Here is a 288,358-nt window from a genome sequence, read left to right as displayed (position 1 = left end):
ACATTTCATTGAAATGCCATGGAAGATTAACAAATTAATTATGTATAAGCTGACCTCTTATATCCTTGGGCTCTCACTGCTATCTCATTCTCTCTCAATGCCACTCTGATACAAATTTAATTGGAAACACAGTTCCTTGTGCCGGTTTGAATTTGGGTTTTGCTGTCTTGCACAGGGAAGATTACCTCTAAAAGCAGGAAACATGCATTCTCTTCAATAGTTTTTCCTCTGCTTCAAATATGAAACCTAATTCTAAGGAATATGGAATGCAGAAACTGCTGAACTCCATATTGGCTTTAGGATTAAACAGAATTTCTTTGCAGATTCCTCAAAAACAAAACAACAGTGTTCTGTAAACAGCATTGATTAAGTACATTACCTGCAAGAAACGTTTCAGAGAAGAGCAGATACAATAAATACATATCATCTGCTCTACTAGTCCACTACACCTCCAGTATAAAGCTTTCATGTATGTTTTCCTTTAATGTTTTAGGGACCATTTAAAAATGAATTGGATGTTGCAGCAAGAGAAAAGCATCAGTAAGCAAAGCTCTGCATTTTCACCCCTGAAATTCTCTCTTGCCTTTGCTTTTCATTGATTAATTTTATTAATTTATTCTCTTTGCTTCTAATGACTTACTATTCATAACACCATCGTTAAAATATTATTTGCACAGAAGCATAAACAGTGTCAAGAACAGGCTGCACAAGAAACAGCGTGAAAAAATAGCAGAAACTTTTTGAAACCATTATGTCCTTGAACTCTTTACTGCTTATGTGTTTTTCCTTCATGCTGCTGGAGGTGTCCTGAGGCCATGCTTGTCAGAACTCTGTGGGGAGCCACAAGCAGCCACATTGAGTAGCTGCAGACAGGAGCACGAAGTGAGCCTGTTCCTTCTCTTTCTTAACGTTGTACCACACTGGGTGAGTGCTGTAGGAAGGAGCATGTCTGTTGTATAATGAAGGAATGTACCCATGAATTGAATAGAGATGATTGGAAGTCACAGTGGTGAGGGGCAATAATTGCTGTTTTATCCAGAGATTTGCAGCATTACTGGTGGTTTACCACACACTGAGTCTGGGGTCTAACTTCATTCTCCAAGGAAACCCTTCTGTGCTGTCGGTTGCACATACGTTCTCCTTTTCCCTTGTGTTAGATTTTCTGTCAGTTTAGAAATAAAGTTAGCTGGTGTAAGGCAGCAGATACCTTTATCCTGCAGGCTTAACCTGACCTTTAGAGATTAAATTAACACACTTTCATCAGTAATAGCATTTTTTCTCTCTTTAAATTCCTTGGACCTGCCTGGTCCCACAATATTATTGATGCTTTTCTGAAACAATTATGTAAATTGTTATGTAAATTTTTTACTCTATTGTAAGCCATAAGGCAATAACTGTGGGGAATAACAGCACAGATGCTTGAACATTGTGAATCCAGTGCTTTAGACTCTGCATTTTGGAGGGAGATGTGAAGGGAGATAGAGGTGCTGTGGAGCATGCTAGAGAAATGCTGGAGGAAGGAGATAGGGTTGTGTGGTAGGGAGGAGGGGTGGGTGCTGTACAGCACAGCCCCTCTGGGAATGGACCCTGGAGCTTGCACGGTGGCTGCTGCTATGGGGTAGAGTCCTGAAGTAGATGAGACATTCTGCACTTTGTTATAGAGTCTGTTGATGATTATAGTGCCAGCAGAAGATCAAAACTCAGTAAAAAGGTCTCTTACTGACAGGTTGAGACTGCTGATAAAAAAGTTAGTATTTTCCTTCTAAATTCTAGAAATGCAGACTTGTAAACTTTGGTGAGGTGAAAATTAGTTTCCAAACCTTCAGCTTCAGTGTTTTCACAGTTTATTTTGCAGTAATGTTTTTCTTATCTGCTCAGCTGCAAGTGAATGTGCATGTTAGGGAATAAGAGATTGAAAGATTTCAGCAATGCGAGTATTTAGAAACTGATAAATCAGGCCACTTTGAAACTTCAAAGAAAACTGTACTAGAGTGACATTTTGTAACAAGGCATATTGCCAGTGCCTCATTTGTAAAATTTATTAATAACTGCCACCACTTCAGAGCAGTCAAATCTTATTAACAAGCTTATCCTAAATAAATGGGGGTGCCACAGAGCTGTACAGTTAGTGCTGATGGATGTGGTCATAGTCACTGACATTGACATATAAGGCTATAGGGCTCTTTGCTGAGAGGAGTTGGAAGCATAGTGGGTAAAACCAGCATTTTCCCTATTTTTCCTTTCCCTCTGTAGGTGTTTCTATATTCCTTGCCCATTTTTTTATTATGTCTTATACTTCTCTGCATTACAAAACGGTTATACATGATGACAGTGTATGTTTGTGTTAGTTTAGAATGCCTATATTCTAAATTAATTAGAAGAAAATATTAGTTATAGCCTGCTCAATATATTTCTACTTTATGGGTTAAGCAGGCATCTGCTCTTCCTATAGCAGTGTAGCATCTTTTTCTTCATTTATTTTCGTAGCAAATGTAGTCTGTGATTTTCCTGCAATCTAAGCTTTTCTAATGTAAAATTTTTTGGTACTTGCCTTTGAAAAAAATGGTACACACTGAGTTTATGTTAGTGTCTGGGAAGAGCAGAGATTGCCAAAGGATCCTCTCTAACACAGAGGGGAACACGTCATGGTCAGCCTGTGTGAATTCCCTGGGTTCAAGCAGAAAAAGAGCTTTACTCCTGTGGGAAAATAACATTTCCCTCCTTTCTAACTTCAGGAAGAGGCTGTTTAGATGAGCTGACTTTGCAGGGCAAAAGAGCAAACTCAGGCCTTGAGAATCAGTGGGTGCTGCTAGCTTCTCACTTTAGTTTGAATTCTGGACCTTCTTGTTCACTATGTCAAAAGAAAGGAATGGGCTTTTTGCATTTTTTCATATTTCTTAGCTTTCGTGACCTTGTTGAGTGTGAAGTGTTTCATTTTTACACTCTATGGGCTTGTATTACTTAGTGCCTACTTAGTTACTACTGAAGTTTTGGACTGTGAAGGCTCTATCTTGGTGGTATGTGTCTTTCTGAGCATCTAAGACACTGATTTCATTCTGAGCTGGTTTCTTGGCATCTGAATCCTAATTATTTACAGAACAAAGAGCTTCTTTGCACCCTAGATGAATAATAATAGAAACTGCTGTAGTATGGTAAGTAAAAACCCTGTTTGGATCAATACAAAAAAGGCTTCCAATGAAAAATTTTATGGATACTGAGATAAAATTTAGAACCAGGTGCTTCTTTAATCTCTGTGTATTTGTAATACAGATGTCTCAAAAGATCATCTCTGAGTAATTTAATACCCTGAAAAAATATTCTGCTGCTTCCTTACTGCTTGTTTCATTTTATCTTTCTTGCAGTGCTCTTGTTTGATAAGTAAAATACTAAGCCTTTACTAACCTTATGCTCATCACTTGTTTTTTCTTGTGTTGTACGTTGGCAAGATTGTAACTGTTGTGACTCTTCTTGGTTTTTTTCCAATTTCAACATCTCCTTTTTCTCCTTCAACATCTCCATTTACAAACATAAAAATATTTACATAGAAATATATGGTAAAGACACTGAAAAGGCAAAGAAGTAGCAATTTTTTATTTCAGCTTTTTCATACATATCCAACTGAAAGATTGTTTAAAACATGGAGTGTCCTGAACTCTCTCACAATTTAAAATGAGATAATTTCATATTCCTTTTGCTTGACAATTGCTAGATGAGATCTGGAACAAGCACAGCTTTGATTTCACCTTCAGACACAAATTTTGTGTCGAAGCACAGTGGATACATTTTTAGCTCTTCACCTCAGCACTTCCTATGACTAATCCCTGTAGTATTATCTTTTCTTCCCAGTTTTTTGTTTCCTTACCTGCCTTGATAATTATTGGCCATTTTTCTGTTTCTCAGCTGGGCTGTCTCATGCTGTGCTTTTTAACAGTGTGCATTGAATGGCAGCTTTCTCTAATGTCTTGGTGCTTTTTCTAGTCATTGTTTTTAAAATTGTACTTATTTTGGCCAAAAAAATCACAAACCTGAAACCAACCAAAAGCTTAAATAGACAAATCTAGACAAAATTATAACGTGTAGCAAATTGTCTATTGCTTTTTGGGGGGAAAAGTTCTCCTACCAGAACACTTGGTAGCCACTTGCCAGTTAAAACCAGTTAGTTTTCAGTCACCCCCAGTGATAATCATATGGAGGGAGTGCATGCAGATTATGGATTCTTAGACCCATAGAACGGTGTGGGTTGGAAGGGTCCTTAAAGATCTGTGGGCAGAAACACCTGCCACTAGACCAGGCTGCTCCAAGGCCCATCCAGCCTGGCTTTGACCATTTCCAGGAATGGGACATCCACAGCATGTCTGGGCAACCTGTGCCTATGCCTCACCACCCACACAGGGAAGAATTTCTTTCTGATGTCTAATCTAAACCTACTCCCGCTCAGTTTAAAGAAAATCCCCTTTGTCCTAGCACTGCATATCCTTGCAGATGTTTAGAATTTTCTGCTTGTCCAAGTAGCATGACCTCAGATAATCCTGCTGTGAGGCAGTAAGGGAACACATCCCTGTGAGCTCATTGCTCACCTGACAGTGAGCTTTATTGCAGGCAAATCTGGCTGAATAATGCTGTTTCTTTCCCCAGGCTAATATGTCAAGGTGTAGAACTGGCTTATTTTGTTACAAACACAACAGGCATTGTCATTGTGTTCCGATTGTGAATTTTCATTTTTTCATCTGATTATATATTTCTCCATGTTTTTGCAGTCTTCAAGAAAAAAAGAAGTTTAGTAAAAGGTGAACTATGTTAAAACATGAATGATAAATACTTTTTCTTATTTCTCAGGGCTCACTCCTGTTACTAGAGTGGTCTGCTCACTTAAGAACCTTGTACAATCACAGCTTTGTGCTTTTAGAGAAGTGATGGTTAGTGAGGAAGATGAGTTGTTAAATGCCCTAAAAGAGGTAAGTAATTTAGGGTGATAACCAACAGAGTTACAAGGGCAAATGTGTCGGCTTATGCTACAATATTTCTGACAAATGTGTTTCCCACTTGTGTTATAGCTAACCTTGTTTATAGGTGGTTGTGTTGTTTCTCATTTATTTTACAGTATTGCAACAATGGAGTTGATATATTTTAAAATAATTTTTGTAAATGAGCTTCTATAGTTGCAAATATTGAAATTATATAGAATTGAGGAGACCAGTCATAGTAAACAGTGCTACATTTAGTTGCTTTTTATGAAGAATCTTATTTAAGTGAAATGTTTATTTAGACTTCTGGTTCAACTAAAGTTTGAATCTTAGAAAAGCAAAGCTGCTTTTGGTATTCTAACTAGAAATTTGCCTAACAATTGGCAATCCAAGGCAATTGGTTCCTTTGGTAGGATTCCCTCACTCTGGAACAAGCAAGATCAGGTCATCCTCTCACCCCTAAGAATTATCCATATAAGTCCAAGTTGAGAAGTTGTGGCAAGTAAAGAAAATTGTATTCCTTGTTACTTGTGGCAGAAAGTGAGTCTTGGAAGAAATTGGGAGAGGCAGATTAGAATGCTCTTGAATGTGGGAAGATAATAGAAAATCCTTTGGTGATACAGAGAAGAATATGCATAAATCTAAACTTATAGGAGAGTAAGAGTGCTTGAGGTTAGAAGGAGCCTATTAGGGAGAAGGTCCATACCAACATGTATTGCACCAATGTAACTGAGCTGACATAGCACACTGCAGGTCAGATATATTTTGGGGAGTACCATATTTTAGTTAAGCTCCAAATGTCTACTTCTTTGCATTTCTTTTTCATTGCAGGTAGTTTAGATATTTACAGGTGAATATAACCACTGTGTTATATTCTGTCTCATCTTTTTTCTGTACTTCTGTACCATCAATCCAATTGTCTTTTTTATCCTGTCTTTATTTCTATCAGGTGAGCAGATCTTGTCCTGCAATGATTTCCTTTCCTTCATCTCTTAATTTGCTTAGAGAGTTGATAGTTCCTCAGAAAGAGATCTTGTCAGAACCTTAAAATCCTTGTCTGTTTACAGTAAATGAAAAATTCTGTAATAATTGAATTAAAAATATGCATAACATATATGCACATATTGTTAACCTCTATTGAGTCCCCAGCAGGAGTATTCACAAGAAAGGTGAAAATAGAAGCATTTCAATAGCTTTTACTTATGGCCATATCTTTCCAGTAGATATTAGGCTATTTCAAATGTAGTGTTTTCAAAATTCTATGGCACGTTTACCATCAGGCAGTAGAAATAGATTGTTCCCTAGAGAACTGGCAGTGACAACCTCCAAATCATTTGTTCTTGTTCAAACAGTGTGTTATGAAGAAGGGATTGTGGGAGATGATATGAATCATAGTCCATCTCCTCAACATAAAAAGAATTTCAATTACTCTGGGAAAATATTGAGTCAGCTACATGTTGTGAGAGGTGCTCTGGTTTTGCACTCTGCAGCTAGAGCCATTGACTGCAGCAAATCACTGACCAGTTTAAACATCTACAAATCAATGTCAGAGCCTATAATTCATTGCAGTGTCCTAAAAGGGAGCTGGAAATTTGTTCTGAAAGGTGTTTTCTCCTCCAAGGTAGCATGGGGGTAATACTAATGCAGGGAATTACTGGGTCAGACTGACAGTCGTGCCTGCAAGGGTCACCTGGGTTTCTAAGGACTAGATGCCTTGTTCATAAGAAACTCTGAATCATATTTTCATGCCTTTAGGAAATGTAGGTCAAAAGCCTAATCCATGGTACAAGGCCATGGACTTCAGCTGGATTTATACTGAGAATGAGTTTGCTTCCCACAAACTTTCTGGCTATGTAACTATTTTAATGGAATGAATCATGCTTTATACATGTTTAATAATCATTGTAGGAGGGTGTCAACATGTGTACCAACTTTTTTATTAATTTTCAGGGAAATTTGCCAATACTTCATCTTCCTCAGGAGGCAATTTGATTTTTTCCCAATATGTGGTGCTAAACAAGAGGATGTTTCAACCAGAATGCTGCAATGAAAATGTTCCTAACAAAAATGTGATAAATTTAAAAGAAAAGGATGGATTTATGGCAGCAAGTCTAATGATGTTGGCTAAGTTTAGCTCAGGTAGTTGCTATGATTTTAACAAAGGTATCATAAATGAGGAGCTTAAAGTGTAGGGTGAGAACTTGTCATACTATTCTGAGTTATCACTTAGGTAAGTTTTAATGTTGCTAAATGATCTTTAGACACAGAAGATCAAAATTACAGTGTTTTAAAATAACTTTTAGTTCTTTTCTGTGAAGGTGTCAGTTTGCAAATAACATTGTGCTTAGTTTTTTATATTTTAGTTCTCATTAGTAGGTGAGAAAGAAGGTAAGTATTATGATTATGTCACTTTCTGTGTGAGAAAAACTATGGTTTTCTTTATGTGACTCATCAGCAGAATAGAGGCAAAAATACAATTCTGTTAAGTTGCCTCTAGTACACAATCTAACAAACCACTTTTAAATTAAGTTCTTTAGGTTATTAACATGATTCAATTCAATTATGAAATTCTTTTTAATATTCAGTAAGAAACCTGCAGGCTATCCTTCAGAAGCACTGATGAAACAGCTGCTAGAACACATAAAGACCTTTTATATTGCTTGATGTAAAGGTTCAGCACTCTTCATGATCTCCTCTCATATTCCATGCTGTAAGAAATGAAGTCAGCTGCTTTGTGATTTGCAGATGATTCATTTAACTACTTCAACACTATTTTAAGTGTTTCTCTCTTGCTTCATAGAGTCTTCATTTGGATTGGTGGCTGTGGTATAAACTCCAGTGGAAAATTCAGCCATATAAATACAAGCATGGTCTGAGTGTAATTGGATCTGCTTTAAACCGGGTAAAAATTAGACCAGAAAAACTATCTGGTCATAATTTTGATTAATTAACTTTTAGTTTAAATTTACTGGAGGCAGTTTCTGATCTCAGTTGTGCTTATTTTAGGCTACTCTGGCCTTTATTATGTAGCTCACATTTCTCATCAGTGTGAGGAAGGAAACTTGTTCATAGAATGGTGTGGTTTATATTTATCTTCATCCTTATCACTTGCATTTCTTTCTTCAATGAATACAAAGTGTACTTTTCCATTTAATGTGTTGGATTGAAGTCTGATTTTTGTAATTTTTTTTTTTGGTTTGGAAGTCAGCACTACTGTTAACAACCAATGAACCAGAAAGCCTATAAGCTTAGGAAGCAAATAAATGAAAGTGAGTGTAAGTCTCTTGTGATGTTCTTCAATGCCAGTGTATAAGGAAGTCAATGACTGATGCTTTGCCATCTAATCAATAAATCACATTTGCAGAAGTTATAGCAGTTTCAAAAGAAATGTTTTACTGACTTTTCTGAGTGTACAAATAAGGGGTGGAAATAAAACTTACAGACCAATGAGGTCACAATTCCTTTGTGTACAACACAGGGAAAACTGAATGTGGACTAATGCCTTCTGTTTTGGGCAGCAGTGAAGCAGCAACAAGAAGATGAAAATAATTAATGGGAAAGCAAAAGTATGTAAAGTTGCACTATATATATATATATATATATATGTACTTTAAAACTGTGTAAGAGCTATGTATGTGGCTAAGATACTATTTGCTTAAAGATAATAAAGACATTCTAGCTAACATTTTAAGTGAGAAAATGATGTTAGGAAGGGTGCAGGCAGCAGAAGGCATTGGCACAAGTCAGCAGCAGCACTGATGTTACAGGAGGCCATGTATATCCATTAGACATGTGAAACTTTGCCATAAAGCAGGGAGTTAACTGCAGGTTGCTCTGACTGCCTCCTGCTGCAGAAAGTGACAGTGCAATTCAGACTGACCCAAAATAGTTGTCAAGGGAGAATAATGACCATTAATGAATGATACCCAGACTCCTGAGTTTGACTGATGTTCTGAGCAGGACAGAGAAGTTTCTTAGAGCTGGAAGTCTGGATTCTGGTGGCAAGCCATGCTGTGCCTGTGAAAGGCATTGTATCTATTATATAGCTGTGTTCTTCAGGAGCCAATTAACTTGGTCAGAACTGTCAGGGAATGAGAAAAAGAGCTGCCATAAGTTATGGGGAAAATATGAGATTTTCACAGATTAGATAGCATTTATCTGAGGGAAGGAGTTAAAGCCATTGTAAGGCACTTGTGGTGCAGGTGAAGTTGCTTGCATAAATCAAGCTTCAAAAGAATTGCAGAGACATTCAGCTCTCTACTGTCTGGCTGGCCCCAATTCCAGGTGTATGGACAGTTTATTTGCTTGAGAGCATGACTACAAAGTTTTTTGTTTATATATCTTGGCCCAGATATGGGCTGCAACTTGTGCAGTAGGGCTGTACATGAGAGGGGGATAAATGGTGTCCAAGTTAAAAATAAGTCTATACATCTCTACATTATTTGCATACAGTCCAAACTGACACTAAAATCAAATATACTTGTTAAATTTCGAGCATCCCAAATTGACCAAAGCCACTCAGATTTCAAAATCAGTTGAAAAAGGATCAGACAGAATTGTGTGTAGTGTCATTGTTTTTCTTTTAAATGTGTAAGGATAAACTGTTTTTTTTCCTAGATTTAGGAATTATGTGCAATCAGTGTGTTAGCAGATGTAACTAGACTTCACCTTGAGCAATGGAGTCAGTTATGAATGGCTGCATTCCTTCCTTTCGTGTATCCGATCACAGTGCAGTGGCGTAAGAAGTGGAGTCAAGAGCTGTCAGCAACATTTTCACTTGCTCAGTTTACTGCAGTGTGATGCTGAACTAGGAATAATATTTCCTCTGTTTATATACTCTTAAGACTTCCACTTTCTTCAGTCATGGAGCAGTAGCTGTGAAGTCTATGTATAATGTAGAAGTTTTATGCAGAGAAATACAAAAAGGAAAAATTACTTTTTGGTCCTAATACTGATGCTGAACAAATAGGACAATTTTTGAGTGCTTATGATTTTTCTCATGTCACTGGAAGTTGGGAGATAGATTGACTAGATATTAATTGGTTACAGTTGAACCTGGAATAAAATAGTTCTAAGTTCTATGAAAACATGCTTTTAGATACCTTGCTCTGGAATTACTTTGACTAAAGGAACCTCTTAGCCATCAGTGCTAAATTATCTTTGATCTGAGGGTCTAGTGTGGTTAATGATTGCTTACAGAGGCCAGCTAATTACTATGGACCTTTTAGTTCTTTCTAGCAAGTAGACAGTTCTCCTTTTGCTCTCTCTTGTAGCATAGGTTGATTGCTCACACATGGTTCAGTCATCAGATGGAGTTTTATAATGACTTTTAGTTAATATCTGTATAGCAGGACAAGTGTTATGTCTATGGTAAGTATTCCATGAATAGTATCACATCACTGATACCTGCTTTTTAGCTGGGTCAGTCACTACAGCACATAGACAAAAACAGCCACTACAGTTGAATTATTCTGTTTTTCTCTGAGACAGCAGCTGTGGTGCATGTTTGAATTGTCATACCTCACTCACTTGGCTATGGAAGGTGATGGATAGGTGCGCTACAGTTATAAACAGAGGAAGGAAAGACTTGCCAGCTCTAGAGGTTTTTTATAGTGTCCCTGGTAAGAGTCATGGATGTTTACAAGGCTCTAAAGCAACCACTGGCCAGTACTAGCTTCATACACAGGATTCTTTCCAGGGACTTGAAAGTGGCAGGCTCTCTGAATTAAATTGAAAATAAGAATCTGAACTGTAACCCTGTTTTTTTCATCTCTTTCTTTTAAAAAATAAAGAATTTTTTTAAAAAAGGGAATTTCTAAATATTGCTCTTTTTACTGGGCATATTCCTTATGGATATAAAAGTATGGTTTTCTAGCTGACCAAACCATAATATTAATTTTAAAAAACCCTTACTGGAAGGAGAGTAGAGGAGAAAATGCAATGTTCAAAATGGTATACACTCAGGTTAATTGCTTGTAGAAACATTTGTCAAGATTTTATATTCTGGTCTCAAAATTTTATAAGGGATAAATGTAGCAAGTTAGTAGAAAAATACTAGATCCATAAATCATTTACATTTTTATTTTAGTAAATCCATCTGGGAAAAACAGATTCGTGCTAATATATTTAGAAAGCAAGCTGAATTAAAAATACCATCTTCAGAGTACAACTGAAAATACTGTGCTAAATGCAGATCATTATTACAGAACAGACGGTTGCATAAACAGAAATTGTGAGTTTATGTGGTTGAGATATTATGTATTAAACTCCCACTTTTTAAAATATAGTTTTAATCTTATGCCACCTTGCCTTTCCACCAGCAGAGCTGAAGTCAAGCTTGGTGGCTCTGGTGGTGTCAAGTTATGCCAGCAGAAGTTTTGCTTTGACTAGAAAGTTGGGCAATGTTTATATACTGAAGTTACTTTGAGATGATTTACTGTGTGCTTATTAATGTGATGATAAAAGCCAACATGCAAATGTTGTTAATCTATGGGCAGTTATTGAATGATAAAGAAATAAGGCCAGGAATAAGTACTGATTGCTTTTGTTCAAAGTTGTATTTTTCTAATTTTTTTTAATGTAACACTTGTAATTTCTGTTTAGAGGAGATTGTAAGTACACCATATGTGTGTTAGCTTTTCCAGATATTTTTTTTAATAGTATGTAAAAAGTCGCATCTTGAAGAAACATTAAGAATAGTAAATCCAGCAGACAGAGCATTTGATACAGCAAATGCAAACATACATGGCTGGGAGGGGAAAGTAGAACCCTTGATCTGGAAAAAGAGTCCAAATTTGGACTCTTAAGACAGGAAAGGGCCATAAAGTTGTAATTTAGGTGAGAAATTTTAATTCAAGAAACCATTTTTCAGGTAAATGAAAGAGGTATTACAATTTGATATTTTTCTATGTAAATAGTGACTTTAATACAACTGGTGCAAATTTAATTAAATGTGCTTTTGAATAAAATTGTAGACACAGTTTATTAATAAAAATTCATATTATGATAATTTGTATCTGCTAGGTATTGCCTATTTACCATGCATATATTAAGCAACTTGAACAATACTTAATTTCAGTGTTTAAATGATGACAGCCTGTTATGGGAATTAAAGGGTACACCTAGCAATTTTAATCTTGTTCCAGCAAGATGTATGGAAGCATTTGTGGTACTTATATTGTGTTGCTAGTGATTTTCAGAGTTCCTTTGTTCATCTAAACAATACAGTAAATGAAGGGTGATGATGGGTTATGATTCATTGTAATTTAAGAAGTTACTGTTTCTCTGGTCTCTGAATTTCTTTGCTTTGTGGCACTTGTGTTGAGGGTTTTTTCCCCCACTGCTTCTCAGCTCCTGTGGGATGTCAGTGTTATAACTTTAGGAAAGTTCTAGTACTTCCTCACACTTGGCTTCAACAACTCTGGTATGAAACATTTTCGTTGCAGGTTTTCTCTGAATTATTGTCAAAGTAGAAAAAGATACACTGTGTCATTAAGTTGAAATCTGAAAAATATTTGGTTCCTTAAGATTACCTTGACTAGCATAAATTCTACTCTAAGAGCAGAATTTATGCTAGTCAAACAGTTACTTTATAGTAAATGAACCATGATGAATAATTACATTTGCTGTGAATCTCCTGGTGTAAGGTGTATTCAGCAAGGCAAAAAAAAAAAACCCAAACCCAAGAAAACCCTCGCAAAAAACCCAACCCACTCAATAAAATTGAAAGAAGGAATTAAGCAATTTATTATGAGGCTAACAATACTGGTTGGTTGAAACAGTGCTTGCAGGTACTTGAAGTCTTTCAGGATTTTGCTGAACATAGCCAAAATTAAAGAAATGTGTGAACCTAAATAATATCTTAGGCCCAGCTGTGTCGGGAGCATAAGGGAATTGTCAGTTATACTTGAGATTTGTTAGACCCTAGTACAACTGCACTGAAGAGTGAGCTTCAATTGGTTGTATACTAAAAGGCTGGAGTGACAAAGATGCATTCAAAGATGGATTTTTTTAAAAATTGCAGTGTAAATTCTTCCTGAAAAAAAGAAAAACTCTCACCTCAGTATCTAAATCACTTGGAAAATTCTTAAAATTCAAACTTTCCTGTTCTAATACGCTGGACAATTATTGAAAGTTGTGTTTTGTGAGAGTCCTTACATCTCAAGTTGTTTTATTTAATTGGTCGAAAAAGTAATATTGACTGAGCACTCATTCAGTGCCTTAACAATTTCTAAAGCCCTTAGAATTGCTTAAGTTTAGTCAGAAATATAAAGGATTTATAAACTTTTGGTGCACTTCCTGTGGGTTATACATGCAGCAATTTATAAGTGCCATGGGGACTTCAAACTTGCCTGTGCAATTTTAAATTTTTTAAATTATTACTGTTTACTGTTGTCTGGCTGTTTACAATATTTTGGATTCTCATTTATTTATTCCTTCTGCAACAACTTAGTGTAGGTATTAAATGGTGTGTTTTAGTAGGAGTAGATAAAAGCACACCACAGCCTCTACTATAACTTGAAAACTTTAGCATGTCTGCAGCATTCTCACAATGACATCCCATAAGGGGAGAAATAACCTTTCCCATCTAAATTAAGGAGGAATTGAATAGATCCAGTAGTCTCAAGAGTACAGGCTCTGTGTATGTGTATGTATAATCCTTTGATTACAATACATGTATGAAAGCTAAATGCAACTTTAGGTCATTGATTATTTTACCTTTGGGCTGTATTGGCTATTTACTACCTTAGTGGTGGTTCTCATGAGAGATTTTTTTCCTTTTGCTGTCTGAGCAGTGCTTGAAATTTTGAATATACTAAATGAAAAATTAAGATGATGCATTAATATGCTAACAGTAGAGAAGCATCTACACCAGCACAAAACATAGATCACAGCTGGAAAAAGACTTGAGGTTTTGTGGGTATTTTCCATGTTTCTTCATGCTAAAAGAAAAAACTTTTTTAGTTTAAGCTTAGTCCCATATATATGACATGCCCCAGAGTTGTTGCCTGAGACCTTTGTAAGATTAATCACTATAAGATGAAATCTTGAGATGCTTCTGACAACCTGTACTATGACAGAGGCAATTTGAAGACAGCATCTTTACAAATGTACCATAAATCTTAATGGGTCACATGCTGCAGGAAGGAAAAGAAGGGCTTAATATAAGAAGTAATTTTAACAGAATGGTTAACCTTTATTAGGTGCATGTAAGAGTAAAGAATTCAAGTTAGTGAGAGTCGATGGAAAATATTTTCTTATCTCTGTGGATACTAGCTTTAAGATTTGTCTGTGAGAGTTAAACTGATAAATAATGTGAGGGGATAGACTGTAAGAAAATAAAGAGAGTGCAGAAGGTAATCTCACCCCTGAGGAGTTGCAGCTGTACTAATTACCAAAGATTAGGAACAGGCCTGCCCTTAACAGGCCTCAGCTGTGTCCAATGAGGATGAGTGCTGTAAAAGAGTGGATTAGCTGGTTGAGATGAGAGTTGGGGTTTGTTGGCTGTGCTGTGAAAAAGGAGTTAATGCTGTGAGGAGATGCCTATGAGAAATCACCAAGAAGGTATGGACTTTTGCAATAAGATGACAGCAAAATAATGTAAAAATAAATGTAAGTGTATCCTTTTCCTGGTTTTAAGACTGTTTGTAATTGAGCAGTATTCTGTTCAAATCAAAATTGTGAATTGTTCAATTTAGTGTTATTTTATTTTGTGCTTTGCATATCTGTGGCTTGAATTTCACTTGAAATTACTGGCAAATATGGCTCAGTGAAGACATTGAAGATGTCTTTATTATCTACTTCTGGAAAGGTCTGGAGATATTTTGAGACACCAGTAATCCTAAATTCCTGCATTAAGATAATTCTGTTGTCTACACCTTTAAGACCATCAGAAATTACAGTAGTTGAAAGTAGTGTGTAGAACTGGGCTCTTTTAAGAGCTCCAAATGAAGTTAAGGCCTTGATACTTGCTAATTTGGTTTTTTGTGGTGGAAAACATGATAGTTTCTCTACATCGATCTAAAGCATCTGACATTATCAGTGGATGAGTAAATGGTTGTGTGTCAGCTTTTGTCAAAAATTAATGGACAGACACATTCACACAAGAGCTTAAAGATCCTGCTCTCTCTTGTTCCAGATGAACATAGTCCATTACAGATAAAAATCCCATAATTGCTTAGTAGAAATAGATCTGTATATTTCTGGAATTTGACTCAAAACACCATCAGCTGAACTTCTCTTTTTAAATCCTTTCCAGTAGAAATAATTTACAGGTTTTATTTAGAAGGAAATGGGCCATGGCTCTGTTTGTATCTGCAGTCTGCATTACTTTTGTTCCCTTGTAAATGAAGGCTGACAGAGCTTAGCCAAAATGGTAAATGCTGGCCAATACTGTTGAGACTAACAGTATAAATTAGGGCTTGAGAGCTCTCAGCATCCACAAGGCTTGTAATTAACCACTCAGCAGCCTGCTACCACCACTTACTCTCTTTTTACGTACCGCTAGTGACAAAGTTAATTGCCATGGCTCTTATATTGGAGCATGTGCACAGGAGCCCTTCCCAGTGTGGAGCTGCCCAGGGTGTTGCAGGCTCTGTTACTGGGGTAGGTGCTGGTAGCCCCTGATGACCAGCAGAGGGGAGGCACTGCCACACCACGGCGTGAGCAAATGCAGAAGTGGGCAGGGTTTGTCTCAGCTTTCAGCCCACACTGCTGGGACAGACACAATGGGGGTAAGGCATTTTTCCAACAGGCAAAGTGACTGCTGGGAGGAAGGAAATGGTTTGATGACAAAGTAAAAGGAGAATGGAATGAAGTGGTAGAGCAGCAGTGAATTGAATGTACTGCAGAGAAAAGGAGTTCAGAAGAACCACTTACTAAACATGGGGAGACAGACCTAAGGCATAATCCTAGAGACTCTTGGAGTGTCTGCTGCTGTTTGCTCCTTCTGCATCTGTTATTTTCAAAATTTTCAATTTTTTTCAAAATTTTTATCTTTACTTCCCCAGCAGGAAGAACTTCTAATGTCCCTGAAGTGAATGAATGTTTTTTCCTTCCTCTTTTGGCTTTTTGCTATTCAGAATTTTTCATACTCAAACTGAGTTAATGATAAATTACCAGATGAAATTTTACTCTGCATTTTACCAGTATCAATCAGATGTTACTGACTTCAGCTTGTCTTCCTATTTTTTTTTTTTTCCTGTGTGAATGTACCCAGACCAAATTTTCTAAACAAAGTTTAGCCCCGTTCCTAAGAGCAGAGCTTTGAATTTCTTTCTGGGGATACAATAAATTGCTGTGTTTGTGCTACCAGTTACAGTATGGCTAAAACTACAGCAGATGGACCTCCAAATGAGATGTCAAAAAGTGATGTGATGTGATTTTAATAACAGAAAATAGCAGAACATGAAAAACAATGTACGATCTTATTTTAACTGCCACAGTCTGGAATTCAGTGAAACACCACTGAATAATTTCATGGGCACCAGCTACGGTGGTAATTTTATTTTTACTTTCTAATATATAGTGAATCTTTTAAGTACATCACATGGCAATGGAAAATTTTGCAAGAGGACAAAAATAATAGTGTTCAGGTAACAATCAATATATGGCATTATGTGTTGTGATTTTCTATAAATTCATGATCCACTTCTGAGAAAAAGTTGCAGTTCACATGAGGGAACTGTGAAATGGTTCACCAGAGGGATGGGGAATGTACACTGACCCATTGTGAAAGCTCAGTAAAAGTTGTGTGTATAGTTTGACAGGAAAGGGGCAACACATGGACAGAACACTGAGCATTCAGCTGGTGTAGTCTGGCACAAACACAGAGCTACTACTAGACAGGCACTAGACCAAACTAGAGGACAGGCATTTTATCATCTTTATATCATTGTTTACCCACTTTCTTTCCTCTTTCTGAAAGGCAGATAAGTAGCAAAGGAGTGATACACTGTCCTGTGGAGGAGTTAAATGCAGCAGATGCACAGCATAGTGTCAACCATTGTCTAGACGGGCTAGAAAGTCAAGGGAAGTAATTTAATTTTTGTCCTGCATAAACCCAATCTTTGCCTGTTTCATATTAGTCACTGGGTATCTCAAAAGGTAACAGGAATGTCAGATGAGTTAACCTTCATTGCTCAGATGATGTACCAAGTTTCAGGAGCAAAAATTGGCCTCTTTTCTGCTCCATTAGCTCCACTGGTATCACAAGGGCAGAGTAATTATTTACTCAGCTCAGTGGGAAAGATCAGCTGTACTCCATTTAGCCCTTCCTCTACTTCATATCTGTAAGCAATGGGAACCTATCATTAGGGATAATTTAACATTATAAATATACTAGACAGGCATGAGACTGCCCAGAGATTAACAATGTAGTATCTAGTAATTTTTCCTGGATACAGTTTTTTTTTCCAGACTGAGACTGGCTCTTTCATTGTGCTCTTTTCTATTGATTTTCACAGTAGCTTCGTTGCTTGATTTAACTCCTGGCAGTCAGGTGAATTAATATCAAGCTGATAACTTGTGTAACATATGCCATCTATAGAAGCAATGCATAACTGCTTAATTCTTCACAGAAGATGCCTGTGATACTCTTGGATGAAAGAAATTTGAGAGATATGTACACGTGCTGTTTTTTAATGAATGGTATTCAGAAATATAATACAGTTGTAATTTTGCACTGTACTGTTTTTGCATTAAATGAGTTTTTATGAAATTCTGTTATTAAACTAAGCACATTCTTGACAGCACTTCAATACTGCAGTCTAATTAATACTTGCAGAAGGTGCTTTTATAAAGAAGTATTTAAATGCAAATGCAGTTCTTCAGACAAATGTCCTTTCTTGTGTTTGGACAATGAAACAAAGCAGTGCTTGTTACTGATTCAGTGCAAGGCTGTCATTTTGCACAGTTCAGTCTGCACTACAAAAATCTAAAGAACAAAAGCAAATAAGTAATTTTATTATTATGGAAGGGACCAAGCCTAGCACTGTAACCTGCAGTGTCTGTAATGTATAATGGGGTATAGCTGTGTCACATGTAGTATTTAACTCAGTAGAAAACAAGCACTATGATAAGACTCGTGATGTAAATACATTGACCTATTTTCACTTCTGTTGCTGTTCACTGCATATTGATTTTTGCTAACTGATCCTGTTTATATTACTGCGTCTTATATTCATATATTGCCTTCATTCCTTGGATATGCAAGTGATAAAACATAAATTCTTGTATATTTCAGTAAACTGTAATGCAAATTTTGTGGATGTTATACAATGCTTCATTTCTGCTTTTAGAGAGTCACTGATAATTTAGGTTTCATACTTAGCTCTCCATTAAATATAAACTGTTAATGGAACCTTTTAGGGTTTATAAAATGTATCTGGAGCCTATTCATGCATTACTTTTTCAGGGTGGGCATTTGCTTGAGTGGGTTTAGGGAAATCATTTTTGCCATGAGAACAGTTAAGCAATGAAGCGGTTTGCTCAGGGAAGCTCTGTAGTCTCCATGCTTGGAGATTTTCAAGACCAGACAGGATAAAGCCCTGATCAACCTGCTTTGGTCTAATATCTGGTCATATGTCATTTCTAGCATTAATGTGTGGAAATTAAAATTCCAAAGATCTTGCTTAGAAAAAGCCTGGTCTATTAAATATCAAACTGTGCTGTATTGATATCCATTGACTATAATTTCTTGAGACTGGGATAACATTTTAAAATGGTTTGATGCCTATGATTACAAAATTACTTGGGTCATCTGGGTGCACAGAGATGAGCAGTAAGTGGGAAATCAACACGAAGTGATTGCAAAATGCCATTGCTACTTCATCATGTAATACTTGTGTTCCCATAGTAAAGTAACTCATGCCCAATGGTGGTAACTTGACTACAGACTATGACAATGATTTACATGTCTAGACAGGAGAGCCACTGTTCAGCTGAATTACAAGCATATAAATTACATGCATGGATGTCTGTGAGGTGTGATTATGGATAATTTGCTGGAGAAGCACAACGTATGGTTGTATCATGGTACTCATGATCAAGCTGTATAATTTCTGCATGCGCTATCTGGTGTCCCACAGCCAGTGGGCTTCATCTCTGCCAGTGTGTATTCCAGCTGCTGTGACATCCCTCAACCTAGATCTCTGTGTTGTAATTTCTCTTTGCCATAGGCCAGGAGGATCTTCCCCCTTGGCAAGTTTTTGTATCTGTCAAGATATATCATTAGATGCTATTCCAGAAGTAAATCCAAAAAACAAGCATAAGATGACTAGAGCGTGCAACTTTAAATCTGTCATACTCTGCTCTTTTTTATTCTTAAATCCCCAGAATTTTTGTTTTGTGAAAATCTGTCTCATAAGTTGTATGAAGCACAGGTAACAAAGATTAAAAACTGTGAGGCATTGTCATGTTAGTGCTTTTGACTTGGTTCCTTATTTGTCCCAGGGCATTCATGTCTTTCTTTCAGGAAACCAATGCCCATTCTCCTGGCAAACATTGCCTTTGATATGAAAACCACTCTTTGTGCTTTCCCTTGTTCCCTGTAACAATGCTTTTCTCCTGACATAGGGTTTTAAAGAATGTTTTATGTGCATGTTGAAATTCTTTTTTCCCCTTGGTGTATTTACCTGGGCAGAAAACATTTTCCTTCTGAGAATACCCTTAAGTCAAAGTTAACTAGAATATTGTAATGTAGATTGTAATAATATATTTCTATTTCATTTGTATGCAGTCTTATCAGCTGAATTTTTCCTCAGTTAGGAAAGGAAACCTGTTACTAAGTGATTCTATTTATTGTTCTTTGTACCATTACCCATCTTTTATGTTTCCATCTTCCTGAGGAAATGTAATATTACATTCTTAGCATTCTGTGTTTGCTGAGTCCTTTTTTTTAATCATATGCTCTCCAGTTTGTTAATGCTAAAACCCAACCTGTGTCCATGTGTGTTTACCTAATTCCCAATAAAAGGGTATCTTTAAGGTTTGATCAAATGCTTGCCAGAGAACCACAGAGTAACAAACAAATATTTCTTGTCTTGTAATTGACAGACCCCTCTGTCTGTAAGTCTGTCATTTTTAGTTTTCTATTCATGCACCTAAACTCATATTCACTTTATTCAGGTACTTATGTTTGGGAGCAAAAAATGCTGAAAGCTTTCTTGAAATAGAAAATTTTAAGAGAATCAGCAATGTTGAAGAGCATTCATAAGTTTGAGAGGAATGTCCATAGAATTTGTTCTTTGAGCTCACAATCCAAGTAATTTTATTCAGTTCCAGTACTTGTTTTACAAATGTTCTTAAAACCAGTGTTTGAGATTCTCAGGGGAAAGACAAGCTATTTATTTAATTTGTCAGGTCTGGCATAAATCATAACCCTGTTGCACTTGATGTTGTACAAACAGAGTTAATAAATGATCCTTGCCCCAGGTGCTTACGAATTAAGTCTAAGACATAAGATGGTGTGTAGGTATGACAAATAGAAGAGTAAAGAAACCCAATAAATAATGCCAGTTAGGAAGACAGATTACTCCCTGGCATGTCAGCATCAAGGGTTTTGTAGACATTCCACAAAGGCAGGTTTTCTTAAAGGATTTAAAGGGCAGGGAGAGAAGAGTAGCTTTACAGTATTTATAGGAAAATTATTGTGATGATGAGAGGGAATATGGAAGAAAACCTGGAGATGGCTTGTATGGAAGATAAATAGGCAAATTAGCTTGTTACACAATGTTAGGGCATAACATTTCACTTCTGACTGAGGGTGAGATGCAGCTTGCTTTGTTAGCATTTTCCTCTAGGTTTAGGACAAAAAAGTTAGTAGCTGAAGGTGTTAAGTATGATTGGAATTGCTAAGGGAGATTCCAAAGACTGTTACGTCCTTATTTGACTGACAACCCTGAAGGCTCCGTATTAAAACACTCTGGATTTCCCTTCAAATATTTCCGTTCAAATTGCATGAGCCAAGAATGGTCTCTTGTGAGTTTCCTAGTTCTGATATCAACATGAGTTTGGGTAATTACTTTTATGAGTAAACAGATATGTGTGTGTGTATATATATATATATATAATGTGTATGTATATCTATATCTTTAGAGGAACATATATAAAGAGAAGACACTGAGTATCCCATAACAATATAATAAATGACTTCCTCATACCAATAATAAAAAGCAAACTGGCAGAGCATCTGAAAATGCAGAAGTAAAAATAGTTTTAGTACATCATTTAGAGGAAATTATCCATTGAGAAGTCTGGTCGATTGCCAGTGCTTCAGCCTTCATACCCAAATGCATGGGAAGAATAGAGAGGCAATTAATGAAAGGATTTTTTTTTTTTAAGATAAATTTTTAATGGTTCTACAGCAACTGTAATTATTTAAGAACAGCACTTATTCCAGGCAGATATTTGAATATATGGGTAGTTTGTGCGAGCCCTCACCTTTTGTACTGTAGAATGAACAAAAAGAAAAACAAACCACATTTTTTTACCAAGTAACCAAAAGCAGCAAGATCTTTTAGCTCTGAGGAAATAATATTATGAAAGCTATATAAGGCAACAGGATTAAAAGAACTAACTGACTGAAATCATCCTGATTCAGCAAAGCTGGCTGAAGCTTACATGCTTTATGTTAAGCAATCTTTCTATCACAGTGTGATCAGACTGAGCTAAATGTGCATAATCCTTCAGCACTTTGCAGTCACCATAATCTATAAGGAAGAAGGGAAATGCTGAGGAGTGTCTGTGGAAAAGAGAAGAAGCTACAGTGTACTATTGCATCAGTATACAGCAATCTCTGACAGTTCAACAGGTCAGAAAAGGTCGATTATCTCAAGAAAGAGAAAAAAAATTCCTTATTAAAATTGCAACATCGCATGACACTGCTCTGAAGAGGTAGCATGGGTATATCTGAATACTGTTGGTTTCTGTTACTTAACATAGGTCCAGTGTAGCTGCTATTTTCAGTCACAGTAACAGCATCATTCTTTATAAACATGGATGAATACATGATGGAAATTACAGTTTGTCTCATCCTATGGAAGAGGAAAATTTTCTTCTGATAGTTGAGAAGGGCTTCCTTGAAAGTCCATTATGGGTGGGCTTTTTGTGTATGTGGTGGTCTTTCTGGCGTTGTTTCGTTGGTTTTCTCTTTTTAAAAAATTATTTATTTTCTTTCTATTGAAACAAACTGCATAAGCTATAGTAATTATTCGTTCACTACTGTGGTTCTGTGATAACCATACAGTGTAATAATCAGACCAATTTTTTTGTGTAATTGTAAGTGACAGATGTCTGAGGCTCACAATCATTTTAGCCTGACATTTGCAACGATTGCAGTGGTATTGATGGAGGAAGATTAAGGAGCTCTCAGATGCCAAACCTCATTATTTCAACTTTATGTAGAGCTGTCAACTTCTAATAATTCCACAGGGATTTAGCCTTTACAGTGTAAAAAAGGCATGCAAAAGGTTTTCATAACAATCTTAAAACTGTTATGGACCATCGAAATGTAAATAATCATAGTTTAATGAATATCTAATTACTATCTTTTATAACGTAGTAATTTTAAAATTATCTCCTGTCTTCTAAGGGGCATAGTGGTCAGCAGTAATATCCCTTAAATAACTCCTAAAACTGTTTTTTTCATGGCATCTTAGAATTGTGATTCATGAGAGTGCATAGTCTAGTCCAATGAAAATACATCTAATGTGCAATAAAATGGATTGGATAGTTTTTCTTTTCATCTGACATCTTCATGTCAACAATCTGCAGTCTGGTCTTTCAAGTCTTTTCAAAGGGAGATAATTCATAAAGAGCTTCTGTGCTTTATTTTTAAGACACTTTCATGAAAAATGAGTCATACCCAGTAGGTTGCTGAACTCTTTTGTGGTATTGTAGGATACTGTAAAATGAAATGATTCCATGGAGAATTGATTTTAGTCTATACCATCTTTTGGAGAGTTTGAATATCTACCTGTAAAATGCTATTTTTTAAATCTTAATGTGCGTAGGAAGCAGTTAATTCAGGCTTAAAATCTCACATGAAAGAAACATATTCTTTGTATTAGACCTAGCTATTTCTCTTTAATAACTTTTTTTTCCTGACTCCCTCTGCAAAGGCAGATACTGGATTGTGCCTTGAAAATGACCTGTCCTATCTGCTGGCAGACCTCTTAACACAAAGATTTTTTCATACTGAAGATTCTATTCCTTTAGTAGTTTAAAGTTTGACAATAAGTCTACATGAAACTTAGCACTTTGACCAGCACAGTTTTTTCATCTTTGTGGATGAAAGAAGCTGATGTTTTTAGAGATAATGAATGGGCACTGAAAATGTATCCAGAGACAAAGTAGGCTCTTATGGAATACCAGTGTGTTCCACTCAGCTGTATTTATTAGCTAAAACTTAGGTTGACTGTATTCCATTTTTCTAATTGGATTCAGAGGTGTTCCTTTGATTCCACATTTGTAACAACAAATTACAGCATTCTAACAGAGGAAGTGAAAAATAAGGCAGGTTCAGAGTGAGAGGCTGCAGTGTTTCTGTTTGACTGAAATGGACCAAGGTTTAACTGCTGGGATAATGTGTTTGTTCAGGAATAGCAACAATCCAGTAGGATTTGCAGTCTGCTTAGAGCTCTTCTGGAGGAAAAGTGCCCATAAAATGTAAGCAGACTTTTGTTCACTTTCTCAAAGTTGTTTTTGGTTTTCAGCCACAACTGGTAATGATTTCATAGTCTGATAAAGATGCTGAAATATAATTTGCATTTATCCATTGATTTGCTGAAACATACTCCTACTCCTGACAGTCTCCCATAATGTCTTTGGCTGTCTCAGCATGGAAGTATTGCCTTTTCATGACCAGGTTGTCCTTTCCTTGTTGCAATTAGGCATGGACTTGAGACCACTGTAAGAGCCCTTTTGAACTCCACCTTCTGAACTGATCCTTTCCAAGGATTATCCAAACCTTTCAAGGCAGGTGCTGGAATATACCCAGTGAGTTTTAACACTAGTTTACTTTTGAATGAAACTGTTGGACTCAGTGATAAAGTAGATGCCCACTTTGTGAGCAGGAAACCTCCATAGGAAACAATAAAGTAATGGAATATCTTGAGATGGAAGAGATTCCTAAGGATAATTGCATCCAACTCCTTACTACCTCAAAATAAACCATAGGATTTAGAGTATCATTGAGATGCTTTGGTTTCTGACAGGCTTGGGGCTATGACACTTCCCGAGGGAGCTTGTTTCACTGACCCATCACCCTCTTGGGGGTAATTTCTATTAGACTATATAAAAATTATATTATTAAAGAAGATGCTTGTTTTTTCAGTATAGCCAAAAGCCTGAGATTGGTAGATAATAGCACTTCTAACCTATCACTTCTGGATTTTGAGAAAAATGTAGAGGCAGAAATCCAAGCCCATTCAAAACATAGGTCTGTTTCATCTTCAGAATGCCTCAGGATTGTGAGTAAAGCATTATATCAGTAAATGTGAAAGAATCTTTTGTGAGATACAAGACTCAAAAAGAGAAATAAAAATAGCAGAAACAAATAGAAATGGATTTATAAGTAAGGCAAAACTGAAGAAAAACTATAAAGCCCTTTGCCCAAATCCTGAGCCCTGTTCATTTTCTTATTCTCATTTACATTGTGTAATTCCACTGAAAATTTATCTACAAGAGAATAAAAGAATGCAAAGTATATTGAGGTACAGACAGCAAAATGATATGAGGACAATTTTGTGCAATTGAAAATGAAGAATTAATCTCTCTCTCTACCTAGTGGTTTTGAGAAACTGTTCTTTGGCCAGAAGAGTTAGAACTCTGCTTTAGTCAGAAGTGCAGTGGGCATGCTTGAGGGAGGGAGGTACTTAGCATCACTGACGTGGAAGTGCATATGAAGTTTTGATCTGGCAAAGGTGTTAATCAGATCCCAGGCTGCAGTACTTGCTTATTGCATGTTTTTTTGTCTAATTTTTAGTAACTATCAGGTTTTTTATCTGTTAGTGGTTAGGACATGATAGCATTTGGTGTATTCCTCCTTGACAGCTCAAAGACCATCAAGAATTTGGCTGTTGGTTTGACTTCTGTGTTTGCTGTGAATGATTGCTGTGTATCTTATGCTCACTCTTTTTTCCCACTTCAATTTGTAGTTAGCTAGTTTGCCTGGAGCCCAGTAATTTGTTGCTATGACTGTTGGATGCTATCCCATGCTTGTGTCTTTAATGAGCTCAATGGTTTGTTTTGAGCTTCTGCATCTGGTAAAGATAATAAGGATGACATCTCTGTTAGTCACAGCCCTGCCTGCAGTGAAGGGCACACTGAGTTTTGGGCTTAAAATAGATTTTTCTTCTATAGTCTGTGTGCTCAAGCCTACAATAATTACTGAACAAAATGTTCTTAGACATTTGCCTGAATAGCATCAATCAATGGCACTGTTTATGAAAGAGAAAGCTATTTTTGAGACATAAAGAGGCTATGCATATAAGCTGGCATTTGCTTTCCTGTAGTTCCAAAATGTAGACCTGACATTCTGTTTCCATTGTCATTTAATCAATAGCTACGCTTTGATCAGACAGCTCAAAGTCTGTTTGTGCTCCTTACCTACAAAACAACAGATTGGGAGGGCCACTCTCATTTGTTCTGAAACAATACACCATTAGCTCTTCATCACTGCAATAGCCACACTGGGGTGGTTTTAAGGAAAACTCTGTGTTCATCTGTGCAACAGGAAACTGACAGAAAGGGGGATAAAATCCAGGGAGAGTCTTCACATAGTGAGTGATATGAAGAGGTGGGGTTTGTTTATCCAGAGAATAGGGATAGTCTTGGTTTATTAAAATGGGATTTCTCTCTTCTGTGGAAATTCTCCAAGACTAATTTAGCCTCTTGTTCTGTGAGTTGTTTTCTCCAGGAATCCTCCTTGTAGCAGGTACAGCCTTTAACTGCATAGCTTCTATGGAGATTCATGTCTGAGCCTCTTCCTTAGAAAGATGCACATTAAGAATGTATCTTATGGGGCCAGCTGTTGCAGCTACTGGTAGTCACAGTGGGAATTGGCAGAATATTTCTTTGGAAATACTGTAAATTGGTCTAAAATGCTATAGAAGATGTAGTATCTGGTGTCTGGCAGTTCTCCATAGATTAGCACGTCATAAAGTCCCGTGGTCACGTGAACAGGGCAGATGAGTAATTAGAGCACAGTCACACAAATGTTGCTTTGGAGTGACAGGTTGGGGCTGGCAGCTGATCTGAAAGAACTGCCACGGGGCACACTCTCAGTCAGCTGCAAATGCAATTAGCATTAGCTGAGTACTGCGACTTGTCCAGGCGTGTAAGCCATTACTTAACAAAATATTGTTTCTGATGTGCAAGTTATTAAAGAAAGACAAGGGAGTAGCTATATTTTAGCCATAGGGTACAATTAGCTTTTTGGGAAATAGCAGAGTTCGGAGGAAGCAGCAGTGCTACCCCTGAAACATGTTATTCATTGTAATTGTTTCATAAGGAGTCCAGTTCTTTGATAAAACACAATCAGGACAGCATAAAAAGTATTTATAAGTTGGGTAAGAATGAAAAAAGAAGAAACATAACATATCCAGACCTTTCCTACTCACATGATGACCACTGAAGCCCACGTGGGTTTGAAGAAAGGAAGAAAGTTTAATGATTTCTTCTGTCAGGTGAAAGAAGTCACCAAAGCCTCATGGCTGTGTTGAACAAATTACTGCCAGTGGCTTACAAAGGCATCAAAGTTAGTAGATTGCCCTAGACCTTATGCATTTGATTTTTTTCTTTCCCCTTAAAAATCAAAGCAAAAATAATTGTGTAAAGATCAACAAAGGAGAAAATGTGCAATTAGTTTTACAATCTGTAGAACCTGGATCTCCACGTGGATTTACAGTGGATTTTTTTAAAAATTGGTAGAAGGAGCAGTGATCTTTTATATACCAGCGATTTCTGAAGCAACTTGCACCACGGACATGAATTGTGAAAAATTATACAAGTAAGTATTTCAAGAAATCCAGTATTAACATTTAAAATCAAATATGTAAATTTAAAATACTTAGAAGTTGGTCTAATTTTGAAAAAGTGTATTCATAGTTGTTTTGGTTTGGTACTGCTGAGGTAAGATAAGTAGCCTGTAAGCAGTTATTGGAATAGAAAACCAAATCAGTGTCCTACTGACAGGAATTAACAAGGAATAATTTCATTGCCTCATTTTAAAGAATGCAATCTTGTCTAGTAACTTCAAAGGCCAATTATTTGGAAGTGAGTTTTTAACGTGGAAAATGACCTTCATCTTTCAGTATCTTTCTGAATTGGGGTCTAATGACAGTAGAATGGTTTCTCAGCTCAAGGTGCAATTTCAGTGTCAAATACTGTTCACTTCTAAATGTAAAACTGCCTCTATGTGCCATTTTCACTAACATTACTGCTAACACATCTGAGATGTGCACAAGGTCTAGGCCATGTGTATTCACTAGGCTTTTATATCTGGATCACATTCAGAGGGAGAGAGACACATCTGTGAATCTGGCCATTTTTTGCTGCTAAATGCTGTGTAGAAATGTTGGCAGTATTAGACTTCTGAGCTATTGTGGAGAAGGCTAGAAATGAAAATCATGGCATTTCATGGTACAGAGATATGACACAAAGTGAATAAGTTCAATTTCATCCTTTCTAAAGTCAAACATAATTTAAAAAAATATTTCAAGGGAAATAGTGTGAATTCTTCTGTTATGTTTTGGGTGCAAAATCTAAGCTGTTATGAGATGCAGGAATAAAGTAGCTTCTTGCTCTATAGTGCTATTTTTTATTACATTTGATTTGACTTAAAATGTGAAAATTATTAGGATAAGCCCCACTTCTCATTTGACATTTAGTTTGGAATCCTAAAATCCTAAATCCTTATGAGGAGCCTTTAGGATCCAAACCCAGCTTTCACAAATCAAACTTCTTTAGTCCATGTTGAGTGCATCCATCAAAGAGGCAGCTTGAAACTGGCATGACTTGGAAGAAGTAGATCTTTTCAGGATGAAGGGTGTGACTGTGACAAGCATATGATTAACAGGACGTTTTTTTCCCAACGGGCTGCTTTACCTGAAACTTTTTTACCTACGTAGAACTCTGCAGGGTTCTATTTCCTGTAGCAGAAAGAGTTTCACCATATAAAAAATATGATACAAGCACATTTTTGAAGAAGAGGATTGTGGTGAGTAAAGCACTTATGATATTTATTTGAAATAATATAATTTTTTAAAAAAATGATGCTGCTCTTAATATGTGGTGAGTGCCTGTGTTCAGTTGCATCACTTTGATCAGTCTCATCCCATTTCGTGTGTTTGCATGTTGCCTCTCTCTGTTCCTTTGGGAATTCTCAGGTAAGGAACCTTCACTCTAAGAGTGGAAATCAATATGAGATCAGAAGATTAATACCATTAAATTATTGCTACCCATATTAAAGCCACACAGAAACAGTAAATACCTCAAATCTTGCTTCTTGCTCAAAATATTAAATGTATAGTTAAACAGGACCTTTAGATTGTAGATTCTCCTTGGCCTGTTTCATGATTTCTAGCTTTGCTACTTCAGGTGTTAAGATGGGAATATACAGAGATGTGGGATTTAATACCACCAGGAGAGAAAGATTTTTCATGCCAGGCATTTTGTTGGGTAATGGGCTGCTGAATAGGATCCTGCTTTCCAAGAATTTTAAAGATTATGGGCAGTCTTCATGAACACACTGTCCATTGTTCTCTTAACTTCTGCACCACAACTGATACATGTGATTTCAATCTGTGTGTGTAATTACTGCAATAGCAGTCAGGGCTGCATCCAAGAAGAAAAGCATCTGTACAGTTTTCAGATCTGAGCAACTCATGCTTATTTTCCTTTCCTAACCCAAAATCTTGTAGGGCTTGAAGGGGAAGTTAAGTTTGATAAATAAATCTGCAGTTGGAGACGACCTGTTAAGTCTCTGCACAGACTATATTCATTTAATTCTAAAGAGTGATGACCCTCTAGAATGTTGAAATGTCTCAGTCTTTCCTTATTTATTTGGGCAAGAAGACATAGGGAATATATAAGAAATATCTTTTTCTTATCCAATACATTTTTCCTTAGAGCAGTTTCAAGGCTATTTCTCTTAAAAAAGGAGAGGTAAATCTCTACAAATATTTGTGCTCTGAAAGACACATCTTTACAGATGTGTAAAAATACTTTACATTAAACAATATAATTAATGTCAATATATGAAGGTCTTATAATTCTATAAAGAATGTAATATTTCAGAGTGAAACTTGGCAGCTCCTCTAGTGTTTCCATAGAAATCAATGGGATGAAATAGGAAGAAGCAATTGTAGGTTTGCATTGCTATGTATTTCCAAGATGTATAGATATATATTTTTTATATATATATATATATTTTTTTTTAAGTGGGTTTTTAAGTGGGTTTTTTTTTTTAAGTGGGTTTATTAATCAAAGTTCTGACTGAAGTTCTGCTATCAACCATGACTGAATTTACAGCAGGTCTAAGGCTGACATGTCAGGATACCTGGAGAGACAATGCATGGATTTAATATCATTTGCCAGTGGGAATTCCTGGGGCTCCAAGTAATAAAGTCTTCTGCATTAATGTGCAGTGAAGTGAGTGTAGCATTAATCTTCATAGAAAAGTTCAGTTCTCATGAGAATGTGGAAGGATAATATAAACCAGGGTAATAGGAAATAGGAGCCAGGTAACATGGGGTTACTTCTATGTAATTTCAATCTGATTAAAGAAGGTTAGAATTTTCTCTCTGCAATTTGTCAGAAGCATGGCAGGATGGCAGATATGAACCATCTCAATACTGTGAGCATGTGTATGTGACTCATATGTTTTACTTGAGTTTGCAATTTTAAGATCCAATTAATAGAGTTATTTCTGAAGTTACTGTATCATCATCATTTATGCTATTGCACCTGAGAATCTGGATATTATAAATGCCCTGTTTTTCAGATGCTGCATTTCTGCTATGAGAAATGTGCCTTAGTCTGAATCTTAATTCATGATTTACCAGCTGAGAATAAATTATTTTCCGTATTAGCAATATTTACTAATGTAGCCAGAATTTGATTGTGTATGGGGAAAGGCATAGAAAGCTGGGCGACTTCAAATGGGCTGACTTGGTAGTACAGAAATGTACAAATGAAAATGCACCACTGTGCTTTTTTTCCTTTATAAACATAAAAATCTTTGTATTTGCAAAGGTAGTTAATTGTCGCTCCTTTAATGAAAAGAAACATGACTTTGTAACTTTCTCCTTTCTTGCTATTGGTGTGATTAGAATCCCATCAATTGATTTTAAGCATGACTTCAGGATCAGAGGGATGTGGGCTAAGAAGAAGCAGAGCTCGTGAGAGTCATTGAACTTGATGTTGCAGTGGAGGGGATGTGTGGGAGAGAAAGTCTCCTGAAGTGCAGGAGGGGATTTGATAAAGAGGTCAGAGTTAGCAGGAAGATAGACTGGTGATCTTCTAGGAGAGCTGTGCCCTGCATTCTTTATGAAATGTTGTGCAGGAGCAGCAAGGGCTTTTTTTCAGATGTGTCAGAAAAGGATTTCTGTCCCTATGGCTAATCCACGTGACAGCCTCAGCCCGCACTTTCTGTTAAGGTCAGCTCCCCACATACTTGGACAAAGCAATACTCCAGGGATGCAGCAGGAGTAAGATGACAGGGGATGCTAAAGTTCACGTGTATTCACTGAATTGTACCTAAAGCAGCATGCCCTTACCATGCCTCGTGTCTGCCCTGCAGCTCAGCTGCTGTCACTGGCCACATCAGCCATTTCAATCTACTTGCACTGCTGAAACCTAGGCACAAGTTTCCACACCCAAGTTTTCTTATATGTCCTTTGTCCCTTGAGAATTAATTGCTGGATCAAAGCCATTAATTTTTGTATCTGAGGAGACGGGATTAGGGTTGTGATTTTCTTTGTCCAGCAGAAATCTCAATGACATCAAGGGAATAGGCCTACACAATATCTCAGTTTACAAAGGAGAAAGCACTGCATTTCTGATACAATGTAATACTGAGGTTTAATTTATGGACGTTTATGTAAAACTTTGATACATATGTATCACTCTGCAAGAAATACAGTGCAGCCTCCTTGATGGATCTCTTATTGCTCACAGGAGCAACCCAGACTCTTGCCAAAGATCCTAAAATCACTAAAGCCAGTCAGCTGCATGCAGTTTTGGTGGGAGAATATTTTAATTATCCCAGATGGCAGTGAACAAATACAAGTTTTAGATAGGTCCAAGTTATAATAGAGACATACCTATTTTAGTGTTACTAAGTTCCTTTAAGTGACCACCTCTTGGTTTTTTCCCAGGCATGTAAAATTTTATGAATATTTATTTTCCAATCTACCTGATCAGTAGTATCTGCTCCAAAAAATTATTAGCCTTCCTTATTTTCCCCAGCATGGGACACAAATGGCTCTTATACATAATAAGATACATTGAACAGTGTGACAATTAAAGCCTTTGTACCTTTTTGTGCTTGAAGCTTGTAGTCCACAGACACTCACAGATCATGGAGACTTAAACTCAGTGTCATGGTGGGGACAATGTTGCAACCAACTTTACAACCAATAGGTTGTAGGAGCTTATGTCTTCCAGATGCCTTCAGAGAGTGAGAGAGGCTTTGCTTAGCCTTACAGACAGTTTTTTCACATACACAGTTAATGGACATAAAGAAATCTTAGGCTACTGCAATTTTCAAATATCTGCACTGAAGTGAAATGGTCAGCACAAGCTCACTGAGTTCTCTATACAGCCTGTGGCTCTTTCTGCTATCTGAACCCTAAGACAAATGGTACAGTATCCACTGCTGAGTTCCTCTCAGGGCTTTCCTGCTGGTGTGTGCTCACGTAGCGAGGGAGCAAGGGGACAGCTTTGATGTGCTCATGAGAATGATGGCCAGGCTTTTGCTTTATGTGGGGACACAGCTTCTGATATTCAAAGATCTCTATCTTTGAATCACCATCTTTGATCACCATCTTTGCAATGACTCAGGACACAGTCGGGCGGGGTTCCACTGGCAGTGCCAGCAATGGAAAGCATATTCAGGGAAACCTGAGACAGAAGCATCAGTACCTGGGTCGGTTATTGCCTTTCAGAATGCAGAGTCGCCACCTCTTGCTAAAAAATAGTAGTATCTTAAGAAATGCAAGTCATCTGATTGAGCCCATAAGAAAAAAACCTACAAACCCTGCTGCTTCAGTGATATATATATATTCTATATATGTGTAGACATGTATAAGTAGGTCTTAACTAAGAATCACAATAATATCAGAAGTATATTCAAACCTGAAATTTTACTTCTCTGTTCTTTGGAAAATACTGTGTTACACAAATGGACTGCAAGGGTTGATTTTTAAATACCTGCAGTGCAGACTGTGAAAATTTAATAATTACACCTAATTAGTTCTCTGGATAACAAAGGGCCATGGTTCATGCCGTGTTATGCTGTGAGGTTGTGGGTGTTTAAAGTGACAGGAAACAGCTAGACTGACCTGCAAATTAGTTATGAAATGAACTTAAAGAGACCTGTCTTTAGGACATCAGAATTATGTAAGGATGAGTTTTTCATTTAAGTCTGAACCTTTTATAACTTCTGTCTTCAGTTTTCTGGAACTTCATTTTAATGTACAATATTAATTAATAAAAATTACTTTTAAAATTAGTATTTCAAAGACCATCGCGTTAAAATAAATTCTGAAAATACAAGAGTTCCAGAAGGAGTCCATAGGAAATTCAAAAGGGATTTTCCTGTATTACAGATGATGGGCTTCTCATTGTTTAGTTATTTATAGCTGATACAGAAGTGATAAATTGACTTTAAAATTGCAGTGATTAATATGTGATAAGGTATAGAAACCAAGTTAATAGGAAAGTATAATGAAATATGAATTCTGCCTTTCTTAGGTAAGTGCAGAATTCAGACCTGCATCTTCTCTTGGGCCAGGCAAGTAACTGATACCTCACAGAGGAAGAGTGTTCTCTTACAGGATGAGTGCTCTTTGTGGGTTTCTGTGTGCTCTGCACAGCAGTGAGTTTCTAGAGTGCAGTTTGTAAACTACAGTGTGGGGGTTTTTTTACTGATACAATTTTTTCTTAGTAGTGAAGTGCTAAGCCTCCCCCTTTTTTACTGCTTTTATTCAAAGTTACTTCTTTCTCTACTGAAACCTTTTATTTAATTTTTAGATTGATTTTCCCCACAATTTTTCTGGGTCATTACATCTTTCATGTAATATCAAAATTCAATCTTATATTTAGTGAATCAAATAAAAATCATTGCTAGAAGCAAATGATCATGCAGAGATATTAATTGTTTGAGCTAATAACACTTTTTATCCACAAGGCCCTGATTTAATGCTACAGTAACAGAAAAACCATTCAAAGCTCTTGAAAACACTCAAAGAACTTCTATATGTCAACTTGAGAATACTCTTGCCTAGAGGTTCTAATGCACAGACATTAGAAATAGGGTTTGTGGTTTTTGTCCTTTTTTCATTTTCGAAAGAGTGTGAAAGAGGAACTGTTACCTGACTAAATGCAGGCTGGGGCTGGGAATTGTAGTTATGGCGAGAAAAAGATCCTACATTAAAATGCAGATAAAAAGGAAAGTAAAGTAATTGATGATAATTTAATTAAATATAAGTTATAGACTATGCTGTTGAACTATGAAAAGGTAATGTACATATGAACAGAATTGAATTAATTTTTGTCCAGTTCTAGGGTTTCACTGAATTTTCTTTGAAAGGTCTGAGATATTTCCTGAAATAGGAAAACACTTTGGTGAAACACCAATTAAGTGTATTCAAATGCTTCTGGAAATTTAGAAAGCATTCACAGTTTATGTGCTCACATAGGACAACATCTACAGGAGAAAATAAAGATGCCTTATTGTTTTATTGTCGCTGAGCATGCAGTATTTTTGGCTGTCTTTGAAGCAGAATTTAATACTGGGTATATGGTGAGCAAAAGCTTCAGTTATCATTCAGAATCCCTTTGATGTGTGGAGAACCTGAGAAGATGGTGGAGAAATAAGGGAAAATTTAAGACTCAGTCATGCTTTCAGAAAGCTAATTGTAAGTAGAAGTGGTAAAAGTCTGGTGAGAGTCACTCTGAAGTCAGGGTGATTGAGTATGGTATAAAGCATTGATTGAAAAATGCATTTAACACATGCTTTAGTAGTTTGTGCAGTTGTGCCTAACTCTGCAGCTTTGCTGGGAGAGTATAACTAGAGAAGATTAAAAGAATTCTGGGAACAGAACCCAGCACTAAAGTTTTCCTAAGTTTGAAAATGGGTTTCGTTGCTTTATCATGAATCATTAGTTTCCATCAAGACAGACTTGCATGCAAGGTAATAGAAAAGCTGGAAATAATTTTGGGATAAGGAGAGAATTAATTTTTTAAAAATATATTTAATAATCTTTCTTTTTTATTTTAACCTCTTGCCATTTTGTAGTTATAATTAAGGGAAATCCATATTGTGATTATAACTGCTTTTTGTCTTCTATTGAATTTTGTTTTAGGCACAGCAAAGCTGCTGGATGAAAGTGTCATAGCCATAAAATAGAAGAGTGAGTTAGCAAATGGAGAGGTTATTTTCCAAAAGAAAAATAGAAATGGGGAGAAACTATGTTGATGACTCCTATCTTTCCTTGCAGCTAGGTCTTGCAGTACATTCATACTGTTTGATTAACATCATTCATACATTAGCAATTCCCCTCTTTATTATTGGTTAGAAATTTTTTCTGCTTCACTGGGGGCATGTTAATACAAATAAAAATATTGCAGCTTCTGCAGATGAAGATTCTTGCCTTTTTTACTGTAAAAATAGGAAGAGTCTATAATGTTAAATATTTTTAAAAGGCTGTGTTAACTCCTTGTTTCAAAGTTTTACAGAGCCTCATAGAAAATGCATGTTCATGTAGATGACCTCAGTGCATCTATCTATAAGGTAGTTAGGCACAGCTTGTACTAAAATACTTATTTAGAAAACTAGATTGATTTGCTATTTAAAAGGGGAATGATCTTCTGGTTTTTATTTTAGTCTCACTCTGCAGCACATATGAGATGATTCTGGAAAAAAGTTGCTTTTGTTATCTGTGCAATGAAGGTGGCTCAGCATTCCTTTACATCTCTCATGGGGTGTAACATGGTTAAATTCAGTAGTGGCTTTATCAGTAAGGACAAGGGCTGTGTGATGGCAAAGTGGCGCTGTGCCTGTGCAGCCCTGAAGCCAGATGGCAGCTGGTTCCTCTTCTCAAGTACATGCTGGTTTCTTAACCACTTACATTTGCTTCAGTGCCATCTAGACCAGCTCGTGATTTATGGAAATGTTCTGATCCATTCCTGATTCCATCCCTGGGGTTGCCTGCAGACCCCTTGTGAGTTAAATGTTCAGAGTCTGAGTGCTGCTGAATCCTGATGAGATGAATCTTCACACTGTAATTATTTCTTTGCCCCAACGTGTAGCAAGAACAAATCTTGATCTCTTTGATGGCAGAAAATATTTGTTTATGGAAAGTTATTTATTACTTATTGTTTTTATATTCAGTATAATTGACATGAAGGACTTTGTGTATGTAATTACATTCCCCTGAGATTATTCAGGCTAATGGTTTATAGGTAATTTAGGCATTAGATTTGTAGCTTAAACAAGAAATAATTTCATGTGATCTGCATAGCGTAGCAGTTTTAGGCAAATACAGTATTTAAAATTCTTTGCATGAATTATTTTGTTTTACATTTTCTTTTGTCATTTTAATGTCAATCCTATTTATGGATGTTATTCTACAATAGATACTAGTGTATTTAAATATTTTATGGATGTTATTATTATCCTGACGTGGAATGACTAATATATGTGTCTTTGAAAAAGAATTTTCTACAGTATCTTCCAGTCATTGGTGTTTCTTTTTTATAAATTATAAATCAGAAAATAGCTATATATTTATTGTTTGTGAGAGAATGCAGATAGTGATTGTACTTTATCAGTTTATTTTTTGTTAATCATGCTGAGCTTAAACTTCCTATTTATTGACCTAAGTAGGTGAAATAAATAAGTGCATTTAAGAATTAGGTTATTCTTGCAATACAATTGCAATATATTAAGTATTTAACTTTTAGCAGCTGTACACCTCTCTGAGCTTCTGTCATGCCTTATTAGTCAAAGCAAATTTCTCTTCAGATGCCCCTTTTTGGACAGTAGTTGTTTTTTGAAGTAAAATAGATTGTGCTTGATATCACAAGTGTCATTTTATGTGTCTGTGATGTTGTCAAAGAGAATAATCTGTAATCTATAATGTTGACATGATAAAATTGCAACAATGCCTAGTTTAATAGCATAGTTACCTAACATTGTTGCAACAAGTGCAGCGATGCACCATGACAGGGTCTGATTAAAAACATTGATCAATCCCATTTCTCACTTCCTGCTGTAAACAATCGTGGGAATTTACTGAAACACCTCACGTTTCTTATTTCTGATTTTTCTAGAGGAAGACTGTGCCATGAAAAAATTGGTCATTGTAACTGTGCTTACAAAAATTACTGTGAAATTTATTAGAATTGATAGATGAGGACAAGAAAAGATCCTTTTCTATGTATTTTTGCTCTTCTTATATCACTTCCAATACAAAAGTACTTAGAAAAACAATCTCTTTGATTAACACAATTTTCATAATCCATGGCCTTTTTCTTCTATATTAGGAAAAAGAACATATACATTTAAAAAAGTTGCTTAAAATTTATCTAAGATACTGTGTTTGTAACAGAAAAGTTCCTCTTTTTTATTGATTCCACTTTTTCCTTGTTCTGTCCGCTCCCTATTTCCTGCCTAAGGGGTTAATTCTGTTGCCCATGTCTGCACATGAATCAGACCAAGCTCTACTTTGTTCTGAAGTCAGTTGTGCAGAGTGATGTTCAGATAACTCCAGGTAATTACATGGAATATTTTAACAATGCACAGTGTAGTAATTAATTTTTACAAAGCAATGCATTAAATATTGTTGGATAGTTGCTGATGCTGCAATATTTTGGGAGAAAATTGATTTGTTTATTGATGTCCCTTTCACCTGTGCATTGCTCTTACTTTATACGCCTTCATCCTTTGCTAGTGTATGTATAAACAGTCCTGGTTTAAGCTGATGCATTCATTCTGAGGCCAAAAGAGAAGCTGAGGGAAATTCAGTGACAGGAGAGGGATTGAATTGAAAGCTTCTGAGCCCTATCCATGACCTATTATGCTTTCTTTTAATTTCCTAAAATGTTTCAAATAGGATAGGGAACCATATAATTTTAGAAGCTTGGATCTCATAATATATTTAATATGTTTTCTGTGATAGCTTTTTTTCCTCAAGATTGCTCTTTGTATTTCTTTATGTGCTATCCCAGGATAGGCACAGAGTGATTTTGCCTTGAAACAGGAGGTTGGTCACAAGTCTTGATGCTCAATGGATGTAGGGGGGCAAGAGACACTATGGCTGATGAGGAACACTGCTTTTATATGAAGGAAAACACTGTAGTGCCAACAGAGCTGTCTGGGAGCCCTGTATGGGCCCTGCCATGGCACACAGTGACTCTGGTGTTGAGCTCAGTGACTAAAGCAGCTCTGTTGCCCTGGATTTTCAGGGGCAATTCAGATATCCTGCCTCTGCCTGTGTTATCTCTGTAGAGCAGTTTTTTGGTCTATGACAATAGTGCATTTCACCCTTAGATAGCTATTGAGATGCTTTCTTGTACTCTGAGGTTTAAACTGGAGCGGGGCATTGTAGCTTGAGAAATTATTCATTATTGTTGCTAATAGGTTCAGCGAAATACTTGATAAGAGGTTTGCTCCAAAGAGTATCTCTGTGGCTGCTGCTTCTGTCTTTTAAGTAGAAGAAGCCATGCCACTGAGTAAAAGAGAACCTTTTGTAAAAAGATAAAAAAGCTGGTGATGTCTGTGTTAACTGCTGTGCTTGGTCAGGTTAAATTTATAATTATCAATTAATTGGTTCTCCATAAGGCCAGCTGACAAGTGACTGCAAAGTTCGAGGAGTGAAAGTGTGCTTATATGAATTGATTAGAAACAAAGACATTAATGCATTTGTTACTCTTAGTAATTACTCTTACTCTGACCTCTAAAACCAATATTCCTGTGGAAGAGAAATGAATCTTTTTTTTTTTTTTTGCCTTGCTGTTTGTATAACAGCATCAGCATACACACTTCCTGATTAAAGACCTGTTTTTTTCAGACACACTGATGACAAGAAAAAAAAGCTTTTCTTGTTGTCTTTAGGAGGAATAGGAAAAACAATGCTACTGTATGATCATCCAGCTGAAATACTGTCATCCAAGGACTCCAGAGTTTAGTTATATGAACTTCCCATATCCATTTTGTATTAGTTTTGTGAAGAAATACACTGTTTTGCTGAAGTTCTTCTTGCTTCCATGAAGCAGAATTTGACACACAGGTTTAGGGATTGCATGGAGTGCAGCAAATTAAATAAATTTCTATTTATTGTCCAAGTGCCATTTCTGAAAGCAAAGCTGTATTGCAGGGCGGTTGAGCAGTCACTTTCTCCCCCACTGTGCTGCTCAGCATTACACTTTGCACCTTCTTCTGCCACCTTCCAGGGCAAACTTTGCAGATGCTGCTCTGTTTGGTGCTTCTTTTTTTTTTTTTTTTTTTTTTTGAAGAATACCAGGACTGATGCTGCTGAGAGCACTGTAAAACACAGCAAGGGAGCTGGTATGTCATGAGTCGTGTTACTACTTGGAGCTGGTAGCTTCTGAACTGCTCTTTCCTCTGCTTTTTCTCAGAGAGAAAAATTAATTAACCCCATGAAAGATGTGCTAATTTCCTCCTGGTATTTTAAGGAATCTTAGAGCTCAAGCTTGTTTCATTCCTTTTGGAATTCTGGTTGAGCATATGGAAGCTCTCTTGTAAAACTTGTGGTATCCTATGTTCTTGTTTAGTATTAATTTATTTAGGATTATGAGTTTTTTGTTGTCTTAATGCAGTTTAAAAAAGAAAATCAGAAAATCAGCTGACTAACAAAAAGGAGGACTTTACACCCATATGAATATTAAAAGTAATAGTCACTGTTAAAAGTGATCCATGGTACTTCAAAAAGCTTTTCCTCTCCCTTATATTGAAATGACCCTTATAAATGCTAACACTAAAAATGGCTAGAAGATTAAAAATATGCCTCATCCTGAAACAAAAGCAAGCATAGATGTGATCTGCAGAGCCTTTAGTACTGGATGACCCCAGATGCTATGAACTGCATCTGTAGTAGGAAGGGTGTCTGTACCTCTCATTGCTGAGACAGCAAAGGGTTTATGTTTAGATTTGAGTAAGGGCTCACTATATTGTACCACAGAGATCTTTCTCTTCTGGCACTCATTCCGATTGCTGTTTCTTCTGTGGTCCTCCAGCATCTCAATTGCATTTATTCTATGATTGAGATGGGACATATAAAAGGCTTGGTTGAATTGAATTTTGAATTGGTTTTGAATTTTGTTTGGTGTTTTCTCTGCATAGCTTCATTTTACTTTGTTTTGCATTCCCATAGTTACCACTGTTAGAAGTAGGGTGGGGAAAGGAAAGCATGTTTCTGACAAGGCCGTTGGCCTTGTTTTTATTTGATGGCACTATAGCTAAAATCAGATCTGTCACTGATGTCAGCACTTTACTTAAAGCTGCCTGGGTTTCTTCACCACTGTTTTCATCCTCAGAATTGTAAATCAATACCCTTTGATCTAAACATAAAAGCCTGGGAAGCTTATATTGAGGATGTCTTCCCTTGTGCCTCGCTTCATTCAGTTCAGCTGCTAAATCTGGTCTAAGGAAATCAAAAGCGATACTGAATTGATATTTAATAGCTCTTCTCAAGACTGACAGAAAGTAATTTCTCAGAAAGTTTGAAACAAAATTTGCATTGTACTGGCCTATTATTAGCATTCCACTTAGCATATGCAAGTAGCTTTTTGAAAGCAGCACATAATATCTGAACTAGGAATTCTAAATGCTTCTGCCTTAAGTAAATTGAATTTTCTGAGGAATAATAAAAAATATTCAAAGGAATATGGAAGAGAAAGAATTACTGTTGAGGAATTCTGAGGAACAAATGTGTTTTGTCAGCTGTACCAGTTTTGACCGTATGGAGTAAACTGCAACTAGACTAAAACGCAGTTGCCTCCAATTTTTGCGAAAATCAACTTTTAAGCATTTCAGTGTCTTGTTAGTTCACTTCTACAGACTAGTACTCAATGGTGTGTCTCTTTTAGTTGCTATTGCACAGCAAGAATTAGTGGTTTTTTTCCAAGCTTCCAGGAATCCTAATGTCTACTAATCAGCTGTTACAAATGTGTGCTTTCTTTTAGTTGATTCTGTAAGGCAGTAATGAGATTTATATTCAGAATTTTGCAACGTATTGGAAAATTAGAATGTATAGGAAACATTACATTACTGTTTTGCTGGAGTATAAACTACTTCTGACATCTGATGACCTTTTCATTTTCCCATGAGTGAAGTGGAACTCTTAAGGTGATTTTTCTGATTGTCAGATATATTTTATAATTATTTGTAATATTTATGCTTTTTGCTGGAACAGCCTTGGTTCTGTTGGAAGAAATTACTGCCTAAGTTCAACAAGGAGCCATAGTCCTGCTTACAACACAGAAATCTAGCGCTGCCAGTGATGCTCTGACAGTGGATATGAGAGTGGGAATCACTAGAGCTGAAGTGTTCAATGAGGTAAAGAGAGCAATGCAAATCTCAAGAGCTTCTGAAATACAGAATATGCAAGGACAATTTTGAGAGTGTGTTTTACATTGCTGCTTCCTCTCACACCATATACCAAACATCTCTTTTCCTCTCTTTAGCTTTTAAAAATCAATTCGATGTGACTGCCTCCAGTTTGAAATTAGCATGATTTAATCTGGTAAGGGAAAAATCTTTCTCCATGGAAAAGGCCCAAATGGGAAATCTAATGATAGCATATTCCCCAAGGAAAGCTGCCACCTTAGACAGTGTCTCTGTAGGAGGGAAAATGAGCAGCTGCAATATTGTGTGTATAAAATGTGTGTGTGTGCATGTGTATGGTGACATGACACAATGCTTTGTGACAGCTCATTTTATTTTGGGTTCTTCACATGACAGATGATATGATTTCTGTAATTATTCTTAGGTATAAGACCCAAAGTCAGTTCTGTTAATACTTGGACTGTTTGGCATAAAATACCATAAAATTTAGGTATCTCATTTAAACATCCCTCTGGGAAAAAAGATCTGGAAATCAGAAGTGATTGAGTGGATGAGCTCCAACTGTATTGCTCCTAGGCCCAGTAAAAAGGAAAGTACAGGGGGCTGATTTTCATTTCAAGTGTTTCATTTGAGGTTCAGTTTCATCCCAAGACTTACATAACAAGACTAGCTTTTCTTGTACTTGAATTAGCTCTTGTTTTACTTCTAAGTTAAATTGAGATCATTGCAGTTTTATGCCAAGGAATAGGAAAAGTTTAAATATATTCTTGCTTTAGAAAAAAAATGTACATTATCTATAACCAGTGATAAAATACTCCTTGCCATTGCAAGCCTTTATCACTACTTAGGATTAGAAATAGATCAATTATATAATTTGACATACTGCTAAGGAAATTATTGTACATGTATCTATGCCTTATTTTAAAATAATTCATAGGTTTTTAATTTAATATGAATGTAGAATATTTTAAAAATACATACTACAATTAGTAAACTAAGTAAGCAAAGTGTATGTAGTCTCCTAAAGCTTGAAGGGGATTTGTCGCATCTGTATTTGTTGTGTAGCAATAATACAATTCTTATTATTAATTTAGAGAAAATATTATTGAACTTTGGTGAAAATTATTTTCTCTTTCTGAGCATTCAGTGTGACTTGGTCATACATTTTTAGGTTTCCAGCTGGGCTGGTTTGCTTTCATTCAGGATTAAATTCAGTTGCTGTATTTCCAGGATTACTGAAAGGTTGAACCTACTTCAATGATATATAGAATCTGCAGAATAACAGTTTTGCAGCTTATATGCTTACAGAGAGGGAATATGTTCAGAAAAATTCACTTAAATCATCTATCAAAGGTGCCAGTGCACCTAGTGGCTTTATTTCTCAGGAAAGCAAAGAGAGATGGAAGGGCATGAGGGGAGCTTTTATTGATTGCTTTCTGGGAAAATTATTCTACGAGTTACTTTTGCAAAGAATGTAATTTGCCTGGGGTATAGCAGGAATAGTATGAAAAGCTCTGGGAGAAATAGTTCCCTGGTTGATTTTTTTCAGTGTGAAACGATGATGTTCTCTCAGAAACAGAGCTAAATCAGCTCCACAAATATCACAAGAGATGGGTAGGACTTCATGTGCTTGATAATGCTACAAGTAACTTTTGAAAGGTCTACTGCAAAGAAAAAATGGAAATTGGGAAGAGGAGAGATTTTTACTTCTCATTGAACTGTTCATGTAATAAAGAAGAAAGCAAATAATTAATTGTGGGATGTATTGCCCTGACTGACTTACAAGGCTACTTTCTTTCCCATTTCTATGATGAAAGCTTTGAAAATATACTAGTGCAGGCTATGATACTTTAGACCTGTACTGTAATGTTTACTGTTTTAAGATCTGAAGCCAAAAGCATTATCATCCTGAAAATTGAAACTGGGACAACTCAATCAGTTTTTCCACATCAAATTCTATATATATACAGCAGTCAATCTATGATTCAGATATAGGCTTATCTCCCACAGGTGAAAGAAGCTTAAAATAATAAAGAAAAGAAAAAGAAGAAATTCTCAGTTTAGAAATTGTTATTTTATGAATTTGTCTAATATTTACCATTTTGCAGTATTAGAGGAATCTGATAAGTGAATTGAAGTTGAACTTGAAATTTATAGAAATGTTTGTGGAAAACTGGTCTTTTATAATTAGGGATGGAAAGCAGTATTTAAGAAGAAAAAACACACAAAAATAAAAAGAACTTGGTGTCCCTGCATGTGACAGGTGGAAGGTCTGAAGTCTGAGGAAATTTGTTATCACTCAGTTACTATCAGTCCTCATTGCTCACTGTCACACTGCAGAAAAACAGGTAATTTTTTGTGAGTTGCAGTCTTACTGTACAGCCACACATTTCACATCATTTGATGTGAAATTTGATTTGATTCTGACATCATTTCACATTGGCATTAATGTACAATATTTGTAAAACAATCTTGTTGCTGGAAAACATTGCTTCAGTAGTCAAAGTGATGGAGTCATGTTCTGAATTTAATTTTGATGTGCTGTGTTGTTTCTTAGAGCATTGCAGTGTACATATTTTTGTGTTCAAAAATCAGGAATATATTTGCAAGAGGTGAATTGTTTGTCTTCCTCCAGCCTAAGAAGAGACTAATATAATTTGAAGTTCACAAAGACAGCCATCAACAAACCAGCAGAATTATAGATGAAGAACTGTTCTGTGGTGAGTAAACTGAAGCTTTCATACTTTGGGCTTCTTGACTGAAGATTATGTGGCACCTACTTTCAAATAAATAGAAATGACAAAGTATCAGTAATTAATTGAAACCTCAGGGAATTGCTCTTACAAAAATAGTACTAAAAATGAAATATATATTACGGTTTCACTATTGTAGCTAAAGTATTCTGTTCTACTGCAGACCATTATTTTTCTTCCGGTTTGATCAATATTCTCACATTTTACTATCAGTTTTTGACATCTAATACTATATATTGTAGTTTCCTCCAATAATTCCTGTAGCTGATGCCATGAAGCACTTTTCATTGCTAAAAATATCTCCTAATCCTTGACAAGCTTGTGTCTGAACATCCCATTGGTGCTGTAGTTGCAGTTAAGTACTGCGGAGTGGCGCTTTAGGCATTGACTGTGTAGGGACCTCACTGTTTTCATCTGTTCTGGTCACAGGCAGCTAAAAGATAAAGCCATTTTTGCCAAATTGGATCAGTTCTCGCTGGAGACTGTACTGTTGCTACAGGCATGAGGATGCTCCTTGGTGCAGCCCCTGGCCAAACAGCTGAGAGGGAATTGCAGCAGGCAGAACAGGATCCTTCCCACAGGGCTGAGCCCTTGGTGACAGCTGGTAATGCAAAGCACTTCCTGAGCTGAGTGCAGGGGTTCTAACACTGCTCCTTTGCTGTCCTCATATGCACAGTCACCACTTTTCTGGAAGGCAAAGCCCAAGTATCTGTAAGTGATTGTGAAAATACTGAGCTTCTTTCCTGTGAATTTACTCTTTTTGGAGGGCTGACTCTGCAGAGGAATAAATAAAAAGGAAGCTAAAATGTCAGAACTTTTTTTCAAAATGGTCTCTTAGACTGTTCTGCTGAGCCCTTGAGGAGTGACACAGCTGGAATAAATGGAAATAATCTGAAAATTATTTGGCATGCAAATATCACATTTTATAGCTGAGAAGTTATTTTAAGGATCTCTTTCTAGTTGCAGAGAAAAAAAGCCCCACAAATTCCAGTGAGATTGCCATGCTTAAATCCTTCTGAACCTGTGTACTAGTCAGTAGCAAGAAAATGATGGCTGGAAAAACTGTTGCCGAAGTGAAGACATTTTCCTAATTCTCCTTCAAAAGGAAGCAAGGTTGAATCTGCAGTGGTTTTCTATAACATACAGAACTTGTCTTAATGGATTAGCCACACTCTCTTGTGTGGCTTTTCTCCCTTGTAACTGTGCAGGAAAATGTGTTTGCTATGCAGAAGCATTGAGTGATTACCTCCTCCCCGAGGGAAAAACAAAAAGACTTTACATCAAAGTAGATTTTGCTCCTTAGTAGTTGTAATGAAGCACAGGGAGCTTGCCAGTAAAAATTATGTATGTGTCTATACATATGCATATGTATATATAACATGCATGTCTTTGTTGTTTTGTGTGTGTAATATTTTTATTTGCTATATGTATATGTTTAGTAAATGCATGTGTATTTATATGTATGTATAGCTATATATGCACATATGTGAAAGAGAAATCACAAAGTGATCTTTAAGCTCTGTGGAAGAAATAGAAGATAGTGCTATGACTTCCAAGATGTGTCTCATGGGAAGGATCACTTGAATGACACTTGTTGGTTGGTAATGACTCTTTTTGATGTTTGCTCACTTCTTCAAGCAAAGGTAAGACTGCTGTTAGAGCTATTACATTCTGTACATCTATTACTTTCCTTCCTCTGCTCTTTATTTTCTGCCCAAGGTTTGTTGCCCTATCCAAAAAGCCTTTAGCTGGTACTTTCTGAATGCATTTGCACTCAGTTCAAAGGGTTTTCTGTTTCTCTGGCAATGGTGCCTAAAATGAAGAGATCCAACACACCTTGTGATTGAGCACACTGCCAGCATAACAGATGGATGTGATTGCTGGCAGCCAGGAAGCCTTATGAAATATCAGTGTCAAATGGTTAGAGACAGCATTTCTAAATCAAAAATATATGTTAGGTGCTCTGGGTTTATGCACATGGTGGAGCATAGTCTTATGGGGTTGACTGGGTTATTTTAAATTTTTAACTATAATTCTTCAGTGTACACTCTGAGTCTTAGTTGCATAACTTCCAGCTTTTCTATTTCTGTATCTTCAAGAGTTATATTTATTTTGCCCTAAAAAAATTGTGTTAGGAATAAGTTCAAAGGACTAATGCCTGTGCTGGCTTCTTGGATCATGTTGTATATGATGTGACGTGATATCAGTGTTATGTCATATATCTTGCACACATCTAGACCACGTGGAATTCATTGCAGAGGTTAATTTACTTTTCTTTTTTAATATCCCATATTGCTGCCTTTTCACGTTGTATTCTTTTATTTTAGCTAGTTTAATTATTCTGAGGTAGTGTGACATTTTTGAGGTATAACTAACCTACTGCTCTTTTCCCCTCCTTTTTCTGTTCCACATAGAGAGAAAATATTTACAGGTAGAAAACAGGGACAGTTAGGTATTTAGGGGATCCCACTGGATGCTTGTCTGTATCCCTTAGTTCATAATTACCTTGGAAGTGAACCAATTAAATAATGTTAAACCATACTGATTTTTATTAGGATTTTGTGACCCTAAGTCAAGTAAGTGCTTTAAGACATCTGACCTAAATAATAAACAGTAGAATTCCTTTTCTGAAAATTATTATCTTTTTGAGTATGAAATGCATACTCAAAATACTTGGTATCCTCTGATTTGTTATACTGCTCAGCGTAATCCCATAAAACCAAGTTCCTGCCTTATTTGTTAATATGTTAACTTGTATTACTGTAAATCTAATTGTAAGAGAGCTTTCTGTATCAGAAGGTGAGGGGTGTGTTGGTATGTGGGAACTTGTGGTGTGCAATTTATTGTCACATAGTGCTCATATCCAGATAAATGAAAGAGGGAATATTTTCATCAAGAAATAGAAACAAGGTGTTCTGAAAAGAAGATTCAAAGCTTATGAAATCACTGTAATGTGATAAATTAGCACATTAAATCTAATCACATAAATCAATGTTAAGCTAAACACAGATGGTTCTACTTTGTATTTAAAAATTAATGCCTGAGGATATTTTTTTAAAACTGAGATAGTTTCTGAAATGAAACTATCAGTATTATCCTCTGAAATCCAAAGCACTATTAAAGAGATAGGCAAGCCAGTAGATAGCAGGCTGAAGAGTCATTGAAAACAGACAAGCCAGTAGATAGCAGGCTGAAGAGTCATTGAAAACAGACAGTTCCATATTCTTATCATAAATGTGCTGAAATTACAATAGAGAATGTCATGAGGAATTTAATGGAATTTCCTTCATCTTAAGGTTAAGAAGGTTTCCGAGTTTGCATTTATTCTGGTTCTCAAGTATAGTTAGGATGCCTAGAGATGAGAAATCACAAGTGCTTAAGACTACATGAATATAAAGTACAAAGAGAGATAGAATAATTTATAATGCAGTGTTGATGTTTCTGATTTTAGAACACCATCATGTCAACCCCATTTTTTTTCTCCATCACATTAAAAAGGAAAGACATCTATTACCCCACAAGAGAGTTTTACTTTAATTCAGGTTTCATATTATACTTTGCTTATTCTGCAGATACCTAGATATTTTCATACCAGATATGATAATTGAATTATATACTGGGTGAAAGTGTAGTCAGCATTTTAAAAAGTAATGAATTTTATAGTCATCCAAAGTGGCAGATTCAAAGATGACATAGTAGAAAAAACTTCACCAATATCCATGTGGTCATGTATATTTGTAAGATTCTTGCCTATTCTGTAAATTAAGTCCAAATCTAGGATGTTTTTATATTAGACTTGAACCATAAAACCCCCACATAATTTTTAGTCATGTGCTTGTTACTATAGGCTTAACCTGTCCCTCTTCTTCAAATATATAGAGAATTAGAGTTTGATGTGGGAACAGGAGAGATCACCTCAAACTGAGAAAGTGGTGGCAGTACGTATCCGTGTACTCATCTGCACCCTAAGGCTCCTGGGGAGTGCCATTACTGGGAAGGAAATTCATTCTCTGTGTTTCCAGGGCTGACTCCCACTAATAAGCACTGGCACTTGCACTGAGAACTGTGATAAGGTATTGAATAGTTCCAAAAGCAAGGCCAGCCTATGACTGCAACCTTCAGGAGAAGTGTGCCTGCTGATGCAATTGTAAGAATCTTCCAGAAAGTCAGGGAAAGGCTTTCAGACTTTTTCCTTGGCAAATGCCTTCAAAGGAGTTTTTGCAGTGAAAAATCTCTAATGCATTTCAGCTCTCACTCTTTTCAGTGCTGGCCAGTGTACACACTATTTTCAGATGTACTGTGACAGCATGTTCTCCCTCTCTTACTGAAATAATTTTATTTGATTTCTAGAAAAGCAGCAGAACAGAGCAGGTTGAAATGGTGCTCTTTTTGGAAGTGGCAGAGCAGTATGTCAGAGTTCTGTAGGATGCTGTCTCTCAAATGAAAGTAAAAGAGAGTTTAATTTTTCCCATCTTCCATAATAAAACACAGTTTGCTTAAGTTAGAAAATAATTTAGATTAGTTTATGAATTTTCTACACTGCTTTTGGGGGATGGGTCAAAATGTTCTAATTCTAGTTGAAAGGTTGAAGCTGCATCAGCAGAGATTAAAATGCTGAGATGCATCTTTTAATTCACTGACAGATGAAGTGAAGTAAGGAAGTGTGGTGCAAAGCAGTGCATGGGATATGGAAGTAATTCAGAGTGAGCCATAGATTCCAAAGGTGCTGCCAGGCTCAGCAAAGGACTGATGCTGACAGGTAGCCCCAGCGCTTAGGATGGTGGCTGAGTGAGACACAGTAAAGGGAAGAAGAGATTCAGGCTATTTCTGCAGTTCCAAAAGTGCTAGTAAAGGCTAATTTTTATTATTAGAGGGTCTGGAGTAGATTTAATGTGTAAACATTGTATATATATATATAAAAACCATAACACATGAACTGCAAATACAGATGAGCTATAATAAGGTGTCATTTCAGAGAGAGGCTATTAACACTGATCTAAGACCTGAAGCTGGCATGTTCCAATTGAAAACAGCTTTTTTGGTTGAGGTGGGGAAGTATCACTATACTGTGGGTAAGTGATTAGAGCTGGGATTTTGTTAAGGTTCAGGTAGCAGGGTCATCGAGTTGGAGAAAAGTTTACCTGAAAATGCCTTGGTATTGATGGTGATGGGGACTTGTACAGGGGAAGGATGACATGTCCAGCTTGCCCAGCTTGATCAGCTGCTGATGAGGCAGGTTCTGGGTGGTGGGCACTGAGAGGCCACAAACTATTTCACTTCCTTTGGCAGCCATTCATCAAGGTGATGAATAGCTGTCTTGTACAGGGCTATGTATTCTTTGTCAAGTCAAAGATGATTGCTCAGACATACTCACCGAGCATAGCAGCTGTTTTGACAGTTACAGGAATTAAACACTTTCAGTTGTGATTCCCTACAGTAACATTAAATTAACCCTTTTTTTAATCAGTAGGTTTGTAAGAAGAAAATAAGGCAAAAGGCTGTAGAGCTGAGTGCTGCTACAAAAAGGAGATTGTGAAAATAAAGAAAATTTAAAGGAACCAGAGGAGATCGGAATCAGAGATGACTGGGTTTATGCCTTCCTATTTGAAAACATTTGCTTTTTAGGGCTCAAATTTTGTAAATCATATTAGCACCTGCTTAACTGTTAACACCTTAATAGCCCCTTTGATTTAAGTCTATTTACATGTGTGTAGTTAGAGATGTATGTGAATCTGCAAAAAGCAAATTAAAGCTAGGCAAGTGGTCATACATTTATACTCTTTCAGCCAGTTATACTCTAATGCTGTATGTTGAAATCCAAATGAAATAACACACAGAACACCATGGTGGTGATAAGCATTCTAATTCTTAAGTTTCCCACTGGGATTTAAATTAGAATCTGATTTGCAGGCATCAAGGCTATATTCTGAAGGCAAGTCAAGTCTTGCTGTAATTGCATTGTTTCTGATTTGTTTCCTAAACCACCTTTGTGCTTATTTTAGGAAATAAAGCTTTTGTTGGATGGGAAGTGATCTGAAATATTACAAAATATCTTCTGTATCTGTAAGCATTTAGGACAAAGAAAAACTAACTGTTTTGAAAAAACACAAGTACTGCAGGAGTAGAAATGTAATGTATAGATTGGACAGGGCTTTTTCATTGGAAAGCCTATTACGTATTTAGATGAATTTTCCTGTAATTTACTAACAACTTTTACACACTACTATTTCAATGATTACTATATGCCTTTTTTTTTTTCAGCAAAGGCTGTATCTTCCCTTGTAGTCACTGCTGCACTTCCAGCTTCCATCAATGGGAACTCTGCCCTGTGTTCCAAATCTACTCTGCTTTAGCATTTACCAAAAGCTTGGCAGTGGTTCAGCAGGAGAGATCACTGCTTGGCTCTCTAGTATAATCACATCTCTTTTTGTCATTCTGTGGTCTCTTTCTCTTGGCCTTTCTCATTTCCATTGAGACTTATTCCAAAAATAGACAGTCACTGGGATGTGGGGTGTTGTAAAAATTCACTTTTAGATGCAGTGAGAAGCACATCATCTCCTTGAGCAGAGAAAGATGAACTCATGCCTTGCAGGGAGGTACCAGATCACCAGTAGCTGTGTGTCTAAGAACTGGTTGGAGACACTGCCCAGAGTGGGAAACTTCACAGTGCTTCATGAGGCTCTGAACTCTCTATGGCACTCCAAGAGCTAATGCAGTTCAGAGCACTCAATCCCTGCCTGTTCGTGGTCTCCATCTCCTCTCCTCTTCTGATTACCAGAGAAGAGAACTCTGTACATCAAGGTCAGACTGAAGTCATGTCCTTCACACTGGGAGCAGCCCCCAGTGTGCATCTGCAGATCACTTTCTAAATGTTCCTGTCTTTGGTAAGAGTTACAACTCACTTTTCACCCTCTTGGGATTGATAGAAAACCTGAATTTTGTTCCCAAGGGAACCAAATTTTCCAGTCTAGATGTGGTAACTATGGTACTTCAGTAACTAACTGTGATATGAAAAGTCCAAGTCAATTTCTCAGTTTTGACCAAAGATGTTCATCTTCCTGGCATGTGGTTCATGAGGCTGCCTTAACCATTATGATGGAGTAGAGAAAAAGGAGCAAGAGAGAGGGTGAGGAATTGTTTAAATATGTTGAAATTTTTCCCCAGATAATGATACATACCTCGTACTGGTACAGTGAAAAATTAGAGAAACCAAACCCAGGAAATTAACATTTTAGAAATGTTTCTAAGCATGTCTAATCCTTTCAGATCCATTGGAACAGCATTATAAAAATGAATTTGAACTAGCAACAGCTTATGAAAATTAATTCAAACTAGGAACAGCTTATGAAAATTAATTCAAGCTAGGCATATATGTGAAAAGCTGCTGAGCAATGCTACTGAAGCTGAATTGCATTCAGGTATTCAGGTCTTTGGAGACCTGTACAGTGAGCAGCTGATGTTTCTTTCTGGTATGAGTAACTTCAGTGTTAAATAAAACTCTCGGAGAGGTTTAAGGATAGTTTGGGAACTGGGCTCTGAGTTTTCACGCAGTTATTTCTGTGGTTGTTTTTCTCGAACCTTGCCCTGTATTTTTCCATGCGTCCTCTTCTAATGCAGTGTGTCCTGTGACTCAAATTTGGAAGACTATCCAAATAAAATAATAATTAATGAAAATGTTATAGCATTATCAGTAAGGTCAGTAAGGATCCACACTATTCTGGATAGTATTGTAGAGTAATTTTCACTGTAGTTTTATTCATAACACTGTGAAATCTATGGGAGTTCTGTTTTTAGCTTCATTGGGTGGTAAACCTCAGCCTATGACCCTCTACCTCAGCTGTGGTAAAGATATCTGAATCCAAATAATTCCTGCAGCTGCAGTTATGTATTGAGCGTTTTTCTGTCATTACTTCTGACTTATTGCATCTTTATTTGAAAGAGAAATGGAGACGTTTTAAATCATACTGTTAAGCTAATTAAAAATAATTCAGAGTTGTACTACCACATTGATTTTGAACAAGAAAACAAAGTATGCTGGTTAGTACTGAATAACTGGTAAAAAAGAGTCAATAACACGTACCTCCCCACTCATTTTTAATGCTTAGGGCTAAGCCTTAGATTGTAGCTTTTCTCTTGAAGATCTCCTGGAGAATGTTTGCTGAGGAAATTAAATGCTCGCCTTCTCCTAAGGGCCTTCCTCTTTTATCTTATGGGGAAGAGTTTGGGGACCACCTTATGCCTATATCCTTCACTTGTGAAATATTCTATCACAACTGGACTGGTCAGAACTGATGTCCAGGTTAAGTTAGACCAATTAAACAGCAAAATGAATCTGTCAGATTATACTTTCCTTTAATTTGTGTAATTTCATTGTGTGGGATTAACACTGATGATTCTCCTTTATAGTGTTTCTTTATGGTAAAATGAAATCTTTCTAAGCGCATCCAAAAGAACTGTCTGTATGTTCCAGTCTAATTAAAACAACAGTTGTCCAAAGTAGGAAATATTCTTATTGAAGACCAAACTATTTTACCACTTTTTAAGAATGCTTCTCTGAAACACTGAGTGCAGCAGGGTATATATACTTGAAACCTTTGAATTCTCAATGTGGTTCATGATATATTATATATGTCATAGGTTGGTAATATGGCAATATTTCCTCAGCCTACTGTTTAGATGCTTCCATTGAGTGATGTGAATTGATGTCTAATTCCAACTCTTGATAACATTGTTCAGTCATTATTTAGTGCTGTGAAACGTGGTGAACAAGCTGATTTATGTGAAGGAGAGGCCTGTGGGATTAAGTATGTTTTGAGCAGAACTTAAGCCTTATGCTGGACTGCAGCATATGAGTGGATGTCATATTGAATGAATGTAATAATTACTAAAAAAGAAACCTTTTTCATGCTACAAAGTCTTTAATCAAATCTCACTAGTCTGGAATTTATTAAGATTCTGGAGGCTAGGGAGCTTTTTCACAAGATTAAGAGGACGAATATTTTATAACATGTATTGAAAAAAAACCTCTTAGTTTGGAGAGCTGCAATAATTACAGGCATTTGGTTTTATACAGATCAGGAAAGGCCTTTAGAATTGTGTTGGTATATACCAATTTTTTGACAATTCAATCTCTAGTTTTTAAGTTTAATGCTGTTATTAGAAAATAAATTCTATTATTCTTATTGCAAGTGTGTAACAATGTGTGACACTTTGAAGTGAAGTCATATCCATGTGATCATCTGGGACAGAACAGGTGGGGATCAGGGAATGGCACAAGCTCTGAGAGAGGGAGAGGGAGTAGCAAGCTTCCTGTGAGCCTGCCTGCAGCAGCCAGAACACAGCTGCAATGTGCTACATGCATCATCTTCCTTCTTATCACTTCCTCTGGGCTTTCTTATCTTCTAGAGCACCTGTGCTTTAAGCACAGACTCCTGCAAGTCTGTTTGCCTCCGTGTACTGATTCAGGGCACCTCCCAACAGCTGTTTGTTTGTCATTAGGATGAATCCCCATGGCAGTGACTGGGAGCCAGATAAAGACTGGAAGCCTGGAAGGTGAAGCTGACATTGGCTTAAGTTCTCTCCATTTTTACATAGCAAACTACAGCAAATAAAGGAAGTCTTTAAAGCACCCCTGCAGCCATTTTCATCTCTGTGACCATATGAGATGCACAGTATCTGTGTCCTGACCAGTGACCAGACTGCATATCTGGGGATGCACTCAGTGCTCCTCACTGAGAGTTCAGTGTGGCCTCGAGGGAATGAATTGAGAAAGTCACAGCTTCAGTTCTCACTAGTTTAATGAGGGTAGTGATAGACTTTGAAAGAGATCACTTGATTGATTTCTTGGCAAGCAGCCATTGCAGAATTCCTCATTAGGATGTCTTTTTTCAGTCTCTCCTAAATTATGGTGACCAAACAGCCCAAACCTGACCAGGACTGAGAAGAAAAGAAATCAGCTTACAAAATTTTTTGTTTACGGCAGGGTAAAGTGAGAAATTTAGAATATACACTTGATTTTAACTAGGTAAAGTTAGTTCTTATTCCTACATTGCTTAGGTCTGTGATTTTTGTTGTTGCATGTCCAGTACAGCAAATGTAAGGATATATTTTTTTCTTTTAAAAAGGTGATGAGGGGATGAAATTTGGTAAAGTTACAAAATATGGGATAAAATATGACCCAAAAAACCCTCTTAAATTATGCTTTTCTCTCTTCCTCCCCATTTTACATAAAATATATCTTAGAAGAAATGATGTGTACCTGGATAATTTTAGTTATTTGCATTCCCCTGAATACTTCATATTCCATACAGCACTGCAACCTAAGAGTTGAAAATGCTATCCGTGGTGCAGGAAGTCATCCACTAGCCTATTAAAAACATAAACTGTGGAAAAATTGTTCCTGTGAAAATTGGAACATCTCAGCTATTTGGAAATTTGCAACATGTGCAAATATTACTCTAAGTCTCCCTGCTTGCCTGGGGGCAATTTGTTGAAGTTGCTCATAGTTGATTGTCTGGTTTGTTCAAGTGGGTTGTCTCTCATCTAGTGGTGATGCAAAACTGCTAGCACCAGATTTATAATATGAATGATTACAGAAAAATATTGTAAACATGTATTTTCCACTGCATTTACCCACTACTTAGTGGGAAGAAACGGAATCCTGAGATAAAGTAATTCTAAAAATTTAGGCAAATAATTTCTAATGTTAAACTTTATTGGACTGCTGTTCCTGTCCACAGGCTGAGTGGCTACCAAAGTGTATAAAGGTCATGCAAGCAGAATTCAATCATCAGTGCATCTCTGTCTTATACTCTTATCTAAGGATACATTCCTCCCTCATTTACCCATTGTTAAAAACAAAATGCCTGGCTGAATGCATCTGTGGTTTTCACAGGTACTGCCTTCTAACAGTAAGTGGCAAATGCCTGTTGGCTCCATTACAACTTCAGTCCCACATACTTAATGAATATTCATTAAAAGAGCATGATTATTCATGGCAAGTAAGCATAGAAAAGAGGTAAACAATATAAAATCAAAACACACAGGTGAAATTTCAGTGCTGTTGCCAACACAACTACCATGGAAACTTTGTTACTGTATTTTAAAAATATTCATCATTGTTTTCTTTTCAGTTAAAATAGTCTTGTTCTAAAGGCACAGTCTTTTAGGAGATATGAAGCATTTGGCTGGGAGACCATTTGGGAGTGAGGGAGAAGAGTTGAAGGTTATGTGTAGTGAACTTTTAGAATTCTTTTTCACTAGAAACAATTCCCAGTGAAGTAAAGACATTTCAGTGGAGTATGGGTTTTTCATTTGTTTTTGTTTCTTTTTTTGTTTTTAAATTCTCTTGGTGGTTCTCTTGTATAAGGTACCATTTAACTGATGTTTGATTTCATATAAAGAGTAGCAAAAATATCAGAACAAGAATGTCACCATGTGTATTTCCAGAAAGGACAGAGTAGAAAAATGTAGAGGTATTGTGTATTTAAAGAATTAAATTGCATGCTGTTTTTCTGGTGTATCTTTCTAAACTGGTTACATTTCTAGCTTTGAATTCCCCCAAAGGACAAATTCCTGTGGAATTTCTCTTTTGCTCTGTAACCCCTCACAAGACAGTAGATGTATGGGTCAGAGATAATTGTTTTTCAATTTCCGATTCATGGCTCACATTAACTGGCTCTTCAAATGCCCTTGTTTATAGAAGAACAAGAGTCCTTATTAGGTAAACATCATTTGAGAAAAGGTCCAAAAATTTTGTTGTATTTTTGAGCTTTTTGTTACTCTCCTCTTTGAGTCCCCTGCTGTTCTTTTATGCCTGCCTGATAAAATATGACAGTTACTATTAGTATTTCAGCAGGTGCTGTGGCTGCTACCTCAACAGCTAAAAATGTACCAATCTCTGAAGTGTTTGAAAGCTGTGCTGAAATGCAATTAATGCTGCAGAGCTCTGTTGTATTTTTATCATCACAGATTAAAGTCAGTGGGAAAAGAAACTATTAGGAAAAAGAACTTCAGATGTTTCAAAGGAGGAGGGCCCAGCTCTCCTGTGGCTTTGACCCCATTTTGATTACAGGTGGCCAGCAGACACCAGGAAAGCTGAGACAGTCCATCAGCTCTGTTCTGTAGAATTGAGGCTGACGTTATAGCATTTAATTCCCCTACTGCTAAAAAAGAGAAAATTCTCTGAATTGAAGTTACGCTTTTAGCCTTAGCTGTATGTTAAATTTGTTCAGGATTAGCAAGTTGGTTGAATAGGACTCTATATTAATTGTTTGGGTTTTGGGAATGTGGGGCATTTCAGTAACAACTCAGTTAAGTGGAAACCCAGGTCTTTCTTTCCTCCCACTTGTAAACTTTGAGAAGCTTTTATTCTGTTTTATGAGCAGAAAGGGTGTTAATACATGCCTTGTGCTGCTCATCTGTACCCTAATATACCTCAGCAGAGAGGTGGCCAGTGGTTGCAATAAACAGATAATTGGACAAGATTTGGATTGGGGGAGGAAGGATGGGTGCAGTGTGGGGTGTTGGTGTTTGTTGTTTTTTTCCTTTAATCAACTCTTAAGAAACATACAGAATTAAAGGCCAGCTTTTTCTAACTAATCCTTCCCATGATCCATTTGAAATTGAACTGCTTGAAGTGTTCTTGTGTTTTATAAAAAAATCAGTGTGGGCATGTTTTGAAGCCTACTCTTTTTTTTTTTCCTTATCTGTGTTAATCTTTGTACATTCACCAACTCCTAATATGTGATATGCTAATATGTAGCTAATTCTAAATGGATATTCATATCTCTTCCTAGTAGAATAAACAAGACAATTCAATTTTGGTTTTGTCAGTCTCTTATATAACCTCAACCATTTGTTCTACTGTTCTGAAGTACTTATTTTTCTCTGTGACATTCAAGAAGAAAAGATAGGTTTTTCCATGCTTCACTGCACAGCTCTTAGGTTTATCTTCATATTTTTGATGGACAGTTACTATATTTTATTGATCCATACTTCACGGTTGCCATTAAGCATATCTGGACCCAGAATACTTTGTCCTCTAAAACAGAAAGTTTAGTTTTAAAAGTTATTTTTCCAGTCCATTTACAGAAGTGGAGTTTTTTAATATAAGTATGTTCTTTTTTTATTTTTAGTGAAAAGTAAACCAGTGCATGCTACACTATTGTTTTTCTTCAGTAGAGAAATAGGCTGTCACAAGAGAGTAGTTAAATAGTATTTTTCTGGCTGACTATGGTTGCAAGAAAAATTGAGATATTCAGCAAATCTTGCAGTGGTGATAACTTAAATTTTGGTTCTGATCAAAACATCTAAATACTGGCATTATTACAAATTTTCACACTCAGAAGAGCTAATCATGCTACCCTCTGTAACTGAGCACATACTGGGCGCTGACTGTGCATAACTGTGCCAAAGTGTAATTAGAACCCCAACTGAGCTGCAGAACTGCAGGAATTTCTCTTTCAAGTGGGAAAGGTATTCCATTTCTTCAGTGATTTTCCCACAAGCCACAGCACTTAAAGGGTTTTCTTAATTTGCTACTACATCACAACTGCTTTGTTTTAGAAGAGCTTAGGAACAATCTTTTAAACAACCTGAGTGCAAAATCCATCTCTTTTACTCTTCTATATATTCACCTCTACAGATTGCTGGGGTTTTTTGTTTGTTCAGAGTATTTGCAAGACATCATATCAGCATTTCTTGCTTCCTTTTCAAAATGTGAGCCTTAATGACTGTAATTTATTTGCAATTGCAATCCTAAGCTATTGCCATGGTTTAAGCTGAAGGCTGTGACAATGTAGGTTGTTCCCTCTTCAGAAATCTCCTTCCTTTGCACTGTTCTTCTGGAATGAGATAAAGTAAAGCAATATATCTTATTTCATGTCAATCACCACCACTCCATTCTTGAAATAAATTGCTCTTGTTAACCTTAGGTTCATTTCCTTCTCTTCCTGGCTTGTCTTTTTAAATGTTCATTCTCAAGTGTAGCTAAAAAAATAAATGAAACAGAGTGAAGTAAAGATGGAGAGAGATACTATAACTTCGTGGTGATTCCTGATGCAGTTTTCATCATGCTAATAGTAATTATTCATGTTGAATCACGTGATGTATAGTTACCTTCATCCTCACTATTAATAAAGGGCTCTGTTTTGCAGGTCATTCTGAACAATTAAAATTTTTTTTTTTTGAAATTGAAATAAAGATAAATCAATATTCTAATATTCTCTGAAGATAATAATTTGTGTGAAACAAAGTCAGTAGGTACAAGTTTTATGGTTTTCTGTAAGTGGATTTAAAGGCAAAATTAATATTCATCTCTATTAAAATCTCAAATGAACAAATTAGTATAAAACTGCTGTTCTTCTAAAATGGAAGTAAGTATATGTCTATTTTTTGTAAGGGGTTAGTAGTCATTTTAATACTGAAAGGCACTCCAATTTAGTAGGAAAATTCAGTCGAACATTGTTAAAACAGCACTGTGAGCTCATCATATGTAATAAACAATTCCTCACACAGTTCCTGGTAGTGTGGGTATTTCTGTTCTGTATCATGACAGTGGTTTAAAGGAGCACATCAGGATTGATGCTTCACCTCCCTCTGAAATGACAAAGCCAAACAATTAATACAAACAATTAACCAAAAGTCTAGCAAACTGTCTCTGTGGCTGGTACAGATGTTAAAGAGAATCCCACCAACAATTTTTTTCATAGATACTTAGAAATAGTTACAAGGGTTTTGTCTGAGATTTATCTGGATGCCATTACTATCAATTATATAGAAATAAATACATGATAAAAATTTCATTATGAAATAATTGTCTCTGTATATGTGCTTTTTACAAATCATATCTGCCATGACAAATGGTGTAAACACATGTGCTTTGGTGAATGCTGTGGAAGAGTACAGACTATTGTTTTCGATATGGGGAGGTTTGTGAAGAGTTGTCATCACCCTTAACTGGCCAAGAGGATTCCAAGAGGAGAGAAAAGTTTATTCCTCACCACTAGTGTTTAGTAGTTATTCATATGTCTTGAGGAATGACAGCTACAAGAAGAAACACCACAGGACAGTAATAGAAGGGTCTGCCTTTCTAAGCTGCTGGATATTGATGGCACTGAAGTCACTGGGGAAATATCCTGAAATTTTCTTTGGGAGTAGAACTTACCTGGTTTGAAAAGTTTGGAGTAAAGGCATCAAAATAGGGGGTGTTTTTGAGGGCAATGCTTGTGACAGAGCGGTTAAGAGAGCTCCACCTCCCATGGACTCTGTCTGATGGGGAGCACTCAGCAAGGGAGATGCTGCAGGGGTTATGGAGGCTGCAGCTGCATGGACACTAAAAGGCTACTTAATTCCAGATAAGTCTCATCTAAGGTCTTGGACTATGCCTAGCCCTGTACTTGTGCCATATAAAAAACAAATAAGTGCCTTTCATCACAGCCTTTTGATTTGCCTGCCTGTCTTTTAGTTTTCTCTGTATTCCTGTATTTCCCCTGCCCCTGCAAAGCTTTTTTGCTTACATTGTTCAATCACTACATCCAATATTAAAGATACAGCCTGAGATAAATAAAGTCATCCATGCTGTTTGTGTTAGATTGGCATCAATAGCCAGCTGAAGAATATTATTCTGAGAACTTTGTTGCCATCAGTTGATGAAGCTGCTGTAGGCAGCAGGGCCTTGATGGGTTAAATTGCTTTATGTGAGGAGGCTTTTTGATTCAGGAGCCAGAAAAAATCACCCCAATTTTAAGTCCAGCGAAAAGGAGAAAAATCTCTGTTTTGGGGAAATAGAAAAGGACAAGAACAGAAAGAAAAGAGCAGAAAGAAGAAAGAAAATTGAATAGTCGGTGCCTGTATATTGCCAGTATTTTAAACAGCAAGTGAATATTATGGAAATTGTGCTAACTTTCACATCATCTGATGAGATGATTTAGGTTTATTCAGACCACAGTGAAGAAATTGAAAAATTAAGATGACAAATTAAAATGGGTTGGTTGTTCTTTAATGAAAGAAGTATGCTTAGATCAAAGTGAAAACTGAAAAGGGAAGCTAAAAGGTTAGCCATACATTAATATTTCAACATTCCTTGAGATTACTTTCATCATAGTAATTTTAAAATAAGTGCTTTAGTCTGTGTCTTCATCACTTAATCTATGTCGAGTCTTTAAGTTGTGAGACAGGTTGGGAAATAGGCAAAAGATGCATTCTGGTCAGCTTGGCCTTTCTGCTACCTGCAGGAGGCAGTTTATGAAAAATTCCAGGGCTTCAGAAAGGGCTCCTGGACTTCCAGGGGACACTGCTAGTCAGAGAAGGTGAAGCTGAGGGGGTTAGCTAAGGAAGATACTGGTATTCTGCCTAGCAGTGATCCCTGGAAAGGAAAATGAGGGGAAGGGAGCAGCAGAAAAACTTAAGAACAGAGAGCAGCCTCAGGACTAACTATAATTAATCTTTTTTTATTTGTGATATCATAGTGGTGGTATGATGCATACAACAAAATAAATTAACAGTGTTTGTATGATAACAAATTTTGGAAATCCAACTGTACCTTGGAGTCTTGGGGAAAGCTGCATGTTTACACATGACAGTGGCACTGTGTGTGTGTACACAGTGCATGATATAATGTATAGACCTTTTATATATAAATATCAGGTGGCACTTTAAAATATGTTCATAATGTGTTAAAATGTATCCATAACAAAAAATAGTACTTTTTATTGCTATAATTAGTGGTTATTGGATATTAAGTATTGATTCTTACTTTCCTACTTTTTATTGGTTTAGTGCACGAACCAATAATTTTCACACAAGCAGATAGCTTTCTGAATTCCACACTCTTAGTTATCATTTACTGTTTCTGAACTGCAAATGCATGAACACAAATTTGAGTTTGAACAAGTTTGACCTACTGAAAAGGAATATACAGAAAAAATCTATGAAAATAATCAGCATTTGTATCTGTGCTTCCATGTCCAGATGTCAATTTTGGTTCAATAAACAGTTGTCCATACATTAGGCAGCTGGCCATAGCAGTCCCTGCAGTTTAAAAGGTGTAGTGAATCTGTTTTCCCATCATTAAACTTACCTTGAGCACACAGGTAAGACTGAAGCTGGGGGGTTTTGTGAATTTGTTCTTTTCATTTGATTTGGTGTGTTTGTTGGGTTTTTTTTGCTCGAGTTAGTAAGGGGTTTTTGACAGTTGTTACATTGGAAATCACATGATCATTTCCAACTCTAAAATTGAAATGGGAATAGCAAGAGCCAGGCAGACAAGATTTACAAATATCTAGCCAGGGGAAAAGCTTTCACATCCAGCTTTGGGAGAATTCAGTGCAAATCTTTGTTTTTTTGCAAACACTGTTTTAATTTTGGCCATGATTATTTGTATGCTTGCATTTTATGTTCCAGTAAGAATGGTTCTCATCAGTTTAGGATGCTGTTGTTTCCTCGGGGTTGTTTGAATGATCATGTTTTAAATTTATTTTTTTTATGTGAGGTAATTGTAATTGATTAGATCACTATGTTTTCAGCAGGTGTGTTGTACTTCTACAGATACACTCACTGCTAGCATGGAAGGCTGCAGGCTTGGAAAAAATGCATAAGGCAGAAATACTTAAGCTTGAAGTATTATTAAATGAGATGGCAGTCATATTTGTGGAGCGCTAGCAGGGAGATCTTGACAATGATTTATGAACTTTCACATAATTGTCATTGCTGTGAAATCCTTTTTCCCTCTATTCAATGCAGCACTTTTATTTCTTTCACCCCACCTAGGATTCCTCCTCTGAACATGGTTTAGTGAGTTATTGTGTATTGTGGTTCAATAAGAAAAATGGCATGCTAAAGAAGAAAGAAAAACAATTCAAAAAAAGACACCCAAGGCATTTGAAAACCAAATTATTTTAAGCAAAATTGTTTCCACTTTTGCAATAAGAAGGAGCAAGAGTAACTTGGAAAGAAATGCTCTGCTTATGTTTGTGTGTGAAGACCATAATAATAAATATAATTTTGTATATAGTTGATGATCAAGAAGATCATCATGACTTCTTAATTGTCTGGCTTTAGAATAAGGTATTGCAGATCCCAAGGCTTGTATTAGTTTCTTTTCTCCCTTTTTACTAGGTTAGATATTTTTGTGCTGGTTTTATGTAGATATTTTGCTTTGAATTATGAGATAATATCATGTTAACAGTAGGTCAAAGAAAAGATCATAAGCTACTCCATTTGCCAGTAGAAATATAGCCTTTGTGTTTTCTCCTTTTTGCCTGATGGCATAACACAAAATCTCAGTTGCCCTTCCTGATTATTTAACATTGTTTTATACCATTATCCTAGCCCTCCCAACTGGGATAACTTATGTGGAACCACTTAATTCTTATCGTCTTGGCAGTGTACAGCATTTGAGTGTGCAGGCTCCTCCTTCAGCACCTCTGCAGTTGAAGCAGCAGGTGTGCAGCACATGCACTTCCTGCTGCTCCAGAGAGCTCCTGCTGTGAGGTGATCTGGGTGAGCATCCATAGCTCTGCCTCACCCATCACTGCTGTGACACAGAACTGAGATGGGCAGGTTTTCTTAGCTCTCCCTTGCTTTTATGCTATGATTAATTTCTAGTGGCTTTTAACCTTGTTCTTAGCTCCTGTAAATTTATTTTGTCCTAAATATACTGAACTAGGTAATACATAATCTATTCAAGTCAATGTACTAAATCCTGGAAAGAAATCTTTCAAGGACTCCATAAACAATTCAGAAGTTGTTTTTTTTTAATGTATAATCTACCTTTCCATTTAATACCTAGCCTATTTCAAATAGTTAATACTTTCCAGTTACTTTGTTTTTGAGAGCTCTAGCACTGTAGAGCTCTGTATTTCTTTTTCAGCTTTGGCTGAAATTTTGCCAAAGGATTACAATCTTTTGCACTGAATACTGTGCAGTCATTACAGAAGCATTCCCAGGTGCTTGAGTATGCAATACACACAAGGTCCTGGTGGGATTTGTAAATTATTGCTGTAGAACAACTGTGAGATGCAGGACAAATGGTAGAAAAAGAAAGGCTATGATCAGGATAATTGAAAGAAATGGGTGCTGTGGATATCTTAATACTACTTTCTGCCACACCTCCTGTATTTATAATCTCTCTAAATGCCTTGCAGGTCCCATGAGGGAGTGTGTGTGCAAGTATCTACCTTGCCACTACTGTCCATTACTGTTGGCATCCCTGCAAGGCAGATAAAATGTGTTTAATTAAGGTTCTGATCCTCAGCCATTGCAGCCCAGGTATGCCAGGTGGTATGTGCCAGATGGCACAGCCCTGATGAGGGGAGGCTTCCAAATACCCAGCTCTGAAAGGTGAGGGAAACATCAGTGACAGTGTTAGAATGATCCAGTGCCCCTGAGCACGTACAACCAATAAATACTGTTTGTTAAAGGATGCTTTGGTTTGGATCTTATTAGAGGCTTTGTAAAAGCCAATTTGTTTTCCTCATAGTGAAATCTCCTGTATGGTATAAATAAGAAGCCATACAGCTTCAAGGATACAACTAGCCTTACTGCCTTCATAACATGGAAATTACACACAGGTACAATTACCTCAATCATTTAGGACTTTTGATTGTTTAACCACCAATGAGACATTTCCAACATTTATGTAGCATTGCTAGGCTATGTGGAATGTTAGTACAGATGAAGACAAGATAGCAGGGTTCCCAAAGAGGACTAATAGATCATTAGACTCTTTACAAAGTAATAATTGCTTTAAGTGGTAAGCCTAAAAGCTTAATTGTCCTAGGATGTTCTGATCAATATTGACAAAACCAACTGTTTCTTCAGGTTGATTAATGCCACAGCTGAGATTGTTGGTGCAAAATTGAAACAAATATTATTCCATCTAAAAACAAGAGAAAGATGGAAAAAGTGAGAATTCCTGAAAATATTTTTTCCCTTAAGTTTAGGGGAAAATACAGTTAATTCTCATTGCAATCAAATTCTTATCAGCTTTAAAAATTGGTAAGCAACAAGAAAGATGATAGACTGAGTGGATAGCTATTTAAAAATTTGAAGGGAAGAGGGAAAGTGAATTGAAGAGATGTGGATGTTTGTATCCAAACAAACTTTACTACTGTGTCTGGGGGATTTGATGCCATGTCTTTTTATTTTATGTCATTGAGTAGCTTTGCTGCAGAAGTGAGCTCTTCACCTGAGCAGTCTCTTTGGTACTTGCTGAGCTGTTGCTGAGGTTTCAACATCTGACATTTTCAGCATGGAGCCCCTGGTAGAAGAACAAGACCATAGCTGTGTAAATTCTTCCAGTAATTGTTAGTATGACCTGCTTATCCATCATTTTTTCCTGCCATTTCATTTGGAAGTCACAGTCCCTTTTTGTTCTTAAGTTCCAATTTAATTATTTTATAATGTCAGCACTAAATGCATGCCCAGTCAACCCTAAAAGCATAACATAATACTAATAATTAAAAATTAAACTGCTTTTCTGTTTTGGCTTCTCAAATTCCTGCAGACACTAGAAGTTTCAAACTACATTCATTATGCTTATGGTAATTGCAGCAGAGTTGCACATTTTTATGATGTTGTTTGAGGTCTCTCAGTGTTGAAACTCCCTTACTTAAGCTTTCCCAGATGACTTAAATGATGTTGGATTAGAATATCAGTGTTGTCTCTTTTCTTCTTTAGGACTGATCAGAAATAATTTGGTTATGATAGAGAGTGATTTTGGTCATTATTACTTGACTCCCAAAACATTTTCCCACAAAGACATTGACAATCTTTTTGCAATGTGAATCAGGTGATGTTATCTTTATGAATTCACCTTTCATTTTCATTCTTGTGGAGTTCACTGTACACCTTTAGAGATATCTTTAGTGCAATTGTTAGTATAGTGGACTAGATTGCAGTGAGAAGAGGTCAGTTCAACATCTGTCTTTCCTATTTTGCCTACACAGTAATGCACACATTCTGCTACTTTAGAAATCTCTGGGGCATAATATAAACTGAGATTTAATGACTTGGAACGTGCTGTTTCAACTGATACTCTGACAAGTTCCTAGCCTGCTGTAGCTTATGCAAAATTGCTGTTTTTTATTTCAGACTGCATGATATCACCAAAACGTTTTTAATCACAAACTTCAAGGTAAAACTAGTGGATACAGCAATTTCTTGACTGAGAGACCCACCAGACTTTAACCTGTCCCACTAAAGTGTGTGTCAGTGTTATTAATTTCTGCTTTCAGCTTCTCCTAGGCTTCACTAGTTTTCTGGGAGGCATATCTCTTTCTATGACACTTATCAAGGCTTTACGATAACAAATGTGTGACATGCATCAGGAAAAGTGATTGATTTTTTAACTGAAGTCATTAAGCATGCCCTATACTCTGACAAGTTACAAGGAGCAGGCAGTGAGAAGTTGCCAAGAATGTCAGTACATCAGAGCTGGATCTTGGTTGTCTAAGTCTGATCACAGATATGCCCATGTGAACTGTAGGAAATTGCTTGTACTGAGCTCTGGATGTTGTGGCTTTTTCTCTCACTAAGTGTGTGCTTCTTTGTTAATGCAGTTCAGCTGAGTTCTACAGTAGCAGAGGGTAAACTACTTTTAGTTAATGTGATTTTTTTAAAAAATCAGTCTCACTTTTCAGTAAAAGCAGGGCATAGGCTATATGTAGGATTCTTAAACATTCTGAGCTTACTTTGTTCCGTGCATTCTGGAACATATTTAAATCAGTGAAAAGTTCTACTTAAAAAGGGATTTTGCAGTCATTTTAGTAGAGAAGATTCTGGGTTTGGGGCTTTTTTACAATCACTGAAAGTTAAAGTAACAGTTAAAAATGAATAAACATTAAATAAACATTGTTAAAGCATTGTGTCTGACTTTATACATTGAGCTAATTACTATGTCAATTAAAAATTGATTTATTTAGTTTTTTTAATTGCAGGGCACTTTAGCATATTTGTCTTTTCCTAGTAATTTGCTAGTCAGATAACTTTACATTTCAGTACAAGTGGATTACTGTAGAAATACAAACCCATGTTCCCCCTCAGAGCACTTTTCTGTGGAAAGTAAATGTTGGTTTCTATTCTGGAAGGTCTGTGACTGCAAAAACCATTCATGGATTTGAATTTCTCACGTGACCCAAACTAAGACTGCCTGGAAAATGGGGCAGCATCTGTAGGTGCCTTGCACAGCCTGTCTTTGGAAACTTGAGTTAAAATTGATCTCTCCATGCTTGATGTTCTTTGACAAAACCAGGAGGCCAGGAATTATGAGTATATGAGTTATAGAATGTTTTCTTTTTAAATTATAAAACTCAAGGCCAGATTAATTCTCTTCTCCTTGTCCTTGTTTGTTGAGGCAATTTTTTGGTCATTCATACTCTAACAAAGAGGACCAAACATTCTGATTTACAATAGTGTGGGTTGCAGTTCTGTAATTAATGTAAAAACGGTAACCTTGTTTTGTAGGCTCAGCGTATATGGGATTATAATACAATCATTTATGTTTGTGTGTCTGATCAAATCATTCTTTTAATCTGCTTCTTCATCCTGGTAAGAAGCTGATGTGAGATTTTTAATGTTATTTATTATAACAAATAGTTGAAAATTGAAATATAATTTGAGTTTGTTCTGCTTGTAATCCATTCTGGAACATGTAACAAGAGTTTTAACACTTACTGATGGCTCTGGTCTCGCTGAGCTCACAGAGACTGCTACTAATATGAGAATGAGTAATGGCAGTAGGAGAAAATAGATTACTCTTCAATTGTAGTATTTTGGAACTTACCTCCAGTGCCCAAATGTACGGTCCCACAGTTTTATTTTTTCCTAAGTTTTATGAAAGATCCAGTATATTAATAACATATTATTCCAATATGCTTGGTTTCTTAGGAAAATGAAATTATTTTCCTTATGTTCTACAATGCTACATTAAAAAACCCAGATTTCAAGAGTTTTTCAAAGACTTGGAAAAAAAATGTATTGCCATAAAAAATGATGTAACTATTGATGGTGTGAACAAGTGATGGCAGGAAAACACCCTCCCATAAGTCACTGTTAAATAGACTGTGTAGGTTCTGTTATCTCACTTAACCTATAAGCTCACGGTAAGTAGTATCTGTTTCAGTGAATATGCCCCTTTTTATTGTATTTTACATTCCAGAGAGGTTTTAGCAAGGTTGATGTTGAGGAAATATTTCTGCCAGGTAGTAAGGCAGGTTAAGCCTTTTTTCTGGTTTAAAAAAAAAAAAAAAAGAGAGATTTGTTGCCATTCTGGTCAAACTGATCTTTAAATTACCCTAGATCCAGATAAGCACTTACTGCAATGAGTTTTGAAATGCAATCCCAAAGGACTGAAAATGTGCAAGTTTTGCCTCTGATTTTGACTGTAACCATGAAAAATGCAAGACAGTGCAAAACCTAGGCATTGCAAAATTCTAAACAATTTCTGTTTCCTGTGTACTAAGGCTGTAATTGTGTCCTGGCAGCTCTTGTGTGACCTTTCCCAAAATGCCAGCCATTTTTGTTTTGGAACAGGTTAACAGCCATGGTGAGCCTCCAGACACAGTGATTTTCCAGAGCAGCTGAACCTTTCTCTGTGAATACCTGCCCCTGCTCCCCAGGGCAGGGCTCTACAATTCTGCACCACCTCCACCGCCACATCCTGTCCCAAGACTTTCTGACCATACTCATATGCCTTGAATTAGTCTCACTTTCTGGAGCTGTTCTCTGATAACCCAGCTTCCAAATAAAAAGGTCTGTGGGAGACTTATTCCATTTTGCTCCTTCTGGTAATCCAAATAAAATTACCTTCCAAATTGGATGGTTACAGAATCATCCTGGAAATCTCCTTGGGCTACATATTACCCCAAACATGCTGATAAATTTTAAAATGTACTTTGGTGTTTTTCCAGTTTTTGGTTTTTCACTGACCTGGAAATTCTATGTATATGTTCTATTTCTTGCAGTTTTTCTTTGACACAAAAAGCATTGACATTTCCAGACTGTTTATCATGAAAATGCAGTATGAATATTGTCCTTGATGTCCTTTCTGGCTGATCCAAGCTTGTTTCTTCTGCAGATTATCTAATTTTCTTGCAGCTGTGAAACATACACTAAACTGCTCATTCAGTGAAAAAGCCAGAGAATTGCATTTCCTTGTCAGGTTGCATTGTTTCAATCTGTGCAGCACATAAAAAACAATTTTCCTTCATTCCTTTAACCCTTGCTGAGTCAAGTTCATCATGATGTTTTGGATGTAGCTCATCTTCAGGAATTAATTAACTTCTTTTTCCATTGGCAAGGGAAGATACTTATGCAAACCTCACTGACTGGTCAGGTGATGGTGTTGAACTTCTGCACTTCGTAGGATCTCTAAGATTGCACAGTAGGTTTCTATTTTCCACGCCTTTATTAATTTCCATTTCCATTCCAGCAGACTGTCTGGTTTTCCTCACTGACAGTATGATGGTGGTGTAGGATTGGGGAGCCTGGTATTTGAGGAAAGGCTTTCCAAGAGGAAGGATTAGAGTTTTTTTCACTTTACAATCTGAGCTACTTACGAATAGTCTGGAGTTGTAGCATCACTTTTTATGGCGTTCAAAGGCTTATGGGATGGTTTGGTTTGGAAAAGTCCCTTAAGATCATGGATTCCAACCATTAACCTAGTGCTACCAAGTTCACCAGGACTTTGCCGCATTTCTGCACAATCTCTCCATTAGAAATCTCCATTAATCTTTACAGATGGCTCAGAGTAGCTGGCTTATGCACACTGTGAATGTGGGAGATGCTCTTGAATAGTTGAATTCTTATTAAGCAGAAGAAGATTTTCAGTAGTTTGAGATAAATATTTTAATTTTGTGTAGAAGCTACACTCTCTGGTGGAGACCTAAAATGTCAAATTTATGCCTCAGATGAATTATTAAATCTGTACTCCTAGCATCTGAAAAGTTGCAGTTTCAAGGGAAATAGGGAAAATATAAATAAGCAAGTAAACAAAACACTCAAAATACCTTTTAAAACAAAAATTACCCCAAATTGTTTTCATTTCTTTTCCCTACTCCCTACAGGGCTCTTCTGACTGCCACAAGTCAAGTTACTTCTGTTTTCTCTATATGTTAAAAGACAGAAAAGCTTTTGTTCTGAAAACAAACCACATAACCAAGAATTACATGTTTTGCTTTTACTTGTTTGCTTGCTTTTTTAACCTTCTAGTGCAAAAAGCCTGAGGTTTCCTCAAATCAGCAAGTAGAGGGCTCAGTGTCTCAAAGACTCTGGAGTTTTCAAATTACCAGGTGCATCTCTGCAAGAAATCCTTATGCATACAGGGCTGTATTTAAGATGATCCTGTCATTTAAATCAAGATTACACAAGGAAAATCAGAGAATTATTTAAGCATCTGTTAAACTGTTTCTAAGTCCTTTGGTTTTTGTGGTATTTTATGTTCTGATAAATGTCAAATTGGGAAAGAATTCACTCTACAGAGTAGAAAGAGATTCCCATGATTGAGTGCATTACCAAAAGTGTGATAAAGTTGTTGATATGTAGAGCAAACAATCATCAATGACATTCTCTTCTTGAGGGACTAATTCTGATTAGCCATCATTTGCAACTGCTGGGCCTCCACCATATTGGTTATTTTATTCATATGCTATGAATAACCAGGAGTGCTCAGAGTGGAACTGAAATTCCAGTTTGCTCTGCAAAAATATTAGAGCAGAGGATTGAAAATTACAAATGGGGTGATTGGAAAATTTCAGGAGTAGAGAAAACATTTTACCTTAAGTATGTATTATTAAAATACTCCTCTGATTATGGTCAGATTTAATTGCAGGATTGTGTGTTGAAAATCCAGGGCCTGGAAATCATATAATTATTTAAAACACAACTCTTAGCCAAAATGATATTATTTACTATACATTCTGGAATATTGAGATGAACCCAGACAAAGGAACAGGGAAAAGCAGTTATATTGCCTTCTTATCTGAAATACACACATTATTGAGTAATTAAATTAATCATTATCAATGCTATAGGGTTTATTTACCATCAGCATTTTTAGTTTCCCTCTCCTTTGTTACCCATTAAGTTTTTTGGGGCTTTTTTGAGATTAAGTAGCTAATGATGATTAATGACAATCATCCTGCTGATTTTTAGATGCCTATCTGAATCTGAAGTGTTGGTTCTCCCAAAATCAGAGTGCAATGCTGAATACAAAAGGTAAAAATTCAAGCTCAGTTTTCCTAGTAGAGAGAGTAATGACTTCTTTAATGTCATATAAATATATCCCCATATTACTCTTGACTTGATTCTTTTTCATTTTTGGCTTCCAACCACAGATTTTCCAAGGGACTTCAGGCATCTGTGAGGAAGCCCAGATAACTATCTGGAATGTCTTATAATGTTATAGGTTTTCGTGAGGAAGATAATAAATAACTTTATTTTTTAACACATATTTGTTGCAAGCATTACTTAATCTTCTTGAAAAGCTAATTTTCTTTTTGCGTATCTATTCCTGGGCAAATTGTACTGGAGGCTGCTTTTACTCCATAGAGCATGTTTACTAACATTCTGATTGAGGACATTTAAATTAAATGGTCTTTTCTTTATTACACTATTTTAACTGAATATTATTACAGTTTATACAAAGCCCCATGTCTCTCTGAATTGTGGAAATTTCTTGATTTCACCTTGAAGGTATCACATATCCTATTTTTTCCACTGTCATGGTAAAAATATTCTGGAGTTTTTAATTTGCTCATTTAATATACATTAATCATCCCAGCTAATGAGCATCATTTCTTTCACACAAAAAATTCATTAAAACTTAAAAGCTAGTTGCTCATGACCTGGAATGATACTGTGTCTTGGCTGGCATGGTGAACACTATGGTTTTCAAACAATTTTTTTTTAATGTAACCTGTGTAACATCAGCTGCTGTTGATTAAAACAGGCTGGTGCTGCCAGCTATCATAAACTGAGTGCAACAGCAGAGAATTATCAGGGAAATCATTAGGCCCAGCAATCAAACACACAAGCATACAAGTTTACACCACTGTCTCTTAAAACACAGTCAATTTGTTCGTGTTTTCCTGAGAGCAATTACAGCAGGCAGGAGTTTTAATGAAATAAGCTGGTGTTTCCCACAGGGGCTATTTATTATGAGCATTACTGAGTAGCAACAGCTTCGAAGTGTTTACCTTAAGACATGATTAATAACAAGGCTGTTCAGCTACACGTTAGGTAAAATGAAGACCCAAATCAAGGGATATTTCTAATGAAGTAATGGGATCCATTGGCATTAGTGTATTTTTGCAGAGAAGACAGTTAAAATTTACCTCTCAAACTTTTTTGTGCAAAATCAACAGAATTGAAGTAACTTCTTGCACAAGTGCAGTATTCAACAGTGTAATAGTTTAGTAAAGTGGGATTGTATTGAATCATTTAGAAATTTCCATTACTGTCTGTTTATGAGTTACTTGGAGCTGTACAAATGACCTGTTAAAGGAATTAATTAACTTTCTGTTAGGGTTAAATAGGATTTTAAACATACCATTCAAAGCTGCCAAAAGTTTAATAACCAGAGTCCTCATTTCTTCATGACTCTCAAATCAAACATGCTTTTTTGAAAAAATAAAAGAAGCTCTTTATGTGAAATAATTATCCAAAAGATGAAAAATATTTTTGAGAAGCTTCTGCTAGAAAGTGAGACTTTTAGAAGAACCCAAGTGATTTAGAATCAAACTCACCACTTGAAATGAAGGAGGTTCATGCTTCTAAGGAATGCAGGTACTTACAGAAATCTATGGCATGATGAAATAAATCCCTGAATTTTTCAAAATGCCGTATCATTGTTCTACAAGACTCTTGGATGTTCTGTGAATTGTAGTGTGATGCAATTTCATACTTACTGGTATAATTGAGCTCACACTGGTATTTGACTTGGCTTGCTTTAAAGTACCGTTGCAATAAAAATTCTCTGTTGTGTTTCAGTAACCTTGGTGAATATCAGCCTTTTGACTGAGGGGCCTTGATGCTTTAGTAGAGTCCTTGCCTTGCTGTTCACTGCATGGGGCCTTTACTCTGATTCACTGTGGCAAGTTTGGAAATCAGAAGCAGTTGTGCTTATAGCTCCTGACTGAGTAAACTAAATCTGCTGTTTTGATTGCACTTGTCTTACTGCAGTCCTTTAGAAGTGGGACGCATAAAGTGAAAAATGTACTGCCTTAGTTATGAATGCCCCTCCCAAATCAACATAATCAAAGAGTAATCAACATTTACATATGGTGTCTTTCCAAATCAGAATTAATTCTTTTAGTTTGAATTCAGTTTTTTTCCTTTATGGCATGCTTAAATATCACAATTATGCGAGCAAAATCAGTTTAATGTAATTTGGAGTTGTTTCTGCTGAATTCATTAGGCATTCAATTGTGTTTAGGACAGGAGTTCTACCAGGGGCTGGTATTGCATGAGGAGGCCAAGAAAGGCAGTGCAAACGGGAAGTACAAGTGAAGGAGCATCTCTGCTCTGCACTGTGTTACTCACACCAGAGAAAGAACTTGACCAGGATGCAAAACTAGATTGTGCTGATGCAGACACACGAATGTGTGTGCTAATGCATGAATAGTCCAGTGGACAAATTGCCACTGATTTCTATCAAGATGAACTTTAAATTTGCTACAGCGGTGCTTTTTTTTTGTTGAAGTTGCCAATTACTGTGTTTTCTATGCTACTTTAGACAGTTAGGAAAAAGAAAAGCTAAATTTATAAAAAGTCATGAGATTGTATTTCTAAAACTTTATTGATTCTGATATTGGGTCTAAGATTTGGTGACCTGATCTTTTAATAGAAAAAAGAACATAATATTTGTGTTGGAAGACAAGACCTTAATTTTAGCTTTCTTGGGGGAAGATAGGTTTGGGTTTCCTCTACTAGGACAGGTTAGGGGAAGAAGGGGCCTGAAGTCATTAGAAGATTTAGTCTATTAATTAACCCTTCAGATTTAGAAAGGTTACAAATATCTATTGAAATGACTCATATGAAGCTCTGCTTCATTAAATATCTCGCATTTTCCTCTGATGATGATAATTACACACAGTAGTCAAATTCCTTCTCAAGCCTTTGGTAAGATAAATATACTGATTTCTTTGTAAGGCACTTTAAAAATAATATTGTTGTTGAGGCTACCTTCTTCTTTCTAATCTTCTCTCTTTTCTAGTAATTGTTTTCCTAAAGCAATTGTAAGGGAGATTTTGCTCCTTCCAAATAAATCCAGCTGAATAATTGCAGTTCTCTGGCCTTGAGTTAATCATTAATTCCAAAGCTATTGCAATGCTGCTATAAAAGCACCATTACACATTTTTATCATACAAGCCAATTATTGATGTAAACGTTTGTACCTATGGGATAAGATTATAAATTGAGAAAATATAGAATGATTTTGTGAGTAGAATAAAATATCCTAAGTATGAAGTGAAACTGAATTTTTTTAAATACAGTGGATCCAAAAAAGCATTCCATTTTTGTTTATGCCCTGGTGAATATAGCACCAAAGAATTCACATGGCTTCTTTCTTGGTCTGGTCCATAGGTTACTTTTGAAAGGGAGTAAGGAAAAATTTTCCCATACAAAGAAGTACTGCAGGGACTTTAATAGAAGATTGAGTGTTGTGAGATAAACATGTATCTGATGGGATGGACTCAAAGGCTCCTTCACTCAGCTCTTGGCCCCAGAACTCCAATTAGTACTACTGGACTCCTACATTCCCAAAGTGTTGGCATGCCACAGTCTGCAAAACTTTCCTTCCAAAATGGAAGGATAGCACCATGCCAAGGAGTTTCAGGAAACACAAGTCTCTGTGAGCTTAAGGACTGCTCCAGCTGCAGAAATGCAGTGGGTTTAGATAATTGCCGTAAAATTAAAACCAACAAAAGTTCCATAACACTTCCATGCAGTATCTTCTATATTAGAAATAAAGGTCAGTTCTGGAGATCTTAGATTAAACTGTGGACATTAATATTTCTAAATCCAGTAAATCTTTACAGTCATTATAATCAACCAATGCCCAATAAAGACTGCAAATCATACATTAATTCCTTTTTTTTTTTTTAATTTCAGCATCACTTCATAAAAAAATCCAAAAAAACCAACTACCTCTCAGCACATCTGTTGATATAAGTTTGATATTTATCAAATTTTGGAAAAGTACTTGCCTCTGATTACTCCATTTTCATTATATACATATTCATACATATAATTATAGCAATTCAAATGCAGTGTTAAACACGAGACAGGTTTCAATTAGAAATACAAGCACTGTGGGGTTTCTGGTTTTTATTTCCATTGCCTATTTTTAGGTATTTATATTTAGGTATTTATTTCTAGATATCTTTTTACTGAATTGTTATTGTATATTCAGTATTATTTTCCCCCAATTCTGTATATACATCAATCTTCTGTGTCTGACTAGAGGAAAAAAGTTACTTTTTTTTCCTGTTGGTCTATCTGTTTGTAAAGGTTTATCTTTTTTCCCCTTTTTTCTGAAACTGTATAGTCTTCTATAACATTAATTATCTTAAGGAGCAATCTTTATTCTCTGTTTTGGTTAAGGTAGCTTTCATTTAGGTATTGATACTGTGTCCTACAGTAATGTTCTTGAGTGTATTTGGCACAAATTAGCACGCTCCTTCCCACTAGTTCACAAATACCTTATTCCTTAAGTATCCCAGTGAATCATGGTAAATATATGGATTAAACCGCAAAATATTTCAACAGCACATACTTGCATTCTGGTTAGTTTGGTTTGTTTTCATCAAAGTGGAAATGAAGAGCTGCAATTGTGCTGTGTACACACAAAAATATAGCAGCGCAAAACTCCTAATAGAATATATCTTCTTTTGAAATGTGGAGTTCCAGCCTTCTTATTCCCTCAATAATCATTGTGTGCAGAGAGCTCTTCCCGCTGAACTCGCGTGAGTTGACTCAGGCTTTGTTGGCAGTCTCTCTGCAGAGGACTGGCGCTCGGCTTGCTGACAGAGCCCTGCAGATCGCCCAGGGGCGTTTCTGCATCGCTTCAGCTGCGCCTGTGATCAGCTTTTTAAAGCTCTCCTTGAAGACGGGCTGTAGCGCTTTGAAAGGCAAACAATTCTGCTAACAACACCCACCTCCGAAACTCGCAGCAGATGATGATTTGTCTAGAGGACAAAAGGAGAAGTATTACAGTCAAGTTCTAGGTGTACACTGAAGTAATTACTTGCAGGTCAGTGAAAACTCCTCTAAGGTGAGTTTGTTGTCAATTGTATGTGTCTTTAGGCACATTCATGCGATGGCAGAATGAAGAGCACAGCCTCAGCTGTTCTTTCCGATTGGAAATTTAGCTAACAACACAGAAAAGTGATGGAATTTGGACAAATATCTGTAAATATCTATGGTCAGCACTATGGGCAAATGACAGGACTTGAGTTGGTAAGTGGGACTCTTTTGTCCACAAAAGGTAGTTCACTGGTCATCTCATAGGAAATCTGAAATTCTTTTGAAATGGTTGCTTAAAATGCCAATTTATTTTTTTGCCTTTACTTTTTAAAAAAAAGTTTTACATTTTGTATAATCCTGTCAAAGCCATTTAAAATTCTTATTTTATGATATTATCTCAATTTCATCGAAATATGTGTTAATGAATAACACAGTAATGTCCTGGTATGGATAATTCAAAATTTCTGACAGGCTTTACTGTATAATAATGCTTCAGATTTTCTACAGTCCCAGATTACCAATCACAGTAGAGATGATTATACATGAGAAAAGTTATTGCTAGCTAAACAAATTAGCTTTATCTTTTAAATTACTAGAGTACCCTTAGGCATGACTAGCCCTGAGTTTTGATTTCTAAATTCAGTGTTGGTTAGAATCATGTCAAACTGAAGTTAACCACAATTCAAGTAGGCAATCCTTAAACTTGGTCCAAGTGTAATATTAGTTTAGTTGCTGCTAATACAGTTGCATATCTGAGATAATGCAGTTTAATAGTTGCTCTTTCTTACAGTCAGTTCTACTGTAGGAAATCTATGTTGTGATCTGAAAACCAGATTCAACTCTGTGCATTCCTGCTCTTTTCAGGCCAGAATGATTCACAAACGTACACCTTCCATGAAAAGGAAATATTGCATTTTTTCCCCTCTTTGAAATCCAGTTCCCTTAAAATCTATTTGAAAACCAGGACTTCCTTCTCTTGCTGGGCACTCCCCTGTCCAACCCACCCTAAGTGGGACTGTCATTTGTTCCAGACTCCTGCCTGCAGTGGTGATGACACACAGGTGATAGCTCTCTTCTGCCTTCCCTTGAGCCATGCGAAACATCTTCCCTCACTACACAGGATGAGGATGAGAACCTGCTGGAGTCACAGAGAAATTGGATGGGGAAATTTGGAGGAAAGAGGTTGGAGAGGAAAGCCCAGGTGTAAGTAATAGGTGAGAAGGGGATTGAATGGGTAAGGAAGATTCAAACTAGGTGGAAGCACAAAGACCAGCAACAGAAAAGCAATGCAAAAAAAAAAGCAGTTTTTAGTGGTGAAATACAACTGGAGCTGTACCTACCATAGCACTTTATTTTCCTGAAGCTAGAATAGAATTGAAGATTGTGAGGTTTTTCCATGTCTGTTGTTAGCAAATTTCTGGGAGGCTCAGTGATTGTCCTGTGGAGCTCTGGTTTTATCTGTGTTATTGAAAGTATGAGATATCATGGCTGTAGAAAACTGCAGGAGAAAACTGTGAGGGACACAAAGATTTCAGCACTACTTATTGTCTGGGTATATATTGTGCTGTCATCCCAGGCATTTTATAATCCTATAAACACTTCAGTTCCCAAGAAAGTACTATTCTCCTTTAAAACAATGTCTCAGTTTGTCATAAAGTGCCTGAACTTGTTATTCTGTGTAGTATGTTTTTTGTCACAGTGTTACCAAGTTTCCCTTTTGAGAGGAGGAAAACAAAATAAAACTTATTCAGGGAGATGGGAGCCATCTGCGCCTGTTCCAAAGAACACCAAGGGGATTTCGCCACTTGCTAGTTTTTTAATCAATGACAGATTGTGCTAAGTCAGGCACCCAGTAATTTAAGAAATGCCAGTTTCTGATTCATAGAGCTTTCTGAAAATTGACTGAGGGAATATCTGGTGGCCCATATTATTTTTGAAAACAAGTTCAGTGTATCTTTCCAAAGCAAACCATATGGATGTTGTAGCTGATCAGATACAAATAAAAAAATAAACATTTGAGCAGCACATTTTAAAGGCAATGTGCACCAATTAATATTGAAATAATTATGGCTAATTACTAGACCTGAACAGGAATGGAATTTGATTTTGGAGAAGAAAATAATGTTTTGTGCAGCTTTCTAAAACTGAATAAAACAATGCATTTTACAGAATATAAGCAGTTAAAATAATTTGCTCTTAGTAAGTGCTTTTTATCTCTTGGCCCCACAGTTTGTAACTAAATGTTTGCATCTCTGTCTTGTGGTTGGGTATTTTGGAGAATAAAAGGACAAAGCAATTGCTTAGCATCAAATAGCACAGCTCAGAGCAACCTCCTGATTTTGTGACTTAAATCTGACATAAAGTATGCCATTTTCTGTCTGATTAAACTCATCATAATCAGGTTCATAAAAGGAATGATAAGTGAATAAAGAGATTCCAGCTGATGAGAGAGGAAGCCAAAATTTCATACCAAAGAAATTTTGATGCAAATTCTGATGTTTTCATACCTTTTTTCCCCCCATCTGTTCTTGTTGCTTATATCTGTCCTTCTCATATGTGGCTGTAATAAGAATGACTTTGGCCCTCCTCTTAGAAAGATTATTTTTTCAGTGATATATATGAATGATTTGGTGTGAAAAGATGTACTAGAATTACCACAAGAAGGTATTTTCCTGCTAAATATTTTTTGTTCTGTATCATAGAGAGGTCAAGTCATTATACATTTAAATTAGATTTCTTTCTGCAGTTAAATCACCTTTCAGTTTTCCAGGTTAAATTTCTCCTAGGTAATAAACATTAGTGGTTATTGCCACATTGTTTTAGCTCCTGTAGCTGTCTTCTTCCTACATGTTGAACCTTCCAGCAGAAACCCTGAGCTCCTTTGATTTTCCTTTGCTAGGCTCCCTTTGAGCAAGCTCTCTGTCCTCTCCACCTGTAATACACTCATTATTTCTGGTAATGCCAGCAGCCTTCCAATTCACTTGTTTCAGTCCGAGTTCAAATTGAACGTGGATTACCATAATTGTGGTAGTACACTTAATCACTGCACTTATTCAAGATGCTGCAGCTGTGTTTGCTTTCCCTGAAGATTCCAATTGTTCTGTACAATTCCAGCAAGAAAACATCTTTTCAGATTCAACCAGTTTTGATATTAGTTAGGGAACTTCTAATGGGAATTTTAGGCTACAGAAGGATGTAGTATTTGGAGTTTCTTAAGGCTGTTTTGAGATTCTTGCTTACAGATATATTTGAAAACAATTGAAAGCCACTGCTACATCTCAAACACATGCAGTGTTTCGTTTCCAGTATTGAAGCTGATTTTTTCAATAGAAGATTCCTAAAAGTTCTACTACCAAAGTACAAATTAGAAAACAAGCTTTCATATGCTAAGTGAATGTTCAGATGCAAGTGAAAGCCAAGTGAAATCCTCTCCTTTTCATACATCATGACCTTTTATAAATATTATATAAGCTCAAACCTTAAGCTCCACCTGTAGAAATTAATTTTGCAGTGAGGTGGCATAACTATAATTAAGGACAGAAATGACTCTGCAATTTGTAATCCAATTCAGGTCCTCAGTGGATATGAATTATCAGACCTTATGAACTTAATTGGAGCTGTTCTTATTTATTCTTGGTACCTGACACACAGTTCATAAGCCTGCCAATACTTGTTGGGGGAAAAGAAAACTTGTCTCACTTTCTCCTGGGCTCTTAAGCCTAATGCAATTTAAAAAGATTTCGTTTTCTATTCAAGTAAAGAAATGAGGCTAGAAATACAAAGCAGAGAGAGGAACAGCTGAGTTGGAAGGTGACATTTAAACAAGACCATTTGTTCTAGTGGTTTTGTATTTGTAAATGATCATGTATTATTATCTAAAGTAGATGGCTAAAGTTCTGATTGTAGGATAAATTGTGCACTGCTATTGTCAGACGAATTATCTGCTAACAAGATGCTGCAACATAGAATATCACCCACTGTTGCTGTCTGAAATAGCTGCCATTTGCATCCTTCCTTTTTCTTTTTTTTGTAACTACTGGTTTCACTGTCTTTCAGTGAAAAAGAAAATTTTGTCTTACTGTTTTAGCACAGCTGCATTTCACAAGGTGCAGGCAATCTTACACCTTAGTTATGCTATATATTTGAAAGAGTATATGCTGCAAAGAGATTATCAAAATAGATTATCAATAAGATAAAAATATTATTATATTATATATAATGGTGTTGTATATAATATGTTTTTATATAATATTATATAATATTAATATTATTATGATCAAAATAGATTTGTGACTAAATAGAAAAAATTCAAAGATGACAGTTGCTGGACGATAGCAGTTTGTAACAACCTGTGTTATAAAACCAGAGCCACTGTGTGATAATTTGATACCAGGTCATCCTTTCTTCCCTGTGAGCAGGTCTCACTCCTTAGGTTTCCATTCAGGTGATATGGGGTCCTTAATGCACATGCTGCCTCCTTCCTCCTAAGTCCCCATGAGCCTGAATCCTTTGCTCCTGGGTGGAACCATCTGTAAGAGCCAGAGGTTGGGGTGTTTTTTGTGACCTGTATTCCCTACATAGACACTCACAGTAGATGCTCTGCTTTCCCTGGCCTTTGCATGCTTCTGCTGAATCCTTTACATAAGTTTATTATGCTTATTTTAGGGTGCATTATTTTTTCTGAGATTGTAACAGTCCTTGTTGAACAATAAAAACAGTTTAATGTAATTTTGATTTTTATCTTAGGATACTTGGTAATATTATGAGTAAAACTATCTATTATCTACTATTTCAGCAATCTGTATGGAAGAGCGAAATCTGAGTGTGACCTTAGGTCCAATTGTAGCTAAAGAACAGGCTATAAAGGTAGAGCAAATCCATCTTGGAATGACTGCAGTCTCTGATACCTGATTGTGCATGAAAGGATAATTTATCTTCTGCTGTTAAAAGAGAGTACACTGGGAAGGCCTATATAAAAAGTCAATGGCAGCAAAAAGCAGGGACATAAGGGAAGCGGAAATAGCTGCTCAATTCAGTGTCATGTGTTTGATGTAACTGCCTGGCTTGGAAGAGCGGGATTATCATGAAGAGGTTATATATAAAAGAGGTAGATAATATTCCATTAGCTTTAAAAGAAAATGGAACAATTAGATTGCAAGCCATGTTTCCAAATTATTACCTACAAGTAACAAGTCACAGACAAATGCTCATGCAAGTCCACCTCAACCCCTCAGCTGTGGCAGCTGTCCACAGACATGCTCGTAGCTCTCAGGAAATGGGGATGCAAACACACCTCTACTTAAAAAGATAATGAGAGGAAAAATATAAGAGGAGGGTATAAAAATAGAAAGTTTGGGGGAATAATTAGCCAGAAAGATATCTATGATAAAGACAAATGTGATGCTAGAATGGATAAAGTTGGGCATTTCTAGGCATGTGGGTGCTTTGTTGGGTCAACATTAAAAAGAAAGAGCTTGAGAATAATAATGGCATTTAAAAAAAAGTACAGTACCTGGTAACAACTTAACTTCAGCCTGCAGATGAAAAATCCAGTGTGTGAGAATCTCCTTGCATCTTGCTGGAAAAGTAATCAAAATGTTGATGTTTCCTTGGGATTTTGATTCTATTCTTTCTGTACTGGGTATTAAACCTAGAGAGCAGAAGCAGTGCTTTCTTAGGGAACTTCTGTCTGCTGAAGGAACTCATGTGTGTGGTTATCTTGGCTTTTGACAGATGTTGAAGAAACTGAATGCGTAACACTGCTTGTCTCCAGAAATATAACTCAGTCACACCACAATAAAGCAGAGAGTTTATAAAAAAAACCTCAACCAAACCTATCCTTTTTTTTTTCGAAATACTTGTGTGCCCTGAAATTGCCTCGTGGTCAGTGCCTCTCCTGAGCCTGAGTCAGAAGGCTGGAGCATTAGCCTTCATTTCTCATTCAAAGGCAAGTGCCAAGCTATGCATGGACCCAGTGCAAAGCCAGCTGCCACCTGAAGACAAAAAGGCCTTCAGAGAACTACAGGAGTCACTTCCAGAAAAATAAAATTGATTTTAAAGAAACTTTGTTAAAAGTGACTTACAAACAACTAGTGTACTATAAATATTTTGTGAAAGATATACATAAGTAATACAATTTTATGTTCCATTAGGCAAGAAAAGATACTTATTGCTGAAATCTTAATAAACCTTACAATGTGGGAAAATAGAAAAATGTGACACAGCCTGTTAGAGCTAGATTATCCCTGTGCTTTAGATGCTTACTTGGGAGGGGATAAATGTGTGTCTTTTCTGAAAGTTGATCCTTTAACAAATTATGAGTGTTCCTGTTAATTATTTTGTATTCATTATCAGAAAGCTGTCATTTTACAAATATGTTAAGTAGATGCACTTAATTTACCATCCATCCTCTAAGGAGAGGATCTACTCTTTAACTTTGTTTATATTCTGTGGTTACGTAGAAGAGTCTGACCATGTCTTGTCATGGCTTCTAGCTGCATGATTTCTTAAATATCTCCATTTTGCTTGATTCTTCTGTGCTTGACTTCCCTTTTTGAGCTGATTAAAGCTGAAAACTTTAGCTTTAGAAGCATTCTACAAAAAGATCTGCTTCTTCCTTTCTGTTTCTACCAAGTCTTTAAAATACAAGAAGTCATCAATTCTCTTGCATAACGTTACATATTTGAGGTTGTGGAATCTCCTCTGGAGAAATTCAAACCCATCTGGGCACAACCCAGAGTAGTGAGCTCTAGGGGACCTTCCTGAGCAGGAAGGTGGGACCAGACTCCAGTGGTGCCTCCCAGTCTTCCCCACTGTGTGTATGACTGTGGGATAGCAAAGCTTTGGGCTGGGGCTCCTTGCTGCTGGTGAAAGTCTGTACACTCAGCCCTGTTCTTATCAGGTATCTCTGGCATCATTTGGCTGTATTTTTCTTTCTAGCAGATCAGCCTACATGTTTATCATTTACAATGATAGCATAACAAAGTCACAATGTCTTTTTTCTGATTTTGTCTCTCTCTGATGTTTCTCTTCCTTTATTTGTGGGAGAAAATAGAATGCTTGTGGAGAAAAAGAAAGTTTGATAGGTTTGGAATCATACTATTCGTAAGAAATATACTATTAGCTCTCTTTTTGGCTAAGAAAGTAAAGATATTTTGAAAATATAAAAATAATGCCCCTGGGGAGAGGAAAGTTGGTATCAAGTGTTAAATATTTTATTGCAATAGTAAAATGCTTTGGCCTAGAAAAGAAGCTTTATTGAGTACTAAAAGCCATATAGCAAATTTAGCAAATTAACTAAATGCCTTGGGGGTTTTGGCTTTTTTTTTTTTTTTTTTTTACCAAGGAACATTTTCAGCACAATTCCAGAATGCCAGAATTAAAATACAGTATTGGGTAGTTATGTTAAATGACTAAGACTTTTAAGGTAGTGATCAACTGGTATGAGGTACGTTTTCTCATAATTTTCATACTTAAGATAATAATTATAAAATATGTGGGCTCTCACAAAAGTAAATTTCAGTCTTAACATACATGAATATCTGGGAGAGTTAAAATAAATCTTATTAAATCTAATCATTTCCTTACTCACTTAGTGACCTGTGAATTAAAGTGTTGAGCTGTATATCTATTTATGGATTAACAGATTAGTGCTATGTTTTCAAGATCTAGAAGCATCTCTTAGACCCCAGCTCCATGGGGTTATAAAAAGAACATTCTCAGGAAATGATGAACTTTTGCATTATTGAAATATTGTCCTTAGATGTTTTCACAAGGTTTTACTTCAAGGGACTGAAGGCAATATTATAGAGAACAGATTTCCACTGAGTCATGATGACACAATTATAACTTTGCTCCTGAAAAGGAGAGACCCGAGTGATATCAGGACTTTGCACAAGGCCCATTTCTCTGCTCTCCATAAAATAAGTTATTTGGCTTAGACATTTAACAAAGCTTATGGAAGTTATTATTTGCTGGGCATGTCTCTTTGCTGTATTGCATTTCCACTGATATTTTGTTTTAATAGAAGAGCTTCTGCAAGACTATACATTTGCTTTGATATTTATTTCATTATGTCAAATCAGAAGAAATGACTCATTACATTAGTAAAACAATACTTTCCAGAGATTGTGTTTAAAGGGAAAGATACATTGAACTGAAATACAGTTAATATCAGTGTTTGAGACTAAAAAGTCCATAGAATTTGCATGTGCCATGTCAAAAGTGCAAAACCAAATTATATTTATTATTTATTTATTATTATAATTATTAATATTATTAATTATATTTATCTCTCCATTTTACAGAGCTCTCATGTCAGCATGTACAGGGTTAATGTGAAAAATAATCCTAAAATTTTTGCTCCTTAGGCCCCCCTAAGGAGCAAAAGTCTTAGATAGATATGTCTTCAAGAGTGGGGTGACGCTGTAGAGTAGTGGACTGAGAATACAGAACCTGCAATTTGCACAGATGTGATAGAAGTCACCAGGCAGTGAAGGGGAGCAAGGAGGCTTCCTTTTGTGAGAGCATTGGAATGTTAGCAAGAGTGGCTTCTGCAGTGGCAAGAAAATAGATTATAGAATTTTTTGGGGGAGGGGATGGGGAAGTCCAAACACTCAAAACAAAAGAAAAACCTTTTGTGATTCCCTAGCATAGTATACGAAGTGGACAATCTGTGGTGAGGTAACTGAAAGGAGAGTTCTCTAGTTTATCTGTTGTTATCCAAGCTTTACTGTACCTTCCACTCTGCTCTCTGATGTGGCTCATCACCACATAGATCTTCCAGCTGGTAAGGGGGATGAAAAAGGCAGCTCTATCTTTGATAAATATTTTTTTAAGGCAAGGTTTGTAAGGATTCACAATGTCATTTCAGAGGTGAGGCATCTGAAGTGTTTGTTTTGAATAATAAACCTTCAGCAGATGAGAGTTCCTTCATGTGTTCAGTGGCAGGTCTGAAAACTCCTGTGACATTTCCAGCTAGGTGAGTTGCTACAGTCAATGTTCCCCTTTCCCTGTAGGCTTTGGCTTTTTTTTTTACCCTTAGGCCACTAAGCTCTATAAAAGGAATTTCAAGAGAAGCATGTTATACAACCATCTGATCAACCCCATGCTGAAGGAAAATTTTAACAAAAAACTTTAAAATACTAATAACGCACATGATTTTGTTAAATTACTGCAAGTTTCCTATTTGCATTAGATTCAGATAGAAAAGGAAAACTGAAAAAAAAGTCAGAGAGAAGTTTGCAAATAGATAATCAGAGGCTGAAATCAGGTAAAAAAATGAATTAGTATCCTATAACTTTGAACAGAAGTGATCCTAGGGACAACAGTATCTGACAGCATCATGACAGTGCTGCAGAAAGAAACTGCATGGGTATGGGTGTGTGTGTGTACTTAATGCCTGTAGCTACTCAGCCTTCTCTGAAAGTAATTCCAATAGTGAAATGCACATTCTGGCATGTAAACGTGGCTTTCAACACTTGACAGGCTTTGCTGATGTTGCACATGAGATGTGTTTGCTGAATGCATGATTGTCACCTGAGAACAGATGTGTTGTTATTGATCGTGTTCTAGCTGCAGTAGTTTTGAAAAATAAAAAAATGTCTTCTGATTATTTTGTCCTAACTGTCTTGAAGAATGTTGGATAAGTTGCACAATCATTCTAATTAATTCTTCAGTCACTGTTTTAGATTCATCCCTAAATGAGTCTGTTCTAGAATAGGCTGACTATAAATCTTGTAGCCTTGCTGATGTTGCAATTAACAGTTCAGCCATTGGCAAGGAAATGGACGTAGATTAGACCTCTGAAATAGTAAATGAGGATGGTGGATACTTCAAGTGACATATTAATGAAATACCTGCTTAACATGAATACAATAACCCATATGTTTCTCAGTGTTGTAAAAATTACATTATATTCAGCAATTAGACATTATTCTTCAAAATCTAATGAGCCCTAGGAAAAAGACACTGGAGTAAACATCATAAACTGGCTAAAAATGCTTAGAGTGAATGTTCATTAGTACCTTTTGAGCAAACCGAAATATAACTAGTCGTTAATGTCTTTCTGCAGTGGGAGAGAAATGAGCTTGCCTGTACTGAGAATTTACCATGGTAAAAACAGGGAAATGAAAAAATGAACTTATATTAAGGAAACATAAATGAATGAAGGGAGGAACTGGAATTTTGAGACCAGGTTCTGTACTCCTCTGCATTCCAAGCCCATAATATTGTAGTTAAAAAGCAATGTATTTTCAGTGTTGTCACAAGAACAATGAAAGCAAACATTTGAATACAGAGTTGTAAGTGTTCTCCATAGCACTATCTGCAGGTGTACCTAGGAGCTATGTTAATTCTGCTCAGGGTTGAGCAAAGTAGCTAAAAATATCCAAAGAGTAGTGATAAGCAGGAGACTCGGGAGGAATGATTAAGAAAGGAAGCAAAAATCCATATAACAAAGAATAGAAGGTTGGTTATGTTGTTACTATTAATGGATTGAACCATGTGAAGTTGCAATGGTTAATTGATACCTATGCAATTGATATGTTATTGTATACTTAGCTCATATTGCTGCCTTTGGAAACATATCAACATATCTGCCTTAGTTGCTTTGTTTTGGTTTTAAAAAACATATTTGTGAGAACTATGACTCAATAGCAATGGAAGGAATATAGCTTTTAATTTAATTTCCCTGATTTTAAAGCAATGCATTCCTTTAAAATGGTTCAGCCTTGACGATGCTCCCAGAATTTCAGCCTGTTTGCACTCTGAACTAATATGATATCAGGCAAATGGAATGGGGCAGTTTTCCTGAGTTTCCTATGGTGGTAGAATTTTACAGTGTCTGAATTCTACCCTCAGGGGGAAAGGCAGGGACAATTTGAGTCAAAATATTGTATTATTATTGCATTAACATCCATGAGGATATTCCTGTATCTGTGCTTTATTGTCAATTTCAATGTCTTTCTTTCTTGTACACAGAACCTTGGTTTTTGCCCTTAAGCCATCACAGGCAGGGAATTGAGGAGTCAGCTTACATTATTTTTCTCCAGTGCTTCAAAACCAGTGTTCAAAATATACAGAAGTATTCACCAATAATCATGATTTTTTTTTTTGTCTAAAATGTGAAGGAGAAGGATGACCTAGTAGTGATGAATTTCCTTCACTTGCTTTGGGAATCTTTCATGTGGCTTTTCCTCCTTTTTCCATGTCCCAGGAGACATTACAATTTTTTTTTAATGTTGTGACACAATTTGTGTGTGGTACCCTTTACTTCCACATACTATTCCAGAAGTCTGATACAGAATTTTTAGGTCAATAATATAAAATTTGCAATTTTCAAAATGCATCAGTAACCAGTTCTAAACTAATACCAGGCCACCCATTAAAATGGCATAAAAATACAGAAAGATAAAGTATAAGGTAACATTCCCTGAAGGAGCAGTAACATGTGATTGATTGTGCAGAGGCAGAGTAGAATAGACAGAATAGAGCAGACTATTTCAGTTGCAAGGGATATACAATGATCCTCTACTCCAGCTGCCTTAGATAATTTTGTTTTTTAAGTACTTCAATGACACTGGAAATAAGAGCAACTACTATAAAAGAAAGAGAAAAAAAATATCTCAGAATGCTGGTTTTGGGCTTGCTCATGAAGGTCAGAGAATTAAATGCCCTCTTTCAAAGCAAAAGATGCACTCCGTATTTTCCATATGAACAGCCTGTTTTCAAGGATGGCCATGCTACTCCCTTTGGAATTAGAAGGCAGTGTTATTTTCATGATTATTAAATTATTTGGCTTTTGATTCTACCTGTTCCATAATATAATTAGAGCCGTATTTAATGGCAGCAAGATGAGTCTGCAAACCCTGTTGTGCCAGATATGCAGAACTGAGCACTGCATGGGAAGTGTAATTGCTGAGCCCTTTATAGAGCATTCACTGCTTGACTCCAAACTGGCAAGGACTGCAAGCAAATTACAAGACAAGATTAGAATTCACAATAGTGTGGACAAGTAGGAAATAGGAAAAGCATCACCAAAAGCCCCAAACCTAAAAAATGGAGGGCAGTTCTGTGAAGCCACATGCAAAGTATTATGCTTTTTACAGTACTGGTAATAGACTGCAGAGTAGGAGGTGGGGTATGCCTGGTTTAGCAGCACTTTCATTTAATCTATCATTCTGCTGTTAATTAGAAGAAGGCAAATAGCAAGGGGTAAAGGGTATAGAATGGTTTGTACTGTTTTTAACATAAGCTTAACAGAAGTTTCAATATTATTTCCAGGTATGTGTACCAGACTGCAATTTAAGGATGAGAAGTTTACTTTGGAGATGGGAACTAGGAAGGGCAAGATTACAAGACAAGATCTTTGAGAAACAGTTATAAGCCTCAGGTTGTTTTGTTTAGACAAGCTAATATATAGCTGCTGTACTGAAAACATCAGAATTATTTCCTGTCAGCTGATTCATGAAAGCCATGAGATGGCTCCAGTCTTGTCCCTCTTGTAAGAGCCCTTGCTTTTAACTTAACTGGTTTTATGTACTTCCCTTCACAGCTGAGCCAGGAAAAAGCAGTGGAGTTATCCAAGGTGACTTAGTGGGTGCCATTAACGCGTGACCTGAGATAAATTTAGTTTTTGGTTTTTTTTTAATGGAACCTCACTGACAACAGACATAGTAACAGTCTTCAAATGTTAAAGAGGAAGGGACCACATGGATCTCCATATTCATTGTGTGTAAGAGAAAAGGATGGCAACTACAGCATGAAAATTTTAGATGTTAAGATTAGTTTCTCAGCTATAAGGATTGTTAACGCTGCAGGGCATTTCCTAGGAGGGCTGTGTAGTCCCCATCAGGGGGGATGGTGAAGAATAGAGCAGACAAGTATCTGTCAAGAACTGCTTAGGTGTAGTTGAGCTTGCCATGAGGACTTTTTCTGAAGACTTCATTGAAAAGAGCTCAATTTTTCTTGTTTTCCTGTTCTCACACACATAAAATCCACCCAAAGCAATAACAACCCCCTTTCTTCCCCCAAAAAATCCCCCAAACCTAAATCAGCTTACTTCTAATTGTTTTATATGAGTGAAAGTGAAAACTTAAACAGTGAAATTTCTACAATAAAAGTTAAAATGTATGTACCAAGCCAGAAAATGGCTACTGGCATATGATCACACATGATTTTTTTAAAATTAAATGCTCTGAACATAAAGGCCAGGTGCAAGTTATCCCAACTTTTATAGCTTCAAGCTGGCTTTATTAAAAGCTCCAAAGACTTTCTGAAGTAACAGTATTGCTCTGCTTTGCTTGTAAAAAGTAAGTTTAACTCTCTGATACATACAGAATAATACAAAATTAGCTACACAAGACAATTTTTCTGTTGGTATTTTTTTGCAATAACTTTTTTTTTTAAAAAAAACCTCATACTTAATTTCCTTCCTATTTATTTTACCAGAATAACTTTTAAAAAAGATGTTTAGTCAGTCAGTGGTGTATTCTGGCAAAAGACAGCTGGATAAAATTATAGCAGATAATAAGAAACTCACATTTATCATACTGACTGATTTTTCAAAACATTCACCTACATCAAAGTGTAAATACTATCAATCTTTGCCTCGTATATAAATCTTCCTGAGAACACACCCTACCAGAGCAGTTTCAGCTGGAATCTGTTAATTTCTCTTTCCTACCACCTGAATGCTTCTATTGCCATGACAACTAACAAGTTCTAACTCAGGTCAAGGTTGAATGGGAAAAAACAATGTTTTGTATCCAGCTGATGTGCTTCGAAAAATATGCAAAGGGGAGTTTTTCTAGCTTATTAATAGTGCATATTCTGTACATAATTTTTAGCAATGCTACTAGTTAATGAAAGAATGGATGCCCACTGATTAAAGATATGTCAGAATCAGTAATTATGTATGTCATTTTGTAGGTTTGTTATGAGAGATCTACTTTACTTCTGAATAACCTGTGTCTGGTTAGGAAGACTAAGGTGGAAAGAAATGGCTTCATCCCGTTCAAGATGACACATGCAGCTCAAAAAATGGGAACTTTGGGCTGGTTGGAAATCAAGGTAGGCAACAGGCAACTCATTTAGTGTATCAAAACTTTTAGCCCCAGAACCATCAAGGTCTGAAACACACAGTCTTTAAGTGCTTTGCATACAGCAGAAATGTTGTTTTAGTGTAATTGGCTGGGAAACCTACCACTTAACCTGTTTTTAAACCCAGGATGTTTTGATTTCCTTTCTAGGAAATGAAATTCCTACTGGCTAGGCTGAAGAGCCTGTTTTGAATTAAGTATTTTTACAATTGGACATGATGGCACACCTGGTAGTCAGGCTGTTAATCTATTGATCACACTTTGGTGGCATTCTTGGTTTTTTTTTTTTTTTTTGCCTGCAGAGACCTGGATATAGGCACCTAACTGTAAGCTATGGTGTTCCCTGCCCTTTCCCCAGTGTTTAATATGTAAGTGCAAGATAAGGTATGTTTCCAGTTTAGGAATGCTGTTCCTTTCTCAGAAAAGAACCACGAGAGCTTAGCACCTATCTTGTGTCTCAGTGTGGATTCCATTAGACAGTTTATAATGATTGTTGAGTTTACAATGATCGTTGAGTGCTGGGCCTTTAACCTTGATCTTCTGCCATTGGCACTGATAGGAATTTAGTGGTTCCTTTCAAGTATATTGAAGATTTTGGTTTTGTCTGTATAACATGTTATGAAGAAGATTGGCAATTAAAACTATAACTGTAGACTTGTTTTTTCTTTGAGGACACAAAGATTCAGTGAAAAAAAATTAGATTCTTTGGCAATCTTGACCTTTTGAGAGGTGAGAGAGAAAATCCTGCAAAGTTTTAGATGGAAAGGCTTACTGTTTCCTAAAAAAGCCTTGGTATGTTCTCATATCTCTCAAAGCCCCCACTCTCTGTCAAGCAGAATGCTTAGGAGTAATTTTCATTTTTATTTGCAGTTAAGAAGCTAAAGGACTGAGGGGGATGGGATAGCAGATGAATTGTTGGTCTCATTAACAGAAATTCCTGGGGTTGGCAGAGCTTGCAGGGTCCATAGGAGGAATACAGTGAAACATAAATTGTAACAAGCCTGAAATCTCATGTGAACTACTATTGAACCAGAACGAGGGAGACTGCAGACAAGATGTATAGAACCTGAAATCTGCACCATCTGAATTTGTCACCCAAATTAACTGCCTGTGTGTCTTTGGACTCTCAGCAAGAAGAAATTATTACAGCTTTTAGATCTAAATCACAACTGCTTAAAATACTATGACCTTGCAAGGAAAAGGAAGGTAATGTTTTTAACACAAGCAATAGAAATGCAAGTTAGAAGTGACTTGTGTCTTACAAAGGCACACAAAACTTTCCTGGCAGGGGCTTGTGTACACACGTGGTTTCCCTGACCTGTGCCAGGCCACCTCCTGAAATTCTCTGCCAATTCTCTCTACAACTTAACCACAACATCCCTTGAGGTGGGGAGAATGGATAAGAAATGTAAGACCATGTCTAGGAATGGAATTCAAAACAAGGGAAGAAACAGAGAGGTATCCACTATGTTTGAAATACACTTTCTTCAATTACCTGCTTAAGTCTTGGCAGATATAAGAAAAAATTAGACTGCTTAACCTGGGTCAGAAAAGGTGGCTGAGCAACAAGTCAGTAGGTTCAAACCAATGAAATAACAACGGAATAGTTGCCAAAGGGAGTGATTATGTTCAGAAGTATGACAAACTTCAAAATCAGTGACAAATGTCTTTGAAGGGTAAAGGAATAGAGAATGCTTTCTAATGAGAAATGCAAAGATTAATTTATGTCTGAATGAAATATTACAATCTAGCTATTTAACAGCCTTCTAGAATTAATTAGTGACGGATGAAGGGTCCAGCTCACCTTGCCTGCTTTTCAGAGGCAAATGAGGTTTACTTGGAGTCAATGAGGTTCACACAGCCACCCTGTTCTAGAAACTGAGAAGCAGACTCTAACATGAAAATGAGGAAATCAAAATCATTAAGCTTAGCATGTAGTCTAAAAATGAGCATTTGTGACAAAAAGTATATCTAAATCCAGAAGAAGGAAATTAGTCATTTTATAGCGTGAATAAAAGGAAATCTTTTTCTAATGAAGCTGTGGGAGTTGAATACCTGCTATGGCAGGAGATGGATTGAGCAGTGTGCCACTGCTCTGGAAGTGGCAGAATACAGTAATTGAAGCAAAGGAGCATTGTCTTGAAAAGAAATGCTGAGGGCTGAATCAGAGGCGTATTTTTGCCAAGAAAGCCAGTTTTCCCTCTTTTGTGCTTTAAATACTGCCAACTCTATTATTGATGTGCAAGGAGAGGACACTGACTAACAAGTTGTGTCTGACAAAATTTCTTTGAGAGATATTAAAGTACACTCAAAGTGGTTTTGCTCTAGTCCTATTTCAGATTCTAGTTGTTATATACAGAAATTGGAGAAATGGGAGGGATGAAAGTGTCTTCCAGGAATATGTGTGCTTGAATCTATTTTGCGTACTTAACTGTATTTTTACTATTTTGAAATTAGAAATCATGGGCTTTTGCAAGTATTAGTTAACTTTTACTTTCAATGAATTATTATTTTGGGGGGGAAACTTATTGTGCTGGTGAGAACCAGTCACAATAATCACAACATAAACTTATGTTTAGGAGAGGGATGGAGAAGGAACATTTATCAGACTATGGTCTTGATAGCAAAAATGTAACAACTATATTCCCCAGAAGCCAGATATTACACCAAGTCCAACAATTATTAATTTTGTAAAAATTGGTGTAGTCTTACTCTGGTATATTAATCTAGGAGCTGGTTTTACAGTAAAGTAGTTACAATATTTCAATAAAAAGTAAAGTAGAAGAAAGAATTTATAACAATAGCAGTAGTTGCAAGTTGCCTACATGAACCTTAATAAAGTCAATCCTGGTAGCTGAGCATGTTCTGAATTAGCTTTATCTCAGTTTTCCAAACTGCAAAGGAAGGAAAGGAGAAAAAAGCTGATGTTGTGCCTAGTGAAGTACTATGTGAAATGAAGCAAAAAGGTGAGACAAGATATTGAAAACCAGTGCAAGTGTCCTGTAACACATCCCACAAACCAAATGTCCTGGAATATTAAGCATCTGGTGTTGTGTTTCAGGCTTTTCAATTTCTGTGAACAGCATGGGAACTCAAAGCATGGCTTTGCCTTTTCAAAGCCTTGTGAAACTGGAAAAACTGGGAGAGGAAACAAACCTCTTTGAAACACAATGATGGATTTGAGGCTTCCTCTTTTTGTTGGATGTGACTGATTGGCAATGATGAAAGATGCAAAAGATCTTGTCTTTGCACAGTCCAAGACTTGATTTTTGTCTTCCTGGATACACAAAGTTCAAAGGCTGTTTAAAATCAGAAATGCAAATGTGGGGGTTTTTTGTCAGGAGTGCTGGAGGATTGGACAGTTGCAGGACCAAATTTGTTAGGGAATTAGAGTAAGCTACTGAATGTGAGTATTTCTACACAATATTGGTGGTACCTGTGCAAAAACACTCACTTCCACACTTTTCCTGGCAGGTCTTTTGGGAGGTGATTGGGAATGTGGTACTCAGTGCAACTTGTCTTTCACTGATTCTCCTGAAGTATTAGCCAAACTGCAAAGTGCCTCTGAGCCTCTCATCATTCTCTTATGACTTCTCACTCTGCAGGCCATGCTAGACAAGGATGCAGTTCCTTTTTTTTTTTTTTTTTCATTTGGGGAAATCTTGGTGCCAGCTCTGTAATTAGAAAGGGTCTATGGACCCTGTTGTCCAGAATGCCTCACATCATCTCTCTTTGATGGAACATTTGTATCAAATTAGAGCCTATTTTATCCTAAACAAAAGTTTATTGCTAGAAGAAATAACTGGTTTATTTTTTCAATGACTTGAAGGTCGCCTGAAGAAATCTTTACACACCTCCAATGTTTCCTGAAGGGACATTTTGGATCAGAAGAATACAGAGATCTAATCTAATGATAACTTGTTTGTTTCTTGGGTTCATTACTTCATGTTTTCTGACATTAACTGTAACATGCTCCAGTAAGAGAAATCACCATTGCTTGTTACAATGGCAATAGTTTGATGGAAAATATGACTGTGATATCATTCTGTATGAAAGACAAACTGTGAGTGTTTGATCAGTGTACAAAGAAGAAAAAAATAAATATGAGGTAGTAAAAATTGAAGCAAGAGTGAAAAGCTAAAATATGCTTTATATGCTTCTGCTTTTAAATGTGCCAGAAGGAGGCTGGCACAACGTGTCAGGTAGATTTCTTCCTCATCATCTTTTTTCCTCCCTGCTGATGCTTGTTCACTGTCTAGTCCTGCATATTCATATGCTGGAATTGAGTGTCAATTTTGCAAACTAAGTAATGAATCCACCAGTAATATTTTTCTTTATTGTGTGGTTGAAACATAAAAATACAAGAAAATGTGGGAAATAAAAGCATAGAAATCTGAATAAAAGCTTGATCTGAATTATATTAGGTATGCCTACCAAATTCAGAAAATGAGGGACTAGCCCCAAATGCTAACCTCAATAAGTTCTGAATTCACTGATTTGAACAACATAGGTCTAAGGGAAAGAAGTGACTTTGTCAACATGATATATATTAGGCTGCAGAGCCTATACATTGAGGTGAAATTCAGTGCTGTTCTTCAAAGAGTTGCAGTTCATAACTCACACCCAAGGAATGGCCCATGGCATAATTGGAAAGGCCCAAGGAACTGTCTAAATTAGTGCAATCTGTCTCTGCCTACAGGCCAGCAGCACTGCAAGTTCACTTCAGCTCTACCTGCAACAGTCCTGCTTTTGAAAAACCTGCTCCATTTTCTGGCTTGTCTTAGGTGTGTCCCTTTTTGGAGGTTTGTGAGGCACTTTTTAGAGACTTTATGCCAAACCAGTACTTTGACTTAGCTGGAAGTGATGAACAAAAACCTCATCCCAGGAAAACAGTGTTGATGGCTTCAGATACACAGGATAGAACTGTCTGTGTTATTGAGTGATACTGATCTGTTATTGCTGCAGAGAAGGACTGAATGCTTCCCATAAGATAGAAGTACTTTAAAGTGTGAAGTGTGAAGATGATGATAGCAGAATAGTTCTTGTTGCAAGACTAGAAACCATGACAGTGCTTGTTGAAACTGTTGAAGAATCTGTAAGTGAATGATCTGGTGAGATCATCCATTTTAGTGCAAACTGCAGCAGACTTAGCTCTCAGCTATCTGCAGTAGAGTTAAGGAATATATAAATCAGGCTGGAACTTTGTGTGTAGATTCTAAAATGCAGATTACATTTTTGCACTTTTTAGTAATTTGGGATCCAATTTTGAGGAACTGTCACAAAATTAGAGCTATTAGAATGGCTGGAAACCGTTGAATTCTGAGAGTCTGTATACTTGGAAAATAATGGTTCAGAACAGTACCAGGCCTGTAAAATTGTATTAAGTCACTTGACTAATGAAGGGTTAGATCTCCAGCTTGTAGACTTGCAAAGTTTACTGGTTTTGGTGAAGCTATGTCAGTTTGCTCTGCCTGGAAATTTTGCTTTAAAAGTGTTGAATAGAGGAAAATCATACTCTATTTAAATAGGTGATTCTTTTATTTCTCAGAAAAAATGTTTAAAAATTTTTTCATACCAGAAATTCTAAAACTTTTACTTTTGGATAATCTTTCACTGTTTGCCTGAATTCTTGCAAATAAACACATTTCTGACTTCTGATTGGGAACTTCAGAACTATAATTCAAAAACCGTGTTGGAAAAGTTGCATCAAAAATATAATCACAAAAGCAAAACCTAAGTTATGGCCCTAGTTAAAGCCAGCTGTCTTTATAGTTGACATAATATTTCTGCAGAAAACAAAGGTGTGTTTTGTTTGCAGTCGGTCAAATGTTAAATCAAACGCTTAAATATGTATAATTTTTGCCAATTAAATATTTCAAAAGTTTTTTAGAGGCTTCCCCTGTGAGCACTCCTGTATTAGTGGCATTCAAAACAATAATGAAAGGTAAGACAAAAGCTAAGGACTAGTGAAGCAGGGCACAGCTAACTAAGATTAGAGAGAACTTGGCAAGGAAAGGAAGCCAGGCTTCCAAAGTGCCAGGTTCAGGCTCAGTTTGCAATATTAACCTGCCTGTTCATGCTTTTAGCACTCAGTGGAACTGAACTGATTGGCACACAGCGTTTTCTGGAAGGCTTTAGATCAAGCAGCTCAGTCTCTTGAGACAGACATTCCCTCTCCCACTGAAGATAAGCTCTTCTCTCTGCTTTTCCTCAGAAATAAAGAAGAGTTTTATGCTTACTTGGCAATGTAAAAATAGCACTGCTGAATATGCTTTTAACTCTTAAATCTGCTTCAAACTAATTTTCTTTTTTAAATCCGTAACATTAACACTGCTGTGCAGCACTAGAACATTCTGCAACTCTTGGAAGAGAAAGTGATCATTGTGAGAGACTTTGGTCCTGATGACCTCTGAGCTGTACAATCCAGCAGGGACTTGTTCAACATCTCTTTCCCAGGTGGTCAAGACAGACAATACATTCTGAAAAGAGGCTTTCTGTGGTGTGATTCAGGCAGCATGGGCTTAGCAAATCAGGCTGTAAACAACATGCTGGCTAAAATATCCATTATTTTGAGAAACATTGACTGGAGGAAAAATTAAATTTAAAATTTTTGAAAAAATTCTTAATTCTAATTTTTGTAAGAAACATTTTTTGAGCAGCAGACAGGTTATTCTATCTCTGGAATGTTGGTTCTAAAATATTGTAATTTCTGGTAAGAGCTCTGAGGATCTAGGGAAGAAGAATCAATATTTAAAATAAGATGTCATTCATTACTAAGCAATATATTTTCTTGTACGTATATATTTTCCTCCCTGACAAAAACTAGATTTTGCTGATTTAAGAAGGTAGTTCTTCAACACTTGTGTAGCTCTATGGGCTACAGGAGGTTGAGGAATGTATGGGAAAAGCAGCTTTTGCAGACTTCTTTTTGCTCCTCAGACAATCAAATTGCTTTTCCTATGAGCAATTACTAAATATTGTGTGAGCATATCTTGAGATAATGTGGTATTGTGTCCTCCCAGTGTTGGAAGAAAATACCCAGATCAAAGATTATCTCAGTTAGTTTTATGACATAAGCCCTAAGTATGGTAATTAAGAAGAAGTAGTGCACATCTGGTATCTTGTGATAATGGATCATCAGAAACAAAAATTACGTGGCAGTTTTATACAATGTGTGGTTCCAATCCCATAGAACTCTTAAAAGACAACATTCATGGGAATAAGTAATGGGTGGAGAGAGATTGATTAGAACCACCTGCTGTTTACTGTGAGATGTTAGAGATGATTATGATATAAGGAAAAAAAACCAAAACACTTATTTCAATAAAATTAAGGATAAAAATTACATCTGATGTCAATAGATAGAAATATAAGAACTGTTAAAAATTATAATATCAAGCATCTAAAAGCTGCAAAGCATTTAGCACATAGCAAGGTTGGGCAGAATATTAAATAGCTGCAAATGTGGAAAAATAAAATATGAGCAAACAGTACTACTCTTTTATCATCAGTAAGTAGCTCTAGGCATAAATAGTCCTCTTGAAATCATCCAGATTTTTTTTTTCCTGTGCAAAAGGAATAAAGTTTTTTAAATAGGAGGAAAAACCACTAAAAGTTTAATAAGCGCCCTGTGAGAATTGTGATAATTATTGAGGTCCTGCAAGTTCATTATTGGTAATTGAAATCTGATCACTTTTAAAACCTAACATGCCCAAGCCATTGAAAAATGTGATATATAAGTACACTCTTCAAAATATTCATTGAGGGAGCATGAAACAAAACCAGAAATTCAGTAATTTTAGAGCAGCGATATACTTTTTAAACTTGTTTAGTAGAAGTTTAATTGGAAATAATAGATTTAAAAGAAATTATATGAGAAGGTGGAGAATTCTTTGGAGCTGAGCAATGGAGAGGAGGCATTTTCAAAGCTGTGTTAATGAGTTTCAGACATGGGCACCACAGCTTCCATCATTAGGAAACAGCCATAGAGAAAACTTGGGGCAACAGTATTGTCTCGGTCCCAGAAGTGATTTAAACCTTTTGGACTGTATATTCAGAGGTGTTTTCCATAAAATAAATGTTGGACTTTCTTTGAAGACTATAGACTTTTGGCAGAACTTAGACACTTGAATATACATAAATAGAAATGGTACTGAGAGGGGAAGATGTTTAGCAGAAAAAAAATGGAAGCAATTATTTTGTAAACACAATGTCTGCAAATGAGAAAAAATTAGTCCAAAAGTGGAAGTGCTGAGTCCATTTTATCTGTTTACTGGAAAAAAAATAAATATAGTACAGTGAACATAATATTCATGTGTGCAAACTCTGTGACAGACGAAATATACAAATTCAGTAATATCTTGAGTAATTTAACTTTTCTAGTTCCTTTACACCAGTTTTACACTAGTCACTTATTCTGCTTTGTTCCCTGAGCATCCAAGTTGAAGATTGGCTGGGTTTGAAAAATTGATTTCTCTGTACTTTATTGAGCTTTCAGATCTCTTTGATGACAGCTTCTTAGATCAGTCAGTCAGACTCCTGTGACTGTCTAAATTAAGATGGCAGCTGGATTATTTTCAGACATAACCACTGCTGCCAAATGTCTTTCAGTGAGTTCTCACTAGTTTGCCATATTTTTTATTTCTACTTAAAGAAATGCCACCTTACATACCACCTTAATTTCCTTTTTTGAGTGGTTGGGTATATCCTATATATTTACAAGTATTCAGCTGCTATGTGAAAACGCAGTGCCATCAGCAAAGTAAGAAATATCATTCATGAATGCTAAATTTCTTGCTTAAATCATAAGGTATCTGGAGTACACATCAATAAATATTTTTTATTTTTCAATAATTAGGATGAAAAAATCTCTGAGGATAGTTAACAGTACTGTGTTAATTATCCTAAAAAAAAAAAAAAGAGAGAAAAAGATGAAACTAAAACACAAAAAACCTTTGAAAATTAGTAAGGACAATTCTTTATACATGTTAATACGTATTTAAATTGTCCTCTTTAGAGCAGTGCTGATGTGAGAACAATTCTGATTTGAAGGGGAGAAAATAAAATCTCAGGCAGTTATTGTGTCCAAAGCCAGAGAAAATTCTTATTCAGAGAAATTCTATTACCTGAACAGTCCTTGTGTGCTTTTAGACAGACTCATGCACTGTCATGTTCCCACCTGTCCTGAGACACTGGCATCTGGGAATCTATTTCAATATTTATAACCCTGTTTTCATTCTGTCTGGTTACAGGTAGGGGAAATGCTGTTTCACCTGTGTGCTGGTAGAGCTGACTCCACACAAGCAGCAAGGGGGGGTCAGGCAGACCCATGGGCTGACAGATTTCAAGAGGAATAGCATTCCAAACAGATCTTCAGGAATTATAGGAGCTTTGAAGTGCTGCTGGTGCTCTGCACTTTGTGTTCTTGACACTTGGCAATTTCTGGCCTATTATATTCCTAGAGTCAGGCATTACCAGCTTACTGCATGAACACTGGCAGCTCTTAATGAGCACTTCCATCAGACTGGCAGCTGCTGCTCAGCACTTGGGACTCCTGTCTTGTCCTGCTGGGTATATTATGGCTTTTTGATTCTCCTCTGTGTAACTGTGATTGCTTGAATGATTTCACCTTGCTGGATTTCCCTGACAGGACCCTGTGACATGAGAAAGATTCTAGTCCCTGGCATTATGGTTTCTGAGAAAAGTTGTTTTAAAGCTAAGTTTCAATATCTGATCATGGGAATACTGGACGTATGATCCACATACTGAATAATGTTGGAAAGAAGGAATTGATGGTGAAAATGAAGTGATTTCATTTCTGTATTATGTTATGTAGCTTTTCATAACCAACAAAACAGTGAAAAATATCACAGTATCTTGCTGAGTGATAATGGCAAGTCTAGATCTTTCAGCACTTCTGTAAAAAGGGAAATCTAATTTGCTTATTACTAGTATGAGAAGTGTCTGAAGGGCATTGACATCAACAGAGAGTGCTCTCTCTTTAGATACACAGTGAAAGTAGGATGTGGTCCTAGCCCAAGAGGAGGGAAGCAAAGGAATCACTTTCCCAATTGACAGAATAAAAAATGTATAGCAAGAGAAAGAAATAAACTAGTTACTTTGGATATGATATCTTGGACAGTGTCTCCTTTCCGTTTTTAGGTAGTGCTCCTTGTCAAGCTCAGAACTCTCTATTTTGTTGAGATGAATGTCAGTCCTCCAAGTCCTGCATGTACTCCCTCTGGGATCACACATGGATAGAATATCTGCACTGATGGAAACCCTGCATTTGTGTATTGAGTCGTGTTTGTCACTGAAGTTGTGCTGTAAAATAGAAATGTGGTTTGATGTGACAAGCCCCAATCCTTGTTGTGTGTAGTCATTAAAGATCACATTATCTGTTTCTTGAAACCTAAGCCATACATTCTACTGTGTGTAATTTTCAGTAGGATTCCCTATTTTTATAATACATTTCTGGTAGGTATAGTAGAGATCATATGAACTGAAGTGAAAAGAAAAGAAGAGAACGTGATTTTTCACCTGTCTTCTTCCAGTGAAAGACTGAAAGGTTATTCCCTAGGAAATTTTGAGGTAATTTGTTACCTTGTTTTATGAGTGTGCTGTTAAATAGCTGATATGTTTCCAGTGAGATGTAGCGGCAGTGGTGAAGCTAAATCAATTGCTTTGGTGAAATAATCCCCTGAGCTTGGTAATTGATTGAATTTTACTTTAGGTTTGCACAGTCTTTTGATGTTCCTCAGGACCAAAAGTAATACAGAGTTAGAAGGTTGCTTTTATTTATTAATGAGGATTTTTTAGCACTGAATCTATCTGAATGCAAAGTAGAAGTTGAGATACAGAGAAATGCAGACAAATGAAGATTCCGTCTCCTCTCTCTCTACCCCTCCCCCTCTTTCTCTCCTTTTCCTTTGTCAATAACAGATCATTCTTTTGGTTCAGGAAATAGCAAAAATAAAGGAAAGTGAGTGCAGGATGAAGTAATTAACTAGATAAAGACAAATCAAATCAATTATCTCTATTATAGCTTCCTTTTTTGGTGATATTTGGGTTAGATATAGCCGACCCTAAGGACACCACATAATGGAGAAAAAGAATTAATATTATCAGAGTAAAATCAGTACTAGGGAAGGATTAATAAAATCTCTGTATCTACCTTCAGACCTCACTTCTGAGCCAGGATTAGTTTAAACATTGCATATTAGCACTTCTAGATACTCAAGAACAACAATACCAGGTATATTGAGACAATATAGTAGTGGAACCAGTTTTCATTTATCTTTTGACTTTACTAACTTTTGTTTTCTGCAGAGGAACTCAGATGAGTTTCTAGATTTCTTATATAAACATGGTTTGGCTTTTTTCAGAGAATCAGAATATAGCAAAGTGCATCTGCTTCCTTTGTTTTGCTTACAAACATGAGACAGCAATGGTAAAACTGCTATGTCTAATAATTGACTTGGGCCGCCTAATCAGTAAATCTCTTTGAGATGACTGCTGCTAATACTTTGTATTGAAGTATTTTAGAGTTTAGAAATTACTGGTAAATTTATAAATTCATTTGAATTCTGCAGTCTACTCAAAGGGCAGGTGAGGTAAACATCAACACCAGAAAAATAATGCATAGGGGCACACACAAGGCCGTTGCTTTAATTTGCTGCCCAGCATTTCAGCTCAATATATTCTAATGCAGAGTATCAAATTTTCCAGGAAATAAAGCTTGATTTTCCAAGTATTTCCTGGCTGCTTTTCATCCAATACACTTCTTAAAAAAATTCTTACTAAAACATTCATATTTGTTATGTCTGTTAATTAGCATTGCAATTGTAGTCACCATAGCTCTATTCCTCTGCAGAGTTTGCTGAGCTTCAAGAGACAATTGTTAAATAAAAAATGTCAATAAGGTATAATAGCAAACTTGTCTACAATAATTCCTTTGCTGATTGTATAAGAACAAGTAAAAAAGCTCAGATGAGCAGCTCTGCATTGTTTCTTGGCTTATGTACAAGAAAGACTTTACACATTTATATGAAACCCAGAATTGGTAGTGAACAGCTGTAAGATAATCACTAGAGACTCAAACTTCAGCAATAAGACCCTCTAAGGTCAGAAACTTCCTTACATTTTGTTTTTAAAAGGAGAACACTCATTAGATACAATTTTCTCACCAGACATCTGAAAGAGAGAATCTAGTATTCCAAGTTATTTAAAAGTGGTAGAAATTGAGAGTAGAAATATATCTTTCCTCTTCTTTTGAAGGGGAAAAATATAAATACTAGATAGTTTCTTAATCTAACAAATCCCTATTTTTCAATATAAGAGAAATTTCCAGATCAAATGGAAGTCTCAAGATCAGAATGGGATGACTAGAATTATAAAACCAGACTTAACATCAAGCTTTATTTTAACTTTTGAAATAACACTACAGAGTGAACAAATTTATGATCAAGAGCATTAAGTGGATCTGGCCACAGCTTTTTCTGAGGATATGTTCTGAGGTGATGACATTTTGTAAATGCCTTTAAGACATGTAAATGACTGTGCCAGCTACAAGATGGTTCATAAATGGTCCAGGATAGGAGGTCTGTAGCACCAGCGAGCAGATCTAACATATGTTGATGAGGTGAGCAGCCAAGTGGAAATTTGGAAGACATGAGTTAAAAATAGGTGGGTTGTGTTGTATGGAGAGAAGGATTTAAAGCTAAAGCAGGGAGGGGGGGGAAGGGGGATAAATAGGGCAGCAAAGAGAGAAGATAATATTGCTTATAGGCAAGTGGAGCAGATGGTCACTTGTTTCATGTAGGGAATTGATATAGGCACTGAATTCTGAGTCTGGTTAATGTAGGTCTCTTTTTTTTTTTTTTTTTGTTTTATAGTGAAATCACCATGATTCAAACAATTTTCTCTGAGGTTTCAGTCCAAAATATATGGGAAAATCCCTGTGCAAGAAAAATATTTCTACAGGTATGATATTGGCTGGTAGAGAAGATGAAACATAAATCTCCAGATTTTTAAAATTCTGAACAACATTTGTAGCATGAGTTAATTCTTTCCCAGCTAAAGCTGGGTCTCTTGAAATTGCTGTATCTATTCCACTGTAGTGGAATCATGATCTATTTATTCATGAAAGAAGTAGAATAATCTCATAAGGTGGTTGGACATGGACTTTTATGAGGAAGGGAAGCTGAGTTTCATGCTGGGTTCTCTCTTTAGCTTGTCTACAATAAGATGTGCTCTCAGGATCATAGAATAAAGTATCAGTTTCTTGCCTGTTGGGAATACACTGATCCAAGTATTAGAGAGGAATTTAACATATTTATTTATATTTATATAAATTTTTACCTGCAGAACAGGCAGCCAATCCAGCCAGTTACAAATCTTGCAAGTGTTAATTGTTGAGTTGAATGCCAGAGTCTAAGCAGTGCTGAGCAGGGAAAATAAAAGAAAAATTTCTATTACAGTCTGAAGTCTTGAAGGTGAAATTTTTGGAAGAAAAATCTTATATGAAGAAAAGTGTGTTGAAGTGATGGTGCTTATCTTTAACAGATTTCTATTGTAAAATTACATTTTTACTTTTGAAATGCAGATGACAGATGATATGGGTAACTTCAGTAAATACTCTATCTGTCTGCAGACTCTTGCTGTGATAGAGTAAATGTATCTGATTCCTGTTAGGATGACTTGAAAGGAAGAAAAGGTGTGGGTTCTTAGCTTCCATATAGTATGTACAACTCAGTGAAAAGCCCTAAATTACAGTGTGGCTTTGAGGAATGTGTATGTTTCCTTATTTGAAACTTTGCTCTTTTTGCTTTAGGTTTCAATATTTGGCTTTCTATATTTGTTTAACCTTTTAATTAAAATCCTATAATCTCTTTCCTTAGATGATTCTTGGGTAGTTTCAGTAACTGCAGGAGGAGAACTTTCGCTTGGAAAGGTCTTCTGGTACCAAGCCCCCAGGACCCCTCCTGAAGTTGTGCTGTTACTAGAGCTTGGTCCAGCCACTCCTGGCCTTGTTTTGCTGTGTCTCGAATACCCCTGAGGTGCTCTTGCTGAGCAACTTGTCCCTGAGCAGCAATACCTTGCTGGGGAAAAGGTTTTCTTTCTGATTCTTGTGTGACTCCCCTTCAACTTGAATTTTTGATTATCACTTTCATATTAATCTTGAGCTTTTGGAGCAAAAGAAAGCCATTTGAAGCTTACATTTCTGCTCTGTTGTCCTGTTATCAAAACCTGACAAAATCCTTCTGTGGTTTGTTCCTTTTTTTTTATTTATTTGAATCTTGCAGTATCATCAGGGAAGAAAAAATGAGTTACTTCTAAAAATTCTGTTATTTTGTACAGACTACAAACTTTTTTTAAGGAGTTAACGAGTGGAAAAAAGAAAAATGAACAGATTTTCAGGCTCCTTAATAAATGAAAACAAACTTTTGTTTACTTAAACAAAAGGGACATTCCTAGTGAAAAGTTATGTTTTGGGGTTTGGAGTAGTAAGTGCAATAACTGGTTGTCAAAAATAACTTACAAGTTTGTCTGAATATCTATTTATAATTTTATAATAAGAGCTGAAAACAGCAACGCAGAAATCCCAGTTTAGTGGATAATCTGGTACCAATGAGCTCTTTGAAATCCTTTTACATCTTCAAAGTGCAGTACATTTGCTAATGCTAATGGCACCTTGTGGCTACAGGATTCTTAGGGGAGCTAATTACTGCTGGCCTAAGGACACGTCCCCAGCATGAGCTGTTCCCAAGGCTTGCTTATGTACTTCAGCAAAAACTCTACCTGCAATGAATGCAAGTCTGTTAGGCCTAACAATGACTTCAGACACCCAGTCCTTACCTGTCTTCACAACAAGGGAATCTCAGTGACATTTATGGTTTTCAAAGGTACCCTGCCTTTAAAAAAAACCCAGTTGTTGGAATCCTGGGCATCTGAAGCTTAATTTAAGAGTATGGTAGGTTTTCTTACAACTTCTCAATAATTCTATATCTATAAAGAAAAATTAGGAGAATCTTCCATTCAAGACTGGGTTTTTTTAACACAGTATTAAAACTAAAATGGACTTTAAAAAGTGGTGGCAAGCCACTTGTGTGCTTTTTTGCAGTTAAGTTATAGTCTGTGCCCAGAAGTTTCTGTCTCCGGTTTACATTTTTGTTGAAACTGAAACCCACTAGGACCTGAGATTTCCTATGACCTTCCCACACAGAGAACAAGCCATTAACCTGTAACTTATGTCACCTCTGTGTCCTCCAGGAAACATTGTAAATAGTTGATCTCACTTCATTACAAATACTCCTGTCCAAGAGATGAGTATGCTCTTCATGCAAGCAGCCTGGAAACTTGGGCTTCTTTAAAAAGTAAAAAGAATTTTGAGAACAGGTACATTGCAAGGTGGCTGCCTGTATCTTATTTTCTGTTGTTGTTGGAGTGTTGCTATTTATAACAAACAAATTCTTTTTGACTGTTGAAAAAGAATGAGAAATAGAGATCTGGATAGTAAATCAGTCTAGGCTGTCGAGTTGAGGGTTGATTTGAAGGTCAGTCATACATGTTCCTTTCCACATATCCATAAAATTATGACTATAATGATATATGTGTAATCTAATTTGGGAAGAACAAAAGAGGGTTTTCAGATATCTGACTATATTCTTGTCTTAATATATGAAAGTAGATGTTTCCTTTTAATTGATACAGTTTTATACAGTTTTATACTGTCCTTGTACTGTTAGTCATCAGAGTCAGGCCCTTTTTGCCTTAAGTGTAGACACTGACAGAATCAGAGCAAGCTGTCCTGCATGAACTTGTTCCTGATTTGGGGAGATTTCAAGGGGTGTGGGATGTCATGTTGATGTTTTTCCTCTCTCCTCAGAGAGCAGAATAAGCCAAGATTCTTAGGAGGTGCAGCTGCAGTGGCGGTACTGGGGTTAGCTATTGGTAGCACACATTGGTTAGGGAATTTGACAAAGCAGATACATACAAATATGCACACTAAAAAACACATCCGTTCAACAATTAGCTGTTCAGCAAATTAGGTTTGATTGTTTTTTTGACCCTGCTGATGGATTGAGGCATTCTGAGTTTGGATAACATCACTCTTATTCTACTCATAATGTGACTGCTATGCCAGTGAGGGATAAGTGATTTCTTCTGACCTACCTGCTGCTTCTGCATGTTCACTGAAGTTCACTTTGAGCATCTGATTAACTCCCCTCTGGCTAATGTGGAAGATTAAGGTGTACACAAAGGAGTACATAAGGACATACCCATCCTCAGTGGAGGTGGTTTTTATCCTGCAGACATTTTTACTTTTAATTTCAGAGAAAAGAAAAATTGCAAGGTTTTCTGAAACACATCTGCATCTGATCTGACCTCAGCAGGTCATATGCTGCTGCACTGACAGTGCAAAGTGACAAACCACTTTGCTTCTAAAAAACCATTAGACTTATTAGCTGTGCACAGACCCCCTGAGTTCATTTCATACAAGAGCTGGGGAGCAAACCTGAGATGCTGATAAAAGTTGATTCTTTAGTGAAGTGAGGAGTACTCAGTGAAATTAACATATTCCCTTGAGTGTGCATTTTAAAGCTTACTAAGATTAGTACTGTAAAAGGCAAAACCGTCCTTTCCCATCCATACATTTTGGCCCCAGGAGTCACATTTCTTTTTCTACCAGACATGGGAGGCCAAGGACTCATAGTAAAAGATCATTATGTTAAAAGTAATGCTGGAAATGTTGAGTATAAGTGCTGGAGACAAAATTAACATAGGAATCCTGAATCCTTCATGATCAGCACAAGCTGATTCAGAGGATAAAACCAGCAGCAGATACTTATATGAGATAGTGTCTTCAAGGAAAGTTTTACTTTTTAAGCACAGTAGTTAGAGATTGTAGCTGTGCTTCACATGGTATTTAAAGAGCCTTGCATCTTTCTAAGAACTCAGTGTCTTGAACATCTGCTAGATATTCAAAAGTGATTCAGATCAGGTCTCTAAGGAGGAAAAGTATCAAGGATTTGTAAATATGATCAGATCCTACAATAATAACTGAACATCAGTGCCAGCACTAATGAGAAAAACAGAAGGTGTTAAAATGAACTATAAAGCTTTTAGGCCTATTAGTCTCTGCCAAATGAACTTTTGAGCTTTAATACACAGGCTTTTAGGATGCTCATGCAGTTAACTCTCTATGTTCTATTATGCTTGTCTTGTCAGTAAAAGGTAATTTCACTGAAATACAGCTTCAGTAAAAATATCTGCTATTTCCTCATTGCTTAACAATTCTGATTTCTTCGGATTTTCAATCCCATTATAAGAATTACAAGTGAAGGAGGACTCCTATACAGCTGCTTCAGGAACTGTGTATCTGTAATGGCACATTTGTTTTCCATCTGAGTGTTTGCTTAAATTGCATTTCATCCCTCATTTATATTTCCCATCTACGTAGTAACCTTGAGCACACCTATGCAGTTTCTCTTGCTATCATCCTCATGACTCTTTGTGACTTCATTTGACACTGTATTTAGTGTCCACTAAACCACAACCTTGTTAATGGCAATAAGCACCAAGGTGGTTCAGTGCTCCTTTGAATGAAGACAAATGAAGGTAGGGAAATGCAATGATTATGCACACTGTGAAGTAAAAGGACTGTCTTAATGGACTAAAATCAACTTATGTGGATAAAATTACTTCACTAATACACAGTTGAGATTAACTTGACTGATTCAGCCAACAGCTTGCTTAAGGTGTCTTATTATTGTCATGTCACTAGGGTCTAAATCATAATGGGTTCCCTGAGTCTGATATCTCTGGTAGCACTCATGTCTGTAAAATCTAAATTTTACTGCTGGGTATGTACTTAGTCTAATTTATTTCACTACCTAATACTTATTGCAGAGAATATATTTAGCCATAACATTTGTTTTCAGATTTTTTGAAATAAAACCCCCTCATCTACCAGAATGTCCTATGGAAACAGATGACACAAAGAGAGTGGCCAGTTCAGAGAATCTTAAATGAAACTGGCTTTGAAATCATACTCAGCTGTTCTCTATTCTAATATTTATGCATTGCTTGAACTATCAGCTGCTAGATGGCTCAATATATTTCCAGTTGTGATAGGCATTCATACAAACAGTGTATTATACATGCAGGGAAAACACATAATGAAGGCTTTATTATGGTTAATGAAGCTCTAGAACTCAATGTGATGGTACAGCATGTCTGCAAAAATAGTTGGTTTTCCAGAACTTGCTAAGACATTTAAATTGAGAGGAATACTGGTAGAAAATAAAGTTTAATATTTGAGAGATTGTTGAAATAAAAATATTTTAAAGTTGGCAGTTCTCCTTCTTCAATCTTTATTTTGTACTTCTGTTTTTAACGTACTAAAACATCACTGTCTTTCAAATTCCAATGGGTTTTATTTTAGTATTATATAATTACTTAATTGTGTCTTGTAACAAGTAACATTGCTGTTAATAGATCTATGTATGTATATGGACAATTTTTTCTAGTATTTTTAATTAAAAGTTTTGTTAGGGTGAAGTGTAACTGTAGCAAGGTTGTCTATTCTGTATGGCAAGGACTTTCTATCCCTGATGTCTTGGCAAACCTTTTTGGTTGGCTGGCTAATTTTGATTCAGTATTAGCATGCAGAAGATAATGAGGTGGGAAGGCAATGCCCAAAGCATCCTGGGCTTTGGGTGATTTTTAACCAGTCCCTTACTCCAGTGGTGCAGCTGATGTGTAGAGTCAAAGCAATGGCTGCTACACCTGGCCTGTGCTGACTTTTGATACTGCCCACTGAGACCTTCTAATGTGCAAACCATGGAAACTTGAACTCCAGGTAAGTGCCATTCAGAGTCTTAGTGGTAAAGTAAGTAACACTACTTCAAACTTTGCTAAATATTCCCCTGTTCCCGACTCCAAGAAAGCAGCTGCTTTACTCAGAGAATAAATATCAGAGGCCATAATTACGAATGCTGCCTTGTTTACACTTGGAGTGATTTTTTCCTACTACCATAGTCTTTGAATTTGTATTCTCCTTGGTCTGCTTTCAGGTTCTAAATGAAACAGGCAAAGGGAGGGGCTGCCAGCTGATTCTCCTGTAATGCACAGTACTCTTTGCTGTGCTGAACATGTCTGAAATGCTGACCTACTGGTTTGCAGCTTACTTTTTTTTAGCAGACTTCTCCAAAATCTTATGTCAATAATGAGAGAACAACACAATAAATAAGTAGGTACTTGACTGGAAAGTGCAGCTACTGACTTGCCTGCTAGGGATGATTTTACATTTCCCAGCATGCATCCATTTTGAAAGTTATTGAGAGGGATTTGGACTTCCAGGCTGCTGCAGTATAATCACTGAGCAGTTTTGCTAGAGGCAATCACCCATTATTATGGCCCTTACTCCACATCTTTTGAAGGCACTGAAAGATTGATATTGATTTTTGAGTAGCATTTATAAGGGGCCTGTGCACTTGAGAGTAACTGGACCATATCATTAGACTACCTAGGGGATTTTCCATCAACTATATTTCTAAAGGTAACACTAGTAGAAGAACTCTTAACCTCTGAATCAGAAGATGGATGTATAAGAGATCTTAGTATTTTAAAGGAAAGAACTTCCAGAAAACAGCTGCTAAAAGACTGTTTAAGTTATGGATCACAAGCTAACTCTTGATTTATGAAGGCAGCATAGTAATAGTTTTCTAATTAATTGATCTGATTGTTTTAAAGAGTGTTAGAGTCAGTGATTAGGAAAACCTATTTCTTGTCATCAAAACAAAGGGAACCCTAAGAAAAAAGAGACTGTAACAGGTGCTTGGCCACACTCATTGCATCAGCGGCAGCTGATAACGTAGTGTGTGATTCCCAGCCAATGGACTGACCCACCCAGCCTTCTCCTGTGGCATGGTCCCTCCTCTGCTCTAGCAGCATTTTAGGTATTCCCAGCTCTGCTCTGAAGCTCCCTGGCTCTGACAACACTGAGCACTCAGGTCAGTGGCTACAGGTGCAATGTAACACCAGTCCATGAGCAAAGCTACAGCTGGGGCTGCCAGTGTGACCCTGTCCCCTGTGGAGCCTGAGATACACTGGTTTGCCTTGGGCTTTAGACTAACACATGTGAATGAGTAGCAGAAATCCTGGAATTTTTTAACAGGATTTTAGGGTCAGGTCAGATTAAGATAACTGAGATTTAGGTGAGATTACAGTAAAATTCACTTCTAGTTAGCTGAGCTCAGATAGCACCTCAGCTAGAGAGTCTGTCACTATTTTTTAAGGAAAAAAACAGATTTCACACTCAAGTTACAAATAACATTATTACAGCTTAACTTCCACAAAATGACTAAAGTTTAGTTACTGCAAGGAGCAAGAATTAAATAAAAAATCAAATTGATTTTTTTTTTCTAAATTTCTCTTTTTAAAAAACTAGGCACACAACTTGTCTTTTGCCTTTGATTAGTTTTAATCTCAGGTTCTCATGCAACCTAATTTACTGTTACCATAAATAGAGTCCCAACAGGAAAGCTATTTTTAAAAAAAAAGAAATTACGTATTCCTAGGGTTTTACACTCAGAATCAAGCAAAAACATGAGGAAATTAGTCTTCAGCTTTCAGATTTTTCTTTCTTACTAGAGTCTGTAATTATCTTGGCCACCATCTTAGTTAATAAATTTAGCCATGTATCAGTTCTGCATTACTCTAATTACTACTGACAAAATGAATAACTTGTCCAAATTTGTGACATGTTTTAAGAAATGAGGAATATGAACTTTAGAAAGCCACCACATTTTTATGTTTATTAGACTAAATATGTCCTTTTAAAGTACACAGAATTTTCCCAGCAGTTTGGCTTTAAGAAGTCAGAAGGCTTTTGAAGATATTTGCTTAAACCATAAAACTTTGCATGTTTTTCCCTTGTAAATAAAGGATAATGTAATGCAGAAGAATCTTATTTAAACTTTGCATACAAATATGCATGAATACCAATTGGATTCAATTTTCCTGACTTAATTTGAATTAACTGATGGGTCTTTTGACACAAGCTGTACTAATTGTTGCTTATTTGGGTGCACTATATCAGTGAGCATGGCAATCAAAAGCTCAGCCAGATGTTCATATTTTCTTTGATTGCCCACAGCCTTAGGTTTGAAGAAAAGTCAATCAGCAAAATTATTCTTCTTAGCATCTGTCAAGGTACTGATCACATTACCATAATGGCTGTCAGAAAAACAGAGTGGCTCTGATTCCCTTTCACTTAACCTGATATCAGCCTTCAGCTCTCTGCAGTGCTGGTTTGATAGCATCACAAAACATGGAAGTTCTGTGAAATTAGACCAAAGGTATTTATAAGTGGTTGAGTTCACCACAGTGAAGAGTGAATATATTTTAATCTTTATATAAACTTAGATTTGTGTAAGTAACTTCTAATAAAGTATGTTTTGTATGTTTTATACTAGCATGCGTGTATTGACTAAAGGAATATTTCTGTCCAAACGTCATATAAAAGCTTTTAAGAAGTTGAAAAATGAAATATATTACACCTATGTACAGGAAGTCTGAGCCTACTGAAAATGTTTATCTTGATTTGCTTTAAAACTTTTGGACACCTGTAAGATTCATCATCTATATTTACAGCTCAAGCAATTTTTTAAAAATTTCATTAGTATTTTCATGAAAGCATTAGAGAAAAATAATTTTTGTGGGTATGGTTTTTTCCAAGTGTTCTAAAAGCATCTGCCAGAGAGAGAATTTGTATTTATTTTTAGATGGGATACAGATCAAGTCTGTCTTAACCTTTCTCTCCCTTCATCCCTAGGTATTTAAAATGTGTCTTTGCATTTCCTGCATAACTGGATCCTAGCTCATTAAAGGTAAGACCTTTTTTTGCAATCCCCTTAGGAGCAGTGCATAGCAAGGGAAACTGCATGGTTTGCACCTTTGTTAATTTAAGAATTTACCATGGCCTGGAGTTCTGCCTGCCCAGGAGTGTTTTAACTTGCAGTCTTCACCTGCCTGCCTGGCAGCTGAGTACTTGAGCAAGACTTATCATTCCATTTGTTTCTAAGGGATACCTTCAGCCTAAGACAATTCACAGCTAAGGAGAACCAGGGGAGGAGAGCCCAACCTAAACCACAACTGATAATTTAATGCTTGTCTGTGTAAGACTTCTGCAGGTCTCTCATTTTTTTTGTACATGTTGTATAGAAACATCCTAAAGCTGTGACTGTAGTGGAATCCTTGCCATAGTCCTTAAAGGTGACGGACTGTGGAGAAGGGAATTCTTTATTTTCAGCTGTTTATCTTAAAATTCTGCTGAAATATCCTTCATATTTCACCAAGTGCAAAAGTAGACCTGTGGACACTAACACTCTGTGCTGCATCTCCCTATTGAGCAGTGAAATTTTTGCTCCTTTCTTACAGTATTTATTGTGTGTCACAGCAAAAAGGTGAATTTAACCTGACAGAGGAAGATAATAGGGGAAAGAGTCTGAAAATATTATTATGGGTGATAAGCTCCAGCAGCAATTAATTCAGGAAGGAGTTTACTGAAGGAAGCTTCCAGGCTCAACCACTAAACCCTTAATGTGGCTTAGTTCTCAATCAAAGCTTTCAGAGAAAGAGATTGCATGAAAGAGGAGCTACCGTATCTGCCACAAAGCTGCTTAATATGGCTCATGTCTCAACAGAAGTGTTTTCAGCAAAAAAACTTTAGATAGTGCTTCAAAACCAATGACACACATCCCTAGCTCATTTATAGAGCTGTTTAAATATTGCCTTGCATGCCTGCTGTTTGAATTCTCACAGCTACTCAGGTTTTGCAGCCCATTCTACCACAGAAATACCTGGGTAAAGAAAACAAGCCCTTCGTGTTCCTTCACTCTGAAAAGGTCTCTCAGCTCAGGTTGCAGACATCAAGCTCTGGAGAGGATGACCCCAGAGTGGTGCTAACTCAAGGGAAGTGTTTTGCCTGACGGGGAGGAAGGTCAGAGTGCCATCGCCCTGTGAGCACATGGGCAGGGAGTCAGAGCACATGCACAGGTTCAGAGGAGGAGAGGGCAACCTTTGTATTTGGTGGAGTGGGTTTTTTTACCTTATTTATGCCTTTGAAGAGGTAACAACTGAATGTGAATTTACCTCTTTTGACATGCATAAAACTCTGGGTGCTGGGAATGGTACGTTTTGAATATGATGCTTTTAGGAGAAATGAGAATTGGTAGGAGGAAAATTCCTGACAAAAAGATAACGCTGGATTTCATCTAGGGGTAAGTGGAGGAGTGTGTCTTTAGACACACACATGGGCTCAAAGTCACCTCTTGGGCTTTGGAATCAGAGCACAGCCCCCGTCAGGCTGGGCCCACAGGCCCTGAGTGGTCACCTGGGGGCTGCCCCTGGGAGTGCCAAACCCAGGGCTCTTCAGGGAGTTTTAGTCAGAACAAACATCTAAAAATGTCCTTAAGGCCTCCTGTTAAAGAAGGGCTTTTGAGTATTTCCTGGAGTACTAAACTGTAAGTATTACCTTGAGTGCAGTTTTGGGTGCTACAGTAGAAGAAAGATTTAAACCTATTGGAGAGATACCAAGACAGTGAAGGGCCTTGAGGGGAAGCCATATCAGGAGCAGCTGAGGTCCCTTGGCTTGCTAAGTATGGAAGAGACACAGGCGAGACCTCAGGGCAGTTCACAACTTCCTCACAGGCAGAAATGGAGGGACAGGCACTGATCTCTCTCTGGTGACCACTGATCTCTCTCGCAGGTAACTCATGTGGAGCTGAGAAGAGGCTCAGGTTGGATATTAGGCAAAGGTTTTTCCCCAGAGGGTGTTTGGACGCTGGAACAGGCTCCCCAAGGTCACAGCACCAAGCCTGGCATAGTTCAAGAAGTGCTTGGACAATGCCCTCAGGCAGATGGTGTGACTCTTGGTCATGGCCTGCTGGACTTCGATGATCCTTGTGATGGACAGAGCTGGACTTCGATGATCCATGTGTGTCCTTCTGAACTCAGGATACCCTATGGTTTTATGATCCCTTGCTGTACTTTGTAACTCTCCTTTGTCACACATACATTGTTCACAGGCCCTGGGCTTCATCCTTTTCTGGTTTTTACTATATGGTTACAGCCCTGACCCCCGTGTGTAGGAGTCACCCTACATTTATTTACAGAGATCTGGAGGCACACATCAAACTCTGTCTTCCTTCATTGTGTTTAAACAGAAAAGGGCAGAATACTATCTGGCTATCAAAAATAAAAAGTGTTGCAAGACAGCCCTTAAGTATTTTGTGGTTTTGCTTCCTCTGAGTTATGTGTCTGATTAGAGTTAAATGTATCATTTCATACACCATCACAGCTGGGTTACACTTGGGTAATCCAAATTTGCTGTATATGTATATGATGTATTTATTGTTCTGCATGTTAAGAGGGTGTTAACTAACTGTACTTGCAGATGTTTCAGCCTTTAGTTAGCTTTTAAATTTGTGATTTTGCTTTCATCTTGGTTTTATAGTAGATAATTCTAACCTTCTCATTAAATTTAATGAGTAACCACATTGGCTCACCGCTGTTTCTACATGGTACACTTGTGCATACAGTCATCAGAAAGATTATGCAAAACATGAGAAATGAATGCACACATGCAAAACTGCATAATGCATTGAAATAATCAAGAATCATTTAATCAGGAACATTTTCAGGTATCCTCAGTTCATGCGGACTGTCCATTTTTAATTTTTTATTGCTTTTATCAGGAATATTTTCATGGGAAGATATGATGCTAGTTCAAATGTGGTTCCTCAAAATACCGTGGTTTTGGTTTGAGGTCAGTGTGTTCAGAAAATGAAATAGGTCAATTTTAAAGTGCAGAGTAAGGTTTCAAAGGATCAGCAGTGTGAGTTGATCTCCTCATTGTTTTTATCTGACTTTCCTTTCAGAGACAGCCCTCAGTGCTGCCTGGTCTCTGTGTTTCTCTGTGGTAGGAAAAGGACACAGAAACTGCCTGTTCCTAATCTGGATGGTCCAGACAGGCTTTATATTTTATGAGTCTGGGAGTATGTTAGTGTGGGTGTATTTTGATTTCTGAGCCTGCTCCCCTCCCCCATCATCCATTCTCTTTTCACCTTAGAAGTTAAATATCCCATCTCCCTTTTCAGATCTCCTGTGCTTTCCAGTGCCCCAGCAAAATGTGGCTGCTCCAAAGAGCAGAGATGCTGCAGAGGAGGCAGTGTCAGGAGTGTCTGAGAGAGAGGTGAGTGTGGGAAGGGAGGGGAGGAGAGGCACAGGGATGTTGCTGCAGGCTGTGCTCCAGGTGTTTCCCACACAGCCTTACAATCGTGGCTGCTCTTTAGGTATATTTTTTATAAACCAGTTTTACTGCTGCCTCCTAACTATGGGGCCAGTGCACCCTGCCTTTGCACTGACTGTGAGAAACAAAGCTGAGCCCTGCAGTTCCAGCAGTCACATGGGATGCTCCCAGACTGCCCAGAAGGATTTCTCACCCTCCTGCCCTGTGTTGAGGGAAGCAAGTTCTCCTATCATTCTTTTCCCACACATTTCTCCCTGCTTTCTTATTTCCTCTTTCCTCCCCTACTACATTTTCCTCCTTTCTGTGATACATTGAGAACTATTTTATTGTGCCTTTCACTTCTAAAAGTGTCTTTATTCCACTGCTAGTATAGTACTCAGCTCTTGTCTCCCAGCACATGGGAAAACAATCTTGGTGAGGGTACCAAGACTGGACTTCTTCCTATCAATCAAATACTTTCAATGAGTTTGGACAAAAACATCTCATTATTTCAAATGGAAACAGCACAATTAAAAAAGGGGGAGAAGGAAGGTGAAATGTTCTTTCTTCTTTTCAGAATTTGGAGTGCTGTGGAAAGTTTTCACAAATTAAAATTCCATTTTTGGCTCTTTCTGACAGTAAACAACTTTGATCTTAATATCTGTGCACTGAAAAACTCTGCAGGCTTAGAGAAAAGTGGATATTTCTAAAATCCTTCTGAGGAATGACAAAGGGATAAGTGATCCCCATACATCCAAATCAGAAAGTTACTGAATAGCAAATGTTAGGAAGATTATCTTTTAATGCATTTTCCAGAACCTGAGCCCTGACATTGTGCTATGTTATTTTGTGAGCTGATTTGGGCACCAGGACCACAAAGCACAGCTACTTTTTCACCTGAGCTGCCATTGAAATGATATTGTAACAAAAAAGAGGCCCAGGCTCAAGAGACTCTAAGGATAGGATATAAAACCTTGCCTTTTTTTTTTCAGTTAATATTTGACAGAAAAAAGCTTTTATGTCTATAAAAACAACTTCATTCTAAATCTTTCCACCTCTCATTCCAATTAATATACTTTCCTACTGTAATGAGGAGGACGTGCTCTAGAAGTCAAGCAGCTCCATGATATACCCTGGCTGACTTTTGTGGCCTTTCTGAGTAACATTCTCAGTAAACTAATAAAGAAGAAACCAGTATTTCCATTTCAGAAACAACAATTATAGTGTAATGTTTTTATTTTGTTAGTCACATCCTGAGTCTCCTCATTTAGTTAAAATTTTTAATTTAAAAACTCAGCTTTATGGCTCTGCTGTAGCTACGTTCACTTTTTACTTGTGCTGAGGAACTTCAGAGCTTTCAGGCTGGCCTCTGAGACCATGACTCACTGGCCTTGCAGTGCTGCAGCCCACAGGGGCTAAGGCCATATGCAAGATCTCTGGCTGTGAAATATTTCTGGTGAGAGGGGAGCTGAGTGTGAAGCTGCTGTGCTCATTCATGATTATTAAGGTGACCTTGTGGGGCAGCCTTGTCCCAGTCCTGTGAACTCGGAAAGGTTCTTTTAATTAACCATTGAAAACACAACAGAAGATCCAGTTTAGAGAACTTCTGCGGCTAGAAGAAAATTAATTTGGTTTCTGTCCAGGATCTTATTGGATGGACTGAATTTTTAATTTTCATCCACATTTTAATCACATTGCAAGCTGGAGTTCTTTCATGCTTCAGCAAGATTTAGCTACGTTGCCTTTTTGATGTTAAAAAATCCAATTTTTTTTAGATTATAATAGGGAGCAGAGGAGGTGCTTAGATCCCAGTCCCACTGCTGAGGTTTGTAACAATTCTTGTCTGTTTTAGTGAAATTAGGTGTGTTTTGGTGGAGATCACTTTTTCCCCCCTTGAGATATTGGAAACAAAGTCAAGGTCTGCCAAAGCTCCCTGGACAACCTAGACAAAACATGTCCACTGTGGGCTTTGGCTGAATTCTCTCTCATTAGAACAGAGCCTTCATTCAAATTGCTGAGAAAGAAACAAGGCCAATTTTGGCTAGAGCAGAGCGTTGGAATATCTGTAAGCTTGCAGCCTTCCTCGCTGTATTAATCTTTAATGTTTTTATTGAAAACAAAATGTATAAATAGCTTTAGAGTAATCTACTCCTTGGCAATAATCTTGGCATTGCTTTTCACTGAACTAACAATGAGCCTCTGATAATTTATGTGCTTTCAAAAGGAACACAAATAAGACACGTTTCCAGGTAAATATAATAGACGTGACATTTAATATCCTGTCTTTGTAATTTTCTTTTTTTTTTTTGGTGCATCTACAATAGAAGATGTTCTTTCACAGAAAAATGAGTGTATTTGCAATAGAAAACCTGTGGCTATTAAGGCTTCTCCTTCCAGCCATTAGCATGTGAAGATTAATTTTAAAATTAACAAAGCTGTTTCCAAGGGGAAGAATCTTAAGGACCTCACTTATTTTTTGAAGCTTTGTAGCTTTTTGTGTCACAAGGTGACTGTTGATGTTAGCCATAATGGCTCTCACATGGAATGGGAAAAAATATCTTTATTGCATTTTATGAAGTTTTCCAAGAGATGTGCCAGTCATGGTGAGTTGATACTGCCCTATCCTGGAAGAGAGAGAGGCAAAGAAACTCCACTCATGCACACAGAGCAGTTTCTGCCACTCCAGTCATAGCTTGTCATTTAAATCTCTCTTGTATGTCCATGTAATTCTGGACAGAACATGGCCTCAGTCTGGAGTATTTTTTTGCCTTAGTTTGCCATGTGCTGAGTTACTCCCATTTCAATGCAACACAACCACAATCTCTGTTAAATAGCAGATTGCAAAAGAGAATGGACAAAGAGAAGTTAGATAATGGTGAGATGCTTTCATGAAAAGGATAGCTAGTAAGTGGCTAAGGCCTAAAGAAATATTAAAGAATGTTAAAAACCAGATGGGTCCTTGCTGAAAAGAGTAGAAAACTCATGTTCATTTCCTCCTTTGTGATGTTGCTGACAGAAACCTTGGCAAGATGCTTGGACTAATTCTGGAGAAGATCTGGTTTCATTTGACTGCTTGAATACATCATTGCATTCTTAGAAACAACATTCTGCTGCAGACTAACCCTGACTCTGCCAAGCCACAACCATCTTTATTTGTTACCCTGAAGCACTCAAACATGGAGGTTTCTTTTAGATAGGCTTGAACAGGTCAGCTCCTAACTTAGCCCAGCCCCCTTGAGCAGGAAAAAGTGGCTGCTTCTCTGCCAAACTTAATGCAGCTGCCCTCACATCTTACTTAAACATAGCCAGAGTTCATGAAGAACAGGTAGCAGATGAAAAAGAGAGAAGGCTCTTTGGAGAAGGGGGCATATGTCATGTCATTGAACCCATTGCTGGTTCTGGTTCCACAGTCTAAAACAAGGTGCTGGACATTTTGTGTTCCACTACTTTCCAAGTCTCGGTCTCATTCTTGTCTTCCATTTCCTATTAATAAATAGGGTAATTTCCCTACCCAATGGAGTCCTACAAGGATAAGCACAAGACTGAGGAATGGACAGTCACTGTAGGTTGTGGGTGGCTGGGAAGGAGTATCAGGCTCCTGTCTGGTGTTTGACGGTATTGTCTGGACTGCTGGAGCTATAAATCCATACCAACCACGTATGAACTTATCCCTGCTGCCAATGGCCAGATCAGCACATTCTCTGTTAACACTTCCCTTCCCAGTGCTGTTGCCCAGTGCTTGCCAGGACATGTAGTAACATTCCTTTTTTTCAAGCCTGGATTGGTCTGGAAGCAGAATAAAGTTAAAGTAATGACAGTGGGTGCATTTTGGACATTGAAACAAGAGAATGACCAATCCAGATAAACAAGACTTGATTTTATTAATAAAATTTGTATTTCCCTCTTTGAGGTGACAGTTACAAACTTTGGTTCAAAAATAAAAGAAAATATGAACAGCAAGAAGTTGACTTTTGGAATCTCACTTTTACATGTATAAACGTGCATAAGAAAATACCAGTTGGAAACGAGCCAGCAGAAACTAGTACTATTTAATTTAACAATTTATAAGAAATAGAAACAAACATTTCTTTTCAAGTCTTACATATATTATGAAAAATAATTACAAAAGGATTTGTGTTGTAAAGCTAAAATGTAATTTCTACTTCCAACTACCTGAATAAAATGTTCAGAGGGAAGGCCAAACCATCACGTTTTTTGGTGAGCTTTGAACAGTGAATTGTAAGAGTTTGGGTCAGAGACAGCTCTTTAGGAAGCAGTCCCTCCTGTGTTGCTTAGCAACTGTGTAGAATCACATGACCTAGACATATTGCATCCCTGGCCTTCAGGTGGAGTAACAGGAAGAAAAATTCATATTAATTAATTCATATTAATGGGACAGGCAAATATTGTATAGACTATTCTGTGAAATCTTTAGTATCCAGTTCAGGAAGCGAACATCCATCATTGCTTACACAAACATCTAAATAAACACTGCAAAATCCATGAATAACTGTTTCAAATCCAGTTTTATATTTATGTAGCCCAAATAAGCACAATGGAAACAAATCCAGATGAGATTAAAACAAAAAAAAAAAAGGAAAGCTATATGACTAATTTATTTCACAGATTTTAAACAGTTCTCTAGCACACAAGATTGTTTTTTTTCTTACATGTTTTCCCCACCCAAAAATATAACCTTGTTTATTTTAGGTATATACAGTTATTTTATGAAATTATGGAATTAGAATAGAAAAGAAAAAGTCTGAGGTATAGCACCATGGAACACAGCACCTTTGAAAGTGCTTTCATTTCATCATCTAAATTCATTGTCACAGACTGATATCAGCAGAAAGGAGTTGTTTGAGTGTGCTGCTCAAGCTCTTCCAGTTTTGCCACCTTAATTTTACTGGCGACTTCAAATAACAAAGCTCTTCAACAACAATATATACAAAGGGATTTTATTATTAATCAGAAATGGAATTCTTCACTGGCAATTACAGTTTTATTTTTTTCAGAATACATACACAGTATTGACAATGTAGTTTGTAATTGTAAAATAAGAGCCAGATGCAATTCAGAGACACATGCAAGTTTCGGAAGTGGACAGAGAAATCACAGTATAGTACTGTACATAGAATAATTACAGTTTATATTAAACACTCTCTAAACACCTCTTTGTTGTAATGGAAGGAGCACCATTGTCGTTGGTTTTTTACAGCACCAGAGGAATCCAAAGGGGGTGTTCCTGAAGTGAGCCCTATGTTGTCTGTCTGTGCCACAGCATCTTTGCAAAATAAGTTTAAGTCATGTGATTCTAGCCCTACAAGGGCAATGATTACTTTCTAGATAAGACATACATACACAGCAAGACATTTTCTATGCCATCCTTACTCAAAACTTGCATGTGGCATGAAGTGGGTTGGTAGCACCAAAGTGCAACATTTGTGTTGATCTGATTTTGTCTTAAGCTTAACCAAGGAAGCAGACAGGACCGACCTCAAATCCAAACTTCTGGTTCTGATCACCAAAGTCATTGATCATCACATCAACTATGGGCACTTGGTCTATTTTGGGCGTGTTGATTTCCAGCACCGTCTTTGCATAGCCCTTTCTTGACTGTTAAGGAAGAGAAGAAGAAAACCCAAACTGTTATACCTCTGAGCATTTAACATGCTGTCAATCTTCATATTTTATCTCTGAAGTGTAGAATTTTGAAATTATTGCCCTGACATGCACCAGATATTGCAAACCCTAAATCTTATATTTTCTTATGATTTAATTCTAAAAATGTGACATGGACTGATTTGATTTTAGTTGGAGGATGAACCATAGATTTTTTTACTTATTAAAGTAGGCCTACAAAAGAAAAATAATTTAAGATATCCCATGGTTTTTAGAGAATTCTATAGTTCATGTCTATACTATCTAATAAACAATAATATTGCCACAGCAGTACACGTATTTCCTGTGGAAAAAAATCACAAATTAGTTCTGAAACAGAGAAGATACACTTCTAAGAAGAAATACTGTAACAGGCTCACAAACTATTACAGCAACTAAGAAGAAAGTAATATTCTGACAGGACTGCCAAGTGCTGCATTTGGAAGCCAGCTTTGAAGGCACACCCTTGGTGCCTGAAGAAGGCTCTCTAGCTCCTCCTGCATCACTCAGCCAGCCATCACATCACCTGTCAGCACTTCCTTTAGATGGTCTCTTATATCTGCTGAGACCCCTTTCAGCTATACCAGGGTCTTGGAGTTCAGAGGAGCATCCAAGCTGACAGACCTGAGTGTTCTCAATTTAGTGACAGCTGCAACTTTCAGCTCTCTCTGGAGCTCTACATTTATCTTTGTGGATAACAAAAGTGAAATGGAAATACAAGGCACACAGAAAGGCTGACATGAAGCAGTTGAGTATTAGAGTCTCACTGCTGAGGGGAGGAGCTTTGCACCACCTGAGCTGCATCTCTGCCTCAGGTGTATATCCTGGCACTTTCAGGTCTCTAATTCTGTATCTCTGACTGGTCAGAAACTGCTTTCAGAATGCTCCTATATCAAACACCAAAATAATTAATGAGGCTTCAACTATCCCTTGTTCTTTTGATGTCTTTGTTTCAAAGGGTTCAATAGAGACTGTTCTATTTCTGAGAAGTGGTAACAGTTGCTATGCCCACAGAGACCCTGAAAGAGGAGTGCTCAGGGAGCTGATGTATGCTTGGACACCTCTGGGGATTTTTAGCTTAAAGGGGGATTCTGAAAAGTAAGAGCCACAAACTTCACTTGGCTTTGAATATAGAAAAGAAGAAAAGGAAACACAAAGTTACATATCAAACTATGAAATTAATTCGCTATGTTTGGGTACATACATAGGATTTATGTGATACAGTTTTTGCTGCATTCAATGACTATTCTCTTTGTGTATACCTTGATTTTTAGAATCAGTATATTCTGCTTATAGGCTGCCTCCTTTCATTATCTATTTTGCTTCTGTTCTTTCCTTATTCTGGAAGGAAGTACACAGTAGCAGATAGTCTGCTTTCAACACAGTGGTGCTGACAGCCTGCATCCATTCCAGGTTTGTTCAATTTCTTGGCTTGTGGTTATATCTTTTTTGGTACATAGGTGAAAATTGAATATGGCACCAGTGTGCTATGGTTAAAAATCTACTAAAAAACAGTATATGACAAGTGAAGTGTTTACAAAGCTTGTCTCAGAAGAAAGCTATGAAAAAATAGATTTGTTTGATTTCCACTTTAAATGACAGCTTGGTTTTGTAAAGACTCTTTGAAGCTCTACTTACTGCACAGCCATCATGGAGAGCTTTGATGTAAGGATTGTTGTCATAGGACATTTCTTCATCATTGGATCCTAAGAACCTTAGTGCTTTGTCATAGCTGTCAGAGGGTGCATCGTGCCAGGCTACAGACTGGTGACAGTTGTAAGTGAAATTTTGTCTGGCAGAGGCACTCAGTAGTTTAAGGAATGTCATTTGGACCATATTAATGGAATTGCCTTCAACATCCAAATAGGAAAGCTGGAAAATATAAAAAGTTAGATTCATATTTATCTGTTTTCTTTGGTACAATGCAAACCAAAATTATTGTTGACAAAAGAGAATCATATAACTGCCCTTAATAAAAATATCAACCAACACATAACATTTTATGAAGTTTTAAAGGTCGATACAGCTATGACTCAGTAAATAGATTTTCATGATGTAGCAGTATATTTAGGATGAAAAATTACATATATGAGCTTTGTTCTACTGGGAGAAGAGAGAATCACTCCTGCCTTATAGTGTAAAGCAGCAGAATCTGTTTGGTAATCTGTTTTTAGTTAATCATAAAGTTAGTCAGCCTGCAGCCTCACCTCTGCATACCCAGAATATTTCCAGTAACCTAGACTGGGGTGGGGGATCTGTGCTCCAGCTGCTTTCCCAAGGTTTGGTGGTAAGGTGTGTCTGACAGGGGCCAGATCCTCACCACCAGCTGTGCAGTGACCTTTGGGGTCACTGTGAGACAGTACAGATCAGGCTTTGGCTGTCCAGGGGCAAGAGACCACAGAGCTGCTGTGATATTTAGGGCAAAAGGGCTGGGGGTCTTTTCATTATGTAAATATTTGTAAAATTCCCTTTGATCTGCTGATGGCTGAAAAGATGGAACTGATTTATGAATACAGTTACATTGCAGTGACAACTTACAAGTTTGCCTCGTTTAAATTCACTAAACCAAGATCCTGGGTTCTCCTTTGGCCACGATGAAATTCTAACCTGTGAGGTCAAACATCAGAGACAGAAGTATTTGAAACATATGTTGACAGATAGGAAGGTTTTACATTACTTGGGACAAATACCACACCAGATAATACAGAATGGTTCTTCTGAAATCTCAGCCACTTTAAAGGTCTGAAATGGAATCTTTTTCTTGTAGAGAATGCCTTCAAATCAGTGACTTCAAATGGAATCCAAGAGAGAGTTAGTTCTGTTTGAGGGAGATGGTTGTAACCTGTTAAGAGCCAGGTCAGCTGCTGGTATAAGTTGTTGCTGTGAAGTATCTAAATGAGTTTTCACCCGTGTTGATGCTAATGGAGTGCTGTCATTTAGGCAAGATTTCAGAAAGCCTTCCTCTATACCATATGCCTCAGCAGATGTAATCTATAACAGTGAATAAGGACACTGTTAATACAGTCTTTACATCTACTTTGCATAGGAATGCATGAATAGATATAAATGAACCCACAAGGGAAACACAGGAAGGTTTAGCTTTTAGGTGACAAATACTAGATCATCTGCTGTAAGTGGCTGCTCAGCTGTGTTGCATTCTGAAATGTACTGACATGTTAGCAAGCAGGTGCACAGATTCCCTATCTGAAGTTGAAAATGGTATTTGTTAACTCTATGTACCATTTTACTGCTCCATTCAGATATATGTAAATGTAAATGCAATCAGAAAGACAGATACATGAAAATGTGGCAGTGTAATTATCCTGTTTAGTTCAACATTGTAACAGCATAATAGTAACTGTCAGCAGCCAACTGAAAACACAGATTGGTACTTACTCCTTCAGATTTCTTATCTGGGTAGATGCAAGTTTCCCCACCTGCTGTGAAATTGCAGTATACTTTGAAGGAGTCTCCAGAACAGCCCTGGTTAGGATCAATCCAATATTCCCCTAAGACAAATGAGAAAATATTCACCTTATACCGTAGAAATGGTATTCAGAAGAGCCAGGTTTTACTGCTAACTAATGGTCCTCCAAAATAGGAAATTTATTTTATCTGAATGTTTTAGGTCAGAGAGCAAAATCTGGAATGCATCCCTATCTGCAAACAGAGGTGTCTGCATGTGGCTTGCTGGGGCTGTAGCTGGCACAAGCACCTAAAGCTTCCACTGAGATGGATCCACCTCAAGCAAAGACCTTTTCCTCCTGGCTTATGAAGCTGCAACACCAGTGAAAGCTGGGCATGAAAAGAGCTGCAGCCCATCCAAGGTACATTCAAAGTCAGTGCTCTTTAAAATCTGATATTCCAATTAGAATGATGATTTCTGTGATGAGGGTTCTTATCTTCAGGTGTTTCACAAGCAGGGCAGCAAGCAACTTTCTGCCAACTACAGTTCTAATCCCGTTTCAAACAAATAGTGGAGATTTCAAAGAGAAGTGACTAATCCTTTCACCAGTTCTGTCTTCTGAATATAGGGCATAGACAAAGTATTTGTGGGGTTTAACAATTCTGTTGATTTAGGCTGTATATTGAAAACAGTCTTTCCTTTCTGTCAGTCTTATCCCTGAGGAATTCTGAATTTTAATGAATATATTTGCTTTTATTTTAACCAAAATAAGATTACTTTTATATGAAGACAGCTCTGAAGAAGAAGCAAATAGTGGTAAATGCAGAATGTAAAAACCATTCCTTATTATGGAGGGTACTGAATTGTAAAATATCTACTTTTCATATAGCACATACACAGCTTAACTACTCCTCAAGGCAGCCATCTGTTCTTATCTATCTAGAGTGAAAGCAATAAAATATTATTAAACTGTCAAAATCTATTTTTCCTCCCATTTAAAAGCAAAAAAATATTGCTTTGAACTGGGAAAAATATGCATTGCAATTGAAAAAATTATGAAAGGAAGAAAATTCAGTGAAGGCTGGCTTTCATTTAAACATTTTCAGAGGGGTAAAATTATTTAAAAGAAAAAAGAGAAAACAACAAAGAATAATGAAATCAAGATAGTTCTTAGGAACACTGGGTATCTTCATATTACTATGCATTTTATTACACTACTACTTGGTAGCATTAAACAGTATCAAAGAAACTTCCATGCCTTTTTGCTGGCTGATCTAGAAAAAAAATCAGATGCAGTAGAGAAAATTATTGCTTCCAGGGATAAAAGACTAGTAAACTTTTTGAGAATCATTATTGAACATAAATGTCATAAAATACCAATGCTGAAATATCGTTATACTACACCCACTACAAATATTGTTATACTACACTCTTTCATCACACTCCTGTTTTGATCATCCTGGAAATGCAAGGCCCACCTTTCATGACAACAACTGCTTTTTATTTATCACTTTAACAGGTGTTAACTCAAAAAACAGATAAGGTTATGTATTTAAAGAGCTTTGACCAAGAGAACATGTCTTACACTTTTAAACTTTTATGCCTGTAGAAATGGATTCAGTGAGACTGTGTTTGTTGAGCAGCTGTGTGAGCCGTGTCTCAGCACTGGATGAGTGGTGCCAAAGAGCCCTGGCAGAGCCAGGCTCAGCCCCGTGTGCCCTGCTGTGCACTATGAACTCACCGTCTGGGAAGTCGGGGTGGCAGAGCTGCAGATCTTTGCAGGTCCGGGCTGGGTTATTCTGAGTGCCCATGGGAAACTTCATGTGCTCAATGTCTTGTTTCAGGGAATTCAGAGAGCCAAAGATCTCCTCCATGCCATCAGTATAATCCAGAATATTATCACCAGCATCAGATAACATATAGTCAGGAGATCTTCTTGTCTTCTTGGCTGACTGGATTGGCAGTGGCTGGATTACCTCACCTGGAGGGCCCTAAGTGGAAAACAACATATCTAATTATATCTTCTGTTAGTTTTTCAGCAGAGAAGGACCACAGAATGTGGCATGGAGATGCTTTGAATAGAATTTCTTCAAGGTATTTATTTCTTTATTTCACCTTTTTTTTTTTTTCTTTTAGATTCATACCTATGTGCTTTGATTTACTTGAAGAAAAAACCAAAAAAGATTGTAAAAGGCCAGACCATTGGTGTGCTCTAAACTCCTCTCACTACATTGATTTTGGGGATGAGTGTGTTGCCCTCACACAAGTGACACACAGAACTCGCAGTTGCCTCTGTATCCCTGTAAATTCCCTCAAGCAGAGACATATTCTATGAAAATTGAAAACTCTGGATGTTTCCTATGATAAAAGTTGAAAATTCCACTTGGGGTCTAGGAAACAATATTTAATTTCAAGAAACTGAAGAACTTCACTCAGGTTTGGACTCTTCATTTTAGTTTGTTATGATATTAAAAATAAATATGGAAACAGAAGAGTATCAGCAGTGGAAACCCGTAGAATTTTGTTTTCTGTGCTTCAATATAACGCATTAAATAATTATTGCATGAGGGGCTTCTTTGTTTGGGTTGGTTATAGAGGTTTTTTGGAGTGTTCTTTTTGTTTATTTTATTTATTTGTTTTAAATTTCTTCTGGCTTTTTCAGTGCAGATACGTATTTCTGTGCCTGGAGGATCTGTGTTTCCAGAAAAATGAATTTTCAAACCATCATTCATATTTTAGTTCCCAAACGTTGTTTTCTACCCTTGTCAAAGCAAGTTCATCATGTCAGGGTAATGCAAGATAAAAATTGTTACTTACTGGAGGACCAGGTGGACCAGGTAAGCCACTGTCACCCTTCTGACCAGCAGGACCCTACAGAGCAATGAAAGGAGTGCAGTGTTGACCATGTTACACAACGTTTAAAAATAACACACACAAAAGCTAAGGAAAAGAGGAGAAAGTGTAGAGGAGAGTTACTCACACTGGATCCTTTGGAACCTTTGGGACCCTGGGGACCCTATGGGCAAGAACATATAACTCTGGTTAGAGTGTACTGCACACAGCTTGGGGCTGGGTAGAACAGGAGGGCTGGATGAAATTACTTACAGGTAATCCAGGTGGACCAGGGGGTCCAAGGGGACCAGCAGGACCAGAAATTCCCTAAAAAGGAATAAGAGAATAAGCACAAAACTGAAGTATTCTACATACTGGAGTGTGTTAAAAAATTGTATCTATAAAAAAGTAGTTCCATGAAGTGTCCAGCTGTGGTGAGTTTTGAGTTAGGCCATTTGCTAGAGGCCAGAATAGTTGGCAAGTTTAAAATATTAGATCTGACAATGTGAGTTGCTTGTAGTTGTTCTTACACTGACTGCAGTGCATTGTCAGAGCTGTGTTCCTCTTCAGATGGGCTTGAAAACCTCACATTTTACATAGTGCCCTAAAAACATGGCTTAGTAACTAGAGGAGACGGAGCTGCTTTGGGTAATGCAATCAGAAAATGTGATGAGATTGCTGCTGCTACTTTTATCTTGTTGCTAACGTGTTCTGTGTGCATGTTGGGGTGTATGTGTTTCCTTAATTTTCCAAAAACACTCTATAACCTCATTTTAAGATGTTTAATATTGCTGTGTTTGTACAAAGAGAAGAAAGTTTTAACCTCTTGCAGGAGACTCTGAGTGTTAAGTGTTTAGAACAGCTTTCAGAAGGAAGCCTGGAATAGACACTCCTTCTTACATGGCACTTGAATGAAACACAAATATGTTGTACTCACTGCATCCCCCTTGGCTCCAGGAGATCCCTGTGGGCCAGGAAGACCCCGATCACCCTTTTCACCCTGTTCTCCTGGAGGTCCAATCAGGCCAATCAAACCAGGATGTCCCTAAACAAGATTTAAGAAAATACAGTTAACATACATTAAAGTAAATGTGCTTTGCAAACACATAAATTAGACCTTTCACATGTTGCCACTGTTGCTTGTCAATAATCAACCTGAAAAAAAATTATTCTAAAAGCGTATTTATTGTTGTTAGATGGTCTTTCCAACTTTCAGATTATTTGCAAGTTGTGACTGCTTATTCAGTGAAAGATCCAAGTGCAGTCCTTGCTGAAACCAGCACAGAAATCCCAGTACTCTGGGTACAAATTTCATACCAGTTTTCACAGATAGATGCTATCAGCATCTCACAGAGTTCCACATGTGCTATGGCTGCATAAACAGCTGATCCAAGCAGATAAACAGAACCTGCAGTTCACAAGGCTCAGTCATATTCACACCTCTTTCTCTACAGGTTTTTCTCTGATACAAAAGCAATCCATATATTGTTGGGACTCCATAGGAAACTGCTAACCCAGATGTCTCAATCCATTATTTCAAAAGAAAGTATTATAGCTGTTAAATATTTATATTTTTCTTTTAAAATAAAAATTGCCAATACTCATAATTTCTACTTGCTTTGTTCTTGTAAATCTGACGGTTCTCTTTATATCATTATCTTTGGGATTTCATTGCAGGGACCACATGGTCATTAGATTACCACACAGGCAGTAATCTGTTTCTTTCTAGCTGTTTCCAGGATGTGGCTTAAAACTTCATGATGACTCTTAGGGCTGTGGAAGCTGTTTGATAGCATGGTACAATGCCTTGCTGATAAAAAATCGGCTGCTTCTCTCTGCTAATTTTATACAGGTTTAAGACTGGGCTGAAGTTACAAAGACACAACTAATTAGCAAAGCATACCTTCTCTCCTTTGGAACCTGGGTCTCCTTTCAGTCCAGGCAAGCCAGGTGGGCCCTTTATAAAGCAAGGGAAGTAATGTTAAAGTAAGTTTTAACATCCTGCTTGAATCACATTTTCTTGAAATGTTATTGAAGGCAGTTCAAATCAAAATACACATTCAGTGGCTGATGGTTGTGATTGATGACATGATTTAGAGCCCAGGATGAAATGTATGTTTAAAAAGCCATAATGATGCTACAGTGGTATTTAAATAACTCTATAATTAGAAATCTATAAAAGGTTGTATGAGTAGAAATCTATGGAGCAGAGGGTCAACTCAATTCTTGATTTGAGAAATCTTTAGATTTTATAAGAATGGCAATGCAAATTGTGTAATTTGTACATAATGGAGTGAAAAATGCAGGCCATGTGCAGTGCATGTGCCTGTGCAAAAGACATGAATTTTTCAGAGGCTGTTAATCTCACACTGCACGTGTCCATGAGGTGTAGAGCTGCTACACCAAGTCTGTGTCTCCTCACCACTGTTCTCCTGGTGGCAGTGGGCAACTTCTGCTATGGATAGGAGTGATAAGAGACCTTTTCCACCTGGCACATACTCAAAAATGCTGTAACATTTCATGTACAAAATATTATTCAGTGCTTATGCTTTCCTTCTCCATTTCAGGATATCACTAGATGCAAAAGCATAGGCAAATGCATAATTCATGAATGAAATGTGAAATTTTTAAGCCTTTGGAATGCAGAATTAGACTTTTCACCTGCAGTGTGTTGTGCTCTACTGCAAATAAGCCTTCATATTCTCCTGATAGCAATCTTTTGTGGAGGATGGGAGGGGAAGGAGGGAAATATAACCTGAGAAACTTTTACATATCAACTTTACTTTCTTAAAATCCAAAATTAAGTTGCAGCAATGCATTGAAAAGTTCTTGTTGAGCTGACAGGAAGTCTGTGTAATTGGAAGTATATAGTCATTAATATACTCAGCTCCAAATTTTAACAGACTATTTAAGCTCTCAAATGTTAGAAGAGGGATCTTTCAGTGATGTTTTTGGAGGCTTCTGTGAGGGACATGTGGGAAAAGGATGCTCACCAGAGGTCCAGGAGGGCCATCCTGACCTGGTGCTCCAGGCATACCTTGTTCTCCCTAGAAAAAACAAAAAGCTGGCTTTACCAGAGTGTATAGAGGAAATGCAACATTTAAGATTTTAGGTGCTCCATGACTTACCACAGGGCCAGGAATGCCCCGGAGACCCTCTGGGCCAGGTTTCCCTGCAGGTCCCTGTGGCCCAACTGGCCCTGTTTTTCCAGGAGCCCCTTCTGCACCAGGTTCACCCTGGAAAGAACAGACCAGGTCAGAGAGGGGCTGAGTTTGGCACTGAAGGGATGTACAAGAAGCAAAGTGCTTTTATAAGCCAGAGGTCTGCACAGGATGATTTCCTGAGTAAAATGTCTCTGGCTTCACAGAGAGGTGTGGTGCCAGCAGAGCACCTTGCTTGTTACAGGTGAGCTGTGCTGGGCCTGCACTGCTGGGTCCTCTCCATTACATATTGCTACTAATTCTGGGTCTGAATTTAAATTTTACACAGTGCCTGTTATATCTTTGAAAAGTTCCACACTCAGTGCATCATAAGCAATTGACTTTTAAATTATAAATAGTTTATATTTCTATGCTTCAAAAAAAAATCTTTAGTGTATTACCTTTGCACCTTTTTCACCTTGTCTGCCTTCAGCACCTGTTGCTCCAGGAGGTCCCTGTAAAATATGGACACTGAGCTCATAATCTCAGGTTTTTTCAAATATAACCAGTGAAAAAAATTCTGAAGGTGCAATTCCCACCATATTAATAAGTAGCAAATACTTACAAAATAACATTAAATTTCTTTTTTTGACATTTTATTCACATGCTAAAAATTACCAAACAGCTCTTATTCTGCTATATAATTTTCTGGTTTTTTAGAATATCTAAAAGATGATGCTATTTAATTTGTTTGGGAATATTAAAAAAAACAAAACAAAACAAACCAAAAAAACCCCAAAACCCCCCCAAACCCAACAAAACAGTGTACAAAAGAAAAAAGGCAATACTAATTTATATGTACAGTAACAATTAATTTTAAACTTGCTTTGCATTGAATTCTATCTATTCACTGTAGTTTATCCACTGATTCCAAAAAGCCCTCTCTTTCTACAGTGCACAGCGTGGCAAATACTTCTTTATTCTCTACGTCAGGGATGGGCTCAGTAAGGGGCCTGATTACACTTGGACAGCCAAAATTTGACGTATTATCCACTAAATATGAAAGTGAAAAATAAAAAGACATTTTTCTCCTCCAGAACATCAAGGGCTGATTTTTAGGTCAGGTAATTAATATTCATAGCTTCAGATATGAACAGGAGCGGTGTCTAGAATTTAATGCACTCTTCTGAAAATGGTTCTCTTATATGCTTAGCTTAGAAAAGATACACTCAAGATAATGGACCAACTGTTCTCCTACAAGGTTAATTTTTAGCCTGGGAAATGTCTTTATTACAAGTAGCTATTTCTTGCCAACCAATAAGCAGCTTAAAGGAACATGAAAGAAAAGTGACTATGCTCAAATGCTGTAATTTTGTGAATCTATATAAGACTCATCTGTTCATTAATGCAACAAGCAGATTTTTATGTAAAAAAAATGTTCTGAAAATCAGCAACTAGAAAAATTCAATCACTTCCATTTATTTACTGCTTTTGACTTCTTAACATATAGAAAAACAATTCAGGCTCCTTAAAGGTAAAGCACCAGAACACAAATTAAATTTTACCAGTAAGAACTGTACTTCCAGTTAAGCATCTGCCTATTTGCTTTGTGGGCTCAGGGCTTTGGATCAGTATTTGACCTAAAGCCATTTTTTATACTAGAGCTGAACTTAGCCCAAACCTTTTATTGCCTGATATATTTCACTATCCACTGCTACCTTGGCACATACCTTGAGGAACTCCACTGGTTTTAATTCCTGGAAATTTATATTCATTTTATAGCTATTTACATAGAAGTATATTAAGATCATTCATTTGCTTCTGAAATTAAGCTTTCTCCAGGGTGACACTGAACATCTGCAGCAGTGCATGGACCTTTTGGCCAGCAGAGATAGTTCAGACTACATCAAAGATAATGCCAAATGAATTGATTTAACCACAAGAGGAATTTGACCATTTGTTGTGGGTATCAGCAGCTTTTTTCTTTGGTATTTTTAAGAGCTGTAAGGGGTAAAGGACTTAGCTTTACTTCTTCAAAATACAGAGAAGTTTAGATGCCCTGGGCCAAATGCTGACTCTTTGAAACAGGAAGAATATTTTAAATCCCCGCTGTTCCAATAATAATTAATAATGTCTGATGTATGTAACCCTTTGTGTAGGTTATAATTTGTTGGGTGGATTATAGTTTGCAGTGATAATAAGAAAGATCAACAGGTACATAAATAAAATAAGAAGAATTTTAGAAACATGACTTTTTTTCTTATATTAATTAATTAATATGCCCCTTTTCTTTACTTGTCTGAAGTTCCCATATGGATTCTAACCCACCCTAAGAGACTGAAAAGGGTTGAATGTGGTAGTTTGTACTTGAGAATTATGGTCTCTCAATAATCTGGAAATGAAGCTGCAGCTTGAATGAATTAGCAGGGCTAGGCCCACTGTGATGGCTGAAGTACAAGTGCAGTGCCTGGCGTTGGCAGCAGTGCCCGGGCTGCCCCAGGCACGGAGCTGCTGCCCCGGGGCCGCTGCGGACACAGAGCGCTCCTTGCAATTCCCCCACCGCCCACTGCGCCGGGGGAGCGGCTGGGGAATTGGAGCTGACAGAAAGGACCTCGGTTACAGTACTGGGCATTAATGCAGGGTTCTACCCCTCATCACCCCAGCTGCCATGCTGATTCTTATCAACATTGCACTGCCATTTTGGACGTACTGCCTGATACGTTTTAACAACCAAGAAGACAAAAGCAATCATGCGGAAACAAACTCGTTCTCAACTTTTGTTACATGAACCTATTGAATATTTTTCTCTGTTCTTCCATATTTCATTAAAATAATTTCAGTTGTTGTTTATAGCTGTCATCTGGCTTAAAACATGATTTCCAACACAGAAAAACCATTTCCACATTTCATTAGCCCGTGTGATAGGAACTTAGCATATTGTTAGGTATTCTGTGCATTTGAAATCAAGAGAGAAATTAATTTTTAAGTGGTGACTACACCCTGAGCCAGCATCATGATGTAGCCAAAATGGAAAAAAAAAATCTCCTTCATAGAAACACTTTATTTTTTCCTGAGTTATTCAAAATTGTATTTAAAGGCAGCAAACCAAATAAACTTCTGGTTTGCAAAACTGCTGGCTTTGCTTCAGTATTGACATCTTTTAATGGAAAAAGATGGTGTGACCTCCAGTTGAGAACAAAAATACATCTTAGTCTTGAGTTTTAAATTCTAAAACTTGGTTGATATATGAAGGTTTGTGTGTATGTGATGTGGACATCTGATTGTCACTGCCCAGGAAAGCAGCCCAGCAGCAGATCCCAAAGCTCAAGTGCCTGGCACACTGAAGGGCTGGGAACGCAGGCAAGGAGTGCTCTCTGTGCTGATCTGCATTGACTGCATATTGATCTGAAGGACAAATTCTGATGGTGTCTTTTCCTCATGCTACTTTTAACATTTGCCAGATGGAAATCAATGAATTCAAACTAGAAGTGTTACCCAGTACTGTATGGCAAACCAAAAAGGAGAGTCAAAAGTAAGAGCAAGGGATTAAGTTTCAGAAAAATAATAATAACAACATAACTGCAGAGGGGTTCAGTCTGTATCTCTAGTTCTAGATAAGCAGCCACAATTAATACTATTACTTGCAGCTAAATTACATTGATATATAAAGCCTTCTGAGCATGTATTTTTCTGATCTGGTACCTGCAGAGATAATTTAAGAAGTCAGAATACATAAAATAATAATTACTGTTTAATTAAACTCTAAAAAAAAATCACTTCTCAAGACTTTGTCAATTACTGTGTCACAAAAGTCACCCTTTTTAGATTGTGGTTTTGGCTTATCAGTTTCTTAGATACAATGGAAAAACTATATATGTCCTTGTCTTTCACTAGAATTTGCTTCCCAGGGAGAGATGGGGAAACTTTTAAACTCTGTAACTAGACAGAGACTGCTCAAAACTCTGACAGCTGGTAATAAACATGATTTTAGACGACTGGGCAGTAAAATTGAGGTGAGGTCAGTTACAAAATGGAATGGAAGAGGGGAATGAAAATGTATAACAAAATAAATAGGAGCCTACTGTTGAGGATTTCAAGAGCCTTTAATTAAAAGTATGGATTCTGAGCTCTGCCAGCCCATTATTTTGGAGACTGAAAACCAAAAAATGGAGTGGAATTTTGCTTTCTAGTAGTGTAGCCAGAGCTGCACCTCACCGACAGCAATATTACTACTGAAACTGTGTGTCCTTCTCAATCCAAATTAAGACTCTTGTTAGGGCTTTTTCTTGAAATTGATTCTATCATACAAGTGATAAAAACTAATGAAAAGCAGTTTTTTCAGGTAAGTATGAAACTTTCTGTCTTTCACTGTTACTCTCTAGTATAATATTAATATAATACAGATTCCCTACAAGTTTGAAATATTCTGGTGCTCAAGTAATGTAGAATCTGATTCTAAAAATGTTTTCTCCATAATTCAGATAGGGACTACATTGAAATATTTAGCCATGTATTTTCCCTAAATTGGAAATGTGTCAAATCACAGGTAACATGGAATCTGTGCTTTGAAATTGTTTTTTTGTCTAGGTACAATCAGATAGAATATAGCCTGTCTCTGAGGAGTGAGCTATTGCCTTTTTGTATAATAAAGCAGGAAGTTTTAATTTGATGTCAAGCAAATATAATAATTGCTAATATTCAGTTGAGCCATATTTCAGTTTTAGAATAAGGTTGCTAACATGACCATAATAATTTAAAATATTATAAATACTTTGCATGTTGGTGGAGCAAATAGATTACTGTACAAAATAAATAAAACCAATTAGGCATGTCATTCCACTCAAGCCCATTAAACCAAGCAGTTTAAAATATTTTGTTAAATAATTATCAGTTCACATTTAATAATGCCACTTCTTCTGTTTTTTAAAGTGTAAAACTGCATCTAATTGCTCTCTGAAGCAGACCTAAGGGTTGATGCATCTACTATAGTTCTGTGACTGCAACATTATTTACTGGGTTTGATTAGGTATATTTGTAAACCCTGTGAACCTTCAAAAGCTTTAGAAATGGAATAGCTTCATAAGTTAAAGAAATGCCTGCCTGTTAATCTTGTATACAGAGAGGATGATATAGTTTTGCACAGTAGCTGCATTGAAATTATTTTATTTCCAAGACTAAAGACACCAAAACAGACACATTCTTCCTGCTCCCTGATAGCAGACATGTGCCTAAAGATGGTGTCTGCTATTACTGTCATACCAACTCACTCCTGTTAGCAGACTGATTCAGTAGACACTGACTTCTTAAGTGAAAAGAAAAATCACCTTTATGGGTAAGCAATGCATTCTTCCCTATGTATTTTTTTGCTCTTATGTTCTTATAACCCATGCTAAAGAGCTTTCTCTGTTCTTTCTATTTTTTTCATTTCTCTTATAACATTACTTAAAAGAAATGACAAATGTCAGATAGGAGTGTCCCAGCATGAAACAAGTAGCTGAAGTTCTCAAGGACACAGTGTCTCAGAAGGAGAAGTGTACAAGAGAAGATGAGATATTCCTTACTCTTTTCCCAGGAGGACCAGGTGGGCCAGCTTCACCTGAAGGACCTGGTGGACCCTGCAACAGAAAATTAAAATCACAGCAGGAATAAAGGATGAAGTTCTCATCTGTATTAAATGCCATGGACATCTGCCATGTGTTAGCCCCATCAATGGACAGAATCTACAGAAATAGAGCTTTGATGCTTAATATGGGTATTGCTCAGGTACTGCTTAAGCTCTTGGCTTAATTTCGTTAGTTCAGCTAATGAAGATTATTTGGCTGCAGCATTTCTTTCTTATGCTCAGAGCTGCTCTATTTTTAGTGCTCCTCAGCAGCTCCAGCAGAAATCCTTTAACACATGACTACTTCTAAAGGAAATTGAGCTCTTCCTTCATTGTGTTACTATAATATGGGCAGTTCTACCGCTTCAATGAAATAAATGGGTTTTTTTCAGTATAACAGAAAAAGTGTCCGCTCTGAAAATATTTTTAAGAGTGTGACTGCATAGAAGCCACTGATTTGGCAAAAGATACTTTCTTATTATCAGAGAGATTATGCAGGTGAAATAAAAGGAGAGAAAAATCTTACAGGTTGACCAGGATCACCATCTTCACCCTTCTCTCCACCAACACCATCCTGACCCTACAGAATTCAAGAAAAATAAACAAAATTAAAAATTCAGCTAATTTATGCCCTTATCTTTCATATATGAATATAAGAACACTATTTTTCCATAGAGCATTCTCCCAAGGTCATTATTTTTCAAAAATTTTAAAGATTTCTTAACATTTCTAAGCCTTGAGAAATGCATGAAAAGCAAAGGATCTTACAGGCAAGAGTTCATGCCCAGACAAGAAAGAGAGAGGGTCAACTAGAATGAAGTACAAAACTAAGACTAGGACCTAAAACTGTTTTTAAGGTATACTTACAGCTGGACCAGGTTCCCCAGGGGGACCAGGATCTCCAGGAAAACCAACTGGGCCCTAGATAGATCAGGGAAAAAAGCAAAGAATGTGTCGTCCATTGCCAAGCAGGTAGCACTCATCAGAAATCTTTTATGAAGCATACAATGAACGTATTGCACTTGCAGGAAATGCTATGGTTCTGTATTCACAGATTGTATTCAGCAATGCTTCACAGTGGTTTGGGTTAGAATTATGAAGCTCACTTACTGGGTTACCCTTAGGCCCATCATCACCTGGAGGTCCTTTAGCACCTGGTGGTCCGGCTGCTCCAGGTGGACCAGCTTCACCTTTTTCTCCCCTTTCACCTTTTGGACCCTGTGGAAAACACATGAAGACAAAAATGCCATCTGGAAATGGAATGGCCAAAAAGATCACAATGGCAAACTGATTTTTCAGACAATAGAAATTTATCAGTTTCCTCAATAAATGGTGGCATGTGAGTGGGAAATAAGGATCTCTTAGGTCAAGTGCCAAATTCTGCACCCAGATTTCATCAGTGAACTGTTTCCAGAAAGAGAAACGTGCAAGCCAAAGTTAATACTTATGAAAGGAAAAATAGGCATTGTTTTGGGAAGTCTCCATCCTCTGTTAGTACAAGATATGACTATGATTATACAGAAACAAATGTCATTTTAAAGGTAAAAGTTCTCAGCTGAAAATTCAAAGAAAAAGTACACAAGTGCAGAAGTGATCTGAGGAAATGCTTACCAAAGCCCTGCCAGATACCACAGTTCACCATAATAAATGCTAATGATAAGACAACAACCAAATACTCACAGCTGTTCCAGATTCTCCAGGAGGTCCAGGGTTACCAGCTTCTCCAGGCTCACCCTATAGATGCATAAGAATAATTTATGAGTCATTAGGGAGAATATTTTGATGAATTTACTTTTGTAATTGCATATTCTTCCCATGCTTATTTATGTAAACAGCTTATAAGAACAGGTTTTTATTTGGTGTACCTAGAGGGGTCGATTTGTATACAGTTTTGCAGAAGTGGAGTCTGAAATTTGAGACATAATACATCAAACTAATATGTTCTTGAGCCAGGGAGACTCAGCTTCCCTTTGGGCTTTGGGAGATGTTCCCCTTTATTATCCCACATACTGCAAATTTCCTGCTTCTGATTATTGCCATAGCTACTGTTGGAAGAAGAAAGAGCTATAAAAAGGAAAACCTAATGATGAAATAATAGCATCAGTTAGAAAAACTTTCTCCACAGGCTACAGAGGTGTGTGCAGTGTATTTACCAGTGATGGAATTTGTTCTGTAAAGCAGATGGCTTTCAGGATCATACCAGTATGAAAAAAAAATCCATGCAAGTCAAAGATTGTGCACTATTAAGTGAACATTTAAGATAATTCAGTCTCCTTCTGAGTATTATCTCAAGGGCTGTCTTTTCAAGTCTTCATTTTAAAGTTTAGTTTTAACCAATTATTTTCTAGTTCAGTGGTCTGATGAATAAACTTTAGTAGAAAACTCTTCTGTTAGTACAATATTTAGTTATTAGCATCACAGAAACATAAATCATAGAAGGATAACAGAATATGCTTTGTGATTGTTATGGAGTGCTTGGATAAGAAATACATAATCTTATCCTAAAGGATTTTTCAATCCAACTGCTAATGGGGGGAATTTTTTCCCCAAAATATATTCTTTTTCTAAGAATTACATCTATGAGCAAGAGTCGTTCAGTGCTAAAAATGTATTTTCCCCAATCATTTACTGAATTCACAGAATTAATTTGCGTACCCTTCCTAACCTGTGTGATCTCCAACCCCTCTTCATTTTACAACAATTCAGTTAGTTCATATATGTCTGTCATTTCCACCTGGTCAGTATAAAACTACAAATCATAAAATACATTTTTAAAACAAAACTTATGGTGTAGATACTGAACCTTTTTTTCAGAGAAGCTCATAGCACCAAGATAACTTCACTGGGACCAGAATTTGGCCCAGTACAAATATTTTATTAGATTAAAGGAAAATATTTCAGTACCTCTCAACTGAATTCCAGACTAGGATAATTAACAGATAACCAATATTTCAGGAGCAATATTAAAATGCCCTTTAAAAAGGGCACTATTAAAGGATGAATGTGCCTTTGGAAACTCTGGTATGTTCTATTAGATGTACTAAAATTTGTAGGAACTTAATGATCCCTTTTAGTGTTTACTTTAGTCTTTACTTCTGTGATACATTCCTTTTAAAACAAAACAAAACCCGTAGTGGATGCTTCAGGTCAATAAGTGTTAAGAATGTTTTCTAGGAAAATTCATAATCTTAATTTCCTTATTCTCTGCACAGCATTTACTGAGTCTGCAGCCTCATTAGCACTGGGGTTTTGTCCATGCCTACTATCAATCAATTGAGATTTTTGTAGCAAAAGAGGATGAAGTCTGGAATCAGCAAAAATATGTTTTTCGTGTTAGTAGCCATTCTATATCCACAGAGTCTTTCCAAAGGTGAGCCCATGGCAGGACAAAATGAAGCAGTGACATGAGAGCACTGACTGTGCCCAGTCTTTGCTGCCAAGCACTTGTGCAGTATAATCCCCTTGGCAGCTTCTCAGAGAGAGAGATCTTCTGCCTTTCTGCCTAATGATACTGTAATTCATGATGATCCACATTTGATTGATAGTACAATTCTTACCCTTCCAGTTGACAAGCACATCTTCATTCCATCACACAACACTGGGCTCCCCCTGACCTGCACTTGGGAGCCCTGGGGGAGCTCTGGGGGTGCCTGCTCCAGCACTCACAGTGATGTTGGCTCTGTGCACTGCAGCTCCCCAGCAAGCAGCAGTGTGAAAAACTGAGAAATTGGAAGGGCTAAAAAATGTCAAAATGTTCCCTTAAAGGGCATTTGTGAAAGATGAGACCAGTTAAAGTTTCATCTCACATTAATATTTCTGTATCATTGCTCTACTAAAAAATCTGCCCCTTCCATGTATGCAGCCCTTGTTTTATCTGACAGTGATTTCCATATTCCAAGTATCAGGTACTATGAAATGCTGCATTTGGTTTAGATAACTGTTAAGGGAGTTAAATAATGTTTTGATAGAGAAGACTGTAGCTGATATATATTCACAGAGTGCATGTTTATAGCTACTAAAACCTGTGTAATCTATAGCTATTGTTGGCCCTGGTCTTTCTTTTCATTTTTAGCAACAATGGCATTAATTCAGAATCTTCTCCATAGGATATATTTCATGTTCTGTTGGGAAACAGATTTTATGATCTAATAATATATTTATTCCACCTCTAGAGATTTTTCTCTGTCTTTTTAGCAGCTCAGATCTTTTAAAAGTTACTGTGGTCTTTTTTAGGCAAAGTCTTCCTCTGACAGAATTTAAAAAGAAAGACAGACATCTTAAACTACAAAGGGTCATGTCATTTTGCAGACATGCTTAATTCTGAAAACCTTATTGGATTAAGCAAGCAGAATGGTTTCTACCAAGCTAGACAAGTAGTTTAAAAGTTAAAATATAAATAAAAATAAAAAGTTTTAAGGTTTAAAAAAAGTTGTTTTCCTTATGATCAGTTCTAGAGAACTGATATCCAAAGCACAGAGATAGTGGATGGAAGGCTGCCACCTTTTGGTTAAAATCTGGGACATGGTCTTTAATTTTATAACAATGAGAGGCAACTTTGCAACTGACTGGGTTGTGAAAAGTTAGCTTTGCTCAGAAAACAAAAAAAAAAGGGGAAATTGTAACTCTAGAAGAGAATCCCTTTTGCATAGGTCTGCATGTGTGTTATATATGATGGTTCTGTGGAGAACTAAATTTAATTGAGAGAAATTCTACAGACTGTGTTTTCTTGGAGAGCTCTTGTTTACAGTGTTGGAGAGATGGAGAAGGATGAGAAAAAAATCCCAATCAGGAGGTCATGTGAAGTTATTAAAAGTAATTTTTAGGATGGATGTTCAGGTAGCCTAAACTGTCACAGATATGCCTTGATTAGTTACCTTAGCAGTGTCTACACATGCGTGTGGAAAAATGATATTTACACATAAAATTGTGTGTGAGCACTTATCAAACATGTTCCTAAACTTAGAGCCAGGCTACTCAATTGATTTTGTCCTCTCACTTCCATCTGCAGTAGAAATCAATGATTAAGCATGAGAACTATTGATCTCACTTGTTTACTGTGTTGGACTCCTTATTAGTGTACTACTTTGGAAAGTTTTTTAGAACAATATAATAGGAAGAAATTGAAACCCAGATGAGTGTTGTGGTTTTGTAACATCAGACTTTTTCATGCAGTAAACCAGGTCTGAACTCTGAGAGGCTACAGAATGAATTCTCAGGTTCTACAGACGCTGGGTTTGTATTGCTCTCTAACTGATGGTTTATAACTGCTGTGGAAGGGAGAGGGGGTAGAAGAATAGCACAGTGCTCAGTGCAATTATCACAAAATAAATTAGAAAGGCAAATTTATTTCATTCGGTTCTGTGGAAGTGTGGGGTTAACATTATTTAATCTGTTTCCCCTCTGTTGTAAATTCTTATGTACATTCTAAGGCACGGGTTAGAGAAGTCATGAGCAACTTCCTGCCTGTTTAGAATATCTGCATGTTAAACCTTTGATATCAAATTAGAGATGAGAGTGTGTAGATACATTTGGTTTTCCATTTCTCTAAATTAAAAGCAGAAGAAAGTGGCTGCTCCTGGTGTGGCAGCTGGATTTAAGGGCTCTGCAGAGTGTCAGACTGGCAGGCCCTCGGTGGGGGTTACAGCAATAATAACGCAGGGCTGCAGGAGCGTTTGCAGCACTGATGCCTTTGAACATTCAGCCTCTTGTGTGCAGAGCAGGGGAAACAACAACTGGTTAAAAATTCATGGCACTAAGTGTGACAAAAATTGTTTATCTCTTCCAGAAGATAAGGGGGCTTTGAAACCCGTGTAATGAAAAAATATCTCCTGGTCAAACCATTAAAATATGCAAGTGAGCAAACCTACTTCTCTCCTCAGCAGTAATACGGATGATGCTAAAATGTTTTTCCACATTCTTTACTCACTGTATTGAATTATCTGTAGTATGGTGTGTCTTTCCTGAAAGGGGTGCAGAGGCCAAAGCATGCTGACATAATAAGAAAAACATTGGGGGAAAAACGTGTGGGAAGAAAAGGAAAAGAAAAAAATGCATGTTTTGTTTAAAAGCATGACCTGTCCTCCCATTGCAGCAACTCCCCCTGAAAAAACAACTCTTGATGATATCTCAGCTTGAAATCTCATTAAATGGAACTGAAATTAAGAAGGAAGATAGCCTAAGAAAGAAAATAACCTGGCATGTACTAAAACCTGAGGAGGAGGAGGGAGGAAAGTAATTACAATTATATAAACTTCCAAAATAATACACTTGGAAGCTTCTCTTTGTGAATGCAGAGAATATGGGATATAAGCTAGAGGAAATAAAAAATGACAGCCAAGTGATAAACAGTCTGAACTTCATGTTCTTGAATTAAATTTCATGGCCTAATCATCACAAACGGTGATTCTAAATCACACAGATGAGTTGCAGGGAGAAACAAAGGAGGAAGGGGTTTAATATAAGGCAATGTGTTTAGAAAATGGCTGGAATATAATTTGATTGTGAAGTGCTGAAAATTGAAGAGGTGACTGAAACCAATGGCAAAAATTCCTATCAAGTTCAATGGGCCACGATATTATACAAGGTGGGGTTTTTTTAAAGTACTGAATATAATTGGCTGCTACCCTGGATGTTCTCATAATTAACATTTTTCTCAGTAGTGGTCACAGGACAATTTTTTCTTCCCACAATGCCCATTATTTTCTGTATTCCACTGAAATACAGACTCTCTTTTCCCAGTAACTTTTTATTTCTCTCAACTCCTAGATTGTGTCACATTTTTGGAACTCTTCCCAGAGAGAAGAAAACAAATCCTGCAGTCCTTCATGAGGCCAAGATATTTTTTAAAGTAGACTGGATGAACAATGTCCTGAACTTGGGACATTAGAAGGAATATCCTTGTTAATAATGCAGTCAAGCAGGAGGGCATCATGTTTTGTGTGTCTTGTGCAATTTTGGGGAATAAGATTGAAAACACCAGAATGCTGCTGCTCCCAAGAGGCGAGCTGATGCTCAGAGCCACATCCTGAGAAAGAAGCACTGCAGTGAAGCGCTGCTAGCTTGCCACAATGACATCTCTTTGGTCTCAAAGGACAGTAAGGACACAAAATAGGATATTTCTCCATCAAACCAAATTTTATGTTATATTATTCTAGTACACTCTTTGCCACATCCCAGAGCACTGGTAAGTGATGTAGTTGATGGGCATGTAGGAAAAAAAAAACCAAACTGTGAAACATCTGGAAATTCTTTTAAAAGGCTGGTTTAGTTAGAAAAAGGGAAATCTTGCTTCATGTTCTGAAAAGTTAAAAATATGGAAAGCTTTCTGAAAAACTACCAATACTGACATTCCTAGAGATGTTTTTTCTAGGATTCACTGACATTGGTGTTTCTTTGAACATATGTGATACTCTGTGACAAATCATTAAATACTCAAGAGCAATCTACATAGTTTCTCAATAAGCAATTTATATATTGGCCTGGAATATATTTCTATTTTGTTTCCTCCATCTTGTGCTCCACTCAGGATCTTCTTTCCCATTCCAAAGTTCAGGAAAAAATTAATGTTAAACCTGTAACATTACAGCAAAAGGCTTTTAGGCTTACATAGATGATGTGGTTGAGGTCATGTAGCTTGATAAAATAAACATAAACAAGCACTTTAAGACTCTCTTTTGAACTTCTTGCTTGCTCAGCACTATATAATAGTTTACTCTCTTGCTTCAAATAAATCACAGGGAAAAAAGCCCTTATATCCCTGCATATCTCATCTTTCCTTTAAAACAAGGAAGATACAATCTGGTATGTTCCTTGGGTAAAATATGAAAGTAACCAATCCCAAAAAAACTCACTCCATATCCTGGCAGAAAATTTTCAGTATAGAGAACTGAAAATAGCAATGAAAATAATTTTAATGAATGAATGTCATATAGCATTCCTATTCCAATGTTTTCTCTTCCTTGGGGGTTTCCATCCACACTCACCTTTTCACCAACACCTCCAACAGAGCCAATTGAGCCTGGGGGACCTTGAGGACCCTACAGTGACAAAAGATTTTTGTTACCCAAAACATGGTCATCCAAAATAGGGTGCTTCTTACTCAATTAGCAAGACAAAAAAATAGATTGATTCTTACATCAGCTCCATTAGGACCCTGGGGACCTCTGGGACCTGGTGGGCCAGGTGGACCCTGTATCAAAGAGACAATGTGATTTAGCAGAATTACAGAACAGATATAGTAGAGTTACAATCAGGAAGAATTTCTGACCAATGAAAAATAATATATTCAATCTGTAGAGGGCTTTTAATCTTCACCATGCAGCAGGAACAGCAGGGCCAGATTGCTGCCTGCTGGATGAGTTCAAAAGGTGACAGGAGGCCCAGGCTGTGTCACACAGTACCTGAGCTGGACATGACCTGATGCTTAGGAGCCCCTGAGGATTGGTTCTTTCCCTGCAGGTTCCCTGCTGCCCATCCCACTGCCAGAGACCTGGAGCAGCTCAAGAGTCTGTGACAGCCCTGGGGCAGAGCTGCACCATGGTGCCTACAGATGGGCAGGAGTGAAGCAGCCAGACTTGGCACAAGGTGCTGGAGGCAAAGGTATAGAGCAGAGAGCTTGCACAGCACTCAGGAACACCCACAAGGCATTCTGTCAGCAGGAGAAACAGCTGGAAAATGCATCACCCAGGGAAAGTAAACAGAGCCAAGCAGGGCTTGCCATCTCCTGGCCTGCATACCTGACACTGCATGTTAATAACAATGGCCTGAACTCTAGGAAGGTAGCTCCAGACTCTCTAGTGCAGTGGTATCTACTTTTCCTCTTTCTTTCTTGAACCTGATTGTCACTGGACCATCTCAGACACACAGAGCATCTGCTTTGCTATCTATTTTTCAGTATTTTCTCACGTTAGATAAATCTCAATATTAATGATGAGGGAGTAGATGTGGGAAAGCGAAGAAAATCCTAGAGAAAGTTTATGTTACACAAAATGTTTCATACTCGGTCATCAAATTCAGGAGTATCTTACCAAATGGTGAGCAATAGAGAAAAGACAATAATGTAGGGAGAATATTTATGTCCTTTAGAGTGACCAGTGCGGAAGAAGTCTTACCATTGGGCCCACATCTCCATTTTCACCTTTTTCACCTGGTGGGCCCGGCAGACCCTAAAAAACATGGGGAAGAATACTGTAAGTAGGGTCCCTGGAATGATTAGTTAAAAATCAATATGAAACAATCAGATCTACACATCAAACTTGTGAACTTGGGAGGAGGCAGGATGGTGGAATAAGAAGAAAAAGACCTATTTGCATTAAAATGGAAAGAAACGGAAGGGAGCTTTTAATATTAAAGTAAATATATAGGTAATCCTAGGATGCTTAAACTAAGTGATACAATAAATTTGGGGGCAAAAAAACCCCACCAAAAATGCACACAGAAATGCTACACTGGGTGATTTTAAAAACACTTTCAGGATTATCCAGAGCTCAGGTGGGAGTCTGGATAATTTATGCTCTGATGTGTATATATATATACATATATATAAAAGTCCTGCTGCACTAAATGTATTGTTTATGCATGAAACCCATCAATATGGGATCTTTCCATTCTAATTAAATGATGCTATAATTTATTTAATAATAGACAGTAGTCATTCAGTTTCTGCCACAGAAATCAGTGTTCTTACACTTTTTCTGTTACATCTTGTTTTACAGCTGTAAGGTAAAATAATAAAGGAATTTACCTGCAAGCCAATAGGGCCTGGGGGCCCGGGGAAGCCTCGAGGACCTTCATCACCTTTTTGCCCAAACATCCCTTGCTGACCTCTTGGGCCTGGCTCTCCATCACCTCCCTGTTGGGAAACAATGAAGAGCAAAACTATCACAGCTCTGATAATAACAACTGGAAAAGCGCCATGGAAATGACTGGGAAACAGCTAGAAAAGGGCTCAGAATTACACCAAGTGTCCTTACAAATACATGTTCATCATCTTGGCTGGATGAAATCTGTCGCACAAACAGAATGTCAGCACGTGCTCTGGTTTAATATAGGTCAATTAGTGCTGCATTTCTCACAGAAATTTTCCCTAAGTTCCCCTTCTCTTTCACATTGGTATAAACATTCTAGCTGTTGAATACCAGTGTATATATGAGTAGCACAGGGTTCTACCACTACTCAGGGTAAAAGAAGTCAGAACCTTTCAAATAAAAATAAGAATTAATTAACTTGGTATCAGGTGGATTTTAAAAAAAGACACTCTTTTAACTGCATCTATACTGAGCTGCCAAACACGCAACCAAACAAGTTCACTGAAAGGATGGCCTCTGTTCACTATTTACAGGGTTCAATTTTTAATAATTTTGTCAAATTATTGCCCTGCTGTAAATTTGCCATACAGTAACACCCACTCAGGCTTGTTTACAATAAAGAACTGCAAGTAAGTGGGCAGGGACAGAACTGTTAGTGGTGTTTTGAAATATATTCCTGAGTAAGGAGCAAACAGTTCAGAGAAGTCAGGATCAGCTGAGTTATGCAAGGTTGGGGTTGGCTCTGAGCTACTTACAGCAATCCCTGGGGCTCCAACGGGACCCTGAAGACCTGGGGGACCTGGAGGACCCTGCAACAAACACAATTCAAAGGACAAGTTAGTGATTGTGACATCTGCAATGAGATTAAAAGCAAATACGGACATGACAGAAATCCCGACTTGCACGACCACAATCTATTCAGCATTTCCATGTTTCTCCATAGAGGATGTAGCATCACAAGTCCTTTCCATTCAGTACAAACTGTCTCTCAAAAACTCCGATTTTCACATCTATAATAGACAATGTTGGCATTAGTTAGAAGCTCATTTTTAATGTTTCAGAATAAGTTTCCATGTGAACATGAATCAAAATGAAATTTTTTTTCACAATTAAAAATATGAAAACTTTCAACGAGGTTTATGCCAAATATCTCTCAAACTTTAAAGTATCATCTAAAAATCTATCTTTAATTCAAATGCTTATTATTTGGAGTAGTTTTCATGAAACTGCTAATTATTTTTGCAATGGCACAAAGCTTATTTTGACCTCTAGGAAACATGAAAAATTGCAAGTTCTTGCTGAGCACTGGGAATCACATTCTCTTTGATATTAAGTCTCTTTTCAACAGAATGACCAAAAACCCCAGTCCCTGAGAGGAATGTCTTTTTTTCATTCCCCCTGCAGAATGACAATTAAGTTATATTGCACATAATTAGAAGTCAGTCATGCAGATGTGATATAATGAAGCTATCAGAGTACAGGAATGCAAGATCCTCCTCTATGATGAGGTGTAAATGATGTAGTAGTTTGAATCTTGTTTTTGCCACACTAGAGGAAGTAGACTGATGAAGAGTTATGCTAAGAAGGCACAAAACTCAACACCTGGCCTTGGCTAATTTTAGTCTATTCAGATGCCAAGTTGCCTGCAACTTCTAGGCTTCAAATTCTGGTTTAGAGCAGAATAATGCCATGATTTATAGACTTTGCTAGGGATAAAATCAGATTATTGTGCCCTTTATAAGGAGAATTAAATAAAGGGACATCTTAAGTCTTGCAGTCTATTTCTTTCTCTGGGTTTTATATATATTTTGGACCCTTTTATTTTCTAGGGAGCATGAAGCATCAAGCTCTGTATTTCTTCTCTTTTACAGTTGTATTTTTGTCCCATACCTGATGGCAATACATGAAACAAAGCTTGCTAGCCTCTGTCGTGACATGCCTAAATGAAAGGACTCTGAGGAATGCTCCAGCTGACTGGCAAGTGTTACCATGAGAAAGAGATTTGCATGGATTTCTCTACACTCTTCAAGATGCTTCAATGTGCTCCTTCATTTTATAGGCTCTGGAATGAGGCCTACACATTTTTAAACTCATTTAAAAACCCATTTTGATATAAAGCACTGTTGGAGCGTACTCTGCAGTTGATTAATGAGGAGTTATTTGGACACATGGCCAGATTCTTTTTAGCCATTGCTTTGGAGGGCAAATGGAGAAAGACTGATCAGTATAATGAGAGAATCCTCAGTTAATAAAGGCAGCTGCGATAAATGAGGAGGTTTTGAAGTTCAAGGGAGGACAGCACATCAACAACAAAATTGTGCTGTCTTAACTAGAATACGCCAACATAGTTAGGCACAGGATTTTCAAACCCACAAAAAGAAATCTTTGTTAGTTTCAATGGGGAATTGAAGATTTTTCCAGCTCTTCTTAAACAGGAAAAATGAATCACTTCTTTGATCAGGATCCTTGCTGTGATCAGGCTCTAAATGCCCACCAAGGCCTCTTGTGGGTGCTTTGAGATTGTAAATATCTGTTCTTTATGTCCTGTGATTTCAGAACTGGTACTTCTTGTCAGAACCTTTCAGAGGTGACCAACAAGCCCTTTCTCCCTGCCCCAACAGGCCTCTGTCAGCATGTTGAAAGGAAAGCAGATTTAAAATGAAAACATTGTGAAATTGTCAGGGTTGAATGACTGCAGTTGAGGGCAAACTGATTGCAGATTCAAGACATGTGACTTCAACCAGAGTTACATTCACTTCAACTAAGCCTCAACACTGAATACTGTTCTTCAAGAAAAAATGTGTAATATTCTCAAATGCATTAAACCTCGAGACTGGGAGTCCAGGATACATTCTCAAATGATAATGCTGCAGACATTTTATTTGTAAAGCAGGTCTGCTGGAGCAGGCCCAAATGCATCAGTACTCACTGTGGGAACTGAGGTCACAGTCTAATGCTCAGCATAACTAGCTATGCTAAAATTATCTGAAACAGAAGAGTGCAGCTTGTGTTTTTTCTCTGGATTTCTCTGATGCAAAGCATTTCTAATGAAGAGGCATGGCAAAGGGGAAAACAGGATATGCCTGTGACCACACGCAAAGCCTGAAGTGGAACTGGATCAGAGGCTGGAACTAGCTGATCCTAAAGCCCATTTCCAGCCCAAGCCATTCTGTGATTCTATGACCTGTGATTTGCTTGAGTATGTACATATCCTCCCATAAATATAATCTGATATTATGTAAGCCATAAATTTGGTGTAATTTTTTAAAGTAACATACTGTTCTGTAACTTGTCAATCTCAAAAGTCACACTGTTTTCAAGATAAATTTACTTAGCCATGAATACCCCTGTGCTGAGTTTGGAGCTTTGCTAACTGTGAATAGTGTTGAAATATAGCAATAAAAGGGATCTTTCTGCCATTACTTCTCAATTGTTTCTCAAGGAAAACTATTCAAGTAAAGTACCAGTTTATATTGAATTTGAACAGAATTGAAAACATACCATTTTGAGTTTTTAGAAAAGAAGCCAAAATCAAATGGAAATAAATAAATGCTAGTTTTATTCTTTCTAGCTTCAAATTTCACAGTGAAAAAAAAGCTTAATTTTATATGTCTGGCCAAAAAAAAAAAAAAAAAGGAAGTGCTTGAACTTTAGCAATAATTTTTGAAGGTAGAAAAATGTCAAATCAAAACAGTAGAAACCTGATTAGTCCTAAGTTCACTAATAGGCCTAATGATAATATATGAAAACTTGAATAAGCCATTTCATCTGCCATCAGTTAATTGTGCTCCCCAGGAAGTAGATATCCTTTGGAAATTTTTAAAACTGCATTAGTAGATTCCTCTGCTGAGTCTCCACAGTTTCCATCCTCAGAAGCCAAAGCTGGGAATGTTCACACAGTGCACTCAGTGAAGTTCAACACAGTAAGGGAATGTATGGGAATTCGTGATCCCTCCAGTTCAAATGCAGAATGGAGGAGTTTCAGTGGTACAGGAAGGGTGCTTAAGAAAGTAATTTATATTTTGTAATGATTCTGTAAACTCTAGGAATATGAGCAATAATAAATACATGCCTGGATCTGTAAGTACAAACCTCTAGTATTAAAAGAACATTGTTTTGAAGGAACATTTTAGGAGTGTGTCTTTTTTTTTGCTCATTTATGTATCAAAATTACCTGCATACTTCATGCATGAATACCTTTTATTTATAAAGAATAGATGTAATGCACAAAGGATTTTGCTACTCACGTTTTCTCCTTTGTCACCTTTACTACCTTTCTGACCTGGTTCACCAATTTCACCCTGTAATTGAAAGTTAAAAGTTAAACTTGTTTAAAATGTTCTCCTTCACACTCAGCTGAAGTCAATATCATGGTATCTCCAAATGTTCCCTTTGATAGGATTATTCTATGTTTTATGCTGCTGCTTCAAGTGAATGCCTAAAGGGAGCAGTTCTGCAGTAATCAATAATATGTCATATTAATCTAGATATTGATTGCTGAATTGAAAAGGGCAACAAGACCTGGCTTTGAAGTATAATGCTACTGAGCTCTAAATAAAGGAAATTGTGTTGCTTATGTCACCTTCAATATGAACTTATAATGAAAGTAGCCTGATTTATAGACTCATGTAACTGTTTATGACTGAACTACTGCTTCTCACTGGAGTGTAGAGTATTTCCAAACTTCAAAATTATTCAAATCACCAAGAAACCACATTAGAAAATAATGTTGTCTTTATACAATAATAAAAGACAATTAAATTAAATCACAGAAAATACCATCTATGGGATAAATAACACTCGTGAATCACAAAAATGAATGTTAAAATCTTTACCTTTACCCTGTGCTAACTAACAGAAAAGTGCTTGGTCAAGCAACCACACCAGATGATCCTGAAAGGTGCAATATTTTAAATTCTGCCAGAGGTCAACAGGATATCTCTGCTGTGAACATAATTATTTTGACACCCTCAACCTACCAGCACAACCTCTGGTGGTTTTGAAATCCCTGAATATTACTGAAGACATTTCATCTTATTCAGTAAACCAAATTTCTAAAATAGGCAAAAATGAATTTTGGCATCATTTGCCTTATTTTGCCACACTTTTATCCTTGTTTCTTTGCCAGGATAAATGTTATTCTACTAGCTCTTTAATACAAATCCCCGTGTCCCGTGCCCCTCAGACATTTAGTTATAGGAGAGGTTTTAAGGTATTTTTTGCAGTAGGCAGAGGGAATCTGGGGGAGTCAGGGCTTAGATTTGTTGCTTTGTCACCCTGTTTATTGTGAGGAGAGCTACAGAGAACGTACTGACAGATCTTCTCCCAGATGCACTAATAACCAATTACAATGATTCACCTTGTCGCCATCTTCTCCAGGAGAACCACTGGGGCCAGCAGGACCAGGAAGTCCTACAGGACCCTGTATTCCATCACGTCCAGCTGGGCCTTGGGGACCTTTTTCACCCTGGTTTTGAAGAAAATGAAACAATCCACATTATCACAGGGGAGTAATGAATACTTCAGGACGGGGAGTCCCAATACCAACACAAAATTAAAACACTCACCCCCTCCAAAAAAACCCCCCAACAAAACAGAAAACACCCCAACAGAAAGAAAACTATCAAGAGAAGAGAATATATAAGAGAATTATATGAAGTAATAATGGAAGCTGATGTCAAATACACTTGTACTCTAATGCAGAGTGGCTGGGTACAAAGTTTTAATGAAAGACTGATTTATATCCACTCCCTGCTGTGACAGTAACAGGTTTAACACTCCTGGTCTCAGACAGCACAATGAGAAATGTTTTACTGTGTACATATTTGTAAATCCAAAATGAGTAGGTTGGTGTTGTGAGAATGCATGTTGAACAGAGTGGGAGCAAGCACTTTTGTGGAATGAGAGGTGAGCACAGGGATATTTCCAGGGGCTGCGGTTACTCACGGGAGCTCCCTTCTCTCCAGCGGGGCCCGGGGGGCCCTGGGGGCCGGGCCGGCCCGGCAGCCCGATGGGGCCAGCGGTGCCCGCGGCTCCACGCTCTCCCGGCGAGCCCTGGGAACACAGAGGAGAAAGGGATGAGGGATAAAGGGACTCTGGGAGCCTGGGAATGCTGGAGGTTTTCATGAGGCAAGTCACCTGAGAGACTGTTCAGCAGTGTGAGTTCTGCTGGTTGAAGGTTATGCATCCATCACGTGTGCAAGTAAAGAAAAAAGGCTGGAAGGACCAACTTGAAGTTCATACCCAATACAGTTCATGCAACACTAATTTTGTTTTTTTTGTAAATACCACTTCCTGTACTTGTTCATCATAGTGAGAGTGTCCTTCAAACCAGCCTCTTTTCAAGAATTTACTTCCCTCTATGTTTGCAAAATATATTAACATACTGCTTTGATGAAAGCAAATTCACAATATCAAAATACAGAACTAAGCAACACCAAAATTTTTAGAAAAGTTTTGGGCTGTTCATTGCTGTGATGATCACATTTCTGCATTTCAATGCACCTCTGTAAAAATCCATTCAACCACAGTGACTAATTTAGTGTGTTCTGCAGAGAACGTTTTTTATGTACAGGCATCTTTAGATAAGCATGTAATATTAAAATGTAATATTAAAATGTAATATTAAAAATCAAGTGTGAAACAACGGACACTATGTATTGAAAACCACTAAAACTGTATCGTTTTCTGTCTTTTAAATAATTTACAATTTTGCATTAAGAGAGTACTGTTAAATGTTTGTTTGCTGTACAAAAATAGTTCCCAAATTTTCAGCTTTATACTTTCAAGATAGTTTGCAACACTTTATGATTAATAATTTCACTTAAATTGATATACTAGAAGCAGGATGATACAGAACAGAAAAGTAACAGAAAATGATAATAAAAATAATAAAAGTAAGACCCTGCGACTCTAAATAGCAATTTTTTTTCATATTTAAGCAAGATCAAGTTTGCTGTCTTGTAGATATTGGAATTTTAAGATGCTTTCACCTATGAGGACCCTATTTTTTTTGCTTTTACTCATGACATATTTGTCCTGGACTGACCTCATTAGCAAAAATGGTACTAATTTCATAATATGGTGCTTTTCCCTCCTCATACATGTGACAGAAAAGAGTGCTGAATGGTTTTTCAAAGTATTTTAGCAATTTATTTCAGTAAGATCTAAATTTGCATGAGTGTTCAAAGTATTTGTATGGACATCATAGATGACTTTATCCTTCCAGGTGTTGGGGATTTTTTTAAGTCTGGGTGGCTGCCCAAGTTTCTGTCCTATTTCTGTTATTTGAGTTCCTAAGGCTTCAGTGAATTCAACAAGAAAAAGTCATTACCCTACAGCCATACTGCCATGGTCTCTGATCTTGTCAGCTCTCATAAGCTAAACAATTTTAGGTCATCTCATCAGGAGGATGTAAGAATAGAGAGGAAAAAACCCAAATAACTCATAGATCTTTCCTGTGTCAGACAGAAGACACTAACAGAGGCCATAATTTCTAGTACCTCTTTTTAATCAGCCAATTTTCGCATTTATCTTTGCATTTCACATGAGTTATGAAGATGGACTACACCTTCTGTTTCCAAGGAACTGCTCCTTTCTCTGTGAGAATGGCCTCTGAGCACAGCAGAACATATTAAATGATAGTCCCAACTCAGAAAAGCATTTTAAACAGCTTCTTAAGTCTGTTCCCTCTTTCTGTGTTTCATTTTTCTCTGGTCACTCTGTCCCACTATGAAACAAGCTCCTTATGTTATGAAACCACTTGTTAACCTTTGGTCTTGTAGTACTCACATCATGGAATCTTTTTATTAATTTGTATTGTTGGTTTTTTTTAACTTTTCTACAGAATGGAAGTTTGTGTTTCCTCTTCTATTATTGCTATACAGACTATAAACTCATTAACAACCTTGGTTTTCTCTCCCTTCCTGTGAGGAGATATGTAATGACAGCTATTGTATACATTGCATAGTAGTAGCAATACCTTTTAATGATGGTTAAAAAAATGCTCAACAAGTGAAGGTCCCCATGACTGTAAAATGTTTTCAGATAGATGAAGATAGCTCTAGATATTCAGTACTGATAATTGGGTAGCCTACAGCTGACTTATTCTGAGTCTAATTTGAGCATCCAATTCCTAAATGAGCAAATGAAAAATGACTGCTTGACATTCCAAAGAGCTTTCTCTCATCAGCATTCAGCATTCCACACAGTAGTAGGAGAAGGGAAGAAAACAAACAGAAGCAACAAAGAGAGCAGATAAAAGACAATTGTTAAAAAAAGTCCCCACCATAACAAAAAACCAACCACAACCCCCTCCCCAAAAAATACAAACCATGAAAATACCCCCCTCAATCCTGCAGAACCCCCTCTCGCTCTGACATGCATTCATGCATCTCTTTCTTTTGTCCAAATCCCTCTAAACAGAGTAATTGGCATATGCACAGCATTTGGAGCAGTCATTTGTTTGGTATGCTTGCAGATGTATGCAGCAGCCAAACAAAGCTTATAATTGACTATATATGCTAGTTAGAAACAATTGCTATTGGCAGGAAATCACAGGAAAGTCAGCCAGTGGCATGGATTCTCTTCCTATTGGTGGCAAATGAAGACTCCACTACAATTACACTTCTGTGTGTGTACTCGCTGGTGGCTAAAAATAGATGGGAAAATATTTGCAGAGTATTTGATGCTCATGGTCTGCTGTGAGCTTCTGTGAAAAAAAGCAAGCAGTTGTGGTTTAATTGTGGTGCTTGACAGTGCAATGAAACTCAGTATTAAGGGCACCTACACACCTTTTTTCACTGAATACTGTATTGAGATAACAAGTTAGTAATTAAAGATGAAACAGATAAAAATCCTATGGAGGACTATTGGAATACTTTAAGAGCTACTTGGTCCTCTTTGTACCTGAAGAGGCCAGCTTACAGTGCAATGAGCTCAAAATATATTTTAAAACTGAAAAATTTTGCCCTTCAAACTCCCTTTCAACTCCTGCTACCATCTATTTCTTAAAGACTGCAAAAACCACATGCAAAAAATCCTCAGCCTCCTAAGGGTTTCTTTCTATGACTGAAGGGTGGCCCCAACAGGAATGGGTTTATGAACTGAAGTCCTTGGTAGTGTGCTCCTGACACCCACACTCTGTGTGCTTCTGGACTATAATTAATGATGATTTCAGCTGGCACTGAACTCCCATTAGCTGGGGAGCATTAATAGTGTTCCTGGACTTTCTCTAGCAATTTAATTTCACATGAGAGGAATACTATTCATGAGCTCTGAGAGAGCTCTGTGATTTGAACCAAAGGGTGGTAAATGGGGATAATTGAGATATCCTCCTCAAAAAAGTTCTGATGTTTTCAACTAAAATACTAACTTATAGACACTCTATAAGAATTAGAGAAACATGGATCCTCTGAATTTCAATTCAAACAGACAGAATACAGACAACTATCACTACATAAGGTGTGTACTGTTGCCTCACATCTGTGTGATGTGTCTTTCTGAGGACCATGACAGGAGTGGCACAGCTCCTGTGTGGACAGTGCTGGCTGGCAAAGTGGGCTGTGTCACCCACCAGCTCTGCCTGTGCTGGCTGCTCTGTGCATGCTCAGGAGGGCTCTGGGTCACTGCACCTGAACCGTCTGCCTGAGAGCTCAGTCCAGCCTTAGGGGCTCCTTCAACAAAACGTCAAGACAGGACCTTTAGATTGAAGAGACTATTCTGGTCTATGCTTTCTTGACTTTGATTCATCCTTTCTTTTAACATTTCAGGTCCTTCAAATGGGTAAGATGATATCCCTTTTGACTCTCCCTGCTAGCTTCCATTCCATTCCATTCCATTCCATTCCATTCCATTCCATTCCATTCCATTCCATTCTTTGTTTGGGTACCTTTTGAGAATTATACTGCACAGTGTTAAGAACTGTAAATTCAGGTTTTTGGCATTAAGAATTCAATAACTCATTTTAAGAATTCAAGTCTCATGTATTACTTGTACTGTACTATGTGTGGATTTTTATCCTTGTTTAATGCATTCTAATCTGAATATGAATTGCAAGGACATAAGAGAGCTTTGTTGAAGCACATGGAAATTCAGCTCCTCCATTACTTTTTTTTTTTCTAACATGAATAGCTGTGATGATTGATTCTTTTCTTTTTTAACCTTAATTCTACTGTATGAAAGAAATAAGTTGACAAGATGACTGTCAAAATCTACACAATTCACATTTGGGAATAACTCTAGCATGTTTTGAATGCCAGTGCATCCTTGTAGAACTTCTTTGCATAAAGCATGACAACAGAGAATAGGAAACTTGAAGCATACTCTACTACACTTAAAATGCCGAGAAGGAAAATTCCTGCACAACATGATTTTACCCAGTTGTACAAAGGGAACACAGGAGCAGTGGGTTTGCATGGCAAGAGTTTGCTAGCAGGGGACTACAGGGCTGGCTTCTGGGAGAAGATGCCACTTTCCCCCATGTCCAGTGGAGCTCACACCAGGCAGCTCCAGGATGGACCGATGGGCTGGCCATGGCTGAGCCCAGGAGTGACAGGGCAGAACCTCTTGGATAATGTATTTAAGAAATGGGGAAAAAATGCACAACAGGAGGGGAGAGAGATCCTCCCACAGCCCGTGGAGGAGCCCACACTGGAGCACATGGATCCCAAAGGAGACTGTGCCCCATGGAGAGCCTGCAGTGATGGATGATCCAGGCAGGATCTGTGGCCCTGTGGAGGGAGGAGCCCACACTGGAGCAGGTTTGCTGGCAGGACCTGTGACCCCTTGGGGGACCAACCCTGGAGCAGCCAGCTCCCGAAGGACTGCACCCTGGGGGGACCCAGGCTGGAGCAGTTCATGGAGAACTGCAGCCCTGGGGAGGACTCATGATGGACAAGTTCATGGAAGACTGTCTCACTGCCAAGAGATCCCACACTGGAGCAGCGCAAGAGTGTGAGGAGTCCTCCCCATGTGAAGGAAGGAGTGGCAAAATGTGATGAACTGAGAACCATTCTCCATCCTCCTGCACTGCTTAGGGGCAGGATAAAACAAAAATCAGGAGTTAAGTTCAGCCTGGGAGGAAGGGAAGGTGGGGAGAAGGTGTTTTCAGACTTGTTTTTGTTTTTCCTTATCTATCCTATTCTGATTTGATAGAAAATAAACTAAACTCATTTCCCCATTCTGTTTTGTCCATGATATAACTGGTGGCTGATCTTCCTGTCCTTATCTTGACTCACAAGCCTTTCAGGGTATCTTGTGTTCTCCTGTCCAGCTGAGGAGGACAGGGACAGCACAGTTTGGTGGGCATCTGGCATGTAGCCAAGGCAAGCCCACCACAACAGCATGAGTCACTATCCATGGATTTTTCCACTGTGGAAAACCTCTCTTATCTCAAACCCAATTTGACATAAGTGTCAAGTGACAAGAGCAGTAAGTAATTGTCATAACTAAATCGAGTGGCAGAAGGATTCTGATATTCTCTACCTCCATATCCATGCATGCTCATTAGTATGGATACTTAGTTAAGTCTGATCTGTCTGCTGTTTTACAGACTGTGTTAATGAAAACATCCCAGCATCTAAAGAAGAAAAAGGTTATTAGATAATATTGTTTATATTTCCATAGAATTATTATGTTTACTTACCATTGGGCCAGGTGGACCCTGTGGGCCTTCCCCCCCTTTCAGACCAGCTGGACCCTAAAAAATGGAAAGGAAATAAAAAGCTTGTCTGGAAAGTTCAAGAGTACTTTTGCAACACATATAATAGGAAACATGTAAAGATCCAAAGAAACAAACCTGAATAAATTCCTTACTTCTTATGTAGCCAATTATATTTTTATCTGTTCTTTTATTGTATTTGTTTTAAGTACAGTAGGAGACTTAATAAATAAAGAAATTCATACATTGTTTCTTTCTTTTAGAAATATCATGGCAATCAATTGCTCTAGAGCTTATATCATACCTGAGCACCTGGAAGCCCTCTCTCCCCAGGGAAGCCACGAAGACCTGCTGGTCCATCTTTCCCAGGAATGCCTTGAGGGCCTGGATCACCCTGGGAAACATATTACATTTTGATTAAAAATTATGTTTAAAAAGTTATGTGTACAGTGAGCAATGAAAATTAACTACCAGAGCCTAGTTATAGTAATGAAAACAAAGACTGTGTCCCCAGCTATTCACTCACTAATATTTTATCAGTACAGTAGCCTGTGGTTACATTTATAATGAACTTTGGCAAAATACAGCACCAGTTATGGAATATAAATAGTGAAAAACACAACAAGCCGTAAAAATATGTTTAAAGATACATTCAATAAAAAATGTTGATACCCAATTATAATCAAAAATTGAATAGAATTACATAGACACCAGATAAGTAATATTTTTCTTGTTCACCAATGGCAGCCAAAAATTAAGCAAGGAGTTAAATTTATTCAGTGAAATTCTACTTTTCATTCACTACTACACATCTGACTTTAAATGCCAAAGTAAAAATTTCTACCTTGGTGTGAATATGTCATTACTAAGCATGAAATATTGAATATGATTAGTATATTGAAAGCATATTATATGCAGAAGTTTTTTTCTTTTGCTTTTATTACTAAAATATTAATTTTTGGCTTGAAAGAATTCTCATTATTTCAGTGGAAGCAGACTCAGCTCTAAAATTGGAATCGTCCAGTGTTCCAAGTCCTTCTGGGTGAAACCTGCCAATCATGATTTTACACTGTATGTTCTGATTTCATTCTGCATGTCTTCATGATGATTTGAAATGTCACACTGTCAGCACTCTATCTGTCCCTTCCTGCTTGTTCCCCAAAGCCACATCATACCTTAGCACCTTCTTTTCCTGCAGCACCTGGCAGGCCTTGTTCACCTGGGGGACCAGGGGGACCTGGATGGCCTCTTTCACCAATTGGTCCAGTCTCACCAGTAGGACCCTAGGCACATAAGCACAGCTTCAGTCACCTGAAGTTATTTAATGTCTTGAGGGTGTGGGAGGAAGTGGAGAGGAGCAGATTCTCAATATCCAGCTGCTGTGTTACCAAACAGTGCTGCCATTGGTTAGTGCACATTCCTCACCTTCCCTCCAGGCAAGGCTGACTTACAAAATATCTTTGTCCCATAAAATAAATCTTGCATTGCATTTTGCCTGCAGACACGTCTGTGCAGCTTCCAAAGAGTGAAATCCTGACCTTGTTCCTTAAGCACTGAAGCTTTAAAGCACAGCGTGTATGGGAGAAGGTTATAAAAAGGACACAGGAGAGAAATCCATCTACTATTCTTGCCTTGAAACAGTTCTGTACTGTTGCTTTTCTGAATAACAGGAATTGTAAGGCAGGAGAGTTGAAAGATTTTTCTTCAGATTCCCTAGCAGAAAAGTTCCACTGAGGGAATTAGCTAAATAAGCTCTAAATGCTCGATTAAGTTGTAAATTAACAAGGTTAAATCAAATGAAATTTTGATAATTTATCTCTCCACAATCTAAAAGTTACTGAAAATTTTTCTCTGGCAAGAAATTCACACATAGCATTGCTCTTTCTAAAATGGTAGAGAAATGTGTCTCTGACTTCTGTAAACCACCAATTTCATAATCACATAAAAAACCACTGAAACAGCAATTAACCAACAAAAAACCCAAATCAAAACATAAAACAAAATGGAAAGGTAACCCAAATATTTTAATTTTTTTGATGGAATCAGTGATGATTACTAAGTATAGCTTTCTAATATTGTTAATGCAACTTTTGTAACAAAAGTTAATATAACCATGGATATGATCCCTTTAATAGAGCAAAAGCAACTGCCTTATCCATAATATAACCATTAAACATTGGTCTCATGAAGTCAGCTATGAAATGAAATTATGTACCTGAGGGCCAACAACACCACCAGGACCAGGAGGACCAGTTTTTCCTTGAAAACCCTGTGAAAAAAAATGACAGAATATTATATTACCCTTTACAAGTTATAAAAGGGCAAAATTCACCTCTGTGCTGAAGAGGTAAATGAGACATTCCATGTCACACATTCCCTCTGTTCAGAAAATAAAAGAGAGAAATCTTTTTTGTGTGTGTATGCCTAGATATGAAATGCTGATTAATCTCTCTTTCATCTCTCTGAGGTGGTACAGCAGTAAAAATTGCCATCAGTTTTACAGATCTCTCTAGGAGAACTTGATTAGATGAGTTTGAATGCATAAGTGATGCAGCTAAAAAGACAGCTGAAAATACATTTTTACATATGTATATTATGAATCATAAAGCCTGACATAAAAATGCTTTATAAAGAAAGACACAGATGGACTATTAAGTTGGAAGGGCATTAAAGTGGAGGTGAGACAAAAAGAAATTGAAAAGAAATAAAGATCCAGGGAAAATGGTAACTTTTTAACAGCAGACTAAAGAACAAATTTGAGCATCCTGCATTATAAACAATGCAAACAATTGATCCTTATGGTACACAACAGTCTTTGCATCATTGCAAAGGAAAAGAATAAAGAAGGAGCCAATAATGTTTCATAGACAAAAATCACTATCATTGCAAAGCATTACAGTGTGACAATACTAGCAGAAGAAAACAGAGATTTTCAGAGGGATGTGCTACTCCAGGCTCTGTGCTTCTCCTTCCAGCAGTGGAAGTGACTCAGCAGTCACTAACAGATTTCCAGTGAAGCTGGAGCTTCAAACACATTCTGCATGCTGAGAAAATTTCTCAATAAATTCATTTATGGCTTTCTCTAGCCCTGAAAAATCTCAGTGAGAATTTTTATTTTATAATGGAATATGAATAACATTCTGACACACAGAAATAGTGTGTTTTTTAAGGATAGTTAAATTAAAAGTATGACATAGTATTTTTAATTTTCATGCCAGAATTTTTTAATTGTGATTCTTAAATGAGTTGCATAGTTTCAGAATTTTATTTTATTTTAATAAGTTTAATCATTCCTGATCCTAGTCTCCAAAGGTCTTGACTTTTCATTTTTCTAGCGATTTATCATCAATAAGACTTTTTTTAATGCTACTATCTTTGGTACATGGCATTCAGGGAGAAAACTACTGTACAGTAATTATCTGAAAGATCTCAATTTAAATAGAGATCTGGGTATTAATCTCATTTACTTCTAGCGAATATTTAATCTCATTCTGATGTTACTGACTGGACACAGCAAAAAATAACCTCACACCTGTATCATGGGAGGAAAATAAAGCTTTCCCCTGCCCCATCTATAAGAAAAGTACAGTTATGTAACCTCTTGGTGCCAGCCTCTTTCCCTTTTCCCTGTCATCCCTGTTTTTTTGGTTTTGATCCCATAACCATGACCTTTAGAACAACAGTAACACAGCAGAGTGCATTTACTTACAGTCTCACCCCGCTGTCCTGGGTGCCCAGGCAAGCCATCTTTTCCAGGTGGACCCTGCAATTATAAAATACATAAATCAAGCAATTTCTTAGCCATTCTCAAAAAAAGTGTGCAATTAGCTATCAGAATCTCTGCTCTCTGTTTATTTCTAGACTAGTCTTTGGTAATTTTAAACTGCTCCTATATTAGCTAACTAGGATTTTAATAATACTTTTTCCTTGTGTCTTTCCTATAGTGTCTTAACAATTGCTTGGAGAATGACTGTTGCCAAATGCAAACATGTTAAGAATAGATTTCTATAAATTCAGAAATCATGGAAAGTCCATTTGTCTTTGGTTAATGACTCAACACAAATCTAAGCATTTCAGAAGTACTTGATGAAATTTCAGGTCACAGAATTGGAAATAAAAGTAACAAATGCATGGGAGGTGCTTTGTTGCTTTTGTACTGCACATGAGCAGAGGCACACAAGAAAAGCACCAAGACTGGTTCAGGGAGCAGCTCAAATGAGCTGTTACTTCTATATGTTCCTGCTACTAATGAATGCCTCCTTCCTCTTCATTTTTCCTCAGTGAATCAATCATTCAAAGAAAATATACAGCAGCAAAGTAGTATTTTGCCTGAACTCAGTGTGTCATGTGGTCTCTGGCAGGACATACCAGACCTCCAGTTTGGTGCGTTGCTCTCAGTGTCTTCAGAGCTGCACCAATGACCACGTTAAAAATGTCAGCCCAAACACTTAAGGCTCAGCATGAGCATTTTCAATCCATACATAAACCACCCCTTACATAAATTTGCAACTATTTACTTCAGAGGCACTCTACAAAAACTACAATTCCTGTTGTTGCACAAATTTAATGAAAGAGATACTTACTGGAGGTCCCTTTGGTCCAGGGAATCCAACAGGTCCCTGAGGCCCTTGTGGTCCCTGGATTAAAGGCAAACAAACAAGGGAAGTTTTACTCAAGCTGGACTGAAAAGTTTGTTTCAATTATAGAATATAGGAACCCTGCAGGTAATGTCTGGATTTAAGCATAAAGCCTCAGCCACACTGTCATAAATCTTGGTAGTCACAGTTCACATGCACAGACTCTGGAGGGATTTCCTGAAAGCAATAGTGCTTGTGTAGGAATCCAGTTAAAAAAATGAGGAAAACTACTTATTTCAACTATGCTTGCATCTTACCCCTAAAACTGTGCATAATAAAGTAGGAACCAACTGTGAATTTGAAGCACCGTTCTTCCATGTTGCATAAAACAGGGGATTTAGTTAATACTTTGGTCATCTTTTTAACTTCCAGTCAAACATTCATCTTTGGCAATTCCTAAACCCTGAGAATATTTCGAACCAGTACAACAGTAAAAATTCCAAAAAGAATAAACTTTTCAAAGTTAGCTGGGATTAAATACAGCATGTTTGCTATTATGAAAAATAGTTGAAAAATCCCATGATATATGAATGTATTATTTTTATAGTTTTGTATATATACAGATATATGGAGACAGAAAATTTTCATGCAGCATGGTTTTACAAATTTAGCTAAAGATTATCAACTTCAGAACACACAAATATGCTCCATAGGGGGGTTTGGGTTGTTTTTCAATATGCCTTATGTGTGAGAAAATTAAATTTCCTCATTTGTTTCTGGATAAAACATAAAGCTTAAAAAAAAAAAAAAAAAACAAACCCCAAAAAAACCCATCCAAAAACCAAAAGTGGAACTTTATAGAGGAAAACTAATAAAATTGACTAAGCTACAGAACACCTGAATGAGATTGGTCAGTGTCAGAAACTGGGTTGTAGGAACACAACTTGAAGTTTTACATTTAAAGGCCACCTTCTTTCTCAACTATTTCCCCTGTTCTCAAGCTTTGAGGCTTTGTAAGGAAAAATCTTTACATTTTTCTCTTCATTCACAATATGGCTTGCAGGTTTCAAGTCAGCGGACTGACGGATTGTGTGAGAAAAAGCACTAGAATGCTAACAGCATGCTATCAAAATTACATTTTCATTCTTGCTATTAAATTTCATTTTAACAGTAGCTACACAGGATAGATTATTTATTATTTTCATGTTTGGTAGCTGAAATAGTCTCAGAGGAGTAGAGATGACAGTTTTATTTTTTGGCTGACACCCCTCTTGGGAAGCAAATAGATACCTCACACTTATATTACACAAGTGATGAGAAACATGTTGCTTTATGATTCTTCATCTCTTTGCTTTTATCAATTTCTCTCCAGGGATACCTTCATCTTGGATTAATATGCTCATTGTTTTACCCCCACAACTTCTCTCCTTTGCAAACTCCTGGAGTTGTCAGAAAACTTCCACAAGGATCTGTTATTCCCCTTCTGGAAGGCTGCTCTGATCCTCTTCAGTGTAAGCAACCTACACTTTCTTTCTTGGTCTATGTCTCGTTCTCTCCATCCCACATCCTAGCTAATGCCAAAAAAGTGGCATTATGGAGCTGGGGAAAATGCACAAGGAGCTCCCTGCTAAAGAATAACACTCCTGCAAAACACTGGGACTTTGCTGTGGATACTGGGAGAAGAGCTTTAGGCTTCCTCTATGAAGAAGTTTAGCAGTTTAATGAAATATCGCTACAAAAGACAAGTTTAGGCTTTGCAAAAATGCTTTGGCAGAAAGCTCATCCACTTAAATTGACTTGGTTTTCAAGTGCTGCCATTACAAAAACGATTTATTAATACTCTTTTTTCTTTATAGTGCTCTACAATGAGCTGCGTAGTGGATTTGTGTATTGATTGGAAGATAATAGCAAGCAGAAAATTTTGTTTTAGAGAGAACAATAGGATTTCTGAAGCATGCAGAAAATAGGTTGAAGGGAATTCTTAGCTGACCAGAACAAAAAACCTCAGCTACTTCTGGATCTTCTGGATGTGGCTGGAGTGTTTGCTAATCAATGAATGGGCAGTAAGCTGCAGCAGGGAAGGAACTCTGAAGAGGCTGAGCTGTGAGTACACCTGTAATCCACAGGAACTATACAAAGCACATGGATGGAACTCAAAGTGAGCATGTACTCTCTGTGTTCTGTGTGTAACTGAGATACAGTTGGAGGAAACTTTTAGCAAACTTCAGCCATCCTGTTCATAACTTTGTGAAAAGCATCATTGGAACTAAGGTTTTTTTAGTTTGGTTACCCTGGTCAAAGTAGCACAGAGATATGAGAGGGAGAACTGAAAATAAAACAAACCACACTCCTATATAGTGGGAAAAACAAAGATGGCTTTCACAAACCCTTTCGCCTGGTGGGCCAGGAGGACCATCATTGCCTGAAGTGCCCTGGAAGGGAAAGAGAGTACATTCAAGGATTTACATTTATTTAAAAGAAACAGCCTGTAGCCAATCTATACAGTGTGCTTGACAATTACCTTTGGACCTGGTTTACCAGTGGGACCTCTGGGACCTCTTGAGCCTCTTGGACCCTGTCAATTTAACACAGATGCACTTGATGATAAATACTGGATATTATAATCTAATAAAAGTAATTTGTCACAGTATAGTGGAAGCAATTTACACAGGAAAGTTTCTAAATTGCAAATCAAAAGAACTTACTGTTGGTCCTCGCTGTCCTCTGGGGCCTGGTTTGCCATGCAAGCCCTGGAAAGAAAAGTTCACAGGAATCATCTTAGCAGGCACTCTATTTGTGATATAAAATTTTTTTACTGAAGTGGAGGCAGAGAGCAACTCCCTTAAGTTTAAATGTTATTTTACCTTTAACTATCTACTTTGCATTTCAATTTACAGAATCATGGTCCTTGATAAAATTGGTTATCTTTCTGAGTTCACTGGTACTTGTGGCGAAATGCACTAAATTTGCCTGAGAGTCAAATTCTGTCAGAGGCATTAGAACATTTTAAATCACATTAGAATGGTATTGCAGGTGGCACACAACAAGCAGAGTATCTCTGTAGTAGTCTAAAGGACTTGGCATTGTGAACAGCCTCAAAACAAAGTTCCTGGGTTCCCATGGACAGCCCCACAGATTAATAAAGAGAAGAAAGGGCATTTATATTCTGTTCATTTATAACAGAAATGGGCAATGTAATACCTACCAAAATTATGCGCACTTGACAGAGATTCAGAACTTGCCAGAATACCAGTCCTTATTTTTTGCTTTAATATATCTCTTTATCATGCTGAACATTATTTTTTCTTCAGGCTCTGCACTGGAATTGCTGTGTATTGTAATGCAAAGAATCTTAAAATTCAATAAATTACTTTTCAGGTAGAGAAAGGAACCTGATGGCTGGTATTTTGAATATCTGAGGTAAACAAACCAGCAACCAAAAAATCATCAGAGATGTCCTGGCACAAACCTCCCCTTTACAGAAATGAATTAAATGCATTCATCTGTTTTCTTGGCAGGTTTTTTTTTTTTTTTTTACTGTTGGTTTTATTTCACTTATCAGAATAAAATTTATGTGCTGTTTTTGAAATGCTACTCAGCCTGGGATCTTCTCAGGGACAGGGACTGTCTTTCTTAGTATGTGTATGCATGGTAGCATAAAACACCATGATAACCCTTTAGGCAAGACTAACAATAATATCTGATTCTCATTACAAAACCTGCAGTTATGGGCTCATTGATGATCAGCATAATATTTCAGTGTACCAGCAGCTTGATAGTATTAATTACATGGTTAATACCCTAGCTGAGCTTAAAGCTTTATGAATGCCTGAAAACAGATCAATATAGTAAGATTTTCATCATTTTAAGCCTTCTGTTTGATTCTATCATTTTGCATTTTTTGTCAATCTGCTGCCTTTATTAGCAATTGCCTCATTTTTTTACAACATGAACTCAGCATTGCTTTGTTGCTTGTGCCTGTAGATAACAATGCATCTTCGTCTTAGCTAAAATGATACAAGAACAATTTAAACTGTACATAAGTAATGCAAATGCTATTGGATTTCATATATTTAATCTTAAAATAATGAATTTCTGCTATAATAATAATAATAATAATAGTAAAAAATTACCTGTTTGACTTGATGTGGCTATAAGCTATGAATTCTGACTCATCTCTTAATTTCTTCATCTTTCTAACATACCCTGCTATATTCAATTGAATTTTAGAGACCACAGCACAGTGACCCTGTTTTCTAATCTATTTTTAATTGTTATAGTTTGAGGAACATGCATAACACATTTCCCCTCACCTGCTTCAAACAAACAAAGCAGCAGAAGATGTAATTTTACATTTTCTAAAATATATGTAACAGTACACATTCTTCATCTTGCCTGGTATATTTTGCCTTTTTGAAGCTAAGCCTAAAAAAAACTTCCTTGTGGCAAGTCAGAATATTTATGAAATACAAGTTGAATTTCCTTGAGGGTAAATTGCATGGTAGCAGGATAATTCATGGGATACAGGAAAATAGTTCTTGCCAACTCACTCAGCTATACTGCCCAAAAAAAAGTCCAAGCCCTTCAGCAAAGGTGATTTTTATTCTCTTTTTCAAATTATATAATCATGGCACTATGTGCAGCAAGAAAGTGTGCAAGCTCTTGTATATTTAGATTAATACCTTAAAGAATTGCAAACGGTGCCTCAGTATATCCTGTTTTACATAAAGATAGAGGTCCATCTTGAATGTGAAAAGCCTGTTTTTATCATTCTTTAGATAGTAACTTGTATCCTTAGGTTTCAGTCTTTTCCCCCAGCACTGAATTTTAGAAGCTAATAGTGTTATGCAAGAATGAATTATCATACCCTTGCACCCTTCTCTCCATTGGCACCTGGAAATCCTGGGAAACCAGTTGAGCCCTATGTAAGAAATCAATGCAAATGTCAGAGGATATCAAGAGCAAAACAGTGGTAGGGCCAACATTTAATAGGCACATAAAGCACAACTCCAAAGTCATGCACATTGCACATGTCAAACTTGCAACTTCAACAGCTGTAAATAAACTTATGAAAGCTGTAGATAAACTTACCATAACGCCTTAAGTCCAGAAAGCATTAAAAAAAATCAAGATATATAATGGACATTATCTGTCATCTTATTAGAAAATAAAATATTCATTAAATCTTCACCTTTTTAAAGCAGGAAAGCAATAATTAATAAGAGCCCACTAGAAATAACTGTATCATAATGAAGACAAACTCGTTGCCTCACAGTAAGAAAATTATTTTCAAAAATAATTCCAAAAAATGGTAAGGATTTGCCACATACTCTACTCACTTTACTGGGCTGTAAATTAATTAGTTCAAGTTCTTTACTCACTGTAAATCAAAGAATGGACAGTTTCATTTAACTGATCCATGTAACTCATACATAGGCAGAATTTATGAGATGATGTGACATGAAACTGCTCCCAGCTCTATTCCTCCTCCTTTTTTCCTCCCCTTTCCTTCTGCCAACTGCCCAATCCAATGGGAACAGTACTATTTTCTTCTTTGATGCTGGCAGAGAGTTCCAGCAGACATTTTACCTGCCAAGGTTTTAATTTTTCATAAGGAACTTAGGATCAAAGAGGCAATAATCATGAAAAAATATTCTTTTAACTGAGTGGGGATGAAAATGTAGAGAGTGTTTGGTTTGGTTGGCCACTAAAATTTACTAGCCAGAGTCCATGCTGTCACAATGCATCTATGTCTCTGCAGCTTGCTGTTAGCATCTTAGTGCAAGTGAAATGCATATTAAAAAACCCTAAAATATAATTTCTTGGTGCTCTTTGAAATGAACTTTTTTTCTTTTTTGTCCTCTTGTTCTTACTTCTGTTTTTCCTCTAATAAATCTTGTTTTACATAACCATTCCAATTATCTATAAAAGACTTAGAGGCAGTACAACTTCACTAACACAGATTCTAATGAAACCCTTGCTGACATTGACTGGTGGCAGAAAAGTAATATTTTTCTTCCTTCCCTTTCCTTTTGTATTCTTTTTCTTTCATTTCCTTTCTTTCTTCTTAATTCTTCACTAGTTATAACTTTATATAAGAATAAAACAAAAAATTCTAGTCTGTGAAGCCCAAGCATGCTCTTCAACATTAAAAGGCTGGCAAAAATCCAGACCAAACGATGGGGCACAAGTAGTCATGACTTGGTTCTAAATATCTTATGTGTAAAGTGGTTTTTGAAACTGTGTTTCAAATCAAGAGGGACTGGATTAGAGAAAAATAAAAGTGCACTGAAAATTATCAGATAAAAAAACTCTAAAAAAAATCATAGCAAAGAACTTAACAAAAAGCAAGTAAGTATCAACAAAAAGAATTATATCAACTTTCTTGATAATACTAGGACAAGATTTCCTATTTGCTTTACATAGCTAACCTATTTTTCTGCTGTTTTTTTTCTCACTCCCTCATGTTAATTCGAACTGGCCTGTGACTCAGTTTCCAAAGAAGTCTCTAGTGAATTATCTATTGTAGCTGTCATTAGTCTTTCTTGGAAATTTAAGCAAAAATTTGGAAGAGCAACAGTGAATGCAGCTTGAGAATTATTTTCAATTTTAATGTGATAAAAATTTAGTGCAAGGAAGTTCTTGATCAAGTCCTTGTTGAAAAAAGAAACAATCAACTTTTATTTGGAATGTGACATAATTTTTTTTTCTTAGACGTGAATAATGTAAAACTCTATCTTATATTTTTCAAAAGACAGTTCTAAAGGAGAACAATGAGACTAAAATCTCAGTTTAGAAACTGAAGCTAAAAGTCCTGGTGTCTTTCAAGGTGAATAGTTTTCATGAGTACCTTCCATAGATAGTTTTAATATTTTTCACTAATGCAGTGTTCAGTGAATAAGCATTCTTCAGACAGTCCATTCACTTGACTAGAAAGGGTTGAAGTATAGGGCAGAGTGAGAAAAAGACTTTGCTACTCAGGAAGTTGGATTTCATCCAAAAACCCCCATAATTTCAAATTTGGAAATAAAAAGAAATCAAAAGAAGAATAGACCTGAGGACTTTACTGGAGGTTGATTGTTCAGATGTATAGGAGTGGTAAAGGATTCTTTTACTTGTGATATTTAGCTAGATGGGAATTCTTTGAGAAGGGTTGGAGCTACAATGCCTCCCTAATGGACTCCTTTATGCAGTGAAATGTCTGTGGAAGTAAGATTTTATTCCATCTTTTTTCTTTCTAATTCTCAGAAAAGAGATCCTGCAATTAATTTAACATGCCCATTTCCTAAAGATGGATTAGGATGAACTTGATAGAAATTTGTTTCATAAAAACGTTTTAAAGCAGAAGCCCCCGTGTGGTTTTCTATTGTAATCCAAATATGTAAAGTAGCTGAAAGATAAATATAAGCCCTTAAATTAACTAAGGATTGTGTTTTGTCATGTTTGTCTTAAAAGAAACTAAAGGAAAACATGAGGAAAATTGTAAATTATATGTTTTAAAGAAATATTGTTTATTCCATGGAAGAAACGATAATCACACAAATGGACTCCCTGCAGCACACTGAAAATTCCCATCACTACTAGCATCCATTTAGTCAATATAGTGCCTATTCTTTTTCAAGAATGTCAGCAATTCCTTCCTTTTCCAATTGTTTAGTGGGTGCCAGTCTGATGCTGGCACAATGCAGCTCAGGACAAGATGCTAAAGGGTACTATATTAAGAAGAGTTAAGAGACAGTTCTCCATAAAGAGCCTGACCTAGGGGTCGCACTGTAGAAGATTTTACTTTGTCAAAAAAGAAAATGAGAAAAATGGCCCTTTCTTTGATATCCACACCCTGCTTCCCCAAACACAGAAATGAAATAAGTGCCATTGTGACCAGTGTCAAAACACTCAATATACAGCTCATTTCCAGCTCACCTTTGGACCTTGTCTTCCTGGATATCCTGGCAGTCCGGGTACACCAAGCTTGCCCTGCAATGAGAAGGCAGTGTTAAATTTTACTTTACACTCCTTTGAGGTTCAGCAAGTTTCTATACAAAATATTTTTTCCCCAACATAGAGCGATGATACTCCATGGAATACAATATTAAATTAAATCAATTTCTCATTTTTACAATTAATCACCAATGGGCTTAGTGCCCCAAACTTAACAGAAAATCCTACTCCAGTTAATGAATACAAAGAAACCAATACCTCAAAGGTTTTTTCTTCCATGAAGCGCTGTGCAGTTTTATGTGGTTGAGATCATTAAACAATAATTATTCTCTAAAAAATCGGGGTGTTAATAGGTTTAAGTGAGAAGAAATTATTTTTAATTTATACAATGTGATCTCTGACTTTCATGAATAGGCATTCGAAGAATCAATTCTTTTCTTGAATAGTTCTAAACTGAAACTATGTTAAATTATACTCCACTGCTTATTTGCTGACAATGGATTTGTCAACAACCATTACCAACTTGTGTTCAGAAAAGACTGATCAGCACTGACATCAACCATTCCCAGAAATGAAATACGGTGCCCTACTCTATTGAGTTGGTCTCTTTAGACCTCTAGAGGATGAGTGGTGGTTTGCCACTTTCAAAGGCAGGGGAAAGCAGTTTCAGACTTTGAAAGATGGGAATGCTGGGGAAGAATTTCTCTATGTTCTAGAATATCAAATTCTGGAGAAGATCTCAATGGAAAAGACAACTGTAACTTTGCAGTAACCATAGATAAATAGGAAGGAGAGACTTGCATGGGGAAGGACATTTTCCCAAAAATGTCCATTGGTAAAAAATACAGTACATAAATAAATATGTACCGTATTATCACATTCATGTAAGCACATGTGTCTGGTGAGCCATTATTGAGAACCATATTTACATTTAAGAAACTACTTAATATGCTGTCAGTTATTTGCCACCCTGAAACAAGCCACATGTATTGCAATGATCTAAATGTTTTGCAACACGACAGCACATCAAACTCTTGCCAGATTCAGTGAAAGTTTTGTCCCTGATTTTTTGGGTCAGCAAGCCCAGTTGCCTAGGTTGTGACTGTGAATACAGAATTTTTTTTTATTATGAGCTCATTTCTGATATGTTCAAATTTTTTTGGCACCCTACTTGAGATTTCATTAACCAAGAAAATCCAGCTTTATACCAACTTGGGAAATAGAGTTTTCTTATAATGGAATCAGAACACAGAGAAGAAGAACTATTGTGGTAATTTCATTACTTTCCTTACAATAAAAGTACTTTTGCATTAAATATATCATATGATGACAGGGGAACAAGACATCTGCTCTTACAGACTTTCCAAATGTAGTGAGAAGACCTAAAAGTTCACAACTACTCCAGTTTTTACACTAAAATAAATATCACAGGACTAGCACCAAAGACTTCCTCTCTGACCCATTACATTCTGGTCAAGTATCCATAGAATATCCAGAGAAGATGTATGCCTTCCAGTGGGTAAGAAAAGCTGTAAATATTTCCAAATGGGTCTAAAATTCAAAGGCCTGCTAATAGTGTTATTAACTCCAACATTTTTTCAAATATCTTCTGATCTTTAGGGCTGACTTGTATACTGTGAGAGTCCCAAATATGTCACAGTGAAGAATAAATGGATATGCTGTATTCATAGCAAGCAATTTGAATAAGAACTAAAAATAACTCAAATTTGAATTTAAAATCTACCAACTATTTTAAAAAAGGATTGTTTTGTTTAGATTTAGTTTATGCATCCTCTGTCCTATTTTTTCAAGAGAAAACTAGAATTGAAGCTATAGTTCACCAAAAAAAATCTAAAGGGAAATATTTTCATCAGCATCTTCTCACTTAAGTGATATATGCTTACACTTATATATATGTAGCATACACATTTTTGAACCATAATTTTATGTTATTTTATATTATCTTATATTATCATACTTCTCCAGTTATTTATATTACCATTGCTGAAATCACCTTTCCTTTCTGACAGTATCCACACACACATTCTCAGCTTCCTCTTCATCCTTTATACCAAACTCAAATGGTCATTGTTGAAGCCAGGATTCTACAGAGATTTGTGCCTTGCACTTGATTTCTCTTTTTTCACCACCCTTTCATCAGTCCTCCCCTTTCCCTTTTGCTAATCCTATTTTGGATTTCTATTCAGGCAATGTTTTCCATTTAAAAAAATTTCCAAGTCACCGTCTGTTGTACTATGACTCAATATGAATTCACTCTTCAGCAGCACCTTTATCCTCCTTTGTGCCCAGCTATTTTATTTGCATTGTGTTTTCCACAGCTGGCATGCACTGTATGTAATTTGGGATAAGAATGGAGCTGCCTTATGTACAGGTGGAGTACTACAATGCCTCTTTGCATACTTACAAGATAAGGATTCTCAATCCTTGATCAAATGGGAACTCCAGTGGTCTGCAGTAGTGTCACAAAAAGATTTTCCAGACCTGAAGGCTTGTTTTTCAGTGATGGAGGTTATGGATTCCAGCTTTGTTATGAGGCAATGGCATGTTTATGTTGATTTCTGGCTACTGACCTTTTCCCCAGCTGGACCAGCAGCACCTGGGTCCCCAGATGGACCTGCTCGACCTTTTGGACCTTCTGGGCCATCTTCTCCTCGTGGGCCTGGCTGACCAATTTCTCCCTAAAATACATCATCTTATAAATATGGAACAATATTCATGAATATATTGGAAAGAATACCTACAATTACTTAAAAATAATTTTTCAGTAAATCTAAACAGGGAATAGAATTGTACAATATTTTGGGTTGGAAGGAACCTTTAAATGTCATCCAGGCTTCCTGCAGTGCACAGGGACATCTCCAAATAGATCAGGTTGCTGTAAGCCCTGTCCTGTTTCCTACTAGCGAAATATCACTACTTATGTTCATTATATAAATGCAAATATATAAAAATTAGGCAGTGAATGTCACATTCAGAGTGTTAGAGTCTAGTTGTCTTGCTTGAAGACAGCTGCATTTGGAAGCTGTATTCTTATTTTTCCTTTCCTAAATTTTTGAGAAGGCACCTTGGCAGTCCAGAGGAAGAATATTGTCATTATCTAAGTACTTATGTGGCTACCATCTTCACAGTTATTTATGTACACACACTACAGATACAGGCCAGGAGCCTCTTATGTAAAGCTTTTTGACAACCTCCACAACACTTCCTAAGAAAGGAAGTAATTGCCCATTGGGCTAAATAAATAGCAAAATGGCAGGCTGGAATGGAAATATCTTTATCCTAGACAGATAACTTTTCCTCAGGAAAATACTCAAGATTTTGGAATCTGGGAAAGGCAATTCCATAGGAAGAAGCTCAGTGAAAAGGATATTCAAGACTGACATTCTCCTCCTCTTTATGATTGTTCCATTTTTGATTCACAAGAACCATATCTCTGGATTGAATTTGTGCATGCACAGAGAATAGGAATATTTTAAAATACTAGCCTTTGTTTTATGTTTGGTTTAAGTATATTTGTTCACTTCCGTGATCCTTTCAAAACAATAAAATTTAAACTTTTAAGAATACATAGGTTATGAATAAATGCTTACCCGGTCACCTTTAAGACCCATGTCACCTTTAAATCCTGGAAAACCATCTTCACCCTGAAAAAGGCAGAAACACCTGTAAATTGGTCTCCATGCTGAAGTACAAGCACAGTACTCAGACAAATTGCATTTACACATGTGTGTGTTCAGGTACAAGCAGAAATTTCCAGATGTGTTCAGCAGAGTTGTTTATGTCTTGCTCAACCATAAACTGATCAGCCTTTGGTTCTCTCTTTCTGAAGTTTAGTAAGTCCAAGTGCCAAGCCCTGCATAGTGGCCCAATCACCCCCTGCAATGCATAGTAAAATATTTTGCTATGATGCTATTAGTTTTCTGTATGCTAAAGTAATGCTGCTGATTTCAAATCTGAGGAATATTTGGACTGTCAATAAAACCAGGAGAGAGTGACAATGTGCACATGTGATATTATTGAAGAAAAAAAAATATAAAGAAGCAAGAAATCTTTGTATTTTATCCTCATGAGGATTATGCTGTTTGCATTCCCAGGCCCACTAAATTTTATCTTCGCCCTGATCACCGAGTGAGATGGATTTCAGGGCTAAAGCCCTTTTGAATTTAGAAGTAGTCGTAGAATATGCAACAAAGGGTGATAGAAAGGGTGATAGAAGTAGATCAGGTAGTGGTAAACGACTCAAAATAGGCAAGGAGGCATCAAAAGTAAAAAAAACAAAAAAAACAAAAAAAAAAAACAAACAAAAAAAAACAAAAAAACAAACAAACAAACAAAAAAAAAACCAAAAAAAAACCCCAAACAAACTAAAACAAAACAAACCCTTCCAAAAAAAACCCAAAAAAACCCACAAAAAACCCCAACCAACCAACACAACCCAACCAAACAAATAAAAAAAATAAACCCAAAACAAATCTAACATGTAAATACTGTTTTTCAATAAAATGTGTTAATGCAAAAAAACCCCAAAAGAGGTGACACTATAATTTATTGAAAAAAAAAATACCAAAAATCAGTCTAAAAGCAGTTGTGCCATGCTTTCTATATGATGAAACAAAGTTTTATGTGATCATCTTATATTTCCTAATTTTAAATTTAAAGGTGGCTTTTCTTAATATTTAGAAAGAAATGAAAAAGGCAGTGTGAAGAATACATCAAAAAAGCTTCAGTTGTAAAAGTTGCTTGGTTCTGGCCAGTAATAATTACATGAGAACCCTTAGCAAGGACTGACCACGTGCCAGCTACTGACCAAATGGCTGCCAAATGAGCTGAAATTCTTCTTCAGCTTTCACAGTGAGGTTCCTGCTATTGAGATCTACAAGAACTGACTTTATTCTGTGTAGGAGGAGAGAGCTGAATAACAGAATTTTTTGCTGGTAACAAAAGATAAAATACCTAAAGAGTTCTAGTCTCATTTACCGGTCAGTACAGAGATAGGCCTCCTCTGATACCCCTGGACAATCATTCTGGATCTATGGGAGCTTCCCTGAATGATAAGGTTATTTATTTGGTTCTCTTGCACTGCTCTCCCCCATGCAATGCAGCTGAACAATTTCAGTACAAAAAGGCCTGTGAACACACATCTAAAACACTAAGAGAACAAAGGATGAAATAGCTTTGCGTGACCTTTGGAGGTATTTGGTAGAATTCACTGTCTTACTGCAACTGTGAGATCAGTTTTAGGAACACAGAAGCATTGCAGACATTGTGCTAATCAGTATTCATTGATATACACAGATATATATATACACACATCTATGAACTGTATTTATATATAAGTCCTGTATTTTGTCCAAGCGGGATATTAATCATCCAATAAAGCACAAGACAAATCTGGGGTTTTGAACTGTCCAGTCTCCATGGATGTTAAACACACACTTTTTCAGCTTAGATTTAATGAGCAACTCTAAAATGAGCATGCAGCCTAGACAAACTGTGGTTTAGGAAGGCTTGAAAATGTACAGCAGCTCTTGGCATCTGAGTCAAGTTCTGAATCCAGGCTTTTTGGCAAGACGGAGTCTTCTGCTTTAGAAATATCTATAAATATCTGTAGATCATGTATCTATCTATATATAGATATATATACTAGCCAGCAGAGCCACAGGAGTGATTTGCCTGTGTGTTCAGGAGGAGTATGACTGATGGAGTCTGTTGTGTGTCTCTTATTTTGAGTGCTGAAGGAAGTGTGACTGTAAACCAACACTGGCTGTGGTTTCAGCCACCACAGACCATCAGGAGTCAGCCCAGACCACAGTGGTTGGTGTTTGCTCTAGGAAGAGCTCTACACACAGAATTAATGGCATCAGGGGAAATAAGAGCTTTCTTCACATTCATATACATGGATCAGACTGGGGCTGTCCATCACTTCAGCAAAGCCAAAGATCTGGGACAAAATACCTTGATCCTAGAAATCCATTGACCAATGTACATAAAAAATACAGATCTATTTTATGGCTCTATCAAAACAGATAAAAAAAGTATTGTCACCACAAATCTCTCTGATGCACAAGCCTCTCAATATCCACTACAGTATCTACTAATAAGGGAGGTGATGTCTAATTCTCTACTCAAGGCCACTTTAGAGAGAAGTTACCTACACTGGCGCAAAGAGGATTGAAAACCATTCTAAAAAATGAAAGTTTTAGATTCACTTTGTACCAGTGTAAATAACCATGAAGGTCACTGATTTAGGCACCAGGCTTGGTATGCCTTTAGGGAAAGGCAAAAATAAACTCACTGCTGCGAGATAAAGCACACTGCAGTGAAGGAGACAGAAGAGGCTGCAGTGTAAAAAGGGAAAAGAATTAACTGCAGTCAGATTTACCTTTTCACCTTTGGATCCCTTGAGCCCACGTACACCATCAGCACCCTAAAGGAAGAATATAAATAATTACCCACATGCATATATTCAAAAGGTGTGAGAGGAGGAATCCAATAATTAAATCTTACCTTTACACCACGAGGACCTGGATATCCAATTGGACCCTGAGGACCCGGAGGCCCCTAAAATACATTAAAGCAAAGAACATTTGTTTGTACAGTTTTTGGTTAGCAAGCAGTTCTCTTCAGAATCTAATCCTTATTCTTTCAGTATAATGTATGAGACAGCAAAATAACACTGGGCTGCCTGCCACTAAGAAAAGTTAAGGCATTAAAAAGCACCATTCAATGTCACCATAAACTATTAATGGAATTGTGAACTAATTGTGAACTTGGATTTAACTTGTATATTTGGGAAGCATATATCCATAATATAAATTATCTGAAACAATAGAAATTGTAAAAAGGAACAAACAATCAGAAAAATAAATATGCCATTTAGAAACCAGTGGTGTTCTATTGAAGAAAATTTATAGGCTAATTATGATGATGTCACAAGTCACAAATAGAGACCAAAATAATGGGAATAACAAAAAATCATGGTCTTAAAAAAAATGAACAAAAATGACATTCCAAGCCTGGAAGCTAAAAGGCTCATGGTGCTACCAATACTGACTGGTGCCTGGATTCTTTTAGTCACATTTTGCTGAGCATTTTAATGATGTTCAGCTTGGATCTATGCAATCTGATGGCAGGGCCTAGAGAAACTGAGTTCTGCGAAGGGTGGAAACCAGGAAGCCTGGAAACATGAACCTCTGAGCTGCTCTGCTGATTCTCCCATGTCTGAGACGGACAGATAATAAAATCTGTTACTAATGGGGACATTGATGGGGTCTTCTTCCTCTCTCCAATGTGCCTTTTCACAAAACCTTTGGACTGTTAACACCTCTGAGAAACTGAACTTTCTATCAAATTTGGCTGAAATGGATCAGTAAATTCAAAAGACATAAGAACTGGCAGATGGCAACAGGCCTTGACTTGCAAAACATAAATGCTGTGTGTAAGTTTTATCTTTTTAAGAAACCAGGATAAAATTCACATGTCTTTTACAGATAACAACACTTTGGACAAATATAATACGCTGATGTCAGTGGTGCTGTACTTTCTGAAATGTCCTTTTAATTCACTCATCCTGTCATCCAGGATACCTTTTAGTATTGCCCCTAAAAACTGAAACTGAATTCAAGTCCTATAAAGGGTGCTATTCTGGAAAAATAAGGGTCAATACTGAGTAAGCAGAACACTTTTTGGAGCTCTACGGCCTTTCAGGGCTTCATAAGATTGAAAAAAATAATTTACACTGACATTGAGTTGAAGATGACCTAAAAAATGCATGGTCTCTGCATGTAGTTTTATACCTTCAAACAAAGCAAGTTCTGAAGAATTTTTGTGAGTACTCCATACAACAGAATTTAAAACTCAAAATATCTGCAAATTGTTTGTATGAAATGTGTGCAACTTTTCATTGCCACTCCATAAACTCCAAGATGAGGTTTACTTTAAAAGAATAATCTTTATATTATTTACAATCTCTAATTTTTTAATGTATGTTTATCAGTGAAAAGATGCTTTGAATGTGTCATGAGTTGTCTACTGTCTTCTTAAATAGTTCTTGTAAGCAACAAATGTGACAAATGTGTCATAAAGATGAAATACTATGAAAAAGATGGAAACAAAAGTTTTCTTGTAATCTATGTAAATAAATGGAAAAGTTTTCAAACTCACCAATGCACCTTTATCTCCAGACTGACCCTCTTTGCCAGGGTGGCCCTGTTTTGAGAGAAATGTATCTGATTTGAAAAGTAATATTTTTTTAAGGAGTGACATTTTATTATAAAAACACAATTATTTAAACTTTTGAATTTCAGGTCATTAATCACATTTCTTTTATATTAAAATAGGCACACAAATTTTGAGGCAATGTTTTACTTTCAACGCCAATATAATTTACATAACAAAAGAAACACTGGACAATAGTTACATTCATGTCCATATTTTCAGGAATATGCTGAGCAGTTCTTCTGTTTAATTAATATTTCAGCAGTTAGAGGCTTTTAATGTGAGAGACTCTCACCTTTGATTTTGAAAAATAGGTGATTTATTTTGCAGCATGAAGACATTCCTAAAAATATTTTTAAACTATAGAATTTATCAAAAGATTCAATAGAAGGCTGATTTAGTTTAAACATTCTATGTTTTTGTTCTAAACAGTGACTTGATTTTTAAATAAAATAAATTTACATTTTAGACTTTGCTTTATATCACTGACATTAATACTAGAGCACTCAAAACATTAGCCAATCCACTGTTCCCCTTTCTTACAAAATTTGCACTTAAATTGCAAAATTTAAAAGCAATTTAATGAAACTGAAGATTAGCAGATAATTATGACTCCTCTGCAGGAGGGCATGGAGCTGTGAGGAGACACAGCTGGGACACTGCTCCAAATTGACCAGGGAAATACTCCATACCATATGATGTCATACTCAGTAATAAAAGCTCAGGGAAAGAAGGAGGAAGGAGGACATTCATAACCAACTTCCCAGCAAGTGGCTGGCCATCTGCCTGCAGATTGGCAGCACTGAATCAATCCCTTAATTCACTTTGCTTGTGTGCATAGCTTTGTTCCACTTATTAAGCTGCTGTTACCTCAGTCCAGGAGCTTTCTTGCTTTTCCCCTTGTGATTCTGTGCCCTCCCCTGCTGTGGGAGGAGTGGGCCTGTGAGTAGGTGGGTATTTGGCTGCTGACTGGGATCAACCCACCACAGCAGGGGTCTGTGTCAGGCACACACCTGTGCTGACACCTCATTATCTCTTACAGCATTTCCCCTCTGCTTTGAAGGTTTAACAAGATGCAGATGACAAATAATGCTCATGTTTGGAAATTAACATTGGTTCCAGTATACAGGAAAGGATAAGGGGCAACATTCAAATGTTTAGACAATTATCCAAGATACAGACACTCAGCTGGACAATCATTGCACACTTAACATTCTCCACTAAATTGGTACTTTGGCAGGTAAAAGGCTAGACTGTGAGAGCCCTGGGAACAGTTCTGTATTTGCAATATATTTGCAGTGACCTTGTTAAACCTTGCAAAAAGTCAGGTTTAGGAAACGCAGATTTCACCTAAAAGAAAAATTGTAAGGGACAATTGCATGGGGAGGATAGTCAAGGTCTCAGAAATAACATTGTCTAAAGGTTCTTAGTGGTATAAAAAAGTATGGTTTTGCTGCAAGAAAACAAGTGTATGGGCAGGCCATTATGGCAAATTATTCCATTTAAGCTGAATGCCTAAGATATGCTGCTCAAGTGGTTTCACTCTGTTCATGTGACTGATTGCAGCCTCACAGTGAAGCTGAATTTTTTGTCAATCACAAAGCTTGGCTCAGGTATGTCCCAGTCTAGACAATGCAAGAAGCACCTTAAGCACATAACATGCACCTTAAGCCAGGAAGCTGAGAAAGATGCAGTCTGTTGCATGTTTCCTCAGAGAACAAGTGGTGAACATTTTTACAGGTGATTTGCTCTGCCAGACTGACATGGTAGGATATAGTGGAACAGTATTTGGCCCTTTGTGTGTTAGTAGATTATTTACACATCCCTGAAGATGTTGCAGAGGCATTTCAACATCTGGGCCCACATTTTAAAAGCCCACAGATGTTTTCAGCAGCTGCTTCAAAAATGCAATTATTTTAGTTTTAACAGCTCAAATGATATAGGGATTTTAGATGGATTTTATAATGCTGTTGCCAACTAGGACTACCATTGCTTTTCCCCTCCATTTTGTTTCTGTAACACAGGTATCCAGAAGTCACTTAGTAAAAGCAGTATTTCTCACTTAGTAAAAGTAGTTAATCATTGAAAGGATTAAATATTTCTTTACTTACAGGAGGCCCATCAGTACCAGGAAGACCAGGAAGGCCAGGCTTGCCTTGTGGTCCCTAAACGCAGTAACAGACGCACATTTTAAAAACAGCAGCAAACAGGCCCAACACATGTGACCCTAAGAGCTAAGGACATAAAATGCAGTCATACCTAAGTCCCTTGATATGGATATCAGGGATATGACAGAAATAAAACTAAAGCCAGAATGACACTTCCATACCATATGTAAGTAAGGCCAGTTCTTACAATTTTTAGCCTACAAAAATGATCCATAATTTTCAATGTGATGCTTGCCTGAGAGCAGGCTTCAGGAATTACCCTATGAACATGCACACACATGACACAGGTGGGGAAGAGTTCTCCAGTGTACAAAATTAAGTACTATTTAGAATTTCAGGAATAAAAGGATTCATCAATTAAAGTTATCAACAAGTTCAAGAGGCAAAGAGTGCAGGGTACAGAACTCCAGTGCTCATAGCCGAAAAGCCTGGAATGTCTTTGTGAAAGCCTAGGAAATGCAGATATCATGGGACTTTCCATTTTGCTAGAACAGTACTTAAACACACTGACAGGTAAAAAGTATTAATTTCTCCAAAAGAATAGAGTAAAGAGTGAAAAGAAGAAAAATCAAAGAATGAATTGAGCAGGAATTCAGCAAAAAGAGGAGAATAATAAAATTAGCATAACATTCAGTAGTGACATGTTTCAAATGAATAGAAGAGAGTTTTCAAGCCACAAGAACATGTGCAAACAGATGAGGAAAAAGCCACCAAAGGACACTACAGTATGCCAATTACACTGCAGAGTTATGTCATAATATAATCCTTGAAAAAAGAACAGAATTAGACTTGAATAGGTAAAACTTTGTTATAAAAAAGAGCTTAAGAAAAATACTTTTTGCAGCTTGCTGGGAAATTAAGTAACATCCAAGTACAAATTGTTTAATAGTGTAGATGAGAAGGTAATAACACAAAATTAATCCAAAATAAAGGGAGGAAGTTATGCTTGTGAAAAAGAATATATGAGAGGAGAGCCATTGGGTATTAACTGGTTATTAATGTGATTTCAGGAAGATCTAATATTTAAATTTAGATTACTATTCCATAAAAGACAGCAAAGCTGATAAACAAGGTTGTGGCACAGAACTGACTGAAGTAAGAAAATAATGCTGTGACTTACTTTTTCACCAGGAGGCCCGATAGGACCTTGAGGACCAGGAAGCCCCTGTTAGAAAGAAACCAGTGTGAGAAACCAGGGAGAACAATGTACATACATTCACCCTACTAGAGGTCCCTCATTAATCTGTTTCAACACACGGACAAATATAAGTGGCTTTTTTCCCCCCTTACAAGTTAGGTCAGGAGTTTTGTGCGAGTCTTTTGCACAAGCCACTCTTCTGGCAGTAGGTCTGTAACAAGATCCTATTCAGAACCCTCCTCCAGGTGTGGCCATTCCTGCTGCATTCCAGGAACACTGAATGAGTCATTTTTCTCCTGAATGAAAAATCCCTCTGAAAACTTACTTGAAAACTCTGCTTGCACTGCCCTCGGCACATTTGCAGCATTATTTATAAAATCCTTGAAGCTTTATCGGTTTTGCACATGAAAAGCTAACCTTTTGGTAATTTCCACTTATTAAACATTTGCTGCACATAACATCGTGTTTCTTGAGAGTTCTTTTACACTTACTTGTGGGCCTGGAATTCCTTGCTGACCAGGAGGTCCTGGTTCCCCTTGAGGACCCTACCATGCAAAAAAATAGAAGGGCATTAGGTTTGCATTTCTGCACTACAGATCTTCATTGTCAGGACTAAAAGGAGTACAAACTCATCTTTGTTCCTTCCTCTTTAAAGTCCACCAGCAACTTTCTCTCCAGTATGAAATTTTTTTCATGCTAATGAATATCATGACCTTTTCTTTAACAGAGAATAACAGCCCACACATAGGACCTGAGCACTGGAGTCCATGGTGCTAAAGGAGTCTGAGAGAAAGCATGGTCAGTGCTTTTGGCTGAAAACTAAGTAACAGAAGCCTTGCCTTTTCCATATAAAATCATAATGAATCCAAATAGTTGACATAAAAGTTTAATTAAATGGAAGGGATGGCATAGTTGCTGGGATGAGAGAATGTGGAAAGAATTCTTAGAATCTTTCTAATTCCCAGTTTACTTACTCACCATGTTTCCCTTTGGGCCTGAAGGTCCATCAATACCTGCAATGCCCTACAACAAACAATATAACAAGAGCAATTTTCAGTGGACTTCCTTTTTTCCTTCTGGAAACTGGAAATACTCGACAGCTCATACGTACAGGTTGTCCAGGGGGCCCAGGTGTTCCTCTGGGGCCCAGTAATCCCCGTGGACCCTACAAGAGAAGAAACCCTTATTGACACTTGCATGATTTTTTCTGAACAGAAATGACTGTAATCAGGACTGGCTGCGGACTGGAATAAGGAGTAGCAAGGATGAAGGGAAGGCAACATGGGTGTTTTAGGAAGAAAGAAAAGAAGAATGGGAAAAATTTACTGAGAACAGATTTTCCTCAAGGACACTGTATTTCTGAACAGGATGTCAGTGGAAGGGCAACCTTTGATTTAGCCTTTGTATGGTCAATTCAGAGAAAGGTGGGAGATCGATATTTATATTTCCTGGTGTAGAACATTGGCACAGCAGCTTCTGCTAAAATTTTAGCTGTGTCTTGGCCTGAAGGTCTGACCTGAACAGTAACATACATATTTGTATTCCTTTCTTTTGAAAACGTGATGGTGTGTCATACTCTATTCTACTATTCTAATTACAAAATGATGGTTTTTATCTGTAGTAAGGAAAAGTAATTAAAAATTGCTAGTAATTTTATTACAATAAATACATGACATTCTGGAAACAAAAAATAGATTTTTTGCTCTTATTCCTAAAAAAATTCACAAAAGACCAATGGCTATTCTCATCAATAAGGTGAACAAGATTTTGGTCTATAACATAATCTTTTCATTCTATACTATGCCAATGAGTACTAGTTTTCATGATTGTGCCATCATTCATGTTCTGCTACTAAAGTAGGCAGAACTGAATCTCCAGTCTCCTTGTGTATGACATAGTGACAAATCACTGACACTGACTGTAGCAAGGTGTTTGTACTTTGTGAGTAGGCAGCAATAGATCAGACATTTAGGGAAAAATTCCCCTTCTGAAGCTTGATTTCTTGCCTGCAATGCAGAACTCTCTTCTGCAGTGACAGCCCCTGCAGAATTCCAACTGACAGGGGTGGAAATTCTGTATGTGAAACAAGTGTAAAATACACAATGAAGCACATTAGTGTGAAATAAGAGGAGAATCCAGGCCTTCCTTTCTAGTAAGTAGAAATTTAGGCAACACTTCAGAAGCAGCAAGGGCTTGGCTCTATTCTGATGTATCAAGGACAGCAGTTACTGATTTTACACAATTGGATAAGAAATAGCATTTGTGATTCTGGAAGTTGTATATACTTAGCTGGATATATCCTTGACTTAATTCTAATCCTGTAAGCAGTGTTTCAACCCTAAACCAAACATTCCATTTGTTTGCTTTTCAGCCAGAAACAGTATTCTCTAAATGCAAACATGTGAAAGAATTTTTATACCTGCAATTCAGAATAGTTCAATAGATTGAAAAATATCTGAATGTGACTTTTGTTTGTAACAGAAGCAGAAGAATAAGAAAGAATTGCTTACAGCTTCACCTGGGAGACCTCTTGGTCCAACTTCCCCATCTTCTCCCTGTTTTTGAGCAAAAGGAAACAAGTCTTAGGGGAAAAAAGGCCCATTTATCATGACCTTATTCCCATTACATGAGGATTCACTCTAGATTTTCCTGTGTGGACAGCAACTTACTCTTGACCCATCTTCACCAGGTAAGCCAGGAGGTCCCTGTGGGCCACGGTCTCCCTGCAGGATAAGGAAAGTCATTAAAATAACTGCTGCAAACTGTCTGCTGCTGGAAACAATAATGCATGGGAAGGGAAATGCAAACAAATATGTTAGCTGAAGTATGATGTGTCAAAACATGTCTTGACACAGTGATACAAATCTGTACGTTTTAGTACTCAGTGAAATCTTTCATTACCTTAGTATAAGAACAGATGAGCATTTTTGAAACAATGAATAATTTGTGTGTGTACCATTTCACTCTGTAACAAGAGTTGGACTTGGTGATGCTTGTGGGTCCCTTCCAATTTAGAATATTCTGTGATTCTCTGATTCTGTGATTTTTGGCCCCAGAACATACACAAGCTACATCTACAAAAGGTAGTGTTTCTCACATTTTCCTTTGTCTCATCACTACCTTCCCTCTTCCCTACACAATGTATTAGTGCAGTAAAATAAGATGTGTACGTGGGGCAGAAGTTAAGAAACCAGCTGCAGGGCCCAGGAATATCCAGAGATTTACTAACCACCTTTCAGAACCACACACCCTGGCACCAGCTACTGAGAGCCTTGGGACCGGCTTGTCTGAGGCTTTGGAAGGCAGCCAGACTTCCACACTTTCCCTCAGAGGCTGATGCTTTTCAAGTCTATATATGCAGAACCTCAGTGGATTCTGGACCATACTTTTAGGATTTATTTTTCTTTCCCAGTTCCTGAAGAGAACTAGTGTGCTGCAGAGCTCAAACACCACTGAGTGACCTCCTTCTGGGCAGCAGGCTTTGAGACTGTGACTTCCTTCTGGCATTGGACAACACCCAAGTATTCATGCAGTATGCCTTAATTTTATCAGTGTCTCCAAGGAGCCTGAGCACTGCTGGGGATTCTGGTAGGGATATATGGAGTCACTGTTCAGTGGCTCTGTTCTTTACACTTCCAAACTTTCCTAGGGAATTTTAGGTAACCCTCATATATCCAGAGCACATCCCCCAGTACTAGGGATATTAGGACTTTATTCTGTTGCCTTTCTGTCCTCCCTCAGCACGCAAGAGAAAGTGAAATTTTATGAACAGCTCTCTAACATCTTCAAGATTAATTCATACACCAATTCATGTATTTTGCTGGGTTCTGCAACTACTCTATGCTATCTGCAGGTAGAGAATGTGTTTTTCTATATGTTAGATGACACTTCTGAAAGATGACATGAGAGGCATGGTCTTTTCTGGCTTCCAATTAATATCCAGGTGAAGACTGACTTAGGCTTTCAAATACAGAAATAGTTCAAATAGCCTTAAGGGCTACCTTTCTCACAGTCATGTGGTACTTAGATATAGATTAGGAGTGTGCATTCAGTGTCGTGGTATTGTCATTCAGTAAGAACAAAACTTCCTATCATCATCAGTGTTCAGTTTTTTAGCTCTTTTTCTTTCCTTCAAGTGTTGTCTTAGAGCCTGAATTTCTTTTTCTTTGGGCTATTTTAAAAGTATAAAGTGTCTTGCTTTCATACTGAAGAAGAGTTGTCCATCTAGTAAATCTAAATAAGAAAAGTTCAAAGTCACAGATAATGAGGTTAAAAGAAATATGATTTCATGTGATGTGATCTGCTCTACAATAGAAGTCCAAGAATCTGATTCATTCAGTAACTCTTGTCTGAAAACTTGTCCTTGACAGAGACATTCTGTTTGCAACTCATATGTCCAATATGACTAATTCTAAAATCAGTCCTGAAACTTTACTCTAAATTTAGGTTTTTCAATGTTGATTCTTTTACAGCTGAAATATAACTTCAACATAAGTATTTAACTTGTGTTCATTATTGCTAGCCAAAGACACAGAGTCACAGGTCAAATTTCTGTTCATCCCTCCAAGTGCAGGTGGCAAGCGCTTAATGCTGAGCCCCCTCTGCTGTTGGCCTGCTGAGCATGCTGGGCTTCCATTATGGGATGCACTGACTGCTTTACACTCCTTACCTAAAGGAGGAGTAAAAAAATCTTCACGACAGCAGACATTCTTTATCCATTGCAAACAGAATTCAAAAGGGTATCCTTAGATGCTATTAAAAACAACTACATTAGGGTCTGGTAGCCAACACTGCTGAGCTTTTCTAGGATGTACAACTGTGCTTACCCTCTGAAGGGTGAGGGTGAGGTAATAATTCCTTGGTCACTGAGCTTTAGCACATTTGGAAATGGCTTTGCTGACATTCCCATTCACTCCTTCTTTCATGGTGTGCTGCGCTTACCAGGACAACAGTAAAGGAGCGACACTCAGCAGGGTGCTAGCACCTACATTAAAAGTATAATCTGAAACAGAAATCCCTGGCTGTGATTATATCTGCACTTTGTAGGGAAAGATGAAGTCTCATTCCACAGATTTGTTCCATAGACTTGTTCCAAAAGCAGCAAGTACTTCAGTTGTTTTAAATATTACTAAAAATCTTCCTAATTTATCTGACTTGACTGTGACCTTTCTTAATCTGCAGTTGTTGGAATAAGCCCCACTAAAAATTCAGTTTGTAATTGAAATATTCATAACCTTTTTTTTGAGCAAGCTTCTAAGCAACTTAAAATTTGACACCCTCCTGGTACAGAAACTTCATGCTAATTTCCTTTGCCTATTACTCTTTAGAGCAATGACTTGAAGTCCAACAGGCAAATTCCTGAACTAAGAAAAATTAGAGCAAAACCTAGCTGAAGATGTGATCTAAATTCTGGAAACATATTTAAACTACATATATATTTATATATATATTAAATATTTAATTAAATATTTATATATTTAAACTATATATATAGTAGTATAAATATATATATACTACTATATTTATATAGTATATAGTATATATATAATATATATACTACTATATTTATATAGTATATAGTATATAGTATATATATATATATAAAATATATATACTACTATATTTATACTACTATATATATAGTAGCATAAATCAATTTAAACTATTGATTGGTATTACTCAAAAGTTTCATGAGGAATACATTGCCTGATAGTACAGCTATTATTTGTAGCGTGAAAAGCTGACATTCTGTTTTAACTTTTCCCTCAGTCCTTGGTGCTGTTCTTAATGAATAATGAATTATTTCTGGGACTCAATTAGTTTGATGATGTATAAATGTACATATTTTTCTTCTTACCCGGTTACCTTTGTCACCAGGGAGGCCAGGAAGACCATCAAATCCTCTGTCACCCTTGGAAAGAAATCACAGCTTTAGTAAATGATTGTCAAATTGTCTGAATAAATAGTGGCTTCCCCCTAAAAGTTAGTTTCTACCCTTGGGTTGTAGGTACACTTTTGCTACTGAATGAAACACATGAGGCTGAGCATATAGATCAAACTCACTCAAAATTTGCCCCTACAAATTGTAACAAGAGAAGATGCCACAGTTTTTTCACTGTGCTGTAGTTATGCCATTTATAAAAAGAATTTTCACATTGAAAGGATACAAAGGATACACTTGATTCTAGCTGCACTTTGAAATTGCAAAACTGACTTTACTATTACTGATACTGTCTAACTAGAAACTAACTCAGAGAGAGAGAAATCATGCCCCAAGAACTCAAAGTCAGACTACTAGGAATTACCATTAATTACCATATTTTAAAAGGATAATTCATTCTCAGCTCTTGCATCTGACCCAGCTATCTTAAACCTCAGTATTTTCACTTGAGAGGAGAGTTTTGGGTTGGCCTGGATGAAACTGTGGTACCTACATAAAATCTGTCTAGCCCATTCCAAGACTGAAGTAAAGCCAGAGGTCTCATTATTATTTACCTTTGCACCAGGTTCTCCTGGCATTCCTCTGGCACCATCAGCTCCAGGACGTCCCTGAAAAACCCAAAGGGGCAAACATTTGAAAATGCAATGGAATAAATTAATATTTAAATACATTTAAACAAAAACTATTTACCCAGAACTGATCTATATGCTACCTACCCTTTTGCCAGCTTTTCCACTTGGACCGGGGGCACCTTGGACACCACGAGGACCCTGGGTTTAAAGAGGGTAATATTTAGCATTCCGTTAATGTCAGCAAAACACTAGTAAAAAACCTCACCTCAAGAACAAGGTAAGGTTTTTTTCTACACAAAGCTGCATTTTTTTCCCTAGGAGATGGATTCTGGTTCCCAGAGTCCCATTAGTTTTAAAACTACATGGGCATCCACACTGGCCTTAGCATTATGAATTTTAACACCAATTTCCGTGAGATGGCACTATACATGACATAAGTTACCATGTAAGTTTCTTACAGTCTTTTCATGGCTTTAAAGATCTCAGTCCTGTAGTTTGAAAAACCATCTTCCTCTCATGCCAAAATTATTTTATTATAATTACATTATAATTATTAAGTGAAAACTATAGAGTAGAGTACTTATTTCAGATATTTACACAAACATGAGTTGTGCTAGTAAAGAGATCACGTGCTGCCTTAGCTTTACACAACATGGGTTTAACTAGAGAGGGACCAAATTATCCCAGACTGAAAAAACATTTCACTTTCCAAACACACATAACTTTCACTGACGACTGTATGGGTGTAACTGTGGAAATTTTCTCTCCCTCATCCAAATGCATTTTCAGGTGAAAAAAAGCAATGGTGAGAACAAGGATTCACAAATATTGTGTAGGAAAAGAAAAAAACCATTAAAAATATTACTAAGCAAACTGAAAGACTGTACAACTGTTCAGAATGTTTTTTATTTGTTTTTTTAATTTATTTTATGTTTCTGCTCCAAGTGTCCATGTCCAGTTTGAAGACAGGCACTTAGTAATGCATCAAATCCATGATACTACTTGAGATCTGGCAAAATCATTGTTTGGGATACTTATTTTATAATTTCTTTCACAATCTCCTTACTGATTTTAGGTTTAAACTGAAAGAATGCCATGTGCTTCAGTACTCTTTGACATCACTGTGGAGAATTTTATACAATAGTAGACTGAGAAACAAAACATGCATTGATTTGTAAAGATTTATTCTTGCTATGTCACATCTACAGTGAAAATATCCTGTTTAATTACCAACCAAATTCAACCTCCCTCACCTTTTGAGATCTGATAAGTTCAGAGACCAAGGTCATCCAGTTGCAGACTAACATATCATTATTGAACTGAGAAAAGAGCCTGAAGTGACAATATTAAAACAGCTTTTCAACTGATGACACTCTACATGTGATAATAATCTTTGTCATACAAAGATTGTTACTTTTATATTTCAGAGTGAACAATAAAGCTATTGATTTTAACTACAATTTTAATATTGATCACGCTATTGAAATTAGAAGATAGTATCATGAAGGATATTTTTCTTCAATTGCATGCAGGAAGATAATGCAGGATTGATTTCTTCTAATTGATATGAATAAATTTTCTTAAATATAAAACATGCTCAAACATAATGGAACATTATTGTACCTGGGGTCCTGGTTCACCACTTTCACCTTTAGCACCTGCTGCTCCAGGTCCACCCTTGATGAAAAAAAACCAACATATATTGCTTAAGTGTACAAAAGCCCCTTTAAATTAAAAAGTTACTTTCTATTTCCATATGTGAATTACAGGGAGAAATAACAAATAATCCTCTATTCATCAGGAGGTGTGAATTCATCATTTGTATCTAGATATTTATCTACCTTGATTTATCATTGCATAAACACTGGGCAGACCAAATATTTCTCTTACCAGAGAAAACTCCCATGGACTTAAATGCAAAACGTAACCCTTTGTTTTATATTAGCATTTGACAGCTAAGTATGAGCAGAGTAAGAACATAAGTAGGGCAATCAGCAGTGCATCCATTGTAGGGAATAAGAGCTGAAAGCCACCTCTTTTTACCTTTATTTCTATGTTGTACAGAAAAAAACAGTCTCAGAGTTCAATCTAAAGATCACTGTAGTCAATGAAAAATACCCTGTCTAATCTTGTCATAAACTTCAGTGATGTTTTAATCAAAGCCTTTGTGCACCTGGCCCTGAAGAAGTGGAGAATCTATATAACTACATCTCCTTGTTATTAGGAAATTAAGACATAGATTTTAAGAGTACACTTTAATCATAAACAGGCCAAGACCAGGTATTCATTTATACTGTACATGAAATCAGGGGCAGAACTAGTGAAAGCAAGTTAGATATCTCACAAAAACAGACAAAATAAACCAAAAAATCCTGGCATGCACACATAGAATACAGTCTCGGAGAAAGAAGATACGGGAGTTTTTTACTATGCACAAAAGAATAGTTGCATTTTTGATCATTGAAACAGGTTGTGACTTAAAGTATGTATTTAATATGAAACAAATGTTGCAGACCTTTGAAAATTGATAATCCTTCTATGTTAACATTGGAAGAAAGAAGTTATCTAATAGCTTGGCTTAGTGCTGAGTCTCACATCCTAGAGTGGAAAGATCCCCACTGACCTTGCAGGTATTAATTCAAGTCCTAAGCAAACTGCAAATCAGATCCCAAACTGGTACTAGCAGTGGAGAGAAGATTGGTTTTGGTAGGTGGCGATTGCCTCTTGGGGTTTCTCTGATTAAAGCTCTGCTTCTAATATAATTGATTACATTTACTATCTGTAGGCAGACATTCATTTTCATGCTATGTTAACTGAGCATGTGAACACCAGACTCAAACAATGCTAGACTGGAGCTTTGACACTGCTATGTTTAAGATTTTTAGTAATGAATATGTTACTAATGTATCTTATTGGCTACTGATTAATTTAGCAAAATAAAATGCATATAAAGACTAAAAGCTCCAACTTTCTTAAAAGAATCTGGGTAGAAAGCCAATTTACAGACCAAGAAACTTGCTTTTGAAGCTGTAGGAAAAAATGTTTCTAGATCAAAGAGCTGGATTTCTAGAGCCTCCTGGTGGTTTAGAAGCAAAACAACTATTAATATTAATTTGATGAACTTTGCATACAGGAATTCATGAAGGCTTTTAAAACATAAAAGCATGAGTATGAAGGCAGGTCATACCTCTGCTAAAGGTATCCAACCCACTGTCAGTATCATACCAGCCTTTGCAAAGTCCTCCTTGCTTAGAGCAGCTCTAGAGTTTTGTCTGTACAGACTGAATGTTATCCTGCAGGTCTCTTGAACTAAATACATTGCTGGAAATAGTGTATGAATTTGTTATATGGACCAAATATATTTTACTCTTTTTAAGTAATGCATACCTAATTATGATGAATCAGGAGTCTGTGAGCCAGATTCTCTGCTTGGTAGCTACTATTTATTTTGGAAGAATTACTGTAGAAAAGAATTATTCTTGTACAGATCTGCTTAAAAATACAAGTGTACACACTCCATATAAATACTAAGATATTTTAACGTCCAAAGGGCCATTTCCAGATCATTAGATGTTAGAAGTTCAGTCAAATTCAGGGCTGAAATAAAGAAGTGTAATTCTTGTAGATACCTGTGGCTCTTAATTGTTCATAGGCATGCCTCTTACAAACTTTTCAGATTTAGCCTAAATATTGAGTAAAGGTGGTTCTGCAAACTCTTGCTTTAGTATCTCTTTCTGCAGAGTTTCATATTTACTGCAATGAATTGAACTAATAGCATTACAGAGATGATTGAATGTAGAGGGATATTTATGTAAAACTATTCACTAGTTTTGGAAGTCCAGCAGTGTGCTCTGTCTGAACACCACAAAACCTACAATAAAAACTTATTTAGTATTTAGGTTGCATCGCAGACCTTGAATAAGAATACAAGCTACAGCTTCAATTATATGACATTAATTTCAAATAAGTACAAAACAAGTACAAATAGAGAGGGGTAGGCAGGGCCAGAATGACATCCATGGCTACATCACCATGCTCTTTAATCTGTGCCCCTGTTTTGTCTACTTACCACAGGACCTGGTCTTCCAGTGAGTCCCATAGGACCAGGTGGACCTCTCATAGCAATCTGAGAAGACAAACAAACAGAATACCTGGTGTCAAGAAAAAGCTGCCAGCCAGCATACATATTCTACACTAACAGAGTTTTAGAATGTGTTAGCAAATACCCGCCATCTTTGACTTCACATTCTGCAGGATATAAAACAAATTAGGTTTTGGCTCCTTGTGCTTACCCTAGCTTGCTGAAGAATAGCTTGTGCTTGAGCTTCCTGAGCTGAGATTGTTGGGCCCTTCTCACCATCTCCACCAAAGCGGAACTGGAAGTACCAAAACAAGAAAAGGATTTAGGACTCATCAAATCTAAATCATACTTGTTACTTGCTGCAATGATGGAAACTGCTTCAAAGTCACAAGGTCACAGTCTTTAGTTCATTCTACTAACTTCAGAAGGTGGCTGCATGGAGGCCATTGCATCCAACATGATTATGAAGTCATTGGTAATAGCAACTGAAGTCTAAATTTAATCCCTTATGAGCAAATATTTTCCTGATTTAATAGTATTTTGGTTTCTGTTTGTTTGCTTGTGTATTTATAAAAGAGGCCAAAATAGACTTTTACTTGTCTTTAAAATGTCAATAAAAATATATACCAAAATTAATTAATTCTCTATACATTGGTAGCTACTCACATTAAAAATGTAATTTAATTTAAGGCAGCTGCAAACGTGAAAAATGTTTGGTATCTAGAATAAAACAGTTTTGTGTAATTTCTGAAAATTTTAAAATAAATTACAGAATAAAAATTTTAAGTGCTCATTTCTTTGCTCCTGCACTGTTACTGCTAATGAAACTGCTGGCAGAAGCTTTGCAATGTTGCAGAAATGCTAGGCTGCAGCAAGAAGCTCAGCTTTCCAAAGGTATGGCATACACTGGGTATCAGGGCCATGAATCTTGCACTGCCCACAACAGTTTGCCCAGTTTGCCTACGACCAGAGTTGACACAGTTTTTTTTCTCCCATAGACACATTTAGGAATAATTAATTCCAAGCACACAGTGATTTTTGTACCCCAGTGCTGCAAGATACTTTAACAGCTTTGGGCTTGTTCCTCCACCTGCTAAAACAGATGGTGTTTTGCTTTGACTCCGGTGGGAGTAGAGTTGGCTATGTGCATATATTTCTATTCAAAGGATGCACTGACTCTTCAAAGAGGACACTGAGGTCCAATTTGAAGCATGGAATATATAAAAATCTACATGTCAATGAGACTTGAAAGCACACGCGCCTGTTGGGAGTACAGGCCCTCTGTACAACAGCAGACTCGTTGTTTCGGAACTATAGTAGCAAAATATAGTTACTGCTAAAAATATAAGGTGGTTTTCAGTGTCTGTAATTCACTCATGGTGGTTCCAATCTGTCAGCCATGCAGGAGCTAAAGCATATGTTTTTTGTGAGGGAAAAAAGGCACCATATAGATGAATTTCAAATGCTTACACCATAAAAGAAATTCTGTATCATTCTCTCATCCCACAGACAAAATTAGATGAAAAAATGAAATACCTATACATTTCTTGAAAGATACTTCCAGTTTTTGTAGGCTGCTTATCCTGTAACCACAACTTACCGGCAGCATTAACATGGTACCTGGAGGACCTGCTAAACCATCAGCACCAGGAAGACCAGGGCGACCAGGTGGACCCTAAAATAAAAAAGACACGAGAGGAAAAAACTGATAGTAATGTAGGAAAAAACTTTTGAGTCACTTACATAAATTTATGCTCATAGAATGGCCTGGAAAAGACCTTAAAGATCTAGTTTCAACCTCCGGCCATGGGCAGGGACACCTTTCACTAGACCAGGTAGCTCAAAGCCCCATCCAGCCTTGCCTTGAACACTTCCAGGGATGGTGCAGCCATCTGGGCAACCTGTTACAGGGCCTCACCACTGTCAGCACAAGGAATTTCTTCCCAATATCTAATTGAAACCTGCTCTTTCCATTTAAAAACCTTCCCCTTTGTCCTATTACTATGGGCCCTTGGGATAGTCTCTCTGCACCTCTCTTGCAGCCTTCCCCCACAGCTCAGCCTGTCTCCATAGAAGAGGCACACAGGAGTGGCAGAGGGGCAGAACCACCTCACTTGACTTGCTGCTCACGCTTCTTTCATGCAGCCAGGATACGGTTGGCTGCAAGTGTGTGTTACTGGGTCATGTCAAGCTTCTTGTCCACCAACACCCCCAAGTCCTTCTCTGCAGGGCTGCTCTCAATCCATTCTCCTCCCAGCCTAATTGCTGCAATTATATATTTGTGTCGTGTCTGGTCCGTGACAGGCACATGACGTGCTTAGTCAAGAATTTCCTCATGATGAATTCAGTGAGCAGCCAGTTAAAAAACTAAGTGCTGTCAGTAGTTATTCCTTTACTAGGTGCTAAAATACCCATTTTACAAGTTCAAATTCTGGAATATTTAATTAATCTATGGGACAGAAATATGAAAGAAGTGTTCATGCTGACTTACTAGCAAGGTAAAGCATTGTTGGGATTTTAAAATTATCCCATTATACAGTGAAATGATAGCATCTTCTTAGTATCTTTCATATATAAATACAGCATGAACATGCTGGATTCACAAGTAAAATATCTCTCATAAAACACAGCAAAGCCTTTTAGTATCATATTTTCCTCAAATAAATATGTTGCTGTTTTAAAATTGTGTTGGTGGTGGCAGTAAGAAAAGGCTTGCAAGAAAATGAAGGTTAACATTATAGCTTAAATTTTAACTAGTTTCATGACTGGATAGGTTTCTCAAGTCTCATATTATTTGATATGGCCAATAAATTCTTCCAAGATCATCTAAATATTATCCATCCCTTTCAATATTCCCATGTGTTTTGATTCTGAAAAGACTGTTTTTCTCTGTATTTGTACATATTAGAGCTGAAGCCATACTGCTTTTTTAAAAATTAATTCAAATTCATAGGAAATGTTTGTATCTATTACTTTAGTATATTTCTAAACACATCAAACCAGAAGAATACTAACAAACCAGAACTTAAACATCTTCTTGTATTTACAGCATGTATTTCTACAACTAAGAAAATGTTTGTCCAGATTCTCACTTGATTTTTACTTAGCTGAATGAATCAGCCTCAGTTCCACTGAAGTTTCTAACCTATGTGGATCTATTTCAGCTCAGGATATAACAAAACCTTATGTAGCAATTAGTGCAAGATATTAGTGCAAGATATCTCATAAATGCATGGGATAATCTGCTTGCTGACTTACCCTTTCACCAGGGTCACCTGGAGGACCAACAGGACCTTGTAAACCTGGGGGACCTGTAAGACCCTATAGAAAATGAATGACATAATTATGCTGAATGCTTGAAGACTTTTGAACTATTTTTTCTCTACTTTAGGATGAACACATATTTGGATAAAATAATTTATAAGGCAGTGTATTGTTTTTTCTTACAAAGATTTATTGTCAACATTCAAAACTTAGATTTTTCATGTGCCATCAGCTTGTAGCTTGCCGTCACTGAAAATGCTAAAAGTCCTAAATCTAATACACATTTGGGAACTATAATTAAAGACCAATATTGTGTTAACTTGTGAACAGAAAAGCACAGTGGATAAATCAAGTGCAATAAAGGAAATTGTGATTAATCTACTTACAGCAGGTCCTCTTGGTCCCGGTGGTCCTTCAATGAGCATACCCTATGGATGGATGCATCACAATATTACATTCAATGCTTTGTAGAAAAACATAAAAATCTTTTTAGTTGAACTACTAAAGTTAACATTTCTTAGTGTTTTGATAAAATTTTCCAGGAATCTTCTCTACAGCTCCTAGCATGACAACCTGAACTGTTGCATGGCATTAAAAATGAGGATGGCTTCTTTGCCCTTGCTGAAAGCTGTAGTGATGGTGTTACCTGTGCCTAAGCTGAAAGTTTTCTGGGTAGATCTGTCCAAGATGTAGTTACTAGATGGCCTGAAGATCAGATCAATGATCTGTTTTTCTCTGTACAAGATTCTCTTTTTTTTTTTTAAGGAACATGTGGTTAGTCCTTCATGTAACCAAAGGAGTAGCTGTCAGTAATCACTTTATATCATCCACATTACAGGGACTGTTTCAGAGATCATGTCATCCTATCATGAACAACAACATTTCATAATGATACATTAACAGTGTATATTTTTGATACAGTGCTACTGAAAAACTCCCTGCCATCTGTACTTACAGGTTCAATCACAGCTGGTTCTCCCTTTTGGCCTTTTTCTCCATAAGCCCCATGTCCTGTCACCTGGCCAGTAAAAACAACCCCAAAAAGAAAAGTAAGTAGAAGGTCTAAGGATCTGATGCAATAAAGAATTGCAGCAACCTGTAACTGAAAGCTAAAGCTGGAATTGGTGTATACTATAAAAAAATACATCACAGGTACAAACCACAGAAGTCAAAAATACTTAATGCATGAGAAATGGAAAATGCAAAAGCCATGTATATGCTTTCTCCATTATTGGATATTGTCAATTTGTAATTTTTAAATGAGATGTGCATCCCATGAGTGTTCATCCATGCTTTACATTAGAACTTTGAAAAGAAAATCTAAAACTTCTGTGTGCAAGTCACAACATCATTTCTTTTCTTATTTGATTGGAAATATTCTTGGTAATTGACAATGATTCTTCATGGCTTTATGAGGTAAGCAGCCTAAAGATGGAAAGAAAGATCTCTTGGTCCAATATGGACTGTACCTTTCAAGCTCCTAATTTCATTCATGAGACATCCACAACATATGAAGCAACCTGAGAAGGGTCTGTGATTTTATGGCATAAATGATAAGTGGCACTGTGGACACTAAAGAATATTTCACAGATAACCTTTGATGCCTTGGCACTACCTGAATTAGCATTAACTGCCAAATTCTTTGAGGACCACCTCTGTGGGAAGTTTTGGGTTCAGGATTAAGGTAACAGAAGTGCCTAAAACAATATGTCAATAACACATACTAATGGAAGAAACACTGAAGTTTCAAACAAAGAAAAAGGAACTGATTTTTTTTTTTAAACCATGAGATAATGTATTTTTCTTCAGAAGTATCTCTCTTGGTTGCTAACTTATCCACTAGAAATTAAGTTGTGACCAGCTTAAAATTTAAAATGTGCTTTTTCTAAATTTCAAGAGTGATTCAACATTTACTTTAAAAAATAGCTGGGGATTAATACAAATAGTAATGATAATGTTATAGTATTTCAATATGAAATATTTTGGGATGGAAAAACAGAGATTCACAGACTGTGCATTTTGCACTGACTTATAAAGGCACAGATCTCACTAGTAATGACCCATTGGTAGTTCAAAAAAATCAAGTAGCAAGATGTATAGGCAATCATGTTTTATTAAATTAACATAAATTACTTGTAAAAAAATGATATCAGGGTCTCCATCTTTGAAAATATTTCCCCTTTTTGAAAGCTCCCATTTACTGAGTACTTTCCATTTTGCCTTTTTTTATCATAGGTAGAACTTCAGTTATTCTAAATACGTCCAAATGCCAAAGGAAAATGACATAAGTCTGGTTCAGCAGATGACACTGTAATAAAGTGACATAGACCAGAGCCTGTGTTCTAATTCAAGATTCCTGACTCCTTCAGCTTTGTATCAAGGCATTTTAAGTTGAAATTTACACCAGGGGATAGAGTCTGCACAGTCATTTTCTTAACGCAGACACAAATGGTGCCTTATGGGCTCTTTGCTTCACAGATAATCTGACTTTTCTGTGTCATTCTGCCACAGTGTCCCCATCTGGGCTAGAAGGAAAAGAGTACGCTTGTATCACATTGCACAGATAAGGATCATTAAAAAATACAATGACCCCAATAGGGTATAGAAAAGAGCGGTAAATGAAATACAGAAGGATGAGTTTCAAGGCTGGCAGGCAAAAGCAACCTCACAGCATTTGCTGTTATTTCTTGATCCTTTGTAAACTGAAGTTTTGACTTTGTGAGGAGAAAATGAAGATAAGACTGAGCAAATAGTGAAAACAAAATTCTCTTGTTCTACTATATTCAGGGTCTTCCTAATTAAAAAATCCAAATGGGATTTCTTTTCCTTCCAGTCTTAGACATATTAGTTTTCTTTGCAGCATCCACAGCTGGTAAACTGATAAACAAGGATCTTGGCACAACTAAAGGAAAGTTAAAGCCTTGCTGTTTAGCCTATGATTAAGTCAGAGGGAAAGAGAGCTATAAAACTCAGAATGAAGAGCATGATTCACAGGATCCACCATGTCATCCTACCTATCTTTATATATATTGAGCTGTTAAATCACTTCTGCAAGACCATAAACCTGTCACCATTGACTAAGCTTATTTTCATGGAAGGGTTCAGGCCTTAACCTTCCCACTCATGAATTTTCTTCTTGGAAAGCTGCAAAAGCCATAGGATTCTAGACACTTATATGCATTTCAATTTCTCAAGGTAATCATATAAAAATATTAATTACAGCACTTGTACCTGCACTAGAATTTATGTTCTTTCCAGCTTTAGCTCTAGTTTAGAAAGGTTTTTAAAACTGTTACTTTAATAATTTATTTTTTGAATTCCATCTCCTCTTTCCTTTTCCTCCCATCTCCCACCCTCCCTTACTCCCTTCAGCAAATGAGACAAAAATCTTACATGATAAAAATAAAACATTCAATATTACTAAGAGGATGGCCTTGATCCAAAGGCTATTGGAAATGAGAATATATCTAATATGCACAAGGAGTTCTGGGTTTGTGCAGTTCTGAGACTGTAATTATAAAAGAATTGCTAAATTAAATTAATCTGCATTATGCCTCCAGTCAACTTACGCTTGTTTCTGTGATATCGGTCTCTGCAGGAACACCTGGACCAAACTCCTCATTAGTGGAATCAGTTGGTTTCTCTTCATATTCTTTATATTCATAAAAATCATATTCTCCTAAATCTCCATCTACCAGCAGATCAGATTCACTGAGGTCTACTCCTCTGCTTCCATATTCAGTTGCCTCAGTTTTTTTATCATAATCCTCTCCAGTTATGTATTCTTCAGCAAATACTTCTTCAACAGGATTTTGCTATTCGTATCAGTAGCAAAGATTTGGGAATAGGAGGAATATGTGGGTTATTGTTAGTAAAGCAATGTAAGCATACGCTGATCCACCATGATGACTTGTCAAAAGAAGAAAGAACAGTAGAACTACAGCATATTGTCTTTTAATTAGAGTCTGAAGGAATGGAAGCTCAGCCTTTCAGAGTAATTAAAAGATCTTTGTATAAGTAGTACAAAGAAGTAATGTTTTCATATGCTTTGGTTTTTTATTTCCAAAACCACTGAATTCAATATATCCAGTATTATGTGTACTGCTTGCGTAATGTTACTTTAGTGCCAAATATAGCTGAATTTCGCTGCTTGGTTTCACTCTTACAAGCACTCATGAATGAACATATGCAATGAGCAGTGAATAAGTTCAAATCTTTTTATAATAGCAATGTGGAGGAGGTGCAAGCATCACTTTAGTTAAGCCCAGCCTTTTACATTATTTTCTGTCTATGAACACCAATGCTGAGCTAAACTTCTTTCCTCTCGTTAACAATTTTGAAGTTTATTTATCAGTAAAAGGCATGACTTGTTGTGTGTCATGGTAATTTGCATATTTTTTGTCTAAGTTCTCCTTGTACAATTCAGAATAATTTTAAGATTTCAGAAATCTAAGCTTTCATCTTAACGTATGTAAGCTGTCAAACCAAGCAAACATCTTAAAAGCACTAAAGCAGTTTAAAAGAATGCTATATTTGAGATGTACAAAACCATTTGTGAAGTAAAGAAGGATTGCTTTATTCTGTTATAATAAGGTCTTTCAATAATTTTCCATACAGGACAATTTTGAAAGAAACTGAAGTTCAGATATTTCTAATATAAAATGATCAGACAATATGAAGTAGTATGATCTTGAAAATATTCAGAAGCCAATCAACATCCAATGTAATTAAAAGTCTTGATCTAATAATAACATTGAAATTTATTGCAATTAAAATAGAAGGCCAGATTCTGATTTAACACTTGCCTAATTCCAATAGTTACAGGAGTGTAACTTCTACCTTATAGCTGTAACAAACAGAGATCAGAACCAATTCTAAGCCAAATTTTACCTTTATGAAGAAGTGCTCTCACCAAGGAGAGCATTTAGCACTTTGAATATACCTCATTACAGCTGTACAATTGTACACTCAGCTTAGAATTGCCCAGGAAATGGAATGATTTAGATACATTTGTTGATCAATCTGTGAGAAGCAAACATGAGACTGAACACAAGAATGCTTAACAGCAAAATGAGTAAAACATACCTTAATTCACCTTCACCTTCCAAGATACATAAGAGGAAAAGCATAGAACAAATGGGGACTCTTTCTCTTTTCAGATATTCAGGGGAAAGAGGTGAGGGGGAGTTTTGTACATCTTTTAAGCAACAATCTTAATTTTGAAAGGAAAAGGAAAAGAAAAATGAGAACAATTTTCTTAAAATCCGCCATCATTTTTCTAACACTAGTGTTAATTAATATGCAAACATATTAATCAACACCGGCTTAGGTGCAGTAATTTTAACAAAATAATGTTTAGACCTGATATTCTGGCTTTCTAGAAATGTGCTTTCTAATGTAAGTTAAAATAATAATTTTATCTTTCTTGATACTTTAAATCATAATGTTTCTTTTTAATAGAACAATGAAAATCAAGTAATTTGGTTTTGTTAGCTGAAAACTATGAAAAGGAAACGATGGCTTCTGCCTCAACTTCCTATGGTGGCAGCCATTCTTTGTCTTGTGTTAGGCTCTTTTATGCTGCGCCTTAAAAATTACAGGAAAAATTAGAGACTCTCCTTCCTATTAGATCAGGAGGACTATGTCTAATATCTAACCTAGTTTGTGCTAGACATAGCTCCATTCACATCCACACTGAAAGCAGCAACACCACATTCCCACACCACATATCACTGAATTATTTCCAGAAACATGAACTCTTCAGGCTGAAGATTCAGCAGATCTCTACAGAATTAATGGGAGTTCTGCCCAAGAAAATAGTAGTTTCTGCTATTGGCTGAGAAAGTATAAAATCACATAAAGTGCTGGTAGATTTTGTATCATTTACACAGAAATCCATCCTTTTAAAATGCATTTGTACTCTTTTAATGAGTAGCACCCGGCGGGACAAGTATTTTCTTGAGAGTCCTTATTACCTCATTTGCTTCAGTAGCTCTGGAAGGAGCTTCTGTCTGGGGCCCATAGTCATTTTCAGCTATGTTATAGTCTTGAAATCCATCAATAACGTTGGCCTAGTGTGAAAAAACAAATCCATTATTAAAAAAAAATCTTGTATGAAAATTCAAGAGGTATTGCTGTTATTCAGGTTATGGTATTAGCCAGATGTATTCATCTAGTGGGGTTAGGTAAATTTTTTTCTCATCAAAGATCTTCCAGTCTTAGTCTGGGAAAGATCTTGATTATTTCTTGGCTACCTTTACCCCTAGTTTGTCTTTTGTTGCTGCTTGATAACTTTTCTTCTTCTTGGACGCATATTTTTCAGTTTTTTTTGTTGTGGCCTTTTGAGGTTTGTCCTTTGAGCTAGTGGCCACTGTCCTCTTCTTCTTTTTGACCATGGCTTTCTTTTTCTGCAAACGTTATGAAAGATGGAATGGGAAAACATAAATAAAATGAAAAGGAAATTGAGAAAGTGTGAAGGAAAGAAGGGTAATCAAATGCAAGATGAATACTGTCAGCCGTGAGACCTTCCATCTCTAACTGAAAGCAAAGGTTACAGCTACGAAGTAAAGAAATGAGTGAGAGGAAAGCATCAAGCTCATATACAAAGACACAAATTGACAAACCATGTGGTAGGGGACAGCTGGACACCACACAACAAACAGATCAGATTCTGTTACCTCTGTTTGTGCTACTGTCTCTTCGAACAGTGGGAGTCCCTCTGTTACAGAATCAGTTTCTTTATAATCTGCATCCCCATACTCATAGTCATATTCGACAAAATCTTCTGGTGTGTACTACATCGCAAATGGAAAAATATCAGGCATTCCCATGTTAGAGGTAGCAAGCTAGATTAGCAATACTGGAAAGTTTCTTCACCTTTACTTAGGAGTAAAGATTAACAAAATTAAGGCACTATTAACAATTCAATATAATTATTCATTTAGGGGAGAAAACGTCAAAACTTCTCATTTCTTTCAAAGCACAGTACAGAAGTAGTAAAAAGTAAATAGTAATGCCAGAAAAAAATCTCACATTAATTAGACTGCAAAGAAGAATCAAGTATAATTTTGACTACTGGGAGCACCAACCAATTTTTGTGAAACCATATATTTATTTAATCTTTAAATTTCAAATAATACCTATTTTACTTGTATTTTTTTCAGGTGATCAGAAGAGCAGAGATGCCAATATCTGACACGAATAAACAATTTCAGATAAAGGAGAGGCCACAGCTCACAAGAAAACATGGTTATCTTCCTCTTGTTTGATGTCGAGTTTGAAAACCAGGACAGCTCCATGGTACAAATTTCCTGAGCAAAGCCTCATTGCTGTAATTTCATTTCAGATTCAGCTTCTGTAAATTGCTCCATAACTCTGTTTCTATAATTTTTATCAAATGAAGATTTGGCACACAAACTTTTCAAGAGAAAGTAGCTTTAGAATTGGCTTGTGTAGTGTTGTGAGCATGATCTAGGGAGCCAGGAACTCCTGAGCTGTAGTCTTAACTGTGCCAAGATCCTGGTCTCCATATTATCTGCACCAAGTACAACTCGTCAGAACTGAGAAGAAAGGGCAACTTTAAACTATCTTCCCACTCCTACCGCGCTTGAAGCTACAAGAACTGGTAGGTCTGACAAATTCAAGCAGACTGTGTTTACTCTTTATGTGCCCAGGAAGCCAAAAGAAGGCACAGCTGTGGCCAGAGGGACAAGTGTTTGCTTTCCCTTTAAGAAGAAATATTCAAATGTGCCTCATGTGAACTTGTCCCTTCTGAAATCCTTCTCTCCTCTTACAAGTCAGCACCATTGTCTGTAAAATGAAGACAATATCTGCTTGTTTCATGATGATGATGAGAAAGAGAATTAGTACATTACACTTCCAAATCAGTCTGAGGATTCATAAAAGTCATCATTATCAAAAAGAAATTGATATGTTAGAAGAAATTACAAATTAAAATAGATCTCCATATTCCAAACTACATGCTACCATGTGAACAAAACACTGGTTTAACTGTTCCCTCTAGCAATGTTTTTTGATACAATTGTTTACTTATGATTTTAATGCACAGAAGTTTATTTCCTCAGCAAGTATAAGGCTAAAGTTGAAAGGCCCTTAATAACTTAAAAATCCTTTTACATGGGTTTCTATTACTCCACTTCTGATACTCCTGAGAGTCCAATATCTTAGGAGGCAAGTGGAGCAACATTTTTGACAGAACTACCATGTGGTTAGTCAGATTTAAGTTTAATATGCTGTTAGGAGTTTGTTTCAGTAACTTATAGACACACAAATTCCTCTTTCGTAAGCATTGTAAACCTATTCTGAAACTGGAAGCATTCATTCCAGCAGTCACTTTGACCAACTGACAATTAAAACATAACTCTGTGTTGCTCAGTATTATAACTGTTTTGCAAATCTCAGTAGTATGGCTTTTCTCAAGGTAAGTTGAATGGCTGTGCTGAATGGTGCCAACCACATGACTAATAAAATTGCAACAGTGGGTTATAAGTAGTTTTTCAGAGGCCATAAACTAAACAGAAATGTAGATTGGGGGGGGGGGGGAGGAAGGAAAAATATTATATATGCCAAGTATATTAGTATTAAAAAAGTAGTGAATAACCCGATATTTATGCTAAGAAGCCTAGTTCAAAAAGTCAGAAATTTATGAATGAAAACTAGAAAACATATAAAAAAAGCACAAGTATGTGGACAGATTTATTGCATCATGCATAATGACACAGAAAATACTTTTGAGTATTGTGCTTCACTCATTTCTGTTAAAGAAAGTGAAACTTTTCTTATATGCAAAATGTGATCACAAATACAAGAGTATATTTTGGTTGCACCGATATGTGAGCACGCAGAAAGAAATAATAGGAATGGATGAGAGGTGGGGAATGACAAGTTCCATGCTGGAGTCAGATTACTGCCAAGCAGGTGAAGACCTTCCACTTTAAGATCACAGTATCAGAGGGGTATTACAAAAATTCTTGAACTTACAAGCTAGGACATGCGGCCACTATCCCAAAACCATATTCAAACAGTTTTGAATTTGCAGTAATTTGTAGTCCCACTGATACAAAGAGCACAAGTGAAAATATGTAGTAGTCTAAACATTCTAAAAGATAAACTTTATTCTTAACAACCCTTCCTTTCCCAAGACTTTTTTCTGAAAAACCAGCAACTTCATGTTTCACACCAGCTGATAAACAGAAAATATGTTTTGAATTGAACTCGAGGTCCTGCTGCAAAGAGTTAAATATAGATGTAAAATCTTCCAGGTGTATTTCCTGAGGCACAATCTGTCGCTACACCTTCACCTTCAGGAATGCATCTCTACACCTTCAGCTGATGTAAAGATGCACTTTAGAAATATTATTTATTCACAGAATGATTTTACCAACTTGACCTGATGAAGGCTGTACCCTGTTTTTAATAGGACACAACAGGACTAGTGAAGGACTAGTCAGGTAAATGAAGACTAAATATAGAAACATGAGTGACAGATTTGATGGCTTTAGTCACCTGCTGTGAAGCTGGTAACTCAAACTTACCCTGCCATTAACATTATCCAGTTAAGACTGGATATGTGGCACATATTCCTTCATTTTCATGAGCTACACAACTGAACGGTCACCTTTATCAGATCACCAGAGACAGGGGTATGATCCACTCCATTTGACCTCAACCAATCTTGAGAAAAGTTCCTTTACATTTTGGATTCACAAAACTCAGTTGTCGGTTGTCCATTCACAGAATTTGGGCTGCTGTCAGTTCACAGAATTTGGGCAGTTCACAGAAATCTATCATAGCTGCACCACCAATCGAGGAAAGATAATGAGTAGATTCTTGAATATATAGGAGAAAGGATCTAGAATTTCAAAATAAATAATAGGTTCAACTTGGCAAGGGATTTCAGCTAAGAGACATCAGGTAACACATACTTCAGAAGTGATGCAATTTTCTTCCTCTTGCTTTTCTATCTTCTGTGTTAAGACACCAATAGTTACTAAACAGCCATTCTTGTAATGAATATTGCATATGACTATCTTCTTACAAATGAAAGGAAGAATGAAACCTGCTGCTTTTTGATGGGACAAAATGTTTCCATTATGACCTCATGCTTTCTTTACCAGAGTGATTATATTACACTACCAGATCATCATGCAATTCCAATTAAAGAGATGAACTGTTTTCTTCATCAGATGAATTTTAGAAGCAGAGGATCAGCATCATGCAAAGCCTATTTGAACTGGGAAATAACTTAAACATTCTGAAGGAAACCTTACTATTGAAACCAATTCTTCTGCTATCCATACTCTAAAAACCTAACGTCCCATTCCAAATGTAGATTTTAGCAATTTTTGCTTTATATTTCCAAATAAAAATAATTAATAATCTAAATCCTCAACCAAAGAACAGTCATAATCTCAGTTTTTCCAATTCTTAAAAATTATGGTTAATCATGTATAAGCTAAAAAGGCAAAGATTACTTTGAAATATTCTAGGCTCACTAACACTTTACAAAATGCAATAAAGTAAAGGATGCCAATCAAAATGAGAGTTTTAAAAATCAGCTGCAATATTATAAATAAATAAGTGGTAGAAGATGTTGATCTTAGGGCAGAAGGAAAGTTAAAAGATTCAAAGGATGGCCTTTTCTACCACAGAGCCCTTATATTGTTCATAAAAGTGATACAAGCAAGGAGATAAAAGGAAATAAGAACATTATCTTCAGTTTCCAAAGATATCCTCTTTCAAAAGGAGAATAATGCTCTTAAGGTTCTCTATTATGTTACTCCCTTGTATAAAAAGTTTATATATCTATGTAAAGAAAAAGAGAGCTAGGAAGATCATAGTTTTTAATATCGGCTAAATTAGCTAACTGCAATTCTAAAGATAAAAATAAACATAAGATTAAACATAAAAATAATCACTTTTCTGCATTTTTCAGAAAACTGTTCTTTCTGACCAGTCAAACACCCCAAAGGACACTAAATTAACACATTCTGAAAGGATGCTTGAAGCCTCCAAGTCAAGACATTTAGGGGCCATTTGCACTTTTAATTTACCAAATTCATTTCATTAAAAGAAAACATTTCATGTCTCAAAATAATCCATTAGTTTGGGATAGATCCAAAATAAATGAAGCGGAGTTCCTTTGGAGAGGCATTTCTTCAGCAGAAGTCAGATCATGTGATTCACTAGGTTACAGACTAATTTTCGAAGAGGAGATTTGAAAGCCTGATAGCTGATTCCTTTGAAAAGACCTGAAGATACTCCAGAAAATACACTGCCCAACATCAAGGATGATGAAGACTGGCTAGGTCTGTCACTTCTCTAATTTCTGTGAGCTGGCAAAGCATATGTGATTGAACTGGAAAGGAATTTAATACATTTCCATTTATAGTAAAAAGGGGTTTGAAGACAGGATAGAGGCCAGATTGTTCACAAGGTATTTATAAAAAAATCATAGGTGTGTATCTTTAAGAAAAACAGTGTTGATAGTTTTAAAATATAATTGCAAACCCATATGGGATCCTTAAAACCAAGTCATACATTCAATGTGAAAAAAGCCAAAGATTCCTGAACTTCTAGACATCACCTTTTTGTGTAGTGCCAACTGCTGAGGTCATCACTCTGACCTTGACAACAGACAGAGATTTACACCTGGCTATTCACAAGCAAGAACAAGGAAGACTGATGCACATTTTAATTAAAACGTGTCTTGAAGATGGAAATAAATGACAATAAATAACAGAGTAAAGTGTACGGATATTACTATTTATCTACTGCTCTCCTGTTTTCAGTCTGAATGACACTTAGGTCTGATGAACAAATCCCAGGGGAATAGAAGCATTCTGTATAGGGAGGGCTCTGACATGCATCTATCCCAACAGCTCAACCTGAACTGCTCACACAGAGCCCACAGTCCTGGCCAGCAGCCAAGTGCAACACATTCTGCAGAGCATGAACACAAAAGGTAGTTAGAGGTTGCCCAGTTAAATAAATCTTTTTTAGACACATAACACAGTCACTTGAGTCCAGAAAGAGACTGACTGAATTAAAATGGAAATATAATGACCCAATCAGGTCCAAAGCTGATATCTTGAAATCCTCAGCTCACCCATTATAGGAAGGGAAAAGTGAGGATGCAGGAGTTGACCTTGCTGAGGGAGAAGAATGTCGTGGGGAACAGGACAGCACAGCTGGGTAAGCCTACAGACAAGGGTTGAATTTAAGATATGTCCTCCTTTTCTAGGCTGACTAGTTCTATATCTCTATTCACAGCCTGCTATTTTTGTGAATCTGACTGTGAGATGTTTGATTCTTCCAGAACTTTGCTTGGGGTAAACTTGGTATTTGATTCAGGCATGAAGAGATCCTGTAAGTAGAAAGTAGGCATTGAAATCCTCTCTGTTGGACCCCCCAGACTGCAGTTTGAATGTGATGCAAAAGAAAAAGAAAATGCAACAAGAAAATGGAAATCTCAATGCAACACTTAAGGTATAATTGATAAAGACAATTTGATTACAAATCAGGGTCCAGTAAATTTATATCTGAGAGCACAATGAAGTCATAAGGCCTTGAGAAAAACTCAAATATTTTAAAAAGCAAATTTTCTATTTCTGATGCTGTGACATGTACTCTCAGGCTCATTTAATGGAAATTCACCACAAGGTATTCCATATTTTTCCAATTTTATGGTTGGTAATTATTTTTAGTCTAGATGAAGTCTTAGACCCTTCCCAAAACAAATTCCAATAGACAATTCCACCAGCTGAACTGGAACAAGGGCATATGGTGGAAACAAATTCACAAAATGACTCGTTTAAATCAACACTGCTATTGAAAGAAGTGCCCCCAAGCCTAAAACACTGCATATTTTATTATTTGCTCCTTTGGAGAAAGAAGCATTGCCTAAAGCAATAAGGATTACATTCAGCTAAACAAAGTACTTATGCCCTTAAACCAGTATCTTTTTACGTAAATCCTTCTCTCTAGATGCTTCTTTAGTGGTCTAGAAATATCCAGCTTTTCAGACTGAATGCCTTACTAGGCTGTGAGCTTGCCAGGAGACCAAAAAAGTGTGCAGTTTAAGAGAAATCCTATTCATCTTCCCAAATGCAATTTCACCAACATAATTTTCTATTTTACTGATGAAAAGTCAGCCACTTCCTTTGGGTTTTGTAATCAGTGCTGGAAACACACATTAATAGGCTCTGAAATCACATAATTTATCTTTAAACCAAGTATCAGTTTCTTATCCTGGACTGCAATAATTCAAAGGCTCAGAGCCATAATGCCAAAAGGGATTATTAGACCATCTTGGCTAACTCTTGTGAACTTGTAGACTTCAAAATTTCCTATGGTCACTCTGTAACTGAGTCAACTAAAGTATGAATAATATGTCCCCAAATTTCAGAAAGGTCTCTATCCTTGGCCTGAAGACATCTAGAGAATCATCATTTTGGTAATTTGTTCTTTTTTTCCTACAAACTGTAGTAGATATTTTCCTAATTGAAATTACTGATCTTTCTTCTCCCCCCACCCCGTTTTGTCTACGTTTTCTTTTTGTCCTGGATCTTTCCATAAGGTGAGCGAGCCACATATGTGATGATGCAGTCTATGTTCCAAGTGACAGCATGCAGAGGTAATATTGCATCAGAATTCTTTTTATTCACAAACTAAGACATGCATCGTACTATTTTGGGAAAAACTTTTACCCTTCTTTAACAATCAGCATATTTTGAAGCTAGTGCCCAACAAATATTTTTAGCTTCTGCTGGTTTAATCCAGACTCTGAAGACACAATCCTGCCTAGCCTTTTGCCCAGTTTTCCCTCTTCCTTCTTCCTACCACAAGAGTTTGTGTGAAAACACTGAAGATCAAACCATGAAACCAATCAAGCTGAACAATAATCTTTCCATGCTGTCTTTCAGCATGATTAGTATCCCAGATGGGGACAATCTGCTGCAGATGAAAGGTTCTTCTGTTACCACATGCATGCAGACTGTTATTGCAATGTACTACTGAGTTCATCATGTTTGCCCTGCAGTTATTTCTTTGGCTTGTATGTGTGCAACATTGCCTTCAGTTGTGTCTCCATCACTGTTTACTGCTCTGCAGTATCATGACTGACAATTTTTAATGCCATCCATTTTATACACATTTCTGTATTTCTAGCAGAATTACTAAGAAACTCTGCTAAAAATTTAATTCAGTGACAGCTCATTGTTTATAGTAATTTCTGAAATAAGGCACCCAGATTCAAATCTCTTTCTCATGTACTTTACCGTACAATACCTTTATTTAAAAAATGAAAATATTATATGTTGACAAGTCAGAAGCTTTGCCAAGGTCTAAGTCTATAATATCTATCAATATCACTAATCAAAATTATAATCTCCTCAAAACATATAATGAAGCATTTTAAAACAATTATTTTCCTTATAGACTAGCTGCAAATGTATTTTTCTCTTTTAACATCTTATTTAGTTTTGCAATTACAGTTTACAAAAAATCAACACTGCTGTCTTCTACCAATTCTTTCAGTACCTAAATAAAACTTGTTTCATTTATTTCCTTAAAATAAACTATCTGTGTGATTTGACAGGCTCCTTCTCAAAAGATTATAAAGTAGCCTGCCTCAACAAGCTGGTTTTTTACTATTTAGTAGACTATTCTATCATTCTATAAATTCAGTCTGCCATTTATTGTATTTCCTATTTATCACATCGGTAGCATCGCTGATGCAATTATTTTAGATCACTATTACATATTGAAGAAATCTATTGACTTCACTGAGAATATTTATGCAAAGTGACACAAGGAGCACAAAAAAAAAATTGTGTCTTAGGTCAGAAAGCTAAGTAAAATAATCCAATCACCTCTCTCAGCAAAAAATGAAATAAATGGAAACAGCAGTTGTCCATTTTATTAATCATTAAGTGCTCTTCAATTTATTTCCAAATTAATTTTAAAATGTTACACTGCAAATTAGTATCCTTGATTTTATATTTTTCTCTGTAGGTACTCCCACAAACTCTGTGTTACCAAGAGGGAAAATAGGCCTTTGAAAAACACATTAAAAACCACTAAACCCAAGAGCAGGCAAATAAAAGCAAAGCCCAGGAAAATTCCCAAGCAAAATTAAATTTTTCTTTGAAACTTAATTACAAAAAAACCCCTTGGGTCTTGCTATCTTTTTTTTGTCTTTGAATAAATTAACAGCAATAAGCTTTCAATCTGTTCTGGTTTGGAATATGGAGATCCAGGCATGCAGGCACATGGACAGCAGGTCCTCTGGAGTCCTCCTGAAAAGCCCAGACCCCACACACTCTAATGCAGTGTAAGGTCTTCTGCCTGTGTGTAGGTGACTTGACACATCTTGAACTACACCTCAGATGGAATGGATGTGGGAGGAAGTCCTCTGCTGACATAATTTTAAGTCAGAATAAATAGTAACAACAAATAACATTAGCACTTGTTTAGAAAATGTTTGGTCCCAAAACAGGCTCAAAGCAGACATCTAAAAACAGTTCAGCAAGTTTTTAACGCTGATCTCTTGAGCAATCAATAGTAATAACCAGTCAGATCACACATGGTGTGCATACAAGCTGTCCAGAGCCAAGTTCAGTTATGATTGTTACATTTTGGAAAAGCTTTTCCCTTTACACTGCTCAATGCAAGTACTTAGAATGTGTACAGCAGTACATACAAGGGCTCAGAGGTCTAATCTGAGGACCTATCTTGACCTGGTGAATGATTCAGTTTGTGGCTGTGAGAACTGTCTACAGTGACTAATGGTTTCTCCAAATATCTTTCGTGTTTCTGGGAAAAATTCCTACTCTGTTTTGTCCTTGTTGGTTTACCTCCTGTGAGTGGAACTGGCTGAAATACTTTTGTGTGCACATGCATTTGTGCATGCAGCTCATTAAAACACAGGGCACTTTTAACAGGAGAAGTTCACAATTGTGGGATACTCAAAGCTCCCACGTCTTTCAAATGTGGCATTTGTTGAAATCCAGCATCAGTAAAATTAAAAAAAAAAACCTACACAGGAAGAATAAATATGCATGAGTAGACAAACTCATACTGCCATAATTTTTAAAAAGAATTACAGTTTAACTTCACTGAGAATGATGATTGTTCAAATGGAACTAGGGTGATAGGTTCCTTTGAATGCTTGACATAAATGAGTAGACAGCAAAAATGAATGCGCTCCTGCAAGCTGATTTCTCCACCTCTAGAACAATGCATGCCATTTAGCTGGAAGTGTTCCTTGGGTAATTTTTCTCCAGCACAGCCACTAATGTGCAATAAATCCAGTAATACACGACTGATTACTCACCTCATCAACTTGAGGATCTTGAGCCTGAGCAGCATTGGGCACTGGGGAGTCACAGTCTGGGCTATAATGCTCACAATAGTCAAATGCAGCTCTGGGATCAGCTATAATCAACAGCTGCTGGATCTCACCCTGCAGGAAAGCATATGCAGATTAAATAACAAAACCAAAGGTAGTCTACAGTTCATCAGGAGCACTGAGTTCACATTCAGAAACAAAACCAGGCACATAATGCTTAGACATTTCCATCTATGGTTATAAATAACATATCTACTTAATTTCTGCTGCTGTTATGGAAAACAACTATTGTTCACATGGCAGAACAATTCAAATTAATACCAAATGGACTAGGTGAAAAAGTCTGGCTTAAAATCATGTCTGGTATTAAAAGGAGAGAGTGAGAAAGTGTAAGTTCTGATCTGTGATTTTCATGGTTTGTTTACTTCTACACTGGGAATCAGTCTAAATTCCTAAGATTTAATTCAGGGCACTTCCTATTACCAGCATGCAGCTCAGCTCAGCATGTATGTGATCCACAGTATAATTATGAGTTTGCATCACATATGTAGTCTGAAAGGAGACAAATAAAATAAAATAAAATAAAATAAAATAAAATAAAATAAAATAGTCAGTAAAATAGAGACAGTTATTTGAATAAAATATAATTAAGTGAGCACTGTGTAAATACACACTATAGATTGTGTTGGAAAAAAATGTAACTGCTAAAAAATGTTGATTTTGCCACTATTTCCATATATCATGTATAAAAACAACATCACAGAAAGATACCCACTATTCTGGATAATAAAAATGGCTCTGCTGAGATCCCCTACAGAGATTCTGAATGTTTATCATTTTCCAGAGAAAGCTATCTGGTATCCAGTGTATTTCTTAACATAGTGGTACTATTTAGGCAGCATTAGGTCAATTTCTGCCAACATTTCCACTATAAATTTTCTCATCCAGGAGCTTCTTATGCTCACATAAAAATAAGTTTGTTGGAAATTGGCACACGATCTTGGTCAAAATCCATTAAATTCATTCTCTCACTATTTCCCCACAAGGGGCTGATTTTTAAGATTTATGTACTTCTAGCAGGATTTATTTCTTTGTTTCACACAAAAGAGGGGCAAATGAATACCTTTGTTAGTATACCTGTGCCTGTTTCCTCTTTAAAGACAAGATATCATAACTGATGGAAATCTACAGGTGGGAAAATTCATAATTCTCTCTATTTCCAAAATAACTTTACATCTATCATAACAGTAACCTTTAGAAAATTTAAAAAAAAATGGAGAATAGTTTTAAATAGTAAATTTATAGTAATAAATAATAGTAAACTAATAATTGCAACATTCCTTCCATATAAATTTCCAGAAACTGAAAAAAAAAATAAATCAAACAATGATCTGCAATTTTACCAATTCTATACTTTTTTACTAATTTTTCGGTCATAAAGTAGGAAATAGTTTCATAGCACATAATGGCTATATGTTACAAGTCAGCTTTTTACAGCATTCTAAGCTGACTTCACTTTTACAGACTCACGTGTGTCTCAGATTAATTTAGATTTAGAATATTTTTTTCTAAGCTTCCAGAAATACTACAAATGCAGCAGTTTGTTTCTCTGTCAGCAGTTCTGGACTGTCTCCTTTATTTACCTGAATTCCTTTAAGATAAATTCCTTAAGCCTTTAAGGCTTCCTGATCTGGGCATCTTACAAAACCTACTACATATACAGAAAAATTCCCCCTCTGATTTCTTCCATGACTCCCTCAAGAGCTGGAGTGCTTTGAGAGGTTTTGTACAGTCACTGTTAGCCTGAGCTATGCATCCCCCATCTCCAGCAAAGTGTTTCCAAAGTGCTCTGCCCTTTCTCTTTCACCAACCACATTAAAACCAAGTGAGGCAGAGGAAAAAATGAGAGAATAAGCAACTGTAGGACAAAAGAGGTAAGTGACCCTTCTGAGCAGCCTAAAGGTGGATGTGTAGAACCTCTGTCCTCACCCTGCTAAGTTCAAGTCATGGTCTTGCTCTTTGGCCCTAAGCATTCCTGGCTGAGGTGCCTGGACAGATCTCCGTGTCCGCAGAGTGCCAGCCAGCGGGAGCCGTGCCCAAACAGCTCCTGAAACTACTGTTTAGTCAGAGAGCCTAAGAGAACACAGGTCCAGGAATACAGCCAGTACTCTGGAGCTTTGTGCTGGTCTTGAATGCCATGGAATTTTGGCACTGAGTTCTGTTGGATTGTGTTTGCAAGAAGCACTCGGTATGCTGTTACCACTTGGCTTAAATGTGCCTAAATTGGTTAAAGCTGTTCCTGATCCATTGACTGTATTTCCCAGCCCCGCCTGTCTGCCTGTCATGGCTCCACATAGATGGAGGCCCTCAGAAATCCTACACAAAATACATAAATTTTTACAGAATACATACATTGCTACTGGCTATAAATGTGCGAGAAGTTTACTGAAGGACCGATTGATTTTACTTTTGGAATCCCAAATGTTTATTTCCCTCTTTTCCCTTCAAGACGTGCTATAAAAATGACTCCAGTAAATTATTCATTTTCCTTTTCTATTTTTTATTTTCTGTCTTTGCTAATTAAATTGTTTCTCTGAGTATTTTGTTCCGTGAAGCATTGGCTATACTGTAAGTATAGTTCAAGAGTTTTCCTTTCAGATCAGGTCAATCATACCAGCTCATGAAGTTCCAAAGGCATTACTGTAGATTCCATTATTGTGATTTAGTTACAATTCTAAGGTATTTGTTGGACAAATCTATACTCTTTCTCTTTGAATATTTTTCACAGAATTGCTTCAGTCTTTACAAACACATTCTTTGATTTTAACTGCTTGACTTTTTGAGACCAAAATAGAATTTTATAAAGTTCCTTGCAAATAAACTACAAATAATCTGGTCATATTTCATGACCTGGAGTCATAAATGTGGCACACAAAGATCTACCTGCACAAGTCCTGAGAACTTTGAATTATGGGTTATTAAGAATTCCAATAACTGACCTGTAAAAAATACTGAGGTATCTAAACATATATGCATATGTCATATCATTTTTTTTGTTTAAAAATTTCAGGAACAAAGGAAATCTCATGGGGTAAAGTGATGAAAGTAAGAGAGAGACAAAAATGATAAAGATAAATAAAAATAGATTAAAATGTACAAATACACTTGAGCATCCTTAAAGTACTCTGGAAAGTGCATGGAGAAAAAAAGGAAGTACAAAAGCCTACGGTCTATAGACAAGTTCTTCCTTCTCTATGAAAATTTCACCACCACATCTGTAGGCAAAGACTGCTCAGGCAATTCCAAAGCTGGAAGTTGCTATGTAGCATGCTATAGAGGAAAAGCCTTCCAGGTCTCTGCTGAGCCAGTTGTCCATCATGCTTTGGTGTCAGAGGTAAGTGGGATGGCAGCAGAAGGCAGACACAGAGAACACCTCACAGTGGTGAGGTGTCAGGCAGACATACACAGCCACCTTTCCTATTAATACCCATAACAATCTGCACGCTTAACTTGCCCCAAAAAGTTCTAAAAGCCTAGCTCACCTTTGAGAATCATAACCTTCTGCCTTGTAACAATTTTTTTTTCCTGGATAACACTTAAAACAGTATATTTTAAACAGTTGTTTGTCAGATATTTAATGTAACTTGCTAATTAGAGATAAGAAAGATGAAAGCTACATCTCAGTTGCCCAGAATTAGTGGAGAACATCCAGCAAGGTATTCTATATAACATTAACCATACAAGCAGTTTGGACATAAATTTTAAATCTTAATATTTAGTTTGGATCCTAAATTCTTTCTAGAAAAAGGCACTAAGTTGTCAAAGTCAACATATAACTCACAAAGGCAATGCACAGTTCAATAATTCATTGTAATATGGAATAAAAATAGTTAAAGCCTATGAGCATTTTAATTCCTCTTTATTTCAGGGATATGCTTATAACTAAAACCAGAGACTTTTGAATCAGACTCATGGTTATCTGATAAAAGCTGCCTGAGCCAAGATAAAATATCTTGCCAACCACTAATACTTGATGTCAAAGCATGGTAGAGAAGGATTCCTTCTAAGAGGTACTCCACCAGATAAGTTATTCTTTGCAGAATCCTCCAATAGTTCTAAAAGGAGTTGTTGTGATTGAGGAACTATACACTTTGTTGCATGCCAGAGCAAATGTGGAGAACCAGGCTAGAGAGCTAGAAGGAGAATATGCTCAAATCAGCAGAACTCACACCTGCTGGAACAACTGCACACACATTCACTCACATCAACTGTTCTACTACAAGGAACAGCCCAGCTAAAAATGAGAAGAGTGTGCTGAATTCATTCATTGAAAATTCCTTTGTGAATCTCACAGACATTCCACAGTGACATCTTGGAATAAGAAAATTTATGTGTATGTACAATTCCAGGACTTGCTGAAAAACTCAAAGCAGTAATGCACAAAGTGAGTTATCTGCACTGGAAAAATAGCTTTGATATGAAAACAGTGCAACACTAGAAAATGCAATGTTGAATAGCAAAAAAAAGAAATGGACACCAAATTTTCAGGAAAGCAGTAAACTAACAAGTTCTCTTTCCAATTTTGGCTACATCTTCATGTAATTATCATTTTAGTTAAGACTTGTGGTAATAATTGCTACCTGTGATTCCAAATTTTTGGAGTCTTCCTTAGATTCCACAGCAGAAATAGGAACAAAGAAAATTTCCAGTTAGATATGGGGTCAGATTTTCTCAATGATATAAATCAAGGGCCTGAATAATTATTGTTATATCAATAAATGCTAATAGCTGCTTATTACCTTAATTGACTTAATAAAATGTTTTAGATATCTGTCTTCTTGAAATATTCTCTTTTCCTTCTAGCTAGGTAATCTTACTAATGTTTTCTAGATATGGTGTATTAGAGAATTACAACCATAAAGTAGTCCATTTATAGTCTATTTATTACCTAAAAGTTCCTCATTGAAAGTTCATAATTGAAAAAAGACACCTCTACTATCAAGACCCCATTGTTAAAATGGCAAAAGTATGAATTCATAGAAGGCGTTAAGGGAACTGTACGAAGAAATCAGTGCAGAAATTACTGTTTTCTTCCAGTCTGTAAAATTTTAATGGTCTAGTTGTTCTCTAGTTCCACAAGAAACTCACACAGTTCAGGGGCACATTTAGGGATATCTCTTTTACAAGAATTTTAATAAAACAATAACCCTGCCAGGTGAAAGCTATTTTGTCCAGGGAATAGCAGGTAAGCATTACTTCAGAAGCTCTGCAGGGAAAAAACCACAAACCAAAAAAACAAAAAAAATCCCCAGCAATTACTTAAATGACTAATTTACATATTTGAAGTTCAGAAATGCTTTCTTCAAATAGAGTGTGATGGCTAGAATTAGCAAAATACATCTTCATGATTCACACTGGATAACATTACTACGTCTTATGTGCTTATAAGGATAATTAAGTTTTAAAGACTTTTACATAAATTGTGATAAAAGCAAAACAAAAGCAGTGCTAGGCACTAAACCAACTCAGAAGAACAAAATCAATATCTTTCATTTTAATGTTGTGGCTAAAGCCTGAAATTACAAAGTGAGTTTTTCCGCAGATCAGCAGCAATCAGCACAAATACCCCAACCTGGATATTTGTGCCAACTTTCTCTAATTAGTTATGTGACAGTACAGCTATAGACTCTAAAGAACAAAAGTCTAGACAGCATGGATATTATTACTATAGAATTTAGAAAAACCTGCTGCAGAATTCATTTAATCTTCCTGCAAAGATTTGAGGGATTGAGAAATTCCAGGAGCTTTTAATATAATATTCCATAGCCCAGGTCCATTGTACTATATAGCTGGAGAAAGATATTTGGAGCCTGCCAGACTGAAGCACTGCAAAAGCAATAAACTGTGAAAGCAGAATACTGCACAGGTCAAAGTTTCCACAGAAATCAGTCTTCTTGATTCTTTGAACACCATGCCTATAGAAGGATAAATTCAGCTTGGTTAGGAAATAGGTTGATATGCCAATTATCATTTTTGACCTTCCAAACATAGCTGTTCACAAAGTCAACTGCAATTCTTGGCTGAGAGATTAGATTTTACTACAATGCCCATGCAACAGCAAGTGTACATAGACATAGGAGTGCACGTGTGCCCAAGGACATCCTATTTTCTAGATAAAAGACCTACAAATCTCTTACATTTTCATGTATTTTAAAAATCTTATTTACATCTCTTGTTTAAAACTGAAATGTATTAGACACAATAATAAATGAGGTGATATAAATCCTATCTGTTAAATCTTTTGAAGCTGATGCAGCATGCAGCAATCTTTGATCCCAGGTTGTTAATTTTAAATGTAATTACAGACAGTTTTGTTAAATGACCATTCCTTTGTTTTTTGGGAAGATTCCTTGAAAATTAATTTGAATTCCAATGAATTACCAGAACTTTGCCCTCTCCTTCTGTCCCCCTCCTACTTCCAAAACTAAGAAAGGGAAACTGGATTGACCTTTGTTCATTGAACATAAGTTTGGAAATGCTATAAAAAATTAATAAACATCAGATCACCATTCTTTGAGATAGAAAAGAACAAAGTAAACCCAAACAAGCCAAATAGAAAGCTTTTGTAAGAAACTCTGATTTTTTATTAGGTCCCTCTGATATGAAAAAATTGTCTGCTTTGCTTTACTTTTTGTTGGTGTTGATGTTGGTTTGCTTTTTACTTCTCAGTGCTCAAGCTGACCACTTTGGTGTTGATATCTAAACCACTGATTCTAAGCATTTTTCCCTGAAAAATCTGCACTTGCACTCTGGGGCTGCCCATGCTCACAGATATGTGAGGGACAGGTCCTCAGCTGCAGGCTAACCCACACTGCTGCCAGGGCACTCTCAGCCTATCTCCAGCTGCTCCAGTTGCTCACTCAGCTATTCCTGCTCCTTCAAACAGGAATTCCATCCTGCACACAAGTGTTTTACTGCTTTTTTCATGAGAACAGATTAATGCCTAGTATCAAAATCTAAACCCTTTATTAACAAGTATTACTGCAAGGATTTAATCCATAAACTCTGTACTGTTAAAGCTTTCATGGGCTTTAAATAAGACTCTTATACATCAGGTTTTGTCTTGTAATACTCATTTACAGCAAAGTGCCTAAAAAATTATGGTATTGGCCTGATGTGTGGAGTTTGAAGGAAAAAAGGTGTCTATAGAGAAATATCTGCATAAAGACTCTGTTAGTTATTAAGTTATTATAAAATACTTATAAAAAACTTGGATTGTTCACACCAACAGTAGTAAATGAGGAGTGACAAATCCTTAAAGCTGGCAAAGAATAAAAAGATCCCTATTATTTATAAAACACGTAAGCTACAAACATATTTCAATGGATACAATTCAAAATTCCTTTACTAGGTGCCATGGACCAGCATCTTACTCATTTTTCCTTCCTTTTTTATTTTTCTTTTTTATTTTTCATTTGCATTTTGGGAATTCTCTTCTTTGCAGCAAGCAATTACAAACCAGCTGTTCTTGCAATATGTGTTTGAAAACACAGAAGACATTAATTTCAAAAGACACATATAAAAGTTTGAGGAATGTTGTGACAGTCTTTCAAAAACAAGCATTTGCAAATTAGTTCCACTGATATCAAAAGATTCACTCCAGTGAGCAAGGGCTTAGCAGTGTAAATGAAGGTCTCATAATTTGGCAGTTAATAATAATACAGTTTCTAGACAGCATAATTTTATTATTTTAAGATGCATTCATGGTTTATAATTTGCTTCTCATCATTTGTATGCACCTGATGCTTATCGCTTGCTGAATTCACTATCTTGTTTTTAACATCATATTGATTTCCACATTAACAAAGCACAATGTCATAAAATCTCAGATTAGCACTTATATTCAGGAATGAGCAGCAGGCAACTCCAAATTGGAATTTTCTCACATAAACCACACAACTGCCCACTAGATTTAGAAAACACTTTAGATAACTTTTTTCTTGCTTTTACAGCTAAACCAGAATCTTACTGACAGCACCAACTAAAAAAAATGCCTCTTAGCTTTAGCACCAGTGGTAAGCTTATCAAAGAATATTTTGTGTTTTGGATATACAAAACCAGTGAATTTGGCAGCAATTTATTATGTTCTCAGGACACCAATTGGCCCTTTCCTTCTTTCAGTGATCTACCTGATCTCTGGACACCCAGTATGCTTACTTAGAAATTACTGATCATCACAGGAAAGTTATGTCATGAGGTCATGTCACACCCATTAAATGTAAGCACTTAAAATTTGTCAGTGGGCTATAACATCTTGTGTTACTGCTAGAATTAGAACAGAGAACAACTGCCTAGAAAACAGAGGTTAAGATTAAGAACAAAAATAAAAGAAAAGGAAATGGACAAGAATTTAATTTAGTTAAATCTTGTATTAGAAACTTAAAATAACACAATTACAACCAAAAAGAAGAATATTTGAGCCACTGGGATGTAACATTGTTTTAAAGGAAATGTGAGCAATATTTGTTCTGAAGCTTCTAAAAGAATGATCCATACAAATATGTTAAAGCAATATGACTGGAAGAGTATTGCTTTTTCAAAAGATACAATCAAGTCATGAGGAGGTCAGAATAATGTAATGATACCTGTTTTGGACTCAGTTGTATACAGCTGCTTTCAATGGGAGTGAGTTACCTTAGGGATGCAATGGGGCTTGGTGCAGTTGTGTTCTGCTGCACACAATGCTACAAGACCAGAATGAAACAGTATCATACTCAATTAGTAGGTCACTGAAGAGTAAGAATTCATTATATGTATCTACAGGTTATTATTTCCATATTTTAAATTTCCATTTAGTTTGAGGAGACTGAGTGCTCCACTGTTCCTGTTCCTACCAAAGTATTGGCTTATTATGAGAAAAACATCACTACTACCCAAGGGAAGATGACCCCTGTGATGCATGGATACAATTTAAATCCTTCTGACACTGAGCAAAGGTAATTGTTTTCAGGGCTTCCTACATTTAAGCTAACAAAGGCTGCACGTGTCATATGAGAAGTCTGTAGTAAACAGTTTTGTGTCTTAAACAGTTAAGTCTAATGTCATGACTAGATAACTTCTGGAATTTCCTGCCCACAAAATAAGACACATTGTGTTATGTGTATCTTCATTTACTATTGTGGTCTCAAGATACAGCAGGGTTCATAACACAGAAATACTAACAAGGAGACCCGTGAAATCACCAAAAGTCACTCTGAGCTGCCATGAATAAGAAAAACAGAACATTTAACACACAATCATGTCCCTGTCAAGGAGGGATAGATTTCAGGAAACAGCACTAAACTTTAGACATTGTAGCACAAGTAGCTAAGGGATGGATAAAGTCTTGTTAATAAAACAAAAAGAATGCTGTTTAGATAGCAAAAAAACAGTAGACAAACTCAACATGAACTGGATTATGTTTTGTTTGGCCAGACTTAGGACAGAGGTCACTTGGCTTGCTCACCCTAGAGAAAAGGACACAGAGGTGACACCTCATTGCATTCTCAACTTCCTTGAGAGAAGAAGAGAAGGGGCAGGCACTGATCTCTGCTCTGTGGTGACAGTGACAGGAGCTGAGGGAATGGGCTGGAGCTGTGCCAGAGGAGGTTTAGCTTGGATATCAGGAAAAGGTTCTTCATCTAGGGGGTGGATGGGCACTGGGACAGGCTCCTCAGGGCAGTGGTCACAGCACCAGCCTGACAGAGCTCAAGAAGCATTTGACAATGCCCTCAGGGACAGGGTGCGATTCCTGGGGTGTCCTGTGCAGGGCCAGGAGCTGGACTCAATGATCCTTGTGGGTGCCTTCCAACTCAGGGTATTCTATGATTCTATGATTCATTAAAATTTTATATGGCCCAGTATTTTTTAAAACTTTGGGGTACATTCTGATTTCAAAATGCACATTTTTACATACAGATTCAGATAATTGACCATAGGTATAAATTATTCCATGGTGGTTGTAAAGTAACAAAGAAAGCAGAAACCTATCCCAAAACTGAGGATTGCAAGCTTCTAATTTAAGTAAAAGTTGAGACTTAATCTAAACCCCCACCAGTTTCAAGAAGAGCCTTGTAAGACTATAAGTAATTTCTCTGAATAAGAAAAGAGAAGAGAGGTGCACTCAGTTGAGTAAGAAAACCTAATCACTGAAGAAATTCAGAAATGTACAGTGAGGCTAAAAAAAGGTAGAAATGTTGCTGTTCTCAGTACTGAATCTTAAGATTCAGCCACTGAACTGACCTTACAGACAGCTGCACAATTTCTTTTGTGAGACCAAAGCCTCCTTCTTAGTGGAGGCTTTGTGGGTCTCAGCTGGAATTGAAACACTGACTTGCCATGTCAGTGTACCAGATGTCAGAGAAAAATCTGGCAGAGAACCAGCTAGCACTACCTTCCTTTTACCTCCTTCCACAAGTGGCAACACCCTTGGAGAAAAGTAATTTTAATTCATTCCAGCAAATTCTGTAAAGTTATGTCCTTATGTCCACTTTGACTTCACATGGGTTTGACTTCAAAAAAATCCAGGTTTATTTTTGATTTTCATCAATTAATCTGATAATTCTGATTTAAGTGCTAATTTCAATTTGCTTAGTTATGTCTTCATCCAACTTTACTGACTCTTTTAACAGTTGCACCAAAAAATAATTGCATTCTACCACATTTTTTGAGGTAAATGATAAAATAAATATCTCCCTTTACACACATATCATAAAAAATTATTTCCAAACAGGTATGTATGATTAGTTCAGCACCACTGAAACTTCAGGCAGATATTTTTATTTAGCGATTGCACTGAATTAAACAAATCAATCATCAGTGTTTATCTATTGTACATTTCTCTGCTTGAAAACTTTTTAAATGGTTACAAACTTTGCAAGAACTAGCCAGACCTTGCTGCTTTAGCTTCTCTTATAATCTAAAATCACATAGAAAACACTAAAAAATTAGTCTACCTGGTTTTATTTTTCTCAAATCCTTTTTTACTTATGCATATTCACATTGCACACATTTTTGACAGTTTATTGTCAAACACAAATATTGGGGAAGCTGGTTTCTCACCTAAGAAAGAAATACAAATGAAAATTTAAAGTAATTATCCCATGAGGAGATCAAAAAATCCTTGTCACATCCCAGATAGAGGCAACTGTGGAATTCATCTTCAAACAGAAAATAATGTTCCTCATATGTGCAAACTGGTTTTGGGACTACAGGTGAATTAGGCTGCAAATACCAAACATATCATACTGCTTGATCCACTAAATCACCCCAGAAATTTCTGTATTCAAAAGGCCCACAATTCATCATGTCCATGGAAAAAAAAGATAACAATGCTACAATGCTACACTCAAAATTCCTATTTCCCCTCTTGATACCTATGCAGCTTCTCAAGCATATGTTCTGCTTAAAGCTAGGATTAAAACTGTTACATTTATAGAGCACAGATGTTCTGTAGATGAAATAACTACCAATCTGTAATTTCTTTTTTTTTTCATTTTTAATTTAATTTGTTTTTATTTTAACCATTGTATAACAATGTTATAATGGAAATTCAGTAGTACAGATTTAAGAAGTTTCATAATTAGTCTGTAAAAATAATTATTGACATAAGGATTCTACCCAGAACGGCCTCATGATTGGCATTTACTTACTTCCTTAAAGGCATTTTACCCTTCCTATATGTACTTCTTGGCCAGTAAATGATGGAAACATATATGTCCTTATTGCCAAAGTATGTTCCATTTACTGGAAAGAGTAATAGGTGGGATAAACACTTTAACAGATTCATATTACACAGAAAATTTTCCAGGTCCTTCTCCCCTGCTCTCAAATACTCTTAGCACACACATATATCTGCAAATGCTTATGAGATACAGAAAGAAAATGATTCAGTATCATACTACACAGCTTTCCCTGATTAATTCTCCCAAATACCTCAGGTATCTCAATATAAGGCAGAAAGACAAAAAAAGCAAGTCCCTTCCAGATACAACAAAAGAGACAGAAAAATGCACCAAATCTTCCAACTGTACTCCTCCCTGTTTTACTTCTATTTCAGCCTATTCTAACAGGTTCTATAAATCAAAGTTTGTACGTTATACCAGCATTTGACTTAAAAGATTATTCTGGTTTGCATTAAGCAACTTGCTCAACAATAAAAACCTCAGTTCCATTTGTTCATTATTGATTCGTACCTCAAAAACTTCTTCATCCAGAATCCTGGTTCCAAAGACAGTGATGCCATTGGTGTCCACAACTGCTTTGTCACTTCTGTCAAGTGGTTTTGTAGTTTTTTTGTTACAGTCAACAATCATTGTAACACTCTTTTTCTCCACACTGATAGCAACTCGATGCCACCTATTGAAAAAAATCCAACATAAGTTGACTGTAATTTATGTTTTTAAAACTAGGTCATCGTGTTCTTATCAAATCAGTTTATAGGAGATGGTGCACCAACTAGTTCACAGATAAAATTTAAAATGTCTCCTTTTATTTCTTTCTCCTACACATACACAAATGTACAAAGTGCTTTGACTAGCTGCTGTATAGATTCTGTCCCTCAGCACAGAAGGAATCCACAGCTTGTTGTGAACATCCTCTGTAAGGTGAAGCTCAAGCTGAGGTTCTTTGCAGCTTTAACCAGAGAACACCACCAAACTCAAATTAGATGTCAGTACACAGTTTACATTTTAATAGATTGAACAAACTGACAGCAGACTATTTTTATAAATGTGTTTGATTTTCCAAATTACTTATGCAAATATAATTTACCCAGCAGGTTATTATATACTCAGAAAAAATAAATAGTCCACCAGGTTATTATTTATTATTTACAATTCCCTATTTTTTCTCTGTGATCAACCATCAGAACAACCATCATGTTCTTTTACATATTTGAAGGTATTCCATAGCTATAGAGAAATACATACAAACAGTTCCAACAAAGATACTTTTCCAGATAAATTTATTCACAAATACTTGGCACTATTCCTGCAACAATAGCCTTCCCTACATAATATTCACCAAAAAGTGAATGAACTGATTCAGAGTACAGACAAGTAACTTTAGAGACATTTGAGAATAAAATTTTGTATGTTTTGCCCAACTCTACTATGTTCTTTATGAGACTTTATGAGTAATTGTGACAGACTACAATAATTTTGTGAGCCTCCCTACTATGACAAATGTTTAAGAACAAAAGTACACCACTCTGCAATCCACCATGGAGCAAAAGGTTAAAGAATCTTTGATAGACCAGGGTAAAAAATGTAAAATATGTCATACTAATGACGGGTAAGAGGAAGGCTGGAATCAAATTATTTTAGTTGGCCCTTGTGGTATTAGAGTTGCCTAAATCAGAGAGAAAGCTTAGATCATTGTTACAAAGAGTGTCTGTGTATCAAAAGGAACACCTTGAAGCTAATGGAATCTGACTGCTAAACAGTATCACTGAGCCAGAACTATAATTCCATGTTTTCTCTGGAATGCTGTTAAACACTATCATTATAAAAGCAAACTGGCCATGCATCCTCAGGCACATTACACTGTTCACACTTTTTAAATATATCTCAGTTTGAGATGAAGATTGTTGTCCTAGATCCTTCATAAAACAGCTGAGTAAGAAGAAAATTGTTGGCTTATCTTTTGAAAGTGTGTAGAAGCTGAAAGCATAAAATCATAGCTCACTGTGACTAGGATTGACTCCAGTTGATTTAGAAGTTGTTTAGTCTCAGTGTAGGAAATTGTACCAAACCAAGTTCATTTATATTTTTTCATTTCAGCTAGTTTACCAACATTTTGAATAAAAATCTATGTCAAAGCTTTGTTATTTATCAAAAGTCCATTTAAAAATGCTGTTTTTTTTTAATCACTCCTTCTGCTAGGGAAATGAATCAAGTCTAGGTTTCATCATATAATTTCATTGTCTGGTAATACTAGGCCAAGCAGACTATTAATTTTTTTCTTTTTTTTTCTTCTTCATTGCTTTATAAACATATTTCATTACAGTTCAATTTTTGCCCTTCCTCGCTGAGTTGTTTTCTTTTGCTTTAGTAAATTTACTTTGTATATCTCTGAAGACTGTGGTTGCTCCTCTTGGACTGCTGCGCAGCAAATAAAAAGCCTTTGAAAGAATGAATGTCCTTTTACAAGCACTGGAATTACATTCCCAGAGAATGATTGCTTGTCTACAAAGCTACAAAAAACTAACAACTGCATTTCTAATGCAACAGGTATTTGAGATTCATTCCTTTACTGAGGGTACGGTATAAATCCTTACTCTTTCCTGATTTCCTTATACATAGAAATCTCAAACTATTTTATTTATCTGCTGGTTTGGCTCTGGATAGAAGAAATTCTGTGCTGTCTTGTCAACTTGTCTTCATACTGGCTACCACCTTTAAGTGGACCAGACATTTCTTTTTAGTGAGACTGTTCCTTGAGACTTTTTGCAAACAGCTTCTTTGTGTATCGCACAGGAAGAATATTCGTAGGTTTAGTTTGGGTTGGATCAACTTCTATGACTATTTCCTTACCCTTAATTTATAAAAATGGCAGATAAGGTGGTTTGTTTCATTCATAGCTGTATGCACCATTCGGAGCTGGAACTGTATTCTGCTGCAAAGCTTCTCTAATTTTGTACTACACCAGTCCAACTAGCTAGAAATGATGTTAATGACATATTTAAATATTCAAGGAGACTTTTGTAAAAAGATAATCACATATACAGTGTTCTGCAATACATTCTTAATTTTAAAATTTTCCACTTACTTGCCATCAGCAATGTTGACTGTTCTGAAAAGAGGATAGTCTTCTGGAGCAGGTTTTCCATTTTGATCTTCAAACAAGAAGACAGGGGATCTACCAACTTCAACACCTACTTGCTGAATTCCTTGTTCATTGTAGATAGACAAAAGGAAAGACTGAATACCCTTTTTAGGTTTTACTGTCATTAATATTGAAAAATCTTCTGGAAAACTTCCACCTGCAAACAAAGTGATATATACAGCTATAAATTCAGAAAAGATTAAACCAATTTTCCATTTTTTCTATAAGCACATAGGATCCAGCATACAAACTGCAGGGTTTTCTAATTCTCAAAAATGAGTACATAAAAAATTATATTAGGAACATTATCTGTGTCTTTTTTTTTTTCTTTCTGATATCAGTTTAATTCCTGAAAACTAAACCTTAATTGTTCTTAAAAACATAACTTGAAAATCATACAATCATAAAATGGTTTGTGTTGAAAGTGACCTTAAACTCATCTTGTGTCACCTCCTGCCATGGGGGAATGCCACACACTAGACCAGGTTGTTCAGGGCCCCACGCAAGCTGGCCTTGAACACTTTCGGGGTTGGGGCATCCACAACTTGTGTGGGCAAACTGTTCCAGTGCTGGACCACTCTCTGAATACAGAATTTCTTCTTAACATCCAATACTACTCTCTCCTCTTATACTTTAAAGCTGTTTCCCCTTGTCCTATTTACCTGCCCATGGAAATAGTCCCTACCCCTGTTTTCTATAAGCCCCTTTAAGTACTGAAAGACTTAAGAGTATTTAAAGGTTACTGAAAGACCCCCACTCCCCATAAAGGGGTACACTCAGAGCCTTATCTCCTTCAGGCTGAACAAGCTCAACTCTCTCAGCCTGTCTTTGTAGGAGAGGTGCTTTAAATCTATTGTGAAATCCTGTAATAACACAGAGTATGAAAGAACCATGGTAGTTTCACATTCACTGTTTTTTTTAAATCCATCTTCTGTTTAGCAACCATCTAATTTAAAAATGTGGACTACAATTTCACTCAACATAACAAGAACCTGTACCATAGATAAGAATACTCTCTGGTACTAGTCAGCAAAATCAGGTTGGGAAGTTGGTAAATAAAATAAATTCAATTTTTTAAAAGATGGAGAAATAATGGATATAGTAGATCCTGATGAGTTACAGGAGTTAGATGAAAGCAAGGATAGGACATATTAAAATATGTACTGTTTAGCTGAAATTATATCTAACAGCTTGATCTTATCTTGGATATCTTTAGTCTTTCCACTGCTACACAGCACTAAGAAAAAGAGACACAATCACTCAGATTTCTTTAAGAATAATCTGAAGAGTGAAGATTTCTTGTGGTGGGGAGAGAGAATGCCTGTGTCACAAGATTGAAAACAAATAAATTACCATAAACACCTCAAAAAATTTGTTTTGGTTTTTTTACTCCTGTAAAGGATAGCAGGAATTTTTCCATTCAACTTAGTTGAGAGGATATATTAAAACTGAATGAAGTGTATGAAAAATATTATAAATATTATATCTGTAGTGGATTTTGCTTTGATCTTCTTCCATCAGCAATAAGTGATGAGTTAAGGGAACTTGTAAGTCACTCTTTAACTGGGTATAGCTGTTTCTCATGTTGCTCTGGGAACACATTATTACTATAAAACAAAGCATGCTTGACCCTTTTCTGGATCTGAGTGATATCTATATGATTGCTACTCCAAAGGACAAAAAAAAGAAAGTATTTTTCTTTGCCACTTCTAATCTCTATGTATTCTGTATAACTCGTTCTAATTCTACAGGATGTGTCAAAACAAAAAATTTAAATCTTCAAAGATTTTGGGTTTAATATTCTTACTATCATTTTCCTCAACAGTTTGAGGCAAGTGACAAGTGATAGCGAAATCGTGGAATAAAAATTTCTCTGTAACATCCAAAGAATCTTTCCCAAAATTTGACTATTTCATTTCAAAGAAATTTGAGAGAAGATGTAATCACAGCTATCCACAACTAGCCTTGTTTAGTCCCCCAAATATCCAGATATTCTAAGGTAATTCTTACCAGATGCTGCTTCTGGGAATGATTTTGCAATGGCTAACCACAACTCATTTCTCCCACTGCAGCATTACTCCAGGAAGCACTACTGAAACAGGCAGAGACTTGCCGAAGCCACCAAATAAGGTTTCCATCAGATAGCATCATGAAAGAACAGGTAATATGACTTACAAGTCAATTCCAGCAGTGACAGAATTTGATGAAGAGCTTTATAACTGAAGCCAATAAAACCTGAATTATTTGGTGGATGGAGTCCACCCTGCCATTCATATGCAGGGCCAACTCTGGGGGTAAGAGAAGTGTTTTGTGCTCCTGGTGTTGGACTACATGCTATGCTTTAGAGAACATAAAAACATATGCAGCAAGGTAATGTACAAACGTAACAGCTTTCTGCCAATCTTACCTGGGTACAGCTGCTTTGTTGGGGCACTCAGCTGTGCAGTTTTGGAAACCCTGTAAGCAACATCTGATCCTTTTGAATTCCTTCTGTTTGTGCAAAATCCTGCTGTTCTTGTTACTCCTTCTGGAGAATTGTGAAATTCTAATGCTTTTAGCACATCAACGGGTTCAGCTGACAAAGTTTAAAAAAAAAAAAGAAAAACAACAAGAAGAATTATTTGTCTTGAATCTCTATGGCACCTAGCTTCCAAAAAAGCTCTTAATTTCTTTGCAAAAGCATATGTCTAATCAGAGCAGTAGCTGCATCCTACTTTGACTTATTGCACATTACTCCTACACCATACTATTATTTTAATAGGATTATTAATTTTAAATATGTAAGAGTTCATCCCATCCAATGTGCTTTTTATTATCGGATTTTCAAACTGCTTGACTACACACTGAAAATCACCAATTCCAAATGCTGAGGATCTTGCTGGTTGTAACTTCCAATACATGCTTTTAATGAGTGACTTCTGAGAAGTGGAACTGATCTTCAAAGTTTGCAGAAAACCTTCAGAAGTATTCAGCTGCGAATAATCTGCTACCACAAAATCATCTGTTGTTAAGATTAAAATATATTCTGATTACACATAACTGCTTTCTCAGATACCAAGGAATAAGGAAGCAGCTAAACTAATTTCACATGCAAGTTAGAGAAAGAAAAATGTACCTGCTGTGCCTGCAATTACTAAATGGGCAGAATTGCGGTCTTTCATTATTTCCCAGTTAAAATGTAAATTTATACTTTAGAGACCAAGTACAATAAGATTGCATCTGTGCTCAGTGTCTAACAATCTAAAATTAAAATCCAGAGCTGTTATTACACTGATATTGGTGCAAGTTGAAACAAAGAAAAAAGCCTGCATACATATGTAAAGCCAACAAAAAGCCTTAATATATTATATATAAGTTCTCCATGGCAAAAGGACAAAGTACTGAATAGACAAGCACTTCAAGAGAGGCAGTAAGAGAAAACAGTTATTATACTCTATGTCTTTTATCCTAGGAAAAATTAAGGTGCTCATTCTCATACTCTCTACAAACCATGGCTTTTTTAATGTGGCTTTTTTTTGAGTGGAAACAAAATTTCAGTAGACTTTTTTGTCACTTGGACTATTCCACAGTTTTTATCTTGGCAAACTCATAACCACTTAATTTGGGAAGACAAAGTTCTAAATGACTTTCAGTGTTAAAGCTGAGAAATGAGCTTGGTAAATCTGACTTCACATCTCTGAACTACATAGTGGCATTAACTATAGCTGATTTATTGTCTGTTATTCATTTTACGTGTCAACAAAAAATCAACTTAAGGTTCAAAATTCCCTGCCTGTGAATATTCAACTATTTAAACAAGTATTTCCACAGATGTGAACAAAGTTAACTAGTTCGTCCTATTCATCTCCTGACAGTGCCAAATACAAAAACCTCAACTCTGTAGTTAAACCAATCTTTGTTTTCTCAGTCAGCCTAGAATGCACATAACTTCTTCTTTCTTAAAATATACTCCAAGAAAATGCTTGTGAACTTAATTTTTTTTTTTTCACATCTTGCAATTTTTCATTTCCTTTCCTCATTGGATCATCATTGTGTTAGTAAACATAAACCAAATATCCAATGTTTGTTGCAAGCTAACACATTGGGAATGAATGTTGTCATACAAAACTGAATTTACCTAAAATCCACATACAAAGAAAATTCAAGAAATTATGTTTAAAGAGTCTCAAAGAAAAGTTTCAATTGTGGTATTAGTCTAACTTCTCTGTTGAGTACTGAAAAAATAATTTCAAGGGATATAATGTATTTTTATATGTGTTCCAAACAGTTCTGAAGGAATTGCTACACATACTGAAGGAACATTCTGAAGGAAGAGCCACACTTTTTTTTATAGTAACCAACAGCTATCTTTGACGTACTTATATTAATTTGAACCAGTAATGTAGAACCAGTCACCAGAAATATTAGTACAAATTTCAATTCACTGTGTAAGTCAACCACTGCTACATTCCTTTGTCCTTTGCTCTTTTCTGTAATTTGTACCAGATTCTTCATTATTTTTTAGAATAATGGTTTTTCTTTGCCTGGCTGCTTGGGAGACTATTCACCCATTAAAAAGATTATTCATTACTCCCTGCTAGTTCTGCTGCTAAACTTCCAGACAAGAAACAGAATAATAATAGGACAATCTTCAAACCACAAATTCCAAATAATAAGAAAAAACATTCTGCTAATAGTCTACAGTTGACTATTTATTTATTTCCACAAACTGTGATTCAAAAAACATTAAATAGCAGGACTAGTCAGTTTAAATAATTACTAGAAATGTTATGTGGTCCACAAACTAAGATCTCAGCTTGTATTTATATGGGGCAACATTAATATAACCCATATACTGACAAGTCAGAATCTTTCATGAGACCTTACTTATGGTACATAAAACAGCTTGCCTATATGATTTTACTTTTCCCCAATAGTTTTCTCAAAAAGTAAAGAAAAATGCTGATTAATGACCTATAATCTTACGCTTCTGTATCCTTCCAATTTGGTGTGACTAATTCAGATGGCAAGGAAATAAATAAGAATCATGCAAACAGCTCTATTCACCAGTTCTTGGGATGGAGTTAATTCTCCTTATGAAACTTGCACATCAGCTTTGAAAACCCAACTCTGTTTGCCAGGGCAAATTTGACAAAAACCAAGATCCAGGCCCAGAAAGCAGGTCCCTTACATAGATGTTTACGGCCATGTTGCACTGCTGCTTGAAGGCCGCCTCTTGCAAGAGGTGTAAACAAGACAGATGATGCCACAAGGCACCCTGTGAAAAGAAGCCTGTGTTCATCAGGGTAGCCTGCAGTCTGCAATCAAAATGCAAATTTCTACTCTGCTACTTTTGCAGAGGATTGCTCTTCTCACTAATGACTATATTGCAAAGCTCAGTGGCTTTTGTCCTTGGTTCAGGAGAGTTCAGAGAGACATGTGCAGCTCTCACTGCCACTGAAAGACTGCACAGCTGTGGCCAGAGCAGAAGTGCTTAAAAATACCATGATTTCTGGAATGGCAAAGGTGAATTCTTCAAAAATCCCTTTTTAAAAATCAGAACCTGAGCATTCCAGTATTTTTCGAGATACCAAACAATTAATTATTTAACTCCATCATAAGTTCCTGTATTTTCAAATAAGGTAAAACACACCAAAAAAAATTAGTGCTGTCACATCTCAAGATCCAAAATGACTTGCAACTTTAAAACTGTAGAGTCAAATCCTGTCTTCATTACTGTGGCATGACTGAAGTAGATCCATTCACTCAGTGAGCTTTCCATATTTACAGTGGTATGGATCAGAACATTTGATCCAAAGCATTTCATATTAAATGTAACTCTGAAGCCATATTTACTCTTCCTTTGCCTTTAGCTTTCTTACATTAGGAAACTTATGAAAAAAAAATCTTTTTACTTCTGAAAAGAAATATCTCTGCTGGAAATTAAAAGGATTGACTGAAGCTTAATAGTTGTAAACTGGAGAGAGTATTGAACATCAAATATATGAGGGGAGCTTCCTGTGTTTTCTGTTTACTTGAAGAGGAAGAAAATGCATCTCAAAATTTACTTCCAGTTTTGGTTAGCATTTCTAAGCCTACATTTCATCGACAGACAATGATATATTTGTTTTATAGGCCATGAAAATTCTTTCTATTCTATTAATTCATAACCCTATATTGTAAAAATAGAATTCCATTAGAGATTTGGAAAGTCTGTAGGAATCTAGACTACATTACTATCATATAATCCCAGTTGAAAATATCATAGCTTTCATTCACTCCACAATATCTAAGCTGAAACAGAATCTGTGATGTATCATTACTAATAATACTGATACAACACATATGGATCAAATTCTGCTGCCTTTATATTGCATTACATCTAACGATTACTACCATTGCTCAGTGTGGTATCATCTGGAGTTAAGCACCATCTGGTGAAAACAGCAGATTCATTTCTGACATGCCCTAACGTCACAAATATAAGTAACATCATTATGCAAGTTCAGAGGACTTGCTTCCTTCACTTAGACTTCCTGACATTTGAGCTGGAATCTATAACACAACATGGCTCTGCCTTTCTCTTGGTAGAAACTGTCCATGGAGGATGGAGCAAGCACCATAACAATACAAGTTAGGACAGCAGAGAAAGGAGGGGCTGAAAAATTGTAAAGAAGGGCAGAAATGGAAGTCTTCTGGACATACAGCATGTGCTCATGACTTATTCACTGTGGGACATCAAGCTTCCTCCTCTTAGGATGACCCCAGTTTTCAGTAAAAATGCTTAGCAATTCCACATCTCCCTATGGGAACATTTGTAGATGATCACACATCATTAACCTTAGGTAAAAGAATAGACATTACAAGAAAGGGACAAGTAACATATGCAAGAAAATTTGCATTGGAATGTTCATGTCTGGTTCATTACATTTGGATTTATTGAAATGTAGACAGTAATTAAATGAATGGTACTTAATCATATCTTTTTAGTTTATAAAATATGTATCCTGTCTGTAACTGAGATCATTGTGAACCTAGGACCTTAGTAAAAGGCAATAAAATCCCTTATTTTTCCTTCAGCCACCACCATTGAATTTCTGTATTGTGACAAAGTCTGTCTGGCCCTGCAAAGGTAAACTGCACAGAACCCAAAAAAAGATGGATCAACAGTGCATCTAATGGCAGCAATATCATCTTTGGAATTATACCAGTTGCAATAATTTTGAATAAAAGAGTAAAATATATACATATTATTGTTCTAGCTACAATAACTTTTAAAGGTTAAAGATAATTATTTTAGTGATTTTTCAATTTTGAAAATGTTTTGATCTACAACATGTTTTTTGCAAAGTTTTACTCAGATCAATTTAGTGAGTGACATTACTGTCAGTGTGAGGTTTGTAAATGTTAGGCCATTAACCCACACTGAAAATAGAGCCAGGTTTCTAACCTAGGTACAGCTGTATTAAGAAGCAGTTTGTGTGCCAATTCCATGAGTGACTGCAATTCCACACTAGTGTGGATCTCAGGTGGTATTTCATGTCTTACTCACATCTGAAGAGGTCAAACATTTAGAGTGATCCTATCCCAGTTTTATGCAGTGGTCCTCAGTAGACTTTGAACACATACAGATTGAAACTCTATTATTCACTGAATAGAGAACGAGTTTTATTATTCCTTAAAAGATGACCATGGAAGTCAGAATGGGCCTATCTAAAGGTCCAACACCCTAAATTTTCCTCTATTTAACATGGAACATGCTGCAAACCACTTACAAGCTGCAGTGGGAATGGAGCCCTGAACCTCTGCAGATAGGGTGTACCAAGGTTGACATATTTTCTCTTGCTATAAACTACACAGCAAAGCACTTTTGAACTGCAGATGGAGGTGCTGGTGCCTAAGGACCAGACAGTTCAGCTATTGAAGATAGGGTAAAATCATATGGCAGATAGGAAACCATCATCTGCATTCTCACAGGGAAGGACTTCACCATCATGCCTCAAAGTGGAACCCTCCAGGACTGGCAGGAAAGTGACCGTGGTGGCAATGTCTGGCTACAAAATTCATTCCCATCAGAAATTCTTCAGGGGATGACTCATTTAGACTAAAATATGTTTATTTCTCTCCAATTACCTAATAAAGCAAAGAAGTTGAAATCCTGTTATATTTAGATTTTGGTCTGTTAACTCCTGGTTGTTAGTCTCTTAATTTTATGAGAAAGCACAGGCACAATGAGCCTTCCCTACTTAAAAGCTGTGCTTACTTACATAATTTACTAGATGCTTTCAGATTGCCTACTGGGGCACATTGAATGCAAACAATAGCAAAACCCAAAGGGGAAAAAAAGAGGCAGTATTCTTTACTATACAGATATACCTTAGCAAACTGAGGGTGCAACTCTGTGTTTGTTATACTGTAAATACTTACAGTAACTTTGTCTTTCCTTCTTTTTGATACAGTAAAAAGTACTTTTGAACAGTACTGTATGTTTTCCTGATATAATAAACAGATAATTTCTTCAGTTCCAATAATTCTTCAGTAATGATTTTTTTTTTCATTGGCGTGAAAGTTAAAATTTACCAGCGCTCACTCCAAAAAGAGCCTTTAAGAGTTACAATCAATAACTCCTAATAAGGGAGATACAACCCTGGAGTAGAAAAGAGCTTAAATTTCCCCATTACAAAGAATTATATGACAAATTTAGGAAGACTAATGTTTCTAAGTTACTATTATTTTACTTCATATTTTTCCATGGAAATAGGCTTCATTCTGCCAGTAATCTTTTCCAATGGAACCACTGCAAAAACTAAAACTTAAAGAGCCTTAAAATGTTAATCTTCAGCTCTAAATGGAGTGTTTTCTCAAAGTTTAGTCCAGTTTTATGTCACTGTAACAGATCATTTAAAATCTACAAGCTGTGATGGACTGGTAGGCTAAAATGTGTGTATTTGGTGAGTACTAATGAAGGGACTCCTTATATTTGTGGGCAAGGTTTTCAAAAGAGGCCAACTCTAGTTGGATTTCTATGTATACATTTAAGGACCTAAGTAGAAGGCACTGACTGCAGCAGAGGTTTTTGAAACCATGCTACCTATTAAAGACATAATAACCTATTGTTCTTTAGTTAACTTACTTTTCTTAAAACTCTGAATCTTTAGAACTCTAAGACCTCATTCTAAGGACATTCCATGTATTCTATAGGTGAGTAAAGATAAACACTTCTATGATGGAAGTTTCTAACTGACACTCATTAAATGGTCCAAGAGCTAATGAATGTCAGAGGTCTTCAGCTCATTTTTAACAGCAGCATTACAATCTGACTTTTAGGATACAAAACAAGACCCATCAATTACCAGAAAACTATACCATTTCTAATGTGGTAAGAATATTTCTGTTCTTATTTTTACTCTTAGACACTTTTACGTATTGCAGGCAGTTATTATGCTGGATATCCTTTAAAAAAGAAATACATATGATTATCTACACTTATTATTTTAATGTGTTTTTCATCTGTTAGGTATTCATACAGAACATCCAAAAGCAGGAATTGAAAAACACGTTAAGCCCAACAGCTTCACTGAGCTATTGCCATCCCACTGCAGGGTCTAGTCTCTGTAACCCAAGCAAGCATTCCCTGCAATTCAGCCATAGGTGTCTAAGCACCAGAAAAGGATCAGGCACTCTTCTGTCCGCACCATTTCCTACAGGCCAGCTCTGGGCAGAGCTGCCCTTCTCACAGGCATTTGGGCTCGGCAGTCTGAGAAGTGCCGGCCTCCCACCTCTGCTGAGAGCCCAGCCCTGTAACACAACTGCTCTGGGAACCAGCATCAAAGCATTGCTTCTGCAGTGTCCTTTGGGAAGGTTCCAACACTTTTCATAGATGGACTTTATACAGCTGGATAAAACCAACTCTGTTTTATGGGCTGCAAAAGTGACTAACAGAGTATCTTGAAGGTACAAAAAGGAACCAACTGAGTTGCCTAATTACATAGTGCTCCTGAAAATTAAGTGGGTTTTTTTTCCTAGGAATCTGAATGTAAATCTATGAGATTAACTGAATATATGTTGAATATATGTACTTCTAGGTACATACTTCAAGGTTTTTTTACCTGTTAAGAATTTTCATATATTAATTTCCTAGATGAATTATGTAATTGGAATCTTGACCAGTGATGTTTTTAGAAATAGGTGTTATTGCAGTGCTTTCATATTTAGTGCATACAAGAACTAGAGATTATCCCGATGCATACAGGAATGCTTTAAATAGCCTAGGACTGACTATTTCACCCACAAAGGCTTCTGTGAAACTGCTCAGAAATGGCTACTTCCATTTCCACACCAGTTATTTGGAATTTTTTCATTGACTTCCTATGCTGAAAAGTCTATTAAATACATTTTAGTATTTCAAAGGCTATGCAGACAGTCTAGGCATGTACAGGAGGCAATTTTGATACTCACCAACTATGAACTACATCTCACTTTAAAGACCAACCTACATCACACATACAGTACAAACCAAAACCCAAAAAACCACAATCCCCCACCACTTACATCCCATACTGAAACCAGTGGAAAACTTTTTTAGGTACAACTTCACATTCAGACCTTTAGCAAAATTAGCTTGTAGGCTGATTTATTTACTGGACATATTCAGAAAAAAAAAAATTTAAGTTTTCATTACATTGCATAATTCTGAAGTGGAACCTAAATTTTGAGGCTTTTGATCATAATGTAAGTCACTACAAAATATGACTTTTGTGTTGTTCAGAACTTTCTTGAGACTGGATAGATTGTGTTTTTATGACTTGTTTAACAGCATTGACTGCCATCAAGCACTAATAACCTGATAAAAAGGTTTCATAAAAGGTTTCACTTGCTACCCCCAGAAGATTTGGCTTGTCCATAATCTGTGCAGACCTGTATTGACCCATTATTTTATAATACTTTAACATCTGTCCCATGCCTCTATGGAATTTTTCTTATTTTGCACAAATCTTTTAGGACTGCATTCCAAGTGTCCAACTGTATTGAGGCCTCTGCTGAATATTCAAAAATTCCTTTTTGCACAGACTGCAGACACAGTAGTTTCAGCTGTGAACATCAGCAAAACAAGTATTACATTCGTGAGTATCCTGTTTCTATTGCCATATAAAAAAGAGAAGCAGTCTAAAAATGGTCCATGCTACAGGAAGAGACAAGGCGTTCCCTCAGCAATTAAACATGAAAGAAACAGTCCATTTAAAAGTTCTGTCATCAGGGTATTTATTGAGAAATAATTCAAATAAGTGTTCAAAAATTATCTTCCAATTAATGGGATTTTTCAAATATGGAATATTTGAACATTTTTCAGCTTTAAGCATACAATACAGCCAAGGACAAGACTTAGAAATTATGCCATTTAACATAATTCTATTTTATTTGATAGAGAAACAACTCGTACAACTAAAGTCTTTCACCATATTTTCCCTGATGTCAAAGGTATCATCCCTCTTGTGAGAGCAATGGAAGGAAATCAGATTCAATTCTGTATCCTACCAATATTATCAGGAATTCCTCTTAAGCAGACACCAAGGTTGTGAAGTCTTGAACTATCTATAAGCTGTGAATGTTTGATGATCTATCAGATTACTGTGATAATTTGAGTAAGGTAAGGTAACAGGTAAGGGACAGAGTAGGTAGTACTTAGTCTACTTCAAAAGTGTGATCATAATTTTATTTACTATTAAGTTAATTTCTGAGAAAGCTTAGCTGCCAGTGACATTATTCATAGCAGAATCATGATCTAAGCTGTATTTTTATTCATCTTTTATAATACATCTTTCAATTTGGTTTGCAGCAAACACTCTGGTTCTATAATATGAGCTCTGCCAAATACCTTCTATTTCACACACTGTGTACATTAACACTTGGACTTGCAGTGAAGTCCCAGACCTGAAATTCACAAAGGTTTTTACAGTCCCTTATGTGTGCTAATGTGCTAAAAAGAATTTAAGTTCTCCCAGATTCTACTACTATTGTAATAACCAGGTCAACAATTAATCCTTACATTTACAGTCTGTAAACTTGGTATTTAATACTGAGTAGAACAGTTATAAGCCCTTGCAACAGGCTTGTGTGTTAACCTAATTCCTTTTAAGCCGCTGTTCTCTATTGTGCCCATCCAGAGGGCAAATCTCTATCACTGCATGAGACTTCACATTCTTAGAACATTAAAGATTTCTTCCAAGCTCTGCTTAATTTATTCTCCCCTATTATCAACAAATACTCAGAACAATGATAAATTAACCAATGCTAGGAAGATTTGTTCTGAAAAGAAGCAGAACACTCTACAGAGAAAAGAAAAGCAACTTCTTAATCTTGCTGGCAGATGGAAACCCTACTGTTCACCACTGTACAAAACAAATCCGGGAAAGACATAATTGCTCCAGTCTGTTTTAGGTATAACCTCAGCAGTTATGTCATGGCTCCTTTAGTAAGCTGCAACTCTGTCACAATTAAGGGTTCTCTTTGGGGGAGATCAAGAAACTTTGGGCATCATAGTTGTAAAAATAAGTATGTCAACTTTTTTCCTACATTTTATATCTGCAGCAGACACCAATTTTACTAACAATTGAGAGCTTTGGGGGTGGGGTGTTTTTAATGGGTTCATTTTAGTAATCAGAACAAAAGATAGCACCAGGAAAGTTTTTATATCAAAGACTTTTTTTTCCTATTGTCATTTCAATTATAGGTACTAGAGAAGAGATTCTTTCAAGCCAAACCCACAGAGTATATGTGCCCCTAGATACAGTTAAAGTTGTTAAGATATACACTAAACTGAAGTTGAAAAACTTCTTTCCTGCAGAGGTAGGAAAGAGACATAGTTTCCTGCAGCCTGAATCCTTTCTTGGATCCATGTGAGGTCTCCTAAATTCAATGCAAAGACACACATTCTAGAGAATTAACAACACATACCAGTCATTTTTTTTCTGTGCCTGATGTCTGCAGCTGAAGTTGAAATAATTTTACCTTAGAAACAATTAAAGAATCAAAACTACATAGCAAAAGAGACATGCAGGTGTCTCTTGCAACTGTTCTGGGAAGATTGGACCATTTCACCTGCTGATCCTTGGGACTCAGAAAAACTTCAGCTAGGACCACTAGCTGCACCTAGTGAAATCACCCTTTGATTTATTAATTTTTGCTAACTTGGGGAATGGCAATCTGAGAAACGTACACAAATTATCACATAAGCCAATCTTTTTTAATCTTAAAAGTTGTTTGATCAGTTAAAATCAAAAGTACTTTACATCACAAATAGTTCTGAGAAGAAATTAATACTTTTCTAGTTTAAAGCACTATTTTTTACAGGTTTGGACTAGCTGGATACATTCAAGAGTTTTCATTCAACAAACAGATCCATATCTTCCTTACTAAGCAAATACAAATAAGTAGCAGTGTTAAGTGTGCATCCACTGAGAAAACTCTCCTTTTGCCATCACTAATTGGCCCAGTTCTGCATTCCTTCTGCACCTAGAACTCCCACTACTTTCCAAGCCTGTGTGTGGGAAGCACAAGGAACCTTTATTTTTCCTAAGATGACAGCAAGAATATCTATTTATCTTAGAAACAAATCTGCTCATTGCTTACATAGAAGGTCCATAGTTTTCTATATATAGGTTCACAGCCTCATTTTCAGTAAGGCTTCTTAAATCTTTTTTTTTTCCACACAGATTAAGAGCTAAATTTCCATTTGCTTGGAAAAGCTTATAAATAATAAAAAGGCTGATTTTTCATTTCTTGCCCATGAAATTTAAATCAGCATCACAATAGTGCATTGATGTCAAGCCCTAACAAAAATTTATAGTGTTGAAGCCATGCCACTTTGACTAAATGAGTTTATTCATTCCAAACACATTACCAACAGCTTTAGTATTAAAGGTGAGGAAGGGGAAAGGAAATCAAAGGATGTCTTTAAAAATACTGAATTTTGTTTACTTTAGCCAAGTCATAAAGCAAAAACATTTTCTGAAAAGAGCTACTTAAGAGCTGGTGGGCACTGAGCTGACCAAGTATGAGTCACTACTTTCCTCATGCAGTTGATTCTCACTTCTGTAACTTTTTCTGTGTAAAGAAGAAATAACTCAAGAGCCCAAACACTTCTTTGCACACCATTTCTTACAAGTATGAAAGACACCTCATACTTGTCTATGGTTTTGGTTTTTTTTTTTTTTTTTTTGTTAAATAAAGAAACTTCAAAAAAAGTCAAGAATTTTAGGAATCTGTTGAGGTTTGTCTACAAGGAATGGCTTCTGTTGTGTTTAAACAGTCACTGCTACATGATTAACACTTCATATGAATACACCATGTAATTTTCTTTTCACAGAGATGGTTTATGAAAAGAGCATTGAAGAACAGAAGATTTAAAAGAGTTTGACAGAGCAACTCATATTTTGCCCAGCATTCATATTTTATCCAGCATTTTCATTTAGTCATATTGTTTACCTGCCATTTATGCTATTTTATTTAATTCCTTGATCTTTTCCCTCTCCAATTTTCAAATAGGAATCATTATGTCATATGTTAACTTTTAAGTACTTTAAATAAGATTAGAATGTGTAACAGATGATTCAGAAATAAGTCCCTTGTACACTGTTAGAGAAATTAGGTCAAATTCTAGTCCCTCTGTAGTCAATGGAAAAACTCTGAGTGACTTCAATAACAGATCAAGCCCTGAACACACAGCTCCCTGTAGTTCCTAAGCAAATAGCACACTGTATCTCAGAAAAGGTCAAGAACTAAGTTCTTTTCTGAACGTTTCTACAAAGAATAAGAAGCCTGTAGTTCTATATTTCTGAAATGTCCTTTATGAAGAAGACTAGAAGACTATCAATATAGCCTTTTAGTTTTGAATAAAGTTACCACAACCAAATTAGTCTGCCTAATGTTGCTGAATACAGTCCAGTAAGTGTCAGTTCTGCTGATTTCAGTGTAAATTCTGTTGATTTTTCCTGTGCTGTTTGGGTTTAGATTTTCTTTTAACTGATCATTTCCATCCAACCCATTATGTAAACATAGTCTACATAAACCCTACTTCATTTAGTCAGTTCTACTGTGAAAAGTGGATTAAGAAATCGATCATGCCTTTCAGGACGGTATTCTTCTTGAAGAAATTTAGTTTCCACACGGTAACGAGCAGCCGAATCCTTGAAGCACTGCAAGGTTAATTCACCCTAGTGTAACTCCAGCGAGTCCGTGGAATTGCAAGACGGATGAAATCTGACCCCTCCAGTCCCTGTCAGAAACGGGGCCAGCAGGGGGCAGGAGCCCTGATTGATCTGACACCGTCAAAGTTGTGCCCAGGTATAAAGGCTTGAATGGAAACTGATCACCTTTCCCTCCCTGCTCCCTCTAGGACGCCTGTTGATTCTGGATTCAGATCGAGAAATTCGTCGTTAAAATAATAAATACATGAAAAATTAAACCTTTCATTTCGGAGAGTTAAGCCCCTTCATTGATGTCAGACCCACAGAAAAATAAAAACTTCAGTCCCAGCCAGACTGGCCTCCAGATGCGCCTGCGGGCTCCGGTGGGAGGGAGGAAGGAAGGAAAGGAGGAAGAGGCAGCGTTTTCACTCCCGGTAGGAGAGGAGAACTCTCCCGCCACCGGAGACTCCGCACTGCAGCTCGGCGAGCTGCGAGCACAGCCCAGAGAACGCAGCTGGGCTGGCTGGAACGGGGAGCCCGGGGAGAGCGGTGCGGGCGGAGGAGTGCGCACAAGGCGAGGGGCGGTGCGGGGGAGGGGGCGGCGATTCCTTTCTGCTGAGGCTGCTCCTGGCTCGTGCTCCCCCTGCAATCCCCCGCGGGCCGCACCCTGCCCACCAGGTCCACGGACACCTAAGGGACCATCGATAGCCCGGGCAGGCTGCAGAGCTGGGAGAGGGCTGGGGACGGTGCCCCAGCGCTGGCACCGCCCGCGGGGAGCCCAGCGATCCCCGGCTGAGCCCCCCCCCGAGCCCCCCGGCACCTCCGGGCTCGGCACCGCTCGCACCACCTGCGGGGCGCCGCTGCCCCGGGAGCTGCCCTCCGCAGCGGCTGGCAAAGGGCCCTGCGAGTGTATTTTCTCCTCCGCTTGCGCCCTAGAAAACTTTTTGACCACTAAAACCCGTTGCAAAAGAAAAAATAAAAGCGAGGAAAACGAAGAAAGAGAGCAGAGAGCCTCCACCCCCAACTTTCCCTTTCCTTGCCCCTCAGAGGAGAAGGCGGTCAATTTCTGAGGAGAAATTGACTTGTCGGTCAATTTCAGTCACAATCTGGTGAACTTCAGCAGCTCAACAAAACAAAGTTGGACCACACTCCACAAAACAAGAGTCCAGTGCTGAAAGATGATAAGTCTCTCTGTGCAACAAGTATTTCTTTCATTTTCCCACCCTGTCGGTACATCTCCTTTACCTCATTAAAAACACATCCAAAGTTTAAGGCTGACCGAGAGCCGTCCCTCCGCGGCACCTGGGAGAGACGTCCCAGCCCGCGCTGCCGGGGGCTCCCCGCGGGTCTCCGCGCCCGGAGGCGGCTGCAAGGGCACTCTCACCTCCCCAGCAGCGGGAGCCCCTCTGACAGGTTTCCTCTGGAACGCGGCCTCAGCCGTGCCCGGGGTCCTTTCCCCGAGGAGGGGAGAGAGGCGGCTGGACTCCCGGCTCCCCTTTGCTTTCTTACCTCCTCTGACCTCTGCAGCCCGAAGAAGGAAAGCGAAGGTGATGAGCATGGTTACAGCCGAGTCCCAGGGCCACCTTCTCGTTTTCCACCTTGTGAACCATCTCTGCATCTCCATGCTGGGCACCCACAAGTGTGAATTAAACGCGGGCGCGTTCAGTTTATACCTGCTCCGTCCTTTCCACTATATTCCCAGAGATGACTTCTCCTATAGAGCCATACGTGCTAAACGGAGAGAAGGTTTTCTCTCTCGCCCCTCTCCCGCTCTGCCCGGCCTTGCACAGGCCCCTCCGACCCGTCCTCCCCGGTGCCCTGCCTTCAGACTGAGGGGAGATGAGGGGCTTTAATCAAAATGCAAAGAGCTCCGCATCCCCCTAAAGGCTTCATCCCGTCAGAGGGCTGGGCGAGCGGCTCCCAGGGCCACCCCTGGAGCCCGACTGACACGCCAGCCGCCGGGCGGAGGCCAATCGCGGGGCTCCCCCGGCCGCCCACAGCACCGCCCTCCGCCTCGGCGGCGGCACACCGGCCGCTCCGCGGGCACCGCCGGCCCCTGCGGCGGCGGAGAGCGGCCCTCCCGAAGGCGCTCGGGGGACGCAGAAGGCGCGGCGGGAGCGAGCCGGGCCAGGGCTGGAGTGTCCCCTCACCGGGTCACCGCCGCCCCCCGCCCGCTCCCGCTCCGCGCGGGCCCCCTCGCCCCGAGCATGCGCATCGGCGGCCGCGGCGCCCCGCGGAGCGAGGGCGGGGGCGCGGAGCGGGGACGGGCAGGGGGGCGACGCTGGGGACAAGCGGGGGAGGGGGACGCCGGCAGGGGAGGGAGCGAGGCAGGACGAGATTGAGGAGAGGAATGTGCGGGAGAGGAGCCGGGGCGCTGAGGTGAAGCGTTTGCGGGGTGGCCCTTGGGACCCCCCGAAACCGGCGGCTGGCCTTGGTGCGGCGGCACGTTCGGACCCGTTCCCCCCACACCCCAACCAGGCGCAGCTCGTTCGCACACACCCCTGGGGGGACCGCGGGGGCTTCGCTCTAAGGCGGCTGTAAGAATGGAGGGAGCGGGGTGGTGAAGGAAAAGCATTGCCATTCCCCGCCTCAGCACATCCTGCAGCCCGGGCAGCCAGGTGTCCGCTCCTGGCCGGGAACCTCCCGCTCGCACTCCTGTCCTGGCCCACCTGTGCAGCAGTCGGTAACACGGACCGGCCCGTAGGCTGAGACCTCTGGCAGAGCTTACTTGTACAACAGGTCCAGCCGAAACCCTCGGTTCGGATCAGAGTCTGCCCCGGCTTCTCTGGAAAACGAGAGAAAACCATGGTCACGTTTTGGTGGAAATACATATAATTTTTTTTTTTTTAAAAAACCTACTTTCATTGAGATCTTTAATGCCTTAAAACAATTGCTAAATACATAGTTTCCAATAAAATACATGTTTCTGTGTCAAATTATACTTCAGAAATTTATTGTTCTTTCATAAAATATCTTACATTTTCCTGAACTCCATTAATATACCTAGCTCTTTCTGTCCTTGGTTTCCTGAAACTGTTGAGATCATTGTCATTCGATTTGCATCGGAGGTGACCAAGGTGCATAGCACTGTTACGTCTGAGCTCTCTTAAGTGCTGTACTTTGGGTGCCATGCAGTGAAGAGATACTCAAGGTTATTCTGGCACATCAGGTAATCATCCATAGCACAGCTATGGAGCACCAAAATGCCATATGTACCGACCTTTCTGTACCACAGCTTACACATAGAATCATTAAAGTTGGAAAAGGCCTCTAAGATCACCAGGCATTTAACCCAACAGCACCATGTGCACCATTGAACCATCTCCCCAGTCATTGTGAGTACCCCCAGCTGCCTATGGAATATTTCATCCTGTCTTACAATTGTCTCTCTCACATCTTAGCTGCATACAAGTTTCCCAAAAGTCAATACTATTATTGTTTCTCTGCTGGTCAGTGTAGTTCTCAGTCACTAGATGCTTTGTAGAACAGACTGGATTAACTTGCTGTTTCGACCTTCTTCCTTACAGTATCAGTAGGTAGTCCCAATGGCAATTTATTATTTTTACTCAATACTTTGTTGTGGGAAAATCTCATATGCTATAAAGTTTCAAGTTTCCTCTTCATACTAAAAATTATACATCTTTGTCACCAGCATTCTAGCTCCTTGCAGTCTCTTATCAAAGATTGCTTCTCTGTCTTTAAGCCTTTCTGTTTACTTGAACGCATACAGCTAAACTCTTCCCTAATAAAAAGGAAAAAGTCTGTCACTGCCCAGGAGAAGAAATGGAAGCATTTCAGATAGTGGTGAAAAAGAACAAGTATTCTCACAGTGTAGAGAATAGTAATTTCACTCAGTGCCTTTATGGTTACTTAAGGTTAGGGGATGTGGTTCATCTCCCAGACTGTCAGTGGAAAGATAGCCACTGATTTTTGTGGTCCTACATCAATCTGAAGCAGAACAAAGAGGACAAAATGCTGACTACTAATTCTGGTGAGGTAGCACACTTAATATAAAAATCTGTATAATTCTATATGAATTCTGGTACCAGGACCACTTTGATTTAGAGCTAGCTCAGTTATTTTTGCATGCCAGCATGTCAAGCAACATAGACATGTAATAAGTTGCCATCAGATTCAGCAGTTACAAGAGAAAAGTTACATGTCATTTAGGTGAAGATCCACATTTTGCAGCCAATCAAATTATTTAATTAGGGATGATTGATTTACATTTAGCTTATTTTCCTAGTTATTGTTCATAATCTTCTAAATTGTAATGATGGTATTCTAGTGAAGTGCAGAGGGAAGTAATTGCAGCCGTGATAATATGTTGAAGAATAGATTAACAATTCAGAGCATAGATAAGCTTTATGAATGCCATAAAATTAAAGACTTTTGTTAGAAATTTTCAGCTCTTAGATGTAATTTCAGGAGAAATATTTTCTTTCTTGAATCTGGAAGAAGGCTAAAATATGAAAATATTTTCAGATAGAAACAGAAGAGATGTGAATGATGTTATTTATTAAATCATCTGTGATCCACAGTGGTTTGTTCTTCCTGTCGGCTTTTTTGTTCCTCATTACTGTTCAGGACAGTTTTAGTGAAAAGAAAGACCAAGCACTGTGACATTCATTATGTTCTGTTCCTGATACATCTACGTTGGCAGATTAATCCATGTTTAAATATAAGGAACTGCTCTCTTGTATGTGCACAGATGGGTCATTGTTGTATTTTGGGGCAGAGGGGGGGAGGGGTTAGGAATTATGGAGAAGAGAATATGTTTCTTTGGACCACTGTAGGTCACAAGAAACCCACAGCAGTAGCTCTTTCACATTCTTCAAGCTATAGACACCATAATGAAATGTAACTGTAAATATGGTGTTCTTTGGCTCTCTTGCAATCACATTGTGTTGTTCTAACATATTCCTTGACATCACCAAAAGTGATGGGCTTCTCTCTCTATATAAAGGGGTCATTTCATTGAGAATAAACAATTCACTGTAAAGAAGAGTATGCTTTTATTGTTGGTTTCCGTATATTTCAGGGATATTGACGGGTTTTTTTTCTAGTTTCACACAGATATTGATGCCCTCTCAATTCTATTCGCAGCACATAGTGAATATTGCAAAATAAATATCTGCCTTAATAGTCATCACTGCCTTCTCTATTGCTTTAATTCTTTTGGTTTAGGTAGGTGGGTATTTTATCATTGTCTCTTTTCTAGTGCAAATCTATGTTTGCTATGAGTTTTCTGTTATATGATTATTATTAGGAAGAAGAGTGAGTTATACTGCTTTAGAGAAGTGAACTCTTGTAAAAAAAAGTTGTTTCACTGATGGAGATCAGTGGAATGATCTCTGCTAGACAAATTACTAATCAACTCCTTTTTGTAGTTTCAAAGAAAGAGACATACATAAACACATGCACATACACAAAATAATCACAGCGTTACTTACCATAATTCTATCTTTAAGAAGGGCAATACACCTTTTAATAACATGAATTATAGCTTACAGCTTCACTGAAGTCCCCTAGTTCCATTATCTGTGGTTTTGAAGGATGAAGCCAAGACTTTCTCTGACTCTCAGCAAACCTCTTTGCTCTATGGAATGGCTGTGCCTGTAGGCACAGTTTGTGGTAATTGGGAATGAGTGGGGCTGTAGCTGAGCCTCATCCCAATGGGTACAGCTGTGAGCAGCAGGTGAGCAGCACTGACAGCAACGAGCCAGGGAGTGCCCAACCACCCAAGGGAACAGAGGGCACGCAGTTGCAGTGCATCAACAGGAGGGGTATAAAAGATTGGGCTAAAGAGCAAGGGGGTAGAAGCTTGTGGCCTTCTGATGTAGTGAGGTGTTACTTTGTGTGGCTAGAAGCTTGGCATGGTCTGAAGTGGTAAGGTGTTATTCTGTAGGGACAAATGCTTAAACCTTATGATATTGTATAGTGATACTCAGTGTATTGTGGATGTCTTGACTGCAGTATGTGTTTTTTGATATTTTCCTTTTTGATTCCTTGGAATTAAGGAGGAAAAAGAATAGTAAAAGAAATTAAATATAAAACAGCATAGTTCAATGCTCACTAGCTCAGGTACCACAAGACTACAGAAATATTAGCACTACTGGGTTTTTTTCCCAATTGAGAATGACTTAAGCAAAACTGGAGTGAAGTTGCACTGTGCAACCTACACAGATCTAAAAGCAGGTCTGTGATGTGGCCAGAAATGGCATGTCTGTTGCTGTGTCTGTGTTGAAGGTTGAATTTGTACAGTACCTGGTGAAAAAATCCTTACAGTTTTAAGTTGAATGTGCACTAATGGAAGTTGCTACCAGAAACATCAACGTGAGAGGTTAAAGCTTCCAGGCCTGTGTAAGGAATGAAGGCAGTATTAAGGTCGGAGTTATGGATTGAAGGGGTTAAATGACATAACTGCTGTTTAAAACAGTCTGCTGATTTGGAAGGGGTTGTTGGTAGGTACTTGCACGTCTCTTGATGCAGGATTTATCTAATTTTTAAATTATGTGGTTAACATTGATAGTTAAAAATGTCAGCTATCAAGCTTGCGTCCTGTTCCTCAGCATCATGAAGATGAGAACAAATTTGTAGAATTTGTTCTCCAATGCTCTTCAAAGATAAGATCAAAGCAAGACAATAACCTGTGTTGCTTTTCACTTTAGGGATGATACCTCAGAAATGAGTTAGTAGAATTCTTCTTCCAGAACTTGGTTGACAGACACACAGGATATTGTTAACAATAAGCAGAGGAAGATTTGGCACAGGGGTGGAGTTGAGGAATTTCAAGTCTTAAGAGGCAGATTGTTCCTGCTGACCCCTGGAAATAGTAATTGTTTTGATAGAAACCTGTGCCTTGAGCTCTGTTAGTCCCATAGGAGTTAGAAGACAACTGCTTAGCAGTTAGGTATGGCAATTGAGTTTACGCCAAAGGTTTTCGCTAAGAGCCATAATACCTTTCTGTAGGTTCCCCCAAAGTTAAGTGGTAGAAATCATTGACTAATGCTGCCATTAACTATGGGGTTTGCTCCCTTATGTGCTAGTTAACTCAAGTCCTAGTTATTATTCTAGTGATAGTGTTGGGGTTTGAGAATTTTATCTGTCATAAATACTGAATAATGCAACTATGTAAGACTGCTAAAGATGAGTAGCAGGGAGCAATTAATAGACGCTGATGTATTGTGATTTCCTGTAGAAACTGGTGCCCTTCTTAAATTACTATTGGAAATTTCTTTAATGCTGATAGCTGCATTGTAAATTGTTACAACTTCGTTTTCCAGTTTGAATCTATGAGAAGGAAGGAGTTAGGCCAGTACTTTATACCAACTGGCAGAAATCAATACCTTAGTCTCCTGTAGGCTGGGAAGAAGTCTAGTATAAAAGAGAAGGCTTAAGTCTTAGAAAAATAGAGGATCAACAGGTAAATTCATTTCACCCAAATGCAGAATTCTGTCAGCAATCTTTGTACTAATGACGGTGGCAGCTAAAGCTTTCATGGTTTTCTTCCTCAAGAGAAATAGTATTTACATCAGGTGGAGAAATAAATAAACTAAGAGTCAGGTTTTTTTATAGTTAGAATTCTCTAGCTCTGGAGAAGAATTTTGCTACACGAGAGGTTAGGTTTTTTTACTATGATGTGTCTGCATCCCTGAGTAATGTTCAGTTGTACAGGGTCTCCTCCAGAGAAACACAAAAACAGTACATGTGGAAAGCAGAGACTGATACTGTCCTACACTATAACAGGTTATGTATAAATTACAAATTAGCACTAGACTCTGCACATGCTACAGAGGTGAGAATTGGGCAGATACTGTTTTAAGGCTTATGTTGTGTTTTCCTCTTTCAGTCTGTGCAGGAATAATTGCTCTAGGACGGTGTTGGTAGGATTTGAAACAGATTAAGAGTAGGGCTTTGGAAGATGATGACTAAGTGTAAAGAACATCGTTTATGCAGCACGTACAGTGTTCCCCGAAGTGAGAATTAATAAGACTCGGCTCGCATGAAGAGAAGCTGTTGGGGGTAATTGATCCTGTAGTTATTAATGTGAGAACTAGAATTGTAAGGATTAGAATTTAAGGATTAATGTTTGAGAATCTTTAGGTTTAATCCAGTAAGTAAAATGGTCCAGGAATGTTTTGTGGCCCTGAGGTGTTTGGCCTTCTGAACAGGATTGACATAAGATATTTACTGTCTAGAATCCAATTTACTGTTAGTCTCTGGAAGCTTTGTAGAGGCAGCAAAAAAACCCAATGATGCTAGAAACTGATGCTATTTGTTCTTCAGTAATGATTTACTGTCTTTCAGATTTAGATTAGGATTGTGTCAAGACTCCAGTTTACAATCAATTTTTGCAGATCTGAAGTGTTAGGAAGGCTGCCGTCAGCAGTAGGAGAGGTTGAGGTGAGGACTAGAATTCATAGACAACCTAGTTTATTGGATCTAGAGATGGAAAATGGTCTGATATCGCTGAGGTCTAGCATCTTATTTTCAGTTTGCTATCTTTCTGCCAGCCTTCATTAAGGTTGTCCTGTAAGAGATGACTTCAGGAGACTGAGTTATTGCTGGGGAATACAAAGCAGCTTACTGCTATCAGCAGAAAATGCCTTGTTTTCAGCAATGGGCATTGTGAAGGTTAGGGATAAGATTGGCTTGAACGTTAGGATGGAAAAAGAATATTTTCAAGACCTATGTTTAAAGCAAGGTTCTTCAAAGCTTGAAGGAATAGGATGTTCCATGGAATTGTCATGAGTTTAAATTCTTTTTGATACCCATGTGTATGCATATAAAATTAGGAGTTGGGGTGGAGTTAGGAAGTATCATTTGGAAAAAGAAAATTTAAATATGTGGTATAATTGTTGGAAATAATTGTTTGATTGTTTGTGATACCTATTCACAAAAAGGGCGCAAAGGATGATCCTGGCAATTATAGACCAGTCAGTCTGACATCTATACCTGGCAAAATAATGGAACAGTTCATATTACGTGCCATCATGCAAGACTTGCAGGATGGCCAGGGTATCAGACCTAGCCAGCACGGATTTAGGAGGGGTAGATCATGTCTAACTAACCTGATCCCTTTTTATGATCAGGTAACCCGGCTAGTGGATGCAGGGAAGGCTGTAGATGTTGTTTTTCTGGATTTCAGAAAGGCCTTCGACACTGTTTCCCATAGCATACTCCTACACAAGCTAGCTGGCCGTGGTGGATAGGAATACCCTTTGCTGGGTTCAAAACTGGCTGGATGGCCGGGCCCAAAGAGTGCTGGTGAATGGTGTCACATCCAGCTGGCGAACAGTCACCAGTGGTGTCCCTCAGGGTTCTGTGTTGGGACCAGTTTTGTTCAATATTTTTATTGACGATATGGATGAGGGCTTAGAGTCTTTTATTAGTAGTTTCGCTGATGATACCAAATTGGGTATGAGTGTAGATCAACTAGAGGGGTGTAGGGCTCTGCAGAGAGACTTGGAACGGCTGGACATATGGACAGAATCAAATGGGATGAACTTCAATAAGTCCAAGTGCTGAGTATTGCACTTTGGCCATAATAATCCCCTGTACCAATACAAGCTGGGGATGGAGTGGCTGGATAGTGCCCAGGTGGAAAGGGACCTGGGGGTGCTGGTTGACAGTCGATTGAATATGAGCCAGCAGTGTGCCCAGGTAGCCAAGAGGGCCAATGCCATCCTGGCCAGTATCAGAAATGGTATGGCCAGCAGGAACAGAGAGGTCATTCTTCCCCTGTACTCGGCACTGGTGAGGCCTCACTTGGAGTACTGTATCCAGTTCTGGGCCCCTCACTTTAAGAGGGACGTTGAGTTACTTGAGCGTGTCCAGAGGAGAGCAACGAAACTAATAAGGGGCTTGGAACACAAGCCATATGAAGAGCGACTGAGGGAGCTGGGGTTGTTCAGCCTGGAGAAAAGGAGACTAAGGGGTGACCTCATCACTCTCTACAACTTCCTGAAGGGTGGCTGTAGTGAGCTGGGGGTCGGCCTCTTTCTCCGGGCAACAACGGATAGAACAAGAGGACACAGTCTCAAGTTGCATCAAGCTAGATGTAAGTTAGAAGTAAGAAGGAAATACTTCACAGAAAGAGTGGTCAGAAACTGGAATCATTTACCCAGTGAGGTGGTAGAGGCATCATCCCTTGAAGAATTTAAAAAAAGACTGGATGTGGCACTTGCTGCCATGATCTAGCTGAACAGTTAGAACATCGGCTGGACTAGATGATCTTATAGGTCTCTTCCAGTCTTGAAAAATTCTGTGATTCTGTGATTGCGCAGAGCTCCCTGAACAGCTCTCATGTTTTCATGGGCTGCTCTCTTATTTCAGGGATGCTGTAAGTATTGCCAAACAGGCTGCACCTGAGGTTACAATTTAACAAAGTTTGTAGTGATCCCTCTGCTTGCTGCAATGAAAGTAAGGATTGGAGTTATGTTCAGTGCTTCAGGCAATAAAATGGAAGAGTCTGGTTTTCCCAGATACTGCAGGGCTTGCCAGTATTATGAGACTCTTTTGTTACAAGTACTGGTTACGTAGGTAGCTGTTAAGGTTGGGCTTGTGGGCTTGAGAATTCTCTGGAAGAGCCTGAATTGTCAGTTGATTTTAATGCTTGCTGTGGTTATTGGTCTGGTTATGGCTGTAATTTAGGAAGAAATGGATGAAGGACCCTCAATATATGGGTTGTCTGTGCATCAAAGGGTGAGAAGAAACAGGTATTAGCTGAACTTATTGCACTATTTTCAAGGTTTGGGTTTACGGTTGTTGGTGGTTTTGCTTACATACACATAATTGAGAGGCTTGGAAAAAAATTAGTTTATTTGCTTGCTTCTGACCTGTCTGTGCAGACAGGATGAGGGCATGTGTTTTGAACCTGAGCTTCCTACCCTTACTTTGATGCATAACTCTGTGTCACAAGTCACTTTCTTCCACATGTTCTACTCCTTAACCTTCCTTTTGATCAGTGTGCTTCTATATTTTTATTTGTGAGGAAAAGTAACTGCATTTACATAAAATCTTGCCACAATTAAGGAACACAATTTTTTCAATAACTTTCCTTTCATTGATCACTGTAGCCTGATGAATTTGTAATTCTCTATGAAGTTCCTCCTTTCTTACTTTATATAGCCTTAACATACACAAAAGAAAGCAGCATTTTAGTGTTGATACAGGTGATCTCTTTGAGGAGTTACTGCATATCCACATTTGTGAATGGAATATGTTCTGGCCAGAATTTTTCTGGGAATGGGCTATGTGTTTGGCCTCAGGTTAAAACAGAAAGTAAATAATGTCTGCCTATGAAGTTCATTGGAGAAAAGCAGCAATGACTGTGCTTCCTGGTGTCATTGACTGCTGAATCTTAATCATGACTGTTTTGTAGCATTATCTAGTCTTCCTACACCTCCCTCCCCAGAAAAATACTGCTGAAATAGTGTTTTACAGCATATAAACAGCACATCCCAATCCTGTTCAGCAAGCTGCAGGAAATATCAAGTGTCCTGCAGCATTACCAGCTCAGCTTTGTCATTTGGTTCAAGTTTCCGAAGGCTTATTTCAGCCAAACTCCCCAAGCTTTCAAGGCTCACCTACTGGTATTTTATAGGACTGCATTGTGTATCTGACACAGCAACCCATCATTCTTTTAATTTGTATGAATTTCTTTTTGAAATCATAGCCTGTTGTAATTGTAATTATACTTCATTCTAGAGAAAAAACAAAAGGAGCTATTGGTGTAATGTGCATTACATCTTCTAAAATATAATGCATAAGGGATACTGTAGTTTTCCTCATTTAAGACAACTGAAAGTGAGACATATATACTTGATGCCATTTCTCAGTTTCTTTTTAGTTTTTTACATATTGCTATTACACACCAGAACTGCCAGAAATCTGCATTTTGATTGCCATTTCTGAATCTTTTCCAATGGCCTACTAAAACTTGAGTCTGTTGCAGTTTTGCAATGCAACACTCTCAAATGTTTGTCTTCAATTGCTGGTATCTTTTTGGTTAAAAAGTCTTGTCTTTTTTTTTTTTTTTTCATTTTATCTGAAACTTCCTTTTGCAGGAGACCAATTGAAACAAATACATGGGCTGGGAGAGCTAAAAGGGGGCAGTGTAGTCAGGCTCAGTTACTCACATTGGCAACTGTTTATCATATTATCAAAGAGTGTCCCTGTTTAGTTCTGCTTTAATCGGTGTTGTGCTTAAAGCAGTGGGCCAATATCTACATACCACAGTCCATTTTTAATTATGACTTGGGACAAATTATGAACACAGATGTTTAAGTATAAAGGGCTTCTTAGAGTCCCTCCTCTGCATTGTTTTGTGTTGGGGGAGCACTGGTGGCCTATCTAATACACAAGGAGGCAGTGCAGGCACAGACTAGTGGTCTGCATGTGTCACACCCTTGTAACATGTTTATTAGTTTTTGGCAACGTTAGTGCTACCACCCTCACAGTTCCTTCTAAATAGAAGTTAAGATGTGGAGGAAGTTAAAAAGGCAAATTTCTAACAGCAAATGGATTTCTGTCCAGCCATGATAATCCTGTACTTCTTCTTCATATGCATGGGAACCTCATGACTGATCACTTGCTAAAGCACTTTGAAGTAGAAGAAAATTTATCCTGTTCCATAAGAAAGAACATAGAGAGAGCAAAGGTAACATTTCAGGGAGGCCTTGTGCCTCAGGAGGCTCCATTTCTTACCTGTCCAGTTTTGAAAGGATGAGGGCCAAAACATAAAGTACATCTAAGTAATAATAAAAGAAAAAATACATTTGAACTTTAAAATTTAATAAATATAAAAGTCACATTTTATTTAGCTCATTTGTCCAAAATGACACATCCTCAGAGAAGTCAGAGGTTGCTGATTGACAAGTGCCTTGGAATATGAGTGGTCTCAGACTTCAAATATTTCTCATTATCCACCTCTGTTCATAAAATAATGGTCATTTTAGTAGTCCAAGCTGATGAAAACTGAATCACATGCATTAATTAGCATGCCATGTAATATGTCTTCTCTAGACCAACATTCCAGTTTTTTCCCAGAAAACCAAGAAACCCCTTTGAAGAAAGTGATTGAGTTACTTGTAGTAACTTTAAAATTTAGGCACAGAAAAGCTTTTAATTTGACTCAGTGCCTTTTAATTGTCTAGGATTTGAAACCCTGCTTAGGGCTGACCATTCCCTTTTGAAATGTGAGGCAGTACCCAGTCCCTACCAAGTCTTAGGGACCAGTCCCAGGAGCCCAGTGGGCTGGGTGTGTTAACAGCAGTTCCCAGAAGGCATTGAGTAGTTCATGTGGCAGGGGATAGTGAAAAAAGGGCTTGCACTAAAACTCCCAAATTGCCTTAATCTTCCTGTCCATGGGCATAGATGCCTGCACAGCACAAAATGCCTCTCTGGGATGGTGTGTTTACATGTTGTTTGGGAGTTTGTATGGATTTGAGAAGGCAAGTAAAGAAAGTACTATTTTTGATCATTGTTTAATGAAAAAAAAGTGACTATTTTCATCTGATATTAGGACAAACAGCAAGTATGTAGCAGCTCTGTGAGAATCAAAAAAGAATCAGCAAATGCAGCATGAGCAGAAATCTTTGCATACACCTTTTCCTGTCTATGTTATTGTGAAACTGTGATACACCTTTTTTCTCTATAATGTGTGTTAGACTAAATGATCAACGTGTTAATTTCTACTTCATTCACTTTTGGTAGGGTTCATTTCCTCTCAACACTTAAAAACATATTTAAGAGGTGCTCACAATTTTCAGTAATTCTGTTGCAGTCAGTAATAATCTCAGCTGCCCATATTCTGATCTTTTTCCAGGGAGTGATTATTTTCTAGTCAATACAATGAAAATTAATAACTTTATCAGAAAAAATGTCAAGTTTTGCTTTCAACATGTATCTTCAAAGCAGCAGTGGGTGTCCAAGCCCTGCTGTCTGCCAGGCACATTGCCCAAACTATGAAATAATTAGATTCATTTGTAACCAGTCTGTACTGAAGCAAAAAGTAACAAGGTCTACTACTATAGTGATGGTTGAAGAAGATGAAATGGTATTAAATATAAAACTCTGGATTAAAATATAGCTTATTTACTTGTATCTTTAATGCAATTCTATAAAATAGGCAGTAAAAAAGAGGATTATGGAAGTTCACATCTGGATTCTTAAAGAAATCAGAGTTCCATTACATTGCTTTTTCCACCACTCCATTATTTTAAAGTTTTTGTGATTGGACCCTCAAGATTAAAGGATTTATTGATTATCAGACTATCATAGCAATAAGTGAATGTTGTACTACATAACAATCTTCAGTGATGCTGATGAGTTCCAAATTAATTTATTTCAGTATTAAATTTGTTCTGGTAATTTTGACATGGATTATGAGAATGTAAATGTTTTGCTTATTTACATAATGAGAGTTATAGAGGTATAATGAAAAACATTTTGATTAATTTAGACGTAATGCCTTGATATAAGATTGCTAATCCAAAACACCATTCAGAAATAATCTGAACATTCCATAAGGTAGTACTGTGAAAAGACTATAAAATCAGTTGCAGAATTTCTGAAATACAGTGGGCAAAATACTGAAGATTGAAATATGCCTATTTGTTTGTAGTGCTGTGAAACAGTAAAACCAGAGATCACCTGTCTGTCACAGGTGCAGTGCTGGTGCACATTCTCAGTGTTTGGTGCGAGTAAGGCTTTGATATATTTACAGCCTCTACAGTGTGCATTTTCAGGTTGTGATGTATAGGAGGCAATGTTTATTTTATACCAAGGATTAATTTTTGTATCCAGTATGATTTCAGGTGATGACTGCAGTAATATTCCAAAATTTACTATATAGTTTAGTCTTCTACTTCTCTGCCAAATTATAATCAGATATGAGAACAAGACTAAGAAATTGAGAGGAATAAAAATGACTCCAAGTATTGGCTATTATATAGAGGATACCCTCTATCATACTGGGATTGCTCAGAATCCCTTAGTCCTCCTAAAGACAGACTTAAGGATCATCACGTTTGCAGACAATAGCTTTTTCAAAGCTGAGTTTCCTAATGCCAATAGGATTTTATACATCTGTTTTTATTTTTAGGTATAGAAAAGGCTCAAAATTCATTCCAGATGATATATAACAATCTTGTCTTTTAGTTTCCCCTAGATAAAAACATCCAACTTATCTTAACCACAAATACTATTTCTGTTCTTTATTTATTTTCACATTTGCAAGCCAGCTATGATTATGATGCTTCTAGTATTTTGGCAGGTGCCTAATTTTTAAGCATCTAGATATGTGTGCACCTCATTGGGGTTTATATTTATCTGTATCTTTTTTCTCCCCAGGACTAGTTCCAACTACTACAAGGTAGCTAGGCATTTCTAAATTCAGTGTATGTAACTGGGGGGTTTATATAGGAAAAGTAGAATCAATGTGTATTTCCTAGGCATTTGCGCATGGTGCGAAAACAAATATAAACCAGAATGACATAACCATGATTTTGAGTTGGAGAAATGTTGGAGTGGATGAAGAAATCAAAAAGGATTATTAGTTCCCTGTATATGCTCTTCTGTTGGACCCAAGATGATTATGGAACTGAAAATACCTGTAAAGACCCTTAGGAAGCAGTGAATGAGAGGCTAATTTTCAGTGCTTTGCTCTTTGGGAACAGAGAATGACTAAATGAAAATGGGTGTTCAGTGATGCCTGTATTGCTAACAGCAAGAGGAAGAGATTGGTGAAGTGTTGATGCTAAAACTCAGATGAACAATTCGAGATACTATCTGAGATAAGCTGCAGTCTTGCAGTTTTTCTGTTTGAAATAATCCCTTAAATTCCTACAAACCTGTGCTAAATTGCTCCTAATTGAATAGGTGAGAATTTCCCACCTTCTAGGATACTGACACAAAATTCTTCATGTATGTATAAGCAAGTGTAGCTATTGACTTCAGTGGGCTCATGTCAGATTGCTAGAGCTCCGAATTTGGCCTGTTTGCCTTTGGAGCCCAAAGTGAGTGTTTTGTGGATGACAAAACATCCATAGTGTAGCAAGAGAGATGCATTTTGACAGGAGTGAGAGTAATGAACAAGCAGGTGAAAATACCTGGGCATGTTATGCTTCGTGGCAAACTTTACAGGCAGGAGAGCTGCTGCCTTCAGAATTGCCTGTGGGTCTGTCACTTTGTCAGGGTTCATTTATCAGAACTGCTTTGTCTCCAAGGCCTGTATCCCCAATGGCTTACCTTAGCCTGTAAGGAATTTGTGTTATCTGCTTTGAATATGTCTCAAATTCCCAAGAAAACTCTGAATCTATTTCTTTATTATAAAAAGGAGTGACAAAGAGATGGTAGCTTGTCGTCTTGTTGATTAGAAATGTAACTTTTGTTACTATAACTTGGATATGTTTCTGAAACTCACTGGACTTACTGTTTTTGAGGAGGAAAAAAAAGTACTCCTTAAATGATCCTATGAAATGAAGCTGCTAATTTATGTTTTATATTACTTACCCTTACACTGTTAGTCATATTTTGAGATTTCATCTCAAACTGCATTGAGAATGAGGAACACAATGATTTAAGGGTTGTGTTGGTGGACAGAGCCGTAGCACACTGTCACAGTGGACATTCATAACATTTCAAACACCTACATTGATCAAACAATAAAAAATGGAATGAAAGAATGTGCAGTTTGATTTCAAACATGTCAAGCTGGTACAATCTACTAACTTTGAAACCTGACCACAAGTTTGCATTACCCGCTTTTTCTGTTTAATTTCCAGCTGTGGGAGCCACAGGAATGGGCTGCAGGCATGGGAATGTTGCTGCTGTCCCTTCAACAGGGAGTTTCCCTGTTCCTGACTTCCCCTCCCCAAAGGCAAAATGGTCTGGCTTGTAAAACAGTGGCTTCTTTCTATTCAGAAGACAGCAGCACAAAATGCAGGAATTATTTTGCTTTTGAAAAATTTCCCTCAAAAATAGATGTTCAGTGCTTTGCTTCCTCTCTTACTTTTTAGGCCTCTCACTTTAAAAAATGTTCATCTTCATTTCTTTAAAAATTGCTGCTTTTGTTTAATCAAATTAAAACTGTGTTCTGAGGGCCATGATTTGGTAGATAACTCAGATCCAAGGTTTTCAATAGTTTGTTTAAAGAAAAGTTGTTAAACATCAAGAGTTAGTAAAAATTGAAGCCCATGCTATCCTTTCATAGGTCTATATCAAACCTGTGTTTGGGGAGCTTACAAAACCACCACAACAAAACAGCAAACTGTCTTAATATCAGTAAAGGCTATTTCATGGGAAACGATGACCTGCCTCAGAAAATAAACCCTCTCCTGCTGGTCCCTTACCAGGAAATTGGCCTGCAACAGAAATATGCTCCCTTATCCATCCAACAAATATCTGAGCATGAAATTAAAGACTCATTTTAAGTGAAAAGAGCAGAGATCAGTGAGCTCTTGATCAAGCACAGATTAAATAAAACCCTTGTGGAGCTCCTTGTGTAAGAGCTCCAAAGGATTCTCCATTGTTGTGGTACTGCCAGGAAGCGCAAGCAGGAGGGCTGGGTGCTACAGAACATCCTGCTGTACTGTGAGACTAAGCAAGTTAAATTTAGCAGTAAGGTATTTTTTTAATTAACAATTGAGCACTGTATTACATCCATGGTGCGATGAAAGGTGTATTGTGTCACTTGTTTGATCACAGCTTATTGTGTACTAGTCTTTATAGAAAAGATGAGATTAGGCCTGTTGAGGGATTTATTCAGTTCAGGTGAACTTTTTCAAAGGGAAGGGATGTTGGAGCTTCCCTGGAATTAGATTCTGAGTGTTGCTGGGCATGCTCACCTGGCAGAGCTTTCACAGCAGCTGAGGAGTTTGCAGAGGACCTGGGAAATGCTTGTAGGGCAGGGAGCAGGTATGTAACTACATATAAAGGGACAAGGAAAGCCACCTTAGGCTTTCAAAGGGATTGCTGAATGTATAGTAATCAAAGGCTTGAAAACTGCTGGACATGGGAGCAGGATTTGAATATACAGGCACCAAGGATAGGAATGAATTGTTTGTGAATTATTTTCTAAACCTGCCTTTTTAAACAGATCTGCATTATGTGTACTTGAAAAGCAACCTTGCTTCAGTTTGGATTCTACTAAAATCTAGCTTAGGAATGGAAACCCTTTAACCACTTTTGAACTGCTGATTCTAAGGAAGGTGCAAATAGTTCTGCCTTAAAGTGGTGGCTGGCTCCCTGCCCTGTCACCCAGGGTTATAGAGTTCTCCTCTAAAGCAGGGACACTAATTCTTGTGAAGCTAAGCTGGGTCTATCTCTCTTTGTCTGCCTTTTGGTGTTCCTATGGTGAGTCTGAGTCACTATAAACTCCAGTTATCACCCATCTTTCATGATTTCATTTGCATTTGATTTTTCAGCCAGTTTCTCACAACATGGCTGTAACAGTCCAAACATTTGAGCAGTCTCAGAAAGCTGTTTCTTGTCTTTGAATGAATTGCCATACAAAGGTGTAAAAATGCACCTTTATGTATTCTCTGTGCCAGTTATGGAACTCCATCCCACAGTTATGGTAGCCTGAAGACCAAAAGGGCAAGTCTTTACCCATGTTGAGTTTTTTTGAGATAGTCTATTAGACCAAAAGAAACAAGGTGTGAGAACTATGACTAGGAGAATAATGTAATTTAAAAGGGGAAATTCTCTGAGTTACTAAGTCCTGAGATGCCAGAATTTAAAGCCCTACATTCCTATGTAGAATAAAACAGATCAGGTTGATTTTCAAAACCTGTAAATAGCATTTCTTGGTTATATTTTTTTATCCCAAGTCTGTAAAATGAAACTCATCAGACTAAGGCAGTCTATTTTTCAATCACAAGAATTTTCAAGTGTAATTCAATTTAAGTGTTTTAAGTTGAGGAAAATGCCTTAAAATACTAAATATTTGTTTTAAAAGAAAATCCAGCTGTATGGTTTATCATGAAGTTTTCATCACTCCTTATTATGCTGTAACTTGATGCTAATTCCTGCTGTGGTAAATCCTGAAGACTTCCCTTCCTCTCTCTGTATTTTGATATCTACTGTGAAATAAGTATCCAGAAATCAGCAGCAAGGAAGATGGCTAATGAGAAGCTTGAGTTCTCAAACACAAATATCTCTGTCAGAGAACTTTAATTCAAGCCATGCACAGTATAATCTCATCCCAATGTCACTTTTATTTACATGCTTGCTTAAATAAACTTATGTCAATATAAGTCATCAATAAGTGATATCAGAAGCACATGATTTGGTCTTCATTAGCTGAGATTATGCTGTTCATTTTCTCACTATAAATCTAAGAAAATCAATGCATCAGAAGTAGAGGCTTTTTTCCTCATATTCTTACACTGATAGATTACCATAAGCGTATTATGAATTCTCTGTCCCTTGCTAATCAATATGGTATTAGAAGTCCTTTGCCTATTGTTTTTTGACGGTGCAAAAATGGATCCTTATTTACTATTTCAGTGTTGTGTTACTCAAAAACAGACTTAAGAGGTAAGTTAATTCTACATGTTTATACTCTTTAATTTCTATTGTGTTTTCTGAAAATTGGGTCTACTTTTAATTCTGTTAGATCAATGCTATTTTGCATTGGCTAGGGTAATGGCAAAAGTTACACAAAATATTCAAAATTATTAGGAATCTAAAATCTTATTTTTCACAAGGAGAAAAAAACCAAACATATCAATGAAATATTAAGTTTATCATGATTTTTACCAAAAAATATGAAGAAAAGATTTGATGAGGTAATTAAAGTTTTCTTGGGATCATCTTGTTTATTTTTGGTTGTGCTGTTTTTTCTGTTTTTCACTTGAAAAATGGTTTGTGACAGAGGAATGGAAAAGCAAAGAACATCAACCTAAGCAATATGTAGGTAAAGATGCTGTTTCCAATCCAAAGGGTTTTTGGTGTAGAGCATCATTTTCAATATCAATTTCCCTTTTTGTCCATTGCTCTTGAGTTAGTATCAATGAATGCACATCAGAATACACAGAACAACTCATCCAGAGGGCTTTCCAAGTATTTTGGAACTTTGACATTTTACTGTCATCCTTGTAGGAAAGGAAGAGGTGGGTGGGAAACACTAAGATTTGAAACATGCAGATGAAGGAACTGTAACAAATCATATAGCCATAGGCTGATATTGTGGATATTTGCTAAGCTGGAAGAGTATGAGTTTATCCCTATAAACTCATGTGATAATAGTGTTGTGATAATAGGATAAAAAATTAGTAGATTCTTGCCTTGTTCAGTAGTGGTGAAAGCAAACTGGATTGGCTAGTTAAGTTCACCAGGTTTTCATTCAAAGCAATAGTGAGGGTTCTAAACTTGTATTTTACTAAAAGGCCAAATAACTGAATTTAGAAATTGATAAAATCAAGATTGTGGGTTGTTGGAAAACCTCCCTAACAAACTGGGCAAATTACTTACTCCCTTTTCTAAGTATTAACTGGATTTCCTGTTCAGGTCTGAAAAATATTTCAACCACTTGTGCTGTATATATAAATTGAATCAGACTCTGCATTCCTTTAACTTCTTGCCTGGTCTTTCTATTCACCTGTGGAAGGTTTGGAGACTGACTCACAGTGTGATTCTCTAAACAGTGAAGCACAAATCTCCCTTGGGAGTGCAGAAAATGCAAGGCACAGCTGTGTCTGTCAGTACAAGTAAACTTTCTTTCCCTTGCTGCCAGGTAGGCATCTCTCTAACTCCAGTTAAGCTGTCAGGATCTCTGGATAAAACTTCCCAGCCTTTCCTGATGGTGTCAAGAACATGAAGTCATGGTACTGTAAAAGCATTTTGAATAGGGTAGATGCAAATTCCTGCTTTCCATTGTTTTTCTGTTCCTGAATAATGTTCTTAAGTAATTATTATAAACAACAAATTTCAGGCTGTAAGACAGTATGTTTCAAGCACAGTACTATTTTATCTCCAAGGTAATGATTTCACAGAAGCTATTTTTGTGGAATACACTGGCTGAAATTTGAATGTACAAAAGACTTTGTATAAACTTTCCTCCCGCTAACTTGTACTTCCACATTCAACTAGTTATATTTATGGCTGGGATGGATGTATATTTAAGTTGGAAATTACCTTAAAATAATAATGACCTGAAATGGGAAACTTGGATTGTGTAATGTATTTTAGTCCATTCAAGAAGATTAAAATGGCAATAGGAGTAGGAGAATGTTGGTAACTGACAAAAGGAATTAAGAATGGGTCATGGAGTATGACCCATTGCCATCAAGAAAGAAGGAAAATGCATGATGAGTTGTTTGAGAATGGGGAGGGACTGACCATTTTGTGGGAGCTAATGTGATAGTAGATATGTATTCTGGATGCTTAGAAATTCTGGCACAATTTCCTTTAAAAATATTTTAAGGAGAAGGCTTTGGTTTATTTTTAGTTTTTTTGTTTTCTTTTAGTGTAGGATAGTACAGAGGCAGCCACATCATGTTAAGGTACAAGGACAGAATAATACACACATGGAAGCCTTGGTAAACATGCTATCAAACCTACACATGGTTGATTCATTTCAGGTTTTGTTGCTGGGCTAAACACAGGGTCTCCAACTTCTGAAACAAAAGCTCTGTTATGAAGCAAAAGAAACAGCTCCCTGAGCTCAAGCCAGCTGAGTTTGTTATATTCAGTCCAGACTGCTTTACAACCAATAATTTTTCTAGTTTATGTACAGTACCCTGCTATTTCCAGAGGCATGGCTTTATTTGACTGTCCACCTAGGACAAAGTTTAAGTTAACTTGATGGTGCCAAATATGGCAAGTTGATCTTATACCTCTTTGATATCCCATTTTGCAAAGCCAAAGTAAGCATTACCAAGCTCTACAATTGTGGCTTACCACATTTACCATTAAGTGCAGCATTTTAAAACTTACTGTGGCATATCAAAGCCATGTGATCATTGAGATGCACAAGACCAAAATTACAGTGACAATCATATCATTATATACGGTTTCCTGCATTTTTTATGCTGTCATGAAACACAAAATGGATGCTAAAAAACATAGATCAAGCAAGAGCAAGAAAAACATTAAAGCATTAGGAAAGTATCCCTACACTTGAGAGATTAAGGAATGTGTAAAACTGCAAGAAAATTAAGTCTGTTTTAAATTTATCAGGCCTCGTCTCAAATGAATTCAGTTGTTTCTGTAACTGAAAGATTGTTCCAGAAGTCCATCCTTTGATATTAAAAAGAACCTTGTAATTTTCTGGCTACATTTATCTAGGGCTAGTTTATCATATATTTGCATAAAAAGTACTTGTTACTTTTCTTGGTATATTGATGGTAAATTATCATATTCTCATTAGCATCAGCTTTGGTAGACTGAATCAGGCAGTACTTGTTGTAATTTCTTGTAAAAATACTTCCTATTTTCTCTGTTACTTTTTTGCATCCATTTCATTTTGAATACGTGTTCTGAAAGCAATGCTTAGGGCCTTTGGGTAGAAGACTTTACATGAAATATTTCTGCCTTAATGTTTGATAATAAATACTGTTTGGCTTTTTTCTTCCATTTTTTTTTTGTCTCGGTGCAAACTTCATGCTGTAATGCAAATCTGGGATACTTTTCCTGCCCTCAGCAGAGATTCTTGTTAATTTGACAAAGTATACCAAAGCTTGCAGCTTGGGCCCACATGTTTCATTCTTCTGGACCTTTCAGGCATGAAGGAAGCTATGCAACAAGTCTCACAAATATTCTGTATTTATTAAGATTAACTCTCGATTTGCCCTATTATTCACAAATGTTTGGATGAGAAAACGCGAATGCCATTGGGCTTATACACCAGCTATATTAAAATGCAGAAATTAATTAAAATGTGAAGAAAAAATAAAACAATCTTCCAGAAGACCCACATGTCTGGAAGCAATAATGAACTAGAGCTAGACATTGCTTGAGGCTTAAATCCCACTAATTATTTTCACTAGGAAGTATCTTTTTTTAAAAGCTTTAGGATTTTTAGCAAAGTTCTTGATATCATAGGGATGCTTGTTTTATTTTGTAAAGAAAAAAAAGAGATCAGTTCTATTTGCAGTGATTATTTACAGATGGAGTATGAAGACATTTATTAGATATATTTTAAGTCTGAATATGAGAACACTGAATGGTTGGTACTTTAGAGAAGGGAAACCCCTTCATCCATGTCAATCCCAAGCTAACCCATCTGTCAGCTTGAGGCAGGACAGAAACCTTCTGCAAAGACAGTAAGAAAAAAAATGGCTGAGAGTAAAAATCTACTTAATGATTCTGTCCCTCCAGTTGTATGCTGCAGACTTCATTTTTTTGAGTCATGAACTGCCTCTGTCAGGCTAAATTGGATAAATTTATTACTAAAAGGTTGTTTTCAATATCAAAGAGTAATTATTTTTAGTTTTTAGCTTTTCCCACACTATTCTTCAATATTTATCTTCTAAAATAAATAATAAGACAGCACGGACTATATGAACTGTATGTGAATGTGCCACAGTGATATTTGAAGATGAAATATTTTAGATGTATCACAAAGTATGTATGTCTTAAGAACAGTATATTATTTCCTCTTTTGCTATGTTGACTCATCTCAGTCAAATACCACAAGACAGTCTTTCTTTAAAGTGTCACATGAATTAAAAGCAGTGGCTTATAGATTTGAAGAATCTATAAAAATAATTTATGAAAAGAACTGATTTTTAAATATAGCTTGTTTGTTATATAAAGGAGAAGAAAATACAATAGAAAAATAGAGGAGGGAAAACCTATGCAAGTAAAAGACATTTCTAGAGATGGACATGGGGGAAAATTTAGAGGATTGATACAGAAGAAGAAATGAAATGTTTTGCACAATATATTTTTTCCTTAGTGAGATACTAGACTTTGCTTTAATGTCTTTTTTGTATCTGTAGTGTCAGTACTGATGCAAAACAAATTTCTTGTCCAATTTTCAATGAATGAAAGAGGTGCTTGCTTTTGTAGCCAATCTTTTTGAACAGAAAGTATTCCAATTTCTCAATTATTTGAGCCATGTGCTGTTTGTAACAATAGCAATTTGACATAACTACTGTGTGATTCATATTTAACTTATGCTGTGTAATGTGCATGATTTTATTACTTCCTTCATAAATGTAGAGGAGTTCTGTGGTGTTTTAGAAGTTGATAAAAGTGACAATTCTATTTTTTCAATATTTCTTCAGTTTGCCTTTTCTCTGTGTGTACGTGAATAGCTACAACTTCAGTGTTTGTGCCAGCCCTTCTTGAGTTACTGAACTATCTTAATGCAAATCAAGCCTTTATCACCTCAACAAGCCAAATTTTCTTGGCCTTAAAAATCTCAAAACACAGCAAAAGTTGTAGGTTCTACTGGCACTGACCTGTTATTCATAACTTCCTTTGTCCTTGGACAAGTGGAACAATGTCCTATGGCTAGAACTATGCTGGGAAGAACTGAGCTGGTTGAGTGACAAATACTCCCAGTGTTAAGATAAACTAGTTATTTCATTTAATAATCAAATAATTTAATACAATTCACTATTAGAAAGTGGCCTGAGTTATTTTAATCCACTGATTTATAGGTATGGGTTTAGTCTCATCATGCAAACATTTTTTTGCATAAAATCACATCATCAATCATGATCTTTAAAAATTGAAAAATTATATTTTAAAAGATTGTCATCCATTTGTTTCTGTCTCCACATTAAAGCTAGAACCATCTCAGGTAGTCTAAAAATAAGATTGATGCAGACAGTCATCTTGCTCTCTTAAGCAGCTACAGTATAAAATACAATATTGTCTAATTTCTTGCCTGCATAATTTTTTTTCTCCTACTTTTTTCTGGTAAATGATAATGACTCTTGTGGGTCTAAATGTCTTCTTTGCAAGGCTTGCCTTCCTTAGTTGTTCATATTGTCCTGTCTCTTGGAGCTGTGCATTCAAAGGAAGGGGGTCCTTGCTGTAATAAAGAACCTTCATTGAAGACACTCTAGGATTACCTGTTTCTCTTGCTTTCACATTTCATAGAGCTTCAGTAAGAGGGAAATGTAAAACACCATATTGCCTTTTTGTTCAGTAAATATATTGTTTTATTCATTAGCAGTGTTAAACTGGTGAATTTGGAGAGCATTTGAAGTGCTAGCTGCCTTTGCTTCTTGGTTGCCTTGCCTGTATGTCTGTGGATGTATATATACATCTGGGCTCTCTGTGGTTTCTGTTACTACTGTATCTGCGTCACCTAATTCAAAACAGACTTGCTGCTGTTTTCAACCAGAATGGGTTTGTGGCTTAGTACGTGAAATAGAATTGACTGCACAAATGTGAAATTCTGATGCTAGACATTCCGGCTAGGTCTCTACAGACAGGAATGTGCATTTGTCTGGGCAAGCATTATAGTCCTAGGGGTGCTTAGCTATTTTAGTGACAACCTGAATATGTTGAAGTTGTTTGATTTTAAAAAAAGGCATTTATTTTAAAGAAAGGACTGCCTCAGCACAACTTCAGCATTTTTGCAGTGTAAATCTCATGCAAAACTGTGGAAAATTTAGTGAAAGAGACTGAAAGAATAAAATTTATTATGCATATGAAGTGTGAATATTAAGTGAGCTGTAAAAACAGAGGACTGTTTACTAGCAAGGTAAGTCCTAATGAAAGGATCTGATGCATTCATTGCTCCTAATTATAACCTATTTATGATACTGAACTGTATCTGCTAAGGAAGGCGAATGTATTAGGTCCACAAAGCCCCTAAAGGTCTTTAAAATTTAGAGCATGAGGTGGCTTATCCTATCTTCAGTCCTCTCTCTGTGTTTTGGAGAAAGCAGATACTTCACATTGCTCTGGTAGTGATGAGCACAAGTCACCAGTACAGCCACAAGTGCTTCATAATCAAAGAGCAAGTTGTTAGACTGAAATTGTCCCTGTGGGGAAGGGATAATCTCTCCAGCAAGGTTAGGAGAGAATGAAGAATGAGGGAGGAGAGATTGCTGCCCTTGGATAGGAGAGAGAGAGAAGTTTAAGGAGTTTAAACTCCTCTGTGGCAGAAAATTCTCAGAGGGGGACTGTTGAGACTTGAAAGTTCAAGTACTTATATTTTTTTTTTCAGGACTTTATTTTCAAGTTTCAGAGTATAGAAAATATCTTTCCTCTAGCCAACTGCCAAGAACTATCTCCTCCCTCTGCTTGAACCAATTTCAGTCTGTCCTATTATGACTTTGCATTCTGGAGCTGCCTATAAAACCTTCAGTCATTGTTCCCAGGGACAGGAGCAATCGAGTCAACCTCTCTGATCGACACACAGATGTAGCATGACCACATCATCCTCCAATAGAAAATCAGCTGAAAAACACTTTGTTCCTTATTCCTGGCTCAGGTAGTGCCAGGGATCTTCTCTTGCCAACTCTTCTGCTTTTCTCCATCAGCCTGAATTGGTGGGACTCCTCTTAGTCACTCTCAAGTCCTGGAATATTTTTAGAGGTTCCCTGCTGCTCTTCTGATGGCTTTAGTTAACTCCTGGAGCAGGGTACACAGTGTGGGAGATAAAAGGCCATAGACTGACATGGCAGAAATAATAAATTTCTGACACTTTCTGTTACTTCAGTTTTATATGTTGGACTCTTGTAGCATGAATGGCTCATCACTTGTTTGAACCAGTTCTTACAAATAATGGAATTGAATAAAAATAGAATAGCACATGTTCAGTTCTGTTTTTATCATTGGCATAAAAATAATTTCCAAAGTAATGTCAGCTACATTTTAATTTGATTTCTTTTATATGAATAAAGAGATTTATTTTATTATGAACTGAAATGAAAATGCTGAGGAAAAACAGAGCTTGTGTTTATATTGTATTATACAGTAAAGCACGAGGCTCCTGAAAGACAGGAAACTGATTGTTTGATTTGGTAATTCTCATTTTTTCCATTCTGAAACTCTATCTGCTCTGAGGACCTTTCTTGTGTTCCTTTCAGGAACTAGAGATGATTTCCTGTCTATTGAGGAAGTGTACAGTTCCCAGAGGCAGAACAACTTAAGTTCAAGACTTTAAATTTAAATCCTGTGTGATCATTGGGAAAACTGTATTATGCAAATTCTTTTTTTGGTATCTTTGGAAAGCAGCAGGATGTTTTTTTGTGTTCAAATGGAAACACAGGTAAAGTGTCAGATCCATGATCCATCTAACCCTTTATTCTGTCCCAGACAGTGGCCAAGAGTGGAAGCTCACAGGTGTGTAAGAACATCTCTCAGTGCACTGTCCCAGTTTAAAGAAATTTGCTATTGAAGAAGTTTCCTCTTCAGATCATCTCTACTGTCATGTTTTAAAGCTGCTGACAAACCTATTTTATACTAATTTGCTTGATTCATTTTGAATCTGTATATTTGCATTTAAAATATTAAGGTTATAAATGCTACCATTTCAAGATTCAGCATGTGAAAAAATATTTGTTATTCTTTAAATCTACTGAATGATTACTTCTTTGTGTCACTGCCAGTTTTCTTGAATGATAAGAAACACTGAGAAATAATTTCTGATCTTTTTTCTCTATTATAATGTTTAATTTTCACATCTAGTGCAACTCATATCAAAGCTGAAGTTTCTAGATCTTTTAAATTTATCCTTGTTCAGAAAACATTCCATACTTCTGCTTGAACTGGTTTCCTAGTGTGGTAATGAAGCATCCCTCTGTGAAAGGTGGTCACTAGTAGCAGTTTTGATGTGTGTGCTAGAGTTCTAGTCAGTGTTGAATGATTGTTTATCTCTTTTAATTTTTGTCTTTTTGTCAGCATCTGAGTATTGAACTATAGTTTTCAGAAAGTCATCCAGAGTAATTCTAAGATGTTCCATGCATATTTTAAGTAATACACACAGCCTGAGAAACACAGGTCCCTTTACCAGTGCCCAAGTGTTCTGCCCTCTTCACACAGTGAAATCACACCGGAGCCCTGTGTGCAGCAGGGGAGGGTTGGTATTTAACACAGTGGAGCTCTGACAAGTCACAGTTCTCATGAGCACTGTAGAATTTGGACTGCAAAAAGAAACTGTTTTTCTAGATGGACAGTTTGAAACACCTCATACTGACTACAGATTTGCTATGACTGCTTTCTAGTTTTGATTAGCCACAGAAAAGCTGCACTGCTGTAATATGGACTTAAGAAATTTAATACTCCTTTCAGGTTATCTAAAGCATGTCAGTATATATAACAGAATTTTTCTGTGATAGCAAGCTGTTGAGAAAGCAGTTTGGAAACTTTCTGTCAAAACATTTCTAATAAACTGATACATACTTTAAAAGCCTGTTTTCAAGAGCTTGTTAGGTGTTGCTATGTTAAAATTATATTCCAGGCTTTTTTCCCCCAGATTTATCATTCATTGATGTAAATGAATGTAGAAAATTTTCAGAAAAAATTAAGGTGTAAATGAATGCTCATGAACACATACCTCAAACTGCATCCAAGCCTAATCATTGTAAGCATGCATACTACAGTTAGTGAACTGATTTCTTGGTGTCAATAACAAAAAAAAAAAAAATTTATTCTAATCCTTAATACTTAGCGTTTACCAGTAGCCTATTTTATGATCTAACTGCTAATTCCTAAATTACAAACTCCAGAATAATTTCCTCTTATTCCAGCCAAAGTTACTATACTTAACCAGTAAGTTTCTAACCACATTTTCCTCTGTGCTAGCTGCATGAAAATAAGGCCTTTTTTGTAAAGCTGCATATTTAGAGAAAATGCTACAAAATTGCCCCTGTATTAATAGAATCCAGAGCATTCCTTGGTGGTGGCTCAGCACATTACCATGTGAGTTGCCTGCCCTTGAAAAGGCATAATTTGATCTTAACAGTTTTCCTGAATTCTCTGGTAGTTACAGAGAACAAGTGACCACAGTTCAGCTCCTCAAGCTGAAAGCTGAGATTAGAACCACAGTGGTGCTGACTTATACGTTTCTGAATTTCAGCAAGAGAAGGAAACTTCTTTCTTGCAACTGAGTCTTTCTGATTCTAGTGAAAAGCTGGAAAACTGAAAATAGCAAAGTGATCCCAGATGGGTGGATTTTTAGTTTTTTTTTTTTTTTTTTTATGAGAAGCTTCTTCAGTCTATCAGCTTCTGTAGCTATCTCTGTGTAAGGTAAAAGGCTGGGTTGTGTGCTAGTGCCAGTAGGGATGTCTGGTGAACACTAGGAAGGACAACATTAGTACTCTTGAGCCTATAAAAATTATACATTTGAAAAATATCATCAGTATTGTTCAGATTTGTTTTAGCACACTTTATTTCTGTTGTTAGAGATAAATCTTCATTACCAAGGAAAGGAGTGGTAGTAACTTAAGTGATATCCAAGGAATAAATTTGCCCCAAACCGAAAAGATTTAATAGAAGGTTGGAAAGCCTAAAATAAAATAAATTCTTCATATCAGCTTCTTTTAAGTGAGAGAATGGAGTTCAGAGGCCAGATGCTGATCTTTGCTCCACTAGGGCAAATCCAGACTGGCTATCTGAGAAAACACTAGAATTGCCAAAGACTCACATAATCATGAATAAAACTAAAATTTGACCAGTAGAAACTTTATTAGGATGGAGTGTATCTCATTCTGCTAAGTTTGTTTCATACTTCTTATGTCCAAACATTGGTACATTGGTTTGGATAAACATTGGTAAATTCTATTTGTAATTATTGCTGCAGGCTTTTCCTTAGGTTGATTTTTTTTTTTTTTTTTCCCTTGAGCTGGCTTTGACTTGTCCAGCAGCATAAGGGTGGCCTGCTATTAGGTCTTGATTGTGCTTTATTTAAGTAATGATGGCTTTTGGATTAGTGAGATGATGTGAAGTGGTATTATTAATGGACATTGACCAGTAACAAAACAGAGCTGCTTAGGCAGATCTCCAGTTGGCATCGTGAAACACAAGTTGGAAGCCAGCCTGGAGCAGAGGAGGAGGGAGCCTCAGCAGGGCACAGCACACAAGACATCTCTGGCAAGCACATACAAGGAGCAGCTGAGAGGATTTGACAGATGAGCAGAGATGGCAGATACTGGATCTCCCACCAGGATAAACAGAATGCCAAACAGATAAACATGGTTTATAGCTTACCTGTGCTATAGCTAAGCAATTTGGCATAATTGGACTGGATAGTTATTTACCTCATAACTTTATATCGCAGAACTTGCTTATCAAGTCAATCTTAGCAATTTATCTCATAAAAAGGATAACATTAAGTTAAGAAGAAAAATATTTTTGTATATATACAATGAGAAGTTGCGCAGCATGCATAGTACAGGTTATGGAAATATCATCGATTAATCTGCTTGTCAACAATTACTCAAATTAGAGACTTATTTAACTCAGTAGTTGAATTCAACCCAATCTCTATCTTTGAGATAGTAAAGCCTGCTGAGAAAGGAATTAGTGTGGTTTTGTTGGGGGTTTTGTTTTGATTTGTTTGCCTTTTTTTTTTTTAATTAAGAACTTTATACTGAGAAAATGTTTGGGTGATCCTTTTCTGGAAGTTTGCTCTGGGTTCTTTTCTGTCTGTGCAGGCCTTGCACTTGTGTGAGCACACACACAGATACACGAACACAGCAACATCTGCAAGGCAAGCAGTCTTTGAAATGGCAAAATTGAACTTGTAATTTATTTCTCCAGGCATCTCAAAATGCTGAAACCACCACCCACAGAGGAGATGAGTAAGTGCGGCGGGTACATGAGTGAGAGACAGGCTCAGGTTATGAGAGGAATGTGTGTAGGGGACAGGGCCTGGTGTGCAGGAATCTTTTGTGCTTGGAAGCAGAGCTCTAGAGCAGTCTGACAAAGGGCAGTGCCTTAGTGAGGTGTCTCATGGTGGCATGGATGGCCATGACCCTCTCATGCAATGACCTTCTATGTAATATATTGTCAATGCCCCTGGTAAAAGTAGTGCCAAGGATCATTATTCAGCCACACTGGTGTGTCTGGGTTGCCTCCTCCTCCCCTCCTTCTCTGACCTTGGGGGTCTCAGGGCTGTTTACCCCACTTTTTTCCTCACTGCTCACCACCTTTGTGACATTTTCCCCTTAAATACTCTTTGAGAGAGGCACCAGCAGCTTCCCTGAGGGCTCAGCTTGTCAGGCTGTGTGGTGTTGTGGAGCCGGCTGGGCCTCCCCTCATGGCAGCCACCCCTCAGACACCTGGTGCCAATGTGACCTTGCAACTTTCCTGGGAACATTTTTAATTTCTGCCCATAAAAACCTCCTGAGAACTAAATAGAACTTGCAGGTATGAATGGAGAAGGGAATGGATGAGGTGGACAATGAAAGTTTGTGTCTTTGTGGTGTGATTCAGATGAACACCACCAAGTCTGGGGGAACAACGGGTATGAATATCCTTCAGCAAGATTCCCACCCCTAACTGAATATAAACCAAAATGAGCAGCCTGGGGTTTTCCCTGCCTTTTACATAATTGATTTTGGTTCATTAACAAAACTGGAGACCAACCTCAAGCTGTCTGGCAGACCCAGGAGGGGGATGGAGATGTGGCACTGCTGGCTGGCAAGGCGGGCAGCAGTGGAGCTGGGCAGAGGAATCCCCTGGTCCAGACTGCCTGAGGCCCTCAGGAGCAGTGGGAACAGCGGTGCCAGCTTCCCTCAGCCCTGCTGGGCATGAGGGGGACAGTGGGAACAGCAGTGCCAGCTTCCCTCAGCCTTGCTGGGCATGGCAGGGACAGTAGGAACAGCAGTGCCAGCTTCCCTCAGCCTTGCTGGGCATGAGAGGGGCAGTGGGAACAGCGGTGCCAGCTTCCCTTAGGCCTGCTGGGCATGGAAGGGACAGTGGGAACAGCGGTGCCAGCTTCCCTCAGCCCTGCTGGGCATGAGAGGGGCAGTGGGAACAGCGGTGCCAGCTTCCCTCAGCTCTCCTGGGCATGAGAGGGACAGTGGGAACAGCGGTGCCAGCTTCCCTCAGCCCTGCTGGGTATGACAGGGACAGCAGGAACAGCGGTGCCAGCTTCCCTCAGCCCTGCTGGGCATGAGAGGGGCAGTGCTTGGCAGCCATGTCTGTGCTTAGGCTTAGACTCTGCACTAGTATCACCTCCCTGCTTTGTATTTTTGGACAGTTCTTAATTGGAATTCATTAAATGAATGAAGAAGTAATGGTGAAGATGTGGTGATATGAATTAAGTTCAGGTATGCATAGTAAGTTCTTTAGTGGAGCAAACGGTTTTCTTGTGAGTATACTCCACAGCAAAAGAGATTAAACTTAAAAATATACCCCAAGTTTGTAAATTCCCTCTTTCAGGGCCTACTATAAGTAAAATATTTGTGTCAGATGTAAGGGATGCTGCTTATATGCCTTTTCTTCTACTTCTTGTCACTCCTTGCATAAATTAATGTGACTGAAGAAAGAATGGAGCAGAGGCAAAGGAATGTCACTAACAGGCTGCTCTGTCATCCATCCACTGGTTTTATTACTTACTGCTGTTGGTTTAATTTCTTTTTTCATAGTAATAGAGACAGAGGTCCATGAGGGGATGAGGATGCCTATGCTGTGAAGTAGATGTAGATTTCTTATGAATTCAGGAATGCAAATTTGGCATTTTGCTTGGTCAAGGATTATCTTAGTCTGGTTTTAATTTTGTGAACATATACATTGACATACAGAAAGCAAGCAGTGGTCAATGCCAGATGCTTCAGAATTAACTGGGAAAAGCTGCCTCATGCTTCTAATTACATCTTAAATAAAGCAGATATGTTGGAAAAGGGACTTCTACCTAGGAACTGAACTGAACCATTGGGACACAGGGAAGAAGATGGTGAGAGTATTGTTGATTTTGGTGTTGCTTATATGTGCAATTCTGGAAAGACAAAAGGGGGATTAACAGGCTGGCTCAAAGGGGAAAAAAGGAAATGGGAAGGTAAATCAGCAAATTATATGCTTGTCTGCTTGACTCATTCTGAGTAACGCAATTCATGAGTATTAAGTACAGCCAAAATGAGAGCTTTGTAGATACATTCCTGCAAGTTACAGTATGTGCAGGACCCAAAACCTGACCTGGCAAGTTGGGATAAAGTCACCTAGTAGGGGCTAATATGAAACCAGAGTTTGGAGTACCTGTGATAACTTTGTACTTCATAGAATCTGTGTTCTACTAGTGGTACCTTTGAGCGAACTGTCTTGCATGTACTCCATCTTTTGGATGTGAGTGCACATGATTTTTACATGAAATCACAAATAATTGGGATGTCTTCTAGACAGACTACAAAATGTGAGGGAATTTGACTACTTACACAGAGTGGTTTTACTTGAAGTATATGTTAATGCAGTTATCAATGGGATGTTCCTTAAAACATAGAAAACAGAAAAATATTTCAGAAGTATCCAGCTAATAAACTAACTTAAGTCAAGCTAACTTTTGAAACCTGATTAAGGCACCTACGTTCCTTAGGCCCTTTGAATACTTTGCCTCTAGGGCATTTTGGGAAATATTTAGTGGCAATCATGACTAATTCAGAATGCAAAAAAATATGGATTCATAACCATAAAATACCTATTTGAGACTATTATTATGTATTTTTATTTGTTTCATATTATTATGTATTTGTTACAGTCAGCTGAAGGATTCTTTTTCTTCTTACAGTCTCTGGCATCCAGTAGATATTCAGCTAATTATTGGCATGTGTTCTTGAAATGGTTGCTCAGAAGATGGCCTGTAGACTAAACAAAAATCTTTGGAATCTGTTGCACTACTTAAATAAACCAAACAACTGGCACTTAAAAAGGCAACAGGTAACACTATAGTAAGAAGTTATCTCAGCCTTTTTTATTACTTTTCTGAGAGGAAAAATTGTTGTATGCTTTGTGTATGGGCCACATAATTCTTAATCCCTCCTTTTAGATGTAATCCAGAAGAAATCAGGCCTATCAAAAATTCATTACTCCTGAGGTTCAAGATAGGTCCTAGAACTTGCACTGAGGGAAGCTTTGTATAATTTTGGGGAAAAATTACACAACCATGTGTGATTGCAGTCAGTTAGCTTTTCTTGTATGTCCAATCTTATAATTTCTTAAATTAGGAAATAAGTTCTTGCATTTTTTACCCTTCTTCAGTATCTAGGGGATTTCCTTCCTTCTTTCACATCTATTTTTTGTTCCCCCATTTATACTTGCAACTTGCTTTTTGCAGGTCTGAAAATTTTTGATCGAAGTCTGTATTTTGCCAAATTTTTGCCTTGTGATAATTTTGTAACTGCCTTGAAAATACTCTGAAAATTCTTTTGCTCCTTTTGTTTACCCATTTTTTGTCAGGTGACTGGCAATTGGCTGTTGAGTCTCCTTGTAATGTCCAGCTAATTTGAGTGCCAGAGATAACACAGAGGTGGGGTCTAAGCAGACCTCTCCCTCCAGCAAACTCTGGTGTCCATTCCAGATTCCTGGAAATGCTCACTGCAGCTGCAGGTAAAGGATGTGAAGGTGTGTAATTCAGTAGCTGTTGCACTGAGGTTCTTACAGCTAACTCTACCTCGCTCACTGGCAAGGTCACCTCTGTCTCATTCACAAGGAAGTAAAATTTTATTTTTACACTACATCTGTGAACTATATTTACCTCTAAAAAAGGAACATTATGCCAGCTGTAGATTGGAGGTCTACAGAGTGAACTCTGGGTGACAGGAAAATTTAAAAAGGCCAGGGAGGAAGTGGTGGCTCTTCTTCCTTCTGAGGTGTTTGGAGATTTCACAAAATAAGATGCCACTTTCTTAGTTCAGTTTTTAAATAAAGGATCAAATATGAAGTATATGGACTTTTATTATCTGTGCACTACTCTTCCAGGGGGGCTCTACTGTAGAAGAGCGAAAGTTTGGGGACATATATGGAAAATCTCTGAGTCTGTGGGGTTTTCTTTCTACCTTTTAATACTGTTTTGAATGAAACATTTGGGTCCCATAAATATGTTTAAAATTGACTTTTTTCGGGGAGCACCATGTGGACTGCTCAATGTCTTTTTCAGATGTGAGGAGGTATTGGTGTTGGGATAGGTTAAAATTAGTTTTTCCACTTTTGGGGAAAGGAGATCCAGGATTCTGCTTGGTTTAAAAAAATAATCTTTCCAAACCTGATCAGAGTACTAATAGACCTGTTAATACTTATTATGAAAAGCTCCATTTTCACTAATATCAGACCCTAGTTTCATACAGAAAACCCTCAATGTAGCCTGTGTTTATGGAAAATCTTAAAGTACTGCAAAAGTAAACTCTGTGTGTGTGAAATATGATAGAAAAATGTTCTTCTTATTTATTTCAAAGCTGCTATATACATCCAGCTGTAGTTTGAGCTTTTATTTAAATTGTAGATCTCAGTGTCCCACTGCAGGAGAGGGGAGCCAGAAGTTGATAGAGGTGAGAGTGGTGTCTGGAGACATAACTGAAGAGGTGGCTGAGAGTTGCAAGATATAAGGAAGGAGTCTGATAAGGACAAATTATTTCTTCCAGTGTTTGTTTGAAAGATTTGATTTTAGAACCTCAAAAAAACCAAAGCAAAACAAAATAAACCCCCTACCAACCAACACACCAGCAACCAACTTTCCCAAAATGTTGAAATTTCTTCTTCAAAAAAGGTTCACGCTTTTGATGGAGTGGAAGTTTCCTGTGCAAAGCACAATTCTGTGGGGTATTAACTGTGGTGCTGGAGCTGAGGCTCTGAGCACCTCTCTGAGCCTGGCCTGGCTGCCCTGGGGCTGTGCCAGCTGTGTGCCAGCTGTGCCAGGTCCTGGGCTGTGCTCAGGCTGTTCTGGGCCCCCACTGTCTCCACAGCCTGGCCCTGCCCTGGGCTCTGCAAATGCTGCCCATGGTAACAGGATCACCAAGGGTTTGACGTAGCATGGGTGAAAGACAAAGCACAGAATTGTGTCATTTGGGTACAAGGTCACTTGAATTATAATTTTTTTCCAGATTGACTCCTTTCATTCATCCCTTGCATTGCAATACTGGCATTTTATCTCCAGAACAATTACTTAGCTCAAGAGTCTCTCCTAAAAATGAAATATATTTATTACTTTAAGTGTGCTTCTGTTGCATGTTTTGCTGAGGAATTTTATGCCTTTCCAAGTGGTGATATTTTGACAAACTGGATAGAGTTTCTTTACCAAATACAAATGAAAGGAGGTTGATAAAATACTTTAGTCAAAGAGATAGCAATTGGTCCAATCTCTCTATATTTAGAACAGCTGGAGGATTAAACTACTCAAGAATATGGATGAATGCGCATTGATCAATACATATTTGTCTTCTAAATTAATTTAAAAATATATTTTAACTCAGCTGCAAGACAAGGCCTAAATAAAAATAGTCTGATTTATCTGCTTTTCCTGAGGAAAAATGTAAGGAAGTGGACTGGCTGTATGTTCTTTATTCACTTCTCAGCATTCCAGCATCTCATTCCCTTAGTAAAATATAGGATGTGGTGCTAAACTTGTATCTCACACAGAAAGAATCAGATTACATAAGTTTAATTCGATCTTCCTCTTAGTTTGGAAAATCTGTGATTTCACTAGACTTTGTTCTATAGTGCATATAGGCTACTACATTTTACCTGCATACTTCATACAGTTAATCAGATCATCACATAATGATTTATATTGACCTGATTCTAATTTGTCCAAGCTTTTTCATGTTACTTATTAGAATATCCACTGAGACATATTTTTAAAAAGAGTATAATTTCTGGGATCAATGTAACTGGATTTTTTTGAAAACCTAATGGTTTTTTTCCAGCTAAATAAAATTGGGACTTCCTTCCATTTCCCCTGAACTGTACATGCATTCCATATACAAAATGTGGTTAACTTAAACAAAGAGTTAGTAGATCACTTGTTTATAATCTTGAATTTCACATGGATCCAGTATTTAAGTTTGAATATTACACACCACTTTTCCTTAGAAATGGTAGTTCTTCCTTGCTCCACCATCAAATATTAGATTACTCTGGCAGATTGTTCTTCTATTTCTGATGTACTTCTTCCTCAGAAACCACCTTTTAAACCTCAAATTTTCAAATTTAGGAAAATATGTAAAAAAAAATAAATACCAACTGGAGTCCAAATTTACTTGCTCATTATAAAGTCTCACTTTGTCCCAGGAAAAGATGGGTAGATTTGTGTAGAAATTAAAATGGAAGTATGCTATAGAGTCTTCTCTAAATATCTTTATAAGAAAAAAAACATGTAATCCAGAAAGTATTTCTGTCAAAACCCAATAGCATATAATTAGCAGCCAACGTGTAGAAGAGGTTTTTCCCTGATATATATCTAGCAGCAGAGCACTGACTTCTGTCTGGAAATTTCATTTTATTATGTAATATATTTTGGAGCAAATCAGCAGCTATGGAGCCAAGACACAAGTGCTACAAGAAATGGAATTTTCATTACTGCAAAACCACTGCTGTATCTTTCAACTGCTTTAAATAAATCACTGAAAGAAAAATGTATGAACAAAATCTAGTACTTAAAAACCAATTTTAAGAGCTTGCTGCATGGCTGCATCAAGTATTTCTAAGAAATACTGCTGCAGCATTAAACGAGACATTTTAGAGACTAAGCATATGACCTAATTGTTCTTCATTTTTCTCTTCAGAACATGATTAGAGATTTAAGAATTTCAGGAAGGAATGAAGATTATTTAGTTCCTTCACATATGTCCCCATGTCCTTATGATTTTTACCTGTGAGAAGCCATGCAAATCCCTATGTTCCCTTTTAGAAGGGCTTTATAGTGGGCTTGGTAAAAATGAAGTCAGTGACAAAATGTTATCAGGGTTTAATTCTGGATTTGGTGGGGGGTTTTGATTATTTTTCTTTTTTCCCCATTTATGAGTATATTTGTCCTTAAAAATGGCACACAATGAAGTTGTTGTATATTCCATGTAGTGCTTAATTTCACCTTTACAGGATTCTACTTTTTGAGGTTGTGGAAAGATTAGAATTGAGAGACAAAACAGAAAATATCTCTAAAGTCAGGAGTATAGGTGCATGGTGGTTATAGAATATTCAGGCTGTGCAGGTACATGGGCAGCAGGTTGTGAAATATGTTAATCAGGCAAAGAAATTGGGTAAGTGTCAGGCCAGCTCAGCCCTGTAACTTCTGGTGGTAAATCACAGATGCATGTACAGGACACTTACCATCAGCATCTTCAGCAATCAAGCAGAAGTTTCAGATGTGAGATTTGGAAACAAAGATTAATTTAATTTCAAAAATTGTCTGCTTGTGCAGTATAAAAGCTTAGATTTAAAAATTCCTGGACTGCCAATTTCATGCCTATGACTGGAAGTTCAAGTGCATCTTTCTGGTTGTGTTTGACAGTTCCATAATCTAGTTTGGGGATAGTTCTATGATATAACAATCAGTACCCAAGTAAGCTTGGCAAATAATGAGAAATTAATTTAATTAATTCAATTTTGTGTTGTGTCAGGCATCCCTCACTGTACCCCAAACAGGATCTGTTGCTTTCAAATAAAACTTTCTAAAACTGTTTGGTTTAAAGACATGATTTTTAATGCAATTATTGTTCTGAATGCCTTTCAGCTAAGTTCAAGTTGCTGCTTATCTATGTGTAGCACTTCACTCATTTATGTATCAATACAGTTGGTAGCTGTTTTATAAGATTGCTCTCTGTTAATTTTCAAGGCATAGAAAACTGGGTTTTTTTCAGCTGTGCAAGATAAAAATGCATTGTATGAGCATTCAGAGCTATAACAATAATGTCAGCTCTGATTCCCAAGGCAGCTCGGGTATTAGAGCTGATTTTGAATGCCACCAGTGAAGGACTTGCTTTCCTGGCAGCTGATTAAACTTCCAGTCAAATCAGGACGAATTATGTCTGCGACAGAGAATTGGCATAATGTAATAATGTGTGTTACCTTAAAATACCTCTTGATGAGAAAGGAGCTGTCTGCAAATAGATGAACAATTTCTCTGAACTTGGTTTACAAAAAATCATACTTTAGTTAAAAAAAAAAGTCAGCTGTAGGATTTGAGTTTTTGCTCTGAGGTAACCAGACTTACATCTGCTAACTCGCACTCATTTAGAGCTGTATTTAGTATACAATGAAATAAAGTTGTTTTTCCCTTTGCTTTAGATAAGCTGAATGAAGTCATCGGAGAGAAACATTTCTTTTGCTATTCTAGCTACTTTATCTTGTTTTGCCCACTAAAAACCTGGTCTGGTGAAAGGTGTCCCTACCCATGGCAGGGGGATTGGAATGAGATCTTTAAGACTTCTTCCAATCCAAACAGTTTTATGATTCTATAAAATTACTAGAGAGGATTTTTAGCAGTAAAACCCCACTTTGAAAGTGAGACTTTCTTAGGCTTAAAGAAGCCTAGACATTCAAATGAAAGACTAAAAAGAATACTTGAACCCTTGAGCGTTTCTCTAGAAATGGTTAATCTGAAAGTTGTCACATTTCTTCCGATTAGCTTTTGGGCAGAAGATCCTGAGTTTGTTTCTTTTAATGATGCAAGAGAAAAAAACCTAAAATAGCTATGCTTGCAAAGACTTCACTTTGATGGAATGCCAAGAGTCATTGTAATTTATAGTTTGAATTAAAGATTACTGGTTTCCCAAAACAATGCACTGTGTCCCAGAAGGACATTATTATCAGGCCCTTGTTAGTAAATGGCCTCACAGTATGCAAGTGCTCACATTCTCTTTTTGGAGGTGTTTGTATGTAGTTTTACAATGCTGTGAAATAGAATTTCATAATAGTAACATCACAAAATTTTTTCCTCATTATATGTTGAAGCAACTTTATGACTTTAAAGTACAGTTGTATAAAAACAGTATATGTGGAATAATCAGCTACTTTCTGATAGTGACTAATGTCAATAGCTCTGTTTGTTTTCCTATTTATAGTACCAAGTTGAAAGTAAGTCTTTCAATCTACTGTGTAGTTAGTACATATTTTCAACTTTTTTCCCCTGACCTGTTATCCAGTTCTTAGAGGGAGAAAGAAAATGAGTGGAAGACCTAAGAGTACAAAGTTCCAAATCTGCAACAAGAAAGTAAAATAAATTTGAAAAATTAATCCCTTTGGGCCCTGGAGTCCAATTTTCCAGACACAAGCTCCACTGGAATCCACTGTTACCACTGCCAAGGAGTTGTTGAGTTCCTTTGATATATTTTGTTTACTTATCCAACTCACTTTGACTTTTTGGTCCAGTATGTTTGATTCCCCACCTACTGAAAACATATCAGCCTATTTCATCTCTAAAGACAAATTAAAATAAGCACCCCAGCTGTATGGGCAGGAGAATATCAATTTAAAGTACTGGCCTCTGCTTCTCTTTTATGTGTTTATTTTCAGCAGTAGTGGTTCAGACAGCCAGGTAAAATGCTGTGGTTCCTGGCTGGTGTGTGACCTCAGTTATCATCAGTCTCTGTTTGGTCAGAAGGGCAGTGCTATGGCAAATCTTCCAGTTCTGTCCAACATCTGCTGAACTCTTCTTGGGGCAGGGATGTGGTGGGTATGAAAGGCTGTCTTAGAACATATCAAGAAAATGAGATAAATGTAGTTCCTAGTATGTACAACTCCATGTGGTGACACAACTGTTTGTTTGGCTTTTGAAAATATTGTTACCCATCCCAACAAGAATTTCCACTCAAAAAAAAAAAAAAAAAAAAAGAATGATTAAGGAGCATTTCTGAAAGAGCAGTCTTGACTCCACAGCAGTAAACTGCTGACCTCTTGCTTGATGGGACAGAGATTCCCACTGGTAGGAGGAACTCATGTTTTTTCAGCTTTACCTTCTACAGAAGGAAAAAAATAATTTTGATGCAGAAGTCAGATATTAAATGGGAAAGCTGTTCTCATATGCTACCTGAGAAATGCAACACTGCCTGTATTTGTAATAGAAAGTTGAATAATGATGCTCACTTCCAGCAGCTGTTATCTAAACTGATTTTTTTTAAATGCTTAGCAAAACAATTTCTGTGCAATTTCTTAGTGAATTAAAGACTAAATTTATGGTGTTCAAATGTTAATGTTTGCCCTTAGGTAAAAGAAAACATCAATTGTTAGAAGGAGACATGAATTATATTTGAACTCATAGTGGCCTTTCACAGAAAGGAATAACATTTTTGTTTAAATAAATGAAAATCAGTGATATGTAGGATAATTGTTTTATTGAGCAAATTTGATCTATTTACCATAAAAGAAATTGTTCAAGTTAAGTTTGAAAAAGCTAGTGTATTGTGCCTTAACTTCAAATGCCTAGTGGTTTTAATATCCCACTTGTGAATGATGAGGAGGGCTCCTTTTAGATGTTTATGTAGCACTGAATTCATATTTAGTCATATATAAGGGAAGCTGGAAACTGCAGAAAGTGATCTAAAGAGTTATGATTTTCTGTGAGCTGCACACGTATGGCTCTTCCATGAAGAACAGACTCACAGACTCCAGCATCAAAAGTAGGAAGTAATTTTGTCTTAGGAAAATAATTCTTACAGGGAGAAAAAGTGTCTCTGAGCTCACTGCAGCATTGCTGGTTTCAGTGCTAACAGGGACTGGTTTCTTCCCAGTGAGCACTCTGAAAAACAGCCCAGTAACCCAGCAGCAGGATGGGGCCTTTTCTCAGCATTTTATTCCTCTAACGAACCAAGCGTCGCAAACAAAATTCATCCATAGATAGTGTAGCTTGAATGAGTTTTGTTTGGAATGCATTACCCAAAATATCAATATGGTAAAGGGCATACAGGTAATTGTAAAATAGTAACTGAATATGAATAGTAGAAATAAACTCAGTGATGAAAATACACTGGTAAGGCCTGAGACGCTGCTAACTGGAGCAGTGTTGTGTTGCCCAGATTTCTCTTCTCTGTTGGGCTGGGCTGACTGACATCAAACTGGTTAGCAGCTGGAATTGTGCTGTTCTCTTTATTGCCATAGTTTCTGGTGTAGTGATGAAATATACTTTTATTAGATAGAAGATATGCTCCTGGTATGTGATGGGAAGTCCCCAGAGAGATCCTCATATTGTAACTGGCTGGTCACTTGTCTATTTGCTTCAAAAAGAGGTTCTCCCACCAAACTAACAGCAGAATTCTCAGCTTAGTGGGTCACTGGAAGATGAAGTCCTGCTACTTGAAATCTGAATAGTCAACAGCAGCATTGCTTAAACTACAGCATGTGGAGTTTTTGTGGATCAGCAGGATAATTCCTGGGATCTGTGATGCTTACTCCTGGGGAGCCAGCATTCCCTTCCTGTCAAGTATTGGCTGCAGGTCTGGCTTTAAGGAAGTAGCAGGCTGGCCAGAAGGCAGCCATGGGGCTCTGGGGATGACAGCTCTTGGGAAATGGCCATATTTACTCATCTTGGCTCTGGCGGTCTGTTTCCAGCCTCTGCCACTGTTGGGCCAAAGAGTTTTTAGTGTGTGCTGAAAGCAGACTCTGGGCAGATCTGTTGCATGTTGATGCTACTCCACACAGCCCAGCAGTGTCACACACACATGGCATCTTTCTAGGGTTACATTCTATATATTAATACTTGAGGCTGTCCTGCCTGCCTACCACAGGGACTAGTTACCACAGTTGAAATGCAAATTCTGTAGCTTTAACTTAATTATTTAGCTCAATTACTTTTTTCCAGTTAGTCTATTTTTTCCCAAAAAAAGTAGCTAGTTAGTATGATAACACAACTGCTAATCTGTAATTTAATGGGCACTTGGTGCTCTAAGACCAAACCTGAAGTCATCTAATTAACTCCTTGAATATGTTGGAATGTGTTCATGCAAATGATGCCTTAGGTTTTAGCTTTTATAATTTTCAGATTCTGTACTGCTTTAGTGTGTAGTTCTGAGCTTCATATTAAGGGATGGTAATCTCTCTTCAGAGAGACAAAATAATTAGACAAAACAATAGACCAAACAATTCCTTTTCTAGCTTGGGACCAAGGACAACTGATCAAAATTTCAGGCCCAAGAGCATAAACAATGTAGACTGAAGAGACAAAACCAAGAAGGGTGGGGCTTCATAAACTAAAACTATAATTAGCTCTGCTGATAGACCAGAACTTATAAGAGTGAGAGACCTTGTGACCAATTGTCAGTTTTGTGACCATTTTGGGCTCATCTGGGGTGTAGCCCTGACTGGGCCCTTGTACTGCCCAAGGTGTGTACATTGAACCTTTTAATAAACACCTACTTTATTCTTTAACTCTATCTAGTCTCTCTTCTGGGTCAGACTTAACAAGGCTTCAAAAACTCAAAAATGGCTGGAGTAATCAAAACTTCCTTTGCCCTCTCTTCTGGGGTATTGAGCTACTTAGATGTTAAGTCACCACATATCTTTGCCTTGCAGCTTTTTGTTCTTTATTTGGAGAGAATAACATTTTTTTTCCCAGAGTATAATTGCGTTCCCAAGGTTCAGATCATTCATATCAGTCCAAATAGAAGATGAAAGCTGCCAAAAGTACATCTGGAAACAATGTTAAAAGCAATTTCTGTATGCTGAGCAATTTGGAAGAGCTGAAAGATGAACCCAGAGGATTCACACCTCTGATCTTCCAATATGGCAGCAAAATGTCCAAATTACTCTTGTAACAATACCTACCTCTTGGATGGCTCTCTACAGCTGATATTTATGATTTTCAATTGTTTGTTTGCTTTTATATCACAGTTTTAATCATAAGTTACCCTTCTAATTAGGGTAATCAATTTCTTACATGTGTCTATGGCCCCACCCTGTTCATTTTGAGAGATTAATGCAGATGCCAACATATGAAAATAAGGCACACTAAAAAAAACGGCTTCTTGATATGCCTTTACAGCAGCCAGTTGAACCAATTCCATCTTTAGCTTTACTGTAACAAGAGAGTATTTTTCTAGCCCACTACTAGGCTCAAAAGTACTTGAGTTATATCTTTACAAGATCCTAGCTTTCAAATTGTATTTGGCTTCTTTTTTGTTGCCTTGTTTTCTTTTCCCCAGTTTTTCTAAAAGTTAATCTGGCAGGCTGCCCTCTTGTTCCTTCTGCAGCAAATGCTGGGTTTTTTTCTCCTGGAATTCTCAGCAGAGCATGATGACTGAGGGTAGCTGAGCTGTCTAAAGCCCAAGCATTGAAATGTTATGTCTTGTTTAGCAAGTGCCACTCTGGTGTCCTAAACCTGACATTAGTCTCTGCCTTTGGATGATTGCACTCATGAAATGAGGCAAGAGGATTCTGCAGTAGCATACTTGCTTTACTTTGCAGCCTTGCTCACTTTCACCTTCTCTGTTCCTAAATTTTTGTGTGATCTGTTTTAATGCTCTTACCAGCTGCCACTCGTAGGCAAAAGAAACTTTTTAATGCTGAGTTTCAGTAACTTCAGAGTCTTCAAATGGGTCCAACTTTTTTGTGCTTATCAGGAACCCAGTTAAAATCTTGAGGCTGTGGGGAGGGTAATAGAGATAGAAAAAAAAGTCTGCCTTTCCTTTAGTTGCCTGGAGAGTAATACTGTAGATATAGATCTTATATTTTCCCCTCCATATTACCCTCATTTACCTATGGGATCTTACTTTCCTTCCTCCTTGCTTTTCTTTCAGTTCTTCATCAGAGCTTCATTCAGTTCAGTATTATATTTCTAACAGGAAGAAAGGAAATAATTCCACAGATTAAATGATCCAAAGAAAAATATTTTCATACCCCTTGTCTTGCTATCTTTAGAGATGTTATTGTAAACATTTTTTCATTCTTTTAACTGTCTCATACTGGATCTGCATTATTATTATCTTGAGAGGTGCTTAAATAATTTTAGGTCATCGCATTTTTTAGGCTGTAATTCTTGCAGTTTTATATAACATACGTTGATGCATTTTATTGCTGGTGAGGCTTTCTAATTTGCTTTTTAAAATGATTATTTAACTGCCTTCATTAAAAGTTTTCTGTGGGATATCCAGAGCTCCACATTGTCCTTTTCTTTTCCAGATAACTTTAGTGTTTTTCATATTCACTGTTCAATCCAGTGAACAGAACTTGTTAGCTTGGCTTTTCTGAAGTTTAAACTGAAATCAGATTTGAAAATACTAGTAAATGATTGGCCACTATCCTGACTGTAGGCCTGGGTAGCCTATTCTGACATGATTACTGCAGGTACCTTTCCCTCTTGCCTGTTCCTTTTTCTGGCAGCTGGACTGCTCTGCATCAGCCCTTCACACTTTTTGCCTGTTTAAATCCTTAACCCACATTCCCTATTGGGCTGTAACACTTCATTATTTCTGCTTTGTCCCAGCACTGCACACTTGGCAGCTGTGCTTTGTCCACATCAGACTGCAGAGAGACGTGCAAGTGTAATAGTTCAACAGTCTATACTGAAAATTACACACTTGGCCACTGTTCATAGCCCTGCTGATTTCCAGCTCTTGTCTTCTGACATAAGGGACGTGATAGAAGCATTTTATAATATTCCTGCAGGAGAGCTTATCTGTTTTCATCTATGCCTGACTTTGAGCTGGCCGTGGTTTTTTGTCATGAAAACTTACTCCAGGGAGTCAGATTCTCTCTTGGTAGAAAACATCCAATGCTAGTTCCTGGTTTTCTCATTTAGAAAAATAATTAATCAACATGAAACATATTATGTAAATTTTCACCCATGTCAGGAATCACCACAACATTTGTTGGACTGCACTTTGGCACAATGGTTGAAGGAGCTTTATAACAAGGATACCAGTAAAGTAGATAAGAGGACGTGAATTATGGGGTAAAAACTCTGGAGGGATCATTCTGAAGAAAATTGAATGGAATACATTGACTGAATGACTTTACAAAACAGACCTGTTTAGAAGTGAAAAGCACTAGTACAGAGAGTGGACTGTGCTAGTGATCATCTCCAAAAATTTATTCCACATGTCCATTACAGTCTCTGGTTTTCCTCTCTTGCCCATCATGGTGGTTCATGAGATTGTTTTGCCTGTGTAATGTAAATATTAACATTGGTTGTACTGTCTTTTTGTTCCTGGAAGGAGGGAGAGCAATCTGTCAGATACAGACATGTTAAAAGAGCCACTTGACAAGTGATGACAAGATGTTTGATTCCTTTTTAAGTGTTTCTTGTGTTCTGAAATCCGTCTCACTTGAGATTTTCATTCAAAGTCTGTGGTGTCTTTTAAGTGCCTTTGTTGTCTACTTCCTGAAGTTTGTTTTGTTTTTTGGTTGTTTTTTTGTTTTTTTTTTGTAGCAAACTCTGTGCTTGGATATCCTAGCTTTTTCATTTCCAATTACAGTGTAGACGAAGCCCTAGCAAGTTGAGTTTGGCAGATGACAAGTATTTGTTATAAAGTCAGGAGAGCGTGCATCCAGAGTCTGGACGAGTCATGCTGGAGACATCATCCAGTCTATGAGAATAAAATGATTGTAGAGAATCCAAGAAGCATTTTAGAATGTAACTAAATAAGAGCACTGAACTTGGTTCCTTCTGTAATTAAGAAGGACTCTGGCAGAAGGAATCATTAAATGTTTTTTCAGTGTTTGATGTCTGTCAATAAATGATAAAATAATGTTGGATTTCAGTTTGAGTAATCTAAAATGTAAATGAGTAGAACAAGTATAAATAGTATTGGTTTTTTCCTACTTAGAAAGGGAAAGCCATGATCAATTATTATACAATTTGGCTAGCTAATGTGAATAGTTCAGATAAGAGTCCATAATAAAAGATAAAAGCCCATGAAAACTGAACAGTGCAGCATTAGAAAACTTTACCTTTTAACCATGCTACTTGAACTTCCTTCATGCTGGCAATTCATTTTCATAATTAAATGTGCTTTCTTATGTGTCTGGTACAAAATGGTTTTCTGTCTTAAAGTGGCAAAATACAGCTGTTTAGATTTCTCTCTACTTCTAATTGGACCCCCTGAGGTTTGCAAAACTAAGGACTGTGACTGGACACTCTCACTTTTTTGAAATCTCATTTTTTAAAAAAGGTATCAGCCAACAGAATACAAAATGAAAGGATTTCAATAAAGAAGCCTTCTTTTATTTACAGATTAAATCCTTGCTGCTAAAGTCAGGAGTGAAACTCTCCTTGACTTGCAGAAGGGGAAGGATTTCTTTTCAAGAGAGAGTAGGACATGAAATGTAGATTTCCCATTGGCTTTTGTCCAATTTGTGTCTCACTGGAAATAGGCACCTTGCAGGTCCTTAGCAGAACATTGCAATACTGCCAGCCCATAATTATATTGTATCCAGAGTAAAATTTATTGAAATTATGCTAAATTCTAACTGTTTTGAGAAATATTTCTTGACACTCATGCTTTAATTAGTGTATAGTCTGAAGGTTATATAGGGTAGCAAGGTGGTGCTCAGGTTCTATAGATCATTCTACCTCTATAAAACATACCAGTTTTGAGGTACAACAAAGGGTTAATCACTTCTTGATGAAACTGATCTTGTTAATTATAATGGGTCAATTGTATTTTTCTTTGTTAAATTCACTTATGCAAACTATGTAAATGAGCTTAAAAAGACTGTAATTGTATCTTTATTTATTTTAGAGACTAATTTTATTAAATTTGAGGGATTTTTAATACGACAACTGAAATAAATAACAGTCAGCTGTTTCAATAGTTAATGCACATAGTATCAGAGATGGAACTCTTGGCATGAATTCTGTAATGTTGTCTCTTGATAGGATTTACTATATGACATTGCATGTTGACCTGGGGGGAAATAAAAAAAAAAAATCTATGTAGATATGTGGTGACAACTGTTTCCAATCTGTAAAAATAATTTTTAATTTACCTGCCTC

General features: G+C 37.1%; 1 protein-coding gene across 4 annotated transcripts; it reads right to left on the bottom strand.

Annotated features, from left to right (window-relative positions):
- Window positions 1-118,089: 118,089 nt before the first annotated feature.
- Window positions 118,090-242,212, bottom strand: COL11A1 (collagen type XI alpha 1 chain). Of its 4 annotated transcripts, none has more exons than XM_058808980.1 (67): window positions 242,098-242,212; window positions 227,832-227,999; window positions 225,368-225,581; window positions 222,793-222,955; window positions 210,545-210,673; window positions 200,868-200,984; window positions 200,166-200,261; window positions 197,760-198,005; window positions 195,146-195,208; window positions 194,577-194,618; window positions 194,185-194,247; window positions 192,527-192,601; window positions 191,138-191,221; window positions 190,915-190,971; window positions 188,469-188,522; window positions 186,990-187,043; window positions 186,828-186,881; window positions 186,190-186,243; window positions 183,002-183,055; window positions 182,843-182,887; window positions 181,444-181,497; window positions 181,311-181,355; window positions 180,824-180,877; window positions 180,315-180,359; window positions 179,138-179,191; window positions 176,973-177,017; window positions 175,317-175,370; window positions 175,192-175,236; window positions 172,400-172,453; window positions 171,380-171,487; window positions 168,771-168,824; window positions 165,718-165,771; window positions 163,556-163,600; window positions 163,372-163,425; window positions 163,238-163,282; window positions 160,857-160,910; window positions 159,983-160,036; window positions 158,489-158,542; window positions 157,449-157,556; window positions 156,578-156,667; window positions 156,259-156,312; window positions 150,561-150,668; window positions 149,974-150,081; window positions 148,862-148,915; window positions 145,370-145,423; window positions 144,551-144,658; window positions 143,919-143,972; window positions 142,943-142,996; window positions 142,791-142,844; window positions 136,489-136,542; window positions 135,919-136,026; window positions 135,676-135,729; window positions 135,335-135,388; window positions 134,768-134,821; window positions 129,668-129,721; window positions 129,195-129,302; window positions 129,060-129,113; window positions 127,970-128,023; window positions 127,004-127,111; window positions 126,340-126,393; window positions 126,215-126,250; window positions 126,052-126,105; window positions 124,976-125,225; window positions 123,225-123,337; window positions 122,367-122,435; window positions 121,467-121,700; window positions 118,090-119,783 (listed from the first exon to the last, which is right to left on the bottom strand). In XM_058808980.1, exons 1-67 carry the CDS (start codon window positions 242,210-242,212, stop codon window positions 119,637-119,639), a joined length of 5,424 nt encoding a protein of 1,807 aa, XP_058664963.1. In that variant the 3' UTR covers window positions 118,090-119,636. The 4 variants fall into 4 exon arrangements, with proteins under 4 accessions (XP_058664963.1, XP_058664962.1, XP_058664964.1 ...); XM_058808979.1 differs by lacking the exon at window positions 200,868-200,984 and adding an exon at window positions 200,445-200,597 and having other exon boundaries at window positions 242,098-242,206; XM_058808981.1 differs by lacking the exon at window positions 200,868-200,984 and having other exon boundaries at window positions 242,098-242,206.
- Between the last annotated feature and the right edge of the window lie 46,146 nt (window positions 242,213-288,358).

Source organism: Ammospiza caudacuta, chromosome 7, assembly GCF_027887145.1.
Source record: "Ammospiza caudacuta isolate bAmmCau1 chromosome 7, bAmmCau1.pri, whole genome shotgun sequence".
NCBI lineage: Eukaryota > Metazoa > Chordata > Aves > Passeriformes > Passerellidae > Ammospiza > Ammospiza caudacuta.
The sequence above is the reverse complement of the archived record's forward strand: the minus strand, read 5'-3'. Positions and strand labels throughout refer to the sequence as shown.

Coding starts and splice junctions, on each gene's coding strand:
- COL11A1 (XM_058808979.1), bottom strand. CDS start 242,206: ATGCAGAGATGGTTCACAAGGTGGAAAACGAGAAGGTGGCCCTGGGAC. Junction 171,488..172,399: donor TGGGTCTTAAAGGTGACCGG/GTAAGCATTTAT, acceptor GATGTATTTTAG/GGAGAAATTGGTCAGCCAGG. Junction 165,772..168,770: donor CAGGAAGACAAGGTCCAAAG/GTGAGCTGGAAA, acceptor TTTCTTACATAG/GGCTCAACTGGTTTCCCAGG.